Source organism: Rhipicephalus microplus, chromosome 3 (genome assembly GCF_043290135.1).
Source record: "Rhipicephalus microplus isolate Deutch F79 chromosome 3, USDA_Rmic, whole genome shotgun sequence".
NCBI lineage: Eukaryota > Metazoa > Arthropoda > Arachnida > Ixodida > Ixodidae > Rhipicephalus > Rhipicephalus microplus.
In genome coordinates this window covers 29,099,832-29,388,189 of record NC_134702.1, presented here as the reverse complement: position 1 = coordinate 29,388,189, position 288,358 = coordinate 29,099,832, and the positions used below count along the sequence as shown (strand labels likewise).

Below are 288,358 nucleotides of genomic sequence, written 5' to 3'. Positions count from 1 at the left end.
CTGTTCGAGACAGAAAGAAGAGGGAGAGAGTGTGCATTAAACAAAACGAAAACCTTTGACGAAAACAAGAGTACACGAAAGCGGCGAGCTCGAACACTTCAGTTTTCTCTTTGTTTTAAACGATGTCTAGCGTCTTGCACTCGTTTAGATTTTGTGCATCATCCGTGAAATGCAAAGGACATGTTTAGCTACTAGTGTTTTTTTTTATGTGCATAGTTAGTTCATCGTGGTAGTGTAGTGGTTTCAGTGCTCCGTTGCCGATCCGAATGACGCGGATTCGATCCCAGCTGTGGATAATGCATTTTGTTGGAAGCAAAATGCTCAAAAACCGTGTGCTGTGCTATGTCCGTGCACGTCAAACAACACCAGATGTCCGAAAATTTCCGAAACCCTCCACTACGATGTCTCTCATAATCATATCGAGGTTTCGGGGAGCCCTGGTTAATATGATTACGGTTTGTGTCTGCATGTGTTTTTTTTTCTTTTTGCGTGGTATTTAAAATCACTCGCGTACGTAGTTTATTCAACATCATCGCATTTACAGAAACGGAATGGAGGACACGAAACATGTGGTTTGGCACTGTTTTAAAGCAATGGCGTGAATGACGACTCGCTCTCTGGATTTCGTGCCGACCGGTTGTGCCCCGGCGATCTCCAACGACAGCGCAGCTCTGGCCGACCGGCTCACCCTACGCCATCTTCTGACGCCGACAAGAGGTGCCCCGTACTCAGACTACTGCGACCTTGTCCATCTTTCCTATTTTCTCCTAATTTCCGGATGTCGCTGCCCCTGCGACACGCTCTTTCTTTACCCCTCTCTCTATCTCTGTACCTTTTAATCCTATCCTTTTAATCCCTCCTTACCCCCATCCCTCGTGAGCTACTGTTGAGGCGTCGCACTGTGATGCAGACAGTTACGGAGCTCTCTTTCATCTTCTTTTCTCTCCTTTAAGAACCACATAAGAATCACATAAGCGTAAATGAGCTCGTGTCCCCGTAAATCTAATGTCTCGTCTGCGGCACTGTCCATGAGTGAAAAATTCCTATATATAGGATTGGATGGATGTTGGAGCTTTATTTTCAGTCCTCAGAGGCACGACTAGCGCGCAGCTTATCCCACGTTGGCACGGGATCTCTGGACAGCCCAAAGTTGACCCTCTTTGTTGGAGCTTCGGATGGTGGAGCACCGCTTAACCTGGTCGGCATGATCACTGCCCAGTAACGAGGGGCATCGCCTGAGCATATGCGCTAATTTAAGCATTTTTCCACAACGTGGGAACGAGCTGCTAGTATAGCTATCTGGGTAAATTTTATGAAAGGAGGCCTGATTCGGAGATGAATCTGTCTGTAAGAGTCTAAGCATCATTGCCTGTGCTCTAGTTTTCTGGGGAAGCGAAGGCAGACCAAGGCTCGAGCCGATATCAAGCTTTGGCCTTCTGCATGAAGCTCATGTACTCTGCGACAGAGCCACGCCAATGCGTGAAATGGCTTCGAAAAGTTCCCCATACAGGTAACATGTACAGTGAGGAGCCACGTTTCTCTTCATTCCCCAATTACAAAACCACTTCCCACCCCCCTTCAAACGTAGTATTGCTCATCCAAAGGCTTGAATTACACCACGTATCACAATGAGTGGACTGCGCTAAAGAAGGGTGGTTTAAAGTTACCCAAACATAACAATGAGTTCAGCCATAATTCATCATTACAATCACCCACGGAATTGACACGCTGTACAGCTACGCAAGTACGCATATGACCTTACGAACACGTTGCGGGTGCCTTGCTTCATCCCGAAACGGCAAATTACGGCGTACATTCGGACTACACTTGCAGTTAGGGCCGTGCGAGACTTTAAGAACTTACACCCACAAACGTTAATTTTTTTAGACTACGAGTGAGCGAAGCACAACAAACAGACGAGAAGGCGATGTAGATGGTGTCGGATTAGGTTATTACATTAATTTTCAAGAGTGAAGCTCAATCATCCTCAAAGATTTTTAATACGCTGGCCATGGGTTAGACTGCACACACCCACACGTCAGCATTACTTCTACTTCACACATTTCTTGCCGCCAGAAGCCTGTATGTCTGCATTCGAAAGAATACTTTTACCCCAGAACTATTTGCAGGACCAGACATCTAGCTTAAAGTGATCTCGCGTATACTAATATTATTAGCGAAGGCAACCAATAAGTGTGAAAGAACGTTTGTGAACGAAAGGCTTTGTAAATAAAGCACGAGATTGACACAATAAGCTGAAGAGAAAGAGAGTAATGTTGATAATGCATACAAAATTGCTAGATTATGGGAAGTGGAGTTTCATGTTTGACGCTGTTTTTGGCGAGATAGAAGCCACAGCTGGTGTACTGCAGAAATCAATACGCTTGTCGCCCTAAGTGGTGGAACCTCAGAATCGTTAAATGAAGTTCTTCAAGCCGTATTATGGCGGAATGTTGATTAGGAAGAAATACAATGACCACATGGCTATCATCGTTTAAAATAAAGCTACTATACATTAGAAATGTTTCCAATAGTTCTCATAAGCCAACCTTCGGGTGGAGCATATGAGTAGCGAAGTCTAAGCGACCAGCAAAAAAATTGCACCATCTCTCCCAAGGGAACCATGGGGTGACGCAGGGTATCGTGGTTGTGCAGCGCGAGCACTCGGTTTTTAGATGCGAAGCAGCTCTTTGATAAGCCTGTGTAACGCTATCCCTCCGCCAAACGTGCCATGCGCCGCAGGTGTTGGCGCGGTGCCAAGTAGGTCCCACCGCTGCTGCCCGCGGACGTCACTCGTTCCCTCGCCTGCCACGCGCTCGCCGCGGCACCCACATCTGCCGCCTCGTCCGTTCGCCCTCAACACCTGCCGCGACCACCGCTCGCTACACCACCGACTCGTCGGTTCACGCGCAATAAACATGACGTGCATCTAACGTACGCGCTGAACATGTCTGTACGTGTCACCTACAAGACCTGCGCCAGCCATCGCTTCAAACGAAGCACCCGCGTTAGTGTCGTTCAACCCGTAACTTGACCCGTGCGCAGTGCTACTGCCTCGCATGCCATCAGGGTTTCCTTTCGAGGAGAAGGTTCCAGTATTTCTTAAATCAAGAAACTCGCTAGCAGATGCTCCCTGCGTCGGCGTTGCAAGGTATAGGAGGGAGAGCGTAGGAGAGGAGAGAGGATGCACATGCGTAATGGGGAGCGAGTGCAAGCAGGTGGAGGGAAAGAAGAGGAGAGAGCAACATGCTGCTGTTGGAGAGAGGGAAGCAGGAGAGTCGCGAATGCGTAGTGTGAGTTCGGGCGCCTGAGTGTGACATATCGGCGAGCAGGAAATGCCCGCATCTTATAAAGCACCACTTGCCAAAGAAGAGGAGGTGAGGGAAAGACGCAGTTTCTGTAAACCAGCTCCAAATCTAATAAAGCGGCCCTAGCCGAGGAGGAGGAAGCGAGGCAAAAACGCAATTTCTGCAACCAGCCTTTTTTTTTTTTGTGCTCCTGTAAAGCGTGCTTTGTGCTTGAACAGTGCGCTTTAGGCGAAGCAAACTTAACAAATATGCGAGAGAAGCGGAAGAAGGATGTTCGAAAACATGTGTTCTTCCATTCACTTCTCAAGTGGTTGAGCAATTTTGCAACAACTTCTTAACTCTGAAGCTTTACCCCTCCCCTCCACTTGACCACAACATATTCTTCAAGATCGCGTCGGCATTTTGGCACGTAAAACCCCTGAATTTTCTTTTTCAGTCTCCAACTCTGAGTCAAAGCAGCGTCTGGTGGTATATTTCTATCATACTTTAATTTGCTACTCCTCTTAATGAATGCTCATTTAGAGTGCACCGCGTCTACCATTCAACAAAGAATTACTCGCCAATAACAGCGTGGGACATAAAAGAACACAACGAAAGAGGTCATAACGCTAATACAGTACCTACAGCAGGGCATTGATTACTAGGGGTTAACAACAAGCTCCCGTTTTACAGTGCTTCCGACTTCAGGTTTCTCTTCTTGATGCTTATCTTAACGCTATGAAGTTTTTTCTTGCTTTTTTTTATCCAGAAGTCAGCACTTCACCCCCTTCGCTGCGAAGTTCTGTACTATACACTAACACGAAAATGAATAACCCGCGTCATTTGTAATCATTGGCGACGCTTTGCATTAGCGAGAAAAGCCAGGGTGCTTATAGCACTGTTCGCGCTGAGCGTGCCTTAATTTGGAGTGGAGAGGGCGTGAAGCGTGTAAAAAGCTCGTTTAGCCTTCGGGATCGCGCGAAGAGACCGTGTATATACTTTCAGCGCTGCCAGAGAGTCGAGCGAGCGACGCGCCGGTGACGCAAATGAAGACGAACAGCGCTAATGCCGCACTCGTATGCCCTAAAAGCACTGACGACGAGACGCCAGAGGGGGGGGGGGGGGGGCAAGGCGAGCGCAAGAACACGCCGTTGTAAATAATATCACGGCGACGCCGGGAAGACAAGATGCCGACCCACTAGGCACTTCCGCGAACGGAGAAAAAAACATCAACGCGTGTGCGGCCTTCCATTACGATGGTGGAAGTAAAACTATGCCCCCGTGCTTTGCGTCGCTACTCTATACCAGGCAAGGGCAAATTGAGGTGCGAGCATCCGTGTAGGTTTCAAAAGCAAAGCGATGCCGGAAGAATGTACGACACATCAATATCTTGGCGAGCGTCTGAACCCGAAAAGAGGCCTACGACAAAGCCTATTTCGCGTTTCGCTACACGAAGTCGACCACATTATCAAGGCATACGGGCTGCTATAAACACGTAATGCATCAGGTGGCGTGTCTGACTAGGCTCGTTCGCCCGTGTGTTTCGAGTAAACCAACCACGCATGGGAATGGTAGCGGATCATGAGGAGCAAGGCCACTGCTGCTGGCACGCAGAACGGCTGATGGCATCTTTGTTGCATTCTTTATAATTCCCACTGCTGCTGCTGCTGTACCCGCAGGACACGTAAATAAAGTGTCAAAGAAATGAGTAGAGCTTACGTATATCACCAGTTCTCGCCAAATACTTTGTTCGGGAGCTTAACATATTTTTATTGAGCTCTTTTATCACTTTAGCGACAGTAAACAAGCCTCATTATGACATTCATAGTACCACTAAAGAAACGATTGAAAAAGTATGAATACGAATGCAGTCGTCATATTTGTATGGCTTGGGAAGGACACCATGTACGCGTAGATGATCACACATTGTGCGGAATTGTAATCAGCAGACTTGTTTGGTGGGACCTCTGTCGAGTATGTCTCATAGTATTATCTGGAGTATTATGTACCAAAACCACGACATGATCATGAGAGATGCCGTGGTGTAAGGTTGCGAAAACTTTGACTGTCTGGAGCTCTTCATCATGCAGTGATATGCCGCAGCACACGGGCCTCTACTATTTCGCATCCATCAAAATTCGACCACCATGGCAGCCGGGATCAAAGTCGCAACCTTCGGGGGCCAGCAGCCGAGTAGCCTAACTGCTACACAATTGCGGCGGACGTTGAGGGCGTCTTATAAGTTATTGTGTACTTATAACTTTCAGTGCATGCATGCACTTCCAGTACAGCTAGTGTATTTACTATCGTGGCATGATTACTGCACTATATACATGATATTCTTGCCTCCTGTGCACTTTTACGTCAAGCTCACGCTACTGACAACAATGCATAGAGAAACTGCTACTTTTGGTTAGAAGATCCTATTATAAAGTATTATTGTTCTCAGGCGATGTTTTGTTGATTGTTATAAGAAATTGTATAACTATGGCTGCTTCTATGTGCCATTATTGGTAAATGTGTACCTTACTGCTCCTTGCATACTTTAATGACTCGGACATGATACGGCACTTTGTCTGGCAATAAACTGCATTTTCGTCAACCCTGCCCACTTGCCCTGTATATTTGAATATTACAATATACACTGTAACTAATTGACTGAATAAATAAGTATTCACGGCAATTTGATTTTTCTTTGTTCTGCTCGCGTGTTGATATTATGCGTTTATTTCATTTTGCACGTCATTTCATTTTGTACCATTAGTTTCCCAGCAGTATCACTGCACTTTTATAATATAGAAGGCAACGGCTTCGTACGCCGTCCAAATATTATCTCTTCTCGGGTTGGCAGCGTACTTGAACGCTCGTTTGACATCGAGAGCTATTATAAGCTCTAAATGTCCTTCATTTTCGCCGTGTCACATACGGGAGGGAAAGGTTCGGCTCATCTCCCTCAACTAATGCAATAAGCTTTGATCTTTTTTTTTCTTTTTTTCGTAGGCTGCTTGATCAGAACATTAAGTGAAGTATCAAAATGACAACGCAGACGTGAGAGCCGCGTGAAACGAATAGAACGAAAATTCGGCTAATTAGACTGTCCCACTTTGACAGGCACCGTGCTCGAATACCAACTTTATTACAGACAATTATGAGACTCGGGGAGAGACGTGCAGCCTTTTCATTGCGCCGCAGAGTTGAAACTTTTTTGCGGTGAAAGAGAAAACACCTTAATTAGGAGCCTCTTTTTTTTTCGTTCTTCTTTCACCTTTTCGTTTGTCCTTCTTCCCGTGCTTTTTTCTTTCCTGTGAGGCTCTGTAATGACGCCATTACTGATTATTCATCGACTTTATTGTTATCGCTCTCGTCACGCGAATTCAGCACTTCGTGCGCGAAACTCATTGTCTGACGAAATAATCGCTTTTTTTTGTTCACTTGCTGAAGGCGTAGATTAAGCGAATTTTGTTTTTGCACGCTTTGCTATCCACACGCGCTGGAGAGGTCTTGTCTAATATTTTCATTCTTATCTCTTATTTAGCACGTGAAATCTTCGTGAAAGAAAATGACTCAACGTTCTCTTACAATAATTGAAAAGTCATGTCCGCAGATTCGACGGAGAAGCGCGTATGCACAGGCAAAATTTATTTGGCATGTTATGGAAGCCTCTAGCATGGTTCCGAATATGCGTTCAAAAACGACCGACCTGCAAGCTTGACTGATATACTTGCTTGCCAGCAGCAATAGCGTTTGAAGGCGTATTACGGAGTAGTATATGTTCGTTCTGTCATGGTGGAAAATTTCTTTTTATTTTGACAATATGTCAGTTGCCTTCAGCAATACGTCTGATTATAAACGTCGCTTTCTACAGAAGCATGCTCTCACAGCCGACACCGTTTTTAAGAAAATCTTAAATTGGAACATAGCCCAAAGGTACGACGTGGCTAAGTAATCACTTAATTATCACGCGCTTCGCAGTGTAATGTAGTGGGTTCATTCTGGTTAAATAAAGTAAGTTAACGTGTTTTTGACTCATTAAATCACATTAGTTCACTTTCGTTTATCTATCAGATGTGGCCAGCGTGATGAGCATCTAACCTGTCACATTCAGCTTAGCAAAACAACGCCACAGGCACCGCTCTGGTGACGGATAAATCCGGCCAAAACGACACAATTATCATCGAATGCGAGACACAAGGAGCATTTTGGGCCGTCTTGTTCTGCCACCGTATCGTTTCGTACCATTACCTTTCGAATATTTGTAGAAGATGACGATGACGATGGTGCAAAAACATAAATGATGTACGCCCTTTATTAACTACAGGCCAAAAAACAAAGCCTCCTCGTGGCTCAGACGAATCAATCTGTTAAGGCAACAATGACAGTAATTATATACACAGCAAACCAAGTTTCAAGTGTCAATTCACACTCGTAGTAGAATGTGTTTTAAGATATATAGGCACGCCATGTTGTTTCACAACGACATGCGAATATTTGCTGAGTAGGAGACACAGAATGTCAGCCGTGCAACCTCCCAGATTTAGCGCAGTCTCTCACGTTTAGGACCACGAGTGCGTTTAAAGAGTTCATCACAGGTTCGAGTTTTTCTTATTCAGAGAAACTTTATATTCTACAATCGGTAGAAAATGTGAGCAGTTGACAACCATGCTTCTGGCTATATGATATTGTAGATGCGCCCAGCCAATCACGAAGATAACTTAAGAAAGGCACTCGCGTTTGCCAGCAGCAATAACGTTTGAAGGCGTGTTACGGAGTAATGTAGCTAGTGGGACACTGTTTCAATAGTATACGTCGTTCCGGTTTACTTGTATGTTCATAGTGTATCATACGATGATGATATATCACCTTTTACAGATCAAGAACGTCATTATAGGGCATCAGAGACTAGGAGAAAGAACAACAGTGCGAAAGGCGGAGCACAAAAAAATGGAAGACGCAAACAACAGCACTGACTTAAAGCGAAGATTTAATCGTTGCCACCACGCAATATATACTTCTGCAGTTACACACAAAACAAATGCGTAAGAATGATAGCGATAACACCAGCAAAATTTCAGCATCATCAGTGTAAACCATGCATTTCAATTGCATCAGAGAGGCTAACTTATTTCGTATGGCCGCACGCAACGCCTTGACATGACCCTATAAGTTCTGTTGGCAGTGAGGAAGCAGGAAAGTGCAACATCATTGATTGATTGAATGATATGTGGGGTTTAACGTCCCAAATTCACTATATGATTATGAGAGACGCCGTAGTGGAGGGCTCCGGAAATTTCGACCGCCTGGGGTTCTTTAACGTGCACCCAAATCTGAGCACACGGGCCTACAGCATTTCCGCCTCCATCGGAAATGCAGCCGCCGCAGCCGGGGTTCGATCCCGCGACCTGCGGGTCAGCAGCCGAGTACCTTAGCCACTAGACCACCGCGGCGGGGCAAAAAGTGCAGCATCGAACATACAACGATCGGAGGTATCAAGAAACTATCGCTCTGGAGGCAACTACGCAACACGGCGCGCGTGGCAGGATACCTTGATCGAGCAGCGAAGGCCCCGATTACGAGTATAAGCCAGCGTCAACGAACCGAATCGCGAGCCCCTCTCTTGCTGTATACTGCAGTAAACCTCCCCGCCACCACCTTCTTGGACAGCGAGGGAGCGGGGCAAACTGGGGGAAGTATGGGAGTCTCTCCCTAACCTTCGACGTGCCTCGTACAGCTAGCAGCACTCCGACGTTCTTCCTTCGCCGTCTTCGCCAGTGCAGGAGCACGCGTATCGCCCCAGGGGCTATCGCACCCCGAAATGAAGTGAGAGGCACCCGCCGTCGATGACTTACGGCTGCCGGCGATTCGACTGCGCGGACGAATATTCGGCCCGTGGGACTCATAAGCGCCGTCTCTCTCTCTCTCTTTCTCCATCTGATATCCTCCTCCTCTTCTTCCTCTTATATTAGGTTTTCCCTGGACAACCTCTGGACCAGTCCTACACTCTCGTCTATACCTACTCCCTAGTTCTCGCGCGTGGGCGCGCTGCGCCGCTCCCTGGAGTCGCGTCGTCGTTCTGATCACAGCCCACCGAGCAGAGCTCGTTTGTGCAGCGCACAGCGTCGCCATTGGCCTTTTGTTCTTGCTCCTTTCTTTCTTTCTTTCTTTCTTTCTTTCTTTCTTTCTTTCTTTCTTTCTTTCTTTCTTTCTTTCTTTCTTTCTTTCTTTCTTTCTTTTTTTTCTTTTCTTTAACCTACCAGACACGCGCAGAACACCCACGCCGGCATGGCACGATCCGTTTAATTTTTCTGCTTCCACTCTACAGATGGCGCTCCGTTCGCCAGTGGGTTTCCCCAACGGGACCAGCGAGCGCTGTGAGCACCTCGGAACATCATCCGTTCCCGTCACCGTCTTCGCCGCCACCGCGCTGATAAGACAAAGCATCACTCATCGTCGCTGCAACGCTCTGTCTTAGCGCCTTTTCCCCACCTTTGTAGAGGAGTTTCGACATTTGCACTTTGTTTTGCGTTTTTTTTCTCTTTTTTTTTTGGGGGGGGGGGGGGTAAAAGTATTTTCCCCGCGGTGGATAGAAAAAGCTATAGGTGCCACGCGGGCGTGGTATAGAGGGAAACTCATCGAGAAGCGAAACGGCCGAGGCGTCTGCGTATTTTACGGGTACCTACTTAAGTTTGATCAAGTGTTTCCTATTGGCCAGGCCTATGGTGGCAAGTCCGTTCCCCGAAGTACCGCACGAAAACTAACTCAGTAACTCGAGCAGTTGACGCAAACGGCGCAACCGAGGCCTATTCTTCTCAGTCTCGTTGCTGTGACCCCCCTTACCTCGTATTTCATCATCGCCATGTCAAAAGAAAACGAGTTGTTGCACGCCAAGTCTTCATGTATTCTTTGTCTCGATAATAAAAAAAAAGCAATCTCTAGCTTTTGCATACAATAGGACGCTGACTGCGATTGGGCGAGTGTCTACGCATCTCAGCATGAAGTGGAAATGTCGGTGTGTTTAGGATGGAAGGTTTTCCAGCTGTGAGGAGCCGAATCCGACAAGCTTTTTGCGCGTAATCACTGTACGCAAGAGACCTGCCACCTTATAAGGTGAGAGCGTTAGATGCCTCATCAAGTGCGAAATCGTCAGTGTCCCACGTCTCGTGGTGTCGGGGACTAGCGATGCAAAAAAAAAATCGTCACGGGACGCCGTCACGCCACAGATTGTCAGAACTAGTGACGTCATTGTGACGTCACGAGACGCCTTGACGCCACAGATTGTCAGAACTAGTGACATCATTGTGACGTCATGCGATGTAATGACGACGTTACAGCGTGCCATAACTTGCGATGTCATCGCGACGTAGCACGACGTAACTTCGCATGATGACGCCATCGCATCACGTCATAACTTGGTTACAGGGATCCAATTCCAGAGGCAATGCAAAGCTAGGTAAGGTGCTTCCAATCTCGGAGGTGATGCACAGCCACGTTAGGTGAAGAAAGTTTTGATTGATTGATATGTAGGGTTTAACGTCCCAAAACCACCATATGATTATGAGAGACGCCGTAGTGGAGGGCTCCGGAAATTTCGACCACCTGGGGTTCTTTAACGTGCACCCAAATCTGAGCACACGGGCCTACAACATTTCCGCCTCCATCGGAAATGCAGCCGCCGCAGCCGGGATTCGAACCCGCGACCTGCGGATCAGCAGCCGAGTACCTTAGCCACTAGACCACCGCGGCGGGGCGTGAAGAAAGTTTTCAAAGGGTGTTGGGGTAGCTACAGTACAACGGCTGAAAGGAAGAAGAAGAAGAACATGGCTTGCGCCTTCGAATCACCTTCATTAAGTGAAAGCATTAGGAACTCTGAGTTTTGCTGATGACACGGGCTGTCGCCTTGCTAAGCTAAGATGGGGGTTCGATTCCGAGCCTCGGTGGCGGCATTTCGACGGCCGCAAGACGGAAAGAGAACACGTGTATTTAGATTTGTATGCACGTTAAAGAATCCTAGATGGTCTAAATCAATCCGCAGTGCCACACAACAGCAAAACTCATAATCGTATCGTGAGTTTCACACGAAAAACCCAGTTACCATTATTATTGTGAACGCATTGAATAAAAGTATTCGGTGTCTTACCTTGAAACTTGTAGTGAAATAACTTCTGGTGAGTATTTCTACGTTATCACTGCTTATAGCCAACGTTGGTTATGACGACAGCACCAAAGTGTCGCAATATTGTTCTTCATGACTAATTTTTCTCTCTTTCCTCCATCTCTGTTGTAACTCTTGCACGTCCGAAATCTCTCTGCTTTATTGCATAATAGCAGACCGGACTCTGATGAAACTCTTATCAATTCATTTCTTTCATCTGCCCCAATCCTTCTATATCTCTCATTTTCTCTTTGAAAATTTCATACACCCAGAATATTGGCTTTGTAGTAATGGCGTAACAGCTTTTGAACATGATGTCACAGGTGTGATTCTACGCGAAGACCATCATCAGCATATCTTTGAGAGCGTTGTTTCATTTCCTGTGGACAGCTGGTCTTAGATACAGTCATTAAGCAGTGTCGTTTATCACATTATCTTTTTTGTAAAATATATTTTCTGCCGCCTTTTACTCTCATTGCCCTTTCCTCAGAACTGGGTAGCCAGCCGGTCTGAGAACTGACTAACGTTCATGTCCTTTAGTTTTTTTTTCCTCCTTTTCAAGAGTCTGAACGCAGAAACACCCAATTATTTTCGATGCATACACGTTAAGTATACAAAGATGTTCGAAATTAAATCAGATCCACCATCACAATGGCTTTTCACAATTCATTCTACATAGTTTTAAGCATGCTCGGTCTTCATACAGACGTAAAACAAACCATAAGGTGTTTCTCAACATCTTATTTGACTTATGGGTACTTTTTTAAAATCCCAATAGAATGCGTATACGTCATATTGTACGTATTTGGCGCTACTTGGTAACTAATCTCTCTAAAAACACTCTCACATTCACACACGCATCCACTGAAAGTGTTTTTCGAGGGTTTACCAAACTGCGCTAAGTACCTACAATAAGACGAGCTATACCAACTAGCCCAAAACGTTCCGATACGCATCTGAATGCACCTGAAAACGATACGCACCTGAATGTTTTAACAGTCAACTACTTCTTGCGCAAAGTTTTTTCAAACAATGGGCGAAACACAGACGTGCACGGACAGGCGTCCATTGTCTGAAAAAATTCGCGCAAGAAGCAGTTGAACACGGAGTACAAACTGGCTCGAATCCACATCTTTTTAAGTTTTAATGGTGCCGCAGACTGCTTACCCGTAGTGATACCGCGAAAAATTACTTGGTGGCATAAATTGGCTTAACGAAGGGTAAACGACAGTAAGTGGTTTATGAAACGGCAGCGAGAGGTGACACAAAAGGTGGACCTTCATAATCTGACTGACCTGCGGTGCGCATGGCATTGCGACAAAGCGTGGCGAACCACTGCCGTGACTTTACGCTCGTTCTCCTAAGTTGACGCGTCCAAATGAGCTCCTTCTGACGTGGTGGAAGAACTGAAAAGAGATGAAAATTGAAGACAACTTAAAAAAATCAATCTTTATGACCCAACGTCAGCCGCAGTGGAATCCCCACTGTCGCGCTAACAATGTGCGAACTTTACTGATGGCAAATTGAAGAGCACAAAAGAACAAAACTGAAGTACTACATGTGCGGTTTGCTTCTTTTTTTTAAGGCGACTTTGAAAATGACAAGAAAAAACGTAAGCCTCTTTTAAGAAGCTTTTCTCGACTAATCCACTTGCAGCTGAGACAGCTCCAAACACGAAAAAAAGAAGGGCTCCCTTCTACTTGAGAGAACCGTATGAAATAGGTGTTGTTCTTTTATTTTTTTGGAGGAGGTTGGGGGGTGTGTAAGGATTCACTTATTGTTTGTAGATCCTAAAACACCTTCAGACCACGCACACAAGACCGGTTTTCGATGTATACAGTGGTACGGATACTTCATCAGTCGAATTTCTTCAACTCCGTTTTCCTACAGCCTCACGGCTTCGATTTTTTATTATTTGTTTCTCGCTGTATGTGCGACCCGAAGCATTCAAACGGCTCGGAGAGGGATTCCGATACCGAGCTCCGATCAACCTCCGGGAACACGACGACGTTTCCGACGCAAAGCCGCATCGTCGTATACACAGGCAGCGATTTTAAGCCGCGGATATACATTTGCGGCCTACAACAAAACAATCGGGGAAGAGGGATTGTACCTCAGAAGGAACTCGCGGAATTGCGAACGCTCAAGAAACAAGAAACTCTTTGTTATTTCAAGTGAAGAGAGACGGCGCCTAAAGAATTTCTATTCAGATCAAAACAAAAAAAGAAAGAAAAAATAAGAGAAGAATGGGGGGAGGGGGCATTAGGCGATCTTGAACCACGCTCGAGAACACTTCTCGAAAATGCCGATCGGGATAACTTCATTTTGTATAGATTGTCCTCGTGTCTGTCTGTTTATTCTCGAGCGTCATTTCTCCGTATATCGTTTATGCCCCCGACGTCGGCGCAATAACGTCTCCTCTCTACCCTGTCTTCCTTTTGTGCGTATGTCTGATAGCTCGAGAGGGCTGGGAGCGAATATTAAGTTGTGGCCCCTACTTTTTTTTTTTCCTTGTATGTGTTGTTTGCGTATTCTTGTTCGCTTCAAGTATTTTATTTTTTAACTGAATTACGTTCCTATCCAGTTTTCAGTCAGAAAAGGGAAAGTATATAGGTGCGATCTGTGCAGGAAAAGGGGAAAAAGTTGTCTGTAAAGTCTTTTGTAGCCTAATGGAAGCATACAGCTACAAAAACAACAACAAAAACAACAACAACGATTATTATTATTTTATAATATATTATTATTATTATTATTATTATTATTATTATTATTATTATTATTATTATTATTATTATTATTATTATTATTATTATTATTATTATTATTATTATTATTATTATTATTATTATTATTATTATTATTATTATATGAGATTCAACGTCCCGAAAACCACGACATGATTATGAGAGACGCCGTAGCCGAGGGCTTTATAAATTCCAATCACCTGCGGTTCTTTAACATGCACCCAAATCTAAACCCACTAGCCTAAAAAAATTTCTCCTCCATCGAAAAATAGATGCATACAAGTTAATTATATTTGCACGGAGAAAACTTTCACTTAAGTGCTTAAAACGTGCAATTACAACGTTGAAGTGCGAATCGTATATCTAAGGGAGCCCCTAGAAATTGATAGATAGATAGATTGATTGATTGATTGATTGATTGATTGATTGATTGATTGATTGATTGATTGATTGATTAGTTGATATGTGGAGTTTAACGTCCCAAAACGACCATATCATTATGAGAGACGCCGTAGTGGAGGGCTCCGGAAATTTCGACCACCTGGGGTTCTTTAACGCGCACCCAAATCTGAGCACACGGGCCTACAACATTTCCGCCTCCATCGGAAATGCAGCCGCCGCAGCCGGGATTTGAATCCGCGACCTGCGGATCAGCAGCCGAGTAGCTTAGCCACTAGACCACCGCGGCGGGGCGGAGCCCCTAGAAAGTGACGCTCAGTATTTCGAAAGTGAAGTGTAAGTTCCCATGCTACGCTTGCCAAATAAAACGCAGACCACTCAATCTCGCGTGGAATTTCGCCTCGGAAGCTGTTGTACAGCCGTCAGCACTTTTAACTCGCACGCGCCGCCGCATGGTCTTGGCTCGTTTGGACTGAGGTCAGCGCCGCCAAGCGTTGAAGATGATATGCTTGCTGCAGTTAACGATGCATGGAGCGCGCGTCAGTTTCACTAGTAAATTTCTGTTTCCAGTCTGCCTGACAGGCCGGTCGAATGCACTCACTTGGCATCCCGTTTTAACCACGTTTCACTCGTGGCTACGTTATCGCGCGCGCCCACGGCGTTCATTGTCGTACACTCGTCTCGACAATGAACAATTGCGTGCGACAACTTACGCATCTTTCGAGTTCGGATTCGCAGCTGCTGCTCAAATGAAATCACATGTAAAAAAAAGTACAGCAAACACACGTTCCTTGCGTTTCTAAAAAATGCGCAACAAATAAATCTAAAATGAGGCTGCGTTGTTCATGTTGTGATTCATTAATTTTCAGCTAGCGTGAATCGAACTGTTCTAGTTATATAGAGTGTGTCTTCCTTCTTGGTAATCAAGAACGGACGCCGCTGCAAGGCTTCGATCCCTTGCACGAGAACTGACACTCGCTCAGTGGAATTCACCGACATTCACCAACGTCCGCCTTCATAATTTGAACCCACACCTACAGCTCCGTCTTCAATCAGGAATAACCAGAGCTGAGGAGACACTTTTGTGCCGTCTGTGGATCGGGGTGGCCTTTACGAATGCTTATTCGTTTCGAGTCGGAATGGTCAGCAGCCCGACATGTCACAACTGTGGCTGCGCAGAGACTTTCTCCGATCTTCTCTGCGAGTGTCCTCGTTTCAGCGTGCCAAGAAAAGAACTGTCGAAAGCTTTAGATAGACTAGACAATCGCCGATTGTCCGAAGAAAGGGTATTAGGACACTGGCCGAGACCGTCCTCTGCACGCAAGGCATTGAGAGCGTTGTTGCGCTTTCTGCGGGCAAGTGGTCTTAGAGACAGACTGTAAGCAGCGTCGTGGATCGTCTGATGACCTTCTCTCTCCTTTTTTTTTCGACGTCTCTTTTCCCTCATCTTTTATCCCCCTTACTCTCTTCCCCAGTACAGGGTAGCCAGCCGGTCTGAGAACTGGCTAACCTCCCTGTCCTTCCTCGTTCAATCCTCTTCCTCCTCCTCCTCCTCCTCCTTCTTTATAAAAAAAAACAACTAAAAAACCTGAAATATAGAAACCTATAAATCAACGTTTCATTTTAACAGTGTTAATTATACGCAAAAGGTGACACAGGTGAATCAGGCTGAGTTAGAGTCGGAGATGGCTCCACATTTCATCTGAAGTAAACAAGTACTTTCTCATCATGTACCAACCTTAAGTCCAGGTGCATTTCCTCGGAGATTCTTCTACACATAAGAAGTAATCGTGTCCTCAGTTAAAGAACGGGCGTGTTCCCTTATTCGAATACACTTGTCCGCTTTTCGAGTAAACGTAAGAACACAAACGAAGCCCGTACGTCGTTGAGGCATCATGAATGGTTGATGAAGACGTCGGCGAACGCGCAACGTGGCGTGTGCATTCGGAGCAAGGCGAAGTGCCTCGCACGAGGATGAGAAATGAATTGGAAAACACGTGGATGACCGCCGCTCACGTATATGCGAGCCAGCGCGTTCGACCTCCGAGTGGTGGGCTTGGCTTGGCCATCTGTCCAAACATGGCAGGCAACATTTACGACGTGGTCTCACCCGCGCTGAGTCCTCCTTGTGTCGAGAGTAATGGTCACCGGTCACGCACACCAGCTTCTACGGGCTTCTCTCCGACCACCCGGTGATTTGGAATAATAGTTGCAGCGTTATAGCTGTCGGTGGCTTTTCTCCGGTGAGGGCTGCTTGTTTGCTCTCAACATTGTCTTAAATGGCACGGCCCTTTTAAGTGAACGCGGCTTCTGTGAACATATTTGTGTGCAAAAGGACGGCGCTTGTTTTTGTTTTTTTTTGTTTTTTGTACGCAGTACACCCGCCCGCCGCAAAAGTTTACGGACGTGGAATCGGTCGCAAATGCGAATTTGTGTTCTGTTAGTGCACGACTCTCCTAACCTATATATCGGGTAGCTGTCCAGGTCGCAGGTAATGCTACAGGTTGGAACATTTGTTTGCAGGCTATGGTCTCAGAGAAAGTGGGAATATAGCTTCATTAAAAAATTTCCGTTCGGTAGACTTTTGAAAGCGGGAATAGATAAGATCGGCCGTTAATAAAAAAACTTACTTGTTCCCTTATGCATGCTACAGCCTGGACTAGTCAAAGACGAAAACCGCCTTTGCATCTCAGTCATTGTGATGATCCCTTCCCACCCTCACCTCCTTTTACGATAGCTTTCTACTCCTAACGTAATTTTGTATGGCCTCCAGGATGGGAGGCACTGCAAACTTTCTGCACCTTATCTGTTTTTGCACTGCCTCCGTCATCAACCCACCTTGAATCAAACGACTATGCCATGCCATTACGTCAACATGTGACGTCAAAGTGGCGTCAAAATCGTGCAAAAATTGGCGATTTGTGCCGTCATGCTGACGTCAAAAGGCGACGTCATCATGTGATGATTTCTAGTATCACTCGTGTTGACCATAGAGTTTCTCAAAATTAACTATAGAGGAGATTCTGGCGCTGCGATCATTCAGCGACCATGGGAATGATGGGTAGTGCATGGATTTGCCTAGTCTTCGTGCTTGCGGGCGGCGAACGCACGTGTGGCTTTCTTCATTGCGGTGTTTTGGTTTTGTTTCCAATGAAAGAACAAACGCTTCTGAACTTCGTGACCCGATTTGAATTGGTGATCCTAAAAGGTCAGGGTGGTGAAGCGTAACTGTCGAACATTTGCCGACTGTTGTTTCCCGAGTAAGCAGATTCAAGCCGCGCGAAGCGTAAAAGAGCATAAAGTACGAAGACTGGGCAAATCCGTGTTCTACCCATAATTCCCATGCTCGATTAAGTGCCGTGCGTTGCAGCTTCCACAGACACTAGCGCCAGAGCTTCCTCTAGTGTATATATTGGAAACTCTATGGTGTTGACGCCGCTGACAGAGGTGGGGAGGGGGCATAGTGGTTTTAAAAAAGGAAATGAAGAGAAAAGTGAACCCCACAATTGTCTGCATCTAAGTGCGACACCTCAACAGTGGTTCACAAGAGAAGCAATAACGACAGAACAAAAGGGGTAGAGAGAAAGGTAGAAAGGTAGAGATTGGGAGACAGGTTAGAGAAGTCCATGGACGAGGCCCCCTGTCGGTGAGTGCCGGTCGTCGAAGAGGACATCGTGGACGGGACAACCGTCAGCCACGAAATCCGCCCAGCGTGTTCCCCTGACGGCCACTTTTCGGCTTTGAAGGGACACGTAGGGCATCCACCTTAAAACTTACGCACATAGGCGAAAGAACGTATGTACACCAGAAATGTTTTGCTGTCTTTTTTTTTTATATTTGGGTAGTACTCTTTGCTAGCTGTCCATATGTTTAGCAGCAACTTGATGCACTCATTTTGCGATCAGTAGAGCTACGAAGATAAATATAGGTGGGTTAGAATGGAAGGCTCACGCAAATCTACAGCGCTATGATAATATCGGGGCCTTTATTTGTGCCCTCAATGGAGTAGTTAGATAGATATGCGGGGTTTAACGTCCCAAAACCATAATATGAATAGAGAGACGCCTTTGTGGAGGACTCCGGAAATTTCGACCACCCGGGGTTCTTTAACGTGCACCCAAATCTGATTACATGGGTCTACAACATTTCCGCCTCCATCGGAAATGCAGCCGCCGCAGCCGGGATTTGATCCCGCGACCTGCGGGTCAGCAGCCGAGTACCTTAGCCAGTAGACCACCGCGGCGGGGCGACCCTCAACGGGGTCGTCCCGCCTAAAGTGTCCAGGCGTCCGTTTTTATATACCTTACACGTTTACGCTGTGAATGAAAGACAAATACGTTCGATAACATTAAAAATGCACATCTTGTGCCTTTCACGCAAGAGGAACATTTTCATTATACAGTATAAGAAAAACTGGACCAAGTGGCCTGAATCTAAGCACCGCAATGACTTTATTCCCCTTTCACACTGTCGAAATGAAGCTGTACTTGCAGTCATTGACAACGTTATTACCATTGAGCTACTTTCGCATGTGAAGGTTGTTAACAGAGTGGTTTGAGCGCGATCATTTAGACGTTCCCGGCAAAGGGGTGTTCAGCCAAATTGCAAAATTGCGTCATACCAGGAGCAGTTGTCCTTTGAGACTAAAGAAAAAGAAACACAAGGGTGATACGATTTGGTGGCCGCAGCTCATAATCACGCCGTCGAAACTAGTTGCAGTCATCAGAGTCCACCGCTGCATTCGACGATAACTGGGCACACAAGAAATAACATACACAATACAACAAAAAGACAATGAGATTGGAATGTTGCGCAATCGTGACCTTCAAGTGCACTTTTTTTTTTCAGAATTCACTCAGCCCTCGTTTCCCAACAGTTTGAACGCTCATTAGGGGCCGGTCATTAGCCACGTGCCACTAGACGTGACCGCAGTAAGCTTCGAGTGGAACAGCAGAAAACGAACTGCGCTGCGCATGCGGCGGCTAAAGCAGCAGCTTCGCGTTTCGCTGAACCACGGGGCGGCGCTTGCACCACCGAAAGAGGCGACGCCTGCCGACCGCTGCAGAAAAGGAAAGCCTAAGCTCGTTAGTAAGTACAAACACACGGGCTTGACTCGGGTCCCTGCTCAAACCCGGCGAACCCCATCTCAAGCTCACAGAGAAAAGAGAAGCGCTCAGTATGCGGAAAGACCACGCCGTTGGAAAGACGATGTTGCGAAAAACTGCGCCGGGCGCACCGCGGGTCAAATGTTTGCGCCTCTCATTGTCCAATCAGCGCACGCTGCCTCTTTCGCGAAGCCTCCGGGAAAGCTATAGGAACCCTCTGCTTAACAAACTGCGCCAACCCTGGATTGCCCTTCAGCTTCCCAGAAAGACTTATCGTATATTCTGCAGTTGTCTCGCTATTTTATTTATTTATTTTTCGGTCCGAAGCGACAGCACTATACGATGGCTGACTAGATTTCCCTGCTTTCAGCAAACTTTGGTCTGGCCAGAGCCCATCGCGTTAGCGTCCTCAATAGTCTGACATGATGAAGCTCAATGACTGCCAGGCATGTGGGGCGCGTAGCGTGTTGCAAGCCGCTACACAAGGCTTGCTGTTTACTAGTTTCTTCCTCTTGTTTGTCACTGAGTTCCGTGAAGCCACAGAAAAAAAAAGTTACAACGCTATGTAGGACAGCAGCTGACGGTGCAAGTTCGAGCCTCCTTTCTTCACAGAGCGAAGTTGTCGAAACTGGAGCGCCTCAGTGAGTAGAAAGGTCGTTTGCCGCTACATTTGTGGAATGAACAAAGACGTTACGCGAGGCAGTCCAGACGAGTGCCCGAGCCCCGGGTTCGAATGCAGTTTTTAATACAATAAGTTCGCTGACTCGCTCGAACGTCTCTCGTTAAAGAATTTCACAGCGAAAAATGTTTCGCAGCTTCAAAGTGTAACGTTCGAGGTAACATTTGAGTGCTTGCATTTACAGGCGACCTAGCTATTCCGCGAGTGTCGGCAATCTATATAGATTCCTTCCGCTGAGCTGCTTTGATATCCCACGTCAACATTATGAGGATTCGATTAATAAATATTATTGGTAACAACCTACCCTACTATTGCCGCGGCGGCTTACATCACAAACTTCGAAGAGGCTGTCGCGATTCCTTCTACTCGTCTTTAAGTGCCTCCTGTTCACGAAAATGCATTTAAACAAAGTTAAAGAGATAATTGTACGCATAGTGTATTTTACCGTTGACGCAGCTCATGACGAAAAATGACACACAGAGAGAGAGAATAAGCAAAAGAAAGAAGGAAGCAGACCAAGAGAGAAGGCAGGGATCTTAGGCAAAAAGACATCCGGTTGGCTACCCTGCACTGGGGGATTAGGTATAGTTTAAAGAAAAAGATGAGAAAGAGGGAAGAAAAGGAAAAGGAAAAGGAAGAGATAGTAAAAAAGAGAGAGAATAAGACTAGAAGAAAGGCAGGAAGGTTAACCAGGACTGAGCCTGGTGGGCTACCCTACACAGAAGAAGGAGGAGGGGGTTGGAAAGTTAGAGAGCCGGAGACAAAACTCACTGAGCCGAAGTAACAGTTCCACGTTTGACGTCACAAACGACGAATCAGATCGGTGTCCTTGAGAAAACACAACAGCGCTTTCGTCGCCTTTCGAAACTGTGATGGGAAGCCCCATGGCCTCGTCACCTTCTCGACAGCGAATGCGCTTCCGACCAGTTGATGTAGAAAGGTGAAGCCTCTCGTTTGCGTATGCCGGGCAGTACCACACAATGTGCTCAGTAGTTTCATTGACGGCGCAGTCGTTGCACTTGGCGTTGTCGGCCATCCTAATTTCAAATAAGTACAGGCGTTGGTGAAAGCTACAGCTGCAGACACTAGAATACTCTACCTTCCTCCCGGGAAATACCGGCTAGTAAATTAATCACAGTCCTGTAGATGAGCCAAAAGAACACAATCGATGATGTGCGAGCTCATATGATTGCCCCTTTTCGCAGTGTCGTGTTCTGCGCCAGCATAAGTGTCGAACCGCGTCAATACTCAATAAAGGTATAGAAGGAACATTCGTTTCTACGTGTGCTTTTTCAGCAGCTTCATCAGCGAGGTCATTGTCAGAGATACCACAATGACTCTATATCCACTGAAACACAACGTTGCGTCCTTTTTTAATCGCATTGTGCAGCCTGTTCCGTATCTACCACACAAATGGTTCATACAATCTGCGACGAAGTATTATTAAAGATATTGTAGAGCCAGTTTTGTATAGCAGAACCCTCACCATTGATTAGCCGGTTGTTGCTTGATATAATCGACAAAACCTCGCCAGGAAACAGTCTCCAAACCTGTCGATGTGCTCACGTGACAAAGTTCGTAAGGGAGATTGATGTGTCGTGATGGTATGACGATAAACTCATATGTGAACTCAATCATATGAACTCCACGCTGGTGGAGATGGTTTGGGTGGTAGAGCCACCCGTGTATACATGAATTCTGTCAACATATTAAATGCGCAGAGTCCAGGGCTCCTTGCTTCAAGGCCAAGGTAAAAAGGCATTTTTGTTTCTTATTCTTGGGACGGAAAGACCCACGTCTGGAGGACGCAAGTACCGTAAGACGAATCGTGAACGCACCGAGGGTGTGCTACCCGCTGGTAGCAAAGTGTGGTGAGAGCTAATGACAATGGACAACAACGCCTGAGGTCGTTGTAGGTACGGCATATGTCTCGACACCATCCATGAAATATGTCGATTGTGCTCTCTCAGTAAGTGAGTCGTGATGCTGGTTGCAATCAAGAACCAGTATAACTGTTCCCCCTGTTGAGGTGAATCCTGGTAGGCGAAGGCAAACACGTAGTACCTATGCTTGCATGCTCTGAAGTTGTCGAATATCTGACATGGAAGCTTTAGAAAGCATAGGAGAGCGGTCGCGCCGTAAGCCAATAGAAAGTACTTGGTAAAGCTATAGCATGGAAATCAGTGATGAACCCTATCCTTTTCCGGTGTTGAATTTCAGGACGTGGACAACAGATACGAGTTTCGCTTTCAAGCAAAATACGTGAGAGTTCCAGGCGACGTCTCGGTCAACAATGACACCTAAACGATGACGACTGCGCTTGTACGAGATGCTCATCAATCACCAGCTTATCTCTTACAAGTAAAACAGAAATGTATATAATATATACATCATATTAATTCATCGTGATGCCATGGCAGTTTCAACTTCTCAAATATTACAGTAATGAAGAAATGACATCCCGTAGTCACTTGGACATTACTATGCGACGCCAAGAACACGAACGCGAAGGCACCTTTTAGGAATATTTTTGCTGGCCTAATTAATGAAACAACATTGATCATCAAAAAAAGCAGTTATTGCTGCAGATGTTGGTCATTCTACCTAAAATATCTAAGATGACGGAAACATAGTCGAATATTGAGATCCCAGCGGTAAATTGCAATGACGATAGAACCAGTGAGCTCTGAAGCGAGTTCCAACATTTGCCGTCAGTGGGGACAGTGAAGAAGAAGGAAGAGCTTCAACGGGGGGCGTAACGCATAGTTGTGTAAGGAGTGTCCGAAAACACGAGACGAAATGATGGCGACTACCACCCTGACCCGTCGGCCATTCGGACATTCAGCAAGGCTGAGTGGCGTCGACCTCGAGCAATACAGAGATCCGTCCCCAGCAACCTCATCGCACTCACCCACCATTCGTGGCTCCGTGAAGCACGCACAGCCAGAGGAATAAAGAAGCAAAAAGAGCCACACACACGAACACACAAAACACAATGAGCCTCAGCGTTGGCGAGTCGTCACGCAGAACGAACTACGTTAAGTTCCCACCTAGCGAGGGGCTTGGGACCAACAAATGAAAGGTGGCCCCCTCCCGTCTTTTTATTTTCTTTACTCCCGCGCTATCCTCGACGTCGTCCATCGTTTTCTCTTGCCTTCTCTCCCCCTTTCTCTCTCGTATCTATCTAGGTTGCTTAGCCTTGCCGCATTTACCTTCTTCTCCCCCGAGCCTTTTTTCGTTGCTACGATGCTATACACTCGGTCGACGCGTTTTCCTAACCTTTACACCGCTTTCTACGACTGTATCCGCGCCGCACACATTGCTACATACACACCGGCTGGCGTGATTCAGAGAGGCCGGCGAGAAACGCACTCACACGGTTGTAACTGCCGGCCCCACAGAATCTCCCCCGCCGAAGCCGGGGAGCAACAAAGAGGAATGCACCTCTCCCAGTATTGGGGAGTTGGGGAAACCCAGGGGAGAAATGGATGCAAGGGAAAGGAGAGAACGAGCCAGCAAGCAAAAGCAAAGCAGGGGAGAAATGGGGAAGGAAAAGGAAGGTTGTCTTTCCAAAGACCTGGGGCGGCCGAGCGAGCTAAAAGAAAAAGGAAAGAGGAACTGACTGATTCGATTAAAGGTTGAGGGACCCCACTTGCAGCCAAAGGTTCGTGTGTACAGGACGGTAGGGAGGGATGTAGGTGGGTGCCCCACCATGCATGCAGGCCAGTGAGGATGCGCGCTGTGGCGGGCGAGTTTCTACCATAGACGTGGACGAGCTCGTGTCAGCGCCGCTGGCCTCCGCGTCAACCCGAACCCTCCCCCTGTCTTCTAGACAACTCCCCTTCCCTTCCCGTCTGCCCGATGACTCGAGGGGTGCGCTTGCATACGCAGCTATAACGACAGGCGCCTCCATCGTCCCTATTGAGAGTTCGCTTAGTTTGGCACAATCCAGTTGGCAACGGTGGTCAACCCCACACTAAGCAGACGGGTTGGGGTGCCCTTGGGGTTGGGGGCGAAGGGATGGCGCCAGGGAAAAAGCGATGCAGGAAAGAACGAGGCAGTATGTATGCAATGCGGTGCGTAGGGAAAGACCCGCAGCTACGAGGGCGAGCTGTTAGGGAACAGGTGCGACGACATATTACGCGTACTATAGCGATGTTGTTTCTCTTTGCGTTGTAACTTTCTGTGTATTGTGCATATATCTCATTGAAAACAGTATTTATGAGTGATCGAGTGGATGCTGTGGTAGGGTCACACATGCAAGTAGTGTAGATGTTGTCGGAAAGGGTGAGAAATATTAAAAAGGGCACGTGAAGCTTGATGAACTTGGATATTGACACTATAGTTGAGAAAACTGGCGGTAGTTTTTTGTTATTGGCGTGTGAGGAATGTTTGGCTAAAATATCATGCAATTACCGAGCATGGCACCTTTAACAACTTTGTGCGACTGAAAAGCTTCAAAGGTCTTCGTAATGTACGCAAACACTGTGAAACCAGGGTTTAGCAAACTGGCGTCACTTACGCTACTTTGTAAAGAGTAAAGCACCCCGATATCAAGCTGCTCAGCCATCACAGATAAATCAATACAACTTACGCCAGTGTTTGCTTCGTTCTATAGCCTATATTTCGTTATGTGAATGACGCTAGTGTTTTTCCTATCTCTGATAATGTGTCGAACAGAAGACGGTCGCTCTGTTCGACACACCTCTCGAAAATCTAAAGCGCTAAGAAAATGAACCTCAGTGACGTGGATCGAGGGGGCAACAGGAGAAGTGAGAGAGGGGCGGTTTTAAATTAGGCTCATTCCCAAGATGTGATGTGAAACGAGGGAGAGGATGGAACAGGAAAAACCACGCGGGGTGGAAAGGAGGCAGGCAAGCCGAAAAAGTGCGCGCGCGTCCGGCGGTGGCCTGCGAGGGGTCTAACAATGGAGTTCCTGCAAACAATAGGGAAAACCGTGCTAGAGTGGTGACAACGGCGCCCGAGAAACGCGCAGCACATTTGGACGAAGCTTAAGCGGCTGCGCAGGAAATGCACTGCGTGGAGAGGAAAAGAGCCACTCTGACGGGCGATTCGGTGGTGTAAAAGGGAGTTAGATTTCGGGAGAGCTCACCGGAAAGGGAAATAAAGTAGGCGTGCAGGGAAGCCGGATGCCTACCAGCGTTAAGTGCGTACGCCCCGCTGTATTGCAGTTAATTATGTTGAGTGCTTACGCTCCTCTACGTCCCCAGGACAGGTTTGAAGGGAGGAGGTGACGCTCGGTTAAAACGAATGAAACTGTCGATGGCCAGGAACACACTCCTGTTAGGACATGTAAGGTTCAGCCTTTGCGACGGTCCCATAGACAAGGGCGCCTTTTCTTTAATTGGCTAATAGCATGACTTCATTGGAGAGCATCATACCAGGAGGCGGAAAATTATTTATATTACTTGAGAAAGCACGAGATCACGAAGTGAAATGAGGAAGTGCAGATGTTCTATTCCAATATAAATGGATTGCTGTGGAGCGATCGACGTAGCAAGCAGCAATCCGGTTGCCCCTATTATTGTTATGTAGACGTCAAAATATGCAAAGGTGTGGTGCGTTAAATGCAACTATCCCAACATTATGGAATTGGTATTGACTCAACGAATGAACCAGAAGATAAGAGTCAACTGAAAAAAAAAATATGTGTATGAACGATCGTCAGCATACATATGATGTCTCCATATCACTACATATTGCACGGCGAAGTATAATTTAACAATTAAAATAGCAGAATAATAAGTAATGACTCTAGAATATTTCATTCTAAAATTTCTGCACAAAATCTGAGGATAATGGGGGGCGCAAGCTAAACTTAGAGACGAAGAGAATAGATACATTGCAGAAATTTGTTGAAAGTACACTTTAACTGTTAATATTGAACTGCTGTAGTCATGAGGGAAATGAGCAGACTGGTTTCATGTTGACGTCGACATTGAACATGCGCCCTACATCACAACGCCGCAACATCGTAAGCGGTCGCCTAAAGATGCATCAAGACGCACCATCATAATGAAGTTCACCGAAGTCTCGGGAGAGTGATTCAACCAATAATAAAAGAAGATCAAGTTTCTCGAGAACTTCTCAAAACAGCTCGTTCCGGAGCACTCACAGCGAATTTGAATGTCCCGAAACAATCTTCGTTCTTATCAAGTATTCTTCAACGTGCCGCTCGTGAACACTCGCGCCGGCTCCAACTTGTCTTCGCATTCTTAGCACACAAAACGCGTCCGCCACTCTTCCAGATCTCTCGAGATACTCTCCAGTGAAGCATTGTCAAAGTTCAGCCCTGCCGCACGATTCGGGACCTCGATTTGGAAACACTTCCGGTGTCACGTTGTTTTCCGGCGAGCTTTCATTAGATTAACGCAGCGCCGAACGCCAGGCTTCGGGAAGTTGCGACGCGAAGGACGACGACGACAATCGAGATAGGCGAAATCTCTGAGGAGTAAACACAAGTTTGACGGCTGCTCCGAGAACGAACAACGCCTGTTATTCTGTCTCTTTTGTTGTTGTTTTTTCTTTCTTCCAGCGTGAATACAGCTTGCCGCAGTCTTGCTCTTTAATGTATAGGGATGTCGGATACCGTGAACGCAGAACGACCGTCGCGCAATTCTGGCGAACTACACCCGCGATCGCGCCTTGATAGAATCATGCGTATTCTGTGCTCACGTTATGAGGCTTTACTAAACCTGGTGAATATTCCTTACGAACGCTTATGCAGTTATATATGTTTGTTGCTATTGTCGTCGTTATCGTCATCGTTGTTGTTGCTGCTGCTACTGCCGTCGATGTTGTTGCTGCTACTGCCGTTGATGTTGATGTCACCGTCATCGTTGTTGTTGTTGTTGTTGATGCTACTGTCGTTGCTGTTACTGATGTTGTCGTCATCGTTGTTGTTGTTGCTGCTACTGCCGTTGTTGTTGATGATGTTGATGTCATTGTTGTTGATGATGTTGATGTCGTTGTTGTTGTTGATGATGTTGTTGTCGTTGTTGTCGTCGTCGTCGTTGTTGTTGTTGTTGTTGTTGTTGTTGTAGGTAGCCACCACCATGACCGGACTAGAGGAGCAGCACACGCGAACTCTTGAATTGAGGAGGAAACCCGCACATGTTAATAATAAATAGAAAGTTAGTTGTGTCTGATGAAATAACCTACAAATACGAGTATCGGTGACTTAATTTATGATAAAATTTGTCTTGAAATTGATGCTTACTTAAAAAATAAACTAGTAACAGAAGGACGCACTAAGTTTGAGCACTATCTAGCGAGAAGTGATTGCCGTGTTAAACTCGCTGGGCGAAACCTCCTTGGTTTTAGCAAGGTTTAGCGAGGGTTGGGCCGCAGTGCCATGAACTAGTGGCTGTGAAAGGTGGGATACTATAGACACGCAGCGCAGGCCGTTAGAGAGTGCGGTCGTGCCGCTCCTCTAGTTCGGCCGTGCCACCTCCCGTTTAGTCCTTGGAATGTCCGCTGGATGGCGGTACTTCTTTATGATGATTATATGACGAAAAGATGCAAGATGGCGGTGCTTGGAGTGTTCACTAGATGGGCGGACGGATGGACAGACAGACAGACAGACAGACAGACAGACGCATGGACGGACGGACAAATGGTAGGACGCACGGACGGACGAACGTACGTCCGGACGCACGGACGGATAGAAGCAAGAACAAACGGACAGACGGAAACGCGGACGGACTGACGAATGCTTCGCCCCACTCATCATCATGCACTCCGCGGATATGCTGTGATTTGTTTTTTAACGTAGTACAGATTTGGCACTCAACAATCGACTATAGGCGCTAATTTACTTTCTATCGCGCGAGTTCAAGAGCGCGCATGCATTCGCCAACAGCACCAACGTTAGCATATCTGAAATTGGTAGTTTCTATTGGAAAATGTCCAATCAGTACGTGTAAGTGAACAAATAATTTTTTCTGCACGTTTCTAAAGTGACCTTCTTCATCTGACAAAGCAACTTTTCTTCCTCTTTATTTTTTTTCCATTCGAACCACTGCGTTATCCATGAAAGCTGTCTCTTTTAAGTGAAGCCGTGACGCAACATCGCTCAGGAGCGAAATAAATAGCTCGCCCTACATTCACGAAGCGTTAGCGAGTGTCGCTCGCGTTCTTGCGCAACGTCATCGTTTTGCAGCGAACCGTGTCGAAAGGTATAACGCTTCACAAAATACGAGCCACGCAAAATAAATGAACAGCTGAAAGCGCATAAAAGCGGAGGGTCTTCAATTACCTCGCGAACGACGACTGAAACGACCTAAAGTGCGCTTTCGCAACACCAATTTCGCGTGCCGGTTCACATCGAAGCTTTTCGCTTGGCCTTTCTTCCAGCTAATTGGCTTTCTTTTTACTTTTTACTTTTGCAGCGTCATTGACTCACTCTTAAAGGCCTCGTTCGTCAGCGAGTGGTAGCCCACTTGAGCCCCTGCTTTTCATTCTCTGGACTTGAGGATTAAGGCACGTGAAAGGGATATAAGAGAACGAAATATATACACATCGCTCCCGTTTTGGCTTGTGCGAGAAGCTCGACGCGATGTAATCCATTCGAGGACCCTTCAACGCGTCAGTCAGCGTGCCAGGCTTCGGAGTATTTTTCTCCCGCGGGGATCTAACCCTAACCTTTCGAGCTGGCTCATCGCTCAACACGGCAACTCTGAGTCACGCTCGATCGGTCTTCGCGACTTTGAAGTTGGCTAAAAAGTCTTCGCTCGACTCGACTTTGTAATTAATCCTCTGGCTTTACAACCCGTCATTTTCTCCCATCCTTCATTTGTTTTATTTTCTTGAAGCTTATCAGTGTTCGAAAGGGGAAAAAAATTGTTTGCAAGAGAATAGCGCAATCTGACCTTGCTTTTCTTTTTTTTTTAGTAAGGTGATCAATCAGGTAGTGTTTACCGAAGTTGATTAAATAACCGCAAGTTGTGAAATTCGGTGGCGCGCAAGTGAATATACTTTTTAAGGCGAAGGGCTTCAATGCATCATCAAACTCAAAGCTTAGATGTCTCATCTCGTGTCGGCAGCGCCAGCAGGAGAGATGCAGAAAATCGTCATCGTGTGATGACGTCACCAAATGACGTCATTATGACATTGTAGCTTGGTCAACGGTGATCCAATTACGAAGGCAGTGCAGAGACAGATGAGGTGCCTCCGATCCCGGGGGCAATGTGAAACCACGTTAGGAGAAGAAAGCTTTCGTAGGGTAGCGGGCCAGAAGCATTCGATTGACTGAGCCCCCCTCCCCCCTCAAAATAAAAAAAGATGGCTTTTCCTTCCAATCGCAAGTGTTTACTCAGATGAAAAAAGATGGTAATGTATACACTACCTTAGAGATATCTGTCCTAAACAATGCATCAAATTGAAATAGAAGCATTCACGAAGAAAAAAGATAGTCGATACGGTTGTAAGATATGTTTATATTTCACAGCTGGCTAGACTGACGCTTTTTGGATGTCACGAAGAGCACGATTAGTAGTTCTAAGTTCGTGAAGGCACATGTGCTGGAACTAAATTTTGAGAAGAAAAACTGGAGGCAACCTTAATCCTTGACTTAAGCGTCTGGGGGCGGTGTTCACACTTTGGCGTTCGTGTACCCTGGTGTACTTTATTTGTTGGGCTACCTTTCTATTTCGTCGCAAAGCCGAAGTTGATCTCGGAGGCTACGTGGAAGTAAGCCCGTGGTTGATATCTGTTCCACCAGGTGCCGTGTTGATTTGAATCTTCTCACAATGTTTCAACGATATCGGTCAATTAGCTTTCATCATTATCCCAACAGTTAATTTGTCTTTATCAATAGTTAGAGCTATGCTCGGATATTATGAGTGTACATACCGGTTAACTTGAATCAGAACCATTGATTTCAAGCCAGTTTTACTTTTTAAACGCTCTTTCTGGATATTCTGAAAAGATTAAGCAAGTGATCTACCAGCAGTGCTAAGAAGAAAAACATGGATGTCACTTGTTGCTCGTGCCATAAAACAACAAAAAGAATTTCGTAGTCACGGATAGTTGAAACGACGAGCCTTCTTTGAATTGCAAATTCAAAGCTAAGTTGTCTTTAAGAGACAAAAAACTGGAAACAAACTCTTTCAGGAGAGCTTAATGACAAAGGCCCGACCAAATCCTTCTTGCTTCGCTATAAAGAATGTTTGATGACATTAGGAACAGGAAGTGATGTTGCGAACTCAATTCACAACCCTCACTTCGGTACAAATAACTGGCAGGCTTCAAATCCGAGCGACACTCAGCAAAATAGATCAACCTGAGCTGGAAAGATGAAGAAGGTCGTTAGGTGCCTGCACTCACGCACGCCTGCGGCGTAATCCGAGTCGATTCGTTAATGTTCGGAGATATCGTGCACATGCACCTCAGGATATTGTTGTGTTGGCTCAAAACGCGATTATGTGACCATAAGTATTCTCTGTTGGCATGGCTTCGGATGTTGCCTAAATCGGTGGGTCGATACTTTTGGTATAGAGCTTCGAGAGGGTAAGAGAGAGAAAAAATACATGAAAGGCAGAAAGGTAAACGATACCACGTCCAGTTTACTACCCTACGCATGGGGAGAATAAGAGATAAGAGAGAGTGAGAAAATATGAGCTCACACAAGTTACAATACACATGCACAGTGCAGCGTGTCAACCAGTGATCTTAATTTTGTCGCTATCAAGAACTTGAGAGAGAAGAAATTGTAGAGGAGGAAAGGCAGGGAGGTTAGCCAGATCAGGAAAGCCGGTTCGCTACCCTACATTGGGGAAGAGAGGAAGAAAATCGGAAGATGTAGAGAAAAGAGTGGAAAAACAGAGAAAAATATAGCACACACACAAACATGCAGTCAGTTACATTCCTATCACGCTCGCGTGGTACGAAGCATCGCTGTCACAGCCGCTTGTCGAAATTAGTTTTCCTTAGAACTTCAGGAGGGCTTGTGTGGCTTCATGGAATGATCAGCTGGGAGGTCACGCTTTCATGAACTTTTCTTGAACGAAAAGCTGGTCATCAAGTTTTTTTCAAAGTGGGGAGTCCGACTGACAGCGTTGTTTACATTTGCAGTGATCGCGCATTGGTGAATCCACGACATGATTAGATGAACAGGCCGTATGTCCTGAAAGCACGTGCTGGACGTTGAGCGCACATCTATAACAAATAATTTCCACATTACGTTGCCATCACTGAGCAAGAGAAAGTTCTCTTGCGTCTATGAACGAGTGCCTCAGGTGGGTATCCTACAATCTAATGCATGAATACCCACCATTGAGGAAAAGATACAGAGAGGGGGTAGAGATGATAAAGAGGAGGAGGGTATCAATCACAAGAAAGTCAAGAATGTTATTTCTGAAATAAGGTATCGTAAGTCTCATAGCCGATCCCCCATGGTGCACCATGGGTTGCGCCTGGAATTTAAGGACGAACCAACCAATCAAGAAGCATGTCCGGCTTGCCACTAAATTCCATGGAAAAGAAGTTAAAGGAAGAATCTAAAGCGTTGATTTGGTTAGTATAGAGTCGGTACGTGCTCAAAACGCACTCGTCAGCACAGTCTCTGTCAATTTGCGACAGACCCCATCTGCAGACGAAACTTCCAGTTCTCCAAACGCGTACAGCATTAGCGTTGTCCGCACGGAGACCCGAATTAACTGTGCTGTGACACAACCACACGTGAAATTGCATTACAATGCCGTAAATTGAGGCTCAACTCGACTCGGCCGTCGCCGAGCTCTACTCCTTTCCCTTGTGATTCTCTCCCTCAGCTGTCCTCTCCGCGTACGCTCAGGTTAGTTTGTATTCGCCCAAACGTAATATAACCTGTGAAATGGGGACGGGAAGTTCGTTGTTGTAACAAAAGGCCGCCATTAACCAAAATTACGCCGGGAGATTGGAAGTGAGAAAACCTGCGTGAGCACTTAGGGCGTTGACTGCCGGTATGCAGAGCTGAGTGCATCTGCTGTATACAGTTCCGGGTTGTCATGGGTGCGTTCTCAACGTGTCTGCAAATGCCTCAACGTGTCAGTAACTTTACTCGTCTTTGGAGGGTGCGTACAGTCATAAGCGTGGGTAGGGTTATCCATAAGGAAGGGCGGTTGGGGGGCTGGTGTGTCGTCGCAGAGCACGCCCCGCTCATCCCGACACCCTCCGACTGGGGCACTTAGGAAATGCGAGGTGTTAGAAGGGAAAGAGAGAGGGGGCAGCTTCCCATGCTCTCGCCTATGCGCGCAGGGAAACGGGACTAGATGAGAACGCTATAGAGTCTGTGCTGGATATCGTGGAAAGATGTTCCGAATAGTGTGCAACTTGGCACTCTCGCTAGAAGTTAGCGAATGGAGAGACTAGCAGTGTGTGACTTACAGCTCGTACAGTTGCACTAATTAGGAGACAAAGGGAGTGCAGAGGCACTTCGCTCTGAGGCGATCTTGACAGCCACTAATCGAAACTGTCACCCAGAGAAGAAGAGAGTGTGCTGCATGCTTTTGCCGCGAAACACGCATGACGCCTATTTAGGACTAGGAACACGTGCCAAATTTATGTCACCTCAATGTTCGTATTGGTTCTTTACAAGTTTTTTGTTTCTTTGCGTGCTCCCTCTTATAATGCGAATGAATTTCTTAGCCGGGTTGTGTCAGGTATCCGGCGTTGTCCGCGGTGGTGTCCGCGCGCCGGCAGGTGTTATCTCTCCGATCTCACTCCCTCTCCCATAGCAACAGTTGCGGGAGCGTGCGCTTATCTTCGCCCCTAGCAACCAGAGCATGTGGTGCGAGAGAGTAAGAAAGTGTAGGGGGCAGTGCTTCGCCGCTCGTTCTCTTCCATTTACTCTCTTCTCCCTGCACCCACTCTCCCGTCCGCTCGCGCATCACTCTCGACCATTCGCCAGGCACTGCGCCGTGCTCCCGACCTGGTTGCAGAAATTAGGTGCCTTTTCTCATCTTCTAACCACTAACACATACCACCACCACCATTCGCTGGCTGGGCGTATCTCAAGGCGATGGCAGAAGCCGGTGAAGGCGAGTGTCTGACGGCAACAGTACCCTCTCTCGGCGCAAGAAATGCATTCGCATTTCCTCACGATTCCCTTCGGGGAGGCGGGGCTTTTTTTTTACATTTTACGCTGAAAGCTTCGAAAGTCATTTATGTAAGAGAAACGTATTGTGAGCAAGCTTAAAATACTTATCATATATCTGGTCTCTGGGCAGCTGCTTTGTGACTCGTCGCCCATTCAAAAGAAGATCTGCACGTTTCGCTTTCTCCACGCAAAAATACCAATTGGTCAGGCTTAGTCAGCTTTAAATATAAATGCACTGCTCGTACATCTAAATTACTGCTATGAAACGAGTCCACGAGATAAATCAAAACAGAGAAGAGAAAGAAAGATGGTGGTGGGGGAAAAGGGAGAAGCAAGGCAGGAGTGATATACAGCGTTTTCAGATGGAATACACAGTAACACTACACTAACGCACACACATTTTATAGTTGGGCCAAGCTAAGACTAAATGCGAATGTTTCCCGCCTACCAGCGCAAGCTCTACAAAAATATTAATAAATGCGGCTTCTCTAGTTCTCTTTTTCTTTTCCGTCTTTGCGCAACATATTCGCTTTTACCGAAGATGCATGCCTGGGTGAAAATTGGGCAATAACCTTATTGGCGTAACCAAGTACTCTGCTCTACGGGCTATAAGTGAAATGAAGCTTCTCAAGCTCAAATACGCCCGAAAGCTCTTTCGGTGAAGCGGAACTGCATGCGCATAAAGTCATATATATGATACCCTGGAAACTTTGTTTCGTTCGTCGCTGAATGGCAATGCGGCGGTCTGTCAGTGTTGGACTATGAGAAGAGAATGAGGCAGGGCCACCGCTTCCCGCTACGCGCCTAACCGGAATCTATTGGCTCCCATTTGAGCCACCATCACCATCCATACCATTGCATAGGCCGTACGAGGGCTTCCCCCAGAAACCCATCAAACGTTTAGGTGGAACGCCCTCTCCCCACTTTTTACGTCTCCCCGGGTATCCATGTATATCGTGCCTCAGAAGCGTTTACCGTGCTCCGCACAGTCTTTGAGAGAGGTGGCATCTGTGCACGCCACAAAACGGCACGACACTACCGCAGTGAGGTAGCAAACCAGCACGACGCTACATCCAGGAGAACACACCTTTGGGCTAGGTGGTTTGTGCACTGCTCAAACTGTTGTGCACTGCTCAAAGCTGTTGCGAGTTGTGCACGTCCTGTCTTCTTCCTTGGACCCTGTGTTTTCAGCGCTGTGGCTTCATCGGCGCTGTATGCGTGCTTAGAAAAGAACCTGAACGCCTTCATGTATACGAAACTGTGTGAGACTGGAGCTTTCGCATCAAATGTGATAAGATCCAATGACCTTATTTGTTTTTGTGTTGGGGTTTTTTCACACAAGGAGCTGCATATGTCGAGGCGAAATGGATGTCCGAAGACAGGTTGTCCGGTATGCGCCACGGAAAGTTGGACAAGCCTCACTACCCAGGAGGGCTCGTATGAAGTGTCGCCGAGAAATGAAGAATGCGACAGGGAAGACGCATACCGCCCAAATGGCTTCACATAAAATATACCACGAAACGCCAAGCGCTCGCGGCAAGTCATACAACAGCCCTCACGTCACAGCAAAACAATGCACGCAGCTCGAATGGAAAGCTATAGGTGTGAGAAACGAAGAAAGGGACCCGGGCCGGATCGTCTGGCTACATCGAAGGTCAAGGGAACAACTGAGCTCGTGCCCAACGCCCCTTCTTTCTCCTTTGTTTCGAACACAAGGGAAGCGCTACTCTGCGTTCAAAAGATATTCACGATTAAGAGACAGGGTGTACAAACGCGGACACTGCAAAGTCAAGACACCCCAAACCCTCGCGTTCACGTTTGCACGCCCTGCTTGTTAAGCTTGAATACCTACTGACTATCCCAACCCTATGTCATCCACATCCAATGAGGACTCTCAACATCTTTACCACAAATCCTGTCTCTTTTTCTACCTTCCACCAAAAGCAGTGTCGCCTCTGTGAGGTGTTCTCCAAAGTTACACTCTTAATCAAGTCCTGGTTAAATGCTGGCTATATTCAGGAAACCAGAAGAAAAATGTCATCTGTCCTGGCTATGTCTAGCGCTTTAGGTGGGACCTGATCATAAATGTAGGTTGGTCATTCACCATTGCCGAGCGGAATGGTTCCCCAACGTGCCCAGACGTAAACGCCGGAGCAGCACCTTTCAGCTTCGCTGGTCAACCATCTTCACATGTCTAATGCTCGTATTCACAAAATAGCCTTATTTTTATCTCATGTTCTTTTAAGTTTCTGTACATTTTACGTGCGCTACACACCTTTTCACAGGAAGGAAAAAAACACCGCCATGATGGGCTGTGCGCGGGAGTACAAAAGCTAAGGGCGCAGCGTTGCCAGTGCATTTTCGAGGGGACGCGCCAATTTGCAAAGCCCAAGGAGGGCTATGGCGGCGCCCAGGGAGGCGTTTATGAAAAGGTGAATAGAGGCACGAGAGCTTTAACGGTGTAAATGATAACTAAGAGATATAGAGAATAAGAATCGAAGGAAAGCAGGGTGGTTAACCAGGGCTGAGCCCCGGTAGGCTACCCTGAACTGGGGAAGCTGGGAAGGAAGTTGCATATTTATTAAACGAAAGGTTTCACCTCCACACTGCTCTAGATTACCTGTACGGAAAAAAATTCTTCTATGTCATCTTGGAAATGAATGGAATGAAAAAAACTTTATTTTTTAAAAAACTTTTTTAATGAAAATAAAAGTCATTGAGAATGAAAGCAAACAAGGCATTGCCGAAATTCCTAAAACCAACAGAGTGGCACGAGCGGCTGTATAAACTGGGATGCCTTATGCCGCACTATAGACTGCCACTCTGCACTGTGACTTTATGTATGTGTGTGCTCCGCCTCTCTTTCTCTCCTTCCTCACTGTTGTTTCAATCTCCACCGTTCCTTTCTCCCGTGCAGGGCAGTATACCAGTTATGCCAAATCGGTTAACATTCCTGTCATTCTTCTCTCTCGTTTTCCTTCCTTCTTGGACAGAAATGCTTTCATTCTCGAGAAGATATTGAGACCATGGGGCTGCCGATCACAGTTTTGAGAAGCAACGGAAGTGCCGTAGCAATTTCTCAAGCGCCAGACAGATTCACCGTTTGTGATTGCAAACACGCAACTGTTACGTCAGCTGAAGATAACTAAGAGACAGGTTTGTGAACCCCAACCTCCTTTGTTTATTAAAACCACTAAAGGCGCGAAACTGATAAGAAAAACGCGAGGTAATAATGAAATTGCTTTTCGATTACAGGCCTAAAGCGGTAATTTCTTTTTCGTCTGTGCACCCTCTCCCTTTTTTCCCATCACTATTTCTTATGCATAAGGCACTTGTTTTGGTGAAATCGGCAACATTTAGACGAAGTGGAGTCACTAGCAAGTACCGCTAGTATCACTATTTATCCTGGCAGTTTATATTATCACAAGTGCAAACTGCCAGGAGTAAAACGAATAGGAAGCATCTATTCTGTTTCAACTTATTTCTATTTGCGAATCGCTCAGTGAAGTGTCCATACATATGGGATCTCCATCGTAATTTTCCGTTCCATCACCAACCACTAGCTCACCACGAAAGGTGTAAATAAATAAATAAATAAATAAATAAATAAATAAATAAATAAATAAATAAATAAATAAATAAATAAATAAATAAATAATGCATTACAGGCCAGTTGCAATTTTTAAACATACGTCTACGTCCATCTGGTTCAGACACATTTACTTTCGTTTTACACACCTCTCACACCCTTTATGTCTTGGAAGGCTCCGTTGCTGTCTACGGAACGGTGGTCACGCAAAAGAAGGTTCATTTCAGGAACTCATTTCCGCCACCAGAGTTGTTACGCTTAAAGCCGTCAAGTTTGCTTGCATTTCGGCAGCGTCAAGACGGGGGCGCCACGACAGGAATGAAATGAATACATTCCCTTTGTTTCTCTACGACTGAGCCCGCATAAACGCACTGCGCTAGACTTAGTCTTCCTCGGCGTTACTGAAGACAGTATAAGTCGTTTCCGCTCACAAAACGGCCTCACCAGCGTAAATACGAGTCAAAAGGACGATGACCACACTGCGGCTTCATCCGCATGAAAGAAGCTCGCGAGCTGTGCTCGTCTGAAATAAAAAAAAAACAGAAAAAGACAAGACGAGAAGGGTGAGATGAAGTTTTCGGAGTCGCAGCCACACTAAAGCCAGCAGATTTCCGGAAGATGAGATCTCCGGCGACGCAATACCAAGTTCTCGGTTCCCGACGTGGTTCTAACTCGAAAACAGTTCTCTTTCGGGCCTGCGCGGCGCCGGCGTATATGGTGTCTAACTGCGTGACGTGCGGAGAATATCTTCTCTCGCGAAGTTTCGCGGCATTTTTCCTGCTTGAAGCGCTATGAGACGCTGGTATAAAAGTTGAAACGAAAACTAGAAGCGACGAACGAGACGCAAACGATGCCGTTTATGGTGCGATTCGCTCACCGTTATGATGTCTGGCGGAGACTTTTGAAACACCTAGATTGTGGTGAACAGCTAGTTATACAATGCGAAGAACGTCGAGAAAAAAAATGAACTACAGGAAATGGTAGCAGCAGGAACAGCATAACGTTAACGGGAATCAGTTCAAGGGCCTGCTTTGCTAACGTTCAGAAAACTCTACATTTCTGCTGACTCTTATCACAGGCTGGCATTGTATTATAAGTTTAGGAGGCTGGTATTATCGATCAGCGCTGTATTTTGGGCTAGTTTATATATACTTATCTTCATAGAGCTGATACATACGATATGACGACACAAAGATTATGTAATCACTTCTTTTTTGCGTCTTCATGTGTGAACTCAGTTTGAAGAATCAGGCTGCTGGTATCCTTTATACTGGTTTGCAATTGAGAAGTCGTGGCGCTTGCAAAAGGCATTCGATACGATTTTTTTTTTGCGCAATGGGCGAAGGCGTGCTAGTGATGAAATATCAAGTCAGTGCTGAACAGTGCTAAGGTAGGCAGCACAGGCACAATGTTCGACTTGGAGCCACGCGGAGCAAGGTACACCAGAATGTCTAAAGAAAAAAAGAGATCGTGCTAGAGCAAGACAGTGCTACTTGCCTGCTTTACCTCCACAACACATTTGCTCATATTGAGCTAAATAATGCACTTAGAAAAGGAGAATTAGATATACTAACTCATTTTGAAAGGAGGTTAAAAATAAATACCTCCACATCCTAGCGTACTTCAGTAACGAACCATGGCAACTTTTTCAAGTTTACATATTCCATGTTCGTATAAGCACGTGTGCATTGAGCAAGGATAATCAACGGGCATTTCGAAGTCTGACCATTGTATCTTGCTGGGTTGAACGATAAGAAGCAAAGAGACAATTTCTTGCGGCAATTTTGTGATCTGGCTCTCCTAACGAAGCTGTATGAAAGCAAGCCACTGTGTTGACCCTCGTCCTAAGGCGCCATTCTGGCCATGATAAGCAGAGCCGAGCGGCGTTCTCACGTCCGGAAGCCCCAGTGCTCTTCTCCCGGAAGGAGCCTCAAGCGGCGACAAACAACAAAGGGATTAAAATGGGGCGATTTTGACTGTTCATGAGCCCATAATGCCTAAGGGCATGCCCTCTTGATGGCTTGTTCGGCGAGACGGCGAAGCAAACCGACACCGACTGCGCAGGTCGTGTATAAGCGATTAAAGTCTACTCCTTGGCTGCCCTTTCAGGAAAAGACGTCAGCAGCCACCCAACCGCCAACTTGTTCCGGGAAGGAGCCCATTCCCCATCCCCTCAGTGAAGGTTGCCGCGGAGGAGCGTTGCGTCAGGAGATGCGATGACTATTCGGCGGTTGTGTGTTGTTGGCTGATGCCAAAGTAGGTGGCGTGACGTGTGCGATTGGGAGTTTCAATCAAGGAGCAGGAACCCAACAGGGTTTAAAACGACGCTGCAATGCGCTGAACGTCGCTCTGAACCATGGTTCGACGGTTCATCCACCACGCTCTTGGTTTGCAGAACTCCTAACCTCTGATTTGATTGATTGATTTGTGGAGTTGAACGTCCCAAAACCACCATTTGATTATGAGAGACGCCGTAGTAGAAGGCTCCGGAAATTTCGACCACCTGGGGTTCTTTAACGTGCACCCAAATCTGAGTACACGGGCCTACAACATTTCCGCCTCCATCGGAAATGAACTCCTAACCTCTATGCTGTAAATAGTTGAAAGTCGTTCCTTAAACCAGTTTGCTTTTTCAATTCCCCATCTTGTCAGCGTTCGTCACTCCTGTGGTATACCACAGGAGTCCGGGTCCGGCGTCACCGTGACGTCTCGGCAACCCACGTCAGCGGGGACGCGTCGGGTAGACCCCGGTCCGCAACACTACGTCGCTGCATCGGCTGTGCTATTTGGGGTAGTGGAACTGCGCGCTGCTCTAAGTGATTCGATACACGTAAGACAAAAATAAATTACCCCAGATGTTGGCACGCAGGGACCACATGGGAATAGGCTGTTATCTTCTATAATACGCGTCATTCTGAGAACCTGCCTCCATGATCATGCTCTGCATTAATAAAAGTAGATAGGCTTGGCTGCAGACAGTGCATTACAATAAATAAAAATAAGTCGTAGCACAACAGCAGTATAGGAACGACTATGTTTTTGTTCATCTGTTGTGCAGTAATTTCCGTTGGGTTATCGAAAAAGCACTTACAAATTAACGAGTTGACTTGTTTACTTTCTGGTGAATGGGAGGAAGTTTAACTTGAGTATCCCGACTACAGCGCGCGCCCACAAGAGTGCCGTTTCTGAATGATCAAGCTCACTTGTTCACTCCGAGAAGACACTAATGTCTTTGCTCAGTCAACAATAAGTTGCGCTTGTTCCCGCGAACGCTAAGATTTGCTTTATATCAACAGCTTCTCAGCTCATATTGTACGAGCAAACCGAGAAACCCAATGTCAAATGCCTTGTTTTTACGCATGCACATATAGTATGTCACATAACTCAAGCTATGCAGTACTGCAAACAGTCACACACAATCTGGTTGCAACACTTCTCGAAAGCCAACTTAATCTAACAGAAGCAAACATTTCAGCCAGAACAGGTCGGCACATAGGGACGCTGCACTCAAGTAGCCTGTAACAATAAGCACTGGCTGTATACCGGTGTATTTCGCAGTACCAATAAGTGCGCTAGGGTGTGAACATTGAAGAGTACCATACCATGACCACCAATACGAAACCCATTTGCAGATGGAGTGCGTACCAGCTTGCATTGTGCTCAGATTATGCTCCTCAACAAAAATGATAACCTGAGTTGCAGACATTAAGTCTCGTAAGTGCGTCACACAATAGCAGAAAATGAATAATAATAATAATAATAATAATAATAATAATAATAATAATAATAATAATAATAATAATAATAATAATAATAATAATAATAATAATAATAATAATAATAATACCTGGGGTCATACGTCCCAGAACCACGATATGCTAATGAGAGACGCCGTAGTGCAGGGCTCTGGAAAGTTTGGCCATCTGGTGCTATTTAAAGTGCACTGGCACCACCCAGAACACGGGCCTCTACCATTTCACCTCCGCCGAAACGAGACTCCCGCGGTGGGGATCGAACCCGTGACCTCCGGGTCAGCAGCTGAGCACATAAGCTACTGATCCGCCGGGGCGGACTAGCAAAACGTGAAGTGACAGGGCATGGCAGTATGCTAGTCATACACGAACTAAGAAAAAGGCCCAGTAGAAGACGCAGGAGTGAAGAAGAATAGCGGCATCTGCGCATTTGCGCAAGCGTTCGAGTTTATGTGTGCCGAGAGGAAAAAAAAGATGAGATACAGAAAGAGACAGGGACGGAGAGTAAAATAAAACATGGCGGCGGTCGGTGGGCGCGCGCCCGCGCGCGCGTCAGCAGCAATTTCGCGACTGAACGACTCCGCGAGCGATCTGTCTTGTGTTTTCCGCGCGTGTGACCGCGCGAAAAGCGAAGGCGAAGGAGCGTGAAAGACGTTGCCTTGAGGGCGGGCGTGAGGCAGAGAGAGAGAGAGATGAGCAGGATGGTGAATGGGGAGAGGGGAAGGGTCTGGAGGAGGTGTAACGGCCGCAGTGCTGAAACGGACGAAGTGAGAGTTAGGCAAAAGAAACTGTCACGAAATGTGAACTAGGAAAAGAGCAAGCGAAGCTATGTACGAAACCAAGAGACTCACTAAGGCGACGGGAGAGGAGATGAACATCGTGGGGAGGAGAGGTAATAGAGAGGAGGAAGAGAAGACCTCGGTAAAGCCGAGTCAAGGCAGCCGTCCGTGAATGGACGTAAGGATAGAAAGTACGGCGAAATAAAGACAGATTTCGAGCTAGGGGTAAGGCCAGCCCGAAGATAGGCCGAAACGGGCCGTCGCTGCACTGATTCCAAGTCCGCAGGGCGCAAGCGACGAAGCCGAAAGAGTAACAGCGTTCGGAAAACGACGCGAGGCCAGAAGAAGCAGCAGCGAGCAGCCGGCAGGACACTGAGCCAACTACTCCTCTCCCCGGCCGCTTCTTTGCCCTTTCCAAACACAGTGGTCCCCGCTGAAGCCCCCGTCACGTCGAAAGCACAGTTTCGGCCGGGCGGTCCCGCCGCCATCTGCCGTCCTACGCCGGGGCATCGCCATTGCACACGGACCCAACCGACCCATACCAAGATGACGCCAGAAGGCTCTATGCCAGTCCAATAAGCAGCGGCTGCAAAAACCGAAATATAGAAGGGAACCGGCGATGGCATCACCTCGATATCGGGAAGCCAGAAAGCCTTCGTGCTCCGTGCCCGGAAAGCTTGGGGGATATTGGAGCCACACGGCCTGGCGAACGTTGTGGGAAAAGGCTGAAGGAGGGATATCCTAACGGAATAGAGGAACGACGTGATTGGGTCATGAATATCCCTTTTTTTTTTTTTCTTCTGCGGCTGGAGGCAAGGCAACGTGTTTTGACAGATAAGTCGAGCTATGAGCCGCCGTCTGCCGCAGCGGCTCGTCTCGACGACAGCAGTTCACGCGTGGCTGAGAGAAAAGTGTCACGATAACGAGTTTTGAGTGAAGCAAGCTCGAAAATTGAGTGTCAGTATTTTGTAAAGCAAGACCGGAATGGCGGCGAGAACGGTATATTGATCGAGTTCTTGAAACAGGAAGGCTCGCTCTACTGGAATTGATGTGAGCCACGCGCCACTAATGTTATATATAGGTAATTGGTTCCTAATTCGTCTACTAGCGCTTCGCGCCCTTTAGAAGACGCATCCAGTAGAGCAACTCAGTGATTATATAATCGACTACGTACTGCTTGTAGAAGGGTCACTGCTATCGCATACCGTTAATTCACGATGCAAAGATACTGCTGTATTGACTATAATGCGCACTTTTAACGAACGCAGGAGGGTATGAATCATTCCTAAGGTCTGGTCCGCGACATCTCTTTTAACTGCGTTCTTTTAGTATGCTAGACCAAGTCTAATCTAACAGAACCAAATCTATCAATCAATCAATCAGTCAATCAATTATCAGTCAATGGTAAATTCAGAAATTCAGCAATATGTCTACAAAAGTGCATCCTCCAATCAAACAAATGTACAGTGAATTAGTTATCTTGCGCAACGCCCGTCATGTACGCATGGACTAATATAATAGCTCGCCCGTAAAACTGGAAGGTTTTAAACTTCGCGAGAATGGCAAGCTGGGAAAACATATATCCAGTAGGCAAAGCTTCACACATATCACCCTGCCATGCCCCGCCGCGGTGGTCTAGTGGCTAAGGTACTCGGCTGCTGACCCGCAGGTAGCGGGTTCGATTCCCGGCTGCGGCGGCTGCATTTCCGATGGAGGCGGAAATGTTGTAGGCCCGTGCACTCAGATTTGGGTGCACGTTAAAGAACCCCAGGTGGTCAAAATTTCCGGAGCCCTCCACTACGGCGTCTCTCATAATCAAATGGTGGTTTTGGGACGTTAAACCCCACAAATCAATCAATATCACCCTGCCTTATCCGCAGCAGTCTAAAAGTCTCAATATCGGTCGTACAAATATCTACACAGACTGGAGCGAGCAGCTTCATTCACTGCTTGCGAGGATGGCATCAGTCACGGTGGAAGCGTAGCCCGCACCACCGAAAAGAGCCCGCGGCTCACTCTCCACCCAAAGAAGCGTCTCAGAGAATCTCCATGCGAACCAAATAGGCGCTCAGGGACAAGCGTGGCGCGCACGCGCGCTTACAGAATGGCGGTGCCATCAATGCACATCCTCCCATCGTTTGTAAGCTACGCGCACAGACACAAGCAAGCAAGCGCTCCGCTCTTCTCCTACATCCCTGGCGTAAACCAAGTCTACGCTGGAGCCATTTCTGCCGCTCATTTTTCACGTCTCCCACCCCACGGTGCACAGTGGTCCGGTCGCTCCATCCCTTCTCATCTCGCGAGCTCCCCTGACTTCGCATCCTTGCACAGTCTTCGCAGAAACGCGAGCACCACCACCGGAACCACTATCCTCACGTGCGGTGTGGTGTAGGCCAGGTAGATTGCGGGGGTCGTGACAACGGCAATATATCGACGGAGTCGCTGGCCCGTATAACACTGCTTCTCACCCCTGCTACCAAGCCGGCACAATGAGAACGCTTAGAAGTCACGGATAGCCATTCGAGATGAACCTTGAAGCACGCCTGGAGCAAGTAAGCATGACTTTGCGAAAAATCTCGCGTGGGCAGGGGTGCCGTATACTTTATCAAGGAGTCACCTAACGGTATACGAGCTTCCGTGCTCTGTTGCCTGTGATACGTCGAGTCGGTCATGCGGAGACCTCGCAGACGCAAGGCTTGGAAGATAGCTTGAACTTTGGTAATTATAACTCGTAATAATAATAGCAATACCTAGGTATTTGCGCGTCGAAACCATGATATGATTATCAGGTAGTCATAATTTATGATGTAGTCATAAGGTGTGATTACGAGGCACTCCCCACTGGAGGGCAACGTGACGCAAGTCGACACTGTCACCGAAAGCGATCGTCTCAGATTACAGTCCCTGTTCAAATTGCGCATCAGTTAACACTGTTAACCGACCTACAGATATCCCAAATGTTGAACAGCGGTCATCGATGTAATCTGTGAAGCCACTTCCAGCAGCCTCATTTTGCGTTAGATGATTCTTTGTTCAAAAATAGATTGAGACCCTAAGTAGTCCTGGGCTTGCGAAGATGTTCCAACGCTGTATTCTGCTATTTTGTATTCTATAGCTTGTATTGTTCATTTTAGATGTTCAATCTTGTACGCATGATATATCTTACAAAAGGCTATAAATTGCCCATTTCTTTTCTTTTGTAGCTTTGGTCCGTTTCAAAATTTATTAATAGCATTAACTCGCAAATAAAAAGAAAAAAAATGAAGTAGTCACGTACGAATTGCGTTCCTTCGTGTAGTGAGTGTAATTATTCTAAGGCGCAGCAGCGCAACGCACATGCGTTTGTTTGAATGTAAGTTAGCCCAGAGTTCTGTCTCGCATAGCTTCTCGCCAAGAAACACGAATTACAAATAAAAATCTCAAGATTGTGCGGTAGTTGAAATTAATTGATTTACAATAAATTCTTGAACACAGCTAAAACAAGTTAAACTAATTCCAATGTATTATAAATACACTAATTTCACGTTAGTGCAACGATTTCGTATTCGGTAATTGTCGTTAACAAATTGCTCAGTGGTTCACATGTTCATACCCGTTTGCGGAATTGCGCACTGCGAATGTTCTCGAAAAAAAATGCTTCTTTTTCTCAATTCTTTTAGAACGGCAGCTTGCTTTATGCGCTGGAATTTAGAGTATTGAAAGCCTATTCCATCTCCTCTTTTGCTTCATGAACAGTTTCGATTATTAGCTTCTAAGCCTATGCGCCCACATCAATACGAGTCACTAAACTAATTCTCAGAAAGCAGGCAAGCTCTGGCTATAGAATCTTTCCATGGCAAATAAATTAAAAATCCCTCCTCTTCATCATAAATTTCTTTCAGAGAAAGAGAGAGAGAGTGAGAGAGGGTGAGAGGAAAAGATAATAAAACTATGTAAATGAAGGGAGTTCGAACACAACCGTAACATCCAGTTTGATAACGTACACTAAAACTCTACACTAACGTGAAGACGTCCAGACGCTGATTGTCCCTTAAAGGCCTGCCTGTCCACACCTTAATCGGTAATCGTATAATTAATTTCACCAACCAGTTTTTTTTGAGATTCGAGTTTTCCGTCAACTTGACTTGGCGACATCAGTCTTCTATGCTTCCCGCGTAAGCTTAGTTACAGCACGGCTGCCAGAAATCATCCATCCTCTATCGTTAAATAAAATCACAGCTTAACAGAGCATCTTCTAAAAAAAAATTCGAGGGCACGCCTCAGGGTTCGATTCTCGAAATGGGCGAAAGACGCTTCTTCGAACAACGATTCGTTCATTGTGAAGAACCAGCACGAACTTCCTCTGCTGAGAGCGTGGACGTGATTCAATTTACGTGAAGGCGCTACAGAAAACCGCACAGTTCACCGAAGCAGCAATTGCAGCGCACACAAAGGAACCGCAGTTTAGAGCGTGTTTAAACACAGACTGTGCAAACAGAAGGGACTCCATTGAAGAAAGGGGGAAAAAAGTCATGATGAGACCGACCGAGTCGCTCTGAAGAACACGGCGTCAGACAGACGCCGTTGAAGCATAGAGCCCACCGTTCACGCTCCATTGACTCTCATACTCAAGAAAAGTTTATCACGTTCGACGCACACGCGGACCATAAGGGCTGCGACGAAGAAGGAGAGAAAAGAAAAAAGAAAATAATAAACTCGTCGAGACGTTGAGGAGGTTCTAAATCATCAGCGTTCAAACAGAGCATTTCAGTTCCCGACAAGATGGAGCCATTGAAAAGAGCACGAAAAAGAAAGCACGCAAGGCGTATTTCTCGTAGAACCATCGTGCCACAAACCATGAATGAACCGAACCGTCGAAGCAAAAAAAAAAAAAAAAGGGGGGGGGGGGGGGGAACCACGCCGTACGACTGGAAGAGGAAAAAGAAAAACTAAGTAAAGAAAGGGAATGGTTCCGACAAGACTCCTCCTATTTGAAGGCGCCCTGACGACAAACGTCAGGCGACAGCAGACATCAGGGTATGGAGCTCATTGGTAAGTCTTAGTTTTTTTTCCCCGCTTCTCTCTGTTGACTTCAGACGCTCGACTCGGGCGTTCTTTCTGTGCAGGCGCTTTCCAAAAACACGAGCCGTATCAGGAACGCAGGCGTTCAGCTGGCGGACAAAGGAGCAAAGAATCGCGTGGAGAAACGAGCATTTCTTTTCTTTGTTCTCGAGTGAGAAGATCGCCAAGTGAAGGAAGGAAATGTTGTGGACCGAGCTGAGGCGCTGGCGTCGCCATTCTTGTATTGACTTACTCCTTCCTGCGTGATATATTTGTGTTGTTTTGTCTTGTTTTTTGTGTATCCTTCAACTTGGGCTCTCTAGAAACCCGGACGTCGCACATGTTCTGCTTTCTCGAGCGAATAAGGAAGCTTTTGACGAGAAGAGTACGCCACCCCTCCCCCTCATCTCCTTGCCCTTTCCCACGCTATACGTCAGCTTCTCCTCCAATCCTGGACCCAGACCCTTGCTCTGCGCCCCGGACTTTCTATTTTGGCAAAATTGCCAACCGCTTACCCCAATGTGCAGTTTTGTTTGAGTCCATTCTTGCAGATTTCTTGGTTCTACAGCTATAAAAGACGGTCATTGTTTATTTCTCGGCATTTGTACTTTTTGCTTTTTTGTTGGTTTTTTCAGAGAGAGAGAGACGACAAAGACAGATTTTTCATTTCCAGTGCTCCTGTCTGGATACTCCAGACGTATAGTGACGTCCCGCTCTGTCAATCATTTACACTGTTGATACTGCACTGACCAATACTCTCTTCGGGCTATATTTGTGATGCGTTATTTTTGCTTGGTTTGAAGCTGGAAAACGACGTTGTGCGTCGCCATCTTTATTTTATTTCTTTTCTGTCGTGCTGCTGGCTTCCTTCCTGATAAAAAATTTACGTGGTGTTGTTGTTTGGCCGGAAATGTTGACTTGCGCCGCAGTGGCTATGAATGCTATCTATATCTCCTAGATGCAGCCGTGGCTTCCTTCGTAACTCGTGTATTTAAATTTTGCTCTAGCCTCAATTTACAATGGTACGCAGCACCATTCATTTATAGCAAAATTAGATTAAAAGCGATAACAAAAAGTCACAGCTTTGCCGCAAAGGCTAAGCGATGAATGCGATAGCAACAAATTGGAAGGTCACGTGCAGAATGGCAAGCAGATCGAAACGTGACCCTCGTTTCTCACGCACAAATGACGCACGAAACGTACTCACAGGTACAGATGAACGCGAATAAGCGTCTCAGTTGTTAACTTCGCTGTGTCTGAAAAGCGCGCCTATTTCGCAAATGGAGGCTGTGTAACGATTGCAGTGACCTTTGTGAGCCCCATAACTACAACAGAATCGTTCCAGTACAAGCCCTACGCGAGCCAAGACGTACTATCTTCCCCACTGGGATATAAGGGCACGCGAGAGATCGTTCACTCCCCTCCTCTCCGCGGGCTGAAGTACGCGTGAGAAATGAGAGCTGTCGTGCGCGCAGTGCGCCATCTTGCTGATAATGCTGAAAACACGATAGCCTCCTTCCCCCGAGATGCCCGCCAACAGCGGCAAGTGGTACATATAAATGGCTTGCCATTTAAACGTTGAAGGAGGTGCCCCTCGGTGGATCAGTGGCTAACGCCTCGCATTCACGACGCGAAGGTCCCACGTTCGATTCCGTGCGCTGGAGTCTTTTTTTCCCAGCGATAGCTGTTATGAGATCACTTTTCGGGTCACGCGCAGTTGCATGTTGTCCACCGCCGCCACCGCCAGTGTCTGTAACCACACCACGCGAAATTAGAAATACACCCTTGCCTTACGCAGGCATGACCTAGCACCAATGGCACAACGGAGCTCGAACCCGGGTCCGCTGGGTGCCAGCCCAGTACTCTACCACTGAGGGTGTGTAGACGACTACATAGACAGCTAAATGGACGGCGGCCATCTTAAGTATCAATTCAATTCCCACGTAGCCGGCAAAATAGACAGCTCCGAGAAGACCGCATCATAGACAAATACGATGCAGGCTACTTTGCTGTCTAAACAACATGGTGGCTCAGCGAATCGCTCAGATACATCAAAACTACATCCAAGTATGGATCACATAGTCGGCTAAATATATATAGGCACGTGAGGTAACAAGGCTATGCCATGCGGCTTTGGCTGACTAATTTGTGAAGCTATTTTTAGCATTGTTGTACAATCCACTCGAGTGATTCGGTTGTTACGGTCAAAAAAGCAGGAGCAGAATGTTATGGTGGTCGCCCTCCACAGACAAGCCGCACAAGATTGATTCCTGACAGCATTACATCTCTCTAACTTCGGTTCGACTCCGCGTGATGTAATCGCATTAACGTAAGCACTCCCCCCACTGTAAAGAAAAAAGACGTTTAGGCAGTGAATCGTTTTGTTGTTGTATGAAAGATGTTGTTGTATAAAAATTTAGGTATCTGAAAAAAAAAACTTGACCAAAGTAATGACTTACGGTCAGTGAGGGGCGTCAGATGACACGTTTCGCTACGTGTGCGGGGCTCGATATTGCGAACTCGCAATTTATGGCTCGACCCATTTACGCCCATCCCCCATATCACGTTTTATTTTGTTTTTTTCACACTTTCCCACACGTTAGTAGCCAAAGCTGCCGCGCCATGAGATGAAGAATAAATCAAATAGACGAGATAAAGGGCGCCGCAAACGCGAATATTGGCCGCCGTGCCGCATTAAGCCGCTCGGCTAGCTTCAGGGAAGAGGACCCCCGGCTCGCGATTTCTGAATCACGTGACATTACAAGCTCACACCCGCTCCTTTTCTTTCATGTCTTCTTTTCATCTTCATTTTCCTTTTTGTCCTCATTTAATTGTTGCCTCCTGACTTCATCTTTACGTTAACCTGGTGTGAAGAAGGAGATGCATTGGTGCAGCTTTCGTTCTCCATTTGGGTCTGCCTTTTTTTATTTCTCTTTCTCATACATCTCTGCCTGTCTCTCCTTCTCTCCAGAAAATTTCTCTTACGATTTTATCTTTTCCTTTCGCGATCGTTCCGCGTCTCGGCTGACGAAGCTTTCTTCCCTGACACGCTCTACAGTTGAACATAGAAAGAGAAAATGAAACATCGAGTCGAGTACGAAAAGAACTGTATAGTCATAAACGCGGAACGTGCAAAAATGACAAAAGAACGTGAAGAGTCATAAAACGGCGACGGGCTATTGCTCCCTCGTCGCTGCCGTCGTCAGAAGTGGGCGGCATTCTGCGACAGCGTTAACGGCTCGGACGTTTTTGACACCTTTACGACGGCCATTCGGGCGAGCGATAGGAAGCGGCAAGGCTCCAGCCCATACGTACCGTCCGTTTTTTTTCCGCCTGGGTTGCGGCGACGCGGGGTTGAAGCGACGCAACGAGCGGCTCGGTCAGACGCGCTGTCGCCGTTTGACGCCGCGACAGTCTGCGTGTATGCCCTTACCCACGTGACCTCTCTCGCCCACCTTCGGCCGCCGACACCGCGAGACCATAACGCGGGGCTCGCCACGAGATTTAGGAGGCTCAATCGCGCTTGAAATCGTATATATATTGCCCCTGGCCGCCGTGCGCCATCGGCTTCTGCAACGACGGCCGATCCTCAACTCCCCCTCCCCCAAGCTGGATTTGTTCCTATCCCGATGGAGCTGCCCAGCCGGCGCAGAACGTTCATCCTCTCTTTATATCCTCCTTTCTCTCACTTTCTAGTGATTTGTTCTTGCTGCGCTCTTTAACTAAATCATTGCAGTGTTCGCTGTACACCTACAGGAGTGATTGTAAGTACTTGTCGCTCACGATTAACGTTCTAGGCCTGCATCGAGAAAAAAAAGGGGCACTTATGCTAAAATTGTTCCTAAAAGCAAACTTCGGAGGATCCTGATGGTACTCTCATTGAAGGTGGTCGGTCACTGTAAGACAGTGGACAGAATGTCTTGCTGGACGAGTTGGTTCAATATTAAAACACAATGCAAAAAAAAAAAAACAACAAAAAGAGACACGGTGCTGGGAGTGGCACTTTTGTCTCTTTTGTGTTTACATTTTTTACGCTCTGCATTTATTTTAAAAAGACCGCGTTTACAAACCTAACGTGTTATGAATTAAAAAAAGTTTAAAAGATATTCAACAGTGACATAAGCGAAACTGGTAAAGTAAATCAGTGACAAGACAAACGAACATAGAATGATGCTGCTACGGGCAACAGTTTATCCACGCTGCGTTGCGTCAACATCAATTGTCGTTCCCCCTCATAAACCTTTCAACATAGCTCGATTTCTATCTCTACTTCTGAAAACTTTCGAGAAAAGAGGCGTAAGGAGCGTACGGAGAAGTGGAGTGATCGACAACCTGACTTTATTCCAGAATCATGCATTCTTATTTACGTATTGCGTACGACACCGTTCTGCTTCCTTTCAACATTCCAATAACACATGACGTAGCTTTCATATGACAGGAAGAGTTCTAAACAATGTTGTTCACTTATGAAAACCTCCTTACGAAAAAAAATTGAACAGCTTGTACAAACTCGCTCAAGGATGGGTCACAGCAGCGCTGGTAGACTACACGGAAAAGAGAAAGAACAGGACGCAGATGAAGAAGATAACGAAGAGCGCGCGCACAGGTTCGTGAAAATGATAGTTTCCAACGTCACACGGCAAAGAACTCATACTCTACCGTACTTTACATGGCTATTGTGTATATTTTTTAATCTTCTTGTGTGTGTGTGTGTGTGCGCGCGCGTGTGTGTGTGTGCGTGCGTGTGTGCATGTGCGTGTGTGTGTGTGTGTGTGTGTGTGTGTGTGTGTGTGTGTGTGTGTGTGTTGCTTTATACTTCTTTCTCTCGCTGTCTTTTCTTCCTGTTTTGAGTCTTTTTCTCTCTTTCCTCTCTTTTGTTCTTTCTATATCGTTGTTATTCTCTATCTTTCTGCGTAAGCTGTCTCTTGCCTTCAATCTTCTTATGTTTCTTCCAGTTGTCATTTCTTTGTCGCTCTGTAAACTCTCTCCCGCCATTTACTGCTCTCTATTTATCTCTGGCTACCAAACTATTTCCCTCTCTCTACTTTTTTTTCTCAGTATTTCGGTATTTTTCTTTCTTTCTTCCATTTCTTTACATCTTTTCTTTCTTTCTGTTTCTGTATACGCCTTCGTTTCGCCACCTATTCCACTTTGTAGTATATTCTCACTTATCATTTCTCTCTATCTCTCTCTGTCAGTAGAGAGTGTCAGTTTATTCATTTCTTCGTTTAATCTTTATCTAGTCCTCCGTTTCTCTATCTTTCCTTTTCTCTCTTTCACTCGTTCTAACAACCTCCTTTCCCATTCACTAACCTCACATTTCTCCTTATCACTCTCACGCCACTTTCCCCCCACCTTGCACACGACAAGGCTCTGCTCTGCCCGCATGCCGATTGGTTAGAACGCTCGCATTCGCATCATGGCGACGCGAGCTCAAATCTCGCCTCGGGGGGAAAAAGAAAGTTTTCCAAGACTTTCTTCTTTTTCTCTCTTTCCATTTCTTCCATCCATCCATCCATCCATCCATCCGTCCCTCCATCCATCCATCCATCCATCCATCCATGCATCCATCCATCCATCCATCCATCCATCCATCCATCCATCCATCCATCCATCCATCCATCCATCCATCCATCATGTACTCAAGCCTTCTCTTCGTGGAGCAGAAGAAGATGGAGAAGGCGATGAAGCAAAGAACAAAGATGGCGCATGCCTGTTTTCATGCAGCCGTGTGATTTTCGATTTCTATTTACGACACAAGGCTAACTTCAACAGTTCTGCTGTAATGAACTGCTAAGGACAACAGATTCGGTCAATGTCATTCCAGCCTTGTGCCAAACTTCATTTTTATTTCAACTGTGCCACAAGTTATTTGTTTGTTTTCTCCCCCAGCAACTCTAATCACCACTAACTATACCAGCCTTTGAGCAGGAAGGAAGGAAGGAAGCAACAAAAAGGAGAAGGCAGGGAGGTTAACCAGAAAGACGTCCGGTTGGCTACCCTACACTGGGATATTAGAGAAGGGGACAAGAAAGATAAGAAAGATGGAAGAGAAGGAGAAAAAAAAATGAGAGACTGACAGTAATTTCACTGCAGCGTGTAGCAGTAGTGGTTTGAGGATAGTAAAGACCTTTGTTTCTGCAACCCGTAAGAACTCGACGTTTGTGGGGAAGAGGGTTGGGTGAAGAAAGAAATTAGAGGTGGCTTTCTCGAGATACGAGTGGCCACAACACTGTGCGCCAGACTAAGGTGCCTCTCGATACACTGGCTGGTGCCTGGCGGCACTGTCAATCAAACCCAGTGCCTCTCACTATTGTATACATGAACGCTTTAAACACTTGCAGCTGAAATAAAGGTACCGTCCTCTCTACTACTTTCTCTCTCTTTTTATTGGATTGGCCAACTAGCTCTTTTATAAAGAAGGTTGGTAACGCATTGGTACGACCAGCACACCCGCCGCAAACCTCCATTCTAATCTCTATGTGTAGAATAAATATTTCAAAACCATTAAAAGATTTCTAATCTTTTGTAATGAGCACTAGTCAAGGATGCGATGAACACAGCCCCATCGCTAGAAGCTGAAGGAAAAAAAAAGGCCATACCGTTTTTTACAAACGGGTAATGCAACAGGTGCCATTTTGAAACGTACACCATTACTCTGAAAAGTAGTCTTTGTAAAGCTATAAAGCAAAACCACAATGACCCATATATTACGGCGCCTACGCTCCCCTCCCCCTCCCTCTCTCTTTCCTCGCAACGCCCTCGCAGGCAGCTTCTGCTTATAGTTAGTTTCTTGATTGAAAAAACTGACTGCTCGCACTGCACAACCATTCACTGACGGTCGCAACACGCGCAATAAGTAAAAGCGAATTGAGGGTCTCTGTGTCCAGTGGTAGTCTTTTGTCTCTCGTTACCTATTAGCAGAGATTGACATGTTTCAGTATGAAACGCCGGTCTGTCACTCCGTGCTTTGCATCTCCATAGATTTTTGTCCTGCGCAAAGCCGCGATGAGCGCCAGCGTTATCGCGGCCGCTAGTGTAAGCTTTAGCGTGCGCTGCTTCACATCTACACATGGTTCCCTTTAGCGGGAGATGGCGCAATTTTTCCTTTACATTTTGTACGTTACTCACATCCCATCGTGCCCTCCGTCGGCTCCTTTGACCCCTTACTCTTTCAGCAGCACCGGCAGCGGCGGTGCCGGAGTTTCAATTGCTTCCGACCCACCGCCGTCGCTTCAACCCCAAGCCAACGCTGCCGAGTGTGGCCGTCATCGCTGTATTCCCTTATTACTTTATCCTCGCCTCTTCTGGGTCGGCGAAAGTTTTGAGCAGCGATGATATCGAAGCTCCACCACAGCCTCTCATTGTCGAAACAAGGCCCCAAGAAAAAGCTAGAGATGAGAGGAGAAAAATAACGACTTAGAAATATAGAAAGAAAAAAGAAATTGAAGATAAGGGAACTCGGAGCGGCCCTCTCCAATCAAAGCCCGCGACCAACGTGCGCCAGGAGCCCCGAGGGGATTCACAAACAGGGCTCGCGGACGAGCCGGGGTTCTCGGCAAAATGAAAGGCGCCGGCTGACAGTGAACATTGGGGGTTTCGCTGAAGGGGAAGGGGCAGACGAAAGGGGAAACAGCGATAACGATAAAATAAAGAGCACAATACTAGAGCTCCGAGCGACAATGAGCAGAAACAAAGAGATGCCCTTTCTGTACGGCAGTCCGGGTTTTTTGTTTGTTTTTTTTTTGCCCAACACGAGCGTTTTTTTTATTGCTTGCTTATTTTCTTTCATATTTGAAGTCCATAAGTGTCTAGAGGCCCCGTTTCTTGGTTTTCGGGCGGAATCGCTAAAAAAATGACAGCACGTTGCAGGAATCAAGAGGTGTCAACAAATGGTCAAGTTGTTCGAGTTAGTGGGTATTTATTTTCAGAACAAAGACAGCGTTTGGAAAACACTAAGACAAGAAAGGGAATGTTGTTCTAACACTACGGTTCTGATTTAGAACTACATGATATGTTTCAGAAGCTTTTCGCATTTGCAAGTCCAGTGGTTCTTGTGTTAGCCAACGCCAGTGAGCCGAACCTCATTGATGTTGCACAAAAAGATTTATAGGGATGAACGTACGATCTCACTTGACGTGTCTGGTTTGTCCGTGAGTTTCATTTCCCCTCCAAAAATCTTTCAGCTGTAAGTGCTGCACTCTGGTCTCTTCCTCTTTCATGTTTTCTTCCTTTTTTTTTTGCCGCTACTTTTTCCCCCAAATCAAGTCTAAGCACTTTGGTAAACACATATTTATTTGAATAATTTATTTATATTATTATTTTCTAAAACTAATTGTTCACTTTTTCTGCAATTGTTTCTACAGATAATGTAAGACCTTTGTAACAATAGAAGTTTTCCGTCTAGCATCGTCTTGATCAGCGCAGTAGAGGTATCCACACTGAGTGAAAGCCATAATCAGGCAGAGATTAGATACGTTAGCTGAGTCATAGCTGACTATGATCGATTTTCGGATAATTTTGTAAATGCAGAACTGTCTGCACAGAATATCGCAGTAATGATCAGATTAACATTGACGGCCTGCTTAATCATTTTTCAGCTGTAAACTCAAGTAATTTTCACCATCATTTTTATTTGTTCCTCCCATCGATAGCAAAAGCACTCATTCTAATTTTTAATCGATTTGTTGGGCAACTACAAAACCGTTTAGGAAAGCACTCCGAAGTCAGTTCTCGATGTCTTCAAACATTGTATCGCTTTTTTGGTCACCTTTTACCCAGGCATTAGAAAATAATATGCGTTCCACTAAAAAAAAAACAGAGAAATATTTTTCTTGATAGCTTCATAATTGTAAATACGGTGCATATTTTGTGCAACAGTGCAATGCAAGGATCGATGTTAATACACATGAAGAGTTTCGCTTTTTTTTATCAACTAAACTCTGACAGCACACAAATAAGCGCTGGGATACATTTCATTTCAAACTGCACCTCCCCTCGAAACGTTTACTTACGCAAGTGCCAATCGAATCGCACTACCCTATCGATCCTTCGAAACATTTCTCCTACACGGCTCACCGTCTGGCACAATTCATTGTTCAGCTGAATGCGGGGTCCCCCTCAGTCACACGGTTTTCCACTTGATCAGGCCCTCTTATATCTCTAAAAGTTGCCGCATTACGTCTCCAACTTCCTCGAAAAATATATCTCCGATGACTTTCTCTTTACTTTCTTTTTTGTAAACCCTAAGGCGCATTCAGAATGCTTCGATAACGGAAACATTCGCATGCGTAAAGCGAGAACCGCGAAAAAAAGAAAAAAAAAGAAATCGGGAAACAGGAACAGGCATCTCTTCATCCCTCAAAAACTACTCATTTATTTTTTATTTTCTTTCTTAGTCGCCCCTGCTTCCTATGCCCTCGCCGCACCCCATTGAAATAAATACTCCGGGAGAGATAAGCCTAAGTGAGGCAGCGCACCTTTCAACACAATGAAACAGTCCGCGACCTCACATTCTGCTCCGTTTGCGGCACCGTCGACGACAATGACCGTTTCTATTACGCCCTATCCACCTCTCCCAATACCTCCCTCCTCCAATCCAACCATCCTTTCCTCCTCTCCACCTCACTCGAAGGCCGCTATCTGCTTCGAACTGTGAGTCAGCCTCGTGAATGACTTCACCTCGCACACGCAACACGTACGCAAGTACAGGTCCCATACGTAAGCTGGCCGCACCAGCAGCCGGTTCGTTCGAGCAGAGAAACCAGCGATCGAGATAAAGGTTCACCCACAAAGGCCCGCGGCTTCGCCAGGAAATGAGCCGCTATTGGAATCGCACGTGAGTGCGCGCGAAGAATTGAAGAGGGCGGTAGGAAACACACATAAAGCTGCCTGCACTGTAGGCCAATGGTATTGGATGCTCCAAACCCCGACCACTTATCGTTTCTAGCATTGAAGTAGATGCTACGTTAGATACTTTTCTTTTTCATCTTTTTTCTCGACTAAGTAGTAAGTTGGTTGTTTTATTGAGAGTCCTTTTTTAAGCTTCTGAGGAAGTCATCAGCTTATCGATTGCCGACTCCACTCACATATTTGCTTGGAAATTACGCGAATGCCATATCGAGAAGGTACAGATGACGCCGTTCGTATTCCTTACAAGGCTAACCTTAGTGAGGAGAAAGCACAAAGAGATAAAACTAATAATATTAATAAATTTTGAGGTTTTACGTCCCAAAACATCGATATGGTTATGTGAGATGCCGTTGGGGGGGGGGGGGGGGAGGGAGGCTCTGAAAATTTCGACTATCTGGGGTTCCTGAGCGTGCATCTACATCTAAGCACAGCAGCTTCGAGTATTTAGCCTACGTCAAAATGCGACCAGCACAGTCGGACTTCCATTATGCGACTTTCGGGTCCACTTTCAAACATATTTACTAGACCAGTTCAGAAGGTCAACAGATAAAACTAAATTACCATCCGGTGTGGATTATCAAGTAAAGTGAGCGCTGCTAATATTGAGGACGCGAGTTCGACTTCCAGTCACTGCAGCCGCATGTAGATAGAGGCGAAAATCATGACCATTCGTGTGTTTAGATGTATATTCATGTTAAATGACCCCAGGGGGTCAAAACTGATCCGGAGTCTTCCACTACGGTATGCTTCAGAATCACACCATGATATTGGCACATAATACTCCGAAATTTATTCTAAGTAAGCCTAAATCTAACTACAAAAAAGGGCATTTTGACAGGCGAGTAGAACAGTGCAATATCACGGGTCATTTTTAACCCCAAAGCTTCCGAAAATAATTAAGTTAAAGCAGATTTTATGGGTTTGGCAAGCTGCCTTATGAAATTATGTCATGCTTTTAGATCCCTTGAATCATATATCTTCTTGAGTGAACTTTGGGTGAGTAGCGGGCGATGACGCCGGTGATCGCGATAATTTTATTTGGTGCGCATAGCAATTCGTATGCCGAGGCGCACGGCGCAGACGCGGCCAACATGCCTCACGTTATCTCCGGAGGGCCGCGGAAGATACGCAGCCACGCCCATTTTGGTTGTCGCTTTCGAAGCCTGTGTTTCTTGGAAAATAATTTAGTCTTGTCCCAAACTTCAAGGAGTGTAAGTAGTGCCTCCTTATCGCACTTCCGTGGGGCGAGTACGCTGCAGGTGAAATAAATAAATTAGAACTAATCGGTTATATTTTGAGTTCGGGTAATCTCTATTTTTCCCAAATAGTAGCTGTCACAGAAGGGCCTCAACTTTGCAGCTCTTTCAGAACGTAGGTAGGGTGAATAAAGTAATACTTATCAAAATTGTTCGATTGTTTGATTGACTGATCTATTGATCATTTGTGGGGTTTGTGGATTGTGGGGTTTAACACTCCAAAACCACCATATGTTCTCAAAAGTGTATAATTAACACAAAAAAGAAATAAAAATGTAAAACACATAGACTAATCAAAGTAAGTCCTTGATTTTCTGTCCTGAACTTGGAAAGAAGAAAGAAGGTCTAAATTTCCGCAATTTAAACGAGAAAATCTCATTGTCCCACAAAAATATGTCACTGAGAAGTTATTTTGATATATCATTAAGACTTTTTCATTATTATCATTGCTTGATATGTAGCATTACTACTGATATCAAAGTAGTACAAACGGGATAAGATTTGAATTAGCTTTACCTTAAGGTGAATCAGACGCAGTTTCGAACATAACACTCAGTTTGGTATTCCCGTTCACTAATCTAACACGCGGCTTCTAGCTCACTTGGTCACAATTTCTCAAGCATAAAAAACTAAACTTGAAGCTTTTTTTTTCGTGGCATAAGCGCTTCGATATCTTCTCCAACGTAGCGCGCTTTTCTCGACCATAAAAATGGGTGTAAACAAGGAGCAGCACACACCCATTTTTATCGCCGAACGTAAAGCGGTTTTTGCCGTCAAACGACTCTATTGACAGTGGTGCACGCTTTACAGAGGCATCTTGTGATCTGTCGGTATTTGCCGTTGGTTCGGTATAGAAAGCCGCCGACCAACCATCCCAAAGGCCCACAATTTTATTCTTCCTTTCATCGCCACAGCTTGAACATAACCCTCGGCCTTTCAAGAATACGACGCTGAGGAGCATCATTCCACGTTCAAGTCTACGGAGAGATATTTCAATGGCATCCGGAGGAATCCAATACAATCGCCAGAGGCTGGGCCGGAGTTAAGAATACCATTACAAAAATTGAGTTCGAGTTTACGATGACTTGAGGCAGACGCTCCACAAAGAACTTTAGCCACTTTTTTCAGAAATGGGAAATGAGTAAGAAATAAAATTTCATGGAGTTATCGGCTTTTCAGATTTACTTCGCTCAAACCATGAAATGTCTTTTTTCTTTTTTTTTCTATCCTGTCTTAAGAAGGACTGCAATGGCAACCGCATAGATTTTTTTTGTGAAAAATAAATCTACACGGAAAATAAAGACAAACACACAATAGTGTGTTTTCTGTGCTCTGGGAAGTTCGGGACACGCGTAAAAACCACTTGGGGAAGAGTGACTCTAGGTTCGCATATTCAAAATTACTTCTTAAATCGATACCGAATGGAAGCGTGGGAACACAGCTGGTTTTACGAGCAGGAATTCATCTAGTTTCGTAAAGAAAACCGGACCCGCATCCCTGCTTCTAGTCGTAAACAAGCGGTTTTTTTTTTTTTTTTTTTGCCGCTCGTCCGTAAGATCAAAATGCAGCAGCGGTACCGAGACGAGTGAAACGCATTCCATCTCTTAAGAGCCTTTGCCGCCAGGCCCCTTGAGAAAGAGGAGCCCTAAAAACGAAGACTGAAAGCCCCAATTAATTTTGATTGAAAAAAGCTAGCAACGCGATGCTCATCCTGTTTATGTGAATACCAAATATATTTCCAAGGCTAAACAACTAAAAGTAAAGGAAGACTGCAAAAAAATGTGAAGAAAGGGCTTTCTATTTTCTCGAGTGATCAGACCGAAGCATCCTTGTCTGGTCTGCTGTGCAGCTATGCTAGAAAACTAACACGTGAATAATCATTAGTCTTGAAATTCATGTACAACACAGCACTTTATCTTCGAACATCATGCACTCCAAACATAGCATTCGCTCTCACTTAAGCATTCGCTAATACCAATGACGACAATTCTCAGATCTAGTATATCAGTTCCAAGAAGTTCACTACGCGAGCAAAATAGTGTCAAAAATTTGTCTGTAGCAAGAAGCTACGAGAAAACTCATTCGGATTCCTCTGAAGAAGAGGTTTTCAGTCGTCGAAATATTTGTCTTGGTCTGGAATCCAGAACCGGGACGAACGCTTTTCCGGGGCGTTCGCTTTACCAACTTAGCCAGCCGCAAGGCTTGGAGGCTCAGTTAGTAAGACTTCCTATTTTTAGCAAGCAAGAAAACTTTTCAACTACTTTATGCTCGTATTTCAAGCGCGATCCTGGAGGCATTGTAAGGTTTGTGCAACTCAAGTGTTTTTTTGCTCTGTCTTTGTGACAGGGCCTCCTTTGATAGAGCAACGCTGCCATCTGATGACGTCCTTGTGTTACATCACATCTTCTAACGCTCTCTTCATGTGGAGTTTCCAGTTTAAGGGACGAAGCTCCTTAGGGTCGAGCCATGTCCGCTGTTGTCCCTCGATGACGCTGATGACGATGAAAAACAAGCGCGTTCCAGGCCACACATTGCTTTTCTGTCACATTTTGTCATCTATGGCATCACTCCACGGTTATGATTATTTTAACACGAAAGTGTTTTATGCCGGGGCTTACCACAGCTCCAATGACGTATTTCCGTCACTGATATGACATTGTAAAATTTGTACTAACAGATAACGAAGGAAAAAGAACGAGAAGGAAGGGTTCTATATCGGGGCATCAAACCATGGACCTCTCAATCCGCAGCGCACAACTCTAACCCCTAGGCCGCAGAGCGTACCTTTCCTGCTTGCTAACGGCAAGCCATTCATATGCACCATGTGCATATGAATGGCTTGGCGCCGTCAGAGCTATGATGGCTTGGCGCCGTCAGAGCTATGTCGCTTCAGTGCGTTTTCGTCGTTAGCAGCGAGATGGCTTGACAGTCTCGCGTTGGGTAAAGCCCCGGCTTTAGCGTTGGGTGCGCGCTAAAGGTCGTCGTCGACTCTAGGGTTTCGACGAGTGCCGCGTCCACATAGCGTGGTGTCTCCTGCGCGCGCTTATCCGACTCGTGATTCGGGGAAGCACGAAGGTCACTTCGCTCGCTGCCGGGGCCGTGTGTACGAAAGGAGCATGCTGTCACACATGAAGAAGCGAGAATTTCGACAGCTGTTCATGCTTGTCCTGTGTAAACTTGTGCGTTTGTTCCGCGATTCTTTTTCTTTTAACAGGACGCTTTGTGTGTCCAGCTGGGACAGTTGTTAGTCCGCGCACGTCCTCTGTATGCCCGCTTTGTGTGTGCTTTCTGCTTGAGGTGCGCGCTGCAAGTTTCGAGCTGGTTGTCGTTATTCGCGTGACTTTGCAATTTGTTTAGCATTCACTATTGCGCCCTTGTGGCAAAACAATTAAAAAAAAAACCTCAACTACCTCTGTGATGACATGTTTCACTTTCGCGCTATACCGATTTCTAGAAAGAGAGATCAGCCACATTATGTTTGTGCATCACACCCACCCAAGTAAATTTTTTGCATCCCATACCATACACATGTTGACCCTGCTGATGCTGATGATTAATTTTCGCGTTTGACAGGTCAATAAAGGAGCAGCTTCCAAAACAGAAAAAAAGGGCTTCCAACTGACAATCTCGTTGTTAGAAACCGAACTGCAAATACGATATTTATAATAAAAAATAACAATTAGGACGTGCAGAAATTGCACCGCAAACTACTTATAATGACAAATCCTAAGAAACGCCCTTCTGGTGAAACAGTCCTTTCAAAATCAGTGCGCAATACTTCATCCGGTGCAGTGCAGGGCCGATTACAAAACGCGCCATAATGTTTCAATAAATGAGTAACCTATCTCTAAAAAAAAGGTGGGAGAGGAGTGTGGGAAGAGAACCAGTTTTTTTAGAAACTGTCAAAACATAGACCCGTGATTAAGCATTCGCCAAGATCGTAATTTCAAACTGCGAGGCAGATCGTGAATCGATCATCGGCTAAAGCTGCCGCTGGCCCGAGTTAAGAACGACGTCGGCCGCCTTTCTTAATTAGAAGCACCGTTTATACCACTGAGATTAACCGAGTGGCGGGAGAAAACACCGCTTTGTTCGAAACGAGGTCGAAAGAAAAAAATCAAGGCGTACGACGGATGTTTGATCGCGGGCGAGCACCAAATGGAATTTCCTGTCGATGGGCGACCCACTTTTGAATACAAAGAGCTCTCCCTCGGTACACCCGTATTTCTCGCTAGTAATAAATTTCCGCACGATTAAGCGCGCCATATTGCGAAAAATGAGTAATGACTCGTTTCTTGAAAAGTGGAGGGTCGCGTTGTTGTTGTTTCTAGCGCGAGAGATTGCTCCAGAGATTCGACGAGGCTTGACGGAACTTCGATATTCATTATTGACTTCGCCATGAAGGAATAGTGCTTATAGTGCACGGTTGCGGGTTTGACTATAAGGTCGCAGGTTTGATCCCAGCAACAATGGTCGTATTCGGACGGAGGCGGAATGGTGTAAGCCCGTGCACCATGCGATGTCAGTAGGCTTTAAATAACACCAGACGGTGTTGTCCTTCAAAGGCGTGCTTCCTAATCGCATCGGGGTTTGTTAATGCAAAGCCCAAAATATTTTTATTGATGTGTATTATTGAGATGTATGAAGTAAGTGTTTTTTTTTTTTTGCAATTGTTTATTTTCACAGAACCCGCATCCCGGGCGTCCTCAGGGTTCTTGACATCACGTTTTTTGCGCATGATTCCATGAACCGGTTTGTGAGCCACACGGTGTCGCGCTGTTTTATTAAAAAATCGAATGTGTTTTTCTGCTTTCGCACGCAATAAAGAAGCTTTCTTAATAAGTTTTCAGCACTAAAAAGGTTGAAAGTAAATCAGCCATTTAGTTCGTGCTATCGGCACTCTACAAGCTAGCTTCACTACGGAAGGTTACCTTTAACTCTGCCAAATAAGCGAGCAAAAGAAAACACAAGAACGAGTTTTATTGTTTTGTTTTGTTTTTCTTTCAACAAAGCGGTGATCTACTTTTTCCAATTATCTTGCAAGAAAACGTACGTAGGCTAGGCTGACAGATGCAGTATTATTATACTACGTAGGCCTCTCAACAATGAAAAAAATATATATATATTGTTGCTGGCAGTTTAAGCGCGCATTGTAGGAACTGTGGATGCACGTCTCTTCTGCAGCAGCATCGGCGAAATCTGACAGCGTCAGCAGAAACCATAGAAGGCTACAACAGAAATAGCCGACCCGAAGGAAACGGACAGTGCGAGTTTCTCGTGCATCAGAATTGCACCGACTGATCTTTCAAGCAAGCAACTGGAATTCTGGACAAGTGCGCGGCAAGCAGGCACTAAGGTAACAGAGCATCATGCAGAGCATTGCTCTGGACTATTTTACATTGGCGTGATTGTACGCTTTGCGATGCTTTCTTGCACGTCCGTGAGCTGGAAGGTGGTATAGTACTATGGTTTTCTTTATGTAAAGGTATTTGTTCGAAGTTAGCACATTGTCCTGTGTCGTTTTGCTTCCTGTCCCTTTCTTTGGGCTGAAGATGCATTATGGATGTTGTTACTTCGACAACAAGAAAGATTCATTTATTTGTGGGGTTTAACGTCCCAAAACCACCATATGATTATGAGAGACGCCGTAGTGGAGGGCTCCGGAAATTTAGACCACCTGGGGTTCTTTAACGTGCACCCAAATCTGAGCACACGAGCCTACAACATTTTCGCCTCCATCGGAAATGCAGCCGCCGCAGCCGGGATTCGAACCCGCGACCTGCGGGTCAGCAGCCGAGTACCTTAGCCACTAGACCACCACGGCGGGGCCGCAACAAGAATGAAACGAGAAAAAAGGAAGGCAGGGAGGTTAACCAGATGCTAGTATCTGGTATGCTACTCTAAACTGGGGTTGGAGAATAAAGGATTGAAAGAGAGACAGAGAAAGTTACTTTTCAATCTGATCATCCTCTTTCACTTGTATTCTCCTTCCACCCTACCGCAGTGCACGGTATTCAATCTAACTGAACTCTCGTTAACCACCCTTGCTATTTTTTTATCCTCCTTCTATTATACTCCTCCCCCCGAGCCATGCTAAAATAGGTTTTCACACAAAAGTGCTGAAAGGTATTTTGTGAAACAGCGCACCGGACGAGTTGAAAGGAGATGTGACAAAATTACTATCTGTACACACCCTCGTTAGCTTGAACGTCTCATCCCCCCGTCAATTTGTCTACAGCTCGTATATAGAGCTCCGAAAGCACGAGCTTAGATGAAGCATCCCGACATATTTCTCTATTAAGAGGTTCAATGACGTCTACTTCTGCCGTCCTCCTTCGCGACTGCCCTCATTGAGACGACCCTTAGCAAACAACTCCTGAAATATGACTTGGGGTGGGGGGGTGGGGGCTTTCCCGCAGAGAACACAACACCGGACGCGTCGGCGTCCGTCCTCTGTACAAGGCTAGACAAATGTGTCCCCTTTCAAAGAGAGGTCGTTTGGTCCATGCCGTTAGGACGGAAACACCGTCCAGCCTGCGCGGTGCTCTTGAAAGCAAAGCCGTGTCCCTTCCAAAGGCACCCACGCGCAATCAGTTGCGGTGTATATAGAGGGGATGGTGGACTCGGCTTGTTCTTCATCTATGGCACCGGCGGCCGATACCACGCAATCGTTGTAGTTTAGCTTCGAGTGACTTTCGACAGGCCTGTTTTCTTCCTCTGTTTTTTTTGTCAGAGATGTTATCCATTCGTTTCCTGCGTCCCAGACGACGTGAAATCAAGTAAATAACCAGATGGCGCAACAGGATCCGCGGTCCTCATTTATGGCGCTTGCGAACGCATCGGTCTTGCGCAATCGGCGCCGGCTGGACTGCACAGCGCCGGAAAAAAAAAGAAGAAGAGGACAGGCTTTTTCGTAAGCTTTTCGAGAGTGCAAGCATCAAAACTAATGATTTACACAAACAGCTGAAACGGTATTTTGCACTGTGAAGAGTGGGCCTTGTAGACTCAGTTCCAGTATTTTTGCTTGGAATGCAGTTTTCTTCAGAATTTCGCAGTCTTCCTTGATATAGCAAATTTTAGTGTTGGTTGTTGCTTGTTATTAAAAGGCAATGTATGTAGTATGGTCCCAAATTATGCCGTTAAAGAACTAGTTGCATCACGGGAGTCACTTGCGCAAATACATCGTTCCGACAACTCTATTCCTGCTCAACTGAAAGGTACAGTTGCCCAAGCCATTTAACTATGGATTGTGGGACAGGACACTTGTTAACTCCCTCTTTTCTCTTTATACCCGAAAAAACTGCGGGACTTGATATGTGGAATTTAACGTCCCAAAGCCACAATACGACTATGAGGGGCGCCGTAGTGGAGAGATCCGGAAATTTCGACCACCTGGAGTTCTTTAACGTGCACCCAAATCTGAGCACACGGGCCTATGACATTTCCGCCTCCAGACCAGTGTCTCGGGAATGGCAACGATGTCATGTGATGTGACGTCATTGTGACGTAGGGTGGCACACTGATGTAATATTCACGTCACGAGTGTCTGCGATCTGTGACGTCATCTGATAGCGTCATCACATGACAATGATTTTTCGCATCGAGCCATGCTGACGCCAATGCCGCTGATGGTCACTTTCGCTGTTTGAAAAAGTCATCTAAGGTTTTCGCGTCGAATAGAAAACACCATACGTCATCGCGGTATCGTGGCGTGACCTCGCGGGCATCGGCCACCATTTGTCCACGTCGTGTGTTGTCCCAGCGCGACGAAGACGCCGTCGGTACACGCGCTCGCACTTAGCTATCACGCAGACCGGTAGGACCCACCGATGGTCGTATACGTATACGTCACCAGGCACTCACAACTCGTACCTCGATCGGTGAAGTAACATCGACGAGCGCCGGTCTAATGCAGGCGTCATGCCGACTGCCGAAGTAAGAACAGATTAGGCCAGGCTCACCCGGGACGCCCCTACGGTGCATAAAACAGCGTTCCGGGCTCGAAGGCACCGAGGAGACGTCGATGGGGAAATAGAAACAATGGTGACGTCCCCTACCAATACGGCCGCCGTCGTCCTCACTCGAGGCGTGCTTTCAACGAGACAGCGGCGCGTACGGATGGAAGGACGGGCCGCGTAGCTAATGGCTGAGGGCGTCGCAATGAAGACGAATGCGGTTTGTCCTGTCTTCGTCGTTGGCAAAACGACGGTGCCAAGGAGCTGGAAAAATGGAGATGTATGCGCCGCGTGCCGATGGCGACAAAAGAGATGCGTATTTCACTGTTTCGAGTCTCGCTCCGTTCGAAAGGCTGTTCACCCTCTTTTTTTTTTTTTTCTTCGTTGTTGGGTCTGAGCTCTTCCGAGTGGTTCGGCATGCACAGACTCTCGTACACGAGCACTTCATTCTCTTTATCTTTTTTTTTTCTTCTTTGGAGAAGGCAGAACAGAACGAGTTGGTGGGTGGCCGTCTCCGTAAGGGCGTTGGGAGATCGGCATGTGAGTGAGTGAGTGAGTGAGTGAGAGAGTGAGTGAGTGAGTGAGAGAGTGAGTGAGTGAGTGATTTAGTGAGTATGTTCGCTACCACTAACAGATACTAAGTTTTGACGCTAGCATGAAAGCGTTTCTCATCATGCGTTTCCATCATCTTGCGTTTCCGGAGGAAGGCACACTTAGGTCGACAATACTATTCCATCGAGCGACTATTCCATCGTCGCTCGTGTGAACCCCAGCATTAAGGTGATCGCATTTTGATAATACACTTCATTTGTTGGTTAGAAAATCAAACAAGATGTTTCTTCCCGATTTTAGCCCATCGCCCATTTCGACGTGGGAGAAATCCCGCGCGATGGCAGCCAGATAGCATTTCGGGATATTGTCGAGTTGATGAGGCCATCGGCAGAAGGTTGCGTACGAAATAACTGTTCGATGATCCGGAAAGTACATAGGTGTATTCGTCTGTAAAATTTAAATAATAAAGCTCATCAATATAGAGCATGTTGTACATTTATTAGTTAGATTTATATTGTTTCTGAAAGCTCGCCTACCGAGAGCGCTCTATGCCGTTTTGATCTGTCGTGGTCCGTGTGCTTGTTCTCGCTATTATTCCGAATGATGCACTATCGACTAGCTCATCAGTCTATTTTTTGGAGCTCACCTACCTTTTTCGCGGGCTGTCTTCGTGATAAAAGCTAAATATCTTTTTCTCGCGGAAGCATTATCACTGCAAAATAAGTAGCTTTTATCACGAAGTGCAACACCTTTTTAACACTATGGTTTGCCTGTTTTCTCTTACCTTTTTTTTTCGTGGAATACAACAACTGCTGCGTTATTCTGAAAAACGACAGTTAAACGACAATAGATCTTCGCCGGTTTGCTGTGTTCACACCAGTGATTCTTAAAAACGCGTGACCCTTGACCACACGGAAAGGGAGTGCTTTATAAGGAAAAATGGGAAACAGAGAGACCTTATGCGCAAGCACACAAGCAACCAACCTGACATGCGCTGCACCATGAGAGTTTAAACGACACGCACTCGGTCAGGCTTATATCTTCAGCCTAGTTTGACGAAAGCGTACGTGTGAACAGTTGTCGGCCGAACCGTTTATTTTGCGTTTGCAAGGCAGTTTCTCCTTTCTCTTTCTGCGTATCACTGATAATCACACATGCTATAATGTATACATACTTTACCGACCACATATGCAAGACATTGCCATAAAAAATGCAATAAGCGCTCGCGGCTATCATGTAGCTGTGTGACTGACTCTTTGTAGCGTTAAGCGGCAGGGAATCGATTGATTGATTTGTGGGGTTTAACGTCCCAAAACCACCATTTGATTATGAGAGACGCCGTAGTGGAGGGCTCCGGAAATTTTGAGCACCTGGGGTTCTTTAACGTGCACCCAAATCTGAGTACACGGGCCTACAACATTTCCGCCTCCATCGGAAATGGGCAGGGAATCGCGGATAACCGCACTTGCGCACACTACAACGCCTATATAGCCGCCTCTTCCCGCTATAATTGAACCACTGACATTCCATTCAATACAAGCTAGCGATGTTTACTCAAGGAAAAAAATAAACACCCGAATACACACAAACTTCATGTACGCTTTTTCAGCCGATTACTTGTAGGCTAAGAGAAAGAAAAAAAAAGGCGTCAGGAGGTATTTGAACAGTCTATCTTTATTTTTCTGTTTATGAAGTGGAATTGTAGCGTCGCAATGCGTCTTCAAACTTGCCGTGCGCATGCAGCAGTCTTGCACTGCATCCGTTGAAAGTATCAGCCAATTTTAGCCCACGACTTACCTCATCACATTTTCCACATGATCTATGTTAACTTCGTTCCCCATTGCTTGCTTTTGGTATTACTTATTATTAATGTTTTGGTAATGTAGGCCACTAATGCCGTTTGATCCTAACATCATTGTCATTTTGTTGTTCTACAGAACGAAAGGTATGGATACGCAACAAGATAACAATTAGTCTGATTTAAACTTTTTTTACATTCATCTAATAAGTTCCCACAATAGGTGACGCGATGTTCTCATCGATATATCAAGGCAATGAAATTAACCCAACTGTAACAGGAAGGTTCTATCGCAAAACACGGACAACACGACGCCGGGATGTTGTAAAAGTATATAGGATTTTTTTTTCAATATTTATAGGACACAACACAAGCAGCAAGCGACAACTTACGAAGGTCTTCCTCATCTGTCATTCTGTCTTGTCTTGTGTTGTGCGTTATATATTGCAATGAAATGGCAAACATACTCAAACTTACGCGATTTCATACAAAAAGACGCAATTGCGTGAGATCTCACCGCATAGGAAAAGCAAGTATTTACTAACCTGGGAAGTTGAGTGAACGTTGTCGAACACAGAAATTTTTAGGCCACTGAAGGGGCAGTTTTCTTGACCCGTCCTAGTCCAGCATCGGCGACCACGTCTCGGTCTACGCGGTGTAACAGCACCCGTGTAACAAAAACGACGCACCAGCGATATGGCGTCGTATGGCGCTTCAAAATACACAGAAGCAACCGTCGTGGAAAGTCTTCACGTGATCATCCAGCGTTCACCGGTATACACGAAAAGCGCCCCGACTGCCAAAGGGGTCGAGCACCGCATTTCGATTTCTCGGAGCGCCCTGCTCCGTTGGCATTGCAGGACGAAGCGTACTAAGACGTCAACATAAAGAAATACTGGACGGGAAAATATAAGAGGTGTTAGAGATTAAGGTTAGAATCCAAACTTGTGCTACAGTTGCCCGATAGTTTCCTTGTCGGAAACATAAATGTTATCTTTTCTTTGTTTGTTCGTCTTTTTTTATTGTATGGTAGAATTCTGTGTGAGATAAGCTTGCCGAGTTAAATTCTTCAGCGCTCAGCTGCGTGGGCATTTTTCGTGTGTGTCATCCAAATGTTGTGCGATCCCACTTCATTTGCTTGCGGAATTAGCTTTTATTTTTTATTTGTTTTTTAATGCTGTGCGATCATTTGCATTCGAAATCGCTCGCAGTGCATCGATTAGGTGTCGCTGCGAACAAGTAATGTCTCTGGAGCCATCGTTTAGACATGTCGTCTCACCTGGTAGCAAATACACTTTTCTTATTGCGGAATGTTTACGTGTGGCTTGTTCACTCTTTTCCAAGCTGAAAATAGGAGAATAATAATAATGTCCGGGGTTTTACGTCCCAAAACCACGATATGATTATGAGAGACGCCGTAGTGGAGGGCTCACGAAATTTCAACGATTTGGTCTTCTGGCACGTGCACTGGCATAGCACAGTACACGGGCGTATACCGTTTCGCCTTGGCCAGGTCCGAACCAGCGGCCTGCGGGTCAGCACCCGAAAACGGTAGCCACTGTTCCACCGAGGCGGGCTCAAAATAGATGTAGAGCGAGCTTGGGCGCAAAGAGTAGGAAAATCAACATGAACTCTAATTTGAAAAAAAAAAAACTAACATTGCGTCTTCTCGTCGAGGCTTGTGTGTGTTCTCTCGCATGTTTGCTGTGTTCGGCGAATGAAAACGCGATATTCGGAGCGCGTGATCGGTGGCGGTGAGGGTGCATGCGGTGACTACGTGCGGTGGACAGCCGTTCGGTAAGTGAATCTTCGTGGTGCGGGAGGAGCGCTGCTTGCCATGAATGCTTCAACACAATGCTCTCCCATGCCACGCGAAGCGGCTGGAGCTGCTGAATCTGTCGGCTTCCGTTACGAAGGAATGCCGCAATGCTGTGTCGTCCCCGAGAATCACACCCTGAACGACTTTGCTGTACGCACTCACATGTGTCACAAATGCCCTCGCCCTCAACGCCAACAGTCCCGCGCTCCGAACATCACGTTTCCATCGCCGAACACTGTAGTATCGGCGTCAAACGAAACTCGAATAGCGTCAAGTGCTCGCAATGGTATAATGCGCGCCGTGCAGTTATCACCACGCTCGGGCGAGCGTATGCGCAATGCTGCCAAATCAGGTCCGCGCGCCTGCCCATAGTGAGAACTGAATGCTTGCCCTGCTCGGGTTTCATTTGATGCTGATAGTACATGATCTCATGTCACCTACTGATGTCAGGAGAGACTGATGTCACCATCAGTCTCTCCTTTTAAATGCGAAGCATTTCTTAGCAAACTTCGACGACTTTGAGCGTATCTATCTATCTATCTATCTATCTATCTATCTATCTATCTATCTATCTATCTATCTATCTATCTATCTATCTATCTATCTATCTATCTATCTATCTATCTATCTATCTATCTATCTAGCCGCTTACGTTTGGGTGCTTTCGTGGGCACCCCCTTAACTCGGCGTGAACCAAAATTATCTTGGGAGGCTAAGATGGTTTGACGAATATGACGCGCTGGTCAAGACATGAATATATGTCGAAATCCCGTCGCGCACGTCATCAAACACTTCTCGCCAGACAGTGGCACATACGCACGGGTGGGTATGTGCCGCTCGTATGTGGGTATGTGCCACAGATGATTGACACTTAGTATCTACCCAGGAACGACGAGAACACACATGAGCAATTTTAACCCGCCAGCATTAAGACATATCCGACATCGGTAGGCAATGTCAAAGTTTTGCGTGGAAATGATGCATTGTACCACAGAGCTACGCCAGGTCTCAGAACTATGTATATTTTTCGAATAGACGCTAATCTTTGTGAAACTTCAATAGTGGTTGCAGTGCTGCATATACCCAACTTTATGAACATTACATATGTACTCCTTTGATACAGCAATCACGTCGGGTTAACATCAATTGTAATTAGTTGTCATACTTTATGCATGTACCAATGTCCAGAACTAACATCTTCGCGAGCATCAGCGCTTCATATCAGCTTCTGGTGTTACTAATACGCATGTTCCAGTTGGCATCGTTGCGCAAGTGCTAACAACTGGTTATATAAACATCTGCAACTCTTCAACATATGTTTGTGCGTGATACATTTTTACATATAATTAGCGTCATTTCATGACTTGTCGCTCAACAAAACCATAGCAACATGGTAACCTTCCCTCCGCATGCTTCGCATAACGCCGATTCCCAGGTACGTGGGCTCTGCCGAATTTTTCGGGTAAACAAGTGAACGATACCTTTCGCCGATACTACGCGCTGGCGCACATGCTCTGGGAGTGCAAGGCAATGTACACTAACCCCGACGCTACATCGGTCAGGTGGGAAGCGGCCCTACGCAGCTCCCTCCTGGCCGACCAACTTTGGGCCGTCCAGCAGGCCCGCGGAGCGGCCGATAGGCTTGGGCTAACGGTCCCGACGTGGGAGTCGCCCGCTGCGCGCTGACGCGTGCCTTGCAGGACCACAATGAAGTTTCGCAACCAACCTAACGCCGTCATTCTGAAGCTGATACCAATGCCACTGCTTTCGTGTGGCCATGGTCGTTGTGTTAGACCTGTACATACGTGCGTTCGTCCTTCTACGCTAGCCTCTTCGTACGTGTGCGAGGTTTCGTGGGCACGTCACGAGCAGCACGCACTCTCGCGTTTGCCGCTATAAATCTTGCGGCCGTACGTCCGGCTGCTCCTGCTTTCAACGTGCTTTCTTCGCGTCGCAATGGTTAACGTTCAGGCTACGATGCATTGCCTACAACTCATGCGAATCTGCGTAGTTTAACACGTTGACGACTCAGTGTCGATTCAGGACATGCATTGAAGGAGGAATCATGACGAAACGTGTTTGGACTAAGGAGCATGAATCGATAAGTAGATGCGTTCCAACAATTCACATTTATTTGTTGAACATTAGTCTACATACACAATCTGGGGCATTGACCGGGAATAGCCAAGAAGGCAGTCAGATGTACCCAGAGGGCCGAGAGTGACGTCACCACATACGAGAAATACGAGATAATCGAGCAAGCTGCCTAATGTGATGCACTGCTCTATTAACGGGCCAGTCAACAGGCTCCGAAACGTCCAGGAAAAGCTCGCGCATCTTTCGTACGCCTGACCAACCTCCTTCCAGGCGCAGTGACGTCAACTCGGCGATCGGTGAGGTTGGCTTAATACTCTTTGTTGAGACCTCGTTTAGACCAATCGACGAGCTGCGTGCTGTGTCACATCACCGACCGCCGAGTTGACGTCACTGCGCTTACAAGGAGGTTGATAACGCGCAGGAAAAATGCGCGAGCTTTTCCGACACGTTTCGGAGCCTTTTGACTGGCCCTTTAAGTGTTACCGTGCTTGATAGATAGCTGTGATCTAACATTACGCTGCTTAATTTACGAGATGATGATATAGGTAGCGAGAATGTCTTTACTGCGTTTCACATTTTCAGTTGGCCAAGTAGTTTCTCTGGGCATAGTTTTGTAGGCTCGCTGTTGTCTGCTTCATGTGGGTACGCCCGTGTGCATTTATTTGCCTTAATATATCGAATAATTCATTCGTGTTCAACTGGCATTGCAATGTTACGAATACAACTAGCGACATTTTTCTTTAGCGCGATAGCATTGAAGAGCTCGTGTCGTAGGAATTCCGGTGCCAGCGTCAATGATTGTGAGTGAAAAAAGCATCATCTCGTGCGTGACCGAAACGTCGAGAAAGATGCAAATGAAATAATAATAAAAAACCCTGCATTCGAGATGAGATCGAACCCGGATCGTTTGCGCGTCAGGCGGATGTTCTACAACACTGCTAAACGTCCGCTCGTGAATATATTGAAAATAACTCCCTCTGTTTGGAAACGCAGTTACAGTAACTTTCATGTTCTACAAACACACGCGTCCTGTGTACGTGCTTCACAATACAACATGAACTATTACAGTAATAATGCATGGTACAAGCGTATACATTGCCTTCGGGCGTCAGAACATGCGATTATCGTAATCACTTCGTGGTTTAAAGCCGGTCACTCACAACAAAAGGCACACACGTTACTGCGCCTATTTCCTTAAGGCCACGTAGGGGGTGCATAGCAAGTTTGAAAAGATTTTATGCACTAAGTGTTTGAAGTACGCACAGGGACAGAATACCGCTATCACGTTCAATACTTAAGAGTGATATTTAAGGGTCCCTCATTTTTTTCTTCGCTTTTTTTTGTTCTAATTATCAGCAAGTTGCGTAACGCTACCCTCATACCGATACTGTTAGTCAACCAGTCGGTTATCCGCTTAGTTAACCAGTCACCTAATCAATCACTTATCTGGCCTGTCAACCGGTTGATCAAGTGACAAAACTATTATTTACACTGCTGCGCATGCCGCCACAGCAAAATGAAAAAAAAATTAAATATCTGTGTTGACAGATTAATAAATGCCTTACGTATTCCTTGCTTTGCTACTGAGGATCGGCGCCACAACAAATACATTTCATTGTAGCGTTTTCGAGATATTCGGTACCTCCCGCGTTGCCTGATGACGAGAACGAAGGTCTATAGCGTGCGTCTCCTTTTAACTGGGTTCAATGACTCAACGAGTTTCACGCGATCACTTTCGTAAGCCTGTTGCTGTCTCCGCCGTTCTGCGATGTTTGCCCAACTAGGTAAACACATAACTCCTTTTCCCCCGACCTCCCCTGTGATCTCGTCTTCGCTTTCGTTTTACGAGAAACGGTTCTGCTCCCGCCGAAACAAATGCGCGCCGCGTCTCTCGAACCCGGCCGTAATGCATTCACGCGCACGACCTCGGCATCGGAAGCGTGATCCGGCGCCCCTGCTGCCGCATGCGAAATTACGTACGGAATAGTCTCGCCCTTCGTTTTTTTTTTCTTGCTCGGCCCGTTAAAGTCTATACAGAAGCGATGCGCCCGAAGAGTGTTTGCTTCCATCAATTTTCTCGGTTGCCGTTCGCATCAGCTCCTGTCTATGCACGGACAGTCCGTAAATCGCAAAGAGTTACACCGGCGGTGTGATTTCGCAAGCTCGTTTACTTTCTCTCAGATTATTCCTCTTTTCTTTCTTTAGTATTTATATATCTTTCGTATAACATGTAGAATGACAGGAGAAGAGATATTGTTTCAGCTTTACTTGTTTTACTAGGCTGTTTAAGCCCGGAGGTGGCCAGCACTTTACTCCAGAAAACGAAGATAGAAAAGAAAAGTCGGGAGGGTAACTGGGTAACTAAAATAATAATATGCCCAGGCTTTTATACGAGCCAAAGCCACGATATCATGATGAGGCACGCCTTAGTGAAAAGGTTTCACCATATGATGTTTTTTAACGTAGATTCGCATCACACAATACACGAATGTCTATAGCATTCCACTTCGTTGAAAATGCGACCGACGCGGCCCCAATCGTACCCGCGACTTCCGCCGTGCACCGCGACCATTATACTACAGTATCGTTCAGGGAGGCTAAGGCTAGCTCGACGAACTTATCAGGTTGCTACCCCCAGCTAGAGTTACAAAAGAAAAGAATGTTGTAGGGAGGGTGGAAACAAAAACAAAATAAAACACTGTCTTTAGTATAGTTCGCTTACGAACTAGTTCGTTTACAATCGTCAAAAAGTGTACCTGTTCGATTCGAAAAACGTTCTGATGAAATGACAAGTCTCACTGGTGAAGCGGTACTATTCTTTCCGACAAAGGCCAGTCGTCGAACTGATTTAAATATTCCGGCTACTATCCGTTGTTTCCTAGAAACAGTAGATTAACGTATACAAACATTCCGGAGTCCCGCCTCGGAACTCATCAACCGAAGAAGCCACGCGAGCCCTTCTGCATTTCTCGGAGGCAACGGAAATTGAGTGACCACCCGTGATACGCTGCACCGAGCTTCTGTTGCGAAATGTGCACACTTACTCTCGCTATATTACTTCCTAATTTATTTCCCTGCGCGTTGAATAGCATACTGGACAAAGTAAGCCTTCCCGCCTTTCCTGTCGCGCGGTTACAAAATCTAGCGGTGGGCGGCTGATCCAAACTGGCCGCTTTCTTGTGACCAAACCATTGATAAGCGACCATTCAAAACCAGTCCCTTTGCTACTAACTTGGACGCAAAGTCTGTGCTCGTCGCAGATGTGAACGAGCCAAGGTGGCGTGATGTGCCTGTGAACGCTTAGACCCTTAACGAACGCTACAAAGAAGCGGAAGTTTTCCAGCTGCCCTTTTGCTTTCAGAATTCAATTTGCAACCGAGAAAAACTAAGACAAAGAGTGGGCGTAACGCTATTTCGGGAAAAATCTCCTAACAGCCTCCATCGAATTTCTTTCACAAACACGTGCGGGGGCCACTAATAAAGACAGCCGCTCTGCTCTTCGCCGAAGTTTTCTTTTTAGCCTTCATCACCGTCGTAGGCTTCCAGCAGAAAGACGCGCTTGGGAGACGCGCAGCCTCTTGATTGGTGCCGAGTGTGCCGTCAACTCTTCGTCGCCTTCTAAGGAACTTGTTCAATTTCGCACGTACATATTCCTCTTCGTCTTTTACAGGCATCATTAAAAATTTAAGGAGACACGCGTGTCGTACACGACTACACGTCGCCACAGCTTCAAAGATGTGCGTGCCAAATAGAGATACTTGATAATGGAAAAAGGAAAGAAAAAAAAAGAAAAAGCGATACCGTCTGACAACTCTTAAGGGGTAGAGACAGGCCGACGGGTATTCGCACGTGCGGACAAGACGACGACTGGCGGCTACAGCGTGTCTCTGAAACTGCCCATGTATAGTTTACAGGTGTTATTTACGTTAGGCTGCCAAGACGCCGAAATATCTGAAATAATCCAGGTAAATTAAATTGCACGCTTGAAGGCTTTCTGGTGTTTTCTTGCTATTTGTTTTCTTCATCAAGTAATTATCGCCCTATTTCGTTTAAGATAGCGCGCTGCTTTGAAGCAGAGTGGGATTTGATTTATATGTGGGGTTCAACGTCCCAAAACCACCATATGAATATGAGAGACGCCGTAGTGGAGGGCTCCGGAAATTTCGACCACCTGTGGTTCTTTAACGTGCGCCCAAATCTGAGCACGCGGGCCTAAAACATTTCCGCCTCCATCGGAGATGCAGCCGGGATTCAATCACGCGAACTGTTGGTCAGCAGCTCAGTACTTTAGCCACTAGACCACCGCGGCGGGGCAGGCCCTTTCAGGTTCACCCGCCTCTTCACTCCAATTGAATTATCGCCCTTCGTGGCGGCTGAATTTTCTCTCTGCTACAGAAGCTTAAGCGCTCGCGCCATTCCTATATAACAAATTTTCAAGACCATGTTACCCAAAATAAGATACGAAACGAACAGAAGAAAAAACAACAGATAGGATAATATGCTGTCCCGTCTTTCTTTCTTTCTTTCTTTCTTTCTTTCTTTCTTTCTTTGTTTGTTTTGTTGGCTATGGCCTTGTCCTAAAAATTCAACTAGTGGTGGTACCTTCAATACGGAGATTGTTACATGCTTCACGAATACACTGGAGAGACAGAAGCATATTTACACTATTTACAATGAACTGGGCCCCAGAATTAATGACCTACAGCATATGGCGCGGTAGGACTATTTCTTTCTATCTTCGTCGCTGGGTAGGTCAACGACGGACCTCGTATGCCTCGTTACAATGTTTCGTTACAATATCACCCATTTGAAAACCCCTTTAGCTTTAGTCGTACGCACGAACTTTGTGTGTACTTAAAGCTGGTATATTCTAAGCGACGACGTTCGTTTGGAGAAGGCTGACGTGCGCGTAAATGTTGAGCAGAGTTTCCGCTCTAGCTGGTTGGTACTACATAGTGAGCAGCGAAGATAACGACGAGGACGAAGAAAGGCACAAGTTAGACAACGGAGCGCAGCGTTTGTGTCAAGTGATGATGATAATAATGCTCCTTCATATATGATTGATTGGTTTATTGATTTATATGTGGGGTTTAACGTCCCAAAACCACCATTCACTCATATATGTGGCTGGCCAAAAAAAATGTTTATATGAAATTATAAACATGGTGAGTAGTCACTAATGAACAAGCAGAAAATAAAAGAAAACACATAAATAAGCGCAGTAATTATTTTCGTACGTTCAGACGAGACGGCTAAATGGTTATTGACTCATTACCTTGCTGAATTCGCTTATGTTTTGCTTGCTTGCTTGTTCTTTGTATGTTTGTTTACTTGTATTTCTTTTTTTTTCTACATGACCACGTGTTTCTGCATGGCCAAACTCTTATAAGGTCAGAAATCTCGCCAAGCCGCTTTTTAGCAGCTTTCAATCCCAGTCCTTACATCTTTCTCACTTTTTTAATCTGATTTGCATTATGTTGTGTTGACCTTTGCCATTGTGTGAAAACATCAAATCATTGTAACTGTAACACGGTCCTTTAACACAATTGTTTAAAAAGATTGCTAGCCCCTCCGCTGTGGTTTAGCGGCTGACGTACTCGGCTGGTGACCCGCAGGTCGCGGGATTGAATCCCGGCTGCGGCGGCTGCATTTTCGACGGAGGTGAAAATGCTGTGGGCCTGTGTGCTAAGATTTGGATGCACGTTAAAGAACCCCGGGGGGTCAAAATTTTCGGAGCTTTCTACTACGGCGTTTCTCATAATCATACGGTGGTTTTAGGACGTCGAGCCCCACATGAAAAGATTGCTAAATAAACTGAAATTGATGCCTGATTTGTGTATTTCTTCTTTACTTTAACAACGCTGAAGTGTTAGCACAAGAACGCCGTCTCACTTCATCCGCACACGGCCACAGGGGTACGAACCCGTGACCCCGTTCTCGGCAGCGGAACATCAGATACGACTTAGCTATAACCTCGGAGTGTGTTGACATCGACGGACGACTCGTGTGTACGGAGTATAGCGCTGAGTATATATGCGAAAGTATACAGCACAGTGCTTAGTATATAGTGTATGCAAGCAGCGTCCCGAACGAAAGCACTCAGCCGAGAGGCTCGTGGAAGTCTTGGCCGAAACCTCCTCAGCCCAGTGAGCCCATCGAGGCCGCAGAGCATAGCCAATCGGCCGTCTCCCGGCGGGCAAAACGATACGGTCGTAAACACAGCGGGAGGCAGGCATTATGTGCATCTGCGCGCTTCGCCTCAGCCGGCAGTAAATCAAATTTGCAAGAGAGCAACGATGTAGATGCACAGCCCGTGGCCCGAACAACGTTGGTTTCGCAATTCTAGCCTCCTTCCACACCCTCTACCAGCAAGGCTGCAACTCCGGAAAGAAGCATTTTGGTGGAGTGGCCCGTACTCTGAATGACTGCCGCTTTACTGAGACGAAGGATAGGAAGGAAGTTGCTTGAGCCTCTACGGCCAAATCGGCCTATGAAGTTTGGTTACAGTATATAGATGACCTGTACTGTCGGGTTTTTCCTAACTGTCTTTCTCCGGCTGTACGTTGCGAGTGCAGCATTGAAGTGTATACTGGGTCAGTCAGTACATTCTCGAAAGTACGGAACACGTCATCAGCTATCGTTATACTCACAACTACTGAGGACGCGCATTAACTTACACATGAAGACGAAGTGTACGATACCGCACTGGTAAATGCTTGTGACCTCGTTCTGTCGAGAAGGAAATGAACTAATGCGGAGACAGGCACGTGTGCACAGTGGCCTTGCACGGGGCACAGCGTCCATAAATATTCATTTGCTGTCTCCGAAGAAAATGCGTGATGTACAAACTGTATTTTGGACAGCTGGTAAAGCGCCCAGATTGTGAGCGAAGTTATCGAGCAAAACTTTCAGCAATTCACACGCATGTCGTCGCATAAATTTTGTTATAACTTGATTGCAACGATGCTGCTGCATTTACTAGCTTCGCGTCCAGCGGTTGTGAATACTTTACACCGAAGCTAGTAACGTCGACTTTTCCCTACCTTTGACGAGAGATTATATTTATTAATTATGAAATAACTACTCACGACAGTTTCCTCGCAATGGACGAGACCCGCTACGGTGGTCTAGTAGCAGCTGCAATGTTTAATCAACTTTGAATCTCCGTGCATAAGGGCAGTGGGCGTTGCCTACAGTTCTCACCCGGTGAATATCCTCCTGTTTTATTACAATGCACTTAACTTTTTCTTTAACCTTCCTGCAACAGATTCATCTTGTTACAGCACCACCATGGTGGTCTAGTGGCTAAGGTACTCGGCTACTGACCCGCAGGTCGCGGGATAGAATCTCGGCAGCGGCAGCCGCACTTCCGATGGTGGCGAAAATGCAGTAGACCCGTGTGCTCAGAATTGGGTGCACGTTAAGAAACCCCAGGTGGTCGAAATTTCCGTAGCTCTTCACTACGACGTCTCTCAGGATCATATCATATGGTGGTTTCGGGACATAAACCCCAACCATTATTACTGTTATCGCAATGAAAGGAAATATAGAACTGGAAGATGAGCTAGTTGGTGAGTGTTCATCCCGAGAGTGATCATGCAAACATGGATGCAGAAAAACAAGACAACATCAACGCCGACAACCAACTGAAAGGACGCACAGTGGTGGAAATGTTGACATAAAGCTTATCTGTACATGCTAAGGTATGGAGGACAACCTTGCTATCAGGCACATGCAGGATTGCTCGAGAGATAACTGCTTCTAAAACATTTCATTTCTTTTCTATGCAAGATACTAGGGGGCTGCTTAAAGAAGACTTTTGCACTAGTATTCATATGCTGCGCGTCGACCGCCAGTTGATAGCGTTTGCGTTGCGATTGCTGTCTCGTTCTTCTCCGTCCGCATGCCCACCTTTCTTCGTGAGGAAAGCTGCAATTTGAGCTTAAGCTATCAATTACACTACCCTGCAGTGACGGTTAATAGGAGTTAATTACTACGACAGTTATGTGTGTGGGTGACTTCAAGAAAGCAACTCTCAAAGGTTCCGGGAGGAATGCGATTCCGCGCTCTCTTCAGGGAGAACGAATACGAAAATAGATGTCGCACGCTACTGGAGCCGACGCAGCAACGAGAACGAAGTGAATGCAGACGCAAGGCAGCAGCATCCTTCTCCTTCTACCTCTCCGCAACATGGAAAATGAACGTCGGAAAGAGCGAATGCAAGCAGCTGGCCTTGAAGGTAATACAAGTATTGTTGCACCAAGGACGATGACGAGTTTCTGGCTGTCGTCAACGACGAACGGAAACCAGAAGTGTACTGCCCGGCACCACGAAATGGGTGTCACACGCAATCAAAGCGTGGTTACATAGTGGCTCGGATATTCCTCTTTAAAATTTAAGTGCCCATTTTTTTTATAATCTTGCAGGCGATTATAAAAGAGACATTGTACGGTACTCAGCACCGGAGCTTTCACAGACATGCCAGGAGAAAAAGAAAGACGCCTCGGCAGTTTCTGTGGCCTAGTTTATCTCGATAAACTTTTTGTTAATTTATTGAATCGTGCTTGGCAGTGTTAGCCAAATACCAGTGGAGACAGTCTATAGTCAAATGTTTACTGCAAGTGCTAATGCACTCACGGTGCGCTGGCAAAAACCCAGAACCTTTACTTCCAGAAAAACCGAGGTGCCTAGGCACCGCCAGAACCAAAAAGAAGCACACTGAGAGCGCTCTTTTCTTGTGCTTGTTCTTTCTGCTGGCGGTGCTTAGGCGTCAAAATTTTTCTTGAAGTTACGTACCAACTATTCCGGCAACAAGTTCTGCTACGACCTTTCCTTCGAGTCGAGACAAGAATGTATTTACACCGGCGGAGTCCAAATCCAAGCGACGTGGCAGCATCCGAATCAGAACAAATGGCGCGCACGCGCCGGCACCACCGTGAGGCGACGCTCCGTGCTCCATTTAAGCCCTCGGCGCTCGTAAAAACGCTTCGCCGCTTCTCGGTCCTTCGCGAGGCATCTTCGGAGGTGTCCGTTGCCGGACTTGTTAAATATTCAGCGTGTCGCCACGTGCCTGCTTTCTCCCCATTTCACCTCCTCCTTCTGTTCCGAGACATGTATTTCCGAACGTGAACGCGCAAGCTTGAAACCGACTAGAAGAGCCCCCGACACCAAGGCCCTTCGTGCCTCTACTCGCTCTTCAATATGTGTCTTAGCCAAGCAACGCCGAACCCACTCTTCCGTCCCTCCACGTGGACAGCCGTCACCGCCTTTGCTAACTATGTCACCGGTTCACACATTCGGGCGTCGACATAAAAAAAAAAAGGAAAGCAGGGAATAGTTAACTACTTTGTCCAGTTATTACGGGTGAATTTGTTGGCTAGCGGGTTTAATGCAGTGTAGGAAAGCTGTGCGAACGAAAACAGAATAAAGCACGCATACTATCACACGTAGCTCTACGTGCTATTGTTCGTGTGTGTTTCTTGTTCCTCGTCTTTCGCACTGCTACCCTAAAATTTTACGCACTTGGCTACCGTAACAAAGGTGTGCGCACAGAGAGACAGAGAGAGAGGGGAAAGGTGAAGGGCTAATTATTTAAGGGGGGTGCCAAGTCATCCGCACATTCTTACTCAGTCAGACACGTACCATCACTTTTTTTTTAATGTGGAGTGTTTATGGAGATGCAAGTTTTTCAAGATAGTGGTGGCCGAGATCTACTGATGCTGCATTCCGAGATCGGTTTACTTCTCAACTGGCAAGGCAGAGACCAAACTCAGGCCATTGTGAGCGGCATACATTGTTGCGTCATTTTTATTTTTGCAGGCATTGGAAAGCTTTTTTTTTCTCACACACTCTTCCAGTGGGAGGGGGTTGAGAACGTGGCAAAAATGCCCTCCCCTCACGCACAATGGTTAACTCTGCGCACATCTATGACCGTAACGTGCAAGCGAGAGAAATAGAGAAAAAGAGATAGGAATGTTCATCGTTCCTGAACAAGGCGCGACATGTCTTGTTGGGTGGCGCAGTACGACGCCGCACAGTTACTGAAGGCCACTCCTGCCTATCAGTCTCTGAAGGTTTCGTGTGTCGTGGCTCGCTCCTATTACACATCGTGCTCGTTTTGTAACGCCACAAGAGTGCGGCAGTCACCCACTTGCTTGTTTTGTGGACTTGTCCAGGTCTGCATTTAAGGCGTCATCACCACCTCCAAAAAACATGCATGAGGCCTGCCCGATCACCCGACCTTCATCATTGGATCCATCAGCCATCATATCGCATAGAGATTTTGCGCATGAGTAAAGTTTGCCAATGTATTTTTGATACGACTCTGTAGTTTTCCCAAGGGCAACATAGACCTTTTTTTCTTTGCGCTAGCTTATCTGAGCCGAATTGCAAGGTTTAGAAATGTAAATCAAATAATGATGAAGCATATCTCGCTGCTGGCTTATACCGCCGTCTTCATGTTTCTGTTTCCTTCCTTCCCCTTATTTTATTGACTTATAATATAGACTTATCAAATGTATTTTGTACAGTAAGTTGAAGCCGAACATTGAACACAAGTTCCACCACAGAACTGTGGCGTGCTTGTCAATCACCTATGTGAGTGATTCATGCAGGTTGGTTTCCTTATGACCAGTAAGTACTTTTTTTTTTTGCGCTTGTGGAAATACCACGGATGTCCATGATTGAAGGTTCGTCGTTCCTAGCGAAAATATAGCCTATATGGTTGAGAAGTGATTTTAGAATTTCTAGAATTTATGATGAATTTCGCCAGAGTGTTCAATTTCTCGGCTCGAAAGCAGTGACATAAAAGTAAATGTGCATAAGAATACTGTCTGAAACACGCAAGAACTTCTTGGCGTCACGGAAATGATCAAATGTGATTGGTCAGAACGTCTATGCTAACTTATACTGCTCAGGAGACTGATGAATGTGGGAGGATATAGTATTTGGTCTTAGGTTATAACGGACTATAGGACCAAAACAATGACAAACTAAAAAAACCGTGAAAAACGATGACAAACGAAGTGGCAGTGACATCAGGCATACTGCTACCTGAAAGCGTGACCGTTCGAATAATAAAAAATGCTCGCCTTATGAAGCCCTTCCAAACTTTAATTGCCAGCTTTCTCTTCAATGCAGTTATCTGTGACAGTCTTATCAGCTTGACTTCCTACACAGAGAAGAAAACGACGAGCCTTTATTCCGTGACATTACGCACTGCCAAGGGCGCGTTCTAATTTCCGGTTAGGTGCCTTTCACCCTAGCCTCTTTGTGCGAGACTGCTTGTCTGGCATCTGCTGTGCTTTCTCACGACGAATTCGTTAACCGAGCAATTACGACTTTAAGGTTTCAAACTAGTACGCCAGTGAAAAGTTCCTTTTTTGTATAGTTATCATTCGACCCACATTAAGAAAAGATGCTTTTAAGTGTCTCCTCTCCCGTCACCTACTCGTTTGTTCCCTTAGTCACAGTGCTAATCAGGCGTACGTTGTAGACCCAATAGGAAACGGGATTAACCGGTTACCCCTACGGGGTCTTAACGTTACTTGCTCCGGGATGCTATATAGCTCTTCTTAACGTTTTTCTCGAGGACTGAAGCGGTGCCTTCGGGGCGGCCATAAGGGCAGCGCTACCGAACACACTCCTTCCGTTATCTGTGCACGGCGTGTGTACGAGTCTCACGCCTTCGCAAGCGTTCCGTGTGTACTATAGTGCTCAGGATAGCGTGCTCGCGCTTTTACAACCCGGAGCAGGCGTAATTTACGGGCGACAATGAGACGGGAAGTACGGCGGTAGGAGGGGAAACGACTATTAACATCGCCTATCCTCTTCGTTTTATCTTTCTCTGTCTCCTTCATCTCTATCACTTCCCACTGTGCCCTCTCCCCCTTTATTCTTTCCTTCTTATTTCACCGGTGCTCCGCGGAGTATCATTCATATTTTTATGGCGTCTTCTACCGCGCAAGCACTCCAGGCCGGAAGGCTTGCGAAAGAGGAAGAGCTTTGCTTTGTCTATGACTTAATCTGCTTTACTTTTGTCACGCTTTTGAAATGGCTCGAAGGAAATAGCAAAGAGGTGAAAATAGTACAGAGGGGAGGAGGAGAAGGATCATTTCCATTGTGGCACGGGACCCTTTATTATCTCCGCGCCTTTTCTTTCCTCGAAAGCTTATTCCCTACACCCCCCCCCCCCTCTTTTAGCCCACTTTTTCATGGTAGGGATCATTAATATTGTTGGAATATGCTAAACGAGCGTAAATACAAATCCCAGAGCAGCAGTCATTTTGAGTTAACAGAGTTCATTCCTTTTTTTTTTATTCTCGCACTATCCTTTCCCTCGAGGCAGGTATTGTTCCTTAATTGCTTAATTCGTTTTGCTGTAGACGAGGCGGAGTCATTCTCATTGACCTAGATTCCATAATCTCTTTCGCTCATTTTTTTTTCTTTCCTTCAGTTTTTGCGAAGCGTAAGTAATGAAAACCACATTTGTCGTGGCACGATTGTTTGAATTATTCATGCGCACAATACAGCAATGGTCGAGATTTATGCAGTAAAAAAAGAACAGTGAAAGCCAAAAAAAAAAGAAAGAAAGAAAGAAAGAAAGAAAAGAAAGAAATGAAGAAAGAAAGAAAGAAAGAAAGAGGAAAGAAAGAAAGTAAGTAAGTAAAGGCTTCACGAAAGCGTTATCAACGATTTATTGAGTACCTCTTAAATAATCTGTGCGTACCTTTCTGGCATATTAGGTCAGGATTGCTTTCTGACACTAATGTATGTAAGCCACATAAAGAAAACAGTGTTGAATACGTTATTATTTAGAACAGCACTACTCATTCGGGGCGTAAAATTAAAGCTTGTTATTGTGACATTTCACTGCGCGTGTACGTATATTGCTGAAGGTATAAACATAAAAATAAATTAATAGAAATTTATAAGGCGGCCTGTCCCGGTAAGACTTTTCCCTGCTGATCCATGTGTGGCTTGATACGGCCTTTTGAAATTGAGGTGACTCGTAGCCCTTCTTGTGAAAGTGTTACAGTGCAGCAATACAATCACGATGTCTGCGCACACGTTTAGGGACCCGAATAGCAGCCATTCCGAGCCAGCTGGACAACAGGCCTCTCCCAGGGAACGATGTCCTAAGATAGGGGCCCGACTGGTCAATATACAACGGCTCGAGCTGCCGTTATACAGAACGACCTGGCTTTATGCAATGGTCCGACTTGCCAATATACACCTTGCCGCAACCTAGGGAAATCTTAACCACAAGGCATACTGAACACGTTTTTTGTTTGCTGCTTGAAACACAAAATGTGTGAGCTTTTTTGTGCTCTTGGCACACAAAAAAACTTTTTGGAGTGTTCAGGAAGTGTTGTATATAACATTATCCGGAGTTGTAGCAAAGTGTATATCGGCCAGTCAGGTCGTTCTTATAAATGACCGCCTAATAGAGCATGCGCTGGCACTGAGAAACGGTACAGGTTCGCATCTGCAACAGCATTTCAAAGAGTGCTCGTGTGAAGCTGAGTAGCACGTGCATTTTACGTAGAAGCAACGACGAAGCGGCACGTGTACTAGCGGAGGCAATTTATATCAAGCAAAATGGAGACCAATGCATCAGCGTTCACTTTTCGACTCGGTTTCAAAATGACATTGCTTTCTATAGCTGATAAAGTGTGACGATAAGTCTAGTGCATTTTGGTTGTTGTTCTTGTTGTTGCTGCTACTGCTGTTGTTTTGTTTGTTTGTTTGTTTGTTTGTTTGTTTGTTTGTTTTTTGCAAGTGCACGTTTTGGAAGCTGAGCATCGCTTTAATAAAAGTCAGTGCCGGGGTGTGTATGTCCGTGTCCTCTCGTCCTTCGTTCGCTTCGTATTCGTTCTGCGCCTATACGATTTCTGTTCACTGTAAATGATGAATATTCCCAAATCTTCTACGAGAAGCCTTGAATTTTGACTGAGCTGTAAAACGTTATGACATCTACTGTGCAGTTGGACTGAACAGAGTAGCAGGTTGCTAAGAAATTCAGTTTTCTCGGACTTCGTGGCTTCTAGAACTTCTAACGCCCACTCCACGTATATTATCACAAGAATATCTTTAGATGGATTCTACCTCATAAACAGAAAGGGTTGCATGCTGAACGGGGAAACAACAGCGCAAAATTCTGACAATACACACGAGAATAAGGAAGGCATGACGCAGCGCCATTGTTGTGCTTTCTTATTGTGTGTCCTGTCAGATTTTCTCGCTGTTATTCCCTGTTATAAGCATAAACCAACTAGCCCAAACTTCAACCATTGCATGCTAAAGCTTTCTTGCATCATTTGAATAGCCGTTATAAAGCATCTTACAAGTAGCTGCATATTACCGGTACTCAGCTACGGAGCAGAAACGTGGAGGATTAAAAAAGAGGGTTTATTTAAAGTTGAGGATGACGCAGTGAGCAATGGAAAGGAAAATGATAGGTGTAGCCCCATGGTATAAGAAGAGAGCAGAGTGTGTCAGGGAACAAACGGGTGTTAAGGGCATCATAGTCGAAATCAAGAAAAAATGGTCATGAGCTGGGCACGTAGCGCGAAGGCAAGATAATCGCTGGTGATCAAGGATTACAGACTGGATGCCCAGAGAAGGCAAGCGGTGAAGTGGAGACGGAAAGTTGGGTGCCCAGGTGAGATCGGGAAGTTTGCGCGTATAAAGTGGCAGCAGCAAGGACAGAACAGACTGTAATCGTGCGAACAAAGAGAGATAGATAGATAGATAGATAGATAGATAGATAGATAGATAGATAGATAGATAGATAGATAGATAGATAGATAGATAGATAGATAGATAGATAGATAGATAGATAGATAGATAGATAGATAGATAGATAGATAGATAGATAGATAGATAGATAGATAGATAGATAGATAGATAGATAGATAGATATAGAGAGAGAGAGAGAGAGAGAGAGAGAGAGAGAGAGAGAGAGAGAGAGAGAGAGAGAGAGAGAGAGAGAGAGAGAGAGAGAACTTGGACGTGTTTCTCTCATAATGATGTTGTAGGTGCAGTATTACTCTTTCGGATTTGTCACACGCCACGGTGGTCTAGTGGATAAGGCATCCGGCTGCTGACTCGCAGGCCCGGGATCGAATCCCGGCTATGGAGGCCGCATCTTCGATGGAGGCGAAAATGTTTAAGGCCCGCGTGCTTAGATTTAGGTGCCCGTTAAAGAACCGCAGGGGGTCGAGATTTCCGGAGCCCGGCCATACGGCGTCTCTCACTATAACTTGGTTTTGGGCTGTTAAACCCCCAACAATTTCATTTTATTATCAGTATTTTCGAATTTGTTGCAGCCTCGGATGTTCTAGAACACTGGGCCGTCCTGTATGCGTAGTATACTGCGGGCTGGGAGAATAAAGGAGAGGAGAAGAAGTAGGTGGGTGGAAGGCTGGTACAGAGGGCACTTTCTCGTGGATCGAAAAGGTCGTTCCGTGGCGGAAACAATCACGCCGGTCAACAACGACACGAACACAACAATGGCTAGGGCGCCCGAGAAACCTGAGAAAGCAAAGAATGCCCGAGTCCCGGCCCCGCGAAAGGGGATCCTTGGAAGCACAACGATCGCCCCCTCTCGGAGACCAGTTCTCATTTCTCGGAAATGACCTCACGAGATGTCGCCAACTGGTCCTCCCTTATTCCATAACACGAAATGGAAAGAGGCGCGTGCTGGCTTTCCTCGCGTACAAGAAACATCGCCTTCTCTAAGGCTATTATTGAAGAAGAAGAAGAAGAAGAAGAAGAAGAAGAAGAAGAAGAAGAAGAAGAAGAAGAAGAAGAAGAAGAAGAAGAAGAAGAAGAAGAAGAAGAAGAAGAAGAAGAAGTTTTCCGACCAGTAGTTTTCCGATCTCCTATGAATAATGATTTGATTGATTTGTGGGGTTTAACGTCCCCAATCCACGCTATGATTATGAGAGACGCCGTGGTGGAGGGCTCCGGAAATTTCGACCACCTGGGGTTCTTTAACGTGCACCCAAATCTGAGCACGCGGGTCTACAATAATTCCGCCTCCATCGGAAATGCAGCAGCCGCAGCCGGGATTCGATCCCGCGACCATGCGGGTCAGCAGCCTAGTACCTTAGTCACTAGACCACCACGGCGGGGCGATCTCCCATGCGTGGGTTGCGCTAGGTTAAAAGAGGCTGTCAATCAATCAATCAATCAATCAATACCATGATATGACTATATGAGGCATACCATACTGGAAGGTTCCAGAAATTTAAATCTTATACCATGATTTCGACGATATAACTTGCAACCTTAGGGTCAGGAACTATAAATGTATAAGTTAAGTGGAGGTTTCGGAACAACTCTCATCACCTGTAAATTTTTAGCGCGCATACATGTAAGTACACGAGCGTTATTACGTTCCGTCCCCGTTCATGGGCAAACACTTCTGCTCTGATTCAATTAAATGATATCTAATCCTTGTCTCTTTTCTACATAGCTCTACCACTCCGATTAACTCACACCGAAGAAAGAGACTTCATTGGTCTAAGCACTTTCTTCAACAGCAGCACCAGAGGCAACAACGCAGCCATAGCATTTCGTTTAATGAGGTTTTTATAACCGTCACAGCCAAAGCTGTGAGGTGAATAACGAGAAGTAGCAGTACTTACTATGGTGGCGCTGTCATCGCAGTTTTTTTTTTTTGCATACTCATTTTTTTATACCAATGAAGACTCGATATTAAGACATAATGATTGGTGTTCACAGGTGTAGTATAGGAATGCTGAAAGGTTTCTGTTGCGCATGAAGTGAAGCAGTGTTACGTGGAGTTTGTTACCACGCATCTTCCCACGCAACAGTCACAGCTGGACGTGACACTGTAACGGAGGCCGGTCTGTTGTAGGAGATGGTACTCATATACAGTACAGGCACACCCCAAAAGACTGCAATCTCTTTGGCTTCTGTATATTTCATTTATTTTTTACCACATTTTTTTTAGACTTTATGGAGGACCTAACCATACTCCATAAAAATGCTGTCCTTGCCAAAAGCGTTGGAACGGTGGTGTGTGCACGCATGACAACCAAACCAATCACGATGCTGGAGGTGTTATGAAATAAAACGACCTGTCAATGACAAGCAATAACTCGGGCTAAAAAATTTGTGAAATCAATTCAGCAATATAGCAATATATACATCAGCTGTCCCGCCTGATGTAAAATAGTGCTCAGGCCACTTAGCATCGTGCAATCGGCATGCTTTGAGACAGGGTTGCAGTAAGATAGTATTCGTTTCATCAGTCGGAAAAGAATGCTCTCTGTTGTACATTTGGCGCGACAAAACAGAGATGGCTGTAAAGTAACAATAATTTATTCACAGAGATAAATTTTGTTTTCACTCAGCGGAATAATGAGAAGGCCACCTCGGTCTCGGCTACATCGGTCAACGTGCGTTCACACTTGAGAATCCATGAGAAAAATGAAAAATGCCAGAGCGGCTAAAAAGCCACAATCGCGCGCGTCGAAAACGTTCACATTTGTTTTGCCCCTCCCCCCCGTGCACCACTGCATGCCATTTTCACTACTTCAAGAATGCATTCCATTTTGCCCGTTTCCCGGACATTTGATTTCGGACCAAATTCAAGTTACGTATGCAACACACAGATACTTTTCACGTTTTCCAACCGCTGTTTTAGGTACACCAGCAGAAACAACACACTCAGACAGTGGTGGCGGTAGATTCGTACGGCTGTGCGAGGTGCATTGGGGCTCGGCGACTCGCTGCTACTGCATCTTTTTTCGATTACAGTCATCTCAACGATCTCAATACAAATCAGCGCCTCTAAGAATGCGACCTTAAAGAGGCTGCGAAATTTGTCATGCAGCGCAGCTTGTGCAGTACACGATTCCGGCGCTCTACGATCGAACGCTTAATTCAAATTTTGCGAGTTCAGATCACGCCGACGAAAAAGGTGATTTTCCATCCACTTTAAACACTTTCAACGTGTTACGTTTATACATTAAGCTACAGTTAAAGGCAATTAATGAATCCTGTACTTTCCCTGGAGCAATAAACATTTTTCAAGCCATCCCAAGCCCACCACGAGCGCGCGGAACACTATATGAAAAGTGTGTACGTCAAGCGATGTAGTTTGCTAAAATTAACTAGAGGGGACTCTGGCGCTGCAATCATTCAGCGACGATGAAAATTATTGATAATACACGGATTTTCTTTGTCTTCGTAGTTGCAGACTTCGAACGCACTCGGGGCTTTGTTCATTGTTGTGTTTTGCTTTTGTACCAAATGAAAGTGCGAACCAATCTGAATTTCGTGACCCGATTTGAATAGGTGAGCCTAAAAGGTCAAGGCAGTAACATGCAACTGCTGAACATTTTCCGATTGTCGTTTTGTCCTGCAGTGGACTTAGTCAGGCTGATGATGATGATGATGATGATGATGATGATGACGACGACGATGATATGATGATGACGATGATGATGGTGATGATGATGATCATTATGATGGTGATGATGATGATGATTTGTGATAAAGCAGCTCCAAGCCACGCGAAGTTAGGCGAAGCCAGAAGAACAAAAATTAGACAACTTCGTGATCTATGTACCCATCGTTCCGGTGCTATCTGAAGCGCCGTGCGTTGCAGCCCCCTTAGACACTAGCGCCAGAGTTCCCTCTAGTAAGTATTGTAGGAAACTATGCGTTGAGCGAGCGAGCTGTTTGGTCACCTGCTACTCTTCGGCGCCGTAGGAGCACGAAACGAAAAGAACGATTTGCCACTTGTCGGCTATTTTTAAATCGTAAGTACTACACATATCCGAATGCACAGGCATGTGTGTACCTCTAAGCATTAAATGTGAAAGTAGTAACGCAGCCAGTGTAGGTATCACCGAGCGGAAGCGCGCTGTCGAGTGCGGTTACTGTCAAGATGAACCATTGAGCACAATGAGACCTAGAACAACAAACTCATGTTTGCTCAACATTGATTTATTATGTACTGATATGAATGTGATATGGACTACTGAGAAATACATTTAATTCATTCAATGCGTCGAACTAATTCGGTCATGTCAAACGACAAACATGTCATTTTGAAATCAGAGCCTGCTGAAATGTTGGCCAACGGTTGTTTCTGTAACGACAAACTTATCCCTTAAAATTAGTCACATAAACTCCTCAAAAGTAAAAAACAAACGAGCATATACTTTGCTTTTCTCATACAGAATATAGCATTCACAGGGCTTGCATCATGCATATAACGCCTTTTACGTGTAAAAAATTATTTGCGCAGATTAAAAAAAAACAAAAAAAAAGTTTGACATCTCCTGCGGACGCCAGGCGTCACAGACAGGTGCCTTATGTGGCAGGAAATACGACGGGCACCTTCTTGTAGAACACGCCCACGTAAGGCACGCTATAGGCTAAAGAAGCAACAGAAAGAAAGTACTGCACGTAAACAATAAAACTTGGAGACGCGCTATGAAAGAAAGGAAAACGGTCGAGATACGAGTCCTAGCCCATCTTGTGCCGTGCACCTTTACTCTGTCACTAAATCCGTGCAGTACGATGCGGAAGTAGTCACTGGTCTACGGGTACGTTCAACGTGAAATTTCAACGTCTACTTTTTACACGTATGCGTATACCCTTAGACACACATCAAGGTGTACATTTTGCTAGTAGGTAACTTGTTGCGCTACTACAACGATAATTTACTTGGCAGCAGCTGTATTTCTGCAGCGTCAAGAAATGGACAAATGATATCAGGGTTTCTACGGTCCACCTTATAGCCATCAATAGGGAAGGTAATACGTGACTCTATATATATGGACGATTCGCTAGCCGAACCATGTCGCTCATGGTATCGCCATTATTGTTAGCTTTCGTCCTAATTTGAAGCTTTGGACAAATGCACAAGCCACGGTACAACTTACGAAATGGAATAGAGTACGACTTCATCAGAATTTGACAGAGTACTACTTATTAAAGCGATCTATTAATTGAAGGAGTTTCTAAAACGAAACAAAGATGTTGTAAAATAACCAGTAATTATTAAATATATAGTGAAACAAACATGCCATGAAGTTCGGGTAATTTGTTTAGAACAACCTATCTCAACGAAGGTCGTAGAAACACTTCAATCGCTGTTTGCAGAGATGACATGAAGACACGATTAATTTTTTAATTACAGTAAGGGGGCTCAAGTACTACTGAAACAAGCAATGCACTAAACTTGATGCAGTATACAAAGGTATTGTGCTACTCTAGCCGTTGCGTTGATAAGTCTATCATAGGGTGACGTCAACATTACATTCGCTTCATAATTGCTTCCAATATTGAATGGTCTAACGTCAGTATGCGATTCTTTAATATGATCAACAATTATTCACATTATTAATTACTAATAACTACTTCTAGTTGCGTGCCTCGCGTGTTCACATGCTGTTTCATAGCAGCTGTGTTTAAGGCTTGGGCAAGTGCCGAGGGACTGTCGTGCGATCACGCCAATAAACTCTTCTCTAGAGCATGTACATTTCTTGCGTGTGAACATTTTAGGACGTGTGACGATTGCTGCTGTGAGTGGACATTTCATGCGCAAATTTTGTATGGCTTTACGATTATTGACAGTTTCGTACCGAAAGTATTATGCAAGACAGGAATAGTAGCCGGAGGCACAAATATACCTTTGAGCGCATTTAATAAAAAAACATATTTTACGAACATCAAAATACTAAAGTGTCGTGCATCTATCAGGTATTGCGAGCATGCCGGACAAAGGGAAGCAGTAAGTAATCCAGGCTCGAAATTGAAGGTACTTCGTTGTCCGCATTTTGTGAATGTGTCAGGAGGAGGAAGCAACAAAAAGGGAGAAGGCAGGGAGGTTAACGAGAAAGACATCCGGTTGGCTACCCTACACTGGGGGATAAAGGAAGGGGACAAGAAAGACGAGAAAGAGGGAAGAGAGGGAAAAAAGGGGGTGGGGGAGAGACTGACAGTAATTTCACTGCAGCGTGTAGAACTCTACCGCATGTCAGAGGCGTTCACACAAGCCTGTCTTTCTCAGGAAACGCAGCAGGGCTTTCACTGCCTTGTGGGCTGTCGAGGCATGTGTACGTTGCTGTAATAGCACCTGCACAGAAAGAGGCTGATCATCCAGTCGCCGCATTGCGTTGGCAAGTACTTGTCTCTCTGAGGCAAATCGAGGACAATGACACAGCAGGTGTTCGATATTTTTGTCGGTGCCGCAAACATCGCACGCCGCACTGTCAGTAATTCTGATTAACGTGGTATAAGCTTTCGTGAAAGCAACTCCCAGCCAAAGGCGATAGAGAAGCGAAGCTTCACGTCGATGTAGGCCGGGTGGAGGCCCGAGTTGTAGTGAAGGGTCGAGCTCGTGCAGTCGTGTACGTCGTATGCTTGGTGTGTTCCACTCAGTCAGTGTGAGACTGCGGGCCAGTTGACGAATCTGCCTCGCCGCATCCGCTCTTGAAAGCGGTATCGGAACGCTGTTCGCTTCTTTATGTGACGTGCGAGCAGCATGATCTGCAGAATCATTGCCGCCTATACCACTACGCCCAGGTAACCACTGAAAGACGATGTCATGGCCTTTTTGTATTAACAGGTGGTGAAGTTTCACGGTTTGGTAGGTCAACTGGTCGTGGCATCCGCGTCGGAGAACTGATATCAGGCACTGTAACGCTGGTTTTGAGTCAGAAAACACAGCCCATTTACCTGGTCTTTCTTCTGAATTGATGTGTTCCAGTGCATTGCGCAGAATCTTCTGTTAAAACCACGGTGCTGCACGCATCTAAGTGAGAGTACGAAAGCGTAGTGGCAAAAGCCGCCACCAGGCGTCGTCGGCGACAGCGGAGAAGGCGACGGCGGAGCAGATGGTTCCGGCACTTTCTGATTGACACTTTGCCTAGCAGCAGCTGTTCTCCCACTTCTCTCTCTTTTTTTTTCACTTCTGGGCATCCTGCACCTCCGCACAGTCATTTCCTGTTTTATTTATTTTTCGTTCTTCTTATCAACGTTTTTTGTGTTTTTTGTTTGCACCTTACAGTTGGAAAAGTTTAGGCTGCCAGAAAGTTGAGCCCTTCATCATCATCTGACTATATTTTCTCCAAGACTCAATTAGCGCGAATGAGAAAAAATAATGTATTAAAACCTGAAAGGCGGCCACAGCTGGCCTGTACAAAGCTTGGCCTGAGTTGAATCTTATGCAATTTTATTTATTTATTAAAGACGATAGTCCGTCCGTCCGTCCGTCCGTCCGTCCGTCCGTCCGTCTGTCTGTCTGTCTGTCTGTCTGTCTGTCTGTCTGTCTGTCTGTACATTTGTCTGTCTGTCTGTACATTTGTCTGTTTGTCCACTCTTACCGGCATCGGGTACTTGAAACGGCCGCCCCCATCCACAGCGACCACCAATGTTGCTCAAGGTTGAGCGTTCATGCTTGTGCAATTGTCATTAAAAAGCAATTATTGCGCATATCTGGGGCACCAAAACAACACGCATATATTCTGCATATTCATATTTTACTAGAAAACGCATACATAAGTAATTTTAAGGCCCGCAGCGCTTATCACGCTGCGCTTACCATGCAACGCTCGCACGGAACGGGGAGTGTTTCCAACGCTTTGCTAAGACAAGATGGTGGTGGCACCTACCCGTCGCCTCGCGTTCTACAGCTTATTACCTCTGAGACGGGCGCGCACGGCCACGCGCTTTGTTTTTCGAAAGAAACTGCCAGATGGCGCTCATGTCTCACGTGTGACGTGACTTGATGCGCTCGTTCGCCTCCGCTGCACGCTCGGGGCACTCTAACGCAGCGCCTCCGGAATACCATTCACCGATTTTCTTGCGCAGAACATCAAATAAATATTTTGTTCACTCTCTCCACACGCAAGACTATCGTCTTTCGACGACATTACATGCAGATACGGGGCCAATTTTTTTGTTTGTTTGTTTGTTTGTTTGTTTGTTCGCTAACGATCAGATCTATAGCATCAACAGGAACACGTTTTACGCAATAATAATGCAATATTAGATTCAATCGGTGATAAAAGAATGTAATTAATACTTAACGCTTGCTTGCAACACTGCTATTGTCCTAATTTTCAATGCAAGACTGTGCAGGGCAACTTTCAACATATTGACATACTTCCATTAATTATTTCATTTTTTTGTTTAGTTTGTGGTTTGTAGTCATCACTGTGCACGAAATGAGAGATGAAAAAATGTACAGGACCGCTCGTTTCCGGTGCATTTCCATTTCGTCGTCGTCGTCGTCGTCGTCGTCGTCGTCGTCGTCGTCGTCGTCGTTGTTGTTGTTGTTGTTGTTGTTGTTGTTGTTGTTGTTGTTGTTGTTGTTGTTGTTGTTGTTGTTGTTGTTGTTGTTGTTGTTGTTTTCAATCATAATTTTTTATGTTTTGATATACTCTTGTCCTCAATTCCCCTTCCACAGTACACTACGATTATGTGATCAGAACATTCGTTCTTGTTGCAGAAAAAACAAGCCATGTTTAGAAAAGAGGGAAAGAAGATAAACCTCGAAGGGTACCGTGTGTGCACGATCGTTTCCTTTGACGACGTCTCCGAATGAAGAGTAGTCGGTGACTCACCGGCAATGTTTACTGAACGCAGCGCCCGGGCTCGAAGACAGAGACCGTAGAGACCAGTTTTTCGAAAATTTTCGTTGAATAATAAAAAGAAGCTCCGATCAGCGTCCAAGTCCAGGCGCTCAGGCTAAGAGGAGACGGGTCAAGCGAGGCATCCACTTACATGAAATAAAAACAAAAGATGATATAGTCGTACAAATTGGCTAGCGACCCATAAAGCGCTGCCGAAGAGCAGTCGCATCCATAAATCCTCTTACAGCTGAACAGAAATACTACATTAGGGATGGTCGCCGCCATACACAGCTCGCCGGAGCTCCTAAACGACTGAGTCTTGTTCGGCTGGCGCACGGTTCGATGCTGGCGACAAAGGCCAAGGGCGAAGCTCCATCTTCATTACCCTCCACGACCGCTCGCGCAGCCCCCCGGCATCTCTGGTCTTTATGCCTTGCCTCGTAACCTAGCTTTCGAATTTCTACGTAGTCTGTTATCCCTCTTTCTTCGCTATCTCACTTTCCTCGTTTGTTAGCGCTCCCGTGTCCTAGTCGCATCCTCGGTCCTTCGCTTTCTTCACCGTCGAATAACCATTCATCATCAATGTGCATGTGGGGGTGGAAGAAAATGTCATAGACGGTTTTTAAACAACGTGTGTCGCTTCCAGCTTGCATACTCACTGCGATGTTTTCTCGGGAAAGCCCCGGTAAACCAATAAAGTCTCTCTCTCCTTTTCTCGTGCCTACAGTTTACGTTGGTTACAAACCTGAAACCCAACTTCCGGCTTTTATCTGTACACGGTTTTTGTCCCATATTCGACGTATGCACCGTTAAGAACATCAGGCTGGTTGTGTTTTAGTTAGTTAGTTGGTTGGATAGTTAGTTGGTTGGATAGTTAGTTGGTTGGATAGTTAGTTGGTTGGATAGTTAGTTGGTTGGATAGTTAGTTGGTTGGATAGTTAGTTGGTTGGATAGTTAGTTGGTTGGATAGTTAGTTGGTGGGATAGTTAGTTGGTTGGATAGTTAGTTGGTTGGATAGTCAGTCAGTCAGTCAGTCAGTCAGTCAGTCAGTCAGTCAGTCAGTCAGTCAGTCAGTCAGTCAGTCAGTCAGTCAGTCAGTCAGTCAGTCAGTCAGTCAGTCAGTCAGTCAGTCAGTCAGTCAGTCAGTCAGTCAGTCAGTCAGTCAGTCAGTCAGTCAGTCAGTCAGTCAGTCAGTCAGTCAGTCAGTCAGTCAGTCAGTCAGTCAGTCAGTCAGTCAGTCAGTCAGTCAGTCAGTCAGTCAGTCAGTCAGTCAGTCAGTCAGTCAGTCAGTCAGTCAGTCAGTCAGTCAGTCAGTCAGTCAGTCAGTCAGTCAGTCAGTCAGTCAGTCAGTCAGTCAGTCAGTCAGTCAGTCAGTCAGTCAGTCAGTCAGTCAGTCAGTCAGTCAGTCAGTCAGTCAGTCAGTCAGTCAGTCAGTCAGTCAGTCAGTCAGTCAGTCAGTCAGTCAGTCAGTCAGTCAGTCAGTCAGTCAGTCAGTCAGTCAGTCAGTCAGTCAGTCAGTCAGTCAGTCAGTCAGTCAGTCAGTCAGTCAGTCAGTCAGTCAGTCAGTCAGTCAGTCAGTCAGTCAGTCAGTCAGTCAGTCAGTCAGTCAGTCAGTCAGTCAGTCAGTCAGTCTGTTTGTTTGTTTGTTTGTTTGTTTGTTTGTTTGTTTGTTTGTTTGTTTGTTTGTTTGTTTGTTTGTTACGGTGAGGGGCTGCTGCATCGTACTTTACATTCAGTTTTGATACTCAGGATTGGTTGTCTAATGGTTACAGTGCTTCACTGCAGACCCGACAGTCGCGCGATAGAATTCCGGCCATGGCAGCCGAATTCCGATGAAGGGAAAGCACTAGAGGCCCGCGTGTTTGCACGTTAAAGATACCGATGAGATCTAAATTTCTAGAGCCTTTCACTATGGCGTCCCTCATAATTATATTATAGTTATGGAACGTAAAACCCGAACACCAACAACAAAACTGATCCGTCCTCACACCTTGGTTCAGCTTTCTCCATGTATTAATAAAAAATGTAAACTTTTCTAGCTGCGGACCCCTTAGGTGTTTTGGTAAGCAGCCATCAAGTTGTTGTTATGTGGGTTTAACGTACCAAAAACATCATATGATTATGAGAAACACCGTACTGGAGGGCTCTGGAAATATCGACCACCCGGGGTTCTTTAATAACGTGCACCTAAATCTCAGCACACGGGCCTACAGCATTTTCGCCTCCATCGAAAATGCAGCCACTGCAGCCGGTCTAGTGGGTAAGGTACTCGGCTGCTGGCCTGTGGGTCAGCAGCCGAGTACCTTACCCACTAGACCACCGCGGCGGGGCCAGCCATCAGCACAGCGTGGCCTCTTTTGTAATACTGAACAGTGTTATCACGTTTTTCGCAAGTGCCTGTCCAGACAATAGAAAACATTGTAACGGCACGCCCGTAAGATTTGGGTAAACGAAGCTCAAAAATTACGAAAATTGCGCACTCTGTCAAACCAGAAAACTGTACGAATCAAGTGCGCGCGAAGAAAGAACTGGTGTTAAAACAACAAAAACCGGCATAAGCGAGAGCACCAAGTATTTCCGCGCGACTTTTAGCCGAGCCGGATCCCTTTCATTACGAAATCCATTCGTCGACACAAAACGCCAACTCAGGGGCGCAAAACTTCGATCTTTGGGGGAAGTCCCTCAGACGAGAAGGACGTATTCCTACGCTCGACGAGCAAAAACGAACGCGGCAGAAAAAAGGATTCGCGGGAAAGCCCAACTCGCTCGATCGGGCCGCACTCTTCGGAAGTCGCCAGTCTGGCCGGAAGCCTGTCATTTGCCTTATCTAGACATGTCCACAAAAGCGACGCGACGAGTAACACTGACGGGACGATTAGCCGAGCACACAGGCGAATATTCGTGCCGGACTTGCGTACACTACTAACGTGAAAACGCGCACTCTCAAAGAAAACAAAAACAAAAAATAAGTAACGGTTAATTACGTGCAGTACAGTGTAAGCTTTTGGAGCCGTTCGTGCGAGCTTCCAGAGAATGTTTTTTTTTTTCTTTCGCCGAATCACTACCGCCGCTGTACGGAAGAGGAAAAGGGAGAACTGAAGGCGGCGAAAAATAAACGAGGCTTCCACGCTAATAGCGAAGATCCCGCACTGCGCGGCCGGAGAACCAGTGGTGGGCCGGAAGTCTTTTGGGAACATTCTATACTCTGGGGAGCAAAAGGGAAAGAATGGAGGAAGTAGAAGACCGGATACTAAGGAGTCCAAGAATAAGAAGGAGACGAAGAAGCGGAAATGTAGTACGTGTGTGCGCGCGCACAGCTCTCACGTGTGTGTTATGCTAACGCTCGCTCCAATTTGGAAAAGTGCCCACTGCTGCCTCCTTGTATACGGCGCCGAGAGATTTTTTTTTTTCTCCTCTGTGTGTATTCACGGCGTTGGGAGTTCTTACCCAATCACAGGCTTCTCCTGGTGCGGCACTAACAAAGAGATGAGACAGATAGAATCGGACAGAAAGAAAAACAAAATAACGTGAAGCTTGAAGCCACAGCTTGCTTCCCTTCCTCCGAAGCCTACTCAGCTTCTTTCTTTCTGTACTTCCGTATACTATGCGAGCATGAGTGAAGCAACAAGCAAACACATTATGAGAAGAGGTAAAATAGGAAACGCCTCGGTGGCGGCGGCGCTATGCATTAGTCAATGCACACAACGCGGTGTGTTTGGATGAAATAGAGAAAACTCTGCAGAGAAGTCTGCCCGGTTGGTTGCTGCCGCTTCGCCGAGATCCAAGAAGCCGTGCGTAGGAAAACGGGTCGACAAGTAAAGAGAGAGAGAGAGAAAGCTACGCAAGCCGAGCAACAGCCGGGAACTGCGGAGTGTGTATATGGTGAAGGCGTAGCGAGAGTAAAAAATACGAGACCGCTATAGATGCAGCCGAGACGCGACCGGGGGGCATCGCAAGATAGACGTCGACAGGCAATGGCTCGGAAGAGATGCGAGCTTTACGTATACGCGGTTGCTGTGTGCAAACTTCCAGCAGTGAGCGACCGAGCACACAAACTTTATAGCTTCCCTCAAGATGCTAGCTGGTCAATGGCGTAGCCAGTGGAAGGAAACGGGGTTAAACCTCCCCCCCTCCAATTTTTTTTAGTTTTGCGTGTGTATAGGCCTATATACGCGCACGCACAATCACGCATGACGTATTATTAAGCCCCCCCCCCCCCCCCCCATCACCGCTTTCATTAAAATAAAGGAAGTTCTGGCAACGCTCCTGCTGCTCATATTGTTAAATTACTCAGTTTGAGCTTGTTTATAAAAATTTTTCGTCTTCTCCGTCATCTTGCTTGTTGCAGTTTGAACGAGTTTTTAAACGAAAAAGCTTACCAGTGATAACCTATACTAACTTGTTTTTCACTTGCCTCTACGGGTTGGTAACACCAAGTGACTCTGTGAAAAAAAAAAACATGACTGAACCGTCCCTAATAAAAATCGGTATAACGCGCAAGGGAAACTTATCTTCATAGAAGTAGTGCTTATCGTGTAGTGATATATGGGATATTCACAATTTTCATCAGTGTTGCGCAGCTATAGCACCGTTTGACGTGGACACAGCCAGGTTGACGCATAATAGCACGTCTCGATCGCGACGGCTACCATCCATGATCATGATTTAACCATTGTGTTAACTGAAGTTATTAACATATACCTGAACACAACGTATCGTAAATCAAGCGCAAAGATGACATCAACAAGCCCACACTATAAAACCCTGCATTTCGACATGCGGTGTGCGCTCCTGAAACCTACGCTATAGCGCTCAGGCATACTGCGCTTCAGCAACGCGGGACGCAAAGGCTCGTAGCTTGAGCCGTGAACACACGCCAGCGTTTCACGTCCTGCTGGCCTTAGCTTCGCTCCACCAAGGAACGACAATCACTCCTCTCTCTACATCGTTCCCCTGCAGCAGTGCTTACTGCAGCAGTTTTGTTAAATCACCGCCGACTACGTCAAGTGCTATCTTGCTTTATGTATAGTGGGCGCTGTAACAAAGTTGGTGCGTGTGGAAGCTGCACAACTTCAACAACAAACTGTCACGCGCTAACACGAAGCGAAAGGCTTAGAACACAACTGCGTCGGTGAGTCTCCGACGTTCGCTCGGTCACAGTTTATCACTGCTATCGAGAAGCTTTAATCATACAGCTTTAACCATGGCCTCCAAGATTGCGCGCCGGCGCGCAATCTCGGGCGCCATGCTTTAACTGCGTCATGTCACATAACTTCTCTCGAGCACCCACAGACGGCGGTACCACCCCGCTTCGCCAACAGAGGGCACGGAACGAGAGAGAATGTGTGAAGAGAGAGAATGTGAAAAAAGATAAATGTAATGGTTAGTTCACTAAGTATTACGGCTAGGTGGCGTTAGCCGCCGCCCGATCTAAAGGGTACAGCCACATCCATCCATCCATCCATCCATGTGTGAAAGATACAAGGCGCGTTCGTATACGGCGCCCGTCAGTTGTCTCAATAGCTCGGTCGGTAGAATATCGGGCCCTCTTAGTCGGTTTTGAAGAGTCAGAAGTTTGACAACCGGGGGGGGGGGGGGGGGAGTTTTTCTTGAATGTTTTCTTTTCATTTTGTTGCGTTTATTTTACAACGTCACATCCGTGACGGAAATACGTCAATAAAGTCTTGGTGGACCCCGGCATGAAAAAAAAATTTCTTGTTAAAAAACTTGCCAATATTTGGCGAACGTTGCAAATCAGTCGCGTGATGATCAGCACAAATAGGACACGAAATATAAGAAAGTAGACGACGCAAGCGTTGTTTAACAGCTGAAAGCTTAACAGAGAAAAAAACGTGGCATATGACAGAGAGAAAGGAATACTCAGAAAACCTTATTTATGCCCCGACCAAACATCTAATCCCGTATGCTGTAGAAGAAACCTCTGAATCAGTGTGAGTAATTGAAGGCTGGCTCACACACATGTCTTTCACTATGAGTATTTCCAACACTTCTGCAATTCCACGCAGAATCGTTCAAGTCAGTTCTGCGGAATCGCGCAAGGTGGTGGAAGGGTTAAGACGGCGAAAGTGCCAATCACCCATTCTAAGCCGCAATGAAAGAAAGAAAACCTTTTAGCAGCCGAAAAATTTGTCCTGGTCTGGATGTCGCTTTCGGGACCAACGCCTTTGCAAGGCGGTTGCTCTACCAATACCTTTCCAGCTGCCACTCTTGGTAAAGTGGCCACCAGGGGCTTACTGTTACAAATGGGGGGCTGTTAATTATCCATTTAGTCGCTGCGCGAACCACTCTGTCTACCGATGTTGGCTTCGTTCCTGTCTCAAGGCCAATATTTTGTGGAGGTATACCAATTCCGATGCTAACACTTTTTCATTTCATCTTCGCCAGTGTTTAGAGCTACGCTCAGCGCGTTGTTGACGGGATGAGGCATCACTAGATTCAATGATAAGATCGTTGACCCCTGTTGCAACGAAATGAACTTCAACCAAATCGCCAAACTTACCATCTCGATTTGATAATCAAGGCAAAGAATCGTGAATATTGCATGGCTTTCAAACAGCGGCCTCACATCAACATATTTTATTGGGAGAGCAGGCTGTATTCTGTATAATGACGTATGAAGCTGTAGATATATATGCACCTCTGCGAAACTGTATTCAGTATGCACATCGAGAGCGAAACAGTACTAACTGCTTTGCGAAAACGGCACGCAATGTAAGTTATTACCGATGTGACGTATGGCTAGAAATTGCTACACAGTCCACCTCTCACCCTCTCTCCGCCTTCTTTTTTATTCAATTTTTTTTTCTGACAGACTGAATGCGCAAACACGGACACATTGAACAAGTCAAGATACCGCAAAAGCATTCTATTCCACTGCCACCTCTCCATGGTTTCTAAACGCACGAAGCATAACAGTGCTGCAAAGACACCCATCGCTCTTTACAACAATTGTTGCAGGTTCGGGCCCTGCCCACGGCAAGTCATCTTTGCGTCCACTTTTCTCTACTCACAATCCCATTTCTATCACCCCTAATAAAATCCCTCGTACTTCCCTTGTCATAATTGTCTGTTCTCATTACCATTGTGTCTAACAAAAAAAAACGGGCCCTTAACTTTACCCTTCTTACCTAAACCTAGTGTTTCGTAAAGCTCGCCATTATGCATTCAATGTAACGTCTCCCCAAGACGTTGCAAACATAGAGTTTCTTAATACACACTAGAGGGAACTCTGGCGCTAGTGTCTAAGGGAGCTGCAACGCACGGCGCTTCAGCGAGCATGGGAATGATGGGTAGTGCACACATTTGTCTAATATTCGTACTTCTGGCCTGCTTCTGGCTCCATGTGTGTTCGTGTGGCTTGGAGCTGTTTTTTCACGAAAACATAAATTAGCAAATGTTCACCGTTTGCGCTTCACAACCTTATTCTTTTAAACTTACCTTTCCAAATCGGGTCACAAAGTTCAAAAAGGGTTGAATCTTTCTTTCAAAACAAAACCGGAAACAGCAATAAAATAAGCCGCCAGTACGATTCGCCACCCGCAAGTACGAAGACTAGGCAAATGTGTGTACTACCCATTATTCCCATGGTCGCTGAACGATCGCAGCGCCAGAGTCCCCTCTAGTTAATAATTTAAGGAAACTCTATGGTTGCAACATGCTGTGTGTCACTGCAGGCGGCACGCATTATAGTCTCTGACGATGACATTACACATTCAACGGAGTTCGAACTTAGAACAGCCTCATTTTGTCGGCCCACTTGCGCGTTACGCACTACGAGAGCGCTGTTGACGTTCTTGCGGGCCACGAGCCTTAACAAAACTTTGTAAATAGTATGATGTGTCCGTGTGTGGCTGTATAGGCTGTATGTGTTTATCATAGTATATATCATAATCACCACCCAGCACATTGAGGAGTATGTCAGGCGAATGGCAAGGCTAACATGTGTAGCATTTCATTAAAGCCCTTCTCTATCTATAGGATGCACATTGATTAACAGGGTGTCGCTTCCAAGTGTGTATTTGGTATTGAAAATTTTTCCCTGCAGCATGATATTTCCTGCGCATCAGTAAGGCCTATAGCGTCCATGGGAATAATATTTGCCCCGGATGTCGCTTGAGTATTTCTGTCAGTATAACGTGAGATGCACGTATATTATTTTTCTTTAACCACCACCACATGGAAAGACGCCGCGGTGATTTTCACTGACTCGCAAGCCGCTTGTCGGATTTACGTGAAGGGCCGCGTCTCAGCCGACGCAATTAACATCCTGCAACGGCGAAGCTCTCCACTTCCATTTGCCTGCGTAATCTGGGTTACTGGACACGAGGGTCTACAGGGAAATGAAGCGGCCCACGCCGCTGCCCGCGAGCACGTCAGCCGGGCTGCCCTGGGACCAAAGGATACCCGATCCGTGGCTGCACAGATGGAGGTAGTAGAAAACACCTACTCCTCACTACTTCAACCCTACAAACTGGAGCGACGGGTGTTCCCTCCACCCCATCCAAGAATAACCAAAAAAATAGAGCGTGATTTTCAAACGCCTACAAAGCAACACTTAAACACTTGGCATATTAATGCACCGCCTCTACCCAACGACACATGGCTACATGTGCCCGCTCTTCAGCGTACCAGACACCCTGGCACTCTTGCTCCTGGAATGCCAGTGCCACGCAAACCACGACGTGCAACTGGAGTGGGACCAAGCCCCAAGAATAAACGACGACCACCTAATGGAAACGTGGGAGGCCAAGCTCGTCCTCGAGGACCTGGAAGACCAGCGACAACTCGTCGCCAGGGCCAAAAGGGCAGTCGAATCCAGAGGGTTCCTGGACTAGGGAACCCTCCCACCTTAGGGTGACACCGGGCCTCGTTCGGAACACTGTTTCTAAATAAACGTTTATTTCTCTCTCTCTCTCTCTCTCTCTCTCTCGGACAGCAAGCTGCATTTTCTCCCTATGGGTACATGTATTGTCAACCAATTTTGTTTTTCAACTCCACATACTTTATGCTAACAAGACGAACAGATTGTATATAAACGTTTAGGAGTTAATAGCTTAATGTTTCAGATGCAATATACTACAAGGTGTCCCTCTTATACCTCAGCTGCAAAACAATGTGTGTACCTTGGATCGGCATCCGTAAGCTACATGCGTTTGTCTTACACTTTTTTAGACGTATTCACCTCATGTTACTCAAGGGAAATTCCACGAATTAAAGCTCGGAGATAGGAGGGGAAAAAAAGCGAATGCTCAACACAATCGCGCGGTCGTGTTCCCCTGTACTAAGCCTAAACTTGACGCTAGCACTTTTTCTTCAGCGTCCGTCCCATGGCCCAGAGGCTGTAGGGTTAACAAAAGTCTGCGCTTCCGCAGCGCCAGGCAAATAAAAATTGCACCGGCTGCCGAAGGACGGCAAAAAAACGCGGCGCGCTTAGCAACAGACTTCCAAAGCCAGGCTCGCCGCAAAGCTTCTTAGTGCAAATGAGCTACCACATTGCCCGCAGCAGACCCACAACTCTTGGGCCCCGGGCTGTACAGGCTCGCAACACAAAACACCGAGAAGAGGATACGAGAAGGGAAAGAAAGAGCGAAAGAGCCCTGCTAACAAAATAGCACGAGTGTTTGGCCGTATACGCGAAGGCGCAAACAAGCGAACACTGGGCGCCACGGACGAAGGCGAAGCGTGTGGCGAAGGCACCCGCGTGAAGGCTATAGAAAGGAGCCAATAAATTTCCCGGCGAAACGGATGTCCGCGCTGACCGCCGGCAAGCTTAGGAGAAAAAAAAAGATAACAGAAAGAAAGGAAGCGATAAGAGAGAAGACAGAGTGTGTTAAAGACAGCAGCGGCAGCCGCGGGAGCAAATGCCGCGGGGCAAAACAGTGGCCGCCACAACAGAGGCTTGTCTTGGCTTGGCTAGAAGGGAAACCGTGCCTCACGGGCCCGAACGCTCGGGCCAGCGTATGTAACGTACGTCCGTCGACGGATTTTCAGTCTTAGCTTGGTATAGCTTGCTTTCGTGACTTGTGGAGCAAATGTTCGGACCACAGCCAAACGCCACAGGAACACAACGGTGAAGAAATAATGGAGCAGTAAACGGCTGCCCGGATGAAACGGTGAGGTGTGCGAGTGTCGGAGCGGGAGGCTTCGGTCGAGAAAATAAAATCTACAAAAGACAAGAGCGAAATCGCCTCGCAAGACAAACTGCACGAGGAACATCGCTGTGTGCACGAAGCCGAGCATCGTTGGGATTTGTGCTTTCTTTCGTTGTGCTCCTTGCGGCTGTCTTGGTTCCTATACAGCCGGCTCCTCCTTCACTTGACGCGGACGTCGGCGAGATCTCGTTATAAATGGAGGAACTCGATAAGGCGGAGCCGAGAAAATGTGAAACGACCAGCGGTGGCCACTCGGTACAGGAAATAGCGGAGCTCCTCGCGGCCTCGGGCGGTGGCATCCCGCTAGAAAGGAAAGACTTTCACGGTAACGAAAAACTCTGGGAAAAAAAAGAAAATAAGGACGACGCCTTGAAGCTTTCCGTACAGTTGATCTTAGTCTTCGTTTCTAGCTTATTATGTCTTTCCATCTCTCCTCCTCACGTTCAGTGCCCTGTCTTAGGCTTTGTCGATGCTTGCCCGTACTATATATGCAAGCACATGTCAGCCGTATGAGAAGTGACGTGAATTCGAAACAAGCGTCCGAGAGAAACTATACCCTGCCGCTGGCGAGATTAGCGCAGAAGAATGCACACGGACTGTTGCTTCCGAATTACGCATGGCCCGGAACCGTATCAGGTTTAGCTAAAGGCTTGGCAGTAGGCTAGGTCAAGTTTGTCAGCAATTGTGAGTAAATGAGGAAGTCGAACGCGCGAAAACGTCGCTTTCTTCAATAATACGGAAAGGTGAGCCATTTGGAGCGGCTGCATAGTGGGCAATTTTGCCACACCACACGAAGATAGAAGAAACACAGCCGCTTTAGTGCTTACGTATTTTTTTTTTCGGAGCTTTCAGGTGGTGTGAGCTTATTGTCGAGTAATTCACTTTCTCGTTTGCTTTTATCTAGGTATACCATAAAGCCTATTTTAAAGTTTTTTTCTAAGCTGCATCGAGGAACGTTTTATGTGAAGAACACAAATAATAATTGCTGGAGGTTTAGGTCACACAACCAAGATATTATTACGAGGGACCCCCTTAGTGCACAACTTCGGAAGTTTCGAGTTCTTTAGCATGCACCTAAATCTAAGCAGACTGGTCTTGATCATTTTCGCCTGCGTCCAGAATGCGGCAGCCATGGCTGGAGTTCAATTCCGCGACGTGAGAGTTAGAAGCTGAGCATGAAAACTATGTGAAGGCGATGTAAAAACATTTCCCTGTTTCCCAGGGGAAGAAGCGGGGTTACAGAGATGTAAAAAAGAAGTAAAAATGATAGATTGTGTGAACAAATTTATGCAGCACTTTCGGCAGTAGTGAAAAAAAATATGTGAAGAAAAAAATAAAAAAGAAGAAAGCGGAGGGGGGACAAGATTCGGAGAAACCCGCATATTTCTGTACTGGAAATAAACTTCAATTTGAACTAGTCGTACGCTAAACTGCAAAACAAAGAAGGAAAAAAGAAAATAGTATTTTACGAGTTTTAGAGGGGTCGTATGACACAACTTTCAAGCGTAATCTGTGTTATGTGGGTTAATCTTCGTGCATTCATGAACAAGCTGATGAAAATTTAGAGCATTTGGGTAAGCACTTAATTTAGAATGGAATACTTTGATGAACACGCGAACTGCCTCATAGTCGGGCAACACTGGCGTGCTTGCGAGCCGAGTTGGAACAAGCAGCGAGCTTTGCGAACGTCTGCATTTCGGCGAACAATATTGTTCCGTAGCCAGCTACACGCGAAATCGATATACTTTAGCTTTGTTCAGTGCGGCACTCAAATTAAATGGTTTCCAGGGGCTTAAACTTTGGTAGAAGACGCAGCTCCGCTCCTCACTGAACATGACGTCAGACGCGCCATGGAAAAGTAGCGGTCGGCACCAACGGGCGGTGTTCACGGCGGGCAATATATACGACTTGTTTTGCCCTAAAATATTTTCTTCTTTAAAGGCCCACTTTTCATATCCGTATCTCTACTTCTAGTTTTCGCTGACAACGACCATTTGTTGAGTGACCGCGTCATAACCGGACCCCTTGACAGCTGGCTTCTCTGCAAACAGGGTCATTAAAAGGCGAAGCCCACTTTACCAACACGCGCGCGTGACAGTGCGCGTTTGGCAAAAGAGCACCCTGCGGCACGTCACTTGCGTCTTTGCCTCAAAAGGCATGGTTGTACTTGTTTAGTCTTTACTTGGCTGAAGGCCACCTTCAGCAATAAGCTTTTGTTCAAGGTGTTTCATGCAGTTTTAAGAACAGGGCGCGCCACCTGGTGGCCGAATAATAAGCTTGAAGGTGTGCATGCGCGCAGGCCAATCTTCACTGCACATGTTTAGCGTGGATCAAGCGTGGGCTTTTCGAGCGCTCGTCCTTCGCGTCCAAAGAATTTGCGCCCGCTCCTGTAATTGAAGCCCACATGGCATCATCAGAACCATCTGTCCGTCCCCATATCAAGAAGGAGAGTGGATGCAGGTACTGCTAGGTCAAAGACTGCTACAGAAGTCACGAAGGCGAAAGTGGATTATCGCCGTGCGACAAGTCAAGTGAGTTAATTCATCTTTATGAATTCCTCTTTCGTAGTGTGCTGCTTACACACTGCGAAAGCAGCCTAAGCCGAGGTTCAGTCTTTATTTCGAAGCAAATTCGGGTAACAACAGATTTTTTGTCGTTGTGGGACCGGGGGGGGGGGGGGGGGGTCGGTTGCTTAATGTAAGTTTATTGTGTTGTAAATGTCTCACGTTTTGTAGGTTGATATTTTTGAGCTAAAATTACGGATATCGTCCTGATGAAATGAAGGACGTGCAACACTATTTCTGCGCTAGCTTGCGACGCACCGAGTTGCCCTCTTACGCCATGTGTTTTTTTTTTGTTGTTGTTTTTGGTAATGAAGATCGCACTGCACTTGTGCAAAAGTGAATTATCGTGTGGTTTGTCGCAAGGAAATGGGAAATGGCATGTTCACTGGAAGCCGTTCTCTGTTTTGTTCGCGCTTAATTTTGTTTCGACACCGCATGCTTTACGCGGCGTTGATGTGGTTGACGGTGGCGGTCAAGAAACGGCAACGGACCTGCGCTGGCATGCGTGTTTCGTGTCCGCTGATACTTTAGCGCTATTCGTTAATGCCATTTATCCCCGACTGTTGTATTAGCGCATTCCTGTACATTGAAAACACGATAAACTATTGCGCCCCTCATGCAGGAGAGGAAGCTCAAGAAATGTGTGAACTCAAGTTGACGTAAAAGATAATTTTAATGTGCAGCGTGTTTTTTTATTGTTTCAATCATGACCATTTTATTTATTGGCATTGCTACACCAGCTGCAGCTGGTTGATGGGACTTACTCCTGTTTTATTCACTACAGTTTCATGGACTCCTCAAGCTGGCAGTCTCGTCAACCTCCCGGACGCCGAACACATGGTTATTGTGCAGCAAGCGGCGTTATTTCCGCAGTAGCGACGGCTGAAAATAGTCGTCGAGGCCTTCGACAGGCTTAAAACCGCAATACACAACACGCGACACCGCGCGTAGCTTCGTGCTGTGTGCAGGGCTGCTGGTTGAAGAAGTTCCTGAGCAAACAAAGATGGTGCCGTTGCGTGCTGCAACTTGGTGGGAGCTCTCACTTTGCGAGACGACGAGACGTTGGTGACGATCGCAAGCATCAGCGGAAATAAAGGCTCGGAGGACGCCGAGGCGTGGTAGAGTGCCTGTGAGATTGGCGACATCTCCGTTGGTGGCGCTGAGGTCAACGCGACGGTGGCGTCGCCCGACGATTGTTCGTTCCCTAACTAGCACGGCCCCTGTACACCTTTTGGCGAAACAGCAGATTTTGGAATTGTCACTAGTGTTTATCATTGTGTAGCGAGTGAATGTATTAAGGCGGAAGCCTTGGATGCTTGACCGAACGCGAAAAGTGACCGGCGGCGGCGTTGGCGTCAACACGAGCGCTGACAAAAGTCACGTGATCATAAATAACGACTTGATGACGTCGTCTCCTCCGGTCTTGGAGGCAGTACAAAACTACGTTATATGCAGAAAGCTTTCGGGGGAGGCGGGGAAAGATCAATAAATTTGACTGACAAGAAAAAGACGTAGGTGGTTTTCGTTCGAGATTTCGTAATACAGCTAATGAGATTTACACAATGACCACGGTTCCGAAGCTCCATAGTTAACCAATGTAGAATACAGCAAGTTTTCTTATATATTATTCATTCATTTGTTATTCGACAAGAATAAACTTGACCCCTTTTTCTTACATACAAAATAATAATTCCGAAATTTTTATTTTCTTATACAAAACGAGAAATTATTTTTGTAGTTTTTAAATATTTTTTCCAAGTTTCTAGATTCTTGACCAATCCCTCAGGGTGGGTGTGAGTCAAAATGTTAGAATTTTCATATTCATTGAGTCTTCTTAGACGAACGCATAAACAAACCTGCGAGTTTTTCTTTGTTTTTATCTGTCGTTTATGTAGATAGCACCCGGACATAAGAATATGAACATTTTTCTAGTGTAAATTATAAACAAAAATTATATCTACCGCTCCCACACTGTGTGCGCGCGTTCAATCAATCTATACATAGGCAAGCACGTGACCTTCGCTGAAGCCATTCAACCGTGTGCAAAGAAGCATTTTCGATGCTCATGTGCAAAACACTTCAACTGGAAACGTTAACGAATTGTATTCATTCCATGCAGTATTCAAAACACTGTACCAACATCACTGCTCTTTCTCCACATTTCACGCTCAGGTAACACACCCCGCCGCGGTGGCCTACTGGCTAAGGTACTCGGCTGCTGACCCGCAGGTCGCTGCTGCGGCGGCTGCATCGAATCCCGGCTGCGCCGGCTGCATTTCCGATGGAGGCGTTAATGTTGTAGGCCCATGTGCTCAGATTTCGGTGCACGTTAAAGAATCCCAGGTGATCGAAATTTCCGAAGCCCTCCACTACGGTGTTTCTCATAATCATATGATGGTTTTGGGACGTTAGCTCCACAAATCAATCAAATCAGGTAACGGAATGTTGTAAAAACGGAATCGACTCACAAGTTTAAAAGCACTTTTTCGCGCTTCTTCGGCGTTGTTTAAACAAGGTATCTGCGTCAAACGAAACACCGCCGCTTCGTTTGCCCTCGCTGTGAGCACGCGTGTGAAAACGAAGCTATTATAAAGAGAGAAAAGAAAAAAAAGCGAAGCAAATGAGACAGCAGGCGTCAAGATGGAGAGTGGCTAGATAGAAGGAGAAGCCATCTCTGTGGCCTAACGCGGTTGCATTTTCCCGTTGCGCACGCAAGCGTATACACGTAACCGCCACCCAAGGAAAACGGACGTAAACACGTGGCCACGAGCTTTATATCTCCAGGGCGGCTCAACAATCTCCAAAGCAAGAAAAGCACGCTTGTTCTCTGACAGCGGCATTAAGGCAATAGCCCGGGGCGACGGGCGTCTGCTTGATCCTGGAGAAGAGCCACCATTCTTGAAAAGAGATGCGACCAACAGCAGCAGCAGCAACAACAACAACAAAAACAAAGCAGAGGCGGGAGCGTGAACGCTGGTTGAAATAGGGAGACAAATCTGACTTGCGAGCTTCTTTACCTGCTTCCTGTCCTTGCTTTCAAGCCGCGTTCTCTCCTATTTGTTTCCCATTTTCTTTTTGTCGCCACACCGTTGTGCATCCCTGGTCTCCTTTTACACAGATGCCTCCTGGCGAAGAAACGCGTTCTGAAACGGAGGGCAGCGTCACGAGAAGGGCTACGTCACATACAAACGAGCCCTCTCGTTTATGGGAGGGCGTCGAAACCACGCGAAAACATGAAGAACAGGGCAGGTAGCCGCTTTAGCTGGACTGGCCCGAGGCTATTGTCGTGGCGCTGGGACCTTACGTCTACACTCACGCGAAGAACGACGGGCTCTCTGCTGTATAGGCTAGGAAATAATGGGACAGCGGTTTGGTGGCAGCGGTGCCGTTCTGGGAGAAGCGAGGACAACGATGGGGACGGGCGGGAAGCAATAATGGCCGTCGATTGTTGCGCGTTAGGCTCGCTCTCGATGGCCGTAGATTAGAAGGACAGGATACGGCCAGTCTTTTCGTGAAAAGAGTGCGGCACGAAGTCTCACCTATACCCTGAGAAAGAGGGCACGCCGTTGAACAAACACGACTACGAAGGCGACTTGTGTTTCGGTTGATCTAATAGCCATAGGCATGGGTGTCCGGAAGGCGGGGGAGGGGGGGGGAGGTGCTGACCTTTTCCCCTCTCGTACTAGGGACTTCGGATGATATTTTCCTACGCAGTAGTAATAACTCATGCACACGGCTTGATTAGACCACTCTGATTCCGCATGTCCGCGTGAAAAGGCAGTTAGGATTGCCAGCCAGCTTCGCACGTTAAACAACATTGAACAATCTTGCCGGTCATAGCAGCGCAGTGAAGCTTCCGGAAGGCTTCCAGTAGTAGATGCACCCCCCCCCCCTCCTCATCGGTTTATCTCCCACCTCATTGCAGGGAGCTTCGCAACGGCCACTCGGTTTCCCACTTGAGAAATCGAGTGGCCGTGGTTCTGCTCACTGCCTTGGCCGTGGGTACGTGCAAGGTGTAAGTGTAGGAGAGAGCGGTAGTTTACCCGTTTAGTTAGGTTTGGCGTGTTAACGTGCCTTGCAGCGCACCTTTCGGTTGTGTCCGATGGCGAAACATAGCTAAAATTAAAAAAAAAACAGACTTACGTCACAGTGACATTAAGGTGTTGAAAGAAAGGCAGACTCGGCTTGCTGGTTTAATATATTTGAAGTTTAAGGCACGAATACGACACGGACAAAGATAACGTGCACACACACGCAGCGCTCCATGTGTGCACGTACATACTCTTCGTCCACGTCGTACACTCGCGCCTTAAACTTCAAATAAAGCGTTGAAGTTATGGCGCGAAATTTTAAAAAATCGCAATGTACTTTTACTTTCCATTTTAACTAGTCTATTATGGCGAAATTGCCGATTACTTAGTAATTACACGAGTAATTTATAAATTTCAAATGGTTTGGTGTTTCACCTAAAAGGTTTCAGTTTGTTTACGTAAACGTTGGTCAAAGAGAATATGCTGGCTGATGTGGCTGTCACCTATAACCGAATGGAACTGTATAACCGAATCTGCGTAATAATAATTATCAGTATTATTGATTTGTTTTACAGCGTTTTGCCCTAGATATTGACTTTATTTATGTAATATTGTTTTTGTTTTCTTTGTTTCTTCAACATTTCTTTTTTTCAAACGTGTTCATAGCTGTACCATTTTTATTGCCCTCCCTACTTCGACTACGTGCCCACAAAATTCGATAAATAAATAAAAATAAAAAATGTATCCCATGAGTCGTGACATCGTCACTCGGAAAAAGGGCAGTGGCTTAGCTCAGCTACGCCAGAATATATGTAGCGTTAGCAAAGGTTCAGCTGATTATTCTTAGCTTTCCAGATATCATGCTTACAGCTGTTCCAATGACACACACACGGTATACGTATTATGTGGCACATGTATATTTATTTTGCCGGGCAACTACTTCGAGATCCGATGAGTTAAGCTTCTCCGCTCTACTGCACCGTTGAGCAGCATTTGCACTCTCCTTCTCCATGGCTATACCACAGTGGCAAACGCTGGTCAGAGGCGCTATCAAGCGGCTCCAGCGCAGTGTCAGATGGCGACTGCACAGGGAAGGTGTGCGCGTCGGCGTCCATATGTCTACCGAGGCTATAACGGCACTCCTCTGGAAAGCGCACACCGGCGGTGGCGAGTCGCGCGCGGCCGCGGCCGAGTGCGAGGGAAGTGCCGGCTCCGGTGCGTGACACCACTGATCGTCTGCGCAGCGCATCGTATTGCGCGCACAGCGGCGGCGAGCCGCGCGCGGCGGCGGCGGAGTATCATTGCGCATGCGCAGACCAGTGCCACGCGAAATTGGCTCAGCGAGGCCAGTGTAGCTAACGCTACAAAAAAAATGTGAACTAATCACTTAGGCTGTGTGAAACCACATTTGGCGCAGAAATCTTTCTAGGGGGGCGTGGGGATCAAACGATCAATCAATCATTCAATCAATCAATATTTTTATTTTTCTCCTCAGCAAGTAGAGGGCACCAATACAGTGACCGAGGAGATGGCTTTCGAATCATCTCAGGTAAATGCATGCGCAGCCCTATCCCGACGCTTGCTGCGAGAAGGCGCTTGGCAAGTGATAAAACGGACAAAAAGTAAACACAAGTGGCGACGTCACGTCGATGTTCCCGCGTCATTCGCCGTGACGTCATAGATTAACGGCTTCTAATAAAGCCTACGTATAGTTCCTAATCTTCAAAAATGTAGTACACTGCCTTCCGAGGAAAGCATAGACTTGACACATCAGGTTTCTTCTCTTCTTTTAGCTATAATGAGGCCAAATGCGAAAACAAAATCAGTTTAAAATCCATAACGCCACCGTCGGAGATTTCGGCGGGAAATTTACGTGCGATACATTCGACAAATTTTCACACCTTTTAATATAACTTTTGGTGGAACGACAACCAATTTTTCACGACATAACTTCAATCTAAACAAAGCGTGTCACTTTAGTGTTCCCCGCAAATCTAAAGTGCACTGTGTCAAACATCTCCGATTGACGCATCATCTACACAGAATGCCTATCTCGTAAGATCCGCCCCGTTGGTCTCACTCGGAAAATTCATTCGGAGACTACACAGCGTCACCTCGCGTATGGAGGCTGAGGAGGAGGAGGACAAGAAAAAAAAAAGAAAGAAGGGAGGCTAACCAGGCATATGCCCGGTTTGCTACCCTACGCTGGGGGAATGGGAAGGGGGCATAACGATGAGAGAGAGGAAGGAATAAGGGCTTAAAATCGATTGGGGTCACGCGGCCACCCTACCCACGTCAGCTTGAACATATTCGACCGGCAACGCAAATTCAGTGGCCGATACTCAGCCGTGTTCGTCCGGGCATTCGCACAGTTCAGTCTTAAAATGACAAGTCTCTAAGCCGTTCACACCGTTTCGTACACGCCACGCGTCGTTTCATGAGTGCGTTCTATCATTCGCACGCGGCGTTACGCGCGTCATTACACTCATTTCATACCATGCGGCGTAAATGAACGCAGACCTTGGCGCAGGCATATATTACACTCACACATACAAACATATATAAACTCACGCATTTAAACGCTCGCACGCACATACATAATGGTCAGTTAAACCACTCCTCCTCTCTCATAAAAAAAAATATCTGGCTACGCCCCTGACTACAGGACTCACTTGACCGCAATAGCCTTTTGATATGGGCTTTGCAAGGCTGTTTCTTCATGGTCAGAAAACACTGCCGATCGTTGTTAGTCTGCGCTCCCGAGAACACCCGAGCAAAACACTATGTCGCAGAATGCGGCCTGGAATTCACGATTCATTCTCAAAGCTAAATATACCCTCTCTCTCTCTATTTTCCACAAATCATGTCATATATCCAAATTCACAACCATTGCCTGATTTGAGCATCGCGAGGTGCGTAGTTAGTGTGGCCGCCACCGGATGTCACCACGTGCCCACAATCACACTGAAAGCAAGCCACGCGTGTGAAACAAAAACGTGCTCTAGGTAATAACGCGCTCATGACGTATCTTATCTCCCCCCCCCCCCCATCCCCCAGCTAGCAGAAAAGTGATACAAAAGTGCTTCGAAGCGGATTGGCCAATCCGAAACGAACGTCTTCTAACGTTCATTTTCGGGCGCTTAAAATCCGTTCATCCGGCTGGAGCAGTCGTATATCTCCATTAATGTCCGGCCTGAGCATAATAGGAAGAGTTTGACCACCGTAAGCCTTGAAAGGTATTGATATAAACCTTCTATAACCCGGATTGTAATGTCGGCTTTCCATTTCTTCTTATGTCCCTCCCACTCACCTTGTTTTCCTTACCCATGCTTCTATAGTGTTGTCGTTTCCCTCTCCTAGATATGCGCTTTTTTGGTACATAATCGAAGTAGAACGAGTGACTTCCAGCAGGTTATTCGCACCTAAATTATGCATATTTGTAAGAAAGTAAATGATGCAAGCGGCACAAGTACAGCGGCAATATCTATTACATCAGGAGTGAAATTTCAAGGATGGCCATGAAAAACACGCAAGTGTTGTGGGGACACTTTTTACAGCAGGAAGAGGACAGCAGATCTGTCTGGATTTGTGGATCTGTCTGTATTACTGTAATAATCTCCTGTGTAGAATATTGTACAAAAGCTATGCGACTCGAACAGCAGGGGAGAAAGAACTTAGTATAAGCTTACTGGCTACATAGGTTAATCTCAAGTATTCGAGCACCGCTGTAATTTTTACACACACTAAATGCACTAAAGCGACAATCAACGAGAAATCGTATTGCACAAGCGCTGTACCCATAATCTCTTCTCATTTTATATAACAGTATCACAGAACTGAGTATTGAAGCAAAAAACAGTGATGCAGGTAGTACTTCCCCGAAAACAAGCTTATAAATAGTGGCAGTGGAAAACTAGCTATGCAGAAACATATAACAAAGAACAATGACAATGGTTCAAACCAGGTGCTCACTTAAGTAAAAATTCCTAAATGTATGCCCGAAATACACAAACAATACCCGTAAAGCGCATGTCCTATCCTAACTTTTAACAAATGAAATCTTGCACATCTTGGATTGAGATGTACACAGTGAAGTGAGCACAGATATGGTCACCTTGCTAGCACCCCTCGTGGATGACGTCACGTGAATACCTCCTAATGAATGGCGCATAGCATCTACGACAAATCACAAAGCGCACCGATAATTGGCCGAAACGGCTCTCTAGGGTGCTTCGCAGTGCGATTTGTCGACGTTGCCTACCCACAGGCATTCAAAATATTTCAGAACTGCTAGAGACTATCATTATAGACAACACAACTTATTAATGTAGAGTGACTTTTGTTTGACTAAAGGTTCCCAATATAATAAAGAAGGTTGGAATATGCTGGCATCTATTTTTATTTATAAAAAACAGCAAATAACCCTATTTAAAAAGATGTCATGATTTGGTTGCTGTAACGTTTCTTTATAAACATCTAGAGTAACTACAGACTGCGAAAAATAGAAGAAAGGAGAATTATGCTATATCCATCGTTACCTCATGGACGACCACGTGAAGAGGCGAAACTAGATTACACTGTACGACGGCAGAGAGTGAGCAAATCTTGGTTACCCAAGCATCAGCGACCTGTTAGAAAATCCTTTGATTCTGCATGAGGTGCCCGTTTTAAAGAGAGAGGAGGAGATTAACAGAGAAAGAAAAATATATGTAATAATATTTAACGAGCGCGTTGAGACGGTCAAGGTGAAGTGTCATCACAGCACTGAGAAAAAACACCAAACTCCTCCTCTCAAAAAGTGCCTTTGATCATCATGCTCTGAAATTTTCGCAATAAAAAAGCGCACCCAGGCCCTCGTCATATGCATACCTGTGCGACGAACGTTGTTAGCAAGGTTATCTTATGCACAAAATCTATTGCAGGGACACGAAAAGTGCGTAACACATGTGTAATCTTCAAATTACTCAGGCACAAACAGCTAAAGCTAATTCACATACCTATCACCTACATTTATGTTTCAACAGCTGAAGCCTGCTTGAAAATGTCGTGGAAGCAATTCGTGATACAGCGTGACATATTTCTTTCGTTATTTTGTCGTTTTGCGACTCGAACATATAGAGTACAGCCGTGCACGGCCACGTCTGTGTAGAGCGCTTGAGCAGCCGGTTTTGGCTCTGCGGACCAAAACCTCGACGCAGTTTCGGGCTCTGAAGTGGTGTATCAAGAGCATGCACGACCTAGTTGTCAGACTTACCACGTCAGAGCCTGGTACTGCCCCAAGGTTTCGGCCCGCAGAGCAAAAACCTGCTGTTCGCGTGCTCTACGCAGACGTGGCCGCGGCTGTACATCGCAACAAAAATTACTTAACTTCAGATACGACAGTACCCTGGCGTTTATACTGAAATCACATATCCAAAGAAAAGTAATCGCAAATTGCAATATCTTTTACATCTCTACAGTATATAAGAAAGGACGTTCTGAGAGCACATCTACTCGCAAGAACCGTGCATCTCTCTGTTGGGAATGTAACGACACTAGGCCTAACCGTCACTCAACAGAAACTTACTGGCATTCGATCGGGCCCATAAGTTGTACATCCAGTGAAGTTTTTTTCTCAGCTGCGTCTTAAGAATCGCGACACAAACACAAAGTTACGCAAAATAGAACACGACTGACGGGCGCCACCGCACATGCTGAATCAACGAGCTCAACTGACACGGCAGAAGCCGATGGAGGAGCGCGGCTGAATACAAGATCAACGCTAAAGAGTTCGGGAAGAAATAAGTTGGTCGGATATCGCTGCCAGTAAGTTACGCAAACTTTTCGAAGCCCCCAGAATACCTGAAGAAATGTCAACACCTCACACATTTATCATTCCGCGCGTTACTTTTTTTAACACAGTGAGCAATGGCGTGCGCAGGCTCGATTTCAGCTCACGACGGTTCAAGCATGCCGTGCATGCATTGACCAAATGACGCCGATCTGGTGCTTGGCGGGGAAAAGCGGGTTTTTAAAAATCTGTATTATAGCGCTATTTGAAGTTCTAGTTATAATCTCGCTAAAGTCGGCTTCTGATATCCGTATGGGCCTTCCATACTCGGCCACGGGGCGCTGCGCTGCACGTGTTTCTAGAGTCACTGGAAAAAAATTCGAAATTTTTTTCTAGTGACTCTACGTGTTTCGCCGTCTTTCTAGCAAAGGCCGGTCACTCGGTACCCCGCTCCCGCCTTAGACCTGCGCTATCTGAGCACGTTCACGTGCTCTGCATGTGCTGTTATCTGGTCGCCCTCCACGTGCAGCGTCACCTGTGACTTGCTCCGAAGGTTGATTGATTTGTAGGTTTTAACGTCCCAAAACCACCATATGATTATGAGAAACGCCGTAGTGGAGGGCTCCGAAAATTTCGACCACCTGTAGTTTTGTAACGTGCACCCAAATCTGAGCCCACGGGCCTACAACATTTCCGCCTCCATCGGAAATGCAGCCGCCGCAGCCGGGATTTGAACCCGCGCCCTGCGGGTCAGCAGCCGAGTACCTTAGCCACTAGACCACCGCGGCGGGGCTCGAGCAGGCGAAGAGTCGACGCATTTTGCAGCAGTTTCAGCGCCTACCCAACACCGCGGCAACGTCGTCTTGCGAAGCCACTCCTTGTCATCCGTCTACAACCGAAGACGTGACGCGCATCGTCCGACGTGAACTCGAGGCCGCTTACCCGGCTGCCAACAAACTACCGACGTTGCCCGACGCCTCAACGCCAGCTGTCGCCTTGATCCAGGCTGTTGTCCGCCAGGAATTCGCTAACCTTGGTATCCTGTCCACTGCATCCACACTTGATAATACTGGTCCCTCGATAGCTTCTGTGGACATGAGACGTCGCCGTCCGTACTCTATTCGAACCAGGAACCCGTCTGAATGGCGAACAGCTGATGATAAGCCAATCTGCTTCCGCTGTGGTCGCGCAGGACACATCGCTCGTTACTGCCGCAGTCAATGGCCATCTATGTCTTCTGGCTCGTACCCCGCTTACAGTAACTCATTCCGTCCACCGAACCACCGTTATTTTACCCGCACTCAGTCTACAGCATTTACTGCCCCTGAGGACTACGGCCACCCTGCCCCGTCGTCGCCACCGCCTCAAAGCCGCCCTTCTCGTTCAAACACGCGTCGCCGCTCTCCCTCGCCATCGTTCAACCGCCGCGCGTCCCCGGAAAACTAGGCTGCGCAGCTTCTAAAGGTGAAGCTGCCCTGTCGACCTTACCCAAAAATCCTCTTTTGCCCTTACGTTTGAACCGGAACACCCTAGAAGTATATGTTGATGGTACACCTGTTGAAGCTCTGATAGATACGGGCGCTCACGTCTGTATTATGAGTTCGCGTTTTCGTCGTCGCATGAAGAAGGTCCTCACGCCCCCCTTGACCAGTGTCGTCTAAGTTGCAGATGGTGCAAAAGTCCCTGTCGTTGGTATGTGCACAGCTCAACTTACCGTAGCCGGTCATCAAGTGGTCGTCCTTTTTACCGTGCTTGAAACATGTCTCCACGACCTCATACTAGGCCTCGATTTTCTTGCCGCCAATTCTGCTCTGATTGATTGCTCCGCTGGTGCGCTCCGCCTTGAACTGCCACAAATCAGTGCCGCCCCGTACCAACCTACATGCCGATTACAATGCAGCGACTTTGTTCGCCTGCCCTCCAAAACTGTGACGTACGTCGATTTTCTGTGCTCACCAGCTGTGCCCGACGGTGACTATTACGCCACGCCTCTCACCGACGTACTCCTTGCGCACAATGTTGCAGTGCCCTATACGGTGCTCAGCATCACAGATAACAAAACTTGTCTACCTCTTGTCAATTTCGGCTACATGAATCATGTGCTTCCACAAGGCATTTCTGTGGCCCACCTGTGTCCGTTGCTCGATTCACAAATTGAAGTGCTTGCCTTAGACACACTTGCTTCACCGCAGCGCACATCACTCGCAACACATTCGGGCAGCCGTCAAATTGTAGACATGATCGCCACTGATCTTCCGCCTCCGCAAGTTGAAGCCCTACAACATCTTCTCGAGGCCTACCAGGATATTTTCGATTTTGGTGACCGACCTCTTGGGCAGACGTCCTTTGTCCAGCATCGCATACACACAGGTGATGCCAACCCTGTTCACCGCCGTCCCTACAGAGTGTCTGCTTTTGAGCGGAGCATAATTCAGAAGGAGGTGAACAAGATGCCAGCGAAGGACATTATTGAACCATCCTCCAGTCCCTGGGCATCCCCGGTGGTATTAGTTAAAAAGAAGCACGGATCGTGGCGATTTTGTGTGGACTATCGCCACCTTAACAACATCACCAAGAAAGACGCATACCCTCTGCCCCGCATTGATGACGCCCTTGATTGCCTCCATGGTGCCGCCTACTTTTCTTCCATCGATCTTCGTTCTGGTTATTGGCAGATTGCCGTGGACCCCATGGACCGAGAGAAGACGGCTTTTGTAACACCCGATGGCCTCTACCAATCATGTCTTTCGGCTTATGTAATGCCCCCGCCACCTTTGAACGAATGATGGACTCCCTGCTCCATGGATTCAAGTGGTCTACGTGTCTTTGTTATCTGGATGACGTGATTGTGTTTGCTCCCACTTTTGAAGCGCACCTTGAGAGACTGTCAAAAATTCTTGATGTATTCCGTCTCGCCGGCCTTCAGCTGAATTCATCTAAGTGCCGGTTTGGTCGCCGTCGCATTACAATACTTGGACATATTGTTGACGCTTACGGTGTACAGCCTGACCCAGAAAAAGTTCGAGCTGTGAAGGACTTTCCTGTGCCGAAAACCGCCAAAGATGTCCGCAGCTTTGTGGGGCTCCGCTCCTATTTTCGGCGGTTCATCAAGAACTTCGCGGAAATCGCTCGGCCCCTAACAGATTTACTCAAACCGGATGAGACGTTTACCTGGGGTCCCTCGCAAGCAGCAGCATTTTCCGACCTGACCATTGGCTTACTTCTTCTCCTGTGCTGGCTCACTTCGACCCTACGGCACCGACGGAAGTGCGCACCGATGCCAGCGGTTACGGAATAGGCGCTGTGTTGGCTCAGCGACAACGTGGGCAGCATCGCGTGATAGCTTATGCCAGCAGGCTGCTGTCCACCTCGGAGCGTAATTATTCCATCACAGAGCGCGAATGCCTAGCGCTGATGTGGGCAGTCGCGAAATTTCGCCCTTACTTATACGGCCGACCATTTATAGTTCTTACCGACCACCACGCTCTCTGCTGGCTCGCCTCCCTCAAAGATCCCACAGGTCGTCTCGCCCGCTGGGCACTCCGCCTCCAGGAGTATTCTTACACCGTGGTGTACAAATCAGGAAAACTGCACAAAGATGTGGATTGTCTGTCACGCTACCCTGTGGCCAACTGCGATCCTACGAGCACTGATTCTGTGGGCTGCGTCCTTTCCATCTCCCAGCTGCTTCATCTCGGGGACGAGCAGCGTCGCGATCCGGATATCAGCCGCCTAATACAACAGCTCGAATCTTCACCGCAAGACGCTTCCGTTCGCATGTTTACCTTAAAGGACCACACCTTATATCGGCGTAATTTATCGCCCCATGGTCACGACCTACTTCTGGTCATACCAAAGCACCTGCGTTCTACAGTCCTACGCGAGCTCCATGACGCGCCAACCGCGGGTCACCTTGGTGTCTCTCGCACATATGACCGTGTGCGCCGCCGCTTCTACTGGCCTGGCCTTTCACGTTCTGTACGTCGCTGTGTCAACGCTTGTGAAATTTGCCAGCGTCGCAAAAAGCCGTCGGGACTACCTTCCGGATATCTTCAGCCCATCGACATCCCATCGGAGCCATTCTTCCGTGTTGGTTTGGACCTTCTCGGTCCCTTCCCAACATCCGCCTCCGGAAACAAGTGGGTCGCGGTGGATACGGATTACGCGACCCGTTATGCAGTTACGCGAGCCATGCCAACAAGCTGCGCTACAGACGTCGCTGATTTTCTACTACGCGATCTCATTTTAGTGTATGGAGCCCCTCGTCAACTGCTGACAGACCAAGGCCGTACGTTCCTTTTGAAAGTGGTTGACGATATCCTGCGTTCCTGCTCTACACAGCATAAGCTCACGACATCGTACCACCCCCAGACAAACGGGCTTACAGAACGTTTAAACCGCACCTTGACCGACATGCTATCGAAATACGTCTCGGCCGACCATCGTGATTGGGACCTTGCACTACCCTACGTGACGTTCGCATACAATTCCTCCCGGCGTGACACTGCCGGGTACTCGCCATTTTACCTTCTGTTTGGACGCGAACCAACATTGCCGTTGGATACCTTCCTGCCAGCCGCTGCGCAGTATACTTCTGAATATGCACGCGACGCTATTACCCGAGCTGACCATGCTCGTCAGCTTGTCCGCAGCAGATTATTGGCGTCCCAAGACTCGCAGAAGCATCGTTACGACGAGCGGCATCGCGACGAACACTTTCCAACAGGCTCCCTCGTTCTTCTTTGGTCCCCTACGCGACATGCAGGCCTGTCGGAAAAACTTCTCTCTCGTTTCACGGGCCCATACCGCGTGCTTAGACGAGTGACCGACACTACATATGAAATTGTCTCTGATAATCCATCAACCTCTTCCGCTCTGCTGTCAAGGGACATCGTCCACGTATCAAGGCTCAAGCGTTACCACACTGCTCCTGCTGTGGCCCCGTAAACTCGCCGGGTCGGCGCTTTTGCCGCCGGGGGTCGTGTTACGTGATTTCGTCTGACTGAAAGAGGGCATAGTGGGGCATACCCAAGTAAGGTGCCTCAGACTGAGAGAAAAGAAGTGGACGTTGTCAGTGAGCTGCGTTGTGGCTGCGGACCGACAACTGTTATTTTCCACGTAACAATATTTTTAGTTCAGTGACGCCGAGATTTGCCCCTGATAACCACATCAAATTTCGCGAAACCATCGAAAAATTTACATGTGCCTTGGTTCTTTATCAACTCGTCTTCATAGCGGCAGCTGTTTATCGCGCGGCTCGGGTGCATGCAAGGGCATAATATTTTACGAGGCAAAACCACCATATCATTAGGAGGCACGCCGTGGATTGAGACTCCAGATTGATTTCGATTGAGGTTTTCTTTTTTTTTTTTTACGTGCACCTAAATCTATTTGAAGTGTACACGGCGCGACGACAACGGATGGAGGGTTCACACACACCAAGCGTCACTTCTGTTTACATTGAGCGTCATACCACGGCACACTTGAAATATGCAACGCCAACACGACCTGTCTATCATTCTTGCACGAAAATCTGAGCGCACTGTTACAGCGTTTCGCTCCCGTGCAAATGCAGCTGGAGTTTGTGGGAAACTCATGACTTCGATACTAGCATCACAACACCTCATCACGGTAACTTATCGGTGGGTGTTGCTTGCAAGACCTGTACGTATAAACGCTCAGCGCGAACATGCAGCACAAATCTGTTTACACTAAGCGGCGACGAGAAGTCTACAAACATCAGCTGAATAAAACACTTGCAGGGCTTGCAGTACGGCAATTTAAGTGTATGAAGCTAGCAAGCTCCACCGCTTTCGCACTACCAATGATTGTCACGGAAATGCAGAGCCCAATCGCGAAATGTACAGCGGTTGTCTGTTCTAGTTTCAGTTTACAAACGCACTTTCTTTTAATATTTGAGTCCGGTCATCGCGTTTCTTTCAGTTAATTAATAGTTTGTAGTACTGCGCACGACAAAAAAAAAATCGAAGTAACGAGACCGCGGAGTATCAGAGAACTGGCATAATCCACTCTGGATGCCTTTGCTTCTCGCACTGCTTGCACTGGAAACTGTCGAACTTGACGGGCAGTTTTCACGTCTTCGTCATGTTTAAACTTTTGTAGCAGCTCACAATGCAGCACCAGTGCGTGCCTACTTTCCAGAATGACGAAAGAGCGCTGCCCATAGCGTGCAAATGCGAAATAAGCGCTCCAAGCAACACGTTTTCCGGTGAGCAATGGGAAAACCCATGGCAAGCACGGCCCATCCGAGCGACCGGAGCTTTGCCCTCTTTCCGCTAGGGCGGTGAACGGCGCTGCGCAAACTTGACCGCAGCGCCAAGAAGGAGGTTATCTCATTTGTGGCTAAAGTCAATGCACGAGTGAAAATTAAATCCTTCACTACAAAGTACGAATCCTCAACCTCACTATTTAAAGGAAAAAAAAAAGATAAATCTAATGGTTAGTTCACTAAGTATTACGGCTAGGTGGCGTTAGCCGCCGCCCGACCTAAAGGGTAGTCACATCCATTCATTTATCCATACTTAGAGTTATTCTATATGGGAAAAAAAAATAAAGTAAGGAAGCGAAAAAATAAATAAAGCAACGCTAGTACCATAATCCCTCAATGTTGAAAGACTATGTGGCACTCTGAAGCGCGAGCGTTGCTCCTACGCGGGTGGTGAGTGGCTTTCCCGCAAGACATTTGAACCCAAGATGGCGTACCTTGGCGCAATTCTGCTACCTAAAGGTAGCATATATAGTAACTCTATTGAGCCTGTGCTCCCTATTGCTGATGGCCAAGAAGATATACTCGTAAAAACACAAACTCTAAAAATAAGACGACGCTTGTAAGCGTCTCCAAAAGTCTGTCAGGGTTTCTCGTCTAGATTAAATCCTTTCTGAAGTTGACTTATTTAATCTGGCAGTCAGTTTAGACGACTTACCCATAATAATACGGATTATTTCTTTTGTGAAACCTAGGCCACGCCAGCCATTTATCTCCCTGGTTAGCTTTCAGCGATTGCCCAAGAGTTGGGCGCACGTTAAAGAACCCCAGGTGGTCGACATCTCCGGAGCCCTCCACTACGGCGTCTCTCATCAAATTATGGTGGTTTTGGGACGTCGAACCCCACATATCAATCAAATCAATCAAGCTTGCTTTCAGCAATGCTCGTGGGGGAGAGAGAAGTCAATTACACCTTGCGACAAATTTGCATCATTCCCCTCGTACTTGAAGAATTCTAATCTTTTTTTTATTTTTGCGGCGGTTACTTGGAAAAGCGTTGTTGGCCCCCTTCAAAATGCCTCGTTGTTGCTGCACCCAGTAAGCATTATAGCGATCGAGATTGCATTGTCAAGCAAGATTTCGTGAGGTTTGGTACGACACGTGCGAAATTCATACCTGAGGCGTAAGCCTCCCTCGGAGTCCTCGACGACCTTCGACTCGAAGAGATTCCTTCAATTCGCCGAATTCAGCATGGCGCCGCCGCCCCTAATCCGAAAAAGACGCCACACTTCGCACTAATTGTCGTGGTTCGTTTACGAAGCGCAGGGACTTCTGTCGAGCGGCAGCACTGCCATCGATTTTCCAGGCTATGTTAAATCTAGCTTGTGAATCTTAGCAAGCCCAACGGAACCAGCAGAGAACACACGTGCAACAGTGCGGTCGCCAGACAACTGAAAGTTTGATGGCGTAAAACGGACGGAAACGTAAGAAAATGCACACACCCTACAATATGTAGACGGCGCTACTTGCATATCTATGCGTTTTTTTTTTTATTTGCGTGGTTATCTGAACCGACATTGTAGATACGAGCGGTAGCGCCTCCTGCCTTTCTTTGTGAGCTCCGCGAATTTTGGTACATTTCCATCAGCAAGCTTAATGTCTAGCACCCATACTGTTTACTTGTCTTCTTTTAGTGCGTTCGTTCCGATACGCTTGCCAATATATGAACGAGTAGTCACCCGCCAACAAGCTCAAATTTCTGCGTTGATTAGATCTAGCGCATGAGCGCAACGACCGAAAGTAAGAGGGGGTGTTATAGCCTTTCTCTTATGAGGGCCGACTTATGTCTACCCCCCCCCCCCCCAGCTCCCACGGCACTGCTATCGAGTCCAACGTACGCGTACACAATAAATATTACAGCTTCGGCTTTAGTTTTGCGATGCTTAAAGGAAACATAACATGCTCAGTAGCGGATATTTTTAAGGGAGCACTGAGCGACCGCCAACCAGCCGACATGTCAACTCTTATCGCTGCACGGAGCGGCAAAACAAGCAAAAATAAATATGTGCGGCACAACACGGTTGGGAACTATGCTACGCGTTGGTTTATTCTATTTGCCGTTCATTGTGTGTGTGTTTCTGTGCACTGGTTTGCACAACGCTTTCTCGACACTGTCAAACTGTTTCGATACCTTTCGGTGAAACGCTGGAGAGATAAACATGATCATCTTCCTTGATTAAACTATTATCTGGCAATTCATTTACTGTTGGACTTGCACAATATACCATTTCCTCACTGAATCAATTGAGGAAATAGCATATTATGTCAGTTGCCTGCCTTCGCCTTTCAACCCCTCCCAATCCTATTGATTTCAACGTCCCCTAGACAACCGACACAAATCCTGGGTGCGCTATTGATCTAGGAATTCAAAGGGGCCCACAGCACTTGTTCACCAAGGTCAGAAAACACTGCTGACCGGTAGTGGACGCTCCCGAGAAAACGCAGGCCAAACAGGGCAACACCCGGCCTGTAACTTACAAATAATTCTCAGTCCACTTTCGATCGTTCTCTCTTCGCTCTACAAATGGCACCATATACCCATATTCACGGCGATTGGCTGATTTGAGCACCATGGGCTGCATAGTTACTGCGCTTGCCGTCACGTGGCCGCACGCTCTCTCACTGAAGCCACAAAAAAAAAAAAAGCTGTCCTTAAAGGGACACTAAAGTCAACTATTAAGTCGACGTTGATTATTGAACTGGCGGTCCAGAAACCTCGCAGTGTTACTTTCGTGCCAAGGAAATGCCTATTTTGAAATGAAATCACGTTTTAGTGCTCCGCATCGGGTTAGCGCCCTTCAAATTACCCGCCTGGAGAAGCGGACCGACCAAACCGTCCCCCGTCACTGTTGTCATGCACGACGTTACCCAGCTTTACTGCCCCAGTAGCAGCAGACTGAAAGCAGCGGGAGCCACAGCAGCAAATACAGCCATTGATCAATTTCCAGCCATTGGCTTCGAGATATGTTTTTGTTTCAACTGCGCCCCGCTAGATGGCACTACCTGCCTCGTGTAATTACGCAAAAATTGAATTTCTGAACTACTCGCGCCATTCCCCATCACGGTTCCCCATATTAACGGCCGGCGATTTTTTTTTCATGAATCAAACAGAAACGAACAAGCAGCATTTTATTGCGTCTATGCACGGAACGTTTTTTATTTGGCGCAGTTAGATCGATTACTAATTGTAGGCGGTCCGTCTGATGTCATCACGATCATTTTGAAAATGTCCTACTGCGGCGCTTGTGTTCTTGTGCATTTAATTTGATTTCTCGGTAAGTAGTGCACTGTTGTTGATGATATAGTCGTTTTAGATGTCATACATTCAGCTTTCACTGTGACGTAAATTGTTGTTTGACTTTAGTGTCCCTTTAAGACGAACAGGGGTTCACTCTTCAAACGCGCTAGTGTAACGCAGGATGGAGTAGAGGGACGAGGAAGAAGGGGCGGCGCAGTAATTTGGCAGCGAAATCAGTTTCGTTTACTGCGGAACTCTTGTGCAAGACTTCTTGCTGGAAATTGTGCTCGTAAATGTTGTCTAGGTAGTCCAAGGAGCCTTGCAACACTTAATGAGCGTGGTCGCAAAACGCTGCCGATCGAGTAGAGGCTCCCGCGTACACGCGAGCCAAATATTATAGCGGAGCACGCGGCCTCGAATTCACAATAAATTCTCTAAGTCAGGCAAAAGTTGCCTCCTCTGCTCCCGACAAATGGCGGAACAAGCTCAAAAATCACTCGTCACAGCCGTTGGATCAGCTAATGGCCGATTTGAGCATGGTGCACTGATTCGTTACACGGATCCCCACGGCCTGTCGACGCGTACGCGCGCGATCGCACTGAAAGGCCACGTATTCGAAGAAAAAAAATAGAAAGTGCTTAAGCTCACGAGGTGTGTTTGACGTATTTTCTTTGCCCCTGCCATTCCTCTCTGCTTAGCTTCCAGCGCTTTTGTCGGCACGGGAGAAGAGAGAATACGATTGTAGCATGCGAAAAATAGCTCGTACTTGACAGGCGTGAATTTTTTATTTTTTTGCGGCGGCAAATTCCGTTTGGCAATAAGCTCATTCAGTGAATCCATTCCATGGCTACTAAGAGAAGTGTTGCAGGGCCCCTTTATGGTTAATTGTGAATAAAGTGTTAAGGTTAAGCCAAGGTATATCCTTGAACAGGTGTTAAAACTTATGTTACTCCCACTACGAATCTGGACTGCATTTGACAAATTTTAACAAGCTGATGTTCTACTTTGAACTCAAATGATCAAAAGTGGTCAAGTCAACAAATGTACATGGAGCAAACATTTCAACAAAACAGGTCCCTGTGCCAAAGCATTTCACTACAGCAACACCTTTCCTTCCACCAGCTCATCCCTTTTGTTTAACTCCATGTGAATTCGCCACCTTTGGATATTCTCTGCTAATGGATTCTAAGCTTGATTCCTTGTCCAGCATCAGTACTTCCAGTGGAAGGCCTGAACAAAGTAATATTATATGGGTGCTAACTTGAAATCCAGGTTACTCAACAACTTTTTTTTTTCTTTTTTACATTCAACCTGACAGACATCTTCAGCTAAACTGACATTCGTCACTTGTTACCAATATCTCCAGCCATATATTCTAATGCCACCAGAAGAATGCCAAATTGACACTACACCAAGTATCTTTCCTCGTTTATTTTTTATTCTTGTGAACAAAAAACAGTAGAGTGAAAGTCACCTTCACATTGCCAAATGCACTATGGCCAGCATCAGCACACTAAATGTTGCGGCATAGCAATAAAGAAAAGTGGTCGCGTACGTGCTAACAAACAAAACGGTGCTAAGACTTATGAAACCCCACACAGGAAGCACAAACTTTGGCTGCAGCGTGAGTAATCACGATCCCACAAAAACACACATGATCACTGATTGCAGGAGTGAAGCGATAATAAAAACAAGGGTGCAAACAAAAGCGTCAAGTCACCCCACAAAACATGTCAAACATTTCTTACAGATCATTCCAACAGCATGACTACATGGCAGCATGTACACTGTAGGATCCCCAACCAACTCTTCAGCAAAACATATATCGAGCAGACAAGGCATAGTAGATAGGCAAGAAAGAGTTACCTCTCCTAGCAAATGAAAAGGTAGAAACACACATCACAAGTAACATCACTCTGCAAGAGCCCAGAAGAGGGAAAAAGACCCGTGAGCACGCCAAAGGCAAAAATGCGAGGCACAGAAAAATAAATTAAAATGAAGAAATGGAAGGCGGCAAATGGCTCATCGTTGCTAAATGTGCAAAGGTGCAACGTCGTTACAAGAGAAAAACATTCCGCAGACAAAAGCTTGCGATGATTCTTCGCTACACTTATAAAATACCGCTGCCAACCATTTCATTAATGCCTTTAGCCGTCAGCCAAAGAGGAAACCCCTTTAAATAGATAGGATGAGTCATTAACAAGAACTTTTTACTCTATGTCCTAAATATATAGATTGTAGAACACCGACAATGCCGATATACTTTGAGAACTCTTTGTGACAAGATGAGAAAGTGAAAAAGGTCACTACGAGCACACGTTCTGTTCAGACATATACAAGGGTTTGGAAAAATATTTTTCTGCAAGACCCAGAGAATAATAACCTTTCTTTTCAATCACGTTCAAATAAGCGGAAAGTGGCCCGTCGCACGCACACCCGAAATGAAGCGTCCTGGTCCTCTCATGTTAAGCATCCTACATAGTTTATGCCTGCTTGGCCAAAAACACAAGCCGAGGTGCAGTCACACACTTGTGAAACGTGGCAAAGGCGAGAAGGAACTTGATTGGCTGTGCAAGAAAAACTTGCTACATCACTAAAGCAAGCCATGAACATGATACGTAAGATTAAACACTGAAGCGCAATTTCACAGGAGTAAATGATATTCTATTAAGCTCACCATATATGCCTGAACTCCCTAAAGCACCAACTGCGAACTTTGACCACAAGGGCATGGTCGCAAGAGTTGGCACACATGCTACCTTGACAAACACAAGTATACGGGCGATACACAGCACTGCACTCTCACCGCTTACTTTGCATTTAAGCAAATTGACAGCACAAAAACCACTTCACTCCCTGTAGGAGCCATATTTGCCCAAACCAGCATTTTTTAAAATTTCACAAGATTGGATCAAAAAAATTTAGCCTCTAGCCTTACTTCATGCAACATTCCAATTTGTTGCGATCGCATTGATCCACTCTTTAGGTAAAACTGCAATATGTTTTTTTTTTAATTCAACACCTTCATTGCTGAATGTCCTACATAAGCCTACGTTTTTTTTTTTTAAGTAAATCAAATTATGAAACACTCTCGCTTATGGCCAATAACAGCCCTAAACCTTGTAACAGTCCAAACATAAATATATTTTCTGCAGTTTTGTCGCAACTTCGAAAACCCTAACGACATTTCACAACTATATGGCAGTACCTCGGGATCTACTCCGATGCAGAAGTCCTGTCAAGCGAAGTGCATGAGAGAGGTTAAATACATATTCTTGTCTTGGCCCTCAAATGCATTGTGTCAAAATGGCTGATTCACAGAGCAACAGTGCAAACAATCCACAACAGTCAAAGGTGGCTCACCTCAACTTACAATACACAAAGCGTAGTTTCGCTTGTACAGGCATACACAGGTCGCCCTTCAGAAAAACCTCGCATAGAGTGATTCGACTTGAGAAGTGAGTGCTCACTTTCATTTGCAAAGAGGACGCTAAAGGCAAATATCAGGTTAAGGTTGGCTACTGAACTAACGGTCCAGCAACTCTGTAGTGCTCATTTAGTGCCATTAAAATGCTCATTTTAAAAGAAAACCACATTGTAGTGGTCCACATGGAGTTAGCGCGCTTCAAATCACCCGCCTGATAATGGACCCTGTGACATAGCAGCTGCCTTGACCAATGTCAGCCACTTTTAAGGCGCAGCTACCAACGCTAGCAGCAGCACAGCGAAAGTAGCGGGAGCCACAGCAGCAACAATGAATATTGAACAATTTTTCTGATTGTTTGGTTCAACAGAGCCGCACTAGGTGGCATCACCTATTCAGCCTTACCATGCAAAAACAGAACTTTCAAACCACTCATGCCATTTCCCATAATGATGCCCCTAGAGTTTCCTAAATAAACACTAGAGAGAACTCTGGCACTAATGTCTATGGGAGCTGCAGCGCATACCGCTTCAGCGAGCATGAGAATTATGGGTATGCCATGGATTTGCCTAGTCTTTGTACTTTACGTTCGTTCTGGCTTCGCGTAGCTTAAAGCTGCTTTTTCACGAAAACCATCGGCAAGTGTTCGGCAGTTACATTTCACCACCTTAATCTTTTAGGCTTACCACTTCAAGTCCGGTCACGAAGCGAAAAACGGTTCTTTCCTTCAAAAGAAAACCAAAACACAGCAGTAAAGGAAGCCACAAGAGCGTTCCCCGCCCACAAGCACCAAGACTAGGCAAATCCATGTCATACCCACAATTCCCACGGTCGCTGAACGATTGCAGCACCAGTGTCCCCTCTTGTTAGTTTTAAAAAACTCTATAGTAAAGCCAGGCAATTTTTTTCAATTAAACATAAATGGACAAGCAGCATATTATTACGTGTTGTAATACACAAAGATTCCTTTTATACTGCAGCTGGTTTGATTACCAGTGATTAATTGTATTCGGACGCTTTGATGTCACCGAGATCGTTTCCGAAATGTCCCACTCGTAGCACATGTGGTGTCGTACATTCATTTTACCTTGTCCATTAGTAAAGCAATGCTGTTGATAATATTGCCGTTTTAGACATTCCCAAACATTTAACCTTCACTCTGACTCAAATTGTTATTTGCCTTTAGTGTCCCTTAAAATTTCAGTATACAAAGCTTTCTTTCTTTTTTTCAGTTTAAGGGAAGATGCTTAAGCAATAAAATTCACTCACAGGCAATATTTGTGTTGTGGTCAGAACAAGAGTTGGTGTATTACAAAAAAGGCCTCATGCTTTTGCAAGAGCCAACAATTTCTATACAAGGTAAACTATTTTTTAAAACACTTCTTGAGATACTACAAAGTTATCATTTTCCGCACATTTTCTGAGTACATAGCACAAAACCTAAAAACTAGACCTCGAACCCTAGCAAGAGGTCAATATTTATTCAGCATCCTAGATATGATGTGTTCTAGTAGGATGAGATGTTAAGTGTCAACCAAAAAATGCTCACAGGATTTACAGTGGTACCATGAGTGTAGCTGTATAACATCTATGTGCATTGCATTTTTTTAAACTACAAATGCGTTATCAACGATTACCTTCACTAGTGTACAGCTACACATCTGATCCTCACAGCAGTAGAAAAAAAAAAGCGACACACCGCATTATGTCAACCAATTCACTCGCCCACTCCATTCCGAATAACATTTTCAAGAATAGCAGCAGCGTGTAGAAAAAGTGTAAGTGAATTTGTGTCGGCCATGATTGTCCGAACATACGAGCTAGGCAGTCAACAAAAACTGAAAAAATTTACAGGAGTTGACTCGCACCTCACCACTCCAAAATAAATGGGGCCTACTTTCTTTGAAGGACAGTCACTACAAGAAAAACGCAAGATGTCCATTCTATTTTGACTACGAATTAACCAACGAAAACGACTTGCAACACTAAAGCATGAAATACTGAACATCTACAATCTAAAACTTTACTGAACAAGTGTATTCCAAGAAAAGCCTCACAGCTCCCAAGTCATGTCTAAGTGAATTACACAATGTGTGCAAAGATAACATTTCCTGCTTACAATGCCCCGCTCTTTAAATGCACGAAAATCAATCAAACCATGTCTAGCAAAACTCGCCACTGACGAATATGAAATTTCCCATCGGAGCTAAGTTACAGATAGGTGCCAAATCATGCAGATTCACTACCGTGAAACAACCTCTTTTTTTTCCCTCAATAAATCGCCATTCATTCTTTGGCAGGATATGAAAGAGATTCAAAACATAGACAGCCAGTCATAGACCGATCTCATCAGGCTGAAAAGGCATGCCCACCTCCTTAGCTCATGATATATTAGTAATAGTTATTTAATTACTACTGTACGTAGGCTCCTCCATTCAAAGGCAACTTTGACTGGAATGTTGCGTCCACTAAGGCATATCAAAAGTATCACAAGTGCATGCGTTAAATAGTTCGAGTTTTGCTTAGAAGAGGAGAGGCAAGGAAGTTATCTTCATGTATGTGTCTTAACTATGCCCCAGCCGAGATATTTGCCACTTGTATTCTCGGTCATTAATTTTCGAGGATGCAGTCATCACAAGATTTCGCAATGACACATTTCATATTTATTGGACAGCGTTCCTAGTAGTGTGCAAAGTCAGCTTGTGTGGTACTATGACAAATAAATGCCCATCAACACAGAGGCGTTCTATGCTATTTCAAAGCATGTGACTGCATTCAATGAAATTAACAACGAAAGAAGAGCTGGCAGGATGACCTAAATACGTACATCTGGCTGCCCACCCGAAGAAAAGGAATGAGAAAGACAAGAAGCGGTGCCTTTATCTCTTCAAGGAAATAGCAAAGAAAAAATGGATATACACTAACAGACCAAAGGATTAATATTCCCATGTATGTCAGCTTTGCAGTCCACAAAGGACATAATTGGAAAGAAAAAATTTTTTCAATCAAGGTCACCATTCAGGCAATTTTTTTTCTACAAGCATCCTTCCCAGCATCCGTAGCAAGTTACACGCTGGGACTAAAATGTGAGACTAAAAAGTAACCTTGCCATCCAAGGAGCGCAAGGAATCACCGATTAATTGCAACACTCTTGTGGTGCCAATAAGCAATGGCAACTTATTGTTCTAGTAACCTTATTATTCTAATAAAGCTCACTACTAAAACAACACTCGGAGCTCAGCCCATCAAGCACAGCAGCTACATTTTCTATGACAACCTATATGTCATCTTGGCTTTGTAAACTTGCGAACAATGAAAACAGAGCACGGCAACTCCTAAAAATAGCAAACAAGAGCACCAAATCGCCTTCCTTTTTTTTTTTTTACTCTTACTCCAAAGATGCAAAGTTAGCTTCATGGCATTACGAGCTAATAACAAGCAAAACATCATAACAAGCAACCCTTTCGCCTCATTCGCCCCAAGTAGTTTCACACATTACGCGTGTACACCTGTTGGCTCGCACATATATAAAAATGCACTGTCTCACTATCAACAGGTTGAAAATGCATCCTAAAAAGATAGCAACATCAAGAGATCCACCTCACTTTATGGGTAGTAACACACACTGCAAAGTACACGCGTAGAACAATATCAGAGTAAGCATATGTGTACAACAGTACGATTACATACTCAATACAACAGACTCCCACTAATTCGGCTCTAATTAATTCAATCTTGACTGAAGGTCCCTGTTGTAATTTGCATGGGCCTGAAATTTCATTAAACTGACCTTAATATCGACCTTTGCCAGGTAATCCAAATCAAACTGAATAGCACACACAACTGAACCCAATAGCAACCTCCTAATCGGTAGCAGCTGCTATGGCAAAGTATAAAGGTCACCATGGTTAGGCGAAACACATACCACATCCCTGCCAAAATATATTTCTGGCCTATAAGCATTTTTCAAGGAGAATGCAGGTTCACAGCAAATGATTATTCTATTCTGACAAGCGTCCCTTATTTCTTTAATAAGGGTAGCCTTTTCAAAAATTACCAGCATTGTGTAATGAGATACGGCAAAAAAAAAACGCATTTGCAGTGCTCCCAACTTGCCAGAACCCAGTAAACAAGCACAATGCCATTTGTATGTGTTTCATACATTTAATACTTAATAAGTAAGTGCACGTTCAGTTTGAGCACTTGTTGGATACGGGAAAGTACTGTGAGAAGAATCCTCTGTAAGTTTCGGTTTTTATATTCTTCTGCATACCATTAAACTCGAACAGTCACATAAATGGACAAATTTATTCATTTTTGACAGCATCGAATTAATGGAAGTCAAGTGTATATGTGTTTTGCAGACCAAGATCACGCAGTTCCAGTGGCAGAGACCAGCAGCACGCAATACAAGTGTCCATACAAGTATCGCTCTATAAGCTCCTTGCGCACACACTAGCCATTGTCCATATCACACATCAACAATCTTTCCTGTCTCAATGAGCTCGCAAGGCAAGCAAGGCTTCTTTTCGAAATATATATAAAATGAAACGATAAAAAAGATAAAGAAGTTTAAAAAGAAAAGGAATTTCTCTGCAGATTTATTTCAATCTGGACAACCAATGCATCAAGCTGTATAAAAGACTATAGAGAGCTTTCACAAGTACTACACTAGCTTACCTCAGAATTCATCAACGATACTGAAGGTGGGTCTGATTGCATTAGTCACATATCTACAACTTTGTATTCATCAAAAATATGCCTTCTCTGTAACATATTATTTACGTCATGTCATTACACATCTATGTTGGCTCTTCACGCACGTGTGGAAGGTGTCTTGTTTTTTTTTTTTACCCCATATGTTCCTGCAAGCGTCACTAAACGGCACTTCACTTCTTTTCGCCCCCTTTTCACAAAATGTATTTTGCATCACAGTCAAGCATTTCTAAACAATCTAAGCACCAACACACCGAGATAGAACTTTTTTTTTCACATAATCAGGCCTCATCTGTATGGTGTATTGGAATGGGGCAGTGTGCTGTCTTCACAGCAAACCTATGAGACAATGGTGGTTGCTTTTGCGATGACGCCACCAGTAGGGCACTAGAATCGAACGGTGTGCTCAGCGCATGCAATTGAAAGGAGGGAAGGGGCGCACGGACGGACCGAAGAACACCACCTCTGTGCAATCATATGACCGCCAAGAGAGTGCAAGGGGGAGAGGCCAGCGCAACTGTTGCTATGTGCCGCTGCGCCATCACGTGATTGCTGAGAGTGAGAGGGGGACAGACCGCAGCTGGCATTGTTCCACGACACGGACGGATGAACAGACGTACACACCGAGTAAAAGCCATTAAAGGCTTCCGCCTTGACATTTTCGCTTTAAAATTTTCAACTTGGACCATTACCTCCATGTTATACCTTCTCGTTTTTCATTGGGGTTCATAACAAGTGAGCCAATGCTGAACTCCCAGTTGGCTGGGGTCAAATTCCAATGTGCTTCTTGAGCAACAATCGTCAAGGTGCTAGTGCCTTAAAAGCCTCGCAAAGGTGTTACTTATGGCCATATACCTCTCAAGACAGTTGCTCTGCGCTGCGACGTTATGTGTATGTGCGTGTGCTTACCCTTTCTTTCCCCATCTTTCTTTACTCTTCTTTCAACTTCTCCCGTCTCTTCCCCCTGTGCACGGTAGCATACCAGTTAGGCCAAACTGGTTAACATACCTGCCTTTCCTCTTACCCGTTTTCCTTCCTTCAAACCTGTTATTCATGCATGCGAAATCTACGCAAAGTAATCAATGTTCATATCCCAAAAAGCAAAACTGAATACAGACTATGATGCAGGTTGACAGTTAACATGCCACCCTACACGAAAATGGCTGCAAAAGAACCCTCAAAGCTTCACTGTCAACTACCTGGTTTAAATTTTCTAAAGAATGGTGTGTGACCAGTCTAGCCACTAATCCCTCTATTAAAATGGGCCCTGCGCAAAGCTGACACGGGACGTAAAAGAACAGACAAGACAAAGCATTGCGTTCAAATAACTTCTAACCAAACTTATTCAATTTTGTAATCGTAACTTGCTTTCCATACTTGGGAGTAAGGTATTGGCCGAATTTTATGAGCTTGCTCGGCAAGCTTCTTATGCTCGTGCCCTGTCCGGCAGCGCCGGTGTGTACACCAATGTTGCCAGTGCACTTCTTCAGTCGCCGCTCCAGACACCTCTCCAGGGATTCCACCAATGCTCACTAGATGGCGCAGCGCCATCCATGGCATCTGTTTTCAATGGCCCATGTGCTCACCTCCTCGCAATCATTTCCACTTTGTTCTCGTCGCTTCATTGGCACGGCAGCACGTTACAAGTTCCTACGATGAGTGTTACGCACAAGTGCCGATATCCTCCCAAGCCTCCTCACCTGCCTGCTCTCAACCCCGTTGAAGAACGCCTGATAACTCCACGTCTGCCATTCATAAATGTTGGGCATCTGACTCACGCCAGCGGCCAGTATGGCATAAAGGGGCTGGTGCTTATTGTGGAGATCGATGTGGCCAACACTGCCCTCGACGCATACATCATGCACCAGCTCGTTGACAAGCCTTCTTACAGAAATGGTCTCACGGAGATGCCCCGTGCACCTCAGAGCAGGCTCCTCTAACATCATTCACTTTGTCGATATGGCAGCGATAAGTCCTTTCAATCCACTTGACTATGTCTCCCAGAACCTAACATTCAACACTATAGATTGTTGAGAGGTTTATTGGCGGACACTCCGCGATGATTCACGACAGCGACAGTCAATGCGGGGACCGACTCTCTGCACGAGCTGCTCTTCTTATGAAAAGGCAACCCACTAGAAGGCGCTGGAGAGGACGACCCACTGTTCAAAGGCTTTACCACAACTACCCCGGGTACGAAAAGGGAGCCGCCTGGCGACGTAACAGCTGGTTACAATGAGCGGGTCATGGTAGGCCTTGAGGCGCTCCACGTTAACAATGTCACGTCCTCGACGGCGCATGTCCGAAGATGGTTCGATGGGTTCAATCAAGTAGTTGAGTGGGGAAGTGCATTTGACGACACGGTAGGGGCCTTCGTATTTGGGCAATAGTTTTGACGATAGGCCAGTTGCAGTGGCAGGGATCGAGAGCCAGACGAGCGCTCCAGGGAGGAACGTGGGCGCAGTAGTGCTGGCGTCAGCGCGAATGCTTTTTTGCCGCTCTTGATCGTGCGCAGTAAAGGTCTTTGCAAGCTCTCGAAACTCTTCAGCAAGCTTGGCTGTAGCAGAAATAGGCGCCCACTCAGACGGATCTGGCTTGTACGGAAGTATCGTGTCGATGGTGTGCGACGGGTGCCTTCCATACAATAAAAAGAAAGGTGAAAAGCCAGTGGTGCTCTGAGGGGCGGTATTATATGCGTATGTGACGAAGGGTAGAATGGAATCCCAATTTGTGTGATCGGCGGCGACGTACTTCGAGAGCATGTCGCCGAGCGTCCGGTTGAAGCGTTCGGTGAGGCCATTCGTCTGCGGGTGGTAAGCAGCAGTTTTGCGGTGAACAAAGAGTGCAACGACTTCAGGCAGGAAGACGCGGCCTCGGTCACTGAGCAGTTCCTGGGGTGGATCGTGTCGCAGAATGAATCGTTGGAGCAAAAAGGAGGCCACATCGCTCGCTGTAGCCGCAGGGAGAGCAGCCGTTTCGGCATATCGCGTGAGGTGGTCCACAGCGACAATGGCCCAGCGGTTACCAGCCGACGTTATTGGAAGTGGCCCATACAAATCGATGACAACACGCCCAAAGGGCCTGGCAGGGCAAAGTAGAGGTTGCAGACCTACAGGCGACAGGTGCGTTGAAGCTTTGCGGCGCTGACAATCTATGCAGGAGCGAACGAATTTCTGCACGTAGCGGTACATGCCGCGCAAAAGTACCGTTGGCGAATGCGGTGGTAAGTCTTCGATACCCCGGAGTGCGCACATTGCAGATCAGAATGAAAGAATTCGCATATGTCAGAGCGCAGACTGCGAGGTATGACTAGTAGCCACTAGCGGCCGTCACTGTTGTAATTGCGTCTGTGGAGGAGGTCGTCGCGAAGGGCGAAATGGTGGGCTTGACGACGCAACGCGCGAGTGGATGGAGTGGATGGATCAGTCAGCAAGTCTATCAGTGAGGCAATCCATTGATCCTTGCGCTGTTCAGCAGCAATGGTATGAATGCTAATCGAAGAAATGGCAAGGTGAGACGCTGAGTTGTTGGCATTGTCGTCAGGCAAGGAAGAGCGCGACAGGGCGTCGGCATCAGCATGTTGCCTTCCATTGCGGTACATCACGCGGATGTCGTAATCTTGCAGGCGAAGTGCCCACCGGGCGAGACAGCCTGAGGGATCTTTCAATGACGACAACCAGCATAGTGCGTGATGGTCGGTGACGACATCAAATGGGCAACCATACAAGTAAGGTCAGAACTTTGCAAGGGCCCAGACGATTGCCAAACATTCTTTCTCGGTGACTGTGTAATTAGTCTCTGCTTTAGTAAGCGTACGGCTTGCATACGCACGACATACTTCGGGAACCCTGGTTTGCGCTGCGCAAGGACAGCGCCGAGGCCGACACCACTGGCATTCGTGTGTACCTCTGTACGGGCCGTAGGGTCGTAGTGGCGGAGTATGGGAGGCGACGTCAACAAACGACGGAGTGTTGTGGAAGCGTCGTCGCACTGTGATGACCACGAGTGGAGAGGCCCGTTACTTCCTAGGAGCTTCGTCAGCGGCGATATGATAGTCGCGAAGTTTCGAATGAAGCGCCGAAAGTAGGAACACAGTCCTACGAAACTGCGCAGTTTCTTGACGGATGTCAGCTTGGGGAACTCGGTCACGGCCCGAAGTTTGGCTAGATCAGGAAGAATTTTGTCCTTGGACACGACGTATTCGAGTATTGTCAGCTGCCGAGCTGCAAATCGGCACTTCTTTAGGTTCAGTTGCAGACTGGCGTTAAAACATGCCGAAGGCGTTGAAGATGCGTTGAGAAGTACGGAGCGAAAATGACGACGTCATCGAGGTAGCACAGGCACGTCTGCCATTTCAGGTCACGCAGAACAGTATCCATCATGCGCTCAAACGTAGCGGGTGCATTGCACAGCCCAAACGGCATGACGTTGAATTCGTACAAGCCATTGAGGGTGACAAAAGTGGTCTTTGGTCGAGCGTCCTCAGCCATAGGTACTTGCCAGTACCCTGAGCGCAAATCGAGGGATGAAAAGAATTCTGCTCCTTGCAGGCTGTCAATCGCGTCATCTACCCGCGGTAGTAGGTACACGTCTTTACGAGTGATCTTGTTGAGGTGTCGGTAGTCCATACAGAACCGCACAGAACCATCCTTCTTCGTGACGAGAACGACAGGAGATGCCCAGAGGCTGCTAGAGGGGCGAATAACATCGCGGCGAAGCATGTCGTCGACTTGCTCGTTGGTTACACAGCGTTCCGTGGGAGATACCCGATATGGACGTTGTTGCAGCGATGGCTGTGCGCCTGTGTTGATGCGATGAGTAACGGTGGATGTGCGGCCGAGAGAAGGTTGAGAGACATCGAAAGAAGAGCAAAATTCTTCCAACAGGCCCAAAAGCTGGGAACGCTGGCCCGGCGTAAGGTTGTCGGGAATGGAGGGACCGAATACATCATCAGATGATGAAGCAGATGTCAAAACAGCACTAAGCGTACAGGAACTTGAGCAGTGCATGTCATCGGGCTGATCCATAACTTGCGCGTCGTCGATGGGTTCCACGCTGCCGAGACATTCCCCTCGCACCAACGTAACGCTGTACGGGGATGAGTTCCCAACAAAAATAATGGTGCTACCGTGAGTAAGTTGCACGGTCGCGAAAGGAACCAGCAAGCCTTTTCTTATGAAAACACGATGAGATGGCGAGAGGAGTGCAGCGGTGTCCAAAAGGCTTGCGCAGTAGAGCGACACCGCCGTGAACGAGCTCGCAGGCACTTGAGTGTCGTCTCTGACGAGTAACTTGCTTGCAGCAGATGGAATGTCGGCCGGCGTCAAAGAAGAGAATTGTGTGAGTTTTATTTCTGCTGGTGCGCAATGAATGACGGCGTCATGGCGGGAGAGAAAATCCCATCCTAGGATGACATCGTGAGAGCATGAAGGAATTATGATGAATTTGACCGCATACATCACATCCTGAATCATAAGGCAGGCTGTGCACATCACTGTAGGGTGAATGCTTTGGGCGCTGGCTGTACGAAGGGAGAGTCCGGAAAGCGGCGTGGTCACTTTGCGCAGTAATTGGCTAAGTTTTGCGTCCATGACGGATACTGCGGCTCGAGTATCTACAAGGGCAGATGCACGAACGCCATCCACAAGCACGTCTATCACGTTCGACGGGCTTTCCTGGGGGCTTCCGCAGTTCGACAGCGTCGCAGCCCTTGCCTCGTGGACTGGGACGACTAGTTTTCCTGTTCGCCCTCGAGTGGACGTGGCCGCATCGGCGACAGTGAGCGACGTCGTGGAGATGGTGAAGGGCGGGTAGACATAACGGGGCGGGACGACGGTGACATAGGCGGCGGTTGGTCATAAGAGCGGCTTGATTGGCTGGGAAAGTTGGAGGCGACCTGCCGTTGCTGCACACGATTGCAATAGCGTGCTACATGACCGACGCAACCACAAGCAAAGCAGATGGGGCGATTGTCAGCAGTGCGCCGTCTGTTCGCGGGTCCTATCCATGTCGCAGAACGCGATGGGCGAGCCGGCTGCTGATATGAGCGCATGGTAGGTGGCACTCGGGGCACGTGGGTGACGCTGGTATATGTAGGCGAGACAGTTTCTCCGAAGGCCTGGGGCCTCGCGACGGTTTCGGTGTAACTTAGGGGAACAGCGACAGAAATCAGTGGGGGCGGCCTGGCGACAACTTGGGCGTAGCTGAGTGGCGCAGATACAGGAGGCGGCTGGTGGTATTCAGGAACGACCTCCGCGATTTCCTGCTGAATGGCTCGGCGGAGCGGCGGTGGAAGTGTACTTGATGGCTCTTGAGTATGTTGTGGGGAAGCAAAAGCCAGTAAAGAGACCTGGCGGGGAACTTCCTCATGCACGAACGACTTGATTTCGGCGAGCAAGGTTGCGTGGTCAGGAACTGCTGACAAGGCCGAGAGATCAGCATCACGACGGGTCATCAAGCGCTGCCGCCGCAGCTCGTCGTAACTTTGGCATAACGTAATGACTTCTGCCACAGTGCGGGGGTTCTTTGCCAGGAGCATGGTGAAGGCATCGTTGGCGATGCCTTTTAGAACATGCGTGATTTCGTCAGCCTCTGACATGTTCAGGTCGACTTTCTTGCACAAGTCAAGGATGTCCTCGATGTAACTTGCGAAGGACTCGCCGGTCTACTGGGCTCGTTCACGTAAACGCTGTTCGGCTTGCAGATTACAAACGGCCGGACGGCCGAACACGTCGACGACAGCGGTTTTAAAAGCGGACCAATTTGGGAAATCAAATGCGTGGTTGTTGTACCACATGCCGGCCACACCAGCGAGGTAGAAAAACAGGTTGCCGAGTTTAGCTGCCTCGTCCCAATGGTTGGGGTTGCTCACGCGTTCGTACATGGCAAGCCAGTCCTCGATGTCGGTGCCATCCGCGCCGGTGAAGACAGGAGGGTCGCGGATGCGGAGGACAGCGGGACATGGCGTTGGCGTAGGAGGAAGCGTTTGCTGGGCGGCGTCTTGGTGCATGGTTGAAGGCACGGTACAGGATCGAAGCTCCAAGGGCATTGAATGCAGACCGAAGGCGTTTGAAGGGCACAGCACTCTCAGCACTCTCCACTAAATTGTTAGCACTCAGCACTCTCCACCAAAAACGCACGCCGTGGGTGAGAGCCACAGCATTTAGGTGAGGAACAGGGCCATTCCAAGCCGCAAGCCTTACCGGAAGCGAAACCACCTCTAGACATGGCGACGACAAGTTCATCGAGGTTTGCCGTGGTGCCCAGGCAGCGGTGGCGGCCGCAGCAGCAGCAGCAGCAGCAGCCGTCCGTCCTGTCCCAGTGGCATGCTGGTGTTCGGAGACCATATGCAGAACCCGTTCGAGTACAAGCTGTACTACTACAACAATCTCGAGCAGAACGCGATCGCGCAAATCTACGCCCTTGGGGCTCTCGGTGGCTGCTTCGCCGATCTCTGGGGACGTTCGTTTGCCAAGCGCATGGGCTGGAAGCTGTCTGCGGCGCTTCTGCTGGCGCTGCTCATGCAGTCCTGCCTGATGAAGAACACCGATCACCTGCTAACGCTGATCTCAAAGATTCTGGCTAAAATCTGCCTGCTCACACTCTTCCCGCTGGCCGTCAGCATTTTCAGTGCACGCACCAAGCCGTCAGAGACGGCCACCATGATAGGCAACGCCTTCATCGGCATCATCTCGGGTGTGATTGGCAGCCTGCTGTGCGACGTCATCTACTTCGACTGCTTCATCATGTTCTACATCGCCGCTTTCGTCCTGGGCGCCCTGTTTCTCTTCCACTGGCTCACTCCGCTGTCGCAGTCCATCAGGGAGTTCCTGGAACCATACCGGTCCGACGGCGTCGTCACCCTTGCCGTGCTCTCCTCAGTGGTGGGCCTGTGGTGCTGCAGCACCGTCGTCGAGGCCTTCTGGACGCCCCTGGTCAACCCTTCCAACATGAACGTCGGCCTGCTCTACGCCCTGTACTGCCTCTTCCACGTCTTCGGCGGCTGCTTCTTCCGGGTGACCCGCGTGACCGGGGCGAAGCCCCGCTACACCCTGACCCTGGCGTGCCTCTTGGCGGCTATCGGCATGTTTTTCGCGGCGGCTGCCATGCCCATTTACCCGGACTCGGTGCTGGTCATTGTCATGGCCATGCTGGCCTTCCACTTCGCCCTCGGTCTGTGGGGCGTCGCACTGCGCAAGCTTCGGGACCGCGTCCCGCTGTCACCCCTGAACAAGACCAATGCCCGTTGCGCGGGACGTCTGGTCAGAGCCATGATGATTGTGAAGAGAGAGTTCGACACTCAGTACCTGTGCGGCGTGTTCACCCTCTGCTGCCTCTTCGTTTTGATCTTGCTGATACTCGTGCAGTCGCTGGCTCACTGGAAGGAGAAGTCTCAAGTCATCCAGATGCTCCGGTCCTTGGCTGGTCCCTCGTCGACGTTGTGATGCATGAGTTGGCGTTTCGGGACGCGTTAGCTGAGGGTGGGCTCTGAAGACAAACACCGGATTCACTTTGACGTTACCCCGCACCTCTACCAAATTGTTAAGAGGTTTATTGGCGGACACTCCGCGATGATTAACGACAGCGACAGTCAATGTGGGGACCGACTCTCTGCACGAGCTGCTCTTCTTCTTATGAAAAAGGCGACCCACTAGAAGGCGCTGGAGAGGACGACCCACTGTTCAAAGGCTTTACCCCACGATAACCTTCCACTGACAGATGATTAGCTTCTGCTCCACTGTGTTCAGCAACTATTGGAAACCTTTACTGAAAAACCTGGTACTGAAACCACCACATTTTAATTTAACACAATTGCTCAGCTACACTAAGTACAGGCTGCTTACCTAAACTGCACAAACACACGACTTTTCGTGCGTTGCGTGGACAATACTATTCCACTCAGCTGTCAGCAGGAGAGGGGTACCTATATTGGCAAAAGTGGCCGACCACTAGTATTAACAATCTCAACAACCTGTTTTGGTAGGCTTCACAAGAGATGCCAAAACAAAACGTACTACCAGAGCCCCTGCTAAGAAGCAAAAGTTGTTTGAACAATTTATCGCCAATCAGCAGCAAACGAAGAACTAAGAAGCCCCATTTACCGTGTGCGAGCTCACCGCTACTGTTATCACAGAACAACAAAAACCTGGTCGGAACATGGCGAAATAAATATTAGCCATACAATCCATCTCGGACTATCTGTACCTTTCAAACTGGAAGAGGGTATACACAATGTAATTTCACAACAGCCCACTTTATGATTCGATAGCGTTGAACACATTACTAGCAATAACGCCTTAATTGCACACAACATGTCCGTGCAGTGGTGCCAAGCTAAAATGACCAGATATGTAACTGCGGCTGGGACAGTGCGGTCAGTATCTCGACAAACAGTTCTACATCAGACAGGCAACACATCCTGAATACAACATAATAAAATTGCACATTCGTGTGCTGATCAAGATAAAACGAATCCACAAAAACTGCAAGCCCAGCAATCCACTTCAGCCCATCACAAAACAAGTCGGCACTCGAAGCAACACAATCTGCACCAACAAGCAAGAATGTCCACCAGTGTATGCCAGCATAACAAATGACGAACATCGAAACAAAAAGGAGAGAACTGAATTTGATGGGCAGAAATGACATTCACACAATCTCATTCACATTCATAAAAAAATAAGCTCCACAAAATGTTGGAGGCATAGACACGATCCTTAAAGGACAACTACAATTCAGGGTGATCAACAATTGCATTTTTATTCTAGCAAATCGATAACGCTGCTCTCATTGAGCCAGTCAATAGAAATCATTCCACGCTCAGACAGCTATGACTAAGAATGCCCACAAACATGACCTGAGAGATTCAATGGTCAAGCTATGGACAACAAGCGAGCCTTTGGCATTATATCAGAGTGAAATGTAAAAAAAACCTATGCTAAGCGAATATTTTAAAAAGCAATACTGAAAGACTCATTTACATAGTGCCCCCAACAGAAAACACGGAAATAACAAAAACTTGGGGTAATAGGCTAAGAACAAGCTTCAATCACCAAAAAAGAACATTGCAATTAATTCCAAAAAAGAAAACCTACTGCATTTGTGACAAGAAAAAAGGAAAGGTCACTTCTCTAGGGGTAGGCATCTTTGGGCAATATCTCAGGTAATAATCCACAGCAAAAACGCCGGCATATGCACACACACTTCTTAATAGAATGAACGACAAACAATTCGCACCTCATGTCACTCCCTTTTAGCCTTGCCAACCAGCTCCAAAAAATATATATACGCAGCTGATATGCCCACCTAATGCTTTCGCTTGTGACACCATTTAGCCCGTAGACACTACAAAAAAAATACACCTAGCATTGCCTTTTTTCACCTGCAGTAATGAATGACACAGAGAGATCACAACATAATAAGCTTAAAAAAACCGAAACAAGAAAAGGGAGGTCATTGAAATGTTCATGGGCGTGAGTTTGAATGATTATTATCCACACTTCGTTTACACATGACTACACCACTCTTCGTGACAGAGTCGTGGAGCCGCTGGCAGCGAATGACACTAAGAACGAACAAGTGAAACTATTCCCAGGCAACGTGTGTCAAACCTGCGAGGGGTCTTACGAGGCCAGTTGCTGCTGCTGACGAGTGACACAACCTAGTCATAATGCGATTGAAGTAAGGACAGTATGGACCAATGCACCAACTTCCAAGAGGGGCAGCGTTGGTTTTGAGTGTTGAAGTGATGACGTCGGAGAAGCTGCAGTCAACCACCCGGTTTGCGAGGAACCAGTTATCCTCAGATTCAACAGGTCCCTATAAAGGGAAAACAAACTTCAATATATGCCACGCGAACCATACTGCATTGGTATTTGCGTTATAATAATGACAAGACCAAGTCAAAGAAGAGTGGGCAAGCGGGCTCAGCTATGGGGCAGGGTGGTGGTGGTGCTCCAGCCGCTGCACGCAATAGGCAGAGAAATTTAAATTTTAATTGGATTTCAACCTGGCATGGGACGGGGCCTATCTTGTGGTAATTTCCTCCTTCATTCCTGTACAAAGAAAAAGCTTCACCTCAGTGAACAGGAACAAAGGGAACAATGTGCTCGCCCAGTCTGCTTAAATAAACCGGTCTACATAATTTATGGTCAGCATCCAAATGTGTTTAACTGATCTTAGCAGCACAGGAGCATAGCTACTACAGTGGATACCATCACAGAAATTTCTGAAGTATATAGCATCAACCAAAGTTCCTGAGAGTAACTGGACTCAATTTTCTAACAGGGTGCTAAATAAATTAGCAATATCAAAAATACCTTTCCCCAACTACCGAAAAAGATGCTAAAAGTGCAGTATATACGTCAGTGGCATTTTTTTTTTTCTGTCTCCTCCTGAAACAAGCTATGTAATGTAGTCCGTTTATAGCGTATGTCCCGGAGTCTCGAATATCCACACTAAAGGTGGTCCTGCACTATAACCAAAACAACCTTTATCAATGACTGCAATAGCACAAAACGTGTTGAGAATGCAGCCGCAGGGCTCAACAATCGAAGCATGCAACGCCGAGTGCTTACAGCCATTTAAATTTGCAAATGTAAAAAAATTGGCGTTCGATGACCTCCGTTGCCAACAAAAATGCAACGAAAAAGAATAACAGAAAGTGACAAAAAAAAGTGGCATTTTATAAATTCACAGACTGTTTCAGACCACCTTAATAATGGGCATAAGACAGAAACTATGTGCATAGACAGAAACTCCCTCCAGCACTCGTTTATTCACTCCAACTCCCCTCCTCCTTCATAACAACGATTTCACCGGACCTTCTTTGAGCAGTGCACTCCCCACTGCTTTGTCAGAAAGATTTTCGAACGACTGCATTGTAACTGGCCTTTCATCTTGAGGAACCCACTATAAGCGGTATGAGTATATGTGGGGTTCCCACAAAGTAAATGAGTCTAAAAAGACTGCATTGTAACCAGTCTTGCACTGTAAACAGTTACATTATAAGTGGTCTGTACTATATTTAAAAAGCTATTTTCTAGTGATGCTGCCTACACAGCACGTTGCTACTTTCATTCATTGCATGATGAAATTTGCAATGGGACATAGTGAGGTGCCAAACAAATGCCACGGCCCTCGTTAAGTACAGATCTTCTTTAGCACCAAATTGTGAACAAGCAGCAAATATATTATCTTGCTATATTTACCTACGCATATAAAAGAGGTTCATGTTTTAAAGTTACTTTGAAGCGCACCAAAGACACAGAAGATTCAAGAGGACATGACAGTGCTTCTATTGTCTATGTCATTGGTACAGTTCGAGGCAATTTTTAAGCATGAATACGTACCGCCTAGCCTGACTAGCCAGCTTGTTGCACGCAAAAAGGACCGAAAAAGCATCAACAGGCGCCAAGTCTGAGAATATTGCTCACCACATGCCATGGTTGGCCCAGGCACGAAGGCCACGTACGGCTGTGGTAGCTTGGAGAGCCGGCCTCCTGCCACAGAGCCTTTAGCCGTGGCCGCAGCCAGAGCTGCGGCAGCGTTCGCAGTCACCACCTGTGCCGTGACAGCAGTGGTTAGGCCACCCACCCGTGCCTTGTGTTTAGCCCCCTGCAGGTGGGACTGCAGCTGCTGCTTAGAGGTCAGCGACGAGTGGCAGGGCTCGCAGTAGAACTGGCTCCCCCCTGCTAGCAGCGGCTTTTTTGGTGGCGGGGACTTGATCGCCATTCCGGGAGGGGGTCTGAACAACCATGGATACAAACACAGAGATAACACTGTTGTCGCAGCCTAGAGATTGATACTTACTTTACATCTATGTTCATTACAAACCAACGGAATAATTCCTACTTTACAACTATGCTCATTACAAGCCCATCTACATGCGATATCATGCCTAAAACGGAAGCTCTAAGTACAGGTGGCCACTGGCTAATGGAAGCACAATGTGATTTACAGGTTGTCTAAAAGGGGCCCTGCAACATTACTCCAAGTAACCATAAAATGGCTTCATTGAAGTGTATTGCCTCACGAATTGATCACAACAAAGGCTTTTTAGAATACATGAGGTAAGAGCAGAGTTGAAGAGATTTATCCTATGCTGAAAGCTAATCAGAGATAACAGTGAAAAAAAAAAAAAAAACACGGCCACAGACAGGAAATAGACGGAACAGCGCTTGTCCCGTCTGTTTCCGGTCCGTTGCCGTGCCTTTTTTCGCACTATTAACGTTAATATGCACAACCAACTAGCCCAGTCACCTACTTTACTAAGCAGGAAGGAATGGCACAAGGAAATGAAGTGACGGCATGCACATCTCATGTCTTTGAGCCCTTTTAAATGCGAAGCATTTCTTAGTGAACTGCAGGCACTTCGAGTGTGATCTCAGCAAGAATGAAACTCAAGTGTTCTGCGTGACAGTCGGGTGCTCTACCACAAAGTCATACCACGATTTGAAAGTGCTTTGGAAAAAGACACTATGCAGGCGTAAAGTTGGCGCGAATTAAATCGTGGTAGCAGTGCTGGTTATCCAATTTTATTACAAATGAACAAACATTACATATATAAACACATGACACAGATGTCATGGCGGGCTAATGTCAAGTGTGGTTCCAATGTTTACTCCATCGTTGTAGCAGTCTAATAAAAATTACACTTGTATAGCACAAAGCTCTGTTTCATAAAATACACACTCAAACCCCAAACTGTTATTAAAAATAAACACTATCTTTAAAAATCCAAACCTAACGCAGTGGTTTTCCTCCTATTTCTCCAATCGCAAGCAGTATGTTCAAGTCAGCACGAAAAAATCTGCCCTTGCCAATGTATTTTCTGGAGTTCCCCAAGGCAGTGTCTTGGGCCCACTACTGTTTTTGATTTTTGTCAACGATTTACCTAAAGATATTACGGTCCCTATAAGGTTTTTTTGCAGACGATTGCATAATGTATAAAACAGTCAGGTCTCCTACCGATCAATCAGAACTAAATCTAAACCTCCAAAAAATACAAAACTGGTGCACCATTTGGCAGATGGATCTAAACGCCGCAAAAACAGTAACGATGACCGTAACTAGGAAAAAACGCATTCTAAATACGACGTACTCTATAAACGATCATGAGCTTGGCAGAGTAGAACAACACAAATATTTGGGTTAACTTCTGATCTACGATGGAATTTGCATGTAGACTCCGTTTGTGCTAAGGCTAACAAAGCATTGTGGAGACTTCGGAGAAATCTGCACCATGCTAGCTCGGAAATCAAATGGTTGGCTTGCAAGGCTCTCGTACGGCCAATTATGGAGTACGCAAAGGTGGTATGGGATCCGTACACAACAAGTAATCGCACTAAGCTAGATAGAATACAAAGATTGGCGTCACATTTCATATTTAACAAATACCAGCGCTGCCACTCCCCAACTCAGCTTTGCAAGCTGGCCCACCTTGAACCACTAGAACAAAGGACAGAGTATGAAAGACTTAAACTACTGTTTTTAATCATTAAAGAACAAGTAAAAATAGACAAGTCGAAGTATATGTATATAAAAACTGGGGAAACGTCAAGGCACCGGCATAACATGTACATCCCCCCTCCCAGATCACACAACGATTGTTTTAAGTTCAGTTTCTTTCCGCGGGCGATCAGTGAGTGTAACAGGCTACCGAATTCCACTGTCTTATCGGAATGTGTACCTTCTTTCTTGAAGGGCCTAAGGTATGTTGTGTATAAGGATGTATAGTTTATATTTGGTTATTCTATGTCCTCAGGAGCAGAGTGCTTTGGCTATTTCTTGTCATTCATTGTTATGTATAATAGAAGTTGTATAGGGAGTACCTATTTTTTTTGTATGTATATTAGTTTTATCCACCCCTGTTATAGCCCAAATGGGGCTGACAGTATAATAAAATGAAATGAAATGAATGATATAACGACACTTCTACGAAGTATTTCTTACTCCCCGTCAGCTTGCCAGCTTGCAAGTCAACACATAAAAGTCCTCGCCCCAATAAACGACTTTTCAGGCTTGTTTTCGCTTCAACGAAACTTCCGTTTAGTAAAGCTTGGCTTGAAAATTTGTTCATGATAAAGTGAGAATATCGCCAACAGTACAACATTTTGTACATTCGCAACACCTTGCTTCACTGAAAATGTGAGTCCATCGCACCACTTGTAGTAAACAAACTGATAGGAGAGCGTTTGTTGGTGATGGCGATGCACCTGGCCCCCTTGTGACAAAGTGCAGCCCCGCTTTGTTAAGCCAGAGCCACATCCAATCAGTAACTAATCTAGGTCACCTGATCACACCATACACCAAAGCAACCAAATCAACCTAAGTGCCTGTAGTTAAGCCGATGCTTGTCATCTGTGCTTGTGCACTTACGTGCGCCGGACTTTGTGCCATCAAGGCGAAAAAGCACAAGTTCCTTTTTTTGGTGTGAAGAAGAAGAATGCTTCATTTTTCAATGAAACTGCTTACGAACATTTGTGCAAAAACATCCAAATCCGTAGCTGACATGGCTAGTTAAGGATCCTTTATAGACCAGGCACTTTGTTTAATTAGCGAGTAAAATCTTTACACAGAGAATTCAATCACACATTACAAAATCATATGCGGACATGTAGAGAAAAACAGAAATAATGCAACATACGTATATTTCCAAATTATTAGCATGGCAACTGGTAACTTCCAATAGGAAGAGTTTCCCGAGTGACTGAATCATATTTAGCAGACGTTTAACTAGGGTAGGGATACTGTTCCAAATTTTAGCAGCAACAAAAGGTATTGTTTGATGGCCGTAGACATTGTGAATTTTTGGCAGATTAAGATTTTGTTGTTTGGCCTGCCGAGTGTGACCTCTGGATTTTACTAAAATTCATGCGTGAAAGGGTACATTCTTATTCAGTATTTTGCATACTAATATTGCACTTTTGCATTGCCTAACCATATCAAAAGGCCTTATGTTCAGGTTTCTGAAAAGTTCATCCAATGATGCATTCTTGGGTGCTGAAGCAATTGTTCGTACAGCTCTTTTTTGTAAGATGGTTATGATTGAGCAATATGAGGCATATGTGTAGCTCTATGATTCAATGCAATAAGTTAGGTGAAAGTGGAACACGTTGCAGTATAAAATACAGAGTATATGAGCGCTAAAATATTTTTCTAGCTTTAAATAATGTCAAGCATTCAAAGCTTAGTTTTCTGCATAAATTGTCTAAATGCGATGTCCAGTGAAATGAATGGTCTAATGTTACACCAAGGTAAGTATACGCGTTCACTTTATCAATGGGAGTTTCCCCGGTGAATAGACCATGTGTTTGAGATATCATTTTTTTTAGTTATAGGAGAAAACTATGTACTCGGTTTTGTTTTGTATTTAGTAATAAGTTTTTTTTTTAATCACTGAGAAGTCATTTGTAGCTCTTTATTGGCTAGTGATTCGGCTTCCTGAAAAGAGTGACATGCTATGAGTAAAGCAGTGTCATCTGCATACAGAGATGCTTGCATATGAATTAAGAGGATAATCATTAATGAAGAGGGGTAACAAAATCTGTCCAAAGTACTGAACCTTGCGGCACACCAGTTTCGACGAGCTTCCTGTTTGATTTGTTAAAGTATCTGTACATACAGAGTCTGTTCAGACAAATAACTACGAAAAAACTTTGAAGATATACCTCTAAATCTATAGCGTTCAAGTTTATTTAGCAACATATTGTAGTCTACCGAATCAAAAGCTTTTTTTATGTCAAGGAAGATGCCGAGGACGAATTGGTTATTGTTTAATGCTTGGTTTACTGTTTCTGCCACAAAGCTTACTGCAGTAGCTGTACAGTGTTCTTTCCTAAAGCGATGTTAATTCGGAGTTAGGGTATTGCATTTTTTAATGAAGTCCATCATTCCTTTGGCTACAAGCTTCTCAAAAAAAGTGTTCACACATGATAGAATTGTTATAGGGTGGTAACTTGCTTTTTTGTCAAAGCATTGACCTTTGTGGATCGGTGTCACCCTGCCTATCTTAAGCTGCTCGGGGTACACGTCTGTCATGAAGGACAGCTTAAAAATAACAGCTAGAGGTGTGCTTAAGGTTTCGATATTGTCCTTCAATATTTTAACTGGTACTCCATCATGTCTTATGGCCTTGTGTGATGACATCTGGCGTACAACTGCAATAATTATAGCTTCAGTAATTTCACGAAGAAAGAAGGTATCATAGTGAACAGCAGGGAATGGCGAGTTATGTTTTCATTTGTACCTGTTGCCGACTGCTTTCCTATGGTTACAAATTTATCATTAAAAAGTTCCGCTAGCTCTTGTTCATTACAGCCCACGACGTCTAAATTTGGTAAAAGAGGTTGTCGAGGCTCTGGATTTACTACCGCCTTTATTATACGCGAAATTTCCTTTGTGTCACCGTTTGCTTTCGTGATGAGGCTACTGTAATATTCCTTTTTCCGTTTTCTCATCGTTGATAACCGATAGATTGCACCTGCTTCTGTACAATTCTTTATAATAACCGTTGCCCTTATTTGGATTCATTTTAGTTAGCCAGTGTTCTCTTAGTCTAACAACTCTGAATATTTCTTCGTTCATCCAAGGGCAAATTGGTGTAGACAAGTTTCCGGTCGAATCATCAACGAGGCACACCAGAAATATGTTACTGGGCACAAGCATCAACGAATACGTTACTGCTGATGTGGACGCTATTCATTTTGAAGATCTAATTGACAAGGCAATAATGGAAGAGGTTCGCCACAATGATGTGATGTTGGACGTTGATAGTGACGCACAAGATAGATTAGAGCCGCCTTCTGCACTGAACATGACAGACACATTTGTGGTCATTCCCAATCGCACTGCCGTGCACAATGACGCCACCGCAAATAAGCTGCTGACTCAATGAAAACGTCAAATCAGGGCGGTAATGTTCAAAGAAAAGTGCGAATGAAGCTAAAACAGTTCCTTCTTTCGGAAATAATTTATGTTCATAAAGTATGTAGTCAAATGTGACAGCATTCTGGGGCGAATTTCGTCACAACAAAATTGCTGCATGAATAAAATTTTTCGCGTGTCTCAGCAGTTGAAGGGAAAAGAAGAGCAAGCACATTGTGGCAACAGGTGCTGCTGCTAGTAGGAAAGAGGTTGTCCTCAAGTGTCTCGCAGGGCAGGCCAAGAAGACAGTAGCAGATCGCTAGTTGCTTCCTTGCACAGCCAGATGTCGGGCACTCACACAGCAGGAGACGAAATGCTACAACTGCGCCGCAGTCGAGTCAAGCTGACGAAGGAGCTCCCTGCAGCCACTGCTTTCGTTCCCCCATCCGTGCCGAGCCAGTCTTAAGAGAAAAGAGGGGGGCGCGCTCTCACTGGGAGACACCAGTCATGAGGAGCAGAGGTAGGGGGCCATCGATCGGTGACCCGCTAGTCTTGGTGGTCGCCGAATTGAAAAAGTCTGTGTATGATCCTTTGCCATGATGCCAACATGAGAGAGAAAACCACTGGAGTACATCACAGCTGCACTTGCAGCTGTGAAAGTGTGTGGGAGTGCTATCACCCCGAGTGAAGTCATTTGTGCCTCGTGGAGCACACATAACTTGCAGATAAACCGTATTTAGGGGTAAGAGTCGCTGAGCGATAGGTGGTGCAGTGCTCATGAGATTTTAGTGGCGTAGTGCTCGCGGGAGATCATCATGGTTGATGCAGTAGCGCCAGCAGCGACGCCTGGTGGCGAGGCTGTGTGGCGACTGGAGCGAAAGGCTGTCTCTCACGGTGCATCCATGGGGAAAGCACCGTGGGTTGTTCCTCAAGGGCCCCGTGCAAGTCGTGCATAGGCAACGCCGTCTTCGCGTCACCTCCCTCGTGCTTGTTTGAGAGTATTGGAATATTGTATACAGTGGAACACTGCTGTTATGTTGCTCACTGCTGCGTTTTTTTTTTTTTTTCAGCTGTTACGTTAATGGAATCGATCGAGTAGCAATAATAAACTTGAATCTTAAGGGTGGTCGCCATCGCTAGCGCTCTTGCTATCTCGGCGAGTATCAATGCGGTTTTAAAGCGAAGGGACTGTGTGAAAAGAGTGAAGTGATTTTTGTGCGCCCGCCAAACACAATCGTTCCGTTGGAAGGCGCTCGATTTTCCCCACCGAAGAATACCGTATTTAGTTGATTCTACCGCGCCCTCGATTGTAACGCACACCCGGTTTGCACGACGAAACAGAAAAAAGTAAGACATGGATTGCAACGCGCACCTATTTTTCTCGTTGGCCTGCACGATCACACCACTCGGGAAAATGACTACTTTCCGAAGCGTCTCCCGTTTAAATATGAGGTGCAGGGGAAGCTTGTGCGCTCTGACATGCAATGGAGCATTGCCGTCACTCTAGTTTTACCGTGGCCCGATGTCAGCACGCGAACTTGCTTCGCCCCCTTCTTCTTGACAGTTGTGGTGACAGGCATGTCGAAGTAAAGAGGCGTCTGATCGGCATTACCGATTTGCCCAAGCAGGCAGCCGTTGTTGTGCCGCAAGTTTAGGACGAACCTCTGAAAACCGTGAAGCTTTTCTTTGTACTCCTCCGGCAACTTTTCACATATGCCCATTCACCTTCGGAGGGAAAAGCTTTTTCTCTTTATAAAGTTAGTTAGCCAGCACCTGCTAGCTTTAAACTGGCTCCGCATTAGCCCTTTTTTTAAGGCTAACTGCATAGCCTGCACTTGGAGCAGTTCTGTCGTCACAGGCTGCTGTGCCGCTCGCTCACTGCTCTAGCACATACTCGCCGAGCAGCTCTTCAATTTGTGGAAACCGACCCTGCTGTGGTCCACTGAAGCTTTTGCGTGAATCTTTTCTGTCGACAATCTTCTGCTTGTGTTTTCGCCAGTCCCGCATGCACGTTTCGGGAACTCCGAACGACGGCGATACGGCCCGATTTTCGTCCGTTTCGGCACACGCGATGACTTTTCTTTTAAAAGCGGCATCGTGGTGCACTCGTCGAGTTTTTAAAATCGGCCCTTCCATGCCGTCGATGCTAATGCAGTACAAGATGACGAACTCTTCAGCACACGTACAAAGTGCCGCTCGTGGGAAACACATAGGCAGAAATGGCCGACGCGCCATGCCGACGCACGTAGGGGGCGGCCATTTTGGAAATGCCGATGGCAATAGAATGACTGTATTCATATTTTTTTTTTCGTACTCGATTCTAACGCGCATGCGATTTATGAACTCGCTTAACCGGAAAAAAAGGTGCGCGTTAGATTCGAGTAATTACGGTAAACGCGCGCGCACAAGCATCCAACACCCCTTCCGCATTCACGGGGCAAAGTACGCATAGAAGATAAGTGCGCGTTGGCGCATGGTGATGAGCTGGGCGCTGAGCGCGGGTGGCTTTTTTTCTCTTTGTTGAGTTTTCATATTATATATATATATATATATATATATATATATATATATATACACACACACACACACACACACACACACATATATATATATATATACACATATACATATATATAGGTACGTATACATATACGGTGAATCAAGGTGGCGGCAAAAGCCGAAACTGTCCATATACATAATTCCTATCGCAATAAAAAAAAAGCAAAGCTGAACGTCATCGGGAGGACACATCATGCACGTGCAGTGAAACTATGCATGCGCGCACGGCGTCGAAAACGAAGAACGAACGACACGAACACAGACACCAGGAAAAACTATTCGGTAAAGCACCCTCCATATGCAGTGCTGCCCCACATATGTGACGCTAACTAAAAGCATGGCACTGCCAGCGTGCGAAAGTAGTTTTTTTTTTTTTTATGGGATTGGGGGGGGGGGGGGGGCACACTTGCGCATGCGCGAGAATGGGGGCAACGCCGGCTTGTGGGGTGCAGGTTCGCCTCACGCGGACGCAGCCCGCGTGCCCGACGGGCAGCGGCGGTAGGGCAGTTGCGGAAGATGCATGCTCATACCAAAATGGCAAAATGCGGAACAAAATTCCTAGATAGTCCGTGGGGAAAATTCGCTATATCAAGGTTGTCTACCGCAGCTGCTACTTTGTTACATAGAGGTCGCAAATGCATGTGCTTCTATGGAGCAACAACGGGGAATAGAAAAACTTCGTTATATCAAGGAATTCATTATATGGAGGTTCGTTATAAGCAGGTTTAAGGGGAGACAATGGTCTGAAAAATTTTTTTTTTTTCAATTTTCAGTATTACCAGCTGAAATTTTAATACAGTATGTATTTTTCACAGCTGAAAACAAATATGCAATTAGTTTTTTGCTATCACTTCTAGATTTTTGAATATTGACTGTTACATAAACTTGCATTCTGCCCAGCCTTTTGACATCTTCCTCATAAAATATTGCTACAAATTTGATATGACAGCATTCCATGAAGGCCAAGAAGTGCAACAAAACCATAATATTTTTAGCTTCATTGGTACCAGAGTTATGACCTTAAAAAGTATACTCATTAAAAATCTGAAACTGTTGCTTAAGTTTGTTGCTAATTAAATCACTATTGTAAATAAAAATATTACATTTTTTTGGTTTACTTGCACTAATCAATGTATAAGCTTTCAAATGCTGCAAGAATTATCAAAATCCGACTGCTACATCAAAAGATACTGTGGGCAATGGCTTAGGGTGTGATGAAACATGTTTTGAGAAAACGAGAAAAGAAGTTTAGGAACATGCTGAGCACTTATATTTAACAAGAAAAGGTGTGAATCGGTGTATTAACCATGTTAGAAGCCACCAGGAATGTAGTCGTCATCATTCTCCTTGGTGCGCTTTCTTTTCATGGCATGCTTGAAGTTTTCAGCGTACTCATGCTTCTTCTCCGATGCCACTGGTCGGCGACTGTCCTTTTCTGAGCATCTTTCAGCGGCCACAACACTCTGCTGCAGGTGCAGCTCCTTGAATATGGCGGCATCTGCTCTCCCTTTGCCAGCGTTGAACCTTGCGACAGCTTCGGCCACAGCAGCTTCAACGGTGAAAAGCGACGCGTGTTTGTTTTTGGACACGAGCGACCAGATGACGGAGTGCAGGCTCTCGTTTGGGTTCTGTGTTTTGCCTCGCTGACAACGCTCCAGCAATTTCTTGTGAGAGAGGCGCGTGTAAATAGGCCGCAAGGCATCAACCACATACTCCGGCAGGTTGAAGCGATGATTCGGAGGAGTCTCCTGCTTGGCAACAGCCTTGTTGTACTTGCACCATGACTCTTCACCAGGTGGGCAGTGAGAGTGCCGAGGGCTTGCATCAGTAGATGCTACGTGATATAAGGTTGCCCAGACAGCATTATTCATGGCCTCAATGCTTCCTTGGTTGCGTTGTAAAGCCCATCCATGATATGACGTAAGCTTTGCGACCAGCTCGCCTGTCAGTTTGCCCTTGCCGCCAAGGCTTGGTTACCTTCGGCACTTTGTTTTTGCAGGAGGTTTCGAAGTGCTGTGCCCATGCGCTTATGCACATGGTTGACACAGTCCTCTTTTTCTATTGGCACGAAGCCATATACCTGTGCCTCTGCAGACTGTTGAAGGCCCGGCTGTCTCCATCACACAACATTGTTGTGTAGCAGAGCCCATGTCTCTCCAATGAGCGGCCAAATAAAATTTGTGCTGCTTCCACCTCCATTTGTCCTGGCTTACTGGAGGTATTCTTTTGGCAAGTGTGACCAGCTAGCCACTCGGCATACCTTGGGTTGTCCTCCTTTGGCCCTAGCTGGCAGCCCAAACAAAAGTTCGATAGGATGACAAAGTCGAGCACATAGCCCGTGAATAGTTCAGTCACGGTCCCTACACAAATATGGGATGAGTGGCCCCTGGTCAGCCAAGTCCCATCAAAGGAAACGGCGATATTTCCAGGATTTCCATAGTTGAGTTCGGAATACATCGTTTTCACGGTACTCGCGCAGTCGTCAATAACGCGCGCGGCAGCCTTCTGCACGGCAGGGTTCATTTTCAATTTCACATAATCCTGGTATGTCTTGATGTGCAGGCCTCTCCGTGAAATATTTAGGGCGGAAAAAATACCATTGAGCGCAGTTTGCCCGTGTCCTGTGCTCATTGCCGCGCGAACCGCGAGCACGTTAATTTCGAAGGGGCCATGCGCTGCGTCCTCCCCTGCTCTCGGCGAGCTCCATACGGTCCTCAGTTTACCGCACTCGTCACATGTGAGAACAAGTTAGCGACTATGCCATATTCGCGGTCTTCCTTGGAGATTCTGCCAGGCCCGCCACACACACCGCACTTCATACACTGAAGAAGTTCGTTGACCAACTCTAAGCTAACGACGGTGAACGGCGTACCAGGCGTTGCGGCTCCATCCGAGTCTCGAAAAAAAAAAAAAAAAAAACGCTTGCGTTTTGTGACAGACTTCGATGAAAGATCTTGCAGAACATTGCTCGCACGACACTCGATGGCCACTGTTTCAGCATCAAAAACCAGGGGAGTGTCGATGCGCACAGCTCTTGTGTGATCTTGGGACGCGGCTATCGCTTCCGCGATCGCGGGTGCCGCGGCGGTCATAGCGCTGGCACAGCTTGCTTCTTCCAAGTTCTCGGCAGCAGAAGGTCTCGCTGGTGATAAAATGCGGGCTCTCGGACGTCATTTTCCCCTTTTTCCGAAAGCATGAGCACTCCGGAACTTCCGATGACCGCCTGCCATTGCACCGAATGCACAGTCGTTGTTAGGCCTCTACGCAAAATGGCAGCTTGCCCGCCGCTGTCTAGCAGACGAATCCCTTCGCGTCCAGTAGGAAACCGGGAACTGCCCCACGTGACAAAAACGCACCAATGATCTGCGAGTATTCAGTTTTTCTTTATGCGCGATAGCTGCGTTGTTGCTAGACGAAAAACGTTCTTCTGCTAGGAACAGATAATAGAAAAATGAGTCTTTAAAGTGAGACCAAAATGGTCGCGCTACTTGGTGCGGTTCTCGCGCGCTGCGGCGTTGAATACGACCGTTTTTGAGGTGGTTTCGGAAACGAGAATGGTCATCAAACTGACTTTGCGACCCAATAACTCGACAAATACGCATTACAGGGCTATAATATTTTAGGAACAGCTTCCTTAGACCTGAATGATTAGGGAAAAAAAATACTTCCAAAAATCGGTTTTTCGGAAACTTTTCGGCCTCCCATACCCGTGTCTCCCCTTAACTGTAGTTCATTGGTCCCGGCATAGTTCTCATAGAATCCCATGTATTGCAAACCCCGCTGTTGCGTTGCAACTGTGAGAACATTCCTGCATGATGCATCGCAACTATGTCTGCTGAACCCGCTCGGGAACCACCATTTTGATTTGACATTTGACAGTCTTGGCCTGGCTTGGCTACAAAACAGACTGCAAGAAGCTGCAGGCGAGTTGGAGAGGTCGCCCCAATATGGCCATTTGTGAAAAGTGTTATCACCATCATGACTGTGCTTACAACGGAAGTTTCACTACGAAATGCCGGAAGTGCGTGACAGTCCCACTGCCGCAAGCCACACGTTGTGACTCGTCTTCAGTTCAGTCACTGTTGTGTGCACAGAGCTTGTTACCGTTGAACTTGTCAACGCAATCTTTGTCAAGCCTTAATGGCGTCGCATAAGCGGAAAGCACTCTCTCTTGAAGAAATGCTCGACGTATTTAAAGCAATCAACAAGTAGCCAGCGCGAAAAAGGATCGACATTGCAAAAAACCTTGGACTGCAGCCGTTAACACTCAACAGTATAGTCTCGTTGCATCGTCTCTATAGCTTTGAGATGCCACAACACCACCATTTTGGACTCGCCCTAAAGGTATTTCTAAGAAGCATTCCATGTTCAAAAAGCACATTTCTGAAATTAATTTCGAGGTCCCTGATTAGCTCCTTCTAACATGTTGCTCCAGTACGCCGCGCTGGTCCAATGCTCTTTCCGGGATATGCCTCCGGGATAGCATCGTCTGCTTCTCGTGCGTTGCGAGCTCGCAGCTTTCTAAAATCGTGCAGCTTAGCGACGTTTTCACACTTGTCCTGTGTTTACGGGTCGACGATAATTCAGGATACAACTAATGCCTTAGTTAATGTAGCAGCATTGAAACATAAGTTAAGTCATCAGATTACGATCACGCGCCACACTCGTCGCGAACATCGCACACATGCGTCTCGAACGGACTGCAGTGTTGACTCATTGGCGGGAAGGTTTTGTTTATCAGTGCTTCGAACCTTGTGATGAAGACTACCACGAAACAAATCTTTGTACTTGCGATCGAGCTTGTCGTACTTTGAAACATCATGTGCCGCCTTGCCCATCGCAACCGCGCTTTCTGCTCGAAGTCGTGGCTGGGCTTAAGGCTTAACTCCGCCCCGAACTTGGCGGGCGAGAACACCGTGCTACAATACAGGTTATGCGAAAGCCAAGAAGCTGTAATGTGCTTTGTTGCAAGCAACGAATCACATCAGCCACTAGACCATGATTAGGCATCTTGTGCATCAGTAGCGTACCCCAGCCAAGCCCGCTGCGCACCAACAGCTCGGAACAGCAATGGCAGCGCGATCAGCAATTTCGCGCGTCAGGGCCCCAGTACACAAAACTAAGCGCGCTACGCAATGATTGTTTGTCACCATAACAAAGCACAATTAATCAATAACAGACGGGAGGTCTGCTTCCTTCATTTTTAAATCAGTACATTAATATCCGCGGCGCTATTCTCGTTCCAAAAGTATGCCATGCGATCTTTGAAGTCAGAAGTTATAGAATTTACGCTTTCTGTGGTAGAAAAGTACACTCTAAGGGAGTCCTGACCACCTTGCTGGCCTCACATTTTGGTCAATTATATCCGAATGTCCGTTGTACCAAAGTCCGTAGTAAATCTTGACCCACACATCTTGAAATGGATCGAGTGCTTCTTACGTAACCGCGAGCAATTTGTGACTGCTAATGAATGTAACTCTCCTCCTACTGCCGTAACCTCAGGTGTGCCTCAAGGCTCTGTTTTGGGTCTCTTATCATTTTAATATATATTAATGATTTGCCTCATAACATTTCCTCCTCCATTAGGTTATTTGCTGACGATTGTGATATTTACCGTGAAATTTTTACTCTAACGACACTGACACCCTGCAATCTGACCTAGACAATAATTCTCCTTGGTGTGATAATTGGCTATAAACTTAACACAAATAAATGCAAATCAATGAGGATAGCTCGTAACCCTTCAAAAGTTGCGTCCCCCTCGTACCTACTTAATAACAGTCCCCTAAACAACGTTTCTTCTTACAAGTACCTCGGTGTTAACATTTTTAACAACTTGTCATAGCAGGCTCATGTTGACTACATAACATGCAACGCTAATCGAACTCTTGGCTATTTATGTCGAAATTTTTCTTTTGCTCCAGTTAACCTAAAGCTTCTCCTGTATAAATCATTAGTGCGGCCAAAACTCGAATATGCGTCGTCTATCTGGGATCCTCATATTCACATGCTCATAGACAACATTGAATCCATTCAGAATCGCTCAGCACGTTTCATATTGTCCAATCGCTCTCGAACTGCAAGCGTCACATTAATGAAGGCTCAACTAAATTGGTATAACCTCTCAATACGACGCGAAAATTCACGTCTCTGTCCCTTTCATAAGATCTATCACACTAACAGAACCCTCTCTGATTCACTGTTTTTTCCACCAGCCTGCATATCAGCACGCAATGACCATCAATACAAGGTTGGGGTTCCTTTCTGCCATACGAACCAGCACTTCAACTCTTTCATCCCTAGAACATGTACTGACTGGAACCACCTTCCCGCATCGATCGCTTCAATCACAGACGACAACGCGTTCAAATCAATCATTTTTTAAAGTGCATTATAATTTATTCTAATCTTGCTATTTTATTTTACTTCTTATTGATATTTGTTGTCCCACTCCTCTCTGTAATGCCCAGTGCCTTGAGAGTAAATAAATGAAATGAAATTAAATGAAGCTCAATCAATGAAAAAAATATAGAGGTCGGAATAACGTCATCAATTAGTACGTAATATTTGAATGCCTGTTGTAAGCAGATCCGTTGTAACGAGGTTATACTGCACATGTATGCCAATTGAGAAAGGCAAGAGACCTAAATTTTTTTTTTTGCATTATAGCTAATCCCAACAAAAAGATCAAATAAAATTTGCCTGCATATTAAACGCATTCCCCCTTTACTTCAATTTGGGGGGGGAGGGGAAAGTGTGTTCATTGCGCGAATATTTGCTAACTTGACAATCGCAATATGCGGATTCTTCATTTTCACGGAAAACTTCCGCTACATAATTATCACACCTCCCAACTTTTCGTCATTTTTTTGTTAAAAAAGTGCAAGGATTACGCTATTTTCCTGCTGCTGCCCTCCGACCTTGCGGACATTCACAAAAATATATTTGGAGTACAACATGAGCTCTCATCTCACTGCATGGTCATGGCTTCAAGAGTGAACTTGCCATGTATTCAAAAGGACGCGTGAATCGAAAGATTTCGCGTGAGAGCTACTGTGATGACTTTAATCCAGACGGAGTGGGAGTACAATGAGACAGCTTTGAACTTCCCATTTCACGCTGCTGCAATGCGAAAGCAGACACGAACCAACTATTATGGACATGCCCTAAGCTAAAAGCAGTTCATGATGCCATCTGCAGCAAGAGAGTGCACCAGGCCACCTGACTTCACACAGTCTGTATCAAAGGTCCCTCGTGGACTTTATGAAGGAAACACAGCTCCACCATTTTGAGCAAGTTGCATTAGTGCCTTATGGCCATCTAATGAAAAATTGAGCAAAAAGGTACGAGACAAACAAACAAACAAAAATACAGCAACAACCAAGAGAAACTCTCCAACTCACTGTCTCTGCCAACGCCCCGTGGCTGGATTGTAGAAGCCTTTGGGAAGAGGCGGCTCTCCCCGCATTCGCCTCTGGTGGTTGCGTCCATCGTAGTGCTGTTTTGCCTGGACCTCGGAGGTAAACGCCACATCACAAAGCTTGCAGAACTTCTCCAGGGTCTCTGGTACGGGCCGCTTCCCTCCTTCCTGCAACCACGAAAATTCCATGCATAACCAAGACTTGAATGGGGCGGCTTTCGAGGTGCGCTGCTAAGCCGCCAGACCAAGCTTCAAGTTTGTCAAATACAAATTGGTTATTCACACTTTCTTCTTTGGTACTAGTGCTTCACGAAGAATGCTTAAGTTTAGGCTTGTGCAAATTGTAAATTTTAGATTCGAAGCAAATTCAAAGCGAATAGTGATTTTAGTCATATAATTTCTAATCGAATTCGAATAGTACGAGGGTTGTAGCAAAAGTAAAGTAAAATCCTAAAAAATGCTCGTGAACTAAAAGGTACTTGCATATCAGTCCAAAACAATTACTCGCGAAACACCTTAAGGAAACAGTGCTAGTGCTAAATATGATAGAGAGCAAGGCAAGAAAGTTAGCCTACTTAATAATAAACTGCGTATTAACAGCGAACTCTTCACATAGGATGAGAGTAAGATCACAAGGATCAAAATGTGCGGTTGTCAAAACAAGTCCAGAAATTCTTGACTTTCCTCGGTTCAGGCTTCTCCTGATTCTAAAGAATTTCGTGTTCTAAACATTAACGCCCGCAGTGTCATTAATAAATCGAAAATCCTCGAGGCTACAATTTTAAGTTATAATTCTCATGTAATAGTCAGAACTGAAACATGTTTGCACGATAATAATGAAAATACAATCGTGTTTCCTCCGTCGTATCGGGTGTATCGCCATGACAGAAGTACTAGAGGGGGCGGGGTGGCTGTTCTGTTAAAACGCACCATAACTGCTACTCGCTCTACCACAGGCTGACAAGCTAGAAATTGTTTCAATGTTTTCTTGCTGGGATAGAACATTCCTGTTTTTTGCCATTTGTCGAGCGCCGAACTCTTCCCCTGAATTCCTTTGCGATCTTCTTCAACACATGGCATCTTTTACAAATGATAAGGTACTTTTTATAGGAGACTTCAATCTACCTGATGTCGATTTGGAAAACGGATTTTTTTCGCACCGAAAGTCATTCACATTTACGTTACTTGCAGGACATTATCCTGTCTCACAACCTTCATCAGATAGTTAATCAGCCAACGCGTGCTTGCGGTTTAACAGCATCTATACTTGACCTCGTGTTTATTAGTCGTTCTCTAGAACACTTTTTTGTGTCGGTTGACCCCGAGATTTCCGATCACAACCTAGTATATTGTTCTTTTTCTTTGGATGTGCCTAACACCAGAGAGTGCAAAACGATCACAGTTAAAGATTTCTCTCGTGCCAGAGATGAAAGAGTCTTAGACTACCTGGAACTAAATCTTGACTATTTTCGTAGCAACGATGTTACTGTCCTTTGGAATCGGTTTAAACAACTCATTGCTCACTGCCTCAGCAACTTTAGTGTTTAGTGTTATTGTTCACCAAATGCAAAATAAACTAAATGAAGAAGTACTACTAGCTAAGCGCTGGTGTTTTCAGCACACGTTGCCAAACTTCATCTGCACAGCACCCCAAAAATTTTGTCTTTTTTAAGCAAGAAAACAAATTCAATTGACCAAATTGTTCACAAAGGCCTCGTCATCGCCGATAAGAAATGTATCGCAGAGCACTTTAATTATTATTTTCAAAGTGTTTTTTCTCATTCTGATACTGCTACAAACCCTGATCGCATGCCATGTCACTCAAACTTCGATATCATATCAGAACCAGGGGTTGTGCCAATGCTGTTGAACCTTAAAGTTAAATCCTCTCCAGGAACAGATAACATATCGTATGCCTTTCTGCACAAGTATACTGAAGCACTAGCTCCCTTTCTAGTAATCATTTATCGTTCCTCGTCACCAGCTACTGTTCCTGAAGACTGGTTAACTGCACGGGTCGTTCCCATTCTGAAAAAGGGCAAGTTAGCCCAACTAACCAATTATCACCCCATTTCATTGACGTCTGCATGCTACAAGTTAGTCAAACGTATTATTGCTAATGAAATAACGAAGTTTCTAAATGATAACAATGTACTGTCTCTACACCAACATGGTTTTCGCAAAGGGTTATCCACTGTTACACAGCTTACGACAATCATTCACTACCTTGCTAGTACTCTTGACAAGTCAAGCCAAATGGACATTATATTTTTGGATTTTAAGAAAGCATTCGACCTTGTTCCTTATAGTAAACTCTTAAAAAATTAGTCAATTAACCTTCCAGCATACATTATTAACTGAGCAGCAGCTTACTTGTCTAATCACAAGCAGTTTGTATCAATAGATAATTATTTTTCTAATGAACTTTCCATAACCTCTGAAGTTCCCCAGGGTAGTGTTTTAGGGCCATTACTGTTTCTAATATATATAAATGACATTGTTAATGAAATTTGTCCCTGAGTACAAATTAGGCTATTCGCAGACGATTGTGTTTTGCTTAACGAAGTTTGTTCCCTTAATGATCAGTTAATACTTAACTCTAACCTTCAAAACATTTTGTCGTGGTGCAATTAGTGGGGCATGGAACTGAACACTGACAAAACAGTTTACATGTCTGTAACAAAAAAAAAGTTAACAAATTGTTGTTCATTTACAACCTAGAATCCACACCACTCACCAAAGCAAATTAATATAAATACCTTGGAAACACAATAACCAGTGACCTAAGCTGGAATAAGCACATTTCCAACATCTGTAACTTTTCTTTCAAGAAACATTGTATCCTAAGGCACAAACTAAAACATGCTCCTCGTGACACTAGACTTTTGGCTTGCACATCACTAATCCGACCATAACTCGAATATGCTTGCATCGTATGGGACCCCTACACAAAAACTAACATGGACTGGCTTCGTGCCAGGGTCTTTCCTATTCATAAAGGGGGTAACAAATTACTTGTGACCAATTACAGGCCGATTTCACTGACTAGTTCTTGTTGCAAGCTAATGGAGCATATAGTCAACAAGGCAATCACCACTTACTTAGAGGATAACAACCTACTTTACTCCAACTTGAACTGGTATAGCGCATTACGGGGAAGAAGAAACGGCCGAGCAGACCGACACAAGAGGACAGAGCGCTAACTTCCAACTCAGTTGGAAGTTAGCGCTCTGTCCTCTTGTGTCGGTCTGCTCGGCCGTTTCTTCTTCCCCGTAATGCGCTATACCAGTTCAAGTACGACGAACCAACTCGCCCAATCCTCAACACTCGTGTACTTTACTCCAAACAACACGGCTTTCGGAAAGGGCTCTCTACCATAACCCAACTTCTCGAAATAGCACATGACTTTGCTACCGTAATTAACTCAAGACTTCAATGTGACGCAATATTCATAGATTTCTCCAAAGCATTTGATAAGGTGCCCCATCAAAAACTAATTGACAAGCTGAAGATTATCGGGATTGAAACCAACATAGTACACTGGATAGCCACCTACCTCTCAAACCGCAGTCAGCACGCTAAAGTAAACGACGCTGAATCTGAAGAGTTAGACGTTTACTCGGGGGTCCCACAAGGGTCTGTGCTAGGCCCGATTCTTTTCCTAATTTTCGTTAATGACATTCATTCTCATGTTGAACCTGACGTCACAGTTAGACTGTTTGCTGACGACTGTGTCACTTATACCACAGTACGAGCGATCGACGATCAGTTACGGCTTAATACCTCCCTAACTAACATTTCAAGATGGTGTCAAGAATGAGGAATGGAAATAAACGTAGGAAAAACCTCGTTTATACATATAACCTGAAAGAGAGCCCCCTTAAAATTTGCATATCATTTAAATGGACTACACGTAGCAGAGGCCGCTTCGGTGAAATATTTGGGTGTTACCATCACAAACACATTAAAATGGGATGTTCACATTAACCAGACGTGCACAAAATATATCTTCGCAGGAAACTCGCTCGAGCCCCTTCCAAAGTTAGACTAACAAGTTATAAATGCCTTGTACGACCAATCCTCGAATACGGCAGTGTAATCTGGAATCCGCATCAAACTTACCTTCTTAACCAGCTGGAGGGAATACAAAATAAAGCGCTCCGATTTGTGTATTCTCAGTATTCTCGAGATGTCAACATAACCGCGCTCCGCAATAGGGCAAGCATTCAAACACTGGCGATCCGGCGACGCATAGCTGCATTAAAATTTCTTTATCTGCTTTATCATGACAACATTAACATCAACAAACACGAGTACTTGAAACCACCATATCAGCGCTCCGCCAGAACAAACCACGACAAGAGTATCAGGCCTTTCATCTCCCGTTGCAATTCATTCAAGTATTCCTACTTTCCGTCAGTAATAGAAATATGGAATAACCTGCCACGTGATATAGTGTCCTCAGAATCTCTCGAATCATTCACTGCCAATCTTGAAAAGTTTTTGGATCAGTAAGTTGCAGCGTTGTAGAATAATGGCGCACCTTTTCATTGAATGTACGTTTTGACTTGTATGCCACTCGATGTTTCAATTCTCAGATCTGTGTCTAATATGCACTCTTCCCTGTTAGCCTGTGGTGTTTTTATTCTGTTTTATTTCTTGGTTCTTCGACTAGATGTACAGTTGTAATTTGTAATTGTTTAGAGTAGTCTGTACTGTTCATTCTTATTTTTTCCCGTGTTAATTTTTTTTTTTTGTGGTCTAATGTGAAGATGACAATCTGTATAATTTCTCCCACTCCTGTATGAGCCTGTTAAGGCTTACAGTATCAATAAAATATCAGTATCAATAAATAAATAATGCCTTAGAGATGATACAGTGCCAAGCAGTTAAGTTTATTTTCTTTAAATATAGAATACATGACTCTCCCACAGCCCTAATGATACATCATAATATTCAGACTCTACAACTCCAAAGGAAAATACACCGGTTAAAATTTCTTTTCTAACTTGAAAACAATTGCTTCTCTCTTTACTCACAAGCCTATGTGTCCCCATTTACAGCACGTCAAACAAGGCATCGTCATGATCTTTCTCTAATGCCATACAGCACCAGAACTAACTTATTTAAGTTTTCCTTCTTTCTACAAACTGTAAACAATTGGAATAACCCGGAGGTGTTGCAAATAATAAATGCAGATTCTATTGAACGTATATCCATTTAATGTTATCAACAATGTCACATTGATTAACCCTTCGTTCCTTAGTTTTACTGTTACTGTTCTTGAGTATTAAAAAGTGTTATTGATTGATTGATATGTGGGGTTTAACGTCCCAAAACCACCATATGATTATGAGAGACGCCGTAGTGGAGGGCTCCGGAAATTTAGACCACCTGGGGTTCTTTAACGTGCACCCAAATCTGAGCACACGGGCCTACAACATTTCCGCCTCCATCGGAAATGCAGCCGCCGCAGCCGGGATTCGAACCCGCGCCCTGCGGGTCAGCAGCCGAGTACCTTAGCCACTAGACCACCGCGGCGGGGCTAAAAAGTGTTATTGCTGTCTTTGATCTTGTATGAGTATTGTCTAATGTTCATGTGTGTGCATTATGTTTTCTATTACTTTTGTTTTATTCTTATGCTATTGTTATTCTTTTTTTCTTTTGGTCGTTTAAACTTGTTTTATTTCATTGTGGTTTCTCTAAATGTATGTATTTATGTGCTGCCCTCCTGCGTGAACCCAATTAAGGTCTGCAGTATTGTGTAAATAAAAGAAATAAAATAAATAAATAATACATCATAACAAGCTCTCTAACTAAAATTATGAATTGATGTCACACTAACATGTTCATTTACCCTTTAAATGGGGCTTTGCGACAGTTCAGATTCCCCCTAAAAAGATGTTTTCACGGCTTAGGATTCTTTTACTGCAGTAACGCTGCCTTTACATATGATTACATGCGAACTAGAGCATATTTGATAAGTGCTTTCATGGCTTAGCATCTCTATACTGCAGTGAAACCACCTTTACAGGGGGTTACCTGCAGGTTAGTATACAGCTATCCCTTCATTTCGGATACAGTCGAGCCCACATATAACGGCCCCACTTAAAACGAACTTTCGCTTAAAATGAACAATATTCGCGTGACCGTCAAAATATACATTGGTTCAATGGCACAAAATCGCACTTACAACGAACGTCTCCGAGCGCTGCTGATCGGTTACAACGAACGGAGTCAGCGGTCTGCCGACTTCCTGGGAAACCAATTTTGACCACCGATCAGGCATGGGCGAGGTGCCCATACATTATTATTGTTAAACGTTGACCCTGCCTCCGCGCCCCTTAAGTTGCCACTCTCCTTGACCGCTTTTTGTTCCGCACCCCTCCGTCCTTTGTCCCCCCCACCCCCCGCTACCCTGGGCACACCGCATCGCCAGACGAGGCCCGTGTTTTCACATTGCCACCGATCTTTCGAAGACCGGTCGGCCAATTACCCTGTGTTTGATCGCTGGTACTGTCCTTGGTGGCGCCGGCCTAGAGTAACCAGACCATTTGCCAACATCGTCAGCTACCGACTGTATCCGATAGTGTGCGTCTAGTGCACGCGCGTACGCTACCCCACCGACTCTGATAATTTGCGATTAGTTTTGTGTTTAGGACTTGTTTTCGCTCACTTCGCACTCAACTGAGCATGCCTTCCGCGTGCGTGCGGAAGCACGAAAACGGCTGTTAATTTGCGCAGAACGAATCGCGAAATATCGAAGTTCGTAAGGCCATGCAAACCCGCCGGTGCAACAAAACGATTTTTTGACAACGGCCACCGATTCTTGGAACACCGCCGCGCACACCGATTCAAGCGGCCATGCACTCTTTCGAAGTTTTTCTACGTGCGAGTTTGGCGGACCTTTTAAGCAAGCTACCCAACCTGCCTCCTTCCCGTATGTTTTGGTTTTCAAGGTCGCCCTCCCGCCACATCCTCCTCTCTCTTTATCGCAACTCCTTGCCCTTCTCTCGCAAGTCTGCTCACCTCTCTTGATCACAACCCCTTCGCCCGTCTCCGCTGCTCCGTGACGCCCGCCACGCTGGCTTGAATTAGTTTCGTTTTCTGACTGGAAACGGGCCTAGAGCTGCTCCACACGCTTTGGCATGTGTGTCGCGTGTGCATGTCTTGCTCGCTCTTGGTGTGCGTGTGTGGTCATGATGGCCGACGGGAGGACAAGCACGCTTTTTCGTGCCGCACAACAAAACGTCGAAACTGTGACCGCTTGGCTTGAGCGTAATCAGCGCGTTTGGTGCCGCGTTGCGAAGCGCTTGCTCATAGCTGTTGACCGCCTGGCAACCAACTTGCCGCTTCGGGAATCCCGGTATTCAGCTGTGGAGATGGTGAATATTTCGTGGGCGGCGGTGACGACTACATGCGCGCGAAACTGTTTTCGCGAGGCCGACTTCGTCGACGTCGGGCCCGATGCCGAGCCTGAAGCTTCCGAACTGCGGCGGCGATTTGTGGCCACGCGTCGTCGACTCCGACCTGGGAGAGCAGGTGGGACATCTGTTGCGATGGTTTAATTACGGCCGACGATGATGCCGACACTGCGGAACCGTGCACGGATTCGGGCATTCTGAATTAAGTACGTGGCGAGAGCGATTTGGAGGAATTGGATTGCGAGAACGACGAAACTTTGGAGCCAGTGCCTCGTGCAGCTTATGCCGCGGGCCTCGGCGAACGAGCACCCTGCCGTTTTAAATGAACTCGAGACCACCCTTATTGCTTCTGCTCTTCGAAACACGTGCATCGCGGACTTTTTGGGGCAAATAAAGTTTGTGTTTTCACTCGCAACTTTTTTTAAAGTCGTGTTTCATTTACTACGAACTTCGGGATACAGCGAACGGATGCCGCGTCACGCTCAGTTCGTTGTAAGCGGGCTCGACTGTATTTCGAAATTTTAAATAATTTGAATTCTAGCCGTGGGCAATTCAAATACTGTAATAATCATTCGAATATTCACTGAAGCCTACTTAGCCGAGCTAACCGTAGAGAAGACGGCATGACCCGCCTATGGATGCTATGGAGGCAGGGAGCAAGAAGAATGTCTGACAAGGCCTTTCTTGATCACTGCCAAGTGTTTGTGTGGGCACCAGCAGCTTTCTAGAACTTGACTCATGCTAAATCCTTTCTCTACCATTGAAAAGGCAAGTTCCTTCACAATGTTCACACCACTCCTCCCCAAAACAAGTTGGAGTTATACATGCAAAAAAAAGGCGCTCCTGGGACGTCACAGATAAGTTACACTAACCACTTCCATTTAAGAGGCCCTGCAAGACTTTCGAGTAATCGTCACATGGCTTCAATGGAAAAAAAATTCATCGCTCGCTAACTGAAAGCCGCAGAGATTTTTAAGAATCTGTCAAGCACGAACGAAGCCACAGGGCATAGTTGTACACTTCAAGTGCTTTCTCTCTCGTTTCGTACCAGCGTGGGCACTGAAAGCAACAAAATGGAAAGGAGGAGGACAAGAGGAGCAATAACCTACACACTGCTAGTATTCAGTACCACCTCATTTTATTTATTCCTTCACTCACTCCTCTCTCAGATCACTTGTACAGCATGGCCACTGCTACACTCCCTTCAAGACGAACTTGAAGGGACCACAATCATTTGTTCGTCTTATCAGGAGTTCATCTTATCAAAAGAGCCTTCAAAAACCAAATGCTAACATGCCAAGTGCACCCAAATATGTTGCTTGAAAACACTGAATGGCGTATATTTGCAATGGGGAGGAAAGGAACAAGAAAAAGCATTTATTCAGCTCAGCTTGATAAAAACTACATCATCCAAGTAGAATGTTTACACTAATCTAACGAGTACTCGATTTAACGAGGTCAAAATTAATATGCTTATGAATTAATTGCTAGCACATTTCAACAAGAAAGCTCTAGCGTGAGCATGTTTTCGCAATTAGAAAAAGATAAAAAGAAAGGGACAAGCAGAATTTTCTTTCAAAGAATGGAAAATAAATGTTTCTAGCCTTTTTCTTTCTGAGAAGCTCTTTTACAGGCTCTGCTATCACTTTTGGATACGCTTCCATTGCATACCATTATCTTGACAAAGCCAATATATATGCCAAGTTGCTTATGAAAGCCTGCAAGTTTTTCATCGAGGTTTGAATTTTTTTTATTTTCAGCCCCCAATAACTACGTGCAGCTGAAGATCTCCATTTATGCTACTCACAGTCACAAGCCTTGGGCACACGAAAAAGACAAGGCAAAATCAGCTTTCGATTTTCTTTGAGTCTTTGCGCCGGAATGTTTTTCTTTTTTTGCCTTCTCTTGTTCGTTTGAATGCCCCCACCAAGACTACAATGTTTGTTGCAGAGAATACCAGTCTTTGTAAGTCGCTACGAGACTTTGCTTCAACAGACAAGGCCTTTTACGCGGTTCGTCGTAAGCACATTTTTTTTTTGCCTTGAGTCCATAGGAAACCGAACATATCTTCCCATGTTGTTTGTTTCAAGTAAGATTTTGTCTTAACAGAGCTCTTCTAACGGGAGTTTACTGTACACTGAAACCTCATTATAACAAAGTTGCATCTTACATGAAAATAAATTTGTTACATCTGAAAATTCGTTATAAAGGTTTATTCCTAACACTATATTTATTGCAAGACTATTTTTGTTTACTTCATTATAACCAATATTTCGTTAGATTCGGGTTCCTCATATCGAGCTTTGACTGACAACACCAGGTTGTCTAAGACAGCTTCGGTGTAAAATATTTGGCATTTATAGGTAAAACTTGGTACAGAACCTCGGTTGGAAAACAGTCAAGTGCATCTACAGCCACTCAGGTGACTCACCGTCACCGCTCCCTTGCTAGCGTCACCGCCAGCCGCTGCTGCAGCGTTAAGTCGCTGCTGGCCCACGCGACCCTGACAGTGCTGGTACTGCTTGACCCGCTTGGCATGGCTCTTGCCAACATAGTGTGCTGTCGCCTGGAGGCTGCCATTAAGCTTGGCATCACACAACTTGCAGTACAGCGCCTGGATCATGTCCACTGGAATGCCATCCCGCTTGGCCGCCTCAATCGCTTGAGCCAGGCCATTTTTCGCGTTGCTCGCACTGTTTGAGTTAGCGGATGTTGCTGAGGTGCCTTCGACTGAGGTTGCAGCCGGTTGGCTCGCCGTGGTGCCATTTGCCGTCGTGGCAGTCTGGGAAGTGCTGCCACTTGCTGCAAATGTAGGAGACACACAGTGGCTACAGCATTGCTGCTCAGCAGTCAGCAAGGGTAAAATAAAATCTAGAAGAGATGAAAAATGCTTGAACATGAAGTGCCGCTACAGCCCAATGCTTTGACAAGCAAAATGCCACAATATATGAGTGCACACTATGTGTGCACTTGTATGTGCACACTATGTGGGAACCATGAGTTTTTTTGCGCATCCCCCTTCTTCCCAAGCCAATAAGAAGTACTGAATACATTTCTTGGAGGAAAGTTTATGCTGCCATACAAATCTCCTGTATATAAAAATAGCGCTGCGCAAGTGCAAACCTCAGCAAATGCTCACAAGATATTTTGTTTTGACATTCAGTCAATTTTCCCACCGGAAACCTACCAACATCAAATCAACAGTAGCTGGACATCAGGTTTCAGTACTAATCCTGGTGACTTCAAACAGCTTTCTAACTTGTTGTTGTGACGTTTGGAACTAAAACACCCAATATGGCTGGCTGTGCATCGACAATAGTCACGATGTGAAGTGGCTGTGCAAGGGTTGCGACATATCTTGTGTGAGCACGTGACAAGACGCTCATGCCATGCTGGGACGTCAAAGTGCAGTAGGAACCAAAACTAGATTTCTTAAAAATACCGTTTTGCTTTTTCTGGGTGCACTCACACTTAGCAGTACATTTTCTAGGATCTTAGGGGGCCTTTCATTCGACACAAAAATACAACTGAAAATTTTCACGACTGTACCCCTCAAAGGTATAGCGCACATATTTGAAATTATATCAGCTAAGCCAGATATCTGTTCATTTCGTAGATGCAACAGGTAACATACCCACGTTAACATTTTTGGATAACCTGCAGTGTCACATAACCAGTTATATTTTATTATACTTATACCTCCCCCCCCCCTTTTCCAGGAAAAAAAAGGAAAAAGCATCTACGTCAGAAACTAACAAAATGTGGTGGTGCCCTCCATGACTATGGTTGAGGATTGCACGCGTGCTAAATAATGACCATTCAGAAAGATGGCTGCTGTGGAAAGTCTCATGTTTGACACATGTATTTACACATCTATGAGCCAATTAGAAATGCTATGGCACCCCTGCATTTTTGAAAACTTTATACACTGCACGATGTGCACACTATGTGGGAACCATGAGTTTTTTTGCACATCCCCCTTCTTCCCAAGCCAATAAGCCCTATAACAGCCATGCCAAGCCAAGCCAGCACTGGAATATTTCTGGGCTTCTAACACAAACACTACATTCCATTTTGCACTGTTTGCCAACGCTGTACTTACCTGGTGTTGAATTAACAGCATCAGGGTCCGGCTTCACGACAACATTTGGTGCACCATTGCCGGCATTAGGGTCCGGCTTCACGACAACATTTGTTGCACCATTGCGGGCATTAGCACTGCCAGCACTGGCAGGCGCATTCTTGCCCTTTGCACTGACCGGGTATGGGGTGTACTTGGGTGGCCGGAAGAGTGGACGGGAGCGCATGACACCAGGACCTCCTCGCACGAAAGCTGGAGGTGGAGGAGGGGGTGGAGGAGGGAGAGGAGGTGGAGGAGGGGGTCCAAACATCCGCAGTGGGGGCCTCATGGGCCTCATGTGGTCTGCACCGCGAAAGGGACCACCAGGAGGCACGGGCAGCCTACCACCAGGTGGGAAGCAAGGGGCCCTCGGAGGGAACTGGCCGAAGGGTCCACCCCGGGGCGGTGGGGGTGGTGGGGTAGATATCACACCACCGAACATTGTCCCCGGGGGCCGTGCAGGACGTGGAAAGGCTGCACACAAGCAGAAACACATATAACGTACTAAAGCAGGGATTCAGGCATGTGGCCTGTTGGTCCCATGAGGTCTGTGAACCTCACACTTTCTGCCCACAAGCCAGCCACCAATGACTGTCTTCATCCATCATTCTCAAAGATTTTCTCTATAAGTATATTCATCAACTAGATAGACATGAATAGTCAAAAGCATTGTACACACGAGGCCCTCATGTAGTCACAGCATATTGAAACATCACCATGAAATGAAAATTTCAGAATTGGCATCCAGTAATTTTGGTGATCAATATCAACATGTTAGAATCCCGGTGCCAAATTTCCTTCACAAGTGATCTTCATTGAAATGGTAACGTTTGCTGACAATATGTACAACAACCCTGCCCCCCATCCCGTTCCCACTCTTACATCCTTCCCTTTCCCAGCACTTCTGGGACAAAATTGCATGACTGTGGCTTGCTGGCCAACGTGCGCGTGCGACCACAGTACTAAATGCTAGTAAAGGCAAATGGCTTTTAGTAACGAAAAACAGAACAAAAGATGAGGAGGAAACGGGGCACACACGTGAGAAACGACTCACAACTCCCTCACAAAGACCGACTCGCAAACATAAAAAAAAAAGGATGGCACAACTGTAAGCGTGTGGTCTCTAGCGCTGATCGAGAAAGAAAAAGAGCTTCTTGATATGTACAATTATGTGAGCTAGCAATTGTAAATGCACATGGTTGTCAAACATTTATCTATTTTCTCGTGTATATTATGCATTTCATGCACTCCTTCAAATAAAATCAGTCACGAGTCAAAAAAGAGAAAAGAAATGCTTCAAAGCCAACTAGCCCGTCAACTAGGTCAAACAAAGCTGCTTTAGACCTACAATAAACCTTACATTTAGACAGCGTGGATATAGACGAGACTTCTGCCAAATTTGACTTTAAATGGAAGCAAAACTGTTAAGAACGCTATAGCAGCCATTTGTGACAATGATGATGATTGGTGCTTTGTGGGGCAAGGGCCATTTGATGGCCAAAGAGCGCCAGTTCCTGGGGCAAGAGATGTGGACAATGTTTGCGATAAGCGGCTGTATAAGGGCCTTGAAATTCCTCGCGCTAAAGCGGGTAAAAAGATAGAAGTATTAAAATCATGACCACACCGTGAAAAGAGTGCGGTGTTAATGAATGACGAAAGTTTGTGATAGTAAAAACCATGGTGGACATGTATGGCATTAGCACAAGTGCCTCCATCGTTGGCACCCTTGCCTCCAAGGACCATGAGGCAAGTGCTTTGCACAGTGTAGCCACCGCAGCAAAAATCTCTATAGAGAGGTCGTGCTACGGATTGCCCAAGTATATCACATGACAGGTAGGAGTTCTCTCAGAAAAGCCAACAACGATTTATGTGTGAAAAGTGGTTCCCTACCGACGAATATTGCCGGATGAAGTGGTATCTGTTGTCGGTAGGGTAATGGAAAGTGTTGTCTTCTCAGCGTGTCTAATTGGTTACACTGGACTAAAATGTGAAGTACAGTGAGTGCTTCTCCACATCTATCACACAATGGTGGGTCACCACCAGACAAAAGAAATGAATGTGTAGTGTATGTATGTCCTGTTCTTAACCTTGTAGGTGTTACTTCTGTGTGGCGTGATTTTGATACTGGCGGCCAAGGCCAAGTTGCGGCTTGACGACATGCAATTTAATGTCTGCGAGTGTGTGTCCCATGTGCTCTGCCAATAACCACTGAGCTTTCCTTTTAGAAAAGGTTTCAAGTCGAGTGCGGGAATTGGTATCGATGTATTGGTAGTGGTTTTGTTGGCGGATCCAGCTAGCCGATCCACCAGAACGTTGCCTTGTATTTCGCGGTGTCCTGGCACCCAGCAGACTGCTTGTGTGAGTGGACTGTGCATAAGAGCGAATCAAGTGAGACAAGGACAGGGTTTATGTGCTTTTTAAGAGTTTTCAGAGGTTTTACTACGCTTAGTGAATCTGTATATATTGTCACGTGCGTCCTGCGAGAAAGATGGAGGCGACAGTGCATACGCGCATCTGCACGCTTTTATGCAGGATGCAAGAACGAGAAAGACGAGGAACTCTCTGGCGCGCAGTAAATAAAAAGACCAACCCGCTGTTGCTTTCTCAGCGTCTTCAAATACGACCTCTGTCTTCACGTCGCGAGACTGGTGGAGGTGCTGGGGCCTGCAACCTGATGCAGGAAAGCGTTGTTCGAGACCGTACACCCAGTCCAGAGCCTCAACATCTTGTTTGGACTTCGGTACACCGATTCAGCCGGCGCCTACTAGGCCTAAGTCCAGAACTCTAGACTGCATCTCCTCTTACCAACATGGCGGCCCCTTCAACGTCTGCAAATCTTTCTCCGGCCTAGACGACTCTTCCTTACCAGGTAACTTTTGAGCCTCCTCGTGTTCCCGAAGTCTTCCGTCGAGAACCATATGAAGATGTTGAGGACTGGCTCGACCAGTTCGAGCAAACCGCTGTGGTGAATCGTTGGGGCGCGCAAGAGAAACTTGGCCATGTCTACTTCGCAATGGAAAATAGCGCTCGCACATGGTACGAGAACAGGAAGCCTACTTTCCAAACCTGGGACAATTTCCGCCAAAAGCTTCTCGAGACGTTCCTGAGTGCGGACCAACGGGATCTCACACAACAGATGATTGAAGCCCACGTGCAAAAGCCGAACGAAAGCGTCGCCATGTTCGCTGAGGATATGGCCCTTCTACTTCGCCGCACTGACCCTGACATGCCCAGAGGTGAGAAAAGTTCGTCACCTGATGCGGAAATTTAGGAACCGCTTTTCGCCGGCCTTGTACGAAATCTGCCAACAACAGTGGATGAATTTATCAAACAGGCGACTGTCATCGAGCGGGCGCTCCAGCAACGATGCCACCACTTTGACCTCCTGCCTGACCACACACATGTTGGTGCCGCCGCTCAAAACACTGCCATTTCCGAAAGCTCTCTACGGCAAATGATCAGGCAAACCCTGCAGGAAGAGCTGCGGGCCCTCGGCCTTACGTCCACCGAGCCTTCAGTTGCTTCTGTTGCGGAAATCGTGCGCCACGAACTACAGCAAGCCTTTCCATCACCAGCGCCACCACCTGAACCTTGTTCGTTGACCTATGCTGATGCCGTTCACCATCACCTGCCTGCCCCAGAAAAAGCACCCTTTCAGCCACGGCCCGTTACCTTGCCTTGGTGGCGGAGAGAACCTGTGCGGCAACCACCAGTACACCGAACCGACTTGTGGCGCACTGCCGACCGTCAACCCCTTTGTTTCCACTGTGGCGAACCAGGCCACATCTCGCGCTACTGCCGTCATCGAGAAGCCCGGTTTGGAAACTTTTCTCGTCCCGCTTCATTTTATTTTGAAGACCCTCGTGACCATGGTGCTGATTACCTGCCAACCAACCAAGCGCCTTCACCAAGTCGTCACTGGCGGTCTCTCTCACCTGCACGAGGTCACACTTCCCCGAATCGCCAAAGCTACGCTGACGCCGTCAGAAACTGCTCCCCAAGCCCGTGCCAGGGAAACTAACTGCCACGACCTTCGGGGGCAAGGTTGCCAATCGCCAAGATGCCAAAAAGACCGCCTTACCTCTACACAAAGATGATATAACGACGGTGATGACGAAGACGACAACAACCACGAGTACTAATGCCGATGAACTTGTACGTGCCGACCTTAGCGTTATTATAGACAGACACTACGTAACAGCACTGGTTGACACTGGTGCTGACTTCTCTATTAAGCGACAAGAGCTCGCCGACTGCCTTAAGAAGGTCAAGACGCCGTGGAGTGGGCCGAGCATAAGGAGTGCTGGTGGACAACTAATGACGCCAACCGGTAAATGCACCGCTCGGCTGGTAATCAGTCATTCGAGCTTCGTCGGCACTTTTGTCGTTTTACCAGACTGTTGTAAAGAGCTGATTTTGGGTATGAATTTTCTGTGAGAGTACGGTGCTGTCATCAACATTCTAGAACGTGTCGTCACCTTTTCCGCCCATCCTTACGTCGACGCCGCCACTGAAGAACAACTGCAACATTTATATGTAGCCAATGATGTGATGCTCCTGCCGAGATCTTGCTGCCTTGTGTCGGTGTTATGTGGACGGCCGTGCCGTAATGAGGTGATAGCGGAGCGAATAGACACGCTATTGCTTATGTAAGGTGTTTCAATAGCGAGAGGCGTTCTGGCATTAACTGATGGGCGGGTAGAAGTACTCCTCACCAACTTAGGCAACGAGTGCCGTCCCATCCAGAAGGGCACCGCAATCGCCTACTACAATGATGTGGACCAAGCCAGAGATTGCTTTGCTTTGCAGCCGGACGACGCGACCGTCCCAGCCTCGACACCTTTGTCTGTCAACATTTGCTCTACCCTGTCATCCTCAAATAAACAGCGCCTACTACAGCTGATACACCAGTTCAAAAATTGTTTTTCGTGCACGTCGAAAGTCAAACAAACACTACCGACCCGACACCGAATCATCGTTGAGGAAAATATGAGACTGATCCGACAAAACACATACCGTGTGGCTCGGAAAGAACGCGAGAAGATCCAAAAGCAAGTTCAGAAGATGCTCCAAGATGACGTAATACAGCCTTCCAAAAGTTCCTAGGCATCCCCCGTGGTATTGGTTAAAAAGAAAGACAGCAGCTTGCGTTTCTGTATAGATTACCGCATGTTAAACCAAGTCACGAAGAAAGACGTCTACCACTGCCACGCATAGATGACTCTCTTGATTGGCTGCGGCATGCACGCTATTTCTCATCGATGGACCTGCGAAGTGGCTATTGGCAAATAGAGGTCGACGAGAGAGACCGTGAGAAAACTGCCTTCGTTACGCCCGACGGTCTTTATGAATTTAAAGTGCTTCCATTCGGGTTATGCTCAGTGCCAGCCACTTTTCAGCGTTTAATGGACACTGTGCTATCAGGACTGAAGTGGCAGACATGCTTGGTCTATCTAGACGACGTTATTGTCTTCTCAGCTACATTCGAGTCGATTATTCACAGTTCTACAAGCTATACGCTTGGCTGGCCTGACTTTAAAACCAGAGAAGCGCCATTTTGGTTTTAGCAAACTTTGCTTCTTAGGCCACGTGGTCAGCCACGAAGGTGTTCGACCTGGCCCGGGCAAAATCGACGCTGTCACAAAGTTCCCCGCATCGCATGACAAAAGAACAGTGAGACGCTTCTTAGGCCTCTGTGCTTATTACAGAAGATTCATCGCCAACGTTTCGTCTATTGCGGCACCTTTGACGCGGCTCACACGATATGTGGGGTTTAACGTCCTAAAACCACCATATGATTATGAGAGACGCCGTAGTGGAGGGCTCCAGAAATTTCGACCACGTGGGGTTCTTTAACGTGCACCCAAATCCGAGCAAACGGGCCCACAACATTTCCGCCTCCATCGGAAATGCAGCCGCCGCATCCGGGATTCGATCCCGCAACCTGCGGCTCAGCAGCCGAGTACCTCAGCCACTACTATACCACCGCAACGGGGCAAGGAACAAACTGCATTCAACGAATTACACCAACGCCTCCAAATACCTCCAGTTCTTGCGCACTTTGACCAGGAAGCGCCAACAGCACTTCACACCGACGCAAGCAATGTACGCCTGGGCACCATACTGATACAATGGCAGGATAACTCCAAGAAAGTGATAGCCTATTGTTTCAGAAGGACCAGAGAGACCGCAGAACCGATACGTCTTCGGTTTATTGTTGACAGAACGAGAATAAAAAAATATATAGAGCGTGCCCATGGCCCCTTTTTCTTCCTCGCCTCCGAGCTCCATCTTCAATCTGCTTTCTATATCTTCCCGCTCGCCAGATTCAACCGAAGCATCCTTCGAGCGAATACAACAGTTGAATCTGCCTCTTGACTAGTTTGCCTTCAGGTGTACGAAGCAAGCATGTTCTAACTAGTCCATCCTTGCCTGGGAAAATCTTTTCGACCTTGCTGAGTTTCCACTGTGTTCTTTTTCGTGCTTCTCCAAGCAGAAGTACATCTCCTTCTTGTATATTTGCGTGACCCTCTATTTTTCTGCTGGCACACTTAAGCTCCCTCAGGTACTCCTTTTTCCATCTGTTCCACCATGTTATCATTGCCTGTTTTCTTTCACTCCAGTAATTCAGCAAACTGTATTCTCCGAGTCTGTTTTCTTCCGCTTGTTCATTGCTTGCCTGCCTCCTATAACGTCCGCCGGTGTGATGGGTTGTGGCTCGTTAAGATCGTCATACACATAAGTAAAAGGCCAGCTGTTAATTACTCCTTCTGCTTCAACAACCACAGTCCGTAAATTCTTTTTTATCCAAAAGTCGAGCACCTATAGTTTTTGCCATGCATGTCGTAAACCTTCTGATCAGTCTTTCATTCTACAATAAACTTCCATTTTATTTTCAGGTTACTGGTATACTGTTGCACCCTTTCATCCTCCACCTTTAGTATCTTGTTCATCTCTTTCTCAAATTTATTGAACGCTCTTGCATTATCACTGTAAATTGTTGTACACAATCCTCTTCTAGCTACGAATCTTCGGAATGCTTGTATAAAAGCTTCTGATGACATCCTCTCGACCAACTCCAGTTGTATGGCTCTTGTTACTGCACACGTAAATATCACAATGCAAAACTTGGTAATTTTGCCGCCTTTCTCCTCTCGAGCATTTAGTGGTCCAGCAAAGTCTATATCAACTGTGTCAAGTGGCCTCGTCTGTGTTATCCTGTCAGCTGGTAGTGGTGAAATTTCTTGTGCCATTGGTCTAGAATTAAAACTCCTAGATGTGATGCATTTCTTTATCACATATTTCACCATCTGTCAGTCATGCACAATTCAAAACCGCGTTCATAGATGTGTCAATGTTGCCGCAATGCCACCTTGCATTGCCACTTGATACGCGTTTAGAACTAGGAGTTCTGAAAAGTGACTTTCTCTAGGTAAAATAGTAGTATGCTTCTCATCAAAACTCAAATCACTCCACTGAAGCCTCCCTTTTACTCTTAGGACACCTTGATTGTCTGCAAAGATGTTCGTAACATACAGATGCATGTTGTCATATATTGAGGTCACTGCATTTTGTAACGTTTTCTGCCCCTGCTTTATCAGCACAAACTCTGCCTTGTCCAATTCTTTTCCTGTGAGCGAACCTGTTTTCCTTTCTTTTCGTCTGTATCCTAACCTGTTCTAATCAATTATCTTTTCTTGACTCGTGGTGGTAGTTAAGCTTGCCACAGTCTTTTCTTCGTCTTTGTTTTCATCACTGTCCGATTCTTGCGTGATGTCATAATCAGGCTTTTGTTTTTCTTTCTTGATCCACGTGGGGCCTTTCCACCATAATTCACTGTTCAGCAAACTTTTCATCTTCATCCCCCTTGTCATCAAATCCGCAGGATTTTCATCACTTTTAACATAACCCCATTGAGTCTTGTTGGACTTGTTGATTTCTGCTGCCTGGTTGCGAACAAACAGATCTTTCGTCTTGTTTGACTTTACCCAGCATAATACAATTTGAGAATCGGTCCAAAATTTCACACTCCTTAGTTTCCTGACGAAATTCTCAGTTACATGACTGGCAAATCTGACTGATATTGTGGCAGCCAACAACTCCATTCTTGCTAGTGTAATCTTTTTGATTGGAGCGACTCTGCCTTTTGCAATGATTAAATTGGCTTCATTGCTTCCATCGGAGTATTCTGTTACAATGCATGCTGCTGCTCCATACGTCATTGGACTAGCATCGGAGAACATGTGTAGAGTCGATACTTTCACTTCAGCTTGCTTGTTGTCATAGCATCTGTTAACAGTGAAGTCATCTAAGTGCTGAAGCTCCTCCAATCAGTCCTTCCAAGCTGATCGATGCTGGCTTGGTAACGGGTCGTCCCATTTCAGTTTATCCATCCAAATTTTTTGCAGCAATATTTTTGCTCTAACTGAAAATGGTGTCAAAAAACCTAGAGGGTCATATTGACACAAGATAGGCTGGCAACTATAGTAGCCAGCCTCTGAGGAGGACAACGAAGTAGTTCTGTGTTCGCATGCTCTGGTGTTCGCGTTTCTGGCCCTTGGGTTACGAAAGTACCCTATTTTACCCAGCACCTCCACCAGAAAGTGTCGCAAAGACACAGGTACGCAGGTACAAAATAGGGCGTTTTCTTTCGTAACCCAAGGGCCAGAAACGCGAACACCAGAGCATGCGCACACAGAACTACTTCGTTGTCCTCCTCAAAGGCTGGCTACTATAGTTGCCAGCCTACCTTGTGTCAATATAGCCTTGCCGTGGCTTGCAAAACTTTTTTTTTTAGAGTTGTCTCATGTATTTGTAATTTCGCCATGTAGTGTCGGGAAAGCTCAGCACGTCGTCTACGAAATTCCATTTTAGTCCCAAAATCTTGATTTCTCCCTTTTTTCTTGTCCCTCGATCCAGATCATCTCCTTCATCAAATAGTTTTCTTTGTTCGGCGTCATCTGAAGTCCATTTTCTTGAACTCATTCCCGCATTACGAAAAATTTTTCGTGCTTCTTTGTGTATCTTTGATGTCGAGTATTCGTCGGCTCCTAGTAAAACGTCATCGACGTAGATTCCTTTCCGAAGTTGCACCACAACTGCAGGATATTTCTCTTCAATTTATCCAAATGTCGATGAATTGTGACCGCTAGAAGGAAGCTACTTGGTGTAGTTCCGAAAGTAACCCTCATCATCTTCTACGTTTTTATCTTCGAGGTTGGCATATCTTCGCTAGGTATTTTTTTCCCACCACATAAATCGCAGTGCGTCTCGGTCATTTTCATGTATCTTGATCTGCAAAAATGCTTTTTCCACGTCGGCTGACATAGCGATCTTGTGATGACAAAAGTTCATCAGCAAGGTTGTGATGTCAAGGTTTAGGTTTGGCCCATTTTCCAAGTTGTCATTCAAGGATTCGCCTGGATTCTGGCTTGACGATGCGTCAACGACGATCCGTATTTTTGTCGTTGTTCGGTCCTTCTTAATTACCGCTTGATGTTGCATGTAGTATACAAATTCGTTCTGTATATCTGATCCAGCATCTTCTTCGACGTTTTCTGCTATTTCTTGCTCGAAGTACTCTCGGATAGCTTTGTCATAGGCTAGGAGCTCATCTTTATCCTTGTATAATTTCTTTGTGACCTGGATAAGCCTCTTCTCTGCAATGGTGTTGTTATCGCCCAATGTTACGTTTACCTTCCATGGTAGCCGCACTTGGTATCTTCCTGCCTTGAACTCCATTGTTTGTCGGACGTACTCTAGCACATGTTCATCACTCATCTTTGTTGCCGATTTTCCCTTGATGCGCATGTTTTCCAAGTCCCAGAATCACTGCAGTTCGTCCACATTCGTGTCCGATTTGGCACTGACCTTAAGTACCACAAGCGTCGATGATTTCATTGGCACACAACGAAGTCCTAGAGGACCTTGGACCGTCCATCCCAACATCGTTTCTATTGCCATTACTTTTGGGTGAATATCGCGAATGCGACCAGTTACTACGGTCCAGTAATAATCTGCTCCAATTAATATTTTATTTATATATTTATTTGTCATACTCTTAACCCTCACTTGAGGATCGTTACAGGGAGGGTGAAGAATTGAGTTGCACAAAATTAAATATTTGAAAAATCGTAAGATGAACTCTGTAACATATAGCATAATTATATGAGAAACACAGTTACACACTTTTTCACTCAATATATTAACAACATGATCTCTATGACCAATGAAACATTTCTATAGAAGCACATACATGAACACTGATAACTATACATTCTCAACAAAATGCCTATCAAGAGCAACCTTAAAATCACTCAAAGTTCTTATTTGCACCATATCGTTCGGTAAATCATTCCACATATTAATAGCATCGGGAAAGAAGGAAAATCGGAAGATATATGTTCGAGCATGTATTGGTTGTATGAATGTAGTGCATGTTGTTCTTGGAAACCTTTTGTAAAAAGGCTTCAAATAATCATCCCTGTTTATTTTCACCCCGGCATGCAGGATCTGAAAAAAAAGTTTCAACCTTTGTTTCCGCCTTCTTCATTCTAGCAATTCTAATTTACATACTTTTAACATTTCAGTAACAGAATCCCTTCTTCGATATTTGGAGCAGATAAAGCGAGGTGACATTCTCTGAATGTGTTCTAATTTATTTTTTAAGACCTTTTGGTGTGGGCTCCACACAGCGCTAGCGTATTCTAATCTCGGACGCACATACGTTTTGTAGGCAAGCAGCTTGACATCTTTTGTGGCTCGGCCTAACTTCCTTCGTAGGTAGCACAATTTTCGACATGCTGATTGACAGATGTTATCGACATGAGGACGCCAACTCAACTTATCTGTTATAGTTACACCCAAGTATTTAAAATTACAGTCTTTCACCAGCATAATATCACCAATGTTATATGCAAACAAAAGCACTTCCTTGTAATGTGTGTGTAAGTGGATTTTTTAATGTTAATTTCCATACCCTATTTAGAACACCATAAGTTTAGGGTTTGTAAGCACTGATTGATATTCACTTGATCTTCTCTGCATGATACCGGACAATAGATTAGGCAGCCATCTGCAAATAGCTTAATTTTTACTGGTGGTTGGACAACTGATGATATATCATCTATGTATAAAAGAAAGAGTAGAGGCCCCAATACATATCCTTGAGGCACTCCCGAATACACCTACAGATTTCCCGACATAGCATCTCCCACTCTAACTGCTTGTTGTCGATTGCTTAGATAAGCTCTGATCCAACTGAGAACATTCTCAGTAATACCGACATTGCGAAGCTTGAATAGCAGCTTATGGTGTGAAATTCTGTCGAACGCCTTTGAAAAAGCGATACATATAACATCGATTTGCATACTGGCATCTACAGCTATACACAAGTCATGTATAGTTTCATCCAGTTGTGTGACTGTTGAAAGGCCACCACGAAATCCATGCTGAAAGGGGCATAATAATTCATTTTGTACTAAAAATTGCCGAATATTTTTTGCCATATATGTTCAAATATTTTACAACATGCCCACGTGAGTGAGACAGGCCTATAATTGTTCAATGTTGTTTTATCACCACCTTTAAAAATTGGGACAACAATTGCTCTACGCCAATCTTGAGGTAACGAGTGGCATTTTAAAGATTTCTCGAAAATAATCACTAGGTAGTAAGACAGCCACTGCGCAAATCGTCGCAAAAATTGATTCGATATGCTGTCAGGTCCACATGACGTTTTGGTATTTAAAAGAAGTAGTTGATTGAACATAACTTCTCGGTTAATATTTATATCTTCCTGAAGTGTCACTGTAGTACCCGATTCAATTTTCTCGTTGTCACCCTGATCCTCACAGAAAACCGATTGAAAGAATTGATTGAGTCTTTCAGCTATATCTGACTTGTCTGTGATAACTTCTTTTCCATCTACAATAAGATCAATTCCCTCATTCGCTTCCTTAAAAAACAGCCAAAACTTACGTGGTGAGTTCGTTAGAAAGTTAGTGAGTGTGTTATTGAAAAAATGTTTCTTGGATTGCGCTATCTCTGCTTTCAAGTTTTCTTTAGCACATGATATTTCGGTCTAAGCCCTATGAGTTCTGCGCAGTATTTTAGTTTACGCTTCATGTGAATTATTTTCCTATATCCATGGATTTCTTCGCTTTGTCTTTTTAACGCGAGTGGGTATGAAGTTGTCTGAACAGTAACCTACAATTTCCTTAAAAGGTTTCCAGATCTGTTCAACGGACTCAAGTTTTGATGCCTCCTGAAATTGGCCAAGCAACATTTCTAAAAAGTCCAGGATTGCCGTATCATCAGCACGACCGTAATCTTTATTATGTGCATACACATGACGCTTTGCTCGAAAGCCGGTATCAAAAAATACGTCAACCACAACCATTCTGTGGTCTGATATGCCGTCTTCAACTGATACGGCATAATCAGTCACTCTACTCGATATGAAGACCAAGTCTAACAATGGCTGTGACGTAGGGGTAACTCATGTATAATCTTTTACGATTTATGTGAGGTTACGAGAAAACATCAGCCCTAATAACCTATCAGCACTACGGGTTTCTGCATGACCAGTTGAAAAGCTTACCCAATTTATATGCGCAAAATTAAAGTCACTAGCCATTATCAGTTTCTGTTTTCATTTACATGATCACACAAAAACATAATTAATTCTTCTAAAAACTCGGGTGGACTGCCGAGTGGTCTGTAGACGGCTCCAATGAGATGCGTATAAGCATAATTCACCTTGCACCACACTGTTTCTGGCAACTGGCAATGTACTATTGTTGCCGCTACGTTGTTTTTAATTATCAGTGCCACACCACCACCTCGGGTGTCCCTGTCCCACCGAAAAATCTTGTATCCTGGCGGTACGATGCAGTTATTTGTTATAGCATTATTCAACCATGTCCCGTTAAGGTGACGGTACCACCGTCGCCATCTTGCGAGTAGTTTCTGTTTGAGCCACCAGAAGACGCCACTAAGTCACGTTTGGAAAAAAGGGAGGAAAATGCACTCTCCGCCGTCGTAGCATGCAGTGGGGAAGAGCCTGTTCCTGCTGGAACTAATCCATTCTTTTCCGGGGGGCCCCTGCTCCCATATCTCCTTTGAAACGTTTCAAATGTGCGTGACGCCCTCCCCCCCCCCCCCCTCCCGCTCCCCAATAACAACAACAGCAACAAAAAAAGGCACGGACCCGAGAGCCTTTGTACTCCCGTGCAACTGTCCGGAAAAGAGGTGCCTCTCTCTCTCCTGGTAACTTATAACTATTTACAATAGAACGGCGCTGAACCGCGCTGCCGCAAGTGTTGCTGGAAATAATGGTTTGGTTTCTGAACCGACTCTTTCTCTTCCTCGCTAAAAAAGAGTAGAAAGAAAGAGTAGAAAGAAAAAGAGTGGAAAAAGAGTAGTTCTCGAGGAAGTTCTTCAGTGGCCCTGAATACCGGCAGTGTTGGGTCGCGTGGAACAACGCCGACCTTGTGCACGTGCATAGTAATTATAGATTTCTCCACTGTCAGCAGCTTTGGTTCGACTGTGAATGTAGTGTGGGTGTCGCGCATGGTCCGCTTGATACTTATGTCGCTACATTCAGAAGCTACCCAGGAAGCTCCTTTCCACTACTTCCTGGCTATCATATGGCTAAATATGGCTCGCTAACTAACGGCTTGCAAAAGAGTTACTGCGCATATGCGAGTAAGCTTGTTTTCCACACGAAAGCCTCAACGACAGACTAGCAGACGAATAATTTTTTTCCCATTTACCACTAATCCCTGTCTTTCCTTTCTTTCGTTTTCTCCTTTCTCTCAGTGGAAGAGGAAACTTACAATGAGGCGTGACATTCCTGAAGTACGTTTTGAGAAGTCTTGGTGCTGATCCTGCCCCTTCGTATGAATGTGGAGTGGTGAACACGTTTAGAGCGAGAAAAGCAGTCAGGGAAGCAGAAGTTTTACAGGTGTTTGCAAAGTGGGCGCCAGGTGCAACACCCTCTACGACGGAGTTGCCTTGTCGGCGCTTTCGGGAAACGGGAGACAGGATGAACGAATGGATTCGCAGCGCGCCGTTGAGTACACAACGAGCGCCTAGCAATGGGCATTTCTGAGAACGCGGCATCCGCTCCCGTCGTTGTGTGATGACGTCAAGAGGCCTCAGCTAGTCTAGAGGGTATTGGCCAGGGGTCGCTCACTATTTTGCAAAGGCCAACGTAAAAAAAAGAAAAAAAAGATTTTTTTGTCGAGCCAGGTGGCACACTTGTCACCACCCCATTATAACGGGGACGCTCATATCATCCATCCATCCAACAAGGCTGTTGCAGTGGTGGCGCGCGACGCAGAGGTAGTGATTTACGTGGACAAAAATTGAAGGCGTGCAGACTAACTATACGAACTGGTACGGGGTGTGTACGCCTGTGGAGTGTTTTAGTTTATTTACTTGATAGGTGTTTTTTTTTTTTGTTCTCTGGTTAGGGCGAATTAATCTTGCCCGCCCGATACAGAGGGATCAGCCTCAAATCATCAGAGTCAATGGGCCTTTTTCAGGTCCGAACAGCGCCTCCAGTGGAGATCACCGAAATCGAAACTGGGAGTCCGTGGCCTCCGAAGTTATCCGCCACGGCCCGGTAGAAAAATCTCGTAGGCCTGGTATTTTTCGGGATAATTTGCAAACGACGCCAGGTGCCCTTCAGTTCGCACCTGTCGCCGCCCTGTGCAACGTTTATAGAAGCTGTTTGGCTCTGTTACTCCCCCAAAACATGGCGTCAAGTCACCACCACTTGCACCACTTCGCATGTGCAGGCTAGTCTCCCGAAAAAAAGTCCATTGTTATCCTAGTTCAACCGGCGTCACGTGAAATATTCAAACACACATACACTGCCAGACACTCGTCACCTCCCTGCGATGGGAAAGCGCGCTTCAGATAATGTCCTACGGGCTTCAAAAATATGGGGAGGCAAGGTCCAGTTCTTTGTGTCCTTCAAAAACGCTTCTACAGTCACCTGAGTACAAAGGCGAGCAACCAAGCAATTCCTGGAATCTTTGGCACAATAGCCTAACCTGCTGGCTATGCATTCCTGATGTACAGTGCAACACGCTTTATTCCCTTCTTCCTTTCTCTCTCTCCTTCTCTTTCTTTCTTTTTCAGCAGGATTCACCCACTGAAGTCTAAAGAAGTCCATCCGTGTTTTGGCGGCTTGGATGGATGGATGGATGGATGCTATGAGCGTCCCCTTTATAACGGGGTGGTGACAAGTATGCCACCAGGCTCGACAAAAAAAAAAAAAAAACCTTTTTTCTTTTTTTTTATGTTGGCCTAATGCCTCTACTTCGATAAATTCTATCTTAATGGAAAAAAGGTAAATTTTCAGCTTAAGTTCTCTGCCATTTACGGCACACTGTCCATATTTTATTTTTCCAATATTTATTTTTGTCCTTTCTAATTTTCTGCCACCAATACTCTAAACGTCTCTTACTTATTTCAATCGCGGGTGTGTTCAGCTTTCCATTGTTGTCCCTAAAACCCAAGGCTTCCTGTAGGCTCGTGCCCAAACGTACACCTGGGTGGATATCTCCACATTCAATTAGTTATGTTTAGAAGCGCCACTTTTGACGAACGTCGGAACTGACGTGAAACAACTTGATGTTTTTTTTGACAGATGGCGCCACCGTCAAAAAGTGTTTGCGAGCTTTATTATTTTTGAAAAATTTTTTGTTTCAAGCACCGCTTCGTAAAGTTAGTGAGTACTGGTGATTACAAGACACTACATGGTCCTGCTAATGTGCAATACTTGTTGTGAATTAGCCTACAAAAGACAAAAAAAGGAAATTTGCACGAACCTGGCAAGCAGAAAAATGAGCTAAATTCACAGCTGTCCTACAAATTTTCTAATTAACTTACGACAATTTACTCTTCATAGAAACCTAGGGAAAGGCTTGCTGATTTATTATTGAAGATTTCAGAGTTTCAGCTTGGTTAGTTTTGTCCCTTCGTCGGTAATGCCTGACCAAGTAGCGCCATAAATTGCCGTATTGAAGGAGTAATAATTCAAGAACTGTTCATCAGAACACAAAACAACTTCGCGTACACATAATGTACATTGTAGCCTGGAAACCCTTTCAATATTGTTGTTCTGCAGAAAATAGACAAAAAGTTATTTACTCACAAACTTTCACTCTTTTGCCCAATTTTATTAAAGCGTGCATCAATTTCTAATTGCTTTACTGGCAATATCTCTTCATAGAAACCTTGCATAACGCTTCGTTAAAAGGCTCAGCAAATTTCATTTCGTCATGTTGGACAGTTTTGCTGCACTGGCAGTACAACGGAGGCTTGTACAGCAAAAACGCTGTTTTTTGCTCACATTGTTTTAATTGCCATGAAATAACACTCCAGACTAGGCGAAAATACTAGTTGTCATTAGAAAGCGGAGAACGTAAACTTTCTAATGCAATAGAACTCATATTCTTCCATTGAGCAGAGCAAGCACAGTGAGCCAGTAAACAACGACTAAAATGTCGAGCTCTTGCCACTGGAGTGGGACCGCCACCTTAAGAAAACAACATGGGGGCTGTGTGTAATCAACAAGATTTCTAAATCTGTTACTTTATTTACAATGCTTCGCGCATTCAGTGAAAGAATTCTTAGCTATGAACACGCCATCTCAGATGATTTTATGCCACTTCCATCGGTCAGCTTTGGCACATTCGAGCTGCTATGAGCGGAAGTTGCAGAGCTGTGGTTACGTTCCTTGTTATCTTTTTGTTGCTTGCATTGAGTACAAATATTTCGTGTCGGATCCCACTGATAAAGCTCGCCGTTCACTCTAAGCTTGTCATGAATCAACTTCACTTTTGCTCCCTTTGCCCTTTCGGTTTCGCAGCTTTGCCATAACTTTTTCCTAGCGTAGACAGTTTCCTTTGTGTAATCATTGCTGACACTAATAGTAGTCCCCTTCAATTTTTCGCAGTTTTTTAGCACACTTTCTTTTTCGCGGTAATCGTAAAATTAATGATGACCGGTCTTGAGCTATTTGGTTTTTGCATGCCGAGTCGGTGGATATTGAAGTTTCCATATTTTTTTCTTTCTTTCTTCTCAATGTCATCAGCCAAACGAATTCCCATCCATTGATCTTGCTCTTTCGTGTAGTGTCAACGGTGGCGATGGTAGCACGTCACAGGATATAACTTATATTTCCAGTGCCTCAATCCTGGCTCTGATGTGGGGTCCTTCCTCATGCTGACCTCGGCGACTTTCATGTCTAGTTCCATCTCTCCTCCTCCAAATGATCCTACGGTAATCCTTTCAGATCTTTTTATCTTGCACGCTAGTTTTCTTGACAGTCTTTTGAGGATGAATGTCCTCTGGCTCCCATTGTCCAGCAGAATCAGTGCGTAGCATCCGCTGTCTTCTCCCTCTGTCCACGGAAAGGCTTTCTGCACTAGTATGCACTTGTGTTCACCAGACTGCTGTGCGTGCATGTTGAAGGACTTGCTGGTGTCTAATCGGTCAGGTTGCGCGCTTTTACGCAGTTGCTCAACATCATCACCGCTTTGCTGCTGTGCTGACTTTCCTGCAGGCGTACGTGGTCGACACATAGATGTCGCGTGCCTTCCCTTGCATGTTTTGCAGCGTACATTAGCGCGGCATATCTTCGCTGTGTGGTGAGGTCTGGTGCATCTGAAGCACCTTCGCTCCTGTTGCAAGGCTTCTTTCTTCTGTTGCATAGTAATTTTTCTTCTGCAATCTTCGTGTAATGTCCAGTCATATCACAGAAGATGCATTTTTTCATCGAGGTGCTTTGAAGCGTAGATGTTCTAGTCTGCCTCATACTGTGAGGTGACTGGGTAACGTCGTATTTTTCCTCTCGAGTTTCTTCTCTGCTGCGTGTATATATATATATATATATATATATATATATATATATATATATATATATATATATATATATATATATATATATATATATATCTTTAAAAACTCCATAATTTCTTTCAAACTGCTCGTGCTGTCTCTTGATCCTGAGTCCGATTTCGTAGTTACAAGTCTGTTGTCACCTTTATCTCCTTCATCTTCATCTCAATCCTCATATCCACCGGTAGTGCAGATTTTACAACAATAGCTATCACTGTGGCATAAGTACCCATTTCCACTCCTAAAGACTGCAATGCTCGTGTGTTCACTCACAACTTTTGGAACAGTTTCTTCATCCCATCTACATCTTCAGCACTCTTCACTGCTTCCACGTTTGCTAGCTCTTTTACGTAAGTCTCTCCTAAATGATCTTGTCCGAAGGTTTCTTTCAGAAGCGCGATTGCATGCTCGTAATTTTGATCAGAGAACTGCAAACCTTCTATGAGGGACGCAGCCCCGCTTAGAAACGCCAGAAGATAATTAAATTTTTTATTCTTCGGCGCGTTCACTCTGTTGTGCACCGATTGAGCCAGATGCCGCTGCTTCGTTCTTCAACCCGTTGTTGCGAATGGGGTTAAAGTCTTTGCGTCTGTCCTCAGATATCCTGGTCACGGCACCATGTTTTAAAAGGACCAGAGAGACCGCAGAACCGATACGTCTTCGGTTTATTGTTGACAGAATGAGAATAAAAAAATATATAGAGCGTGCCCCTGGCCACTTCTTCTTCCTCGCCTCCGAGCTCCATCTTCAATCTGTTTTCTACACCTATGCCAGCAGAGCTCTCTCTTGCACAGAACAGAACTACTCGACTACCGAGAAAGAAGGCCTCGCCGTGGTCTGGGCAGTTTTCAAACTTCGACCGTATCTGGATTCAAAGTTGTCAGCGATCACCACTCGCTTTGCTGGCTCACTAACTTGAAAGACCCATCTGGCCGTTTAGCACGCTAGAGCCTTCAACTTCAAGAGTTTGATATGAACATAATTTAAAAATCAGGGAAGAAGCACACCGACGCAGACTGCCTCTTGCGGTCACCCGTCGAGCCTGCCGCCATTAATGACGAGTCCATGGACGCCACATTTTCGGGAGTCATAAATGCGACCACTATTTCACAAGAGCAGCGCAGTGACCCTGACCTGCTTCCGCTCATCAACTTCTTAAAAGGACGACGTGAAGACGTGCCGCGAGTTTTTGCGAGAGGACTGCCATCGCTTTGTTCAAGGAACGACGTCCTATACAAGAAAAACTTTTCTCCCAACGGCAGCCCATACTTGCTCGTCGTCCCTGCATCACTGCGAAAAAAAATTCTGGAAGCCTGCCATGATGAAGTCACCTCCGGTCATCTCGGCTACACTCGAACATTGTCCCATCTGCAAAACAGTTACTACTAGCCGAACTTACCTGCTGCTGTAAAACATCATGTCAGAACTTGTGCCGACTGTCAAAGACACAAAGCACCCCCCGGCAGGGTTATTACATTCTGTCCAAGTACCAGCAAAGCCATTCGCCCAAATTGGAATGGATTTCCTGGGCCCATTCCCAGCTTCTACCACAGGGAACAGATGGATCATTGTCGCCACCGATTACTTGTCTCGCTACCCAGAAACTAAAGCCATGCCGAGAGCCACAGCGGCAGAAGCGGCTCATTGCTTCATAGAAAACGTCGTCCTTCGGCACGGTGCTCCAAAAGTTCTCATCACGGATAGAGGAACCGCGTTCATCGCAGAACTGAGTCGGTTCTCAGGCTCAGCGGTAGAGCTCACCGGAGAACAACGGCGTACCATCCACAAACGAACGGACTAACAGAGCGCCTTAATAAGACCCTCGCAGACATGCTCTGCATGTATGTCGACACAGAACTCAAGAACTGGGATGAAATCCTGCCTTATGTGACCTTCGCCTATAATACCGCCCGGCAGGAAGCTACCAGAATGACCTCGTTTAGTTTAATACACGGGCGCGAAGTCACTACAACGTTGGACACTATGCTGCCGCACGAGTGTGACAACACTCATGCTGACACCGAAGAATTTGGTCAGCGTGCCGAAGAAGCCCGACAGCTAGCCCGCATGCGTATTTGTCACAAGCAACACAAAGATGCGAAACGGTACGACCTACGACTTAAATTGGTAACCTACACACCAGGTGACAATGTATGGGTCTGAATCCCAATACGTCGACGCGAACTTTCAGAGAAGCTATTACGACAATACTTCGGCCCATATCGAGTCACCCAACGATTGAACAACATCAACTACAAAGTTATTCATGACGTCAATTTCAGTTCCAGTTGCCGAAACCGCTCACCCCAGATCGTGCATGTTATTTGGATGAAACCCTACTTGTCCAGCTAACTCTCATTTGTCCTGTGGGTGCCGGTGCATATGTGCGTTTTTATAAGTAGAGCACCTCGGCTGCGGATCAGGACGATGCCATTTTTGAAGGGAGGCAAATGTCACGTGCGTCCTGCGAGAAAGATGAAGGCGACAGTGCATACGCGATCTGCACGCTTTTATGCAGAACGCAACAACGAGAAACAAGAGGAACTCTCTGGCGCGCGGTAAATAAAAAGATCGACCCGCTGCTGCCTTCTCAGCGTCTTCACATACGAACTCTGTCTTTACGTCGTGAAAATATTATTGCCTTCTGTAGTTTTATTTGTTTGATGTGTTTAACGGCAACAACTATCGCATAAGCTTCGTCGGCGAAAATTATTGTATCAGAGTGCAGAAAACAAGCTTCCAAAAAGGATGGGCTGACGACTCCGTACGAGACAGAAGTGTTGGACTTTGAAGCATCCGCAAAGAACTCAGGACGTGCATTTTGTTACCCAGTTTCAGTTTTACCTACGAGCCCATGCGGCAAGCCGTCTGATAACAATCTTTTTTTTTTTTTAAAGAGACGATCCTCCCTTTACTCCCGACTTCTTGAATAATGTCTCTCTGCGTCGAGAGCCCCCATTCCGTGTGCGGGGCAGGAGATGCAAGGTCAGGGTTGCAGCGCCCCTATCGCCAACGGGTAGCAAAACACACTCAGAAACCAGTGTTGCCAGTTCAGCCTATAATAAGCGAATTTGGGCTTGTTTTTTCAGCAAGACACAAATTTTTATAGTCGCATGTCGCGTATTTTTGGGCTTACCTTTGCTTTTTCGGAAAATAATTTTGTATTGCTCAGCACTCAATTTGTTATGAAATGTGACGAAACTACGCTTTCCTACACCAGTCAGTGCTTCTAGCACATTAAAACTTTAGCGCAAACACACGAGGACACACAAGAAAGGAACATGCTGGACCAGCGCAGACTAAGAACTGATCGTTATTCATTAAAAAAAAACACAAAATATACTCTTTTCACGCACCTTATGAAGACTGCACATGAGCAAATTGGCATCCTACAATCATTCACATAAACTGATAAGACATTCACTGTAGACCGTGGAATCTCCTATCTTGTTCAGAAACTGAAGAGGGACTAGCGCGCATGTCCTTATGAGACATGACGTCCTTGTGATGCGAGGTTACACCTTCTACAGTAACGTTTTATCTGAATGATTGTACGGTGCCGATTTTCTCATGCGCAGTGTTCATGAGGGGCAGAAAAAGAGTATATTTGGTGGCTTCTTAATGAATAAAGATCACTTGTCAGTCTGTCTTGGTCAGGTGTGTTCCTTTCCTGTGTCTCCGTGTCATCGTAGTACATTGCTATGGCTTCGAAGTGGTCAAATCACGGCAAGAACTATTGTAAAGAGTGGGAAAAGGAACCGCAGCGTAAGGACTGTTTACGTCCAGTCACCGTAACCGATATTAAAGCTGCATGCACTCTCCCGCTGAGCACCATCTTCCACGTTCGCTATAGCCTTAGGTTTCGTGGAGTTCGCTGCCGAGGTTTTCAACTGACCGCAAAAATGTTGCTACTATTCAACACAAGAAAACATGTATGGTTCTGCGGATGTGAATGCCATGGATTATCCTGATCTGCCAGATGTCGGAGACGATGAGTGTAAGGCTAGAAAAATGCATGCCTTTATTCGTGCACCTATTCTCCGACCCCCCCCCCCCCCCCTATAGAAACAATTGGTAGAGCTTCGAGATGCATTCGTACTATTCTCTTCCGTACTACAGCGTAATTTTCAAGAATAGGAACGTTTGTTTACCTTCCGCTTATTTTGGACTTATTCGTAAAAGCGCCGCCGCTTTTTTTTTGGGGGGGTTGACTGTTCGCTTATTTGCTCGGTGACACCTGACAACTCTGTCAGAAACTCTCTCATTGCTTTCGTGGCAGGCGAGAAGGCCATAAGAAAAGAAGCGCACGTGGCTGCAGTCTAGCCCCGGCCATGGTCTGGCTCACAATCAATTGAATCATGCCAAACTAAAGTAAATTTTTCCGGAACTACCGTAAAACCCTGAACAAGTACCCCTCCCCCCACCAACCTTACAGTGAAAGCTGATTTGACAAGATTTGCAGGGAGCCCTTGCTCAGTGATGGACCGAAATTCAAGATGGCGGTGGAAGAGGCACTAAAATAAAGAATGCACACTCGTGCTTCTGATTAAATGCCTTAGTATGTACGCATAAATTCACTCTTTTCATTATTAGCCCTCGACAGAAGATTCACACCACTCAATTAAACAGTGGAAATGGTGGGAGGGAACCAGCAGCCGCATATTTTAAATCTCCCAAGGAAGAACGAGGGGCAGCGCTTGATCAAAATTTTATGATATTTATAATATAGCTTTTCTTTCCCTAACATCAATTCCTTAATTTTCACTCTCATAATCCCCTGATAATTTAAAATACAAATTCTAGCCTTATTCCTGCCCAACTTTTTCTCCTTTCATTTATATTGAGGCAGAAGACAACAAATAAGGTTAATTCCTGCCGCAATGCAAGTTGTCCAGCTGCCAAAGACTTTCTCATTTCCGACATTATCTGCAGCTACACAAACCTCCCCGCAGCATTGAAACAATTGAGTGGAGGATTTTGAGTGTTGCAGCACACCACGAAAAGTTATACCCTGGCATTCTTCAGTTTCATAGTGACGCTGCACTTCAGTGGCAGAAAAAGCAGTGGCAGAGTTCTTGGAAAATCTGTAGCGATTCAACTTTTTTGCATGTGTGAAAACTTAATAACAACAATCTGCTCTACTCAGCTAGCACCAGCAAACAAACATCTTTGCTTTTCAATGAACCAATTCTTTCTCTCTTCTGCTAAAGCTGGATGGTTGCCAAGAAGCATCCAACACTATGACCATTTAAAATAACATATGAGTGAGGAAAGCAGGCATTAAGACAAATAACATGCATTGACAAAAAATTTTTTTTTTAATTATGAATTTACGAACCATCTACATGTCACCTTATGTCTAACTGAATGTCTGATCATAGCCAATGAAAAAAACTGTGATTAACAGTATTAGAAACTGACTGCGCTTTTGTATGAGACTCTCAAGATACTTTCATATGAATCTCTGACTACATTGAAACATGAATATTAAAACCAATAGTACAGAATAATAGTACTGATTAAAACCAAGCTTTATAACTACCAGTTTCACAAACTCAATGTGGTAAGCGTATGATCCATGCAATCACCGTTCTGCATTTTATGCATATGGTAGTTTTCCTTACAGTGTAATACTTACTCAATGATACAAAAAAAAAATGATTCCTTCTACTTTGATTCGACAAAAACATCACAATGTATACTTATACCTTCAGTTATGCTGAACATAGTTATTATAGAGCTTTAAATCAGTACCATTTTCAAACTATATATTTTTAACAACTTGTTCACTGACTACTAGCCATAATAAAACTACTCAGTAGTACAAATGATTTAATTACCACTTTTCATCTTCTCCAAAAAGAATGCTTACCCACAGGACTGAATCCCAGGCATGGCGACCGCATTTTCAATAAAGGCGAAAATGCTTGAGGCCCATGCGCTTACATTTACTTGCACGTTAAAGAACCCCGGGTGGTCGAAATTTCCCGAGCCCTCCACTACCGTGTCTCTCATAATCATATGGCGAGTTTGGGACGTTAAATGCCAATAATTATCATTATCCTTATTATTCTACAAAAACAAGTACAGTACAATTCACTTATAATGATATGCAAGTGCCAATGAAATTACATTGTTATAACCAATAATTGTTTTGAGTAGGTTGAGAAAAGAAAGACGAAAGAGAGGTCAAGAGATCTTGTTTGCATGCAAGTAAGGTAGTACAACTATGTAGGAAAGCCATAGTCTGTCAGGTTTGATTGCTTCATGCGAAGCTTGCACACATATTTATCAAGAGCATCAAGGTGTTTTCACGCAGCTGAGCAGGAGGACTTTTGCAAAAACAAAAAAAGTATCAGCCACTCAGCTCAGAGCGATGGGAGCACCTCAGTAGGCTGCTTAACTATGTCATCGCTCTCACCACTGTCAACAACATGTATAGGTACAACAGCCTCATCACTGATGCACTTGGACGTTTTCGAAACATCGCCCGCACGGAGTAAGTGGTCCAGACATGACGCATCTTCATTAAGCACTGACCACAGCTCCGGCCACTTCACATGCCTCTCCTGGCATTGCTTCAGAAGTTCGGAAGGAAAGCTTCTCCTCTTCTCGCTTCCTTGGAAAAGGCACAGTCGACATGTTTTCTAAGGGTGCAGATGGGGTGCAGGCCACAAAGCGGCGCATGCCGTCAGTGAGGAGAGCCATTTTCAGCACGTGATGCAGCCTGCTTCAATCACTATATCTAATATTGCAGTGAAAGAGCATCATAATTAATTCATTTTACCATACAAAAGTGGATGGTGCCATCGATGTTCAACGTTATATACAATATATTGTTAAAAAACAGGTGGACTCTACTATGCTGAAATCATTATTTTAGGGCAGAACAAGTCGAAGCGCTGCTCAAGGTCCTAAGTATACAGACGAAATGTAACAGAGCCATGGAATTAGTTTCCCCAAGTATTTGTGTTGAAATAATACACAGATATGCAATTCAGAACTGAATACTGTCTTATTTCAAGTCGGGTCTTTGAATAAAACAGTCACTATTTGCAACTAGAAGTGCTTTTCTAATTGTTTTTGAATTCTTTGAATGATTGACTTGCATGGAATACACCAAATTCATAATCCACAGGTGCAATGCTCTACACTACACTTTTGCCAACCTTATGGAGGCAGAAGTTATTGTTTAAATGAAAACTGTGTTCAATGTATGAAGAGGGGGCCGGTCTTTTGTACATGTTTTCATCACCAAAACCATGTCTACGCTTTCCATACCACAGTGCAAGTAACTGCGATTGGAAAAAACGCTTGATAAGATGACTGTGCAGCCATTAATTTAGAAAACTGTCTTACGCAAAAACAAGGCACGCAATTATCAGAAAGAGAAAAGAAAAACGACCATCCCGGCAAGCTTGCCATATGCAAAATGTGAGAGATGCATTTCAACACATTACTCAGCTGTGGTAGCAGTAACTTTCTTGTTAAGACCCAATCACACTCAAATTGCAATCTAGTATGGCATGATATAGTGGGTATTGCTTGGTACAACCCGTGTAATATAATGCTGCCCACGCATGCTCCCTTCAGAGTAAGTGTAAAAAACATTTCATCGCAACATCATGTAGTGATGGCCCCATCAATCATGACCATACCAACTACAGGGAAGTGCTCCTTTCATATATCTGCAGTGGGCACAGATGACTACCATTTCCTATTGAGTCTCAAACGTGTGCACACATGCTAGCTGGTTAACAGGACTGTCGTTTTGCACATCATTCGAAGAATGCACAATACCTCACATGCTCCAAAGGTCCAAATTATGTAAAACAGTCAGCTTATGAATTTATCATGCTGCATTTTTGCTTCTAACAGAGAGCCCCACAAAAGTGCACTGCAATGACAAAGCACGTAAAGAGTGTGAATGCAACTGGGAAGCAAAGAGCACCTAAGTTGATAAAGGAAATGGGTGTCCATTATGCAAAGAGATTTCAAATAATATGCCGAGTACCAGAAAGTGCTCCACCCACGATCGGAGCCGTTGTCAAAGAAGATAATGTCACAAGGCATCGCTGCCAATAAAATAAGCATGAAATGCTCTAATTTCAAGTACAACCATGCTGCTGAGGAATGAAATGAAAAAAAAATGTTTTTGTTAAGGTAGAAGCTATTTCCAAGTATTGAAACAACTCACAGAGAGAGTTGTGTCGTTGTCCAGAAAAGAAATTGGAAGCGTCTCCCTTAATTACAGCCAGCCCGCACAGCGAAATGGAGACGCAGTAAGCTTCGTCCAAAGGTTTTCATGACTTGCACAGTAGTGCAACGACGAAGACTGGAAATGTTTTTGCCAGTGCACTTTAAAAACATATCGCCGCTACCAGAGGCCCGGCACAACACGTCTCAACACTCACACAAGCGCATAGGCACGAAAAAACGGGTCAGCAATATGACGTGGGTGGCACAGGGCCACATGTCGCACGCAAGTGTGGCGCAACCTTACCACCGGCTCCACTTGAGGACACACAAATAGCCCAGATTTCGTTCCTGCCGCCCAGTCGTGGTGCATATGTGAGGCGCAATCTGTCAAAGGTGTTATCTTTGCCGTACTTCGGCTTGGGCGAAAATGGTGGAGGTAAGCACTGCTATATATATCTGGCCCTCTTCATCGCGACGATGCACATCTGTCGCGCTTCAACCCATGCGCCGCACAAAAAGCAAGTCTTTCATTTGCGCGTTATTTCTTTCTGGCTGTCTTTCACTCGCTTAGACACTTTTTTGAAGATTACTTCAAAGTAGATTTTTTGCCGACGTCCCCGGTGTGGTCTTGGATGAGGCTGTCCGCGATCAAAAATAACTTGGTCTGCGCGAGGTGAGGAAGTAACTGCATGCAGGTGAGAGATGAAAAAAAAAAAAATCGCGCATTTGCGTACACAGGTAAGGAATGTCGATGTGAGCCTGTATCGCATTCCCCGCGAACTGTCAATACGAAAACGGTTGCCGGTAATCACACTTTACGTTTGAGGCAATCGGGCGGGAAAACTAACGTTTCGTGGTGCAAAAAAGAGAACGTAGTGACAATGTAAAGAGAACATAGAGACAGCGATTCGTGAATGCCGAACTGTGACCAAATAAATATAACGAAAAGGCATTCGCGCGCCATTCGCGCTGCTTCGAGAGAAAAGAAACAAGACCTCGAAGTCAGATAATCCAGGAAACCAAATCACATCGTCGTAAAATAGAACAGCTAGACGCACGTAATGAATGACAGCCGAGAAGGTATCGGTCGCAGCTAGACACGACGGGAAAGTAACGGTGAGAGCATTGTAGTAGCCACTTTGGGTGGTGGCTCCAAAGCAAGTAGCACGGAAAATAACTTTGTTCCACACAAATTATGCAGTCAGCGAAGGAATCAATCATGTATTGCTTGAACTGCTGTAAGAAAGGGGCGAAACTGAACTTTTCAGTGTAAGTGGTACGCGGTTGGCAACAATTACGCAATGTTCCTCGTTGAAACGGCGTGCACTTGCCCATTTTATCTGAAAGTTAACTATCGTTGAGACATTCACTGCACGAGATGGCTGGATTTTTTTACGTTAGGCTTAGTTGTAAGCGCTGTAGTGTGATCCGGCCGAGCAACAGCCGGCGGCACCGGCGAAATGGCACGGGCGAAACACTACTTACCTTGAACTCTCATAACCATGCTGAGTCTTACGCTTGAGTACCACAACTGGTAAATATGTCAACCTGCACTCATATTCCAATCTTTCGGACAAACAACACGAGTTTCCAACTTGTCGGCTCCGCGCACCCGGTAAAACAGCGAGCAGGCAGGCAGAGACGGCGTCGTCGACGGCGTGGTTAAAAAAAAAAAAAAAAAACACTAGCCGCAACCGTGCGGAGGCGCTGCAATCGGAACCGCAATGTTTTTGTTTTTTTCGCTCGTCTCCTACGGTGCTTTGAAAGATTGAAGTCGTTGTTTGATTGTATGTGAGTGGTGCCAGCTGCGGTGAGTGCACGTAGACGAACTTGCGTTTCTTGTGAGAAATTCGTTCGAGAGACTTCGAGATTCGCCGTAGAATTTCGCCGAAGCCCCGAAGCCTCGCGCAGCCGAGGATAGGTGGCTGTGCTTCAGTGGCGCGCTGCAGGACGTCGTCGGTGGATATGTGATGACTGCACGAGTAGTACATGTATTGTAAATGGCCCTGTGAAGACGGTCAATGAAGCTTTGGTACACGCGAAATCCTCAAGCTTTTTGTGCGCCCCTAGTGCGTTAACACTAGTAGCGCACGTTGTGGAAACAACTCGGCCCTTTCAAACTGCGTAATCAACAAGCCCTGTGTCACTGCGGCCTCTCTATCCGTGTAGAAGAAAAACAAACGCAGGAACTCGTAATGGCTCGACGAGATTTGGACGAGACCGCAAACAGTCCGCATGTGGCGGACAGTGACGACAACGAGTCCGGGGAATTCGAAGGTGCCGTCGGCGGCGTAGCGGCACACCCAGCGCCGTCACCGTGGGCTACATTCCCGGATCTCATCAGAGTCCGCACGAGCCCGGGAGGAACGGGCAGTATGGGAAGCGAAGGTAATCATCAACACGGCGATGTGCAAGGCGACAACCCCTCGGGACCTCGAGTCAGGAATGCGAACCCGCCCGACGTCTCGCTGCACGCCCGCGAAGGTGCGCCCAGCGACGATGTCAACCTTCTTAATTTTATACCGAGCTCCCATCAGCGAGTCGGAGGCGCACTTCCCGACATGGCTGCCGAATCGGAACTCAGGCACACCATGCAAGCGTCGTCGTCCCTTTCGCCGGCAGCGCGGGAGCACATCGCCGAGGTGCGCCCGACTCTGCGCGGCTCGCCGCACGACGCCGGGTCGTCGTCTCGCCGGGGCGTCAGCGACCAACCCGGCACGTTGGCCAGCATGGCTGCGAACGTCCAAAGGAGTTCTGCGATGTGCCGTGGCGGCCGACCTTCCTGTGGCCGAGACAATTGTCCCGATGCCGTGGACGCAGCTGCGCTGCGGGAGTCCAACACCGCGCTCACGCGCCGTCTTACCGCGAGCGAGAGCCGCGTCCGAGACCTTGAAAGCCAGCTGCGCGACTTGCGCGAACGCGAGACGCGCAGCGAACGCAACTTCCAACTGGTATTGAACGAGCTACACCTCGTTCGCGAGTCTCTGATGGCCGTCGAGCATTCTTCAAGGACCCTAGCTGAAAAGTTTGAAGTGAACTTCGGGGCTGGTGTAGCCTCCGCAAGCGTCAAAGAAGGGAGTGCCAGGGCGACAGACGCGCCTCTTGTTTCCAATGTTGAAGACCGGCTGTCCAGCATCGAAGCTTCGATAGACAGACTTTGCTCGAGAATGGCAAGCCTTTCTGGTCGCACAGGCATGGATACAGGATCGAGCGTCCCTAGCCCTGCTGTCCAGTCACTTACTAAGGAAGAGGTGACGCAGGCAGTGCAGGAGGCTCTGCGGAGGCAGTCGACGCAACAAAAATCGCTGCTTGAGGACGAGCGAAGGCGTCTCATGCAGTCATTTGCCGAATCCTTCCAGGTTGCCATCTCCCAGTTCCTTCAGTCGCTGAACTCGGACAACTTGGACAGTTAACTGTGTTTGCGAACTGGCAGGTTGTCCGGTTTCTCTACCGTGAATGAAAGAAAAACTCTCTTGTTCTTTCAGGTATACTGTCACTTCACATGCAAAAGCTGTAGAGGCACTGAGTACTCTGCAACAAAGAGGTACACAGCTTGTAAATGTAGGAGGTTGGTTTTCTTCTGAACAGCATATAGTTTTGTTTCATGTTAGCGATAATTCCAGCCAATTGCACAGCAATGTCTTTGTAAAAGAAGGAAAGTGGTTTTGCTAAATTAAAAACAAAGTATCCATGGGAAGTATTGTTTCTTTTGGTGAAGCTGGTGCACTTGCAAAGGCAGATTATCAGTCATTACATCCAAGCTGTCTTCCAAACTTGCAGCTATGCACTCTATGGTATTCGCCAGAGAGAAACAAACTAAAAAGCGCCATTTGTGGCTCTTCTAGATAATGAGAGGTAGCCGCCAAGCACTTTTCGCCAGCTTTATCGCAGCCTGGTGATTGAATGTGAATACTGACATATAAATTCAGCAGCGCTTCAAAAGGACCAACCAGACACACTAGCAGCGACAGTTGCAGCTTTAAAACACATTGTTTTGGTACTTAATATGTGCACATGACAGCACTTTTATGAATGTTTCGTGTCCATCCTTCCTCACTTTGTTGGCAGCATGCCGGTACCTTTGCTCTTGGTGCACTTATTAGAGCACATTCATGCCCTCAAAGCACCTGCATGATTCATGTATTTAGGGAGGTGTTTGCATAGCTATAACAACATTTCTAGCTTCGAAATAGGCATGTTCGCTAAAATTTTACTGTGCTTACTGAAACCTCTGTCAGTAAGTACTGTTAATAAAACAATTGCATTACAGTGCACATGCAGATTTTTTTTATGTGCGCATTCAGTATTTTAACTTCAAGCTTGAAAGGATCCCCGACAGTCAAACTTTTGTTCCACTTCTTTGCTGTTTGACTCCTTTGAAACGCCTGCCTAAAATTGTAAGAAACTAGCACCCCAAGCCGAGGAGCACCTAAGTGCATGTGCACTTTAACTTTGGTAATGTTGACAGCTGTTTTCAAATCGGGGGCCCCCTGTGCGGTGTAGAGTGAAACTATGTGGGTTTGGTACCACTCCGGCTTGTTCAGAACGTGCCCCCTCAGGAAAGAAAGCATTACTAGCATAACCAGCCAAAATCACCCGACAAGAGAGTGAAAAGGGCTAGGAACAATAGCCCGCGTCAAGTGGCAGTCATGGTGTTGTGCATGTCCCGCAACTCTTCTGTGACATCGACATTACTAACCTCTCCTGTGGGTTGTCACGTGAGGCCTTCGTATACATCATAGTAATGATGATCTCGGAAAGTGCTGCCAACTCAGTTGAGCACACGCGCTTACTTTAAAACCAAATTGAAACGTCCTAAAAGTTATGTTCGCCACTAGTAACAGGCCAGAGGTGTTCACGTATACAGGACAATCGAACTTATTGAGGTTTCAAGTTTCGTGTTGGGGGACCTTTAACGCATGTCGCTCGTTGCTTGAGCATGCCATGGTGAAAATGTCGAGCGGCTGTAGTAGGCGCTACGCTTGTAGCGGTGGACGATAAAGAATAGAATCAAGCCAAAGAAATCTCTGCATTACACCGTTGTGCAATAGTGGCAATTTCTACCTTATTGTTTTTCTAGCTTGTTATAATAAATCAAAATCTTCAGACTTCATTTCAAATACAAAATGTTATCAGGTCAAAACAAAAATGTCAATTGCAAAAGAAACACGAGTATTAGTATGCGCTACATTTCTCGTTCAAAATTCTTTTTATCTGTTGTATCTCAAAACACTGTAAAACAGCATTTTTACTGCCAAGATTAGGCTCTCCATGCTGTAGATGATAGTGGAATAAGAGGAGAACCTCTTCCCATTTCCATGTTCCAATGTGTTGGAACACATTTGTTTGACTACGCATTAGGTGAAAAATGCAACAGTGCCCAGTCACGTTTCATTCCCACCTAGTAGTAAACATCTGCTGCGAGTCTGTTCGAGCGTTCCCAGGTATGAAACAATGATAGTTCTCTAGCTAACAGGCTTGCTAGAACAAAACGCTATAAGTAGTTGGTTTTGCTTTTCAGCCGATGATATTGCCAGGCTGAACACGCTTATTAGATAATAGAAATCTGCAATCTTTTTACCAGTGTAGGTGTTACAAGATGTAGGTTGTGCCTCAGCACCGCTCCAGAAATTTTTAAGACTTTGAATGGCTACTCATGCACAGTGAAATGATAAGACTTCCATGTTATTAGACCAAGATTAGCATACCAGTGCAATGTGCATATGTACATATACTTACCATTACAGCCAAACATGGAGTTTAGTTAGTATCTGCCTGGAGGGTTCCACCACAATGGATTACTTTTATGCATTTTTTTTACTACCCTTTAGAAATCTCTAGAAAACATTTGATTGCAGCTATGTGGGGCTCGCACGATAATGATGTTCGCACTTAGGAAATTTGCCACAAATAAATTTTTGAGGATCATTTTGTGTAACAGTGTTTTGCTCCTTTGCTGCAATGTCTGCACATTGCTGCACATTTACACATTAACTCTCCATTTACGAAAGTCTCAATTAAAATTTCATGGGCTAGTCGCACACCCGCACTCCCCTCTGCCTCGAGAAATATCCAACAAGCTGTGCCTACTTGAGTGCATTGCTGTACTCAAATACATCTATCAACCTTTTTTTTTTTTTTTTTTCGTCCAGTCCAATTCAGAAAACAGAAAATTAATGGATTCCCAAGCCATATCAAAATCAGTGACATTGCAAAGAGTTTTGCAAAAGTTGTTTCCAATGCCTCCTTTCCAATGTCTTGGCTCGAATTTCAAAAGCTCGTTCAACCGATAGAGTTTAGCAGCTCTAGCACGTAGCTGTTAGGCGCAGATTTATGCCTTCAGAGATGTCACTTGTAACCTTGAAAACAGGGTAAACGAGCATAGAGAAAGATCAACACGAACTGCAGAAAGTAGAGTGGAAGTATGAGGAGGAAAGCAGAGTGCCACACAAGACTATAAGACGAATTACCTACAATCTGCGCCCTCAAAGCAGAAGCTTGTTGCTACCAACACCAGCAGCACCCTAGAGGCTGCTCCATTGAAATAGATGCTAAACATCATCACCAAGAAAATTCTGCATTTTTCGCTGTTGAGGCTGAACAGTAATGACTGAACTACTGCGCTACGAAATGAGAACAGTTCATACGGTGGTGGTTTTGGGACGTTAAACCCCACATATCAATAGCAGGAGTACAGCTGTACTCAAATTTTGTGCTTGGGAGCATCGCCATCATTGGAAATTCTTTTCTTACATGTTACTTTACATTTGAAATGTTAAGGCAGCTTTTATTCTAGTTTCAACACGTTTTGATACAATGCAGTAGGGTAATGTAGTAATGTATATGAAGTTCAGAACTGCATGAAAAAAACTAGAAACAGTTTCAGAAGTACAAAAACCTTGATAAACAAGATTTTATTTATTTGAGTGACCAGTAAAAAACAACATATCTGTTATGAGCATTGAGGAATTGGGGCAGAAACACTACAGAAATGGCAACAAAAAAAAGAAAAATCATAAATGACAAAGCATTCTGTATAACAGTTGATAACTTAGGTCAATGTGCATATTTTACAAGCATGCATTCCGATTAATGGTTCAAAGCTATGTGAATTCTTAGACTTCTTTTACTAAAATTTGGTACTACAAATTAAGTTAAACCAGTCAATGCGATCTGAATGGCCTATCAAAACACTCTATAGTCATCAGTGATGTTTCAAGATGTACACTCAAACCTCCATATAACAAACAGGGATATAACAAAGTAAATGAAAAATGGTCTTGCAGTAGATAACAGTGTTAGGGATAACCTTTATATCAAATTTTCGGATGTAACAAACAAACTTACTTTCTTGCAAGATTCAACTTTGTTGTAGTTAGGTTTATTTAGCGATGGCTCACATAACTGCACCATCAGTTTTTGTCTTTAAACCAAAAATCTCGTTCACTCCGAACTAAATATTTATAATAAATAGCACAATTGTGCGCAACATGCGTTGATATTGGACATTAACCAGATCGAGCATTCTGAAATATGCAACGAACTGCGTGCGCTCACAGATTCTGTACGTATTGGTAGAAACGCTATGTCAGCCAACAGCATTTTGAAGCCAGAACCTGATGTGCAATGAAGTGAATAGCATGTCTAACAAAGCAAAACAAAAACATTAAAATGACAGACTGTCAACAAACAAAAGCAACACTACACTGTATGCACACAACACTTGGAACCACAACAAAAGTCCCTCAATAACATAACAGCACTTGCCCAAAGTCGGCCTGCATGCTCTGATGCAGAAGAAAAAATAACTCAGCCCAAGATGACAGGATCAACGTCTGACAACTAACTGTACACTATACATGTAATGCAAACACCACAAAAAAAAAAAACAGCCTTCACAGCAGTTCGAACCTGCGTAATAAACAGAATGCATTGCAAGCAGCAACCTAGGCATGTGTTCATTCAATGCCCAAGTGACTGCAAGTTCCCTGCCATAATGACACAAACATACGATGAAAAGACAACCACCCTAAGTGGTCAGACGCACACCAGGCATCCAGCAGAATGCAATGCACTGCTGTAATAAGACAAGACAGACATAAAGGGAGGGGAGAGAGAATCGAGACTGCTCGCTGCAGCAAAACAACCATTCAGTGGTTTGTACATCTCACTACTCTGAAGTTGCGCGACGACGACGGGACGGCCACGCCTTCGCTGTCATTGTTGTGAGCGACGCCGTTATTGCTGGTGGCGGCACTGTCACGCTGAGATCTCAGCAGCACCGTGTTTCTCGTGGTGTAGCGCCTGAAGCGTGGATAGTCGACGAGTCCCGGAAAATGCAGCCTGTACAGGTAGCAAGAGAAGTTGCGCCGTTCGTCCTTGACAAGGACCACCATGGTGTCGAGGTCCAGCGTCAGAGTGTAGTCGCAGAGCTGCGGCGGGAGTGAAAAGACAAATGTGTAACTGTGGGTGGTTGTCAACTACAGTCCGTGACAAGCTAGGAATAAAAAGTAAAATGCACCGCTGTCCACTTGCGTTATGTGCGTCCAACTGCAGCTGCTGTTTACTATGACGTAGCAGTCACGGCAAATAAATGACAAATTCAGCATGGTGCCGTTGGCGATGAGAGGCGAGGTGCCGCTGCACAGAGACCGGTAGGCGTACATTCGGTTTTCCTGCAGTGTTTTCTTCAGCAAGAAGAAGCTATTTCATACACTTGCCCTCGGCGTCATCATCGCCGGCTGTCATTCGATACTGACGTTTCTGATTTTGCAGCATTTGAAGCGCACCGAAGTGGCACAGCTTCATCGCGTTACGTCGTTTCGGCAGCGCTAAACAGCAACACGGCTTCTGTTTTATGTTTATCTGGTTTTACCGTGTCCGGATTCACCAAGCATATCGCCTGAGGTTGACAAGTCCTGACGATTGTCGCAGTCATTCGTGTGCCGTGAGGTGAAGGTGAAGTCTGAATGTGCACGTCTGTAATTCACCGCCCGCAAAATGTGCGCATCTGTGATTGTGCGCATTTGTGAAAATGCGCACAATCACAGATGCGCGAAAATGTTTGCATCTGTGAATGTGCGCGTCTGTAATTCACCGCGCGTGCGTGCGCGTGTATGTGTGTGATTAATTTGACATGTGTCTATTGGCACAGCCGCATCATCTTACCAGAATAGATTTTCACCGGCTCAGAAATACGAGTCAGGCCCGTTGCGTAAGCACTTGTCTCACGCTCGATGCATGAACACTTTGCATGAAAAACACTGTGCAAGGCTCATGAAATGGTGTGTGCTATATACTATCCCTGCATCAATCCTGATCGTTACTGAAGTGATGCTGCTAAAACTATTACTGAGCGACAAAAAAAAAGGGGGGGAGAAAGATTGTTTTTAAGGCGTTGTATGATACTTTTCGATATCTTGTTAGGAACATTTACTTTTGTCTAGCGTGTTTTCGTTTTACATTTGTTTATGCACATGGATTACATAGTGATAAATTGTTTATATCAGAAAGAGTCCCGTCAAAGAAAATATAAAGGATGCATTGCACTCCCTTGTGTAAGCAAAGTCTGCCATGCTACTCACTTGCATTTACTGGTGAGAGAGAATCCTCTTGCCTTGTGCCTTTGTACAGACACAACTTCACACAGATACATTTATAGAAGGTATTGGCCCCTATTTCAGCAAAACTGGGTCCCATTATATCTAAGGGTTTACGGGACATGGCCACACCATGAATTGTAAGTTGTCGAAGCAATAAAAAGAATCACCTCTGGTTCGAACCGCGTTTGGAAACCTTTCAATTACGTTTTTGGTGGGCACAAACACCAGGCTACGCGACTGATGGGCTTCATTATCACTTTCACAGAATGCCAAAGCTAGGGGCGTATTTACTTGCTGATCGCATTTTCGGCAGAGCTAGTTATTAGGCTAGAGTACCTGAGGACGAAAGGCTTCGAATAGTCGAACTGTACACCAAAGAATAGAGCCCGCTTGCTGTCACTGCCATCGCGAAAAGGCCACTTTCTCATTATCAGCGTAATCATCAGCATTACGAATGTAATTTTTTTTACTGCCTAGTTCTGTCACGCGTAGTTTTATTTTGCTTACCAATATCTGCATTTTATTTTGTGTTTCGCAGGGCACAGATGTGTTTCATTACCTTTGCATTATTCAAATGCTTCGAGGCTACAGATATGACCTCACTCGACCTGTCTGTCACAAAGGTTTTAGGAATAAATTTTTCTTTGTTTACTTTGTAGTGTTCTACGTACACCGTTTCTTGGTGCGCGTGATGGTGGAATATAATGATTTTCGGAAAAGCGAACGCTATTGCACATTCCAAATAAGGAGCTTCTAGCGTTATCGCTTAAACGAAGCAAACGAAATGTAACGCGAGTTATAACTAACATTTGCTGGGTATTGCAATCCACAATAATTATATAAGTTTGTGTCCTGCCGTAGTAGGATATATTGAAGTATATTCAAACACGTGTTTCCTTAACTTTTTTTCTGAATACTATAGGCACATGGCTTTTTCTTTTTTTTTTGCATTTCGCCTGTATTTTGAAATCGACTGCTCTGGGCATGAATGTAATCCCAGCGAAGCTGCCGAGAAAGCACAACAAACGAACGACACTTTTTTTTTCTGCGCGCTGATTACCCGGGGAGAGCAGGGAAAGTGGCGGGGACATGAATCGCATCACGGAAAAGAGAACGCGGTATCCATCGCACTGCAAGCGCCGGAGTAAAAAGTAGCAGACGAAACATGGCGATCCTCACCCTTTCGCATCTATGCGCATGCATTGCGTTTACAAATCTCGCCGCCAGTTTGCGCCACGTGGGCCACCAGCTATGCGTTGCCGCATTCCCTCCAAGAGAGGACCATACTGTACATTCGGTGTTAAGCGCAGCACAAGAATCGAAATTTGCGAAGTCGATCTCAGATCGGTTCTCCATTCTTCACTTTGAGCCATAGTTACAGAAGACAGCAAAGAAACCTGGCAGCAAAAGTTTTGTAAAGCAACGAAAATTTACAAACAACTTTATGAAGTGTAATTAATGTCCCTGTTTCATTTCGTACAACTACAGAACGATTCCATTATTTTTAACATGACGTTAAATGTGGCATTATTTGTTTTAATACCACCATCGGTACCGTACAGAAACGTCGCCTTCGAGAGATGTACATTGCTTCTTCAAGGACTCCGAAAAGAGCGCGGTGGGGATTGTGATTTAAACAACAGATATATTGCCAAGCTGACGCTGAACTGTGCGCTTTCGCAAGTTCATTTATTGAGCTCTGGTGTCTTTATTTCAATATCAATGAAGTGTTGAGAGATAATGATTGTATGCCTGAAAATTATTGCCATTGTTTGGGAACTACTTCCTTTGTAATGCGGAGGCATGGAAAATAAGGGCATGCGGCCTCGTGGGTGGAGTTTAAATTTTTTCTTAAATTGCCATCGACTACAGCGGCGGTGTTCAGGATTCTCGGACATAACACCCACGAGAGTAGGCATCAGCTTTCCGTTTCTTTCTTTGAACACGTCAACCAAGAAAGCATCACGTAATATATCACGCCCATTCGATCATCAAATACTTCTAAACACCGCATAACAGCATCATTTCGAAGAGTTCTTGAGTCCACATTATCGTCGTAGACTCGTGCACAGCTGCAACACCTCAAGTAAACTTTAACCGCTGGGCCGTCTAGGGGTGTATAATTTCCCTAGTTTATAGCACATATAATTATAGCACATATAATTGAGTCTCGCTATAGCAGAGTCGCATCCAACATAAAAAAAAAGTTCATTATGTCCGATACTATTTATCATAAACATATATCTGTTACACAGCAGTGAGACAATTTATTTTGCTTCTTTCGCTTCCATGCATTTGTCAAGGTACATACATATGCATTCGATAAAAATATAATTTGCGCAGAGTTTCCCTCAAAAAAAAAGGGGGGGGGGGTCCCTTCTTAAGGACCTCAACAAAGTTCACTACCTAGCTACAGAGACTGCCCCGTACGGGTGGCATTTGAAACAGACTTTTGGCATCGTCCAAAAGTTGACTGCAATTAATTTTCAGCATTATGCCAATTCAGATTTTGATATTAAAAATGACGGCAGAAACCATGTAACAATGACTGTTAATGCTCATACAGATAGCGTCGGTGACATTCAAAACATCAACGAACTTCTACTGCACTGCCAGTCATTGCACTAACGACTGAAGTAAGAAACGCATTACAACGCTCTCATATTTTGGACACAACAAGGGAAGACAAGATTCACGGTACTTTCTATTTCTTTGTCATGCCTTAAGTCCTTCTTGCAATGACGTACTTGCCACTAGATTTTTCAGAATCAGAATCAACTTTCATTAATATTATAATGCGCCACTTTATTCAGTCCAACTCATGCAATCACATACTGATGACGATATACATAAAGTTTACTACTCTTACCTAGAGCAGAAAGTGGCGCTGCAAGCTTTTGGACGCATGTGACGCATGCCGCAATATGTGAGCTTCGAACTTTACTTGGATTTGTATCGTTCACGTACAGCCCGAACACCTTGAAGACGCGGCTATTGTGACCGAAAGAAGGTCTAGGGACGAGATCAGAAATTAACTGAGGATGTTTGCTCAATGATCGTGTAAGGTCCAATAAAATGACTCGCGTCTTCTTCACATAAGCCGGGAACGCGAATGAGAGTCCAAAGAACTTTGCCTCAAGGGGAAAAGGTCACAGCAAGCATGATGAGTGATGTTTTAGTGGGGCTTCCAAGCTTCCTGGGAGATGCCGGTGTTCAATCGGGTCAGGTGATGGCAGTGAGAAACGCGAGACAAACGTCATTTAGATAAATGACCTGCTGAGGGTACAGCAGCCAAAAGGAACGAGATGTTTAGAGCTAAACTTGGTGCGCGTCCATGGATCAGGCGAAAGAGAGAAAAGCCTGTGGTGCGTTTGCGTAGCCGTATTTTGGGCAAAATGTCACTGAATGGCAAGATTGCATCCTGGTTCATGTGGTCAGGGTTCATGAACATTGGGATCATATACGAGATGGTGCATTGAAAGCATTCAGTCAAGAGGTTGGTCGGCATAAGGTAAGACAAAGTTGTCAAGTGAATTATGTTAGTGGCACACAGAACCTCAGCAACAATAGAAGAAAGGAAGACTTTTCTAGCAGAATGCATGGAGCTCCATGGCATAAAAAAAAAATGTTTTGTGCGGAAATAAGATTGGGGGCTTCAGTGGCAGCCGCAGCTTGTAACAAAGCTGTTTCCGCATAGTGGGTTATATGCCAACAGCCGTCACAATCCAAATATTCTCATTAGAGATCACAGGAAGGGGCCTATACAAGTCTACCCCAACAATAGCCTATGGCATAATTTCTAAAAAATTGGTATGCCATAAGTTACAACTTTGCAATATAAACACTACAACTTTGTAATATTAACATCTGACTTCACATCAATAATTAAAAAAAGCTAATTTTCCAGTTTGGTTTTGGTTAATTAGATGAATCAACATCATTTTACCTAGCTGCAGGATAGTATTTTTGCCTCGACATAGTGTTCATGTGAATAAAATAGCTCGACTGTCATGAAATGTTTATAAAATATCAATATTGTAAAAAACATGCCCTGAATACAGATTAAAAATGATGACATGTCCAGGTTTTCTAGTCCAGTCATACAAAAATCTGAATAACGTCCTTGTGTCACAAACAATTTTTCAAAGAAATATACTTCCCTAGTGTGCAGGGAACGTTTTCAGAAGGAGGATAGAGCTGAAAAATAGTACAGAGCGCACATTGCAACCAATTTTTTTATTGCACGGATGGTAGGAATATATATACATTCAAGAAGGCGAGGAGATCACAGAAAAATGAAAGGACAAATGATGGCGCATGCACCAGCCCATCTTATTCCAACCTTGAAATGAGAACCTAACTGCGAAGATACTCGTATTCATTATCCGACAGATTGACGGATGGGGCACTTACATACTAAGTTCCTGCTTTGCAAATCAAAAAAGCTTCATATATTTCACGTGCCCTCTTGTCTTCATACCTTGCCATTACTTGGCACTCATCAAACTTCGGTGTGCACCCGCAATTTGCACAGTGACTTGCCAAATCGCTGCCCACTGATCCGCGCACCAGATTTGTCAATCTGTCGGATAATACATACGAGTATCTTCTCAGGTTGTTATTTCAAGGTTGGAATACGGTGGTCTGGCGCATGCGCCATCATTTGTCCTTTCATCTGTGTGTCATCACCTCGCCCTCTTGAATGTATATAAACGTATTCCCGCCATCCGTGCAATAAAAAATTGGTTGTAAATGTGTGCTCTGTACTATCTTTCAGCTCTATCTTCCTTCTGAAGACGTTTCCTGCGCACTAAGGAAGTAGAGTAATTACTCGAATCTAATGCGCACCTTTTTTCCGGTTAAGCGAGTTCATAAATCGCATGCGCGTTAAAATAGAGTGCGAAAAAAAATGAATACGGCCATTCTATTGCCATCGGCATTTCTAAAATGGCCGCCCCCTACGGGCTTCGGCATGGCGCATCGGCCATTTTTGCCTATGTGTTTCCCATGTGCGGCACTTCGTACGTGTGCTGAGGAGTTCGTCATCTTGTAGTGCATGATGATTGATTTGTGGAGTTTAACGTCCTGAAACCACCATATAATTATGAGAGACGCCGTAGTGGAGGGCTCCGAAAATTTCGACCACCTGGGGTTCTTTAACGTGCACCCAAATCTGAGTACACGGGCCTACAACATTTCCGCCTCCATCGGAAATGCAGCCGCCACAGCCGGGATTTGATCCCGCGACCTTCGGATCAGCAGCCGAGTACCTTAGCCACTAGACCACCGTGGCGGGGCATCTTGTAGTGCATTAGCATCGACGGCATGGAAGGGCCGACTCCAAAAACTCGACGAGTGCACCACGATGCCGCTTTTAAAAGAAAGAAAAGTCATCGCGTGTGCCGAAACAGACGGAAATTGGGCCGCATCGCGGTGGTTCGGAGATCCCGAAACGTGCGTGTGGGACTGGCGGAAACAAAAGCAGAAGATTGTCGACAGCAAAGATTCACGCAAAGGCTTCAGTTGACCACAGCAGGGTCGGTTTCCGCAAATTGAAGAGCTGCTCGGCGAGTATGTGTTTGAGCAGCGAGCGGCCATTGACGACAGAACTGCTCTAAATGCGGACTATGCACGCGGAGCCAGTTCAAAGCGAGCAGGTGCTGGCTAACTAACTTTATGAAGAGGAAAGGCTTTTCCCTCCGAAATCGAACGGGCATGGGCCAAAACTTGCCGGAGGAGTACAAAGAAAAGCTTCACAGTTTTCAGAGGTTCGTCCTAAACTTGCGGCACAACAACGGCTACCTGCTTGGGCAAATCGGGAATGCCGATCAGACGCCTCTTTACTTCGACATGCCTGGCACCACAACCGTCGAGAAGAAGGGGGCGAAGCAAGTTCGCATGCTGACATCGGGCCACGGTAAAACAAGAGTGACGGCAATGCTCCGTTGCACGTCAGATAGGCACATGCGTCCCCCGTACCTCATATTTAAACGGAAGACGCTCCCGAAAGGAGTCGTTTTCCTGAGTAGTGTGATCGTGCGGGCCAACGAGAAAAATGGGTGCGCGTTGCAATCGATGTCTTACTTTTTTTTTTTTTTTTTTGTCGCGAAAACCGAGTGCGCGTTACAATCAAGGGCGTGGTAGAATCGAGTAAATACGGTATATTTCTTTCAAAAATGCAATACGAACCAGCCCAAGTAGCCACTCTTTTGCAGTATGTCACAACCAATGCAGCAGCAACAATCCCAGCTATGATGCTGGTCTCTGCTTTTACCCCACCACACATTCGGATGTACAGCACCAAATCACCTCAAAGGGACCCTAAAGAGCTGAATTATTTTTTGCGTATTAGTAAAGTACAGTTTCGTGATCGTGAAAACACCCCTCTCACAGTTACATGAGGCTTAGCAAGCGAGAAAACACGCGAAAAGAAAATGTGAGTGGCGACACCACCTTAAGATTACCTCACTGAACACTATGATGCAAGAAATTTCGAAGGTATCTACTGGGTCCTATGTAGCTTCCAAATGACAAAAATGAAGTGCTTTGTAATCTGTGGGTGGCATAGACTTAGCATACGAAGTTTCAGAAAATTTCCATTGAGCCAATGCCACGAACATACCGAAAATACATTTTGAAAGTTCTTGCATTAAGCGCGGATATTTTGGTGCGACATTTAATAATAGAACTTCAACCTTGATTTTCTCCGCTAATAATGAAATTATGACAGTTAGAGATCACAGAGTGTGTTTGTCACCAAGTCATTGTTCCTCTTTAGTGTCTTTTTAAAGGAGCGCCGACATCAAATTTACTCATGCCAAGATTTTTACGTCAACGAGTGGATATAGACCCCGTAGCAGCAATTTGTGACCTAAAACCCAACTGAGGGATGAATAACTATCACTTTTATGGATTTGTATTACCGGTATCTAGCACAATTCAAAACTGCCGGCAATCCCGCCATTTTTAGCGCTGGCAGCACTACCAGTGGTACAACCTCGCGGTAACCTCCAGATCGCACCACTGCTGACCACTTGTCCACAGAAAAGAGTGACGTCCGACCCTTTACAGAACAGCCATTCTATAATGGACACCGTTTCAAGCAGCGTTGAGGAGGTGCCCGAGGATTCCATGTTCACTCATGTGTCTTAGCTATATTGGTGTGTTTTGGCGTGCACAGCATTCAGGTATACGCAGAGTCGTCAATGGAATATCGCTAACCAAATGAGCATTATCGGAGAAATAGAATACGTTCCCTGCTTGCTGGGTTCTTTTTTGCGTCTCCAGATGGCCCCACCTATCCAGCCTCTCAAGGTTGTGGCGGCAGTAACTCGGTATTACGCGGACGAAGAAGTCTACAGATGAACTAAAATTCAATGATACCTGCGTGTTACTTGCTTGCGATGGTATCTATGCTGTTCCACTTTCATAGCTTGTGGTTTTGTTGCCGTGTAACATATACGTGATATGAAAAGACACTCTCATTGCGCTTTTTCCGCACTTCGAACGAAACTACTGAAACTCACAACAGTTCCTCAACATGCTGACCAAGAAGCGCACATTGAATAGTGCTCTTTTCTTTCGCCGTTTTTTTTTAAAGGTTGTTTGCATCTTGGTAATTTCACGAAATCATTCAAAGCGGTGCAACGAAGATCAGGCACGATGAGCGAGTGTGTTTCCAGGCTTCGGCATCACGATAAGAACGCTCGAATCGTAGACATCGCTACTAGCGCATCGTCACTCAGGATGGTATGTGTGGAATGTATAACACCAAACACGTAGCACTACTGTTGATGTCGCAGGGCATGCCATTTTCATTGAACTCTTGTACACTGTTTGCCGTCGAAATAAAATAACTTCCACACAACAGATTCGATTCAAATTTGGCCAAGACTACCTGCGCACACCGAGCAATCGCAGGAAGGGCACATCTCGATTCTGAAATTTAATGTCAGTGGTCCTTTATGACATGTTAAGTGACTGATACTGATAAGTCACCACATCCGGTTCTGTGGCTGTTATATCCCAGCTAGTCAGCCAATCAGTCTAAATGGAGGGGAGGTAGCTAAAAGAGCGGATGCTGCACACGTTTAGTAGAAACCGGACACTTGATGTACTCCACTCACCTCATCGAGCTTCATACCCAATTCAAAAGACTTGATTTCGTGGCCCGTCTCATTGTCGTAGATACCTACTTTTCCCAAGCATCTCTCATCCATCGGGTTGAATCCGAGAACGCTATACAGCTCCAGCTCATTCTCATAGTCATCGGACAAGAGGCTTTTCTGGAAAAAAAAAAAAAAACGTTACCGAGATCAACTCGGGTTGCAGGTTTCTTCGGTGCACTTCCCTCACAACGTTCATTAGGGTAGCTGTTAGGGCTTGTAGGTTTGGCATAATACAGGGTGAAAATGTAAAAATACATTTACAGGCATAATACAGGGTAAAAATGTACATAGTATGTGGTTGCTTGTTTTGAAATAAAATGTTGTTGTAAGTCAGCGCTCGTGCGAATCACGCGTCTTCTCTGTCTTTATCTCATGTGCTTTCACTTTGTAAGAAACGATGGCTTTTCTCAACTTTCAAAAGCTACAACTTTCGATCTTGCACCTTATTTGCAGCACTGCATATAGAATGACTCCTTTTAGAATAAAAGAAAGCCTCACAAAAACTCAAGTGTAGCCGCTACACTGTGATGGCAGTTCTCTGAAACAAGCTTTTCCCTTACAAATGCAAAACGACCTAAATTAGTCTAAACAAGAGAGAATCCATTACTGTAATACCCTGACAAGTGACCCCTGTCAGCCAGTTAAAATAACCGGCAAAGTCGAGAAGGGAGCTTTTCAAAAATAGTGTCAAGAATCACTATGATGAAAGCAAAGATTTCTCTGTTGCTCTGTCGCACAAAAAAAAGGAAGAACAGAGTTTTCGTGGGCTTCCTCAAAAGTCTCCTGGCACTCATTCACGGCAGAGCACATTTAAACAAAGACCCCAAAATACACACACAAAAAAAAACATAGACAACACAATCAGATAACGGGAAACATGGCTTGGAAGCACCCTGGGCAATGGACATAGATATCGGAGGCCTTACATTTGCTAACTATACGCACAAAAAAAATACGTCATAGGTCACAGTTTCATACAATAATACCTAGAGAGAAATCTGGCGCTGCGATCGTGTACCCTCATGGGAATTATGGGAAGTACAGGCTTCAGATTGAATCGGGTTAGCCAGTGAACTGTCTACGGATGTTTTTCTACAGCTTCAGTTTCGTTCTTCGCGTAGTGGGTAGTGGGGTGGGTGCAAAAGACTGAACCTGCGCCTTTGTTGTTCAAGGAAGCTGAAAACTGCTAGGCCTGTCAATTTACTGCAATGCTGGAGCTGTATAAGCCATGTTTGACAGTTTAAGCGAAGCGTCATCCACTCACCGCTGCGCATAGATGTGGCATCTCATGCCAGTGCAGGATATTACACCGAGTTCATGTTTTTGGTTAGTGCATCTTTCCAAAACTCGCTGAAATCAACTGCAAAACGACGACGACGCGAAGTAGACGCACTGCCACGCTTTTCTGGCTCAACTTCACAACAAAACAAGGGGTGCGTTGGGGGCAGACTCCTTGAAGAGACGCACCTGGCTTCGCAGCACACGAAACGTTATGTATTTCTCACTTTTAATACTGTGCTGTTATTTCCATAAATAGATATTGCATACTTTCAAGGGCAAACAAGAATGTTTGTTTTGAAATGTTGTAAAGAATAATTCATTAAATCTTGATGCCAAATCTGGAACACAATGGCAGGGCAATACATACCCTGGTGGTTAAATTTGTCCAGGTTCCCCTTCTACCGCCTAGTCACAAAACCCTTTTGCAATAAAGTTTGTGTACAAAAAAATGAAGCAAGATTCAATTAGACATAACTTCATATTATTTTGTTTTACACTCAGCAAGCAAGCGTCATGAATCTCAAGAATGCGATCCATCCGAAGCAGATCCGAAGCCTGTGCTTCCCATTATTCCCATGGGGGTACAAGCGCCCCTGAAGGAGCCCGTGCAGACGCTAGCGCCAGATTCCCCTAAAGGTATTATTGTATGAAACTCTATGTCATAGGTAGAACATTCAAATTGCAAATACAGATGTTTGAGGCTATGCTTTTATGAATGGGATCCTGAAAATCATCTTGTGTGTCGTTCTCCAAGTTCAGGGTGTGGGGAAGGAAAAGAAAACTCAAATTCTAACAACCAATTTTAGGTGCAGGTGCTTAGAGATCAGGTTCCCAGGCAGGATGACATTGGATTTAAGCAGGCTAGGGCTGCTTGGATGTGGTTAATCATCAGAGTTGGAAGAAGAATGATCACAGAAGCATGAAAGTGTTGAAATCATAGGGGATGCTTGCTCTTAGTTCTACAGTACGTGAGAAAGACGGGGGGGAATTGATACGCGTGGTTTGTCTTGAGCATCTGTTTGTGTGATACAATTCATTAATTGCATTGTTTTTACTGCACCAACACAGTTCCCGCTACATAAAACTGTTACCACCCTAAATACCATTGTCTTAGGGATCATCCAACTTCAAACTACCCTATGATGCTGAGAAGTAAGTGACTCACGAGGCACGTGATTCACGATTGACAAGAATGTGCACTCTAGGCTGTTGTGAATTGTGAATAATTTACAGCACTCATGTAATTAAACGTGATATCCAAACGTTAAAAGGACACCAAAGTGAAATAATGAATCAACTTAAACACCTAAATTTCACTAGCACAAATTTGTTAATAGATATGAAAATGAACGTCACAGTTTCCTTTAAATGGGCACAGACATAAAACAAGACGTGTCCTTTATTCAAATGTTTGGTATCCATAAGCCCGCTGGGCTTATGCATGAGTGGAATTCATCCCATTCAAGTTTTATTTCAAGGGAAAACCGTGTACGATATGGGGGCATTCAACACCCTACAACATAGACATCACTGTGATGTGTTTGGTAAGGTCAATACTATCGCGGGCGACGATGCGGTAGTAACAATCACGGCGACAACCTGAGTATTCTTATTATGGCACCGACGCTTAGAAGCGCTCTCACTTCCATACAGCTGGACTCGACTCCTCTCGGAAGACAGAGTCCAGCCCGGTCTTCACTCTCAGTGGCTCTCCTTACTTTTCATGCCTGATCTTGGTAGTGCAGATATGAATGATCTGTGATGTGCGCAGATATGAATGATCTGTCATGTGCCCATCAGTCCGCGTCTCGGGGAGCCATTGCGCACTGTTGTCATGTTGTTCACAACGTGAAAAAAGTGGGAAGAGTCTTTCATTTAATTACATGTACAGTAGATGCTGGCATGGCCACTATCTATCAGAGTGCAGAAGTGTATAGAGAAGTGCCGTTGCCAACAGATGACACGCAGAGAGGCTTCCCTGTGTTAGTTTAATACAAGACTACCACAGCCATAAACAAGGCAAGCCGGGTAGGTTGGGCCATCTTGAAGTGCAAAGGAAAAGCTGCCCCCCCACCCCCTCTCCCCAAGCACAGAATTGTTATTGTAGAAACACAGCACAAAAAGCCTGCTACCTTGCTGGTGTACACTCGGGACAGTGGCATAATTCCAAATAGGTTACCTCCTTAAACTTGATTGATTGATATGTGGGGTTTAACGTCCCAAAACCACTATATGATTATGAGAGACGCCGTAGTGGAGGGCTCCGGAAATTTAGACCACCTGGGGTTCTTTAACGTGCACCCAAATCTAAGCACACGGGCCTACAACATTTCCGCCTCCATCGGAAATGCAGCCGCCGCAGCCGGGATTCGAACCCGCGCCCTGCGGGTCAGCAGCCGAGTACCTTAGCCACTAGACCACCGCGGCGGGGCTACCTCCTTAAACTTGTCTTCGACTGGAGACTCAGCAAAAACAAAAAAAAAACGTGTGTATTTATCATTGTAGTTGTCCAAGGCATCAGAAGGTGCCGATATCATTGTCTGGTAACTCGATATTTCATAAACCCCTTTACGCTTACCAAGATGCCATACACACTAAAATATAGGAATGCGCGAATATTCAAATTTACAAATAATTTTGTTAATAGTGTTTGCTATTCGACTCAATTCACACTAAAATTTTACAATTCGAACTCCCAAGACAAATAAATCCACGTGACCTCTTCAAATTTTCAATATGCTTCACCCCATCACACTGTCCCATTGCGGCAAAGCTACCTTCCCGGCTCTGCTACAGCCATAAATGTTTAGACTAAAAAAACAAAGATTCTAACATGCAGATTGTAGGTACGGCAAAGGGAAATGGAGGGTGAGAGGAAGGGGGGGACTCAAATACTGCTGCATTGGACCTGAAACTTGGGCAACACTTTGGTTGCACCAAATCATGTACATACATACCATTCAGCGTCTTCATTGCGTCATTCTCAATACGACAACTATAAAACACCACCTTGCCAGCACTTCATCACTAAACAAAAGAAACACTCTCATGCTTCTATCTCCTAAGAATATGCTCAGAAATCCTCTGCAACATTTTTACAGCAATGTTGTTTTGAAGTATTTGAAAAACATTCAAGAAATGTTCGAGAAAGACAAGGAAAATATTCAATTCGCACTTGCACTTCAACATTCAAATTCACTTCGCACCCAAAATTTTGCTATTCGCAGAGCTCTACTAAAATCCTTTAATACAGCTGTTGTGACTTACAAGCTAGCAAGGCCCAAGCATGCATACCCGGGCACATCCTCATCGCTACTCAGAGGAGCGTCAATTTCCGAATTGCTTCTTTGCAAAGCATCAATGCAAAAATGATGCACGACGTCACAAATCGAAGAGATTCCCGGTACCAGTCTCCAAACACTGTCAACGGCTACAACAGCGATGCTGGTAACAATGACACAACTGCACGTACGCAGCTAGCAGATGAAATTACACCTGAACCTCACATCACTTCTTTCTGTGGCCACATTATCAGTTGGTGTGCCATTGTGAGGTGACCCCAAGGAGCACAGCCAGTTCTAGATATCGGTGGGCACTCCACACATTTTGATCATGCTCAATGCTGGTCTATTATTCAGTATAAGAAATAATTATTCGTTAGTTATTTGTTAGATAGTCATTGCGAATCGCTACTAGTGCTTGAACTTCTTGTGGATGCAAGAATATTGACATGCATGAATGTGATGTCATTGCTCCCTTGAATTTCGTGCCGAAATCTGAGCACAGTAGTGCCAGAGTAACCCTCACCAATTATACTATTTTTATGTTTTCGACACATTAGGTGAAAAAGCTTATCTGACAAATCGCCCATCATGACTATGGCCCCCTTTGAGCACAATTTACTCAATTTTCACTGATTGAGCACTATGTAGGCCTTAATAATGAAAGTGTTAAAATCGATGACTCCACAGTGAATTCGTGTGGGAAACTCAAGATGCATCACCTCCTGTACCATCTTTTAGTGCGTCTTCTGCCTTATTAAATTCCTGCTTGGTGGCAGAACCTTGATTCTTAGGTGGTTAAAGGTTATGTTACCAAAATGCATAAAAATAATTTTTCGATGTACTGCCCCCTTAATTAAGTATTACAACAACACATGTGCTGTTGCACAAGATAGCCGTGCCACATCACTACGATGAATCTGGTCACCAAGGATGGTGCTGACACTTACACAAGCGTGTACTAGCCGATATGACAATTCAATGCGAAATAAAGAGGGTCACAAACAACAGCGTATGCCTTACTTAGACCTAGATCAATGCATTTCATCGTACAGTGGTTATTGCATATCTCTTTTTATCATGGTGGAATGAACCATGCACAACTTCCAAATTTTTATTACAATGATAATAGATTTACTTTTTGTGCACTTCACCCTGGTTGCCCAGTTAGTCCAGCAGGGTTTCATCCCCTCTCCCCTTCAGACCAAAATGGGAAGTGATGCCTCTGTTTGATTCTGTCCTATGACATTTCACCAATCTTCTTGGCAGGAGTTTTTCTCTACAATAAGAAGAGACAATTTTTTATGGATGTCACTTTCCCTTAATTCTCACCTCTGCACACTGAGTGCTGTGCATGTCGTAGAGGGTCTTGCACTTTCGTCGCGGTGGCTTGTTGTCGTTTGTCTCTTCGCAAGTACGGGTTGGCGGCTCACGAAAGGTAATCTCAAAGCACTCCTCCAGAGATGGCTTGTTCTTGCTGTTTGTAATTAATCGAAAGATCCTGAAAAAATACATATTTCTTTAAAAAGTGGACACACAACAGGTGAAGAAGTATCCCAGTTACCTTAAATATTATTACACCCCCGTACACGCAAGTTAGGAAAACGACTACACAGTAAAAGGAAATACAATCATTTTCCCTCCCCCTAAAACGTCATTTATCAGTATATCACAGTGAATTACATTCCACCTTTGCCTTTCAAGTGACTTAAATTAAGAGATCTATTTGAGATAGATCACTGAAGTGATGGCTAATTACAATGCAAGTTCAGATTAGTTAAGTGAGGTATTTCACTAAAACTCAATGTACACTGATATGCAAATCAGAAAACAAATATTGGTTTTTTGTGTGACAGTAGAAGCCACAAATTTCATTTCAAATTCTAAATTTGGCACCCAGACCATATTATCGCTACGTTAATGCAAACAATGAAAAATCTCTTCCATCCCTCCTTCCCAGATGAAACTGATGATAGGCTGTGTGTTTTCTGGCAAGGTCTCATGACCCACCCTTTCCCAGATGTCCTTGTTATTTGCCTGGCACACATTCTTACAGGATGCACAACTCACAACGTCAAAAGGAGTCATATGCTGTATGTTTGGCAACGCCTCGATTCCCAGAAACTAAGTTTAAAGGAACTCTATATTTAAGTTTTGAAGTTTGGGCGAGTTGGTATTGCATTTCCAAACTTTTTTAAAGCTAAATAAGGTGTAGAAAGAAACAGTCAAGGGGTCGTAAAATGGTTGCAGCTTAGCTCAGCTAGGCCCGGTTATGCATGCGAAGGCTTGTTAAGCTTGGGCAACAAATTTGGCTAGGTGAACATTCTGAACTGTGAGCACTCAATACCGTCATTTTTTACAGCTTCGAAAACGAGGTGTTTATTACCACTTCTAAAGCTCATTGCTGCTGTCTTTCTGCATTTTTCTCTTGAACTGTGAGCACTCAATGCCGTCATTTTCGTCTTCGAAAGCGAGGCGTCTATTGCCACTTACAAAGCTCATTGCTGCTGTCTTTCTGCATTTTTCTCTTGAACTGTGAGCACTCAATGCCGTCATTTTCGTCTTCGAAAGCGAGGCGTCTATTGCCACTTACAAAGCTCGTTGCTGCTGTCTTTCTGCATCTTTCCCTTGACATCTTGTCAATTTGTCCACTCAAAGGCTGAAACTGGAGGTGACTTGATGAGGACATGAACAACATAGGGCATTCCTCACTGTGGTCAATGCAATGGCGCGTTTTATGAGCTTGGAGTGATGGGATGAAAACGGCAGAAGGTCCTTCTTTGATCGTGGGGTATAAATGCAGCAGGTGTGCCTGTCGTCCAGGTGGATGGCGAGGTCGAGGAAGCATATTTTTTTTCCTTCTTCCTTGGTGAAGGACAGTCCAGGGAAGTTTCAAGAGAAGCGGCGATAAATCTGGTCTGCCGTCATACCGGCTTCGTCGGGTTTCGTATGAAATAAAACAAGGTAGTCGTCGACAAAACGAGAAATCTTCACCCAATGGATCGTCGTTAGGCTCTCCTCCAAGCGTCTGTCGAACTTTGCCAAGATCAAGTCGCTTAAGATGGGGGCGATGCAAGACCCTATGCATATGCCCTCTTTTCGCACCTAATATTGCTCTTCTTTTACGACCGGGTTCCTGAGGTAAAAGAATAAAAGTTCTAAACACCTGAAAACACTTGTTCTCAGCTCCAGCTCATGTTGCAGCTGTGACATCCCCACTACGCCACCGATCGCCAAAGAGAGGGAAGAGCCATCAACCCCCTTTTTATTCGGTTCCCTCTTGGCTACGTGTCTCAATCACTTTCCACATACAGGGATTCGTGCTGGGGCCGGAAAGCAAGAGACAGAACGATCTTTTCTTAATCATGGACGCATTTATTGGACGCATTTAACGATAAAAAAAAGAAAACAAACACTCAGACTCCCCGGGCGCGTCTCTCTCCCTCGGAAGCGTAGATTCGCCGATGAACCTCCTCACCCCACAACGGCGGCCGAGCAAGCACTCGAATGTTCTAGATGGAAAGGGGCGTGGTGAGGCCGGGTTGAGTTATCTGTCGCGCACGGCATTCGAACCGTCTCGCCCTCTCCCCAGCCTTCGCTGCGTATCGCGCTGACGAAATGACGAGAACTTTCTGGAATCTCGCGCGGAAGGTATTTAATGGAGCAGCCGAGGTGAGAGATCAGGAGAAGACGGAAGTTAGCGCCAGAGCGCGTAGGGTATCCCGCCGTGTAGTCGGCGAAGGTTTTGTCCATAGGGACAAAGCAGGGGAAGACGTGAGGTTTCCTGGAAGAGAAACTGCGGAGGAGAAGACGGAAGTTAGCGCCAGAGCGCGTAGGGATTCCGCCGTGTAGTCGGCGAAGGTTTTGTCCGTAGAGACAAAGCAGGAAAAGGAGATGATTTCCACCTGAGGGGTGACGACTCGAGCTACAGGCAAGAGTGTGTGTTTACCGCTATCGAGCGAAGACTCGTAGCAACAGCTGCGTGCGTGAAGCCGACGTGTTTCTGGCGAAGAAGTTGAAGCTTGGAGAGTGGCCAATTGAAGACGCGAGGTTTCCTGGAAGAGAAACTTCGAGGGCATCGGAACGACAGAGGTTTCCTAGAAGATAAACTTCGGGGGGCAGCGGAACGACAACAACGCTGGACTTTAAGTGAGTGATTCTCGGAAGAGTATCATCCAGACTTTTGTTCCAAGAACTTTGGACTGAATAGGTTTTCTATCTCTTTAGTCTTTAAGTGTCTCGGTTGTTCAATGCATGCGACTGCACTGTAGCGCATATTGTTGTCTGTGTCCGTTGTTTCGAGTGTGGCTGATTGTACTGTGTAGTACGTTGTTTGATTGGTGACATATTGTACTCAACTATTGTGGAGTGTGCATACTTGCGTATTGTTTTCGATCTGCCATTATTGAGAATATAATTTTGTTTGTTTATCAACTCTCGGCTCTGATTTGTTCTTTGGGTCACAGCCGGCGTCCGCTGGCGCGCCAAAAAGAACCACTTCTAAATTGTCCACGCTTTCGTGGTGCGGTTCGGGGGGCCGATACCTCGGCCCTTGGAATTAGCCCGGCGTTCGCCTCCCAATTAACGGGACCTGTGACAATTAATCTGGCATCCGCGGCAGGACCTTTTGGTGCACAGTGTGTCCAAAGTAGTGAGAAAGAGCCTCGAGTTGTTGATAGTGCTGTCGGAATGATTTTGTGTGTTGCTAAGTGTTCTCGTTAACGAGTGCAGGAGAGTGTTCCGATATACTGAGTTAGGCAGATATTTTTTGCACGCGGCAAGGTTTTATTTGCAAGACACAATGGATCTCGAAAAGCTGGTCGCTCTTGGTGAGAAGATGGGTCTTTCTGGCGCCGAACTACGGAAGTGGGTCACCCAGAAGGAAAAAGAAGAAAAAGAGAGGGACAAAGAAGAAAAGGCAGCTGAGCTGGAAAAAAAAAGGTTGACGGACGAAAGAGCCAAAGAAGAAAAAGAAGCTGAGTTGGAGAGAGAGAGGTTGGCAGCTGAGAGAGCCAAGGAAGAAAAAGCAGCTGAGTTGGAAAGAGAAAAGTTGGCAGCCAAAAGGGCGAGAAAAGAAAGAGAGGCAAAGGAGCGACAGCTGAAGGAAGAAAGAGAGCAGCAATTGAAGTTGGAGCTGGAGAAAGAAAAGTTGGCAGCTGAAAGGGCGAGAGAAGAAAGAGAAGCGGAGATGGCTGAAAGGGAACGGCAGCGGCAGTACGAAATGGAACTCGAGCGGCTCCGTTTGCAACAGCGAACTGAAACTCCCGTCCAAGCTAGAGTTGAAAGCAGCGAACGGGAGGATCACGGCTTCCGCTTGAACCCAAGCAAGCTGCTCGTAGCATTTGATGAAAGGAAGGACGACCTTGACGCGTACCTTCACCGATTTGAGACGATTGCAAGGAGCCAGAATCGGCCGGAACATCAATGGGCAACTGCTTTGAGTACTTGCTTGAGTGGTGAAGCGCTCAGTGTGTACAGTAGGCTGACGCCGACCGATGCAGCCAACTATGCAAAGGTGACAACTGCTTTGCTGAAGCGATTTAGATTTACTGTGGAAGGATTCCGGGACAGATTTTGGACAGGAAAGCCAGCTGATGATGAGACGGCTACGCAGTACGCCGCCCGACTTAGCCATTATTTCGACAGATGGATTGAACTTTCAGGGACAGCGCAGGAGTACGATGAGCTTAGAGAGCTCCTTATTAGAGAGCGATTTCTGACTAGTTGCCACCCAAGCCTGTCGCTGTACTTGAAAGAGAGGAAGGCTGAGTCACTTGAAGGCATGCTTGAATTGGCTGATCAATTCTTGGAAGCGCAAGGTGGAACTAATTTGGCCAAGGTCAAGAAGGAGTGTTCCGAAGATTCGAAAAATTCGGCACCCGAACAAAAGAAGCGTGCACCGGAGAGTGTTCCGCGATGTTTCCTGTATAACCGAGTGGGTCATCGCGCCAACAACTGTCGTACTAACTTTACGAGCCCTACGGTAGTAAAATGTTTCAAGTGTGGTCAGACTGGGCACAAAGCAGACGCATGTCGTAACGGAGCGAGTCAAACTCGTCAGGTATCCTGTGTGCTAGCAGCACCAAAATCCGATCGTGATACCGTCACCAACGAATTCGTAGAGTTGAAAAATGGGGAGAAAATCCCTATTGTGGGTGCTATAATGACAAAACAGCCAACCGGTGTTACGAAGGAAATGCCAACGCTGCCTGCCTGGAAAAGTTGCGGGCAAGAAGGTTACAGTGTTGAGAGACACCGGTAGCTCCACGGTTATCGTGCGGAAAAATTTGGTACGGGAAAGTGAGTTGACAGGCAGAACGAAACCGGTTTGCATAATTGACCGTACGGTTCGGATGCTTCCCGAAGCAGAAATTCAGGTTGAAACCCCGTACTTAAGCGGGAAGGTTACCGCTCTATGTATGACGACCCCCCTGTACGACCTTGTCATCGGAAACATCGACGGGGCGCGACGGCCGAACGAACCAGAACGTTTGGGGGAAGACCCGAAGATGGAGCCCCCACCGACACAGGGACCGCAAGATACAGTGGAGGAGCAGCCCGCGACCGATCTCACTAGAGCCCAAGGTGAAGCCGCGGCGCAAGAGACAGTGAATGAGAAGATTATCGTGTTGAATGAGTTCACGGGCCGAGCAGCTAAACTTACGTCGGCACGACCTCAACCGACCAACAGTGTAAAGGTGACGGAGTTGGCCAGCCAGGCCAAATGTCGGGACGTGAACAAGCGGGTGAATAACCGGGCAGGATCGGTTGAGCGTCACGACCCGTTAACAATGTCGGAAGTGACAACAATGGCTAAGACGCCGCCTCAGATACCGTCGTTGGAAGGGGCTCGCCGGAAGAAAACGAGAAAAAACAAGAAGAGATCGAGCGAGCACCGCAAGAAAGGGCGCAAGCGCCGCTCAAAGTACACAGAATAAGTGCTGAGGTCGAATCAGAATGTGTTTGGCAGTGCTGAGTGCCATATGTTGTGTTAATGTTGTGTTATCCTGTGTCACAAGTGTCGAAGTGTTTGTGCTGTGATGTGATGTATAGTATTGTACAATTGTTGTAATGAGAGAACTTTGTACATTTGTATTGATTGGAATATGTGATGGAGTGTTGTACTCATGTACCTGTGGTTATATTTCATGTGTTGTGAGATTGAATTACAATGTACAATTGAATTGAGTGATCTATTGTGATGTGACGTGTCATGAGCGACGGACTATGTTACAGTCTTTGAGAGTGTGGGGACTGTTCGCGCTCGTTGTGTGGTTTTGAATATTATGAGATAATATTCTTAAAGTGGGGGGCAGTGTCACAAAACGAGCGATACAAAGGGGCGCGCCGCCAAATTCTTGCGATAACGCGCGGGAGAGACGCCGCGAGGTCAACGGAAAAAAAAAAGAGAGAAAACAAGCATCCAAGGACTCCCCGGGCGTGCGACCCTCCCCTCACAAAAGCGTAGGTTCGTCGAGGAACCTCCTCCCCCACAACGGCGGCCGAGCAAGCACTCGAATGTTCTAGATGGAAAGGGGCGGGGTGATGCCGGGTTGAGTCATCTGTCGCGGACGGCATCCTCTCCCCAGCCTTCGCTGCGTATCGCGCCGACGAAATGACGAGAACTTTCTAGAATCTCGCGCGAAAGGTATTTAATGGAGCAGCCGAGGTGAGAGATCAGGAGAAGACGAAAGTTAGCACCAGAGCGCGTAGGGATTCCGCCGTGTAGTCGGCGAAGGTTTTGTCCGTAGAGACAAAGCAGGAGAAGGAGATGATTTCCACCTGAGGGGTGACGACTCGAGCTACAGGCAAGAGTGTGTGTTTACCGCTATCGAGCGAAGACGCGTGGCAACAGCTGCGTGTGTGAAGCCGACGTGTTTCCAGCGAAGAAGTTGAAGCTTGGAGTGTGGCCAATTGAAGACGCGAGGTTTGCTGGAAGAGAAACTTCGGGGGCAGCAGAACGACAGAGGTTTCCTGGAAGAGAAACTTCGAGGGCATCGAAAGGACAGAGGTTTCCTGGAAGATAAACTTCGGGGGGCAGCGGAACGACAACAACGCTGGACTTTAAGTGAGTGATTCTCGGAAGAGTATCATCCAGACTTTTGTTCCAAGAACTTTAGACTGAATAGGTTTTCTATCTCTTTAGTCTATAAATGTCTTGGTTGTTCAATGCATTCGACTGCATTGTAGCGCGTATTGTTGTCTGTGTCCGTTGTTTCGAGTGTGGCTGATTGTACTGTGTAGTACGTTGTTTGATTGGTGACATATTGTACTCAACTATTGTGGAGTGTGCATACTTGTGTATTGTTTTCGATCTGCCATTATTGAGAATATAATTTTGTTTGTTTATCAACTCTCGGCTCTGATTTGTTCTTTGGGCCACAGCCGGCGTCCGCTGGCGCGCCAAAAAGGACCACTTCTAAATTGTCCACGCTTTCGTGGTGCGGTTCGGGGGGCCGATACCTCGGCTCTTGGAATTAGCCCGGCGATCGCCTCCCGAATTAACGGGACCTGTGACACCAGGGTGGCAGTCCCGAGGATGCGCAAGCGACTTGCAAATGACCTCACCTCCTCATCTGCCTTCTCCCTCGCGTTTAAAAACCGTTCCGTTTTAAAGATAAGTGGCTCCGTATCGAACCTCTTGAGGGCTAAATATTTGAACTCAGAAAAAGTTGAAGCCGCAGCGACGCCATCACCCCACCACGCAAAATCGTGTGCTGCGCCTACCATCTTACATCGTGCTATGCAGACCAGCTCACTATCCCGCCATCCACCCAAGCGACCAACCTGCTCCAAAATTTTAAAAAAGACCCCAACATCCGGACCCCTATCACCTCCCGTAAACGACGGAACCCTGTCTGCTAACATTAACGCACTCATTTCTAGTGGGTCGTCTCTGTCGGTCATCTTGGTAGCCTGCTCGTTCATTTTGCCACCTCTCCTTCCCTAGTACGAGGGTGAAATCTCGCACCGTTGCCCCAGCAGTAATTCCACCGCTGCCACCACTTGAGACGTCCCCACTACGCCACCGATCGCCAAAGAGAGGGAAGAGCCCTCAACCCCCTTTTTATCCGGTTCCCTCTTGGCTACGTGTCTCAATCACTTTCCGCATACAGGGATTCGTGCTGGGGCCGGGAAGCAAGAGACGTCACGATCTTTTCTTAATCATGGACGCACTTAATTCAACAGCAAGTGCAAATGGCGTACACACACTTTGTTCGTGAACGACATCTCTATTACACGAAATTGTAACACATCAGCAAATACTCGCGACGCGCGAAACAGGATACATAAGCGAAGTAACGGTGACAATACAAGGGTGCCTCAATACAGAGTAAACACACGACACAAATGATAAAGTCAAAAATTAATAAAACCGCGCAATGTCTCAATATGCCGCATCCCTTCTCGCAAAGCTCGTTTAAGTAAAGGAGGTGAAGTTCGTCTCACTGAAAGTCCATGTAGTCGGGGCCTCGGAGTTGGCTGCTCGAGTCGGGGCTGAAGGTTGGTTCTTGGCGTCGAGGTCTGATCTGTCCAATTCGTCAGCGTCTTCATCGTCTTCGTCGCCTACGTCGTGCCTCTCAGTGATTTCCATCTTAGCCCTCTTTTGTAACGTTCCATTCACTCGCCTCCTATCCCTAACTTTCATTCCTCCTCATACCGTCCTTGCCGCTATACCATCTCGAGCTCATCGCATATTTTTTCCGCACTTGCTGTTGAATTAAATGCGTCCATGATTAAAAAAAGATCGTGACATCTCTTGCTTCCCGGCCCCAGCACGAATCCCTGTATGTGGAAAGTGATTGAGACACGTAGCCAAGAGGGAAACGGATAAAAAGGAAGTTGTGGGCTCTTCCCTCTCTTTGGCGATCGGTGGCGTAGTGGGGACGTCACAAGGGTCTGATCTGTCCCCTTCCGTCAGTGTCTTCATCGTCTTCGGCATCGTCACCTACGTCGTGCCTCTCAGTGATTTCCATCTTAGCCCTCTTTCGTAACGCTCCATTCACTCGCCTCCAATCCCTAACTTTCATTCCTCATCGTACCGTCCTTGCCTCTATACCATCTCGAGCTCATCGCATCGTATATCTCTGACTCCCCTGTATCGTCTCGTAGTCCCTTTTTGTCGCCGTCCACTTCTTTTTCTCCACTGGGAATGACTCTCCTCGCTTCTCCCCTTCCTTGACACGTGGCCACTTTTCTCGGGTTCCGACTCCGACCTACCAGGGCACCAAGCCAATCGCCACCATCCACGCGGCATATCCTCTCCTCAGTCGCAGTATATCATCTTCGGCGGTCGCCCCCTCGGCCCACACCAGCAGAAAACCCTCTCCCAAACAAAGCCGAGCAAGCAACAATGCACAAACCCAAGCCTCAGAGAGAGAGATGGGCGAGCCGTCCCAAGACACCCCAACAACGGGCGAATGATGGTCCCGATGCCTCCGGTACCCGATGGGCCGACGTCCAGATCAAGCCTCAACGTCTCCATGCAGCTCGGTGTCTCCTGCGAAATTCTCCGCAGCCGCCGCCTCACCGTCATTCAACGCCGCAGGTGGCCATCCGCGCAGAACGCAGCAATGAGCCCTGGAGCCACGGAGGCCGACGAAAAGTCAGGTCGGACTCGGCACAGGCGCTGTGACAGGGTCGCATTCCCCAAACCAACAAAAGGTGCTCTGCTGCTCCCCCATGCCACAAATGTGAAGGGTGCGCGCGTATTACCTCCACCATACACTGTCACACTGTCTGTAGACGACAAGGCGCCGCCCGGTGCTCGTGTTTGCGGGGGGGGGGGGGGGGGGCGAGAACAGTAGAAATAATCCTTCCAGGTACTCCACTCCGGAATGCCCATTCGTTACACCGAAGGTTTTCTTTTCCTTGTTTTATGCGTGGGTTTAAGAAACGAGCGAAAACATCCTGAAAGGACCAGGGTTCAGTCCGTGTTTGCAGGGACTTCACACAGCAGATGCCACTATACATTTTTTAATTGTCGTGTACCCCTTACCTTCGCATCCCCTGCTACCCTCTGACACTGTAAACATTCAAAAAGAAAATCTTCAGCACATCCCGCGAGCTTTCACATATCTCTGTGGTCATGACCTTCCAAGAGGACTCATCCACCAATGGGACATATTGCTCTAAAGAGTTCACAGTTTAAACTGAAGGCTGGACTGATTGATTGATATGTGGGGTACAACGTCACAAAACCACCATATGATTATCAGAGACGCCGTAGTGGAGGGCTCAGAAAATTTCGACCACCTGGGGTTTTTTAACGTGCACCCAAATCTGAGTACACGGGCCTACACCATTTCCGCCTCCATCGGAAATGCAGCCGCCACAACCGGGATTTGATCCCGCGACCTGCGGGTCAGCAGCCGAGTACCTTAGCCACTAGACCACCGTGGTGGGGCATTATTGAAATGGTAAAACTAGATCGTCAATCATAACATTTTAAAACTGACACCACCCGTTTGAAGTGGCTGCCCTTGTGAGGAGATGTTGTCCTTGGAAGCTGTGAACAAAATCCACTTTAAGGAAGAAAGCCAAATAAGTTACGAAGCATGTTTAACATGAGAAACCATGACTAGCAAGTAGCTTTTTTCTGAGGCAATATTCTCCACTAAAGTCTGGCCACTTAAACAAAGCTCAAGGGGCCCTGCAGCACATTTAGGGCACGATCAGAAAGGGCTGACTGTCGGTAATCAAGGCCCCCGAGAACACACGAGTCAGACATTATAGTGCAGCGCACAGCCTGTAATTTGCAATTAAATTTCCGATAGCCAGAAATGACTCACTCCACTCTCGACAAATGATGCCAAATACACAAAACGACTGCGTCATACACCCAAAGTCCTAGGCTACTAGCTGGCTTAAGCTGCACATTTACCATAGCCATTGCAAGGTGCCATGATGTCTCTGCGCGTGTGCATGCTCTGTTACACTCGAAGTAAGCTGTTTTTTGAAGAAAAAAGAAGTGCTAAAGGTCATGATGCACATTGACAACAAACGAATGAAGCTTCTTGCCCTCCCCTTCCCCCTCGCCTCCAGAGTAGTTTGCAGTATGCTCACTGGTAAGAAAAGAGAGAGAAACCGCTTAAACCACTCGATAAAGCTCTGTAACTCTACTTGTACTTGACAAATTCTAAAGATTTTATGGCAGTCAATTCGTGAGGCAATGAAGTATCCTAATGAATAATTCAATGATTACTCGGAAAATTTCGCAGGGCCCTTTCAAAGCCCCCTGCTACAGCACTGAGGTACAAAGTCGAGCGCTTTGGCCTTACTTGATGAAATGTGAAGAGTTGTAGACTATCTTTCCAGAGTCGTCAGGATGAAACGCGATGGAGTCTGGCTCTGTGCTTGAATTGGGAAAGTCCAGGAGTCCATTCTCAGCCAGCTCATCAGTTTCCACTGATTTTACCTGGTGGTGAGCACCAATAACAATCACTCTGAAGGCTTCCAAACATCGGTCCTCTTCAGTATATGTAGCGCACTTGCTCGATCCCATTCCCCTCACCTGAAAGACGCCTTCCCTCGATGGAGGGCTGCAGATGTAATGCCAAGGGAAGCACCCAAAGTGTAGCATGAACTCCGAGCACTTTACCTCGAAAAGAACAGGTGGAGGTTCTGCAATGGGTAAGACGAGAATTGTTAGATGATGGCATAAGCTAAGCTTTAAAAGAATAATAATAAATAGACCCTTGTTATGTAACACCCTAATATAACGTGCAGGCTGTTGAGAGGCTCCACAATAATTTTGACAACTTGCTGATATTTTATAGCAAAACATCGCCAATGTGGTGAGTGCATTAGCGATGAGCCATCATCTCCCCTGCAAGGGCCGGCTCAGCCATGGACAATGGTGCAACACTGAAATATGAGGAAGTGGTAATTTGGCTGTTGCCTAACGCTTTCATTGTCGGGGTTTTTTGCAATGCTGCACACTCCACACCGGGTTTTATTTTCTCTCCTTTTCTTTTTTTTATTACACGTTACACAAAAATTTCATGCTAGTAATCTAGTAGTATAGAAGAATATTTGATCAAAACAAAAATAGTATTCATTATAATCAATACATTTATTCATGAATTATTTAATTATAATAAATTATAATTACTCATTATTTCAGAGCCACTGAGACTAATTGGTCATCCCATTCGGCAACGAATTAGTCAAGAGCTCCTGAATTTCTTGTTCTGTAAAATAGCGCATGCACATAGAATGTGACTCGCCATGACAGCTCTGCTGAGACGCTGGCAAAGACACACGAGCCTATGCTGATGTCACGAAGTACCTTTGTAGTAAAAAATTTCAACACAAGTTATACTTGCTAATATTGAAACGTACAGGAGCAACTCCGGCGAACACAATTTTTTAGATGTCAAGACTAGGCTTGCGTAAATATTCAAATGCTTTCAACATTCGAACAAATAATCCAATATTAGAATTAGCTTTGAACTGAATATAAGTTATGCAATATTTTGAAGTATTCGAAAGGAACGAATAGACCTAATTAATCCATGTGTAGCCTTCCATAAATCTGGTTTCACTGCAGTGAAGACATGCTAAGCCGGAAAAGAATCTGTTAAATGTATATCAATTCGCATGTAACCCCCCTGTAAAGGTGATTTCACTGCAGTAAATTAGTGTTAAGCGCAAAAACATTTATCCAGGAAATATCAATGCTGTCACGAAACTTCACTTCGACGTTAAATGAAAATATGACACTCGCAATTTTTTTTTCACACTCGCAATTTTTTTTTTAAGTTTACAAGCTTGTTATTCTGACTTATTGGCTTTATGTGTTGAAAATTTTCAAATGTTACATATTTTACATGTTATCACTTGCGTTCCATGAAAAGTCAAATTCTGCTACTATTCAAAGTTGTTTCCAGTTTCCTTAATGCAAAAAAATTTAATTTGCATAAGCCTTGTTTCAATTTTCCTTCAAATATTGTGCAGGTTAGTTATAACATGACAAATATGCCCATTTTTCTTTATAATATACCTACTATTCAAATTAAATTCAAAATTATGGTCGGAAATCCCTATTCGCTTGGAATTCACTTTGAACACAAAATTCACTATTCGCACAAGTCTAAGCAGGACACACACACGGTGGTTCTCTCCATAGACAGCGGGACACACCCACATTATTTTCTTTTAACAAGAGTTATCTCACAAGTGGCAGGGAGTGAGTCAAAGAGGCAACTTGAGTACCTATACTAGGGATGGGCAGGACTTGTGCATGCGTCACCCGAATCGCCTCGGGATCGGCAGTGAAATGGTTAATAACTGCATGCCACACATTATTTAACAGGGCTGTCTTAACTCTGACCTCGACTGTAGACACAATTACGGCATAACTATCAACATGCCCGAACTTTTTTAAAGGGGCCCTGCAACACTTTTTTAGCATGGTCAGAAAACATTGCCAATGGGCAGTGCTATGAGAACGCGCGAGCCAAATATTATACAGCAGCACACGGCCTGAAACTTGCAATAAATTCTCATAGCCAGCTAAAAATTGCTTGCTTTTCTTGCGACAAATGATACTACTTACTAAAATATCAGGGCGTAACAGGCCCAAGCTTCACACCATTGGCTGATTTGTTGAGGCCACCACAGAAGTTGATGAGGCCACCACAGGAGGGCAGTAACGTGTCTACAAGTGTGCGCGCAATCTTACTGAAAAGCCGCGTGTTTCAAGAAGAAAGAAAAAGAGAAAAAGTGCTTAATGTCATGAAGCTCACGTGACGTGCCTTTTTTCCTTGTTTCATCCCTCCCTGCTTAGCTTCCAGCACTTTCGTCGGGACGAGAGAAGCGAAAAAGCAATCGCAGTATGACAGATCTTTGTAGCTCTGCTTGTACAGGACGGATTCGAAAAACTTTGCGGCAATCGATTCGTGAAACATTTGGGGGTGCTAACAACCCCTGTAAAGTAGTTTGCGCCTCATAGCGCACGTGTTTAGCACATAGGCCCCATTTAGGGTTCACAACTATCAAGCGGTAGGTAGCGTTATGCTCGCGAGCATTGATCACCATCGTTTATCACCATCATCATCATCATCTTTAGCATGGTAGCGCCAGAAGGGACGCTTGGCGGCGTAGCTGAGTGGCGGCACATGGGAGATGAGCGGTCCTCTTTGGCGTGTAGTGGTTTGTGTGAACGGTTGTCTCCCACGGTGCGTTTATAGGTGGACGGCACTGCAGGTTGTCTGCCGTGAGCCCTCATGGCGGGTCGAGCGTTGGCCACGCCGCCTTCATGCTATCTTCTGTTTGTTCTTATGTTTGAGTGTATTGGAATATTGTGTAAGGTTGTTTTAGCATGTCGAGTGGTGTATTTTTATTTGGCTGACAATATCGTCGATGCAAAAGTAGTTAAAAATGATGTTTGGTGTGGTTCCGTCTGCGTCTCTGACTTCGTTCGTTCCGAGAGCGACTTTTATTCAAGACCCCACAGGTAATGTGCCCCTTTACTGAATACATTCCATGGTTCCTTGAAAAAAGTGTTGCAGGGCCCCTTTAAGGGCATTTACTCGACAGCAGAGAGAACACAGCTCGTTCTTCTAACACAAAATTCACTGTGCTTTATATCCAGAGGCATGCTGCATATCTTAAATAGCTTGAACACACTTTTGGAGTGTACATAAAAATTTTTAGTGGACACACCTGTGAGCTTGCAGTTCAAAGGTAGGCCAGCAGGATAAGTTCCCACTTTAGCTCCATCCAGCGCTAAGCAAGGCTCATAGAGCTTAGCCGGAAACATGCATGACTGGATTGAAAATTTTTTCGTAAAGTGCCATCAGACTAATACCATCATCCTTCTAATGTTTCAAGCGTATATTATCTTATGACATGCACTAATCAATGCACAAAGCCACCATACTTTGAATCAAAGAAAAGCGTAATGGGGAGATAAACATTTGCTTGTTTGAACTGATTACAGAGAGGGCTAATTTAGGATATAAAACTATGTAAAGCTTGAGGTTGCGCGCTAACGATTTTTCCAGCCTTGCACTATCACCTACCAGCCTCCTGGTTAGTTTCTCATAACCCAGGAAATCATTATTTAGGACGAAACTGATCCCAGGTTTGGTTCCTCAAACGAACAAAAGCCACACATGCCAACCAGAGGAAGCACTCTTTTTCCTTTCTCTTCGTATTTACCACAGTTCGAATTTCAACGTAAACAACCAAAACATTCTGAATTCTTAAGTCATTTGGAAAATTTGTTAATATGAGGCATTTTATTCTCAGCATCAAATTACACTGTGATGCACAGTTTTTTTCTTTTTTGGTCACTCAAGGTTAATTGATGCCCTAGTTTGATATGAGGTTGTTACCATTTGATTGACATTGGCTTAGAAATCATTTTATTAACACTTTCTTCACAAATGTCAGGCTGCTGAATGCATTAAAAGCAATTTAACAAAAAATGTGTGCACATTCTTAACTCAAAGCCAATGCATAGACTGCAAATATCAATTTACCCCTACCCTCTACTAAAGTGCGAGCAACCGAGCTATGAGCTATAAAACAGGGGCATAGCCGAAAATTTTTGCCTGGAAGGGGGGGGGGGGGGGGGGGCAAATATACTTTATGTTGGTTCCTGTGTACATTTGTAATTTTTCTGGAGGCGTTCTGAAACCCCCCATTTTTGGCTATGCCACTGCTGTGAAACGTGGTGAAAAACCACACTTAAAGATTTTTATAATGCACATAGTAGACTATAACTACATATGTAGCTATCAACAAACGTCTAATCAAGTTTAAAACAAACAAATAATTTTCATAGATGGTGCTTTTAGTTGGCAGACTATGAACCAATTAAACATAGTATTTGTAATTGAGGTTTTTCAAGCAAATTTCCTGATGGTTGAGTTCAGCGTACGGTCAGAAATAAAACTTAAAATCAGATGCATAATGGTTTGACATGTCATAAATGAAACAGGCAGTAATAAGTAAGCTGTGAGAATGTTGCTTACACCTGTTCAAGTACCGTTTCAACGGTGAAATAGATCCTGTTTAAAGAATGTCAACTCATCAAGAGCACTTCAATATATCGAACAATGTACACCCATAAGTGCAATCATTAAAATTCAATTGAAAACCGCTAGAAAGTGAAACAGACAGGAATCGTATCTTGCACATGTCATGGTACCCACTGCATAAATTTCAGATCAATACTGTTGATGACCAGACGACAGTAGCTACATCAAGTATACAGCCAAAGGTTTCTTCCCATCTTTCTCCGTTGAAAAAGCTAAATCTGTCAACTGTGGGATAAATATAGCATAAAAGGAAGAGAGGCAATGCCTTTCTATGTAAACATTGCACTGTAAAGGTAAAAACAAGAGACAACGCCCTTGCTGCGAGCAGGCTGTTCTTATTCTGACTTCGTTTTTTTCTGCTCCACTAGCCGATGATGCACCCATGCCTGAGCATCAGTATGTTTTCGTTTGTAAATTGATGCGCATAACATAAATAATTGTGCCAACTTACCCTGCATTGTGGCATATAATTTATACCCTCAGTCTCATATAGCATGGTTTAAAACTCATGCTTAGTTTAACAACTAGTTTGTTTTTTGTTACAACAAAAAATACTATATTCAAAAAGAAGGTGATGTGCTCCACACACATTAAGGTCTACAGTATTTTATTATATCAAGTGCTGTATGCATGAATATGAAACTCACACAAATATAGCTTTTGGAGCTTTTAAAGAGGCCCTGTAACACTTTTCTAAGTAGCCATGAAATGGATTCACTAAAGGAGATTATTGCCTCACGAATTCACCGCCGCAAACATTTTCAGAATATGCCCAGTACGAGTGAAGTGGCAAAGATTAGTTGCACGCTGCCATTGCATTCTCTCTTCTCTTGTCCTGATAAAAGCACTGGAAGCTAAGCAGGAAGGGGTGGAATGGAGAAAGAAAATATGTCATGCGCGTCTCATGACATTGAGCACTTTTTCTTTTTTTTTTCTTCAAATGCACAGTTCTTAAAGCCAGATCGCACGCGCGTACAGGTGGACAAGTCATGGCCTTTCACATAGGCGGCCCCTGTAATGACCGAGTGCGCCATGCTCAAATCGGCTAATGGCTGACACTACGCCTGAGACACAGTGATTTTGAGAGAAGACAAAGCGATTTTTAGCTGACTGAGAATTCATTGTAAATTCCAGGCCATTCAGGCATGTTCTTGGGAGCCTAAACTACCGATCAACAGCGTTTTCTGACCATGCTCAAAAAGTGTTACAGAGACCCTTTAATAAAAAGAAGAGCCTAATCTGAAAACTAAACTTCGTGCCATGCATTTGCAATGCAATATTTTCCGGTACATGAGATTTCACCATGAAACACACTATATATAGCATTGGCTAACTCCAGAATGAATCTAAGCACAAGTCACAAACACATAAACATGGAAAAGTGGAACCCACCTCTTCAAGAATGCTCCTGAAGTTGTACAACCTTACAGTCCCAGACAAGGTGCTGCCTGTACCAACAATAAGGAGGCCCTCTGAAACGTTGGCGTGGTTGCATTCTTTCCCAAAGATCTGCAAGACAATGTTAAAAAAAATGGCAAGCATTTCAAATACACAACTGCCTAGTGTGATAAATGGTACAGAAACACCCAAAGCACGGAAGAAATTAAACTTACAGCTCTGTCAATTTCCAGCACGCCTTTGAACTGAAGAGGAAACATGTTAAACACTGCTATTGTGATCAGAACTCTTGGTTTGCTCCTTGCTGCCTAGATAACGAAAAGAAATACGACGGTTATTGCTACATTACTAGACACAAAAAGCAAGCACATGGCGCACGTGTAACAAGGCTAACATACATTGAGAAATAGAACTTCCACGAAATAAAAAACAATTTCTTTCAAATTAGTAAAATACTCTTTCACAATGCTAATCACACTACTTGCCACAAGAAAACACTTCATAAGCAAGAAAACGTGCAAAGTGAAAATGCAGGTGGCAACTCCACCTTGAAAACCGTGCACCAATCTTGTGAAGTCATAAATTATTGACAATGTCTGCAGTATCCTGCGTAGTTTCCAATTAGCAAAAATGAAGTACACTAACCTCTGAGGACTCCATGAACTTGACGCCAACTTTTCGGAAATATCTCAAATGCAATGTGGCCAAAACACGACAATTGCTATTTGAAATCTGTGACACCATGAGCAGCAAGAAATTCAGCAAGATTTCAGGAAGAAATTTTAAAATGAAATGGTCACCCTGATTTTATCCTCTAACTTGTACGGAGTACTGGAATCGGACGGTGTACCATCTTCACAGCAAACCAATGGGAGAGCAGTGACCACTTTTGCGATGACGCCACAATCAAATGGTGTGCCCAGCGTGCATGATTTCAATTTGCATTGCGGACCTTTGTGCAGTTTCTGAGTAAAATTGTCACAACACGTGATTGAAATTTGAAGTATTCGCAAGATTTAAACGCATCCAACACATGTGGGTGCATTAATGAGATAAATAATGCTGCTTTTGCGCAGTCGGAGCTCACGCGATTCCTATTGCAGAACAAAGACCCAGATCGTATTTTTGCTTACTGTTTTGATGTAACAGCAGAGAAAAGCGCATCACCATTCATTTGATCCACATGCACCCCTGTCTAGCTATTACACTAACCTGAAGTCAGGCAATGAAACAAATGAGGAGGCCCTGAAGGCTAATGTTGTGATCGGGTCAGTTTCACGACCATCACTTACGTGCACGAGCCAGGAGAGTAAGTAGTCGTAATGTTTAAAAAATAAGAACGCTCAATGACAAATACTGCTCTGCTTCTTTATACATTTTACTCATCAAAGGGACACCAAAGTCCAGGAACGTAACTATAATTTGTCCACAAAGTATTCATGATGATGGATATAGTTGATGTGAGTAAACCACTGAATTTCAGTTGGTCTGCAAAAGCTGCTATGCATCGCGCTTTTGCAAACACGTTTCGCTCGCACACACACGACTAGCGCAGCAACTGCAGCTACCAATCTCAGCTTCTCATAAATTACTTCAGGCAGCGACACAGTAGTACGGTGTACTCTGGCAGCACTGGCCGTCAATGCCAAGAGCTATGCTTTTGGCACCAGACGAACCACTTCCACATTCCAGTACACCGTACTACTAATAAACTTATGCTGGTGAAGATAACTACTTTAGAGCTTTGACAATACATTTTATCAATTTAAACTGATTCACTGTTTCCCTTATAGTGTCCCTTGAAATCAGCACAAACTGATTGTCTCGTCCCGTCGCTGCGATATTCAGTCAAGAGGGCTGACTAACCGGCTGTGTGAGCTGCGGATGGCTGTGGTTATGCAGGGACTGCAAAATGATGGTCTCGCCGTGGGTCTCCCAGTCAATGTGCTTGAATTTGTAACGGCTCGGAGATCCCAGATAGATTTCTTGGAGAACCTTGCCATTCATCTTGTCATGGCAGTAAACCCAGTTGTCAGCCGTAAGCGACAGGAAGTGTGCTCTGCAGTCCTTCGCCCGTTCAGGCAACCGGTGCTGCACATATTGACGCAGTGCTGTTTGTACTAACAGTGTGAACTGAACTTTGTTATGCAGGGTAGACTAACAAGAGATGATTAGATGTACGCAATGAATAACGAAATGTACCCAAACAATACTACGTACGCTGGTTGTATACTAACCAGTGGCCCTGTATACACCAAGGCATCTTCAATTTTTTTGTTTTTCGGCTCCTGGGACAGCCTGTAGAGAGGGCTTGGGCAGAAGTTAAGGCCATTCCTGTTTTATGAAACGTGAAAAATAAGATTCAACGCTTTTTTTTTTTTTCATTACGACGCACCGAAACTCAAGTCGGGACGCTAACTACGAAAGCAAAGACCCAAAATGCTTACAATGCCAAACAGGTCCTGTAGTTGTCAAGGTAGATGTGGCCACTAGAGGAATAATTAGAAAAATCAGCAAGTTATTATGTGTGTGTATCAGTCACTTGAATCAACGGTTAGCTGCTACGTGCTTACTCTTCAAAAGCAATCGGGGACTTCGAGTGGATCTCCCAGAACTTCGTGAACGTCGAACGTTTCTGAGTGGCGCAAGACAACACAACAATACAAGTAGCTTTAGACTCAACAGCCGTAAATGTGATGAATAAAGCTTTGTATTTCAGCTATGCTAGGCAGCGTTCTGACAGGAAAACTGTAGAGTTGCCATTTCACGACGCGACGCGCCGATAAGTGGCGTAGTAGAGCAATGCACGGAAAAATTATACAGCCTTTCCTCGACTAGACGTGAACCGATAGAATGTAGGAGAATTCACAATAACAAGTAGTGAATTGACTTAGCCTACTCACGTCACATATTAGCAGCCGCAGTATCTTCAGACTGGACCTGTATGGAGACTTTCCGATGCCGATTTCCCGGTACTGTAAAGCTTGAACCGTGCCTCCGCTTTTAATTCGGGGCATAATACAGCGGTCAGCTGTGCCACCGATGGCCTAAATGAGAGGCATCGCGACTTACAGTCGTGTAGTTAGACTAATTTCAACGGCAAATTTAAGTTCTAGGCTCCAAATACGACAGCCCGTATCCTACGCGTAGACTGGAGTTCTGCTTCACCGCGCCACCACGCAACATTGTAGCCAATCACAAACACAACATGCAACAGCTGGCTGTTCTCATTTGTATTATAATCATAATAGCGTGCCAAAAAACGCATCAGGTTATAATATCCAACAAAATTATATTTAAAACACTTTTTTAGACTTATTAGAGTTGAACTTTTACGTGTTAGGCATGCGTTACATGCAAATCAGGGCAGTGAATGTTGGTTTACGAATAAGCAGTTGCCAACATTGTGCCTGTCAAGGTCTCAAAATCAAATCGAAACAAATTTTTATGCTCCCGCGCTGTGTGTGCGTGTTTTCTCGCCGGCGTCATAGCGTTTCAGCCTTTTCGTGCTTAAGTATGGGCAAGAAAGCTCTACTAATCCTCGCCGAAGGCGCGGAAGAGATGGAGGCAATCATCACGGCCGACGTACTGCGTAGAGCTGGCGTGAGTAGCGCGAGTTTCCGTCGCGTGTGCCCGACGGTCTGCCGGGTCGCTGTTCACCAGCAGAGCCGTGTTTTGGTTTGGTTCTCAGTGGCGTCTTATTTCCTTTTAGGTGGACGTCACCATAGCTGGCCTCGCCGGCGCCAGCCCCGTGAAGTGCAGCCGAGATGTTGTCGTTGTGCCGGACAAGAGTTTGGACGAAGCCACGACGCAGTCTCCTTACGATGTAATTGTTCTACCCGGCGGGCTGAAAGGAGCCGAGAGCTTGGCAGCGGTGAGCTCGCGCGCCTTTATAATCGGTCGTAAACACTGTTGTCCTTCGGACTGCGCGCGTTATCTTCGAAGAGGTTTCGTGTGAAATTGCCGTCGCTTGTCGAATGGGTTGATTTATTTCTGGAACACTGCGCCTTGAGTCTGCGGACTCATTTCCTTGAATCTTTGTATGAGTTCATGTAGGAACTGTCCAAACGTGCGGCAACAATCGCCTGAAAGCGGACGTTGCGACAATCGCAGAATCACCATTCATTCGTTTAAAGGGACATTAAGGGAGAAACAGTGTTTCGGGTATAAGTGCCTAGGCCTGCATTAACAAACCAACTTTGTCCTTATCGTAGGCTTCTCAACGTTCTACGTGCTGTATAAGGGGACAAACACAGAGTGAAAGATAACTGCAGGATTGGTTCCTGAACACCGACATATTTTGTTTATCGAACACACTCAGGGCACACAACCGATAAAGAAAAAAAACGAGATATGGTTGGTTTGCAAATACATGGCCCATGCCGGCAAGGTTCTGCTTGGCCTTACATGCCTTACAATTTTAAAACAATCGTGCTTGCCGCGAAAAGGTGCCTCGTAAAGGAGAAAGCGTGCGAAAAGAAAATGCGGTTGGCGACGCCACTTTTACATCACTGCACCAAACGCCGTGACGTGATCGAAACCGACGGTGTCTACTAGGTCTTACACAGTGTCTACAGGTAAAAATGAAACACTGCCCCCTGAAGGGCGCTACGGACTTGACATACCTAGTTTCAAAAAAATTCATTGACCTCCAAAATGAGAAAACTACTCTCTGAAGTCCGTCAAGTCACAAGTTGAGATTTGGGCGGTAAATTTGAAAATAAAACTTCGAGCTTTATTTCCTTTTCTCTTACTAAATGTGCGATGGTGAAACTAACAACAGTATAGATGAGCTGTCAGAGTACAATGTATCAGTTCTAACTCATTGTTCCACTTTAGTGTCCGGTTAATGCTACACAGAGACACTTCATTTAGTAGTTTTAGCACGTAAAACTGCAGAATTTGACTCGTTTGCTTAGACGTAATCAACACCTCATTTGTGCCCCCTTTTATTGCTGTGTCATTGCAGAGTCCAGCTGTCGGCAAGTTGCTGAAGGAGCAGGAAAAATGTGGACGACTTGTTGCTGCAATATGTGCAGGTAATAGAGGGGTCAATTTACAAGCTGTGGTTAACTTGCTTACTGTTACTATCTTCATGGGAAGGACCGTAGAAATTCAGCTAATTCACTTCCATGAAAGAACCTATCACCATGAACAAAATATATCAGGATCAGGCCCAATCGCGATCGAAAGTGACGGTGTGACACTGGTATGAGCAATTCACAAAATATTGCAAGTTAGCAAGCCTGCAAGACTTGATTCTAACTTAAGCATACAAACTAAAATGCAGACCACGCATTTATTTCGGCAGTGGAGTGCCAGAGCAGCAAAGCAGATAGTCTGTGCCATTGTGTCCTGACATTTGTGTGTGTGTTTTTTTTTTCATCTCCACATAGCTCCTATTGCCCTGAAGAGCCATGGCATTGGTCTTGGAAAGCTAGTCACGTCACATCCCTCCAAGAAAGAAGACATATGTAAGGGTGGGTATCAAGAAACTCTGTCCCATGTGACTTGGAAAGATTTCATGCAGTACTCTTATTTCCCTTCTTGGTTTTCCAACCACACGTTTCAGCTACATTCTGTAATTGGTCTTGCAGGCGACTACAAGTACAGCGAAGATAGGGTTGTTGTTGACGGTCAGCTGATCACAAGCCGCGGCCCAGGCACGGCCTTCGAGTTTGCTTTGGCCATTGTCGAAAAGCTGGAGAACAAGCAAGCTGCAGAAAAACTGGTGCCTCCCATGCTGGTCAAGGTGTGACCCGAGCCACTATCGCCACAAGGTTGTCAATTGCCCAAACCCTTCTGTTTCGTTGGTGCTGGCAGGTCTTGCCATGATTAGAGTTGGTTTATCTCCTTACTTCTGACGAAATAAATGACATATGCGTTTTCCGAGTAAGGTGTGTCACGATTTCTTGTGTCAACGTGTGCACATAAATGTGCAATGTTACCACATCCTAATGAAACCAACAATGAAGCTAAGAAAGGTACAGGAAACTTAATTTGTTTTAAGTGTAGTATGATAATCATGACACAAATGGAAAGGAATTAAAGTGAGTGGAATTGCTGCATGTAGTAACTAAACCTAAAACCTCTGCATAATGAATTGGTGGGGCATCGGATGCACTATCCAAAGGTCGCAGGTACGGTCCCTATCTGCGGAATGTTGATTTTTCATCCGCTTTTATTCTGTTCCATTTATATGGCAGTTACAACAATACAATTTAAACATACAAGTCCCCTGTGCTTTAGTTTTATTGTCTATTAGTCTCATTAGTTTGTGTCTGACAAAAGAAAAGAGCCCTTGATCAATCGCCCCTCCCTCTTTCATTCATGTTACCACATCTCATAAATATAAACTTTCTTATGATGGCCGGTTGTTGGTATAGCTGCTCATTTGTGGATACCGCACTGAAGTTTTCAGAGGGGAAGGTGGTGCACGTCATGCCAAGATAGCCTTTGAGTGCAGTTGCAGTCTCCCCTAAAAGTAGAAATGAGTAATTGTCTACCTATGCTGGCTTTTAGATAAATAGAAGACACAGTAGTAGTGTGAAGCTACAGAGTTGCACTGTATTTGGTGGACACTGGTGTCCATATGACCAGTGCTACAACTTTCATTCGAAAATAAAGTCTGTGGCTGTCCAGCAATGTTGAAAAGACTCAGTAGAGAAACTGAAAAATGTTGGCTCTCTGTGAGTTGTTGTTCTCTCCCTCCCTTTGTATACCTCAACCAAATGCAAGGTAAGGTGTGTGTAGCATCGATAAACTGAAATGCTCGGTTGGATAGATAATAAGAAACTTTCACTCTGCTTTTTCAGAACGATTTTTGCATGTTGGATTTTTAAAATATAGTTATTGCTACCAGAGTGCTATGCAAGCTTTGAAGATCCGATGTACGAGCACGTCCAACAAGTAGCTCACAACTGAAAACATTCACCATAAAGGTAACTTATTAGTAAGGATATTCTACAATTCAACATATACTGTTTAGTTGATGGAGTCTTCGACAACACACCATATCAATTGTCTTGACTGCATGGTTACCGTCAGAGGCTACAGTGCTGATTATTCTAAAGCACATGTAGACATAGTGCAGGCTTTAAAAGCTTCAAAATTTCAACAGCTCGTGCCTTTAGAAGCAATATCAGGAAAAGCTTCTAGCACTTTTGTTGCGTGGGTGCACTTCTGCAGTCTGCACTCAGTGGAACGACAAACAAATGAAAAAAAATGCCTCTGGTTTCAAAACCCCCGCCCAACCTTATCAAACGCCCGTGACACGATGCTTGCTTCCATCGCAATCAATTAAACACAGCGCGCTGAGGGCTAGGTATGACTTTTTTGCACTGTTGGCTCATTCAAAAGGGCGTGTCGCCAGAGCTCGGAAAGATCTCGAGTTTTCGCCAAGCTCGGGCGATCCTGCATAGCGCCCCTGGGCCTATGACGCAAGTTTTTCTGCGTCTATACCATCATATGTCGAGCGAGAAAAAAAAAAAGGGGTATTTTTAGCTGGCTCTTAGAATTAATTGTAAATTTCAGGCCGCGGGCCAAGCTGTAATGTTTGGCTCGCGTGTTCTCGGCTACCGAGCGGCAGCGATTTACAGCGAAAGCTGTTATGAGATGACAACTGCATCACGCGCAGTTGTCCGCCGGTGTCCGTAACCGCATCGCGCGAAATTGGAAGAAAAACAAAATTGGCAGCATATCCACGGGGTGAATGATGGAGAGTGGGGCGAAGCATTCGTCCGTCCATTCGTTCTTGCTTCCGTCCATCCATGCGTCCGTCTGTGTGACTGTCCATGCGTCCACCCGCCCGTCCGTGCGTGCGTCTGTTCGTGCGTCCGTCCCTGCGTCCGTCCCTGCGTTCGTTCATGCATCTGCCCCTGCGTCCATTCATGCGTCCATCCATGTATCATTCTGTGTGCCCATTCGCCCATCTATTCAACACTCCAAGTGCCCCCATCTCGCATCTTTTCATCATATATTGGATGGATGGATGGATGGATGGATATGGCTGTACCCATTAGATCGGGTAAAGCCCCTAGATGTTGGCTTTAAGATCGGGCGGTGGCTAGCGCCACCAAGCCGTAATACTTAATGAACCCAAAACTATATTTATTTATTTTTCCTTAAAAAGTGAGTTTGAGGATTCGTACTTTGCAGTACGAATTCCCCATATAAAAGCACCGCCATCCAGCGGACATTTCAAGAACTAAACGAGAGGTGGCACACGTACACTTTCTTACGGCTTGCGCTCCGGGTCTACTTCCCACCTTTAACCACCTCAAGTTCATGGTATATAGTCGTTCATTGTATTCATGGCACTGCGGCTCAACGCTCGCTAAACGTTTCTAAAACTAAGGAGGTTACACCCAGCGAGTATAACGTAGCAACCCTTTCTTGTTAATAGTGCTCAATGTACATGCCAATGGCTGCTAATGGGGATCGCAGCGTGCGCGTTCACTAAAAGCTGAAAGCTCCTGTCTCTCATTCCCCATTGACATGTACATTGAGCACTATTTTTTATTGTTCAACAACGCACAGAAGAAATCTCTCACTGGCACCACCTTGGAGGTCAAAATGTAATACTTTTTACACACTACAACGGTTACGAGGGACGAACGGGTGCCGCTATAAGGAGCTTCGCCTATAAAATGGCAGATCCCATGTACAGTGGGAATCGATGATATGCGAAACACGAATGAGAAAGGTTGATACGTCACTTTAGGATCAGCACAACGTTACGAGGTGGAGGTAAATGACGCCTTACATGTCATGAATATCATGTTTGGATTTGTCGTTTACCTTCGCCATCTATTCACGTCACGTGATACCTAATTTAGTATATGTCGAGCTAGCGAAACGGCCGCAAGCGTGCTATTCACGTTGTATGTTGTCATGTTATTACGTGACACGCGTGCCAGGATTATCATGTTTGCAACAGTCGTATATTTCGTCATCCATTGACGTCACTTAACACCAAATTCGGCATATGTGGAGCTAGCAAACCGGCCGCGAGCGCATCATGAAGGGCCCAATATACTCCAATCATAGCCTCCTATATTTTTTTGTGCCCGCGCATTAGCGCTAAATACATACGCGCCATCCGTCCCTTATAGTTTTGGCGCTCGCCGCCAGATGCCGCACCGATCCCATAATAACAGCAGACGACGCGGCCTATGCACGCTTGCGTTTATGACGGTCTAGAAACCGTCTACATTGCATTGGATTATGCGTATACGTTAAGAAGTGCGCACACACCAAATTTTTAACACAAGCACTGTATGCAGAATGCAATGTGAGCTTTGTTATTTGATTTCGCGCTCAAAGCTTGAGCACTTTTCGAGACAATGGTTTGACATGAAAATCTTTTGCCAAGTCGTGTTTGTCAGTCACACTCGTCGCGAAGTTCAGAAAAAGTGGGCGGAGAAACTTCACGAGCACAACCTCCAAAAGTTTTTTATGATGTCCCGGGGTCGAGCACTTGAGTTTGTCACGTTTCTGTAGTATTTGCGCGGCGTTGTCAACGGCAGCCTTCAGTGGCTGATTCATCTTTCTCGCTCTTGCGAGGAAAACTTCCGCGTAATTCTTTAGAGAATTTAGAACCATTACGAGCTCAGTTGACGGATACAGGAGTACACCTGGGTGGATATCTCCACATTCAATCAGAACATGCTCCGCCGTTTCCTTATCTTTCCCGCAGCATGTGCATTGTTCTTCTTCTTTACTGAATCTTGCTTTATAACTACGCGTTCTAAGGCAACCCGATCTCGCTTCAAACAGTAAAGCGCTTCCCCTTGAATTATCGTAAAATGCCTCCCTCCTTATTTCATTTTTGCCCTTTCGGTAGTTACTCAAAGCCGGTTTTTTCTCCATAGCTGCCATCCATTCTCTCGTTTTGCGCCTCGGCGCTCCGCCAGGAGCGCTCGCATCCCATAATAGCTCGGGGGACGGCGCTGAGGGACCGACCGCTCGGGCACAAAGTTATAGAGGAGGCTATGCTCCAATGTAGCGTTGACGCGCGCGCCCGCTGGGCACAGTGGCGCTACGTTAGCGAAACGCGAGCACTCTATAGTCGGACGCCAGGCGCGATCGACCAGCGTCCGTCGGCGCGGCCCGACGGCAAACCGGCGCGAAATTCGCGCCGATCACCAGACAACAGTGCGTTTCTCTCTTTTCGTGACGGAGGGACGCTGGACGCGCTGAAACGCGCATGCGTCAAAGCCACGCAGCACGGTGCGTGCCTGCGAGTATTTGCCAGGACCGGCGCCTGGCGTGGCAACGCCGGCGTGACGCGACGAAATAAACGCCGGCGAGCACGAGCACCACGTCACGTCGCAATGTATTGGCGCCTGTGGCATGTAGTCATGTTCTCACATGACACGCATCTTGTGATTATCATGTTTGCACCAGTCACATACCTTCGTCATCCATTGACGTCACTTAATACCCAATTTGGCAAATGTGAAGCTGGCGAAACGGCTACGAGCGCATCATGAGCGTAGCATGTAGTCATGTTGTTACATAACACGCATATCATGTTTATTATGTTTGCACCAGTATCACGCCTCCGTCATCCATTCACGTCCCATAGTACCAAATTTGGTATAAGCAATGCTATAGCGAAACGGCCGCCAGCGCATCATGGGCGTGGCATGTAGTCATGTTGTTACATGACACGCATCTCATGGTAATCATGTTTGCACCAGTCACATATCTTCGTCATCCATTCATGGACCGTAATACCAAATTTGGTATATGTGACGCTAGCGAAACGGCCTCGAGCGCATCATGAACATAGCATGTAGTCAGGTTTTTACATGACACGCATGTCATGATTTTTATGTTAGGGTCTGTCGCTTGTATTGGCCATGCAATCATGTTATACCATACCAGTTTTGCAACATGTCATGTGAATTATACCACCGCAAGAGCTGCGGGACCATGAAATGTAAATCATGACATTCATGACATACATGTCATGATTTTCATGTAATGACTAGTCAGATATGTTCTCCATACGGTCACGTTATGCCATACCAAGTTTGGTGTCGATATCATTATCGGAACGGCCAGGAGAGCTAAAAGTCGTAGGTGGCTAGATAGATAGATAGATAGATAGATAGATAGATAGATAGATAGATAGATAGATAGATAGATAGATAGATAGATAGATAGATAGATAGATAGATAGATAGATAGATAGATAGATAGATAGATAGATAGATAGATAGATAGATAGATAGATAGATAGATAGATAGATAGATAGATAGATAGATAGATAGATAGATAGATAGATAGATAGATAGATAGATAGATAGATAGATTCAAAGTCACCGAAGTTCGCTAAGAATTGCTTTAAAACCTAGCAGCAAAGACACAGGGCTAGAAACCCGGGAACGGGTCTGCTGGGTGCCAGCCCAGTATTCTACCACTGAGCTACGCCGGTGCTTGTGACTTGTTGGCAAACTTGCCTTAGGCAGGCTTGTCGGGAAAGAAATCGCGTTAATGTAACTTATAAAGCGTTTTAAAACAGCGAAAGAACAACCAGTGGTCGCACAATGCGAATAGCGTAACGAGTGAGCCGTCCAATGATCCAACCCATTACAAAAGTTTGTTCTTGTTCCCCTACAAACTGTGGCGCATACCCACTTCAGCCATAATTCCTCGTCGTCGCCAGCCACTGCATGAACAATTGGCACGAAATTCCTTGCAAGTGTTTAGGGGATACCATGCTTCCCAGATGAATGACGCAAAATAGCATAGCGAATGCCGGCCTGCTACCCAAAAGTTTATTATTAATGCCCCAGTGGGCATCAAGCAAGTGTGCTTGCAGTAGTTACCCTATGAGTGTTTTGGAAATGCCCTGAAAGGTCGCTCTTCTAGCTTTCGCTATGACTGTGCTGCACCTTCCGTGCAGGCCTGGTGTTTTTCTGACCATGCTCAAAAGGTTCGCCAAGATCGCCTAATAAATAGCCAAGTCTTTCATTTCACATTTTAGTTGCTCCTTTCTTCACCACATCCACAGGACTATGATTTGGAAGGTACAGCAGCCATAGTACAGCCTTCTTCGGGAAATTTCTCAATAGAAACATAGGTCAACATCGCCATCTCTGCTGCTGCACGTTCATGGTGAATGTCCGCATGATCTGAAGAGGAAGAAGAAGTGAATCATGGCGCACACTGACGATCGTCAACTGATGGTCTCGCCACAACCGGGAAGCGCAGATCTCAGAGCTCCTCCCAGGTTTGCCATTCCTACCTCCATCAGGTGCAACAATCGCCGCACAGCCCTGATAGTCTGCGGCGTAGCGGCATTCCTGGTGTTCGGGGTGGTGATCGTGTTCGTCGGTGTCTACTTATTCAGGAGACATAGGGGCAGTGCTGGGCCTACCTCCATAGCAATCACACCGTTCTGCTGCCCAGATGAGGTGGAATGGTTAGCCAGATACGTCAATACGACCGCTTTACCATGCAAGAATTTTTTCGCCTACGCCTGCCCGGAAGTAACTGAAGGCGCACTCTCGAGGTACACCATCGAGCGCTATCGGCCTTTGCACGCCGTAATAACCGGTGCGATGAGTGCGGACGTGCCAATGGGCCCGGTGGGACGTTTTCTTATCACCTACTTCAGAACGTGCGTACGGGCTATCGCGCACTACGACGACTTCGTCTCGTCCCTGGCTAATGCTTTTCTGCGAGACGCGAGAGACCTCCTGGGGAAAGCCAGCGCTCGAGAAGCCATGATATTCTGTGCTACCGTGTCGATGAGGTACTTTTTGTCATCAGTCATAAACATTCACATCGACAATAACACAGTGAGCCTACAGTTCACTGCTGACGTTTGCGGTGTTCGTGGCCGTTATCGCGTCACTCTGACTGCTGCAGTTGAAGCCATGCGAGGAACTACGAACGTGACTGTGACACTAAACGATATGGTTAAACTGGTGACAGCGCTGTGCAATTTTTTTCTGGGGGAGCATAGATGGGAGGCACAGTACCAAGTCACAGCCAATAGCAGCAGTGAATTTAGTCAAGAAGTTTGGAACATCAGAGACATCGGAGCTGCAATGAATGCCCTTGGTTTCTCTTTAAAAGACGTGCGGATTATAGAAGTTTATGGTATCCGGGAAATTCGCCATCTGTACTACATGTTCAACGGAAACAAGAGTCCAAGCTTGAAGGGAGCATATCTTCTATGGCACGCGCTCTTAAGTGCTGTCGATGGGTTGGACGTGCCTGAAGGTGAATTTTTGCCTCCCCTATTTCAAACCTGCTCAGAAAGCATGATATCAATGTGGCATATCTGGGACTTGTTCGAAGCGGAATTCCTGACCAGCGAGGAGAATGATTCGCAAGCGAGACACATATTCGCCACCATAACGGACGCCGCTCGCGAACACTTTAAAGAGAGTGCCGTCTTCGACACCGAAGACCTGGACAGGTTGGAGAAGTTTTTCAAGAAAGTAGAATTACTGACACCCTCGGCTATAAGCAAAACTCCCGTCCAGGTCCCAGAGGCCACGCTAGACTTCGGCGAGAACCTTCTGAGAGCTTACGCTTTTGAAGTTAAGGTCGCCGCCAACCGGCTCTCAGCCTTGAGTGCGACGAAGACGCTCCGTCATCGGGACGTGTCAATTGTGGAAGACCGCTACATCCTACTATCACCCGCGTCGTACAGTTACATCCGCTCCGGTCCTCCGAGTAAATCGCGCCTCCCGAACATGGCTCTTCTCGGCTGGCTCCTGGCTGAAAGCTTTTGGGGAATCACGCTGAACTTGATCAAGTGGAAATCCAAGACCGCTGCTAATATCGGAAGGCTATACGAGTGCTTCGCCGAAAACTACTTTAAGGACTTTCCCTTGGACAATATTGACTCTCGTGAGGTGATTATTGCAGCGCTCGGACTGTCCACTGTTCACAAGGCGTTGAACTCGACTGAATGGCACGTAATGAAGCCTGCCTGGAGCCTCTGGAAGCTGTCTGAAGCGCAGTTTTTTTACATCATCAGCAGCCACCAGCGATGTAAAGGAGAGCAGTCGCGAGATGCGATGCTCGAGACTAACGTGCCACTGATGTATGTTGAAGATTTTGCTAAATCATTCGGCTGTCTCAGCGATGATAAAATGAGACGCCCCTTTCGATGCCCTGTTCATGACGTGGCTCGCAAATAAACACAGCGGTGCTCTTGGGTACCCTTTGGATGTTTCGAAGAGATATGCTCGAGACCTTGTCGTTTGTTTCAGTCACTCCGTGTTTTGTTTTCCTTTAAAAACAGTGTCGCTTTTCTTATCGCGAATATAATCTTTCCTCTTCTGAAAGCATTGGCGCACATTGATAACCTGGCGTCCTTTATGGCTGCATTAAACTTCGTTGTTTGATTTGGTCACTCTGCGTTTTGTTTTCCTTCATAACGAGTGTCACTTGTCTGGAATGTCACCTTTTCGTCCTTGAAGAAAGCATAGGCGTGAGCAGAGGGGGATGCACGAGAGTAGCCTCTCCCCCCACCCCCCCACCCCTAGCTACGAGAAGAGAGGAGCGCGAAGTCCGCCCCGTACATAGACTGAAGTGGCTCGAAAATAAACACAGGGTTGCTATTTGATTCTTTTATATTTTGGAGAGATATGTGCATCCTACGTAGCTGCACCAAACTTAGTTGTTTGTTGGGTCATGTGTTATGTTTTCCTTTATAACGAGTGTCATTTTCTTTACCACGAACATAACCTGTTCGCCTGTGACAAGCATAAGTGTGCGCAGGGGAGGTCAAGGGGCGCTTTTCCTAGATGAATGTAACTCCCCCCCCCCCCCCCCTGAAGAACCCTGCGCATGCCTTAACTGGAGGCGGGCCTTCATGTATGCTTGTGTGTGTGGTTTGTATGTCCGAGATTTTATGCATGCACACACACACGCGCAAAATATACAATCCTATGCAGTGTAAGGAATTAAAGGGGGAGAGGATAAGAGGCCACCCTCTCCAAGCCATACCTCTGGCTGCTCCACTGTGCCTCTTTCTATTCCTAGTATGCTTAACTGCATAACAATAATGCTTCACCGCAATGTAGTACTTGTGTTTCCCCACATAGCTTTACTTTATCGTGCGATACATACTTTACGGTATTAAGTGGCGTCTCGTGTCGCTGTCCCCCGTCGGTGGCGTCAACACCAGCGATGCAAAAAACCATCACCACGATATGACATCACCATGAGGCGCTATCATGACGCCATAATTTGACAAATTATGTGACGTCATTATGACGTCAAAAGGCAGTTTTGACAAATGGCGTTTTCTTCGTCAAAGGTGGGCCGATCCCGGAGGCAGTGCAAAACAAGTTGAAGTACAGAAAACAATTGTGGTTCACCGCAGTGCAATATTTGTTCTTCACCGCATTGCATTACGTTATTGCGCAAAGCATACTTTACGGTGTTGAGCGGCGTCCCGTGTCTCTGTCCGCCGTCGGTGGCGTCAACAAGAGCAATGCAAAACACCATTGCCACGCGATGACGTCGCCATGTGATGTTATAATGACGTCATATACTGACAAATCGTGTGACGTCATTGTGAAGTCACATGACGGTTTTATCGCATGACGTTTTTTGGTCAAAGGTGCGCCAATCCCGCCGGTTGTGCATGTTACGTTGCGGGGTTTTCGTGGTGTTCCGATGGAAGAACCACACTGCTCGGCTGCTGGGTATGAACTGCTTTGTTTTTGCAAAACGGCGCGATTCGCGGAATGCGCGATCCGCGCGCTGCGTCCCACTTGAAGGGAAACCGTTACCCAATATCCCTTTCGCTCCGACCACCCGGCGGAGTGACCGGGAGCCAGTGATTGCGACTCCTGGAGTGGTGGTACGCCCATTTGCCGGAAACGGCAGTGCGTCACTTGTAGAACATCACATCCCTTCCCTCTTAGATGAAGTCACCAAAGCGATCTGGCAGTTGGCGATGTCGCTGCGGATGTGATGCCGTTGTGTCCATCTGGGTCACTGGTTCTGGTGTCCCTGGCTGTTCTGTTAGGCTGAAGCTTGATAACACAGGGGAGTCTGCTGTTAGATCCAGAGGAGAGTCTGCTGGTGGCTCCAGCATGTACGGAGCCGGAACAGTGACTTGCCGAGTTGTTGCGCCTTGCTCTCCATGCGCGCTTGGCATGTGGTCCTCTGCCTGACTTTGGTCGACAGCGGTTTTTATGTGGTCTAGGCGCCTTCGAAACGTCCCCGTTCCACGTTTAATCACCCAAGACCTGGGCCCGAACCTCTCCATTACACTTTCTTCCATCCATGCAGGGCTGCCTCCAAAACTTCGGATGAATATGGCTTGTCCCACAGAAATTTACCTCGGGGAGCTATACTCTCTGGTGTTCGAGGGTGCTTCCTGAGACGGCTGGGGCTAGAGTTGTGTGAGCGCAGTGACTATTTCGCGCCCGAACATTAGAATGGCTGGTGTTTTTCCCGTCGCCGTTGACACAGTGCTGTATTGCTTAAGCAGGAACCGTGCCAGCCAGCATGCGAATGTTCCTGTTTGGTTTTTGAATAACGCCTGTTTTGTTTCGAACACCATCCTCTCTGCTTGGCCGTTAATGGAGGGATGGCATGGGGCGCTAGTGACATGTGTTACCCCGATCTTTTTCAAGAATTTCTGAAATACTGAGGAAACAAAAGACGGGCATCGTCCATGACGAGCTTTTTGGGAGCCCAAACGTTGCGAAAAGGTTTCGCATTTCCTTGATCGATGTGGCACTTTGAATGTTGCGCATGCAGTGCACTTTCAGCCACTTGGTGAACGCATCGACCACCACTAGCAACATCTTCCCTTCCACAGGGCCAGCAAAGTCCGCATAAATGGTGTGCCAAGGTGACGTACGTTGCGCGCTCCCACTGATGCGTGGGTGCTTTGCCTGTTGGTTTTTGGTGCTGGCGACATGTTACACAGTTTCTTGCCACTTTTCAATGTCACTGTCAACACCTTGCCACCAAAAGTAACTTCTAGCGCAGGCTTTCATTGCAACAATTCCTCTGTGGTTCTCGTAAGCCAGGCCCAATACACACTTCCTCGCTTTGAGAGGAATCACCACATCTACAGCCCCTAATTAGGCAGCACTCCTGAATGGAGAGTTCGGCTTCGAGATTCCTGTATGCTGCAAACTCCTCATTGGCTAGCTTGCGCAGTTTATCACTTCTGACCGCTTCTTTCACACGAGACAATACTGGGTCTTGTTGGGTCATTTCACCCAGCTTTCTTGGCGCTAGCTTAACGCTTGGCGTGGAAACCAACATGAGCACGACTCCTAGCGGATAAGGCTAATCAACGCGCGCTGGTAGCGGAAGTCTGCTGAGAGCGTCAGCATTTTGGTGCCTTTGGCCTGCAGTCTGTACACCAGTTTGTAATCATAGGTGGCTAGCTCTAGACACTAGCGAGTCATTCTGGGCGACAGTACCGACGGCACTTGTTTTTTTTCGCTCATGATACCAATAAGTGGTTGATGGTCTGTTATTATACGGTTACTTACAGGCCAGTGATGTACTTATGGAAATGGCTGGCACCATATACAATGGCCAATCCTTCTTTGTCAAGCTGAGAACAGTTCTTTTCCTCGCTCCCCATTGTCCGCGAAGCGAATGCTATGGGTGCCTCTCGACCAAGAGCGTCTTCTGAGCCAGCACTGCCCCGATACCGTATAATGACGCGTATACAGACAAGAGAAGGGGTTTGGTTTCATCGTGATGCACAAGCACTGTGAAAGTAAGTGCGGACCATGTGTTTGAGCTCTTCAAAGGCGGTTTCATGCTCCGCTTCCCACTTCCAGTGCGCATTTTTCTCTATAGCAGTTTGTACAGCTTCGCTGCGACATGTGCCCTGTCCTTAAGGAAGCGGTCATAGAACGAGATTAGCCCAAGAAATGCTCGAAGAGATGTTTTGTCAGTTGGTTTGGGTGCCCGAAGTATGTCGTCAATATTGCTCTCGGGGGCGTGCACCCCGTTGGCATCTATTCGGCGTCCCAAGAACTGAACTGAAGGGATGCCAAAGTCGCACTTGTCTTTCCTTAGGCGTAGGCCTCTCTCACTTAGCCTCGTTAAAACCTGCTTCAGACGTTCTTCGTGCTCACAAGCATCTTTACCGCTGATAATGATATCATCAAGGCAGACACTCATGCCCGAAATGTCGGCCAGTTTAACCTCCATCATTCGTTGGAAGATGGCAAGTGCGGTGGATAAATGATAATGAAGGTAGTGAACTTAGGATACAGGAGGTCACGCTAGAGATGACAGATAAATACAAACATCTGGTCATATGGATAAGCAATGGGACCGAGTACCTAAGGGAACACGAAATATACGTAATGACTAAAGGTAACAGGAATGCAGCGGTGATGAAAAATAGGGCACTGTTGAATTACAATAGGTATGATATTGTGAGAGGAATTTGGAAACAGGTCATGGTTCCTGGTCTGACGTTCGGTAATGCGGTCCTGTGCATGCGATCAGAAGTTCAAGCAAGATTAGAAATTAAGCAACTGGGACTAGGTAGACTTGCTTTAGGAGCTCACGGGAATACACCAAATCAGGGAGTACAAGGCGACATGGGATGGACATCATTCGAGGGCAGGAAAGCTAGCAGCAAGATAAAATTTGAGAAGCGATTGAGAGAAATGGGGGATGAGCATTGGGCTAGGAAGATTTTCAGCTACTTGTACATGAGGAATGCCGACACAAAATGGAGGAAGCGAACCAGAAAATTGACGCGTAAATACTTAGAAAACAGCAGGGGGCCAAACCAAAAAGAACTATCGGTTAAGAAAAAGGTGAAGGAAACGGAGACCGACATGTGGAGAATTGGCATGATTAAGAAGCCGGCACTAGAGATCTATCGTACTTTTAAGCCGGAAATTGCCAAGGAAAGGATCTATGATAATACTCGGGGATGTATACGGTTTGAGGCCAGGATGGGAGTACTGCAAACCAAGACTTATCGGGCCAAATACGAAGGGGTAGACACGATATGCAGTGCGTGTGGAGAGGAGGAGGAAACTGCCGAGCACTTGATATTGTTCTGTAAAGGGCTTCGCCCTATAGTTCAGGATGATGGCGCAGAGTTTTTCTAAGCACTGGGGTTTAGGGACAGGGAGGGCAAAATAGACTTTAAGCGGGTAGAAATAACTATAAGGAGTTTTATTGGTGGCTACAATCAAAGCACGAGTGAAAATTAAATCCTTCACTGCAAAGTACCAGTCCTTAACTTATACTTAAAAGAAAAAGATAAATCCAGTTTTGGTTCACTATGTATTACGGGTAGGTGACGTTAGCCGCCACCTGATCTAAAGGGTACAGTCATATCGATCCATCCATCTATCCATCCGAACAGAAGCCGATTCACTTTAAACAGTCCTTTGGTTGTGTTCACCATGAGGAGCGTTGCTGTTTTTTCGTCGACTTGCAGCTGCTGGTATAGGCTTGGTACAAATCCAACGTCGAAAAAAAAAGAGTTCCACCGCGAAAGTTCGCGAACACATTTGCTCTAGTTGGAAGAGGGTATGAGGCTTTCTTCGCCGCTGCGTTAACAGTGCTTCTGTAGTCATCACACACACGCAATGTTCCATCATTTTTCAGAACGAGAACCGGTGGTGTCACTCAGTTCGAATGCTGTATCGGTGAGAGGATGCCCTGATGTTGCAGACGGTCAAGTTCATTTTCCATAGGTCCCTGCAGTCCAAGAAACACAGGACGAGCCTTGAAAAATCTGGGGCTGGCGTCTTTTTCGAATTCCAGATGTGCCTGTGTAGCCATCGATATCCTCTCTGAACACGTCGTGGTGCCGCAAGATGACTTCCTTGATCTCATTGGTTGAATGTTGCACCTGGTTGATTCCGTGAACCTGGATATGGAGAGGAGCAAGCCAGTCTCATACTAAGAGGTTGCATCCAGCTCCTTTCATTACCAGTAACAGTATACCACGCAGTCGTCTGCTTTGAACTTGACCCGAGAGTGGGCGGTTCCCAGGACAAGCAGTTGTTCTCCCGACCAAGTGCGCAAGTCGAGTGGCTCCCGTGAAAGCTGGGGGGCGTTTCATGGTTATGCTTCGTGGCATGTCTCCCCACTTATCAGGGAGCGAGTGGCACTCATGCTCACTTAGAATTGAAGGGATTTCCGCTCCAATTCTACGTCTACGAGGAACTTGGGGCAGTGTGTATGCCCACTTAGTGCATGGAGCTCGTAAGTCTGATCACTGCATCCAGTCTCATGATACGCAGAAAGTGGGTTGACACTGTGCGTCTGTTCCCTGGTGTTGGCGCGTGCTTTCTTTTCTTTCTTGCGTGCAATGAAGGCATCTCCGATATGGCCCACATTCGAGCAAAAACGGCACTCTCCAGTTTTGAACTTGCATGTTGAAGGGTCGTGCCTGCCGTCACACCGGTAGCAACGGCGTTGGGAAGACCGTTTCTCGTCTTCTTTCTTGTTAGGAGTGGCTTTGTGGACCTCTCCTGAGTTCATTGCAGCTCTGATTTCCCGCTGCTGCCTTGATGCACTCTCCACTGATAAGGCTATACATATCCAAAGAACGTTGGAAATTGAGCTCCTTTTCGGCAAAGAGGAACTGTTGGAGATGTTCGTCGCGGATGCCACAAACGAATCTGTCTCGCAGCATGATGTATTGTGGCAGCATTGTTGGGTTCCACTGTGAAACGGGCTCTTGGCTTCCCCCTGACGTCGATGTTGCAGACGTAACCACTGGCACACCAAAGTTGCAGTCCACTGTCAAACTCTTGAGAGCTGCGACATAGCTGCTAATGGCTCACCGGTGTTTTGGTCTCGTCACTGGAAGACGTACTGGCCGTACAGCTCCGATGGTCTTGGGTCGAAATGCCGCTGGAGAAGTGTCACCTATTCGCTGAAGCTGACCTCTACTGGAGTTTTCAGCGCGACCAGCGCGCGCGCAGTTTCGAATGTTTCCGCGCCGCATAGCGTGATGAGGTGGTAGTGGTGGTAAAAAACATTTATTTCAGAAAAAGTCTACTAGGGAGTGCCGACGTGGCCCATCGGCGTGCTAGAGTGGCCAGACCCTATTCCGGGACGCCAGTGGAGCTGGAAGCTGCCCGTGCGCGCTCCACCAAGGAGCGTTGCGCAGCCAAGGTAGAGCAGCCGAGCAGGTGCTCCTCCCAAGCCTCTCTAGTTGGGATAGGAAAAGGGGATGAGAAAGGGACGGGATTAACTGCGCACGATGCTACGACGTGATATGTGTCGGCGAGGACATGACAGGTCGAGCAGGTGCCATTGATTTCCGGCAAAAAGTGCCTGGCAACCGCCGGACTGATAAAGGTGTTAGTCTGCAGGCGGTGTAGCAGTCGTTCGTCCGCTTTCTCCAAACCGCGTGCGGGGTCCCGGTAGAGGCGGCGCGAAGCCCGGTAATAAGCCAAAATTTCGCGAAAGCGCGTCAGGTTGGTATTGCCAGATTCCGTCTCGGGACATGGAGGGGCAACGGCCGGGACAGGAGAAGCGCGGGCAGCGGCATTTGCCGCCTCGTTGCCGGGCAGGCCCGAGTGGCTTGGGGTCCAGACTATACGAATGGGATGAGGGTTAAAGCGCCAAGAGGCTGCCTGTAGTAGGGTAGCCGCCAGCGGGGCAATGGAACCCTGAAGGTACTGAGAACAGGCCGAGCGCGAGTCCGTCAGGATGGTGCGTGAGGCAGGGTGAGAGGCGACCAAAGCTATGGCAACCTCTTCAGCGTGCGTTACTGTGTCTGCTCGAAAGGAGAGGCCATCGACGTGTTTGCCCTCTGTAATCACGGCAGCCGTGAAGTGACCCGAGGGGGAGGGACCCGAGACGTCCACGTAGAAAACACCAGGACGATCGGAGTATCGCGTATGAAGGGCCGCGGCGCGTGCTAGTCTACGGCCAGGATGGAGGTCGGGGTTCATATTACGGGGTAGAGGTTCCACCCATAGCTTTTGACGCCAGAGCTCTGGTACCGGCTGCAGAGGGTCTTGGTCAGATATCGGGTCAAGGCCGAGTCTGTGTAGAAGACGGCGCCCTGAAGGCGTCTGCGACAGTCGATTGATTTGGTTAACGCGATGAGCTTCGCGCATCTCTGCAAAGGTGTTGTGTACCCCCAGAGCCGCGAATCGGCTGTTGGAAGTTGCAATATGTAGGTCCAGAGCGCGTTTGTATACTGAACGAAGAAGGACGTCCAGCTGGTGCTCGTGTCGACGACGCAGGCGAAGGTAAGGCAAGGCGTAGAGGACGCGACTGGTCACAAACGCGTGGGCCAATCGTAGGGACTGAGACCCGCGGAGGCCGCCGCGCTTGGTAGACACTCGCCGTATCATGCGGCTCACCTGCTCGCTGGTGTATCTGAGACCTGCTATTGTGCCCTTTGGATCCAAGGACGATGTGAGGTGAAAGCCAAGAACCCGAATATTTTGCACTGACGGGACGGGCCCGGACGGAAGAAAAATTTTAGGCGGCGGTAGCGGAGAGACTGAAAGAAGAGCCGATTTAGCTGGAGAGCACTCCAGGCCGCATGAACCAGCGTAGGTATCCACCAGAAGGGCAGCCTTTTGCAGGCGTTCTTCGATTTGCGCTAAGGAGCCGGTGTTGGTCCAGATTGTGATATCGTCCGCATATAGTGCGTGTTGTATTCCCTCGACCTCGCTTAGAAGAGAGGGGAGGTTCATAATCGCCAGGTTAAAAAGCAGAGGAGACAGGACTGCCCCTTGATGTGTACCCCGCGTGCCTAATAAGTACGGGCCGTGTTCGGTAGAATTAAGGCGAATGAAGGCGGTGCGATGTGATAGAAAGGCGCGAATGTAGTTGAAAGTCTTCTGCCCGCAGTTTGTGGTAGACAGGTTAGTGAGTATAGTGCTGTGTTTGACGTTGTCGAGCACCCCGCGGAGATCGAGAGCGAGCACGGCTTTATCGTTATGGCGCGTAGTAGTCGGCTCTATGATATCGTGTTGAAGCTGGAGCAGGACATCCTGCGCCGACAGATGCGGGCGAAAGCCAAACATCGTGTCGGCAAAGGTCCTCCTGGCCTCCAAGTAGGCGGAAAAGCGTTCGCGAACCATGGTTTCTATGAGTTTGCCTGCGCAGGACGTAAGTGAGATGGGTCTCAGTGCCTCGATACTAACGGACTTTGCCGATTTGGGTATGAATGTCACGACCGATGTGGTCCATTCCGTTGGCAGCGGAGAGCCGTCCCATACCGAATTTATAAGGTGGAGTAGCGAGAGGTGTGCTTGGTCGGGAAGATTTGCCAGGAGCGATACTGTGATTCCGTCGCGTCCAGGGGCCGTGCCCCATCGCATTTTCGTGAGTGCAAATCGGAAAGCGTGTATGGGACGTCGAGGTCGTTGTTAGGGGCGCCGGAATACGTATATGCTGGGCCCGCGGGATCAATTGTGCGGCAGATGTAGCGGTCACAAAGTTCTCGCGCGAGTTGATCCGTAGTGCCCTGAAAGGCATGCAGAGCACGACAGGCATGCGTGATCAGGAGGGCTCGTTTCTTTTCTTCATTGCTGACGTCGTTCGCCACAAAGTAGAAGTTGACGCGCTGGATCCATGACGCCCGGGACTTCCCGAAAAGGGCTCGATGGCGCTGTACATTCCTCCTGTAGCTATATTACACATAAACTCGAAGCTGCGCTCGCTTCACAATCCCTGCCTCGTGGCCAGTGTTACGTTGCGGGGTTTTCGTGGTGTTCCGATGCAAGAAATACACTGCTCGGCTGATATAGGTACGAACTGCTTTATTTTTCCAAAATGGCGCTTGTTGGCGCTGCGTCCCTCTTGATGGGAAACCGAACCCAATATCTTTTTCGCTGCGGCCGCCCGGGGGAGTGACCGGAAGCCGGTGATTGCGACTCCAGGAGTGGCGGTACGCCCATTTGTTGGGAACGGCAGTGTGTCGCTTGTAGAACATCACGCGCAAAGCAAGGCAAAGTACAAAAGGCTTACAATGTGTCCAATCTTGGAGGCATTGCGAAACCACTTCGGTTGCAAACAGCTTTCAAAGCGGGGCGCAGGAAGTCCAACATGTCGACTTAGAAGAAGAGACGATGGTCTTTGCCTTCGAGCCGACTGAGGCGGATGTACCTTTTCTTTCCAAGTGTTCTGAACACCGAGTTCTCAGGCTATCACCTCTAGTGAGAGGGTCACTTAGCGTGACGTGGAGTCAGGTGTGTTCAATAACTGAAGCGACCCCGGGCCCACCTTTCCTCTAGCCGACAGTTAAGCGCACTGAAATCAATATTATGCGATATCTAGAGCTTGGAATAAACAGCCCAAAGAAGCTCACTTGACTTTGTTCATTGGCACTCTTTGATGATGTGGCACTGTCAACGTATGCTACCGAGGAAAACCTTGTATACAAGGTTTACAGAGAGAAACGAAGTAGTCCACCTTCTTGGGCGTGTACACTAGAAGAAAAAGACGACAGGCATACGGTGTGACTAGTAACCAGCTTAATGAAACAACCACAGATAATATTCCCAACATCCCAGAAAAGCCAATGCACACGACGTGTAAATTCAAAAGGCGGAGAGTGACACCTAGTAACCTTTGAAATCAGACTCTTTCACTCATACTCTTCACTTATATCGTAATTTTTCAAATTGAGAGTGTATGGTACAGGAGAAAACGTACCACTTCCGTTTGTTTTCTAGAAAAGGGGTGGAGCGAGGATCGTTAGCATTGAAGCCTAACCACGACGTGCACACCCTCCGCTGCGGCTGGACCATCGAGGAAGAAAGCTGAGTCAAACACTTCAAGTTGAACCATCAGACCACTGAGATGAGTTAGGTTTGCTGAGTACTTGCAAAAATCAAAAATTTTCAGACGCTATGAAACCTCCACCCCTGGCTACGCTATCCCAATGACACCGTCTGTGAAGTCCGCTGTTTATGCGTCGATGCCATGGTTAGTCATTACTGTGGGTCGCATCGTCGATGGCGCACTGCTATTGTGCTGCTGGGCGAGCTATTTCGATTATACGGGAGTCTGTAGTGCAAATCCCGGCATGATCAAGTAATTATGGGCGGAAACAGCGTACGAACTCACGGGACGAAGAGAAGGGACAACATGCGCTTGTTTGTGTCCCCTAATTATCTTCGTCCCGTGAGCTTGTGCGCTGATTCCGCCCATAATGCATCGCCAACTAGCCCAACTATCAGTCATGCATGCATGTTAATTTATAATCACCTATGCGCTCGCGAGCTTAACAGTGTGAGTGGGAGGGTGCTATTTCCTAATACGCAACGTTACGCTTTCTTCATAGGACAGCTAGGAGTTTCCCCTACAACGTGCGGATGCAGCTCCTACTTGTGTGGTTGTTTACCCGAGATACTACCTTAATTATGGTTTGCGCAGATACGGGAGAGCGCGTCCTCGCGTACTAGGCTTTTTTTTTCCCCGTCCGGGCACGTTTACACTGCAGCGCCACGACACAGACGCAGACACGAGGCAGACGCAGACGGTTGGCCGACGAGTGCTTGCTGATTCAGCGTTCGGCGCCTCGGTACGTGACAGGCATTTATTCACATTTACAAGATAATCGCATAGGTTGCCGCAAAGTTTACACTTGCTGAAGACCATTTTTACCCCCATAATCTAAGCTATCGACAAGAACAACAAACACAAGGTGTAATAAAGCTAGGAGCTCAAAGTTTTCGGACCGATGCGCTCCGAAAACGAAAGTGGGATTATAAAGGTGTACCGTGTCTTCGGACTGCCTCAAAAGTTACCTAACAATTTTATATGCACAGCTGGCTCTAGAAAAACATACTTATTTCCGTACATGAAGTTCTTTTTTAGAAAAAAATCTCAACATATCCACGGAGTGAATGATGATGATAGGGCGAAGCTTCGGAGGGTTTTATTGGCAAACGGTAAATCCCCCACTGGCCGCGTCTGTCTGTCTGTCTGTCTGTCTGTCTGTCTGTCTGTCTGTCTGTCTGTCTGTCTGTCTGTCTGTCTGTCTGTCTGTCTGTCTGTCTGTCTGTCTGTCTGTCTGTCTGTCTGTCTGTCTGTCTGTCTGTCTGTCCGTCCATCCGTCTATCCGTCCGTGCGCCCATCTGTCTATCCGTCCATCTAGTGAACACTCCTAGTACCACCATCTCGCATCTTTTCATCATAGATTTGTAGAGGAACGAGAAATGAGACGACGGCGGCAAGCCCTCGCCGAGGTCACAGCTTTTATTCGAGACGCAGGCGTAGGTGGAGTCGCCACTGCAGCGTCCAGCCTAAGGTCCCTAGTTTCATCTAGGGACCTTAGTCCAGCCAGGTCAGGAGCTAGGCCGCTCTGTAATTCCTCGTGGCTCGCGCCACATGAACCGCGCGGCTCGCTTCTTTTTCGGCGCGGCCAGCTCGCCAAATCTAGCGGAGCACTACAGATTCATCATATACAAGTACCGCCATCCAGCGGACATTTCAAGGACTAAAACGAGAGGTGGCTACTACATACAGGAGACGCACAAGCACAGAGCGCAAACGAGGGGCTAGCGCTAAGGTGCGTTTTCACTCATTACTTGTTTTCAGAAAAACTTGTTTTGAGCCACAAAAAATGCTGTTTAAGAAAAGCTCGAAAGTTGAAAATACGCTCAAAGGCACACGCTTCCCAAATTGCAAAGAAAACAGAAAGGAACGCGTGTCTTCAAATTTTGTCTTATGCACTTTCTGAACACCCAGCCATCTTGAACTGGTGGCTGCTTTCATACTTCTGAACATTGTCGATCAAAAAGCCCACATTGCCTATATCTGAGGCGCAACATAAACACGTAAGTGTGTTCCTTTACTGTATTCCTTTACTAGCAAATACGTAGACACGTAATTCTAAAGAGCTATAGTGTTTCTTAAGCTGCGCTGAAAAGTTTGAAGCTATGCACGAAAAAAAAAAAATTTGTTGATGATGTGGTGTTGCCACCGGCGGCAGTGGCCCCGGGTTCTGCACAAGCTTATGTTTCTGGACACCGCTGTCAAATGGCGTCCACATCTCACGCAGCGCCTCCTCTATATTTATCAATGCCAGCCAGATGCGGCCGATTCAACATAGAAGAGCGGCTGTTTGAAACAAGGCTAAACATAAGTTGCCGCGGATGAGGTCAGGATCCATGAAGTACGGCTGGCAGAATTCTATCGTCTTTCGACGGCATCTGCAGCAAAGCACGTGGAAACATTTTTTTTTCCTGCGTATGTCTCGCACGTAAAAATTACCTCAAGTTATGCTATAAGTGCCCGCTTCATGAGAAAATGCGTTCAGTTATCCTCCTCCTTTACCAACCTAGCCAGAACTTTCCACGACACCCAATCTCTGCCCTACCAACAGACAGACAGAGCTGATCCCACTCAGCACGCTCCTGTCCCCTACTCTCCGTGACGTTCTCGTGCCTTTGATGCGCCTACATTCTCACCGCTGTAGAGATTTCACAGAGGTCAACTCTCTGTGAGAAGAGCGTACCCATTGCCACAGTGCCTTCTGCTTATTCAAGCAAATTCTTGTCGATGCGTCGTGCACGCACGTGTGAAGCCTACGACTCCCACTGCCGTTTCTGTCTCTTGTGTTTCTGTAGTTCTACACTTTCTGTAACGGCCCTGGTGCAAGTAGATCAATGGAATGAGCTATTCATGTAACCGGTCTCGTCTTATGTCTCACTGAAAATGTATGATACAGGTGTGCAGTGAGACATAACTTGGATCATCGACGTTTTCTGAAAGAAAGCAAGACCATATAAACAGCTAATTCTTCGCAAACCCGACAGTACCCTCTCCCTTCCTTTCGTCTTCCCTCTGAGTAACCACGCATGTAAAAACGCGATAATTCGATTCATTTGTTCGTTCGTTCATTCGTTCGTTCGTTCATTCGTTCGTTCGTTCGCGACGATTCCCCAAGCCACAGCTTCCTCTAAAGGACACTTGCGGTCAATTACGAATGCATTGTCTAAATTTCATAGATCATCTGGTCTTAATTCAGTGTCCCTCTAACAATTCAATGGGTCTTCAGCACATAAACATTAAAAGAGCAAAGTTCGGCAGCACCCATCTAGATGACCGATCTCTCTCGCATCGTCCACGTATTGCAAGGCTTGGGATTTCTCTTCGCTACACTTCGATTGCGGGCAGTACGCCACTCCATTGCACTGCACCGAACTATCGGCTCGAACTTCTCGGCGGGATGGGTGTTAGACGAAAGATTAATGGGGCGGCGTTCCCCCTGCTCCGCGCATGAAGACAGCCGTCGAGCGGCGGCGGCGGACTGTGAGGGCCCACCCGAGGCGGGCTTCCCAGGTGTGGTCGACCTCCGCCGACGTGCAATTGCTGCCAGCTCGGTTTGGCTTCTGTCTGTCCACTCGGCTTGATGTGGCGGGCCTTTTTTTTCGGGCGCGGACGCAGGACAGCTCGAGCAAAAATGCCGTGCAGTGCAAGCCAGATAACACACGCCGTGTGATGGATGGAGTGGGAAGTGCTTGCGCGATCCTTGGGAATCTGGAGTACGTGAAGAATCACTGACTCATTTTTTTGAGAAAAGGGAGATGAAAGGAAGCGCCGTTGTAAAGCTAGCACGTTTCCTTTCTCCCTTATTAAATAAACAACAGGGCACATTCGGAAGATCACGAGCAAAGCGAAAATTCCGGCAATTATGGACATCTTAACGCTGAAAGACTTTGCGTCCTGAGTCTTATACGTCATAAGGCCCCACACCTGACGTCTTTGAAACAACACCCTACTGCTAAGCTACTCGTATTCGTTCCTATTAAAAGGACTGCTGTCTAGAAGTTCTCGCATCACGTCAAAGCCATTTCTATTAAATACAAATAAAAGAAAAAAAGGGAGGGCGGGGGTAAAGATGTGCGCGCTGTGTACGTCAGCGTTGTGTATACCTTCGCCGCACACAAATAATGTCAATAAATCACAGCTTAACATGGACGACCGACGCTGTAACAGCCCGAAAGCGGAGTGTAATCGTGGTCTTGTACACGCGTACGTATATATCGTACACTTTATAAAGTATAGTACCTAACGTGTACACGTTGCATAATCACTAAGGTACAAAAACATTTTCACTTCGACGCAAGTGTCCTTGTGTTGGCGCTAGCCAATTCATCATCTGTAGCGTGACCTAACTGCGAGTCTGTGACAATCGATTATGCGTTTACATAGTACTAATGACGATGTAATCTTATGAATGAATGTTGGGAACATTTAAACTGTGGTCATAATTTCCTGTTCTATCATCGGATACCGGCGGCCGTCAACAGTAAGATGTCGCGGCGCCCGACCGGGTGCATGTATACATTGCACGCTGCCTATAGCTATACTTCACCACCTGCCGTTAAATTGTGTTACGTTTGTGTAGTGCCACCGCTGCATACGTGCCAGCCGATTGACTGATAATCCTCTTTTCTCTCTCTCTCTCTCTCTCTCTCTCTCTCTCTCTCTCTCTCTCTCTCTCTCTCTCTCTCTCTCTCTCTCTCTCTCTCTCTCTTTCTCTCTCTCTCTCTCTCTCCCTCTCTCATCTTTATGCCCTGTTCCCATTCCCCCAGCGTAGGGTAGCAAACCGGGCATGTGCCTGGTTAACATCCCTGCCTTCTCTCTTGTTGTTCATCCCCCCTACCGTTAAATGCGACTAAACGCCCTTGATAACGTGATATGTCAGGTCAAGTCGGGCTTATGACAATTCTGGAGTAATATAAATCACTCTAATACGTGATACTTCGCTGCTATGAGGGCCAAAGTTCGACAGAAATTGTCCTATAGTCGGGAGGGCAATTAAAAACGGACACTGCGTCTTGCCGGACACAAATACATTTTTGCACTAATCCACCCACCAACCACAACAGTTAATTAATATCGATATGATCTTTGTTCCCAGTGAAAATTAACGCGGAAATCCGTCTTCACTGTGAACAGGGCTCTCATGCGGAAGCGGAAACATATTTACTTTTACTCGAAGAAAGTCATTCAAGCGCTGAAATAGGAAAAGCTGAGAGGCAGAAAGCAGATACCGTATAGAACAAAGGTGACCACGTGCCACTGTCACCTGTGTCACTATCTCTGCGTTTAGCCGCTAAATTGTTCCTATTTCTACGTTTTAGTGTTGTTTTCTTTTTCGAGTGGTTGTGGAGGCTTCATGTCGAAATTATTTATTTATTTACTAATTTATTTATATATCTATTTGGTTATTTATTTATTTATCTTTATATACTGCCGTCTCCTCACGAGATATTGCAGAGGTGGGTACAAAAGTAGCTTGAACATGAGGCGTAACACAAAACAAATCAGCATGTGATTTCCGCTCGGTCACAGATGGGTTGCGCTTAACCCACCTGTGTTAAAACGCAACAAGACCGCGCCCATTCCGCCACACATTCCGCGATGTGTCTGCAGCACATTTGTGATGGACTGGCACAGGCCCGCAAATAAGCCCTTCTTCGCCACCTGAAACGGGTCTCAGGCCTGGCTGACCATCCGACCTCGACCACTGGAGCCGTGGACCGTACTACCAATCATTATTAGACTTTATACACGAAGCGAATTGGCATGTGTATTTCTGACACCGCAATAACTATGCCCCAGGGCAGGCTTTCGAAATAATAATAAAAACAATGTACCAACTATTTTGAAGTCTTGTTTTGTAACCTCGGTGGTCGGTGTCCGTTTTTGATTGTTCGGGTATATTGGCATGATATATACATTTTCACTTCGGAGCTTTTTAAACTTAGAGTAGCACCGTTTGCCGACAGGGCAAAACTGGAGAAGCTGGGGAGATCAAAGTTGAGAGAGGAGAAAACCCCGACTAATACAACGTTGGAAATGTGGTTGCAATACAGCGGTTGGAAAAGTGGGGACAGGCGGAAGAGAGCGAATATCTAGTAAAGCAACATGGACGTAGCCAAGGAGGATTCGGGAGAAGAGGGTTCAAGCCCCCCCCCCCCCCCCCCCCGAAGTTTATAAGTTTTGCTTGAGTATATACACACGCACACATACAAACGCACGAACTTACGTAAAGGTATGGTTGAACCCGCCCCTCCTCCGAAAAAAATCTCTGGCTACGCCCGTGTAAAGCACATTATAGTATAGCAAAGGGGTGGGAAAGCGAGGAGAGTAGGGGGAGGGGAGAAGTGATGCAAGGGTTAGTAGAGAGGAAAGGAGGAGAGAAGAAAGGAAAGAATAAGGAGTGGAAGAGAGAATCGAGGCTTAGGAGTCATGGGAGGGGGAAAAGTGAAAAGTGGAGAAAAGACGGAGAGGAGAGGGTAAAAGAAGGGAAGTGGTTCTTTAGAGTGGAAAAGAAGAGAAAAGTGAGCCCCGCAAACTGTCTGCAGCAAAGTGCGACACCTCAGCAGAAACTCACGAGGAAACGGGATTAGGAGGGATTAAAAGAGCTAGAGAGAGAACAGATCGAAGAAAGTAAAAGGTTGCATTTGCACAACGTAAGCACGGACAGCATAGTATACAAGCTAGCAAGGTGTGGGAAAGAAGAGTGACGGTGAGGAGAGATGATGTGAGGTTGAGGAGGAGGGAGGGCATATAGCATAGTTGAGTAGAGTGAGCACTCGAGAACCAGATATTTCTTTCGGTTAGGAACAAAAATCCATCTTGTTGTAAATCTTTGAAAAGGACTTCAAGCGATGCATTGCAACGCACATGACAAACATATCGTATAAAATTCAATGTACACGGTATCAAAGATAAGATGTACACGTGTGTCCAGAGTCAGTTGTGTGACGCCTATACCAGTACTTTCTGGGACAGTACCAGCGCGAACTGTGATGGCGGCCAGTGGGTAACTCTCGGATAATGTTGCCTATAAAGTCGGCTACTTGACCCCATTTCTGCTCCACTAATTAACGCGGACGTTCGACACGGCTTTGATTGATTAAACACTCGAGTTTGCGCACGTGGCATTACTTCGAGAATTCCGCCGCATTTCTTGGGTTTGTCGTGCTCGTTCTGTCTGTAAGGCGTCGAGGTCTCCAGGTGTCAACGAAACTGTCCAGCCCTGCCGTCAGCCTGCTCCAATTCTGGGCCGTATCAAGCTAACCCCCCCGAACGTCGGCGCTCCACGTAGGCGTAAGTACTTCAGCTAAACAACGTCGCGGCACCCGTGCTGGCCGTTCCTCGCAGCTTACCTACCGGTCATCACTCATTTCGCCACTCACGGGATGTGGAATTCCCGCTGGGACCCGTTATTGGCGGAGTGCCCCGAAGACACAGCGGCGGCAAATATGAGCAACGAAAATCGTTCTCAATCAGTAAAGGAAACCACCCCGCGAGACATTTTTTTTTTTTTTTTTTTCCTTAGCCAGGACGGGTCGGTACGTGTGGCGCGACCTCTCGGCAAAAGAGTAAACGAAGTCGCGAGAGACTCGCGATTGAAAAATGACCTCGGCGCAAGCGGCGCACACCGCGCGCTAGCGTATATAGTGTGCGCTACTCGCCGCGCAGAGAAGTCGCGGGCGCGCATTTATACCATTACGAGAGTTCGTGGGCGTCTTCAAAGCGAGGCGCGAGAGGGCGCGCGCGCATGTGGGTGGGCGTGGCGGGGCGTGAGCCCGCAGAAAGCGCGTCGCATCAGGTGTAAATGGTTGTTGCGGCCGTTTCCGCCGGCGTGCAACAGAACCCCGACAGGGCTCGCGCGCCTCTGCGGATGCGCCGGATGAGACCAGGGCGCGGTGCCGTATATATGAGCAAACATCATTCGTCAAGTAGCGGCTGTCGAGATTGACTGATTAACCTTCTTTTTGGAGTGTAGCTGTTACTGGTGCTGCTGCTACTCGCTGCTGCTGCTGTGACGCTGCACTGGGCGATCAGCACTGCTTCATGCTGCTGCAACGCTGAATTCAGTGTACAACTGTCACGGCAGCTGCTGCGACGCTGAAGTGGGCGATTGCCATTATACACTTGCTGCGACGCTGCTATGGCTGATTGTCACGGCTGCTGTTTTGATGCTGAAGTTGACGAGTGATGAGCAGGCGAATCGGGTAACGAATTCGATCTCTTGGGTGTTTGCGCACATGGCGTGTACAAGAGCGCAGAGCAACGTGAAGCTGACCTTGATACTAACTGCGAGTCGAAGCTGACTACGCTTGTTGCATCCGTGCTTTCAAATAATCACGGCGGCAGTTATTTTTGTTACTCGCGGAAATCTCTCACCTATAGCCAACGAAGGTTTCTACAAATATATGCTGAACATCGGAACACTCAATGCTTTCTCTTTAATACCCCCTGAAAGGGGCGGCCCCGTTCGGTTGGTGATCGGCAATATATGCGCATGTCACAAATACATATATACGCATGCACAAACAAACTTTATGGGCCGAGCTCACTCCCCTTAAAGCCTTGGTCGAAAGAGAGGCGAAAAACCGGGCTTTACACTGCTATCTAAGCTGCTCGTCTACAGGCTGCAAACCGTTTGTGAGCTCTGCATGGTTGAACGGGGCATCTCAACATTGCGCCGGGGCCGCGACTGAGCCCGTCATACGTTTCTGTCATTCCTTGATAGGAAAACTGCGTTTGGTTGCTGTGAACTTCATCAAACCGTGCTCGTCTGCAAAAAAAAAAAAAAAAAAAGTAACCTTTCCGGCAGTGAATTGCAGAGAGAATATATGAACGCATTCACCGCAACATGGACGTGACTCAGTGCTATAGAGCAAGCGATAACTCTCGCAGCAAATGATACAACAGTAGAAACCACAGACGAAAATAACTACATAATCGGAAGGCAGGCCTAGCAAAATTATACGTATATTATTCAGTGATTAAAGTGACATTGCACATATACCCTTATACTCTGCTTGATGATGATAATAATGGCAAACGAAATGAGCTAAAGAAAAAAAAAGTCATGCTGGGGATGGATGGATGTTAGCGCCTTCGAAGCGCTCACTATTCGAACCACGACGCTCCTGCATTAACCACCGCACAGCCATTTGAGAAATCGAACTGGACACCGTTGATCCGAACGTCCATTACTTTCTCGAGTCACACCGCGGCATCGGCGAAACAGGCACTCGGATCTGCTATAACTGGGCTTAAATCCCAGCGAGGCTTATGTGCTTTTCATGCATTGTCGCTACGCCTTTCGCACTCGACTTCACCCGGGGGATATATATAGGCAGCCGTTCATGCAGTGTACGAAAGAGACACGCGCGCGAGAAACACCACGCAAGAAGAAGCGAGGAGGATGGGAAGGCTGCAGCAACGGCATCGTTGCGAGCGAACCATTAATAACGACAGCCTGTTCGCTCATGCAGTGCGAGAAGGAAACAAGAAAGCACGCGGCGCGGAGCCAACGCCACCTAGACTAGTCTAGGTGGCGTTGGCGGCCGACCCCATGCGAGCTGGCGCGATCGCTTCTGAAAAATGACGCGCGCGTCTGTCAGTCGGCGAAAGCGGTTGTGCACGAACGTACACGGCATATAGTATACACAAACGCGCGTCTATTGCAAACTGCGGCGTCCCGCGGAATGTTTGACCCCCACCGGTGTGTGGTCTCTTCCTGGCTGCCATAGGCGCGAAGAATAACCGGCCGCATCGCGTATACATGTATGGCTGCCTGCCGCATGCAGCGGGTGCAAACGCGTTGTGCAGGTCCCGACGACTATCAGCTTGTTGTGCGCAAACGCTATTAACCCACGGAAGCGTCTATACGAACTCTATGACACTTAACGTCACACGTTATTGTGAGTGAAGTTCTAATTGCGTGCCGCGCCATGCTTGAAATCAGGTGAAGAATCGTTGCTGGTCGTTGGGACCTGTCCCCGCCAGCCGCACATGTGTGATTGCAGCGAGTCGTTATATAGAACAAAGTTATATAGTATGCACATATATAGTATACACATTGCTTAAATGCATGTAAACGTCCGAGCGTTCTATCACTGTTGAAACTTCGTTTACAGCCTTCCTACGGGAAGGCTGTAAAGCGACGAAGCCTTAAACAACTGAAGGCTTCAGTGATGGCTGCAGGGACGGCTGTAGTGATGGCCCAGTGAAGGCTGCAGTGATTAAGATGCACTCTGCGTTCTTTGTCTTTACGTTGCCTGCATGAGAGCATATGCTGTGGTCCTTGGCAATATGTATCCAACATTGGACCGGGCAATGCTACACCCAATGATGTCCTCAAGCACCACCTCACGTATATAGTGAGGAAAAGACCATATATCTCGATCGTCACACAGCGCGTCAGACACCAAGCAACGACAACAGAATCCTGCATGAACATCAGCATCTCGACTACGACATAAACAAAGTCGTCTGAATCTTTTATACTCCTTTACGTACGCCGTAATTCACCCTGCATGGGCACGGCCGTGGTATAGTAAACTGCGAATTCCAATGCAATTGACTGCGAATTCCAATGCAATCTGCACGAATCACGATTGGCGCGATTGAAAGTTGGGTGGCGTCTTTATGAATCACCGAATGCCAACTGAGCATTCTGTCACTAAACAATGCATTGTCCTGATTGGCGCGATTGAAAGTTGGGTGACTTCTTTACGAATCACCGAATGCCAACTGGGCGTTCAACAATGTATTCTTGTTTTTGTACATGATGTAAGCGCCGCATTGTCGTTTCTATGAGGAGGTGAAGAGAACTTTTATTGTAGAGAGAAAAAAAAAAATATGTGTAAAGCTCTCTGCTGTGGGTTTCTTAGCCGTTAGATAATGTTATTTACCTTTGTTATTGATCGGAAGTCCCAAAAGAACCACAAAATATCCTCTTCCGCAAGAACACAGCATATAATCGACATGTATCGAAACTTCGAAAGCCACAGAACGCACATTATATTGTGCGTTCTGTGGCTAAAGTAACGTCTGCTTACCTATAGGTAAGCAATCGTTACTTTAGTGTACTAATAATAATAATAATAATAATAATAATAATAATAATAATAATAATAATAATAATAATAATAATAATAATAATAATAATAATAATAATAATAATAATAATAATAATAATAATAATAATAATGTGTTTCAGAGCAAAATGTTCTCCGCGCCCATATAAACGTGAAGTGAGCGACGCAGCGTTGGTGAATTGTCGAAGTCGTTCGGCAGAGGCAATTCTTTTATGCTTTCAGCAGTGATGTTGAAAGAAGCTATCATGACAACTATAGGATTTTTTACTGGGCGTAGAAGTTTGTCAACGCCCCGCCGCGGTGGTCTAGTGGCTAAGGTACTCGGCTGCTGACCCGCAGGGCGCGGGATCGAATCCCGGCTGCGCTGGCTGCATTTCCGATGGAGGCGGAAATGTTGTAGGCCCGGGCGCTCAGATTTGGGTACACGTTAAAGAAGTCCACTGCCATGGTTGAAATTTCAGGTGGAGCCCTCCAATATCTCTCATAATCATATTGTGGTTTTGGAACGTTAAACCCCGCATGTCAATCAATCAATCAAGGAGGTTGTCAACGCACCGAGAGTGACAGCGCCAATAAACGATGAGCTGCTAACTCCCGAGGAGTGAGTTGCACTTCACGTCCCCTCGTGCGTTAATGTTTTTTTTTTTTAACGCTCGTAAGTCACTTTGATTGTATTTAATGTATAATCTCCTTCAGCGAGGTCAAAATAAAAGCATAGTTTTTTCATGAATTGCGTGTAGCCCAATTACTGTGAATATTAAGCAGCACCACATGCCGCCAAGAATCTCGAGCTCGACCAGCAAAACCAAATGGTATAAGAGCGAGTAAAACGTGCATTTACGACTACAATCCACGCTTCCCTGCTAATTTCTCCTGCATTTCACCTTCTGTTCAAGATCAACCTCGCTCGTTCACGAGTTCAATAACCAGAAATATAGCTGCCATTAGAGAGATAAATAGGTAAACTGTGTTTTCAAAACAAAGTTTATATACCTTATCCACTTTCTAGCAACTATTAGGTGGAGCAGTTATCATAAAATGTTGCATATTTAGACATTTTTAGTGGTACTTTCCATCGCTCTACAATTTTCAGACAATGCCAGGTCACTCTTTGTTACGCATTGTATTTCGCAAGCGAAATGTCTCCCTTGTAACGGTAATATTGGGTAATATTGGACCTACACCGACATGATCTTTCGAGAACGACGAACAATGAATTTAGTCCTTTCGTGTGGAATATATTCGATATTTTTGCCTCGAAACGTATGTGCTTAAGAAGAAGAAGGAGGAGGAAGAACAACTATAGAAAAGGCAGGAAGGTTACTAAATTTCTTTTTGGATTACTGGATCGTATGTGCATAAAATATAAAGTATTCGATCAAATCTAAAATATTTCTCCTGGAATCCGTGTCAATCTCCCGTGGAATGATCTGTTTGAGATGACCACGGTTAGAAGACTAACCGTGGTTACGTCTGCCATGTAGCTTGTGACCTGTAACTGTGGTTAGCCCTATAGTGTTCGTTTGATAGCGGTATCAATGGGCTTTAGCTGAAACAGAGGGACGCCAATCAAGGTATTATTATTTTTTTTGCTACATGTGCTACATGTGCTACAACACTAATATCGTCGTTTCGCGTCCCACTCGTGGGGTCACCGCAATTTTTTATGATGGGCGAAATTCCATTGAGTCTTTCGATCGGCAGTAGCTGTAGATCCTGCAGTTGAAGTTACCGGCTGTCTCTTGAATGGGCCAGGATTCCACAAGAGAGAGAGAGAATAAGGTTGAGTAAAAGGCAGGGAGGTTAACCCGAAGAAAATTTTCCGTTTGAGACTGTGCACTGGGTAAAGGAAAATGGGATGGAAAGGTAAGGAGGAAAAAAAATGAATAGTTAGAAAAAAAGAAAGAAAACACACACACACATTCAAGCACGGGAGTGCCACAGTGTCATGGCCTCTAAGATTGCGGGCGCGCGGCCACACGCCCGCAATCTCGGAGGCCATGGTCACAGTCGTTTTGCGAGTCCGGTTGACCACAGAACGTTCAGCAGCGCCTTCATCGCTTTCTGAGTGGAAGGTAGAATGTCGAAAGTGCCCGGTCATCGAGCCGTGCTAACGTTACCGAATCTGTTGTCTTTAGGAGGTATATTAAGGACAGTCGCAAAGGATGTGGGCAATGGTTTCCTCCCTGCCATAGTGACCACATACACTGTCAGTCATTCCAATTCGGTAAGCGAAATCGCTCGTGAATGGCATTCCAAGCAAGGCACAAGCGGAAGAGGACATTTGTTTCGGATTGGGATAGTTCGGATAGAATTTGAAGTTGAAGTGACGGATCCAAACGGCGTATATAGGCGGATATGCATAAAACCGGTCGTGTCCACATTATAAGTGTTTTATATCACGCGCTAGCGAGCGAATATTTGATGTTGTATCGGTCTCCCCGCCGCGGTGGTCTAGTGGCTAAGGTACTCGGCTGCTGACCCGCAAGTCGCGGGTTCGAATCCCGGCTGCGGCGGCTGCATTTCCGATGGAGGCGGAAATGTTGTAGGCCCGTGTGCTCAGATTTGGGTGCACGTTAAAGAACCCCAGGTGGTCGAAATTTCCGGAGCCCTCCACTACGGCGTCTCTCATAGTCATATCGTGGTTTTGGGACGTTAAACCCCACAAATCAATCAATCACGTTGCATCGGTTCTTTATAATGGAATGAATTCATGTGCGACACTTGCAGGAGCATTCTTGGCAGAATCATCGGCACGCTCATTGCCGTCGACGCCACAGTGGCCTGGAAGCCAATAGAAAATTATGTCGTGCCCTTTGTCTTCCTATTGACCATTTGTGGAAATCTGCGAGGCGGCTTTCCTGCAAGGTTTTTTTTCTAACCAAAAGAAAAAAATAAAAAAAACGCACGTGCCCAGATTGCCTTTCTCGCTCGCCGTTCTTTTACGACTCCTATTTCAGTTGAAGGTGGTGGTGGTTGTGGTTAGAAGAGGAAAAAGGCACCTAATTTCTGCAGCACGGTAGGGAGCACGGCGCAGTGCCTGCCAGTGAAGGCACGCGAATGCAACAAAACGACTTTTGCCCCTAACTATGAATGTATGGTTGTCCCACATCGAACTATAACCCTCAAATCCCATGGTGGGCGAGACACCTGTCGTTCGTAAAGAAGGAAGCTGGGGAAGGCAAAAACACAGTGAGTGAGAAAAGCAGTCTGGGAACGAGACCTTTTGGTCTGAAAACAACCTTGCAGGAAAGCCTGCTTAGAGATTTGTGCAAATGGTCATTTGTTTTCTCTGTAGGGAACACTGGGAAGACCAGGGCATAAAACACGAGCGCCTAGACGATCCAAATAAGCTCCCAGAACCTCCCATCATGCTTCCTTCATCAAGTAATAACGCTACCATGAAATGTATATATTGTAATTAAAAGTTATTGTTAACAGCTCCGGCTACTCTCCTTGACATCTCCCCGAGGCTTTGGCTGACTCCGGTCCTATATATATGGGCAGACTCCAACTACATCAACTAGTGGCAGCAGTGGGATGCAATCAAACGCCCGGTTACATCACCGACTGTAGTCCGACACTGCGGTGAAAGAATTCGTCGGGGCAAGCCCTGCAGGAAAATCGCATCTACAAGATGAGAAAGTAACGAGTAAGCGACGCCAAACGTCACCGAAAAGTGTTAGCGTAAGTATACGTTGCCCGTTACAGTTCCGAAATTGTAACTAGTGCGTTACCAAGTTACCAAAAAAATTATCGCATTACCAGTGAAGGCGTTACTTCTAACGCGTTGCCGACAACACTGCAGCATTATGGTATGCTGAAAATTGTACTAAAAGAAACATCATGACTCAGTCAAGATATGACCCCTTCAGCGGTGGTGGCGATCGTATGTGCACGTCACTTGCTTATGCTAGTTGTGTGAGCTTGTGGCCAAAAGGGAGCAGGACACGTATTGCTCATTGAATGAACTGAACATTTTCTATAGACTTGACTTGACCTCAGCGTGCTGTATGACTGTAGCCGCGATCACTTTGGTGTATACGGTGTTCGGTGGGTCATTCGACGCGCGGCGTTGCAGAACCAACGTCAGATATATTACTTCTGTACGAATACTGCTGGACGCACGCCGGGGTAGAGCAACCGTTTATTGGGCCTAACAGCACCGAGACAGCAACCAGCGGTTTCAGCAGCTGCTGCAGCAGCTGGCACGCGCCTCCGCCACAACAAACGTCTTCTTCGTCGTTCTTAGAGCCCGTATTTGTCACTACACTTCTTTTATCTGTCGAAATGAATGGAACGAAAATCATATTGCGCTCCCATTTGGAGCAGCCTGTTATTTCATTCTTGTCATGTCAAAATGGAGCACGAATGACGGCAGCATACTTAAATGTTTCATCACACGCTAATCGCAATTACTTCAACTCACAGAAGAAAGAAAAAAACATCAACAATGTCATGTCGAATGTCATGTCGAGTGCCTTGAAATTATGCTTTGAAAATTTGATGGTGATGATGATGATGATGATGATGATGACGACGACGACGACGTGGGTTTTAGTGACGTGAAGACGATGGTTGGCCAAAGAGCGCCGTGAAAATATAGAAAAAGTAACAATGGTGCGTAATTTACGATGACGGGTAAAGGATGTGAACCTTTGTGAATTTGACACAATCGCGTAGACAGAGCTTCATAATTAGCCCCCAAAGAGAATATGGGCATTTCCTTTGCTGCTGAAGGGTGTATTGCGACATGACCAAGCATGATTATTTCATATGCACACCACCCGAAAGGCATATCACCCGACCATGACATTGTGTATAAAGGGTATTTGCATGTGGCGTTTATACCATGCAATACGAGTATTTCTCACAATTTTACTCAGTTTTGCGCTGTTTGCGTCCACGGCGGCAGCAATAAAACGGTTTTTTGTCGCTACCTTCACTACATCGCGCATAGACCGCCTCTAGCTCCTGCGTTGGCCCACTTTGACGACGGGTCCAATTGTAAGAACAGTCAGTGCTCGGATGTCGACACGAACTGGTTTCAGACAGAAAACCAGTCAAGGCCTTATTGAACTTTTTTTTGCGTCTCAGGGGCTTATTGAATTTTTTATTCTTGATTTGTTTTCGAACTTCTGCTCTTCTATCTGCTTTCCTTTCCTTCTTTATTTTCTCTTACTGCAGGGTAGCGAACCGCATGCTAAAATTCTGGTTGACCTCCCTGCCATTCTCCTATTCTATACTTTCTCGCTCTCTCTCTTTCTATCACACAGGTTTCATATGAAACATCACTGCTACATATAGCGTTTGTATCATCATCATCATCATCATCATCATCATCATCAGCAGCAGCAGCAGCAGCAGCAGCAGCAGCAGCAGCAGCAGCAGCAGCAGCAGCAGCAGCAGCAGCAGCAGCAGCAGCTACAGCAGTAGCATCATCACCAGCGTCACCAGCAGCGCCAGACTAGAGCTCGAGCATGCCCTCATTTTGGCTGCTTGACGCCCGCTGCTCCTGGACGTTTCACGTCGAACGTTTGTCGAGTTTCCCTGAGGTCCAGCGTCAATAAATCCCGTCACACGTTAAACAAACTGCTCCGGCTTTTGCCAATACCTCCTTTTATCGCTCACACAAGACGTATAGATGTCTTGCTTTCCCAGGGGTAAACGTAAGAGCTCGTTGTTATCGCACTGCGGCTTGATATTTCATTTGCAGAAATTGACGGATAATTGATCATTTGCGTGAATCTCCAAGCTGGCTTTCCCGCAAGGTTGTGTTCCAACCAAAAGGTCCCGTTCTCATACTGTTTTTTCTCACTCATTGTGTTTTTGACGCGTTTTTGACGTCCCCCCACTCTCTGCTTTACGAATGACAAGTGTCTCGCCCGCCATTCGATCTGAGGGTTTGTTCGAGGTGGGTCAACCACCCAGTCATTGTTGGGGGCAAAAGTAGTTTTGCCGCACTCGCTTGCCGTCACTTGAACAGGAGGGATAAAAGCACGGCGAGCGAGAAAAACAGTCTGGGCACGAGAGTTTTTTTTTTTTTTTAGGGGCGAAGCTCCTTAAGACCTTACTATCGATGTCCGCCGTCTCCCGTCCGTCCGTAACAGGTCTTCATCTGTCTGACGTTGCCGAACCATTTTCCATGTAACCTTCAACTTATAAGCAACAGAGGGCGTTGGTGGTAACCGTTTTGCATGTAACCTTCAACTTATAAGCAACAGAGAGCGCTGTGGTTATTGTAGATGCGATGGCGCTGCTGTCAACGCTATATATATATAACCACGTTCCATACCACACATTCTCTCTCTCATATAGACGAAGACGAACGCAGCAAAGCGCAACGTGCTGAGTATCAGCGTCGCCATCGACGGGAAGCTACCGCGGAGACAAAAGAGAACGAAGCGGATGCAAAGCGGCGACGGCGACAACAAAGCTCTACACCACAGACTAGGGCTAAGGAAGCAAAGGCTAAGCGGGAAAAACGCCAAGCTGACGCGCAGTTGAGACAACTTGAAGCGGATGCAAGGCAACAATACCGACAAGAAAATTCTACACCAGAGACGATAGCTAATGAAGCTGTGATCATGAATTCAAAACGTAACCCGGAACCTCATATCACCTATAAAGAAGAATCACCGCTATATCCCAATCGGCCTCAGCACTATCTCTTTGAATAAAAAAAAATATATATATAAGTATCACAACCACAATCAGTCTCAGTACTATCTCAACTTTAATCACAATAATCACCTCCGAAAGCTTCGCCCCATAATTATCTTCAAGCAGCTTGAAATGCAATGATTTTTTTTCTTCCTTTTGCTTGGAAAACAACCTTGCAGGAAAGCCGCCTTATAGATTTCCGAAAATGATCAATTCGAATAAAAAGATGTTTCCACTGTAGGGAAGCAAGATATGCCGACGTACCTGCAGGTATAATGTATACGGCGTAAGTAAAGAAAGGGTCATACTAAGTAAGTGTAATAAAAGTGAAGATAAAGTTGTGAGAATGAACAAATCTGGAGTTTTACGTTCCAAAGCCACGATACGATTATGAGAGACGCCATAGTGGAGGGTTGCGGAAAATTTCGATGATCTTTTGTTCTTTAACGTCGCGCAATAGACAGGCTTCCATCGGAATGTGAAAAGCGCGGCTGAGATCGAACCCGTGACCTTCAGGCAATGACCACTGCTCCATCGCGTCGGACGCGAGAACGAATCACATGCTCCCCTTTCGTTGTGCTCCTCTTGTCCAAATCAGTTTCGGATCTTTCTTTCGTCTTGACACAGACGTCTCCATAAAGCGCAACTGGTAATTCCTACAGTGTTACGAGCGTGTCGGAAGGGTGAAGGCAAGGCTCGCAGCGCAGACGAAGGTCTTCCGTTCGAATATGCACGCCACCCTAGCAAATGTGCAAGCCAAGCATCGCGTAGCCGTGCGAGATGCATCTGTCTCAGTGTTCAGCGCCTGAACGCCACGCGCTTCGCCTTCTTCCTCTCCTCGCTCATGCGAAGCAGCTTCAGCTCATAGCCTACATGCGTATTCCGGGAGCCCCCACCCCTCGAGCGCGGTCTCCCTCACTCATTTGCAAAACTGTTGCGGGTGGCGATTGTGTGTCTGTTCACACCGGACAGGGAAAGCAACGGAGGCGAGCGGCGAGTGATGGAGGTCGGCGCCGGAGGGGTCCGGCGTCAGTAGTCCCGCATTAGGCTATGTGTGGCTCCTCCCACATGGTCCGGTCCTGGGACGTCCCGTTGCCGGTTCCGGGACGAATCGCGACCAAGCGGCGGGCGTGGGGAGGGGGAGACGCAGCCCCCCCCCCACATCTCTCACCTCCGCGGAAACGGGTCCCCTGGAGCCCCGCACATCGCAGGCGGAAGAGGGGACAAGCACGCTACTGCCGAACAGAGACGGGAAGGGTGCTTTGGTTGTGGACCCCTACGTCCTCCCTTTCCTGGCTACCAGCATCCCTCACTGACTCCGTTCGTTCGTGAACCACACTGGAGAAGCATGCGGTTCATTGAATGAATCTGCGCCAGGCGGCGTACAACGGCCGTGGTCTTTTGCCGGGCAAGAGGAGGTGCTTGCCCGCTGTTTGTGCCCGTTCCGTTTGCGTGCTTCTGGTTGTGGCGTTGGTTGTGGTGGTCACTCGAGCAGCTCGGCCCGAGTGGGACACTTTGGCTGCGGGGGACGACCTCCGCGACTCTGCATAGCGTGACTCGCCCACAAAGCCGACGCTGGAGCTGGCCCTGGAGCTGAACGCGGCGATGGCCGGGACGCTGAACATTCGGCCGCTCTACTCCGCGTACCCTTTTCAAGGTGAATGGTCCACCCGTTTCTAATGCGCGCCGCTGCGTAAATGAAGAAGCGTAATTGAATTACATTAGGCAACTAGCCTATAACCTAGCTCTATAGCTCTGCTACTATCATGTGCAAGTTTAATTCAAGCTGTCTCCATAGATAAGCTTAATGCCTGCGAATGGGGAATTCGTGACGTCGTTATTGCGTTGGCGTGAGGGCCGAATAAGAAAAAAAGAAACCTCTTTGCTATAGGTGTTTGCATTGACGCCGCTGAAACCACTACGTTGGAGCACCAGCGTGGGATAACGCGACGTTTGCGACGCAACATCAATGTTATCAAGACACCATGTGCAGGTGCTTTCGTTATTGCCGTACATGAGCGTTCTTGCCGCGTCGTTATCACACTCCAACAGTTTTACCGCAGCTTGTTTGTCATCGAAACCGCCATCATGGAGTGCCAGTACATTCAGAGCCTGCATGCATGGACGCCACGTGCAAGCCATCTCTGATTTCTTGTCGGGTCGCTGCAAATCGTAGCCGCAATTACATTCGGCCTCGTGTAAACGAAAAACAAAAGATCAGGAATTGCACAATCACGCGGGTGACTTCCGAAAACTGCGGGCCCACATCACTAAGTGGCAGGCACATATCTCCATGACGTCATGACCTGGAGCATGTTATGGGTTATATAAGATGGCTGAACAGCACAAGTTCGAGCTCGCGAGGCTGACAAGCGGTGGAGACGGTATTGCGGTATGAAGCAGTGGTGGCTGCTAAACATTCACATGTAGCACGTCGACTACATCTTTTGTTCTTTGCGCATGACTTATATGCTTCTATACATTGTAGTGAAGTGGCTGCTACAGTGAGCAACAACTTACGTTATGCGTGTTTTCACCTATAGGTCTCAGTTTACGATAAGATACTTGGACATCCAACAGAATGGCGGACCTTATTATCAGTTCTCTTTTACAATCATGGAGCGTCAGCATAATTTAGTATCTTCTGTCGGAGAAGGCCGCTATCGATTATATCATTCAGGACTTTTTGATGCAGTAAAATGGGTTAGTTGTCACATGAAGCAATAAAAAATAGGAAATCATCTCATCGGGTGTTGGAGAATACAAGCGGGCACAAAGGTGCCTATATAACCAAGGCATACCTTTTGCATCCATACAAGTTTTCTCTATACAGCAGATTATTATAAGATACGTAAATAACTATCTTAAGGACTTTGGCAAGCACTATTCTTTAAAATACACATGGATTTGTCAGTGATACTTGTAAATTTACATGTCCTAATCTAGCCCTCTGCCATATTTGTTTGACGTATACCTCCTCCCCATTTCGTTCCGCGTTATGGGACAAATTACGCGAAGAAAGGTTAGTTATTTCTGTCCTATCTCTCTCTCTGTCGTAGCTTTCGGCTCTATCTTCCTTCCGAAAAGCGTTCCCTGCGCACTAAGAAAATATATTTGTTTCAAAAATGCAATACCAACGAGCCCAAGTAGCCACTATACGTTGGTTATACTGTCGTAACGACGCATGCCATTGCACGTTGTCAACAGTGTTCGAGAAACGAATTTCACGAGAGTCAACTTTTAAAAAAGATCTCGAACTCGCCATCATTAAAAAAAATCTTTCAATTTAGGGGCATGCCACCTTCAAATGGCATTTCTGGCAATGAATCCCAAATATTTCTATTTCGACATCGATTGGGCTTGGGTGATGGGGTTCGTGATAGATGTCACGCATAATCTACAGAAGGGGGAAAAGGGGGACCATGTGATATATTAACGAGCACGTTTAAAGTGAAAGAATTACCACTTGGATGGAGTTATTAAAATGGTATTGTTTGGTAGTAAGACACAAGAAAAAAGTACCGGTGGGTATGTTACCATGACAATCCCATACTGGCTTTCCGTGATGCCAATAATTTTATTTACTGTTGCGTTTTATGGGTCAGTGGCGGTTTGGGTTAGTTAGTATGACATGACGATGTTATAGCGCGAGAACAGAACGACGACAAATGGACGAAAAGAAGACGAGCGCTAAAATCGTCTCCTGCTTGTCCACTTGTCGTCGTTCTGTTCTCGCGCTA

The 288,358-nt window shown here is 46.0% G+C and overlaps 5 protein-coding genes across 6 annotated transcripts; 3 read left to right on the top strand and 2 right to left on the bottom strand.

Annotated features, from left to right (window-relative positions):
- Window positions 1–129,112: 129,112 nt before the first annotated feature.
- Window positions 129,113–202,999, bottom strand: LOC142803658 (uncharacterized). Its single transcript, XM_075889151.1, has 6 exons — window positions 202,825–202,999; window positions 175,207–175,698; window positions 173,536–173,906; window positions 163,664–163,848; window positions 148,271–148,581; window positions 129,113–146,654 (listed from the first exon to the last, which is right to left on the bottom strand). The coding sequence occupies exons 1-6, from the start codon at window positions 202,841–202,843 to the stop codon at window positions 146,644–146,646; spliced, it is 1,389 nt and encodes a 462-aa protein (XP_075745266.1). The 5' UTR covers window positions 202,844–202,999; the 3' UTR covers window positions 129,113–146,643.
- LOC142803660 (uncharacterized) lies at window positions 142,897–144,280 on the top strand. The gene has a single exon (XM_075889153.1). The coding sequence runs from the start codon at window positions 143,162–143,164 to the stop codon at window positions 144,278–144,280; it is 1,119 nt and encodes a 372-aa protein (XP_075745268.1). The 5' UTR covers window positions 142,897–143,161.
- Window positions 203,000–203,079: 80 nt separating the features above from the next.
- LOC142803659 (uncharacterized) lies at window positions 203,080–205,030 on the top strand. Its single transcript, XM_075889152.1, has one exon. The coding sequence runs from the start codon at window positions 203,535–203,537 to the stop codon at window positions 204,750–204,752; it is 1,218 nt and encodes a 405-aa protein (XP_075745267.1). The 5' UTR covers window positions 203,080–203,534; the 3' UTR covers window positions 204,753–205,030.
- A 3,189-nt stretch (window positions 205,031–208,219) lies between these two features.
- LOC142803657 (DDB1- and CUL4-associated factor 17-like) lies at window positions 208,220–245,305 on the bottom strand. Of its 2 annotated transcripts, XM_075889149.1 has the most exons (13): window positions 245,024–245,305; window positions 244,694–244,755; window positions 244,568–244,609; window positions 244,358–244,454; window positions 243,987–244,211; window positions 242,336–242,428; window positions 242,115–242,231; window positions 239,341–239,443; window positions 236,186–236,295; window positions 235,953–236,089; window positions 225,004–225,172; window positions 219,068–219,226; window positions 208,220–209,771 (listed from the first exon to the last, which is right to left on the bottom strand). In XM_075889149.1, exons 1-13 carry the CDS (start codon window positions 245,135–245,137, stop codon window positions 209,490–209,492), a joined length of 1,710 nt encoding a protein of 569 aa, XP_075745264.1. In that variant the 5' UTR covers window positions 245,138–245,305; the 3' UTR covers window positions 208,220–209,489. The 2 variants fall into 2 exon arrangements, with proteins under 2 accessions (XP_075745264.1, XP_075745265.1); XM_075889150.1 differs by lacking the exon at window positions 219,068–219,226.
- A 225-nt stretch (window positions 245,306–245,530) lies between these two features.
- LOC119177111 (Parkinson disease protein 7 homolog) lies at window positions 245,531–248,016 on the top strand. Its single transcript, XM_037428497.2, has 5 exons — window positions 245,531–245,723; window positions 245,833–245,994; window positions 247,090–247,159; window positions 247,517–247,600; window positions 247,718–248,016. The coding sequence occupies exons 1-5, from the start codon at window positions 245,568–245,570 to the stop codon at window positions 247,876–247,878; spliced, it is 633 nt and encodes a 210-aa protein (XP_037284394.2). The 5' UTR covers window positions 245,531–245,567; the 3' UTR covers window positions 247,879–248,016.
- The last annotated feature ends 40,342 nt before the right edge of the window (window positions 248,017–288,358 follow it).

What these genes read in the sequence shown, in the direction of transcription:
- LOC142803658 (XM_075889151.1), bottom strand. An exon ending in TGCTGTTAATTCAACACCAG is followed by an intron (nt 173,907 to 175,206) that starts GTAAGTACAGCG and finishes CTACATTTGCAG; the next exon opens with CAAGTGGCAGCACTTCCCAG. An exon ending in CTAGCAAGGGAGCGGTGACG is followed by an intron (nt 163,849 to 173,535) that starts GTGAGTCACCTG and finishes TCGTGGTTGCAG; the next exon opens with GAAGGAGGGAAGCGGCCCGT.
- LOC142803657 (XM_075889149.1), bottom strand. Translation starts at nt 245,137, where the DNA reads ATGCCCCGAATTAAAAGCGGAGGCACGGTTCAAGCTTTACAGTACCGG. An exon ending in TTTGAACTGCAAGCTCACAG is followed by an intron (nt 236,296 to 239,340) that starts GTGTGTCCACTA and finishes TACCCATTGCAG; the next exon opens with AACCTCCACCTGTTCTTTTC. An exon ending in TGGGTATGAAGCTCGATGAG is followed by an intron (nt 209,772 to 219,067) that starts GTGAGTGGAGTA and finishes CTCCCGCCGCAG; the next exon opens with CTCTGCGACTACACTCTGAC.
- LOC119177111 (XM_037428497.2), top strand. Translation starts at nt 245,568, where the DNA reads ATGCTCCCGCGCTGTGTGTGCGTGTTTTCTCGCCGGCGTCATAGCGTT. An exon ending in TGTTGCTGCAATATGTGCAG is followed by an intron (nt 247,160 to 247,516) that starts GTAATAGAGGGG and finishes ATCTCCACATAG; the next exon opens with CTCCTATTGCCCTGAAGAGC. An exon ending in GAAAGAAGACATATGTAAGG is followed by an intron (nt 247,601 to 247,717) that starts GTGGGTATCAAG and finishes TTGGTCTTGCAG; the next exon opens with GCGACTACAAGTACAGCGAA.
- LOC142803660 (XM_075889153.1), top strand. Translation starts at nt 143,162, where the DNA reads ATGCTGGTGTTCGGAGACCATATGCAGAACCCGTTCGAGTACAAGCTG.
- LOC142803659 (XM_075889152.1), top strand. Translation starts at nt 203,535, where the DNA reads ATGGCTCGACGAGATTTGGACGAGACCGCAAACAGTCCGCATGTGGCG.